The 288358-nt window shown below is 40.0% G+C and overlaps 7 protein-coding genes and 1 long non-coding RNA gene across 9 annotated transcripts; 3 read left to right on the forward strand and 5 right to left on the reverse strand.

The window, feature by feature from the left end:
• Window positions 1-985: 985 nt before the first annotated feature.
• LOC110952687 (dual specificity calcium/calmodulin-dependent 3',5'-cyclic nucleotide phosphodiesterase 1A-like) lies at window positions 986-128019 on the forward strand. Its single transcript, XM_051953660.1, is given in 19 exon segments — window positions 986-1499; window positions 29466-29516; window positions 30295-30360; window positions 30363-30459; window positions 93937-94050; window positions 97299-97481; window positions 99776-99842; window positions 100073-100189; window positions 100702-100842; window positions 102953-103053; window positions 104007-104135; window positions 104642-104743; window positions 110325-110445; window positions 116055-116136; window positions 116920-117040; window positions 118835-119010; window positions 121231-121464; window positions 122723-122785; window positions 124634-128019. Coding segments are annotated over 19 exon segments (2244 nt in total). The 5' UTR covers window positions 986-1237; the 3' UTR covers window positions 124651-128019.
• A 29098-nt stretch (window positions 128020-157117) lies between these two features.
• On the forward strand, window positions 157118-160287 carry neurod6b (neuronal differentiation 6b). The gene is made up of 2 exons (XM_022194071.2): window positions 157118-157321; window positions 157662-160287. The coding sequence occupies exon 2, from the start codon at window positions 157667-157669 to the stop codon at window positions 158669-158671; it is 1005 nt and encodes a 334-aa protein (XP_022049763.1). The 5' UTR covers window positions 157118-157321; window positions 157662-157666; the 3' UTR covers window positions 158672-160287.
• Window positions 160288-184014: 23727 nt separating this feature from the next.
• LOC127535497 (uncharacterized) lies at window positions 184015-186268 on the reverse strand. The gene is made up of 2 exons (XR_007944336.1): window positions 186158-186268; window positions 184015-185509 (listed from the first exon to the last, which is right to left on the reverse strand). It is a non-coding gene; the product is annotated as an uncharacterized LOC127535497 (long non-coding RNA).
• Window positions 186269-186352: 84 nt separating this feature from the next.
• On the reverse strand, window positions 186353-187806 carry LOC110945858 (chemokine XC receptor 1-like). The gene is made up of 2 exons (XM_022187449.2): window positions 187787-187806; window positions 186353-187635 (listed from the first exon to the last, which is right to left on the reverse strand). Exon 2 carries the CDS (start codon window positions 187623-187625, stop codon window positions 186591-186593), a length of 1035 nt encoding a protein of 344 aa, XP_022043141.2. The 5' UTR covers window positions 187626-187635; window positions 187787-187806; the 3' UTR covers window positions 186353-186590.
• Window positions 187807-194613: 6807 nt separating this feature from the next.
• LOC110951112 (chemokine XC receptor 1-like) lies at window positions 194614-196122 on the reverse strand. The gene is made up of 2 exons (XM_022194033.2): window positions 196052-196122; window positions 194614-195900 (listed from the first exon to the last, which is right to left on the reverse strand). Exon 2 carries the CDS (start codon window positions 195888-195890, stop codon window positions 194856-194858), a length of 1035 nt encoding a protein of 344 aa, XP_022049725.2. The 5' UTR covers window positions 195891-195900; window positions 196052-196122; the 3' UTR covers window positions 194614-194855.
• A 10324-nt stretch (window positions 196123-206446) lies between these two features.
• On the reverse strand, window positions 206447-208923 carry LOC127535496 (chemokine XC receptor 1-like). Its single transcript, XM_051953662.1, has 2 exons — window positions 208798-208923; window positions 206447-207596 (listed from the first exon to the last, which is right to left on the reverse strand). Exon 2 carries the CDS (start codon window positions 207553-207555, stop codon window positions 206542-206544), a length of 1014 nt encoding a protein of 337 aa, XP_051809622.1. The 5' UTR covers window positions 207556-207596; window positions 208798-208923; the 3' UTR covers window positions 206447-206541.
• An 84-nt stretch (window positions 208924-209007) lies between these two features.
• LOC110951110 (chemokine XC receptor 1-like) lies at window positions 209008-215397 on the reverse strand. Its single transcript, XM_022194031.2, has 2 exons — window positions 215355-215397; window positions 209008-211449 (listed from the first exon to the last, which is right to left on the reverse strand). Exon 2 carries the CDS (start codon window positions 211423-211425, stop codon window positions 210361-210363), a length of 1065 nt encoding a protein of 354 aa, XP_022049723.2. The 5' UTR covers window positions 211426-211449; window positions 215355-215397; the 3' UTR covers window positions 209008-210360.
• Window positions 215398-223395: 7998 nt separating this feature from the next.
• LOC110951135 (FYVE and coiled-coil domain-containing protein 1-like) lies at window positions 223396-251447 on the forward strand. Of its 2 annotated transcripts, none has more exons than XM_022194069.2 (18): window positions 223396-223478; window positions 224144-224236; window positions 224505-224611; window positions 228025-228150; window positions 233485-233591; window positions 235743-235886; window positions 237749-237845; window positions 237941-240382; window positions 241061-241153; window positions 241903-242021; window positions 242245-242412; window positions 242572-242712; window positions 244487-244695; window positions 244897-245038; window positions 245509-245613; window positions 246743-246953; window positions 248377-248486; window positions 248580-251447. In XM_022194069.2, the coding sequence occupies exons 2-18, from the start codon at window positions 224176-224178 to the stop codon at window positions 248653-248655; spliced, it is 4458 nt and encodes a 1485-aa protein (XP_022049761.2). In that variant the 5' UTR covers window positions 223396-223478; window positions 224144-224175; the 3' UTR covers window positions 248656-251447. The 2 variants fall into 2 exon arrangements, with proteins under 2 accessions (XP_022049761.2, XP_022049762.2); XM_022194070.2 differs by having other exon boundaries at window positions 244903-245038.
• Window positions 251448-288358: the final 36911 nt, after the last annotated feature.

Consider the following 288358-nt stretch of genomic DNA (forward strand, 5'->3'; position numbering starts at 1 on the left):
AGATCCTTGGCCCAGACCGGGACACGAACCGGAGATATTCATACTGCAAGGTGACAGTAACCACCGACCCACAGTGCAGACTTCTTCAGCACAACCATCTTGGCAACATTAAATTCCACCTTGGTAAAATCACACAGGTGAGAATGATAGCAGAATGTAGTTTAAACATTGCTGCCTCCGGGATGTAATAAAATAGTGTCGTACCTCCATATTTCCATTTTCTGCTCATTTTAATTTTGAATGTCAGGAGCACATATGAAACTTTTTATTCTACTGCATTAAACTGGCATCTACAACATGCAAGAACTACAGCTTTAGTACAATGTGCATTTTTTTAGCAATAATAATTACAGTGACAGGGGCCATTCTGCATACTGAATACTTTAGTTTTGATGCTTTGTGCGTTTGTTTACTTTTATTTGCAGAAAAGTAAAAGTTTAGCAAGACCAGCATTGCAAATGTATTTCTGTAGTGTGGTAATGTTGCATTTACTTAAGTAAATGATTTCAATATTTCAGCGTACCATTTCAGTCTACCATGTATAATTATGATCACTGCCATTTAATTCTGACCAAAAACTGATTCACTGACTGTATAGTGCCATAAATGCAGTGAACCTGCTTTGTTTGACTGCCATCTGTCGATGATTGGTGCAGCTGCAGCTTACATTTCACAGGAGGTCGCCAGGAGCTTCATAAAATCTCATTTAAATTTACTTGACCGCGTCCAAATCTCGCGATCATTTCCCCCCAGATACGTTAAAGACGCGATTTTGACGAAGGAACTCAACAGGTAGCTCGTGATTCTGAAGTGATCTATATTCACACCTGTGCAAGGCAGCGCAGGTGTATCTGTTCATTTTAATAATGTGGGCTACTTGAGGGTTAATTAATGTCGCTTGTTTTCGCCTGCCTGTCCCGGGAGAGCCGTGTGTTTGTCGACAGAGCAACTTTCTCCATGTGACGTGTCTGTCGGAGGAAATCGATTGAGACAGACTCCCGCTTCTGGTCCTTTATTCAGGGTTACAGCTCGTTGGTTTACTTTACTGAAAATGAAATTTAAAGCTCAAAACTGAAGAGTGACAGAAGCGGAGGTTGTTTTCAGAGCTTTGTTTACCGCGCAAAAAAAAAAGAAAAAAGAAAAAGAATGGAGTCAAGTTTTAACAGGTTTTGAGTAAAATGAAACGTAAACTTCGAGTAACCGACTCCGACTGAGGCGCTTAACTTAATTTTTGGTGATGGGCTCCGTGACTTCCGCTCTGACCAGGACCAGGAACGCCTTGGTCAAAGTGGGCTCGGAGCCGGAGAACCATGACCCGGAGAGGAGCCAGTCCGCTCCGGAGTCGGACCGGGTCAACAAGAAGAGCACCCGGTTCAACGTGTCGAGCCAAACCGGACGACAGAGCTCCCGGCAGTCGCTGTCCGAGGTCCTGAGCAGGCAAGACTCGGACGGAGGGAAACAGAGCTCCAGGAGGAAGGCTGCTGAAGCTCCACAGGGCGGTGAGTCACTGAGCAGCTCGAAGGTCTCCTGCTTTATTACATTAATGTCATGCAAGTTATCCACCTGTTGGAGACCTCAGACCTGCTGCACAAACCACACACACACATCAGCTGCTGCGCACTAAGGAACTGTGACTGCAAGTAACACACATCAATACTTTCTCTCAGATACTCTACAGCTCAAGTACTTTTCAGGTAGCTTGCATGTACATTTGAGACACAGATATTTGTACATTTTACTTCACTGCATTTATTTACAGCCACAGATTTGTCATGCAAGTGTGCTGGACATTCCACAGAACAGTCAGATGTATCCAGGTCCATCTCTTTTTCCAACATCCATCCATCCATTATCTATACGCCTCTTAATCCTCATTAGGGTCGCAGAGGGGCTGGAGTCTATCCCATCTGATTTAGGATTAAAGCAAGGAACACCCTGGACAGGTCTATCACAGGGCTACACATAGAGACAATCACGCTCACATTCACACCAACGGACAATTTAGAATCGCCATTTAACCTCAGCATGTTTTTGGACTGTGGGATGAAGCTGGAGAACCTGTAGAAAACCCACTAATGCACAGAGAACATGCAAACTCCATGCACAAAGATCCCAGATTTAGGCTAGGACACAAACTTGGGAGCTGCAAGGTAACAGTGCTAACCACCGATCCACTATGCAGCCCTTTTTCCAAAAATTCAACTTAATATTATTACACAACTTACTAGATTTATGAGTACACACAAAAGACAACCTAATGATTTTTAAAACCCTTCTTATGCATTTGTTTAAAGATGGCAACATTTTTTGGCTTTAATGCAGTAATGCTACTCTTTTTCATATTAATTTGAATTCCCTTTTTATTTTGCATCGCATATGTGATCGTTGTGTATGCATCACTGTAATTTAAATGTAATTTAAAATATGTTTATGGCCTCTAAACCTACACATAGCTGTGGGGATAGGAACTTCTGTTTATCTTGAAATTCTATAGAATTGATCAAAAAACAAATATTGGCAAGGTGATGGCTCAAAGAGGTGCAGTTGTTCAAATAACGTATTATTTCAAAATGCATAAATTGTAACTCCTTTTGTAGCTCACAGGTGAAAAATAGACATATCTTTACTGACCCATAATAGGAATAGATTATTCTTAGGCATAATGATTTTGCCAAAAATTTAATTTCCGCTTGTCATAGGTCACAGATCTTTAGTTGAAAATAACAATTCTAAAATGTAGTATGAGCATTGCTGCCTTTATGTTGGATGTAACAGACAGTGTTGTACTTGACTTGAATATTGGCAATTTATAATACTGATCTAAATTTCAGTGGAAAATATATAGCATGTATTATTCTGATACATTTATTCAACAAGCACAAAATCAATCGGTTTAAAAAAATCCATTGTGATACATTTTACTACCTACTTGCAAATATTTGTAAAAAAAATATATCCACTTTTACGAACTACAGCTTCAACACCACATGCATTTTTCATATCAGTAATAATGACAATAATTAGTGCCATTCTGCATATAGAATTTTTTTTGTTGTCATTTTGATGCTTAATATATTTGCTTACTAATACTTGTGTTGAAGTAAAATTTAAAGACCTGCGCTGCAAAAGCATTTTTATAATGTGGCATTGCTGCATTTATGGATATGTGAAATGTCTTTCAGTGCTAGCAGAAAGTAGACATTTTTACTGCAGGCACTTGAGTGCTGCAGGTCCCTTTGAATGCTAGTATTTAAGTGAATACGCTTGTTTTATTTAATGCTATTCATTACGCGGTGCTTTTCTCGCTGCACCCTGCCACATGTCTACTGTGAAGAAGCTCTGCAGACTCAAGCTGAGTTTTGTCAGATTTTTTCCCTTTCAATATGCTGTGGAGGAACTATTCAGAGTGTTTACTTAACAGTAGCAGGAGACTTATGACACAGTAGAAGTGCTGAGTTCAATTTAAATTCAAAGTCTTCCATTCAGATTCTCACAGCACCACTTGATAGTATGGCAGCTATGGAATGTACAAATGCTGCTTCTCTTAGGTGTTATTCAGTGTTACCGTTGACATCTATCAGGCATATACAGGGGCTTTTTTGCTGGTGAATTTGTGGTTTTATTTTGGATGCATTGTTTTTTCCTAATAACTACAATTATCATAAATTGTCCTTAGGTACAGCACCTGGGGACAAGTAGCTGTTACTTTACACCACTGACATGCATTCAGTCTTCTACATTTGTACTGTTACCAAGTCACGATCGCACAATGCGGTCTTTTGACACAAAGTGAGAAAACTGGAGCTTGTGAATGCCAGTAAAAGTAAACGTACTACCAATCAGCCACTCAGTAGGTCAAGTTAGTAAATTCACTAAGATCCTATTTTCACCATTTTCTCGTGAAAGCAATATTTGTCCATTTTTTTTTTTGGAGCCTGAAGGTTGTTACTTTCTACTGCAGACCTCTGTGGTTCAGTTCATGGGTTTGTCTATAGATGAGAGCAACTGGTCACTTCAGAGGGTTATGTGAATATGCTATTGAAAAAAAGGTATTCACTGAATGAATGCTGAGCTCTTTGAAGGCCAGCCTCAATGCAGCATATCTCCACTACCAAAGCATCTCTTTGATGCTTGAGATGTCCCTCAGACCAAAATACGCCAAACTAACAGTCCTATTCATTGAACAGATTCACATGTGAAACCTCAGTTTGGCAGAGATGGGGTTTGATTTATTTATTTTTATTTATTTTTTATTTTTTTTACATTTATGTACTAAATTTTAGTCAGTCAGCTTGAGTTGTTTGGTCTATGTATAAATACCACATTACTGCACACTTTGATTGATTTCAGTTGCTACAAAACTTGGTCTTTTTCAAGGCAAGTTAATGCAAATGAACTGGTTAAGCTGTCATTCTGCTTCGCTGTGATGTTCTCATTAGGTACAGTACAGCTTGCAATTCTGCATACAATCAGTGAGTACCATTCAGGTCAAATCTGCAGTACAGTTTGCGAAAATTTCCCTCCACTATTGTAATTAATACACCAATCATCGTGTTTTTAATGGTTCTGACTTTCGTGTTCCTCAGTGTTTCTTTCAGTCCATCCTGTTTATCTTAACTTCACATCACTGCTGCCATCTCTAGTTCCAACTCCCTGTGTGTCTGTCCCGGAGGAATAAACGTCTCCCTGGTTGCCTCCTAAAATACCATCTGTACTGTGGTGTTTCCATGACCATATGACAGTGTAGACTCCCGTTGAGTTTCCTTCTCGGTCCCCAGTGATGTGCAAGTGTGTTGAGGAGTCTCCTCCCTGACTCTCACCTGACTGTACACTCATCTGCTCCCTGACGAGGAACAAAACAGCAACTTCTCAGCACTGGGTTCCTGCAATGTTAGACATTCCCAGTGGTGTACAGATCTCAGCAACTGCTTAGTTATGAAGTTAGGAGCTTGCAGAGAACAGTCTGACATTGGTTCTGACGACTTTAGACCACGGCCACACTGAGTGAGACTGACATCCCATCATGAATATGGATGGATCCTTTCAAGCAGTGTCAAGGCAGTTCCAGTCAGAGTATATGATGAGCATTGTTGTAGTGTTGTTCATAAAGTTCTGTGGTTCTACAGAGATGCACTGTCCTACAAATAGAATTCGTCAGACAGAATGGAACGTATTTGTTTGGTACAGGTACAAGAACTTCAAGTACCAAAACACTAACCCCGGGACTGACAAATGAAGCCGACATGGATGTGCTGTTTCGTAAATGGCTACTTGAGGCCGACTCTAAACGTCCCCGTAGATCCCCGCATTAAAATGTCCAACTTTATGTAAAAAATAAACATGTTTACAGCATTTTTTCTTTTTGCAAAAAATAACACACTGTAGGTAGTTTTTCTCTTCATCAACTGTACGGAGAGTGAGTTTTTATAGAACTTGCCTGTTTAGACTGAATTCAGGATAGAAGTTATGCACAATTAAAGGGAATGGCTGCTTTGAGTGAGGTGGATGCTGTCACAGGACATGTCTGGGACAGATGTTTGCATGGCTTGTCTCAGCTCCACTCATGCTCCACCTCTTTGATCAGGAGAGCCAATGGGTGAAGTCACAGAGGATTTTCTTCATAGTCATGAACAGTCAATGCAAATATCCTTGATTTCATTACAGACACAAGAACTAGGTCATATTCAGTGCTGTGTAAGGAGCTGGAGTCACTCCTGGAGCATGTATTAGTCCTACTGAATGGTAATTTATGAGATGGCACATTCAGATGCAAAGCAGTCAAGTAATAGCCTAGCCGCGCTAGACAACCCACGGCAACGAATTTAATTCTCTGCCAGGGAGGGTCTAGTTACCCTCCATAAGGCTCGAGGTTGGATGCTCCTAAAACTGGCCGGACGAATCACCATGAAGTGTAGAGTCAGAAGGCGGGCGTAACTAAGTGACGACAGAGGCGTGACGATTCTGACAGAAACCGGCGCACAATAAACAGTTATCTTTTGACTCGGCTTTGGCCACAGCCCTTAAAGATTTGAAGCTAAAATTCAACTTGAAAGATAAACAAAGGACTGCACTGAAGTGTTTCATTGAGAAGAAAGACGTATTTGGACTTATGCCGATGGGATATGGCAAATCCTTAATATACCAGTTGGCTCCGCTGGTTGGGAAGCTAATGGGACTTAGCCACAATCTGGAGCTCTCGGAACTACGTCAGCCTATTCGTTGCGCTGATTGGTTGTATACCTACCCAGTTGCTGCAGAGTGATTTGATAGACAACCTTTTAGCCCGCCTCCCTCCCTGTCGAGCGTGCCTAGATCCTTGCGTCTTCAGAACATGGGTCTAGCGCAGCTAGGCTAGTCAAGTAAGGGATTGTGTTTGAGACCGTAGTGTCACATATCGTTGAGGGGAATGGTTGTACTGGAAGCAAAAATTATCTCGAGGTTTTTCCCTTCAATTTTCTTAAATCTAGACGTAAATAATTTCATTGCAGGCAGCACACAAGCTGCCACTTTTGTAAGCCGTGTATAAAAAAAAAAAAAAAAATTTCATCAATAGCATGCCAACTAGAAAAGAAAGCTTACGGTAGATCATTTTTTTCGTGAAGCGCAGCACATTCAAAGTGTGGTAATTTTCTTTATTTAGAAACACAAATTGTCCAAAAAGCTCAGTGTTTTCAAAATTGTGTTTACTTACAATATTTATCAGTTACAGCTTGCATTTAGTGCCCGTAGCTAGCGCATATATAAGAAGTACGTCAACATTTAACACTATAATGTAGTGGGAAAGGCATATAAGGACAGTGTTTTACTGTATAGTCAGTCATTATCTGTTAAGCCTCACCTTGTGGTTATCCCTAAGAGGAAATAAAGCCATTGGGGTATCTGTTACTTTTCTTTACATTGCACACTAACATATCTTTACAGCTACGTAGTAGTATTATATAAACTGTTAAATGTTTATGTACTTCATCATTTTTCTAGGAAATAAATTAAATTCCAAAGTCCTTAAAATAGTCAATCGGTGGACATTCTTCACTATTTACTCTCACACTTTACTTTTGCAGTCTAGGAAAATAATACAAAGCGTTCTACATTAATGTCAATAGAAAGCAAATTGCCTTTTAAGGACTGGGAAATAAAAATCAGCTACAAGACAAAAATACTGCAGAACAAACAGCTAGAAATCCAGTGACGGGTGGTGCACACATGTGATACATGTCATAAGTAATTGATGTCAATTTAAAATTACAGTTGGTTCTGGTATGTGTGTCCCATACGGCAAATATGTTTTCAGTCTATTCCTTCAGCTTCACATCTCTGGATCACAGCGGGAGAAGGACGTGGGGAGGAAGGACAAGATGCAGGTCACGTAAGAGGGACTGTCAGTACATTGAACAATGTTCTGAAGCAGCACATGAAGGAGTTTGACATTTATAGTGCACACTTATAAATATTCTAAGTAAGGAGTTCAGGGAGGATAGTTTAAAATGTCTAAAATATAATTTTTGGCCTCTAGATTGTTGCAATCAACAGCAAATATTTGATATGAGCTGACGATGTGTAGAACTACAGTTCATATCATACTAAGGTGCAAGAGTTCAGAATGACCTTAATGCCCAAGATGCTCCAACTCCATATAATCCCAGTTTTTGGAAAAGTTGCAAATATTTTCCAAATGAAGTAAGTTCCTGTTTTTATCTTGGATTGTGTTACTGTTTAAAGCAACTTTGTTAGACATTAGAAAAGCTAAGTGTGCTGTTAAGTATTGTCTAGTTTTTAAATGTTTTTTATTTTTATTTTTTTACTTTAAGCAGTATCCTATGATGTACATACATCAATACTGTAGTTCTTAATGCCTGTTGTGTCACACTGGTTGGCCATATTATGATTGCATATCTTGTCTTGTCACAGCTCAATTTGGTGTTCTGCATTTTGAAAATGAACTGCAGTATGACATTCACTGCTAGTAAGAGGGATGTCTGGTGTCTCCAAAACTGTGACTTAAGACGAATAATCTTAGTACAAGAATGTGCTGACAACATGTAGTTTGCAGCTTGGTTTTGCTGAAAGTTTACATTTCGGAAAAATAAGGAATATTTGAACCTCAAAATTAAAGACTACAACCAAATATCCAAATAATTGAATATTTGTGTCCATCCCTAAAAATGTCCTTCAGCCCAGGTTCACATCTGTTATCTTACATGCAGTTGCCATTAAATATTCATTCTCACTCACAATTTGTCCCAATGCCTCACCTAAAACAAATCCTCATATAATGGTTGTCAGTAGTAGTAGCAGTAAATATATTCAGTCTGCCTTCTCATGCTGGTTGTGTCAGTGCTTTTAGCAGAGCTGCACGGTTCTTTTTAAATTTGACAATGAGAAAATATGTTTGAATGATTGCTGGCAACTACCAATTATGCCGATTGTGCTTTCAAATAGACAATCCATTATTAAATTGTCGGAAAAATTATGTAAAATGTCCATTTCTCAGGGAGCCGTGGTGACATTTTCAAGTGCCCCATTTTGCCTTATTAACAGTTCAAACCCAAAGGTATTCACTGCTATTTACTGTTTACTGTTAAATAGAATAAAGAGCAGCAAATTCTTACATTGTAGCAATGTGGTGGTAGCAACCAGCAAAAATAAAATGACTTCTTTGCTTGAAATAAGGCTCAGACAATTGATCGATTATTTCAAATGTTTCAAAATATGAATTTTCTGTTAACTGAATAATCAGTTATTCATTATCTGGTTAATTTATGGTGTTTTAAATGTCTGTTTCAGAGTTGTTTCATGAGAGCGTCAGTCTTATTTCTGTCAATTTCTTTAGATAGAATACTTGAGTAAGAACCTCATTTGTTATAGTTCAGATATTTAGGGAGGATGCCCTACGTTTTAATGATTGTTTATATTTAAGGGTGTTATTGCATTTATAGGGAAGAAAAAATTACATTTGCGAATAAGCAAATGGTTTATTCAGCATGCATCATTTTATTTTCCTTTGTGACAGTGTACCACAGTGTGCACAGTCTGTTGTGTGTCAGTTTAATGAAAAGTGCAGGATTGCTGTAGTTTTCAGACTTCGTCCAAATAGCACTGATTTGTTGCTTTGGTCTGAGGGGAGGAGGATATCTGAGGTTTGTAAGACGTCGAACTCTAATCAAAAGGTTTACATTTGTTTGCCCTGCTGACCTAACGCACACCCAACTGGTTTTGTGTCTTTGATCTGGATCCATGCTGGTGCAAAAATCATTAGCTAAACTTGTGCCTCAGGACTTCTTTTTCCCGTCTTCTTCTTGGTGCAGCAGGATAGAGATGACAGTTCGTGGAGCTCTCTGTTTTGTCAGCTCATTCCCTCAGGTTTGCAACATGGCTAACATTACCCTTAAAGGGGCCTCTAATGAGCATTTAGCAGGGGAAAAGACAAGCTCCCTTGCACCCTGTGTGTCTTAATTACATGAGTATGTCACTGTGGTGACAGTGGTGTGGGGACTGACAAAGTGTGTGTCATTCTGCAATCTAGGGGAGACCTCTAATGAGCTTGTTTTTCTAGCTGATTGCGTAATTGTTGTCTTGAATTGTGATGTGCTACTGAGACAGATTACACAGCCAAAAAGCCCCAAATCTATTGTAATGTTTGGCTGAATTACATGAGAAAATGAATATATCAACACCTAAAAAATACGTAAGACTGTATTTTAGGTAGCTATTGTGTTGCCATTTTCGTTCATAGTATTTATTTCAGATATTAGTATGCAGTCTGACATGCAGATTTTTGGATCAGACCTTAAGTCTCCACAAATAAAAATGGGATTTTTAGACCTCACCTCCCCTTTATCTTCACAGCTAATTAATGTCTATTGGTGATGTCCTGTCTCTGTGTTTGATGGTCAGATCAAAGGTTAGGGATAGTTTGTCCTCAATGGACACGAGCAAAAGAAAGCAGGTGTGTTTTTGTACCAACAATCCACTGTAGTACTGCTTTGGTTAGTATAAGAGAAGTTTATTTTGAAAACACTTTGTCTGTGAAAAAAACAGCTGATGAATACTGATATTGTAACCTTTGCAAACATCCCAGCAAAGCTGAAAGAGTTCAGTCTCCATTGCATTATTACAGCCTGGACAGATGTATCTGACGGAAACTGATACAGAAAATAGCAGACTAAAGTGACTGAAGTGTACATATAAAACATAAAAACTGGCCTAATGAGTGTCATTTGCCATATTAACCCCTTGCAGTACTCTGTGTAATGTATGCAATATATGTCTGATGGGTCTTCCTGTTGCCTAGTGATGTGGCCCTGGTAATGACCCTCAAAGAAAATGGATCTTGACAAGGACTCAATAGATGGGTAGAGGATACGCCTCTTAAAGCAGCTGTTGTAGAACATGCTCTTTTTGTCAAAGCACCATACATTGTTTCTATATATAGATTAAATTGTTTGACAAATGTGGACCTAAAATCGCGGGCAACAGCCTTTAATCACTGCAAGACATAATCTAAACACCACATTTAAAACAGTCATTATTAGAAATATGTAGAAACCTGATAAAAGTGACATTTTAAGTTAAATTGTAAGGCACGCTTCGTTGGTAAATGTAATGTCGTTATTGTGTAGAAGGTCTGTTTTATAATGATTCTAAAAAAATAATATATTCTATTTCTAGCTTTTTTTTTCTTTTTTTTGCCTTCACCTGCAGTTAGGTTCAGTTTAACTTTTGGTTGCCAGTAGCAACCACTACAGGTACATTTTATTGGCAGGTACAGTTTAACTGCCAGACTGTGAAATCTGTTACCTAGAAAACAAACCTCTTATCTACTGAAATGTCCTGCTGGAGCATTATTCATAGGTATTCCTTATATTATGACTGTACTATGATTGATGATTTGTGAAATTACTTTTTCTGGCATCAGTTTCCTGCTCACAAAGCTAGTCACCACTAGGTCTGGAACCGAATATCCAAATATTCGGTCGCGACGGTGGTATCTGAATATTTATTTTGAGACCTGAATATCCCCTCCTTCAGACAATGTAGCACGATTATTTGTCTCGTCAATTCATCAGACGTTATATGAACCGATCCCAATATTCGGCCCCCTGAATATTCGGATATTCGTCATTAATCAGGGCGTTACAGGGTGGAAGGAATATGCGCCGTTACTGTGTTCCCATGTTCGGGCCACATCGACTCATATCGGCTCATCCCGTCGTGTGATCACATAAACATATACACATATGTCTATGTGATCACCCCCTCCTACCCTCAGATGAAAATATTCGGAGCTCGTCTCTTCCCTTCGCCTTCGGCCTACTTTGGCTCAGCCCGTCGTGTTCGGCTCATCTGGGCTCCTCAGTTCGTGTTTGTTACCACCACCCGAATGGCCAGGTTGCTGTCGACTCTGATGTCACGCTTCACTTCGTTGCATAAACACAAGACAAGATGCTGAAGACCTCCGCTGTTTGGGAATTCTTCAGTTTAACTGAAGACAAAACAAAGGCAAAATTTGGACCCGGGAGACCAGACGAATGGATCAGAATATTTGGGCCGTCCCTGCCACAAGCCCCGCCCCCCTCGGACCTTACAGGGCGGAACGAATATTCGGATATTCGTCTTTAATATCCGGAGGCCAGAAACCACTATTCGGGCCAGCCCTAGCGCTTTAAAGTACAGGCAATTTCCGCCCGAAATGTCTACGGAAGATGTACAGAAAGTAAATTGAATGCTGTTCTTGAACTGTTTGGAGTACATGCATGGTTGGGGTCTCATTTGAAAGCAGACAACCTGAATTTTCACCCAGTGCAGTCAGAATTACTCTAGGTGCTACTGGCACAGAGTATTTCATGATGGCACACACTGAATTAGGATGAATTTTTTTCTCGCCTACATTTTATCCCTAATAAAACACCTGAAAATCAGTGTGGCAGCACTGTGAGAGCTTGAAAACACAATATTGCAAAAGCCTGGGGTCTTACATAGTTCAGGTCAAAATTTCAGAGCAATACTACAAGAAATGAGTGTTTCACACATGTATTTGTACTGCTATGCCCCGCCCCTGTCAATGTTGGACACCCTCTGTATACCCTCTGCACAATGGTATTAATTCGTTTTCAGCCCATTTTCACATTATTTTCACTTCAAAAACTCAAAAAATCACTTCAGGTAGGCTTCAGTGTCGATCACACACACAGATTGAGAGGAATACAGAGAACCTGCAGGTGGAGCCCTGACCACACGAATAAAATATGATATAAACCCGCTGGCAGAGGCGGGATTTATATTCAAGCCATTCAGCAAGCTCATTGGCTACCAGGCCTGTCAATCTAACGTTTCCTCCCATGTGATTTGCTGAGAAATAAGTCAATCAAGTGATGTAGTCCAAATCTGTCAGACTCGGCCACGGTTGGCTGTTTCGCCGTGGAAGGCGGAACCGAGTCACTTGATTGGTTGAAGTTCGGTTTGAAGAGCATGTTTGATAAACTTATTTCCAAAAATGCAGTGAATATGAAACGCACAGCGCCACCACGCGCCGCGTACACGCGCACGGAGCCGATCGATTTCTGGATTTTTTACTTATTTCGAGACATGTTTTGGACAAAGTATTATACTGGATTGTTTTCTCTGGATGGCTAAGCTTGGGTTCTGGCCGGTTTTTGTGGATTATCTTCATTTCTGACCAGAAACGAGCGTCCACAGGTGAGCTGTACACCTTTACGTGACTTGTTGTTTGTTGGACAAATGTGTTTATATTACCCGCTGTGGTAATCACATCTGAAAGTGGTTTATACCGGCGGATTCATGACTCTCAGCTTTCTATGTGTGTATAGTGTTTGTATAATCGCGTTTGCAGTGTCGTTCTATTTAATAAAAAAAAAAAAAGAAAAGAAAAAGCGTATGCTGATATCAAAACGGCCCGCCCGCGGGCCGGCGTACTTTGACAGGCTAGACTCTATATACTATTGATATTCTACTTTTTACATTTTTTTTCATCCTTGTCTTCTAGCAGCTCTCTCTTACACATTCTGCAGTTCAGCCCAGTTCATTTCCAGCGTCCCTGAATTTGTCTTGATAATCGGTTGCAGTTGAGTCACTCATTTCCTCACGGTCTCTGTTTTTGTTCAAATTTTTAAATGAAACTGATAAAATAAAATGATTTTAGTGAAATATTCTGACTGAGTTTTTGGGAACCTGACATCACAGATGAATAGTTCAAGAATAATTGAAAAGTTGAAAATTAAGCAATTGTTTCTGTTTTTACGGGTTCTGTCTCTATGTGGTGGAATTTTGCATGTGGATTTTAGGATTCAGAAAGTTAATTCATTAATCAAGAAACTGAGCAGGCAGCTGTGGGAGGTGGGTGTCCATATACGACTGTCAGTTACAAAGCTGCAAAACCTACCCCACACACACACACACAAACCGTACATATTATGTCAGCATCAAGGTGAGTGCTTGAGAGGAGGGAGGGAGACCTTGTTTAAAGCACACTGACGCCTTTGTTCTGACTTTAGCAATAGTCTAAAGATTTTGATTTCTGATGGATTTCATGGTAGACTGTAGAGTTGCTAAGCTGTAGTGCTGAGATGTTGTTGTTGACTAACAAACTGCTGAACGCCTCCACCATCCTTACGTGAGCACCTATTCATGCTTTTCACGGAATGTTCTATGAAAAGTCTGCAATGCCACCTTTATAAGGTGAAACAAAGTTGTAGAACACTGTGTAGCCTCCTAAAGCATCCTGAAAATAAAAGCAGAAGCGCACTCCTCCAGTTAAGTGTATTATATAATCTCCTCTCTACTTCTGTAACCCCCAAACGCATTAAACAGGAAGCTCTGAACACACTGCAGTGCACTTTGACCATGGCATAGACACCTACTCTCATTGAACACACTTGCAAAGAAAATGTTGCCCTTCAGCCCTTTTCTCCCGCTTAATCTCAAACATTCATTTCGAATCATTATTCAAGGATGAATTTAATATTTCTGACAGGTCTCTGCAGTAATATGATGATATCATCAATCACAGAGACACAACTGTGGCCTCAACATGATAATCATATTTAAATGTTACAAACAAGGGCGTAAAAGCTCATTGTAGCCTTTAAAACAAATGGTTATCTGGGAATATGCTGACAAAAAGAATGAATAACAGTATTCCCACACATGCTCTCATTAACATAAAAGCTATCTGGGAACAGGCAGCCACTTGATGTAACACAGTGAGTGTTGCAAAATTAGGATACATGCAAATTGCTACATGCAGAATGAATAAGAGGCTGGGGAGAGCAGTGTGACGGAAGGAGCGCAAAAAGCGCTCTTACTGAAGCTCGCAAACAAAATGAGATGGAGTGTAATTATCTAACAAGTGTATAATGTGACCGCTGGAACTGCGCCGAGTGACTCAAACGGGCTCCGTTATAATTACGTGTCCTGATTGTGATCGATTTCTTGTTACTTAGACACCTTAGCTGCCACATCACTTACAAGGTTTTCATTAATCATCGTCCTCAGTATTAAACTATATAGCCTATTTTGCTTGGTTTTTTCTTACACTGAGGTGATTGTTTAACAAAGGGTAATCACTCAGCCTTCGAAATAATTTCCAATGTTTGATTTCTCGCTATTTTATGTTTGCCACCCTCTCCCTTCTTTGCAGCTTTTTTAATACGACCAATTTGCAACAGCTTTTTTTGAAGGATTACAAGATGACATTTTTCATTTTATGACGAAACTTTAAAGCTGATATTGAACACATTTCTCCCACTAAAATATCGTCTTTTGCAGTACATTATTAACTTGTAGTGTCCACAGTGTTTCCAGCTTTTATCTTCATTTCACTAACTGACAGCTTGCAGCTCTTGGTTAAAACCAGCAATACACAACATGAGATGCTCCAGACTAAACTTGCCACAGTTAGCACTGACACTGCCACCCTTCTTTGTCACACAAGCACAGCAGCCCCACAACTAATAATCAACCATGCATACTGATGAATAGCTGCCTTTGCATTACCTAGTATCGCATTGATCCAAATACTGATTTGATATTTAATATGTGCAAAATAATTTAATCTGAAAATATTTTCTTTTTGTCACCAATCTTTTCCCTGAGGTTGTATGATATTACTGCAATAAAGTGTACACTGGCAAAACTCCTCACTCTCTACCTGGGAACGTTGGTAAATTGTAGTGTCAGCCTCTCGGTAGACACTACAATTTACCAATGTTCCTAAACGCCTCTAATGCAGACTTCAGTAGATGCTAGCTAGGTGGCAGAAGATGAAATCATAGCTGTTAATATTCTTTTAATTTTGCCTTTCAAGTAGCCATTGTAATTGAATGTGGTAGATTAGTGTTTTCCTTTTGACTGACTCACTGGATGTTTTTCTGCTTGCATTGGCACTTATTCTTATAAGGAGTATCGGAGTCGAACTCTAATGACAGATGGGAGTCTGGATGACTCCAGTGACCCCCTGGTGACTGCTAAACATCATAAAAAATAAAAAATAAAAATATATATATATAAATCAGATCAGTGTAATAAAAATAATGTGGTTTCTAAGTGTAATCTAATCAGTGATTTTGTTGAACCTAAGCTTAATTAGAAAAACAGTTTAGTTGTATACAAATGCATGGTTGTTAAGTTTTTATTAATGTGGGGATGTGGTAATGCTTCCTAATCCCCTGCCATGGTTGTCACATTGCTTAGCTGATATTATACTAATTGTGACTGTTGTTAGAAAAGTGGCTCAAGGAAAGAAAAGAGAGAGACAGGAACGAACACACCGAACAGTCCTGTTTTAAATATCAGGTTAAATCATGATCATTCTGCATTACATGTGAAGAGAAGAAATTTGGATTGTTCTACTGCAACATCAGTAGTAAGAGTGAGTAGTATGAATAAGATGCTAGTGATTTGTACCTCTATTGAGAATGAAATTTGAATTAAAAGACATATCTTCTTGTTTTTGTGCGTGCTATTATTGGCACATCTATTTCATTTAGGAGAAGGTGTGAGGACAGCGCACAAACCTTCATAAAGAGCACTCGGGCGCTAATCAGGGGGGAAAATGAAACTTGAAAAAATTCCATAGCTAAATGTCAGATGGTGCTAATATGGGGAGTTTTTATCCTTTGTTGATCTGTGTGTGTTTGTGTGAGGAGATGTGCAGTGGTGAAAGGAAATGCAGCTTGAATAAGCAGAAACCACAGATTTTTGCTGGATGACATTCAAATATAAAAGAAAGCAGTGTCCTTGCTCAGGTGTTGATTAATCAACTGCCATTTAAAAGGGAAAGATGAATACATTGCACACAGTACACAGTACACTCTTGCAAATGTAACCATTCACAAGGATGATGTTGAGGATGTTTTTCTTTCAGTCAAAAGAACAGCATGTATGCCTATAATGGCCTTCATCTTTCTGGCCAGAGCAAATACCTCCTGCAAAATGAGAAGCAGTGGCATTGATTTAATGACTGGCTTTGGCTAAACACACATAATCACTGTCCCTATCTCTTTTTCCTCCTTTCTGTCTTAGTCCTCAAGCACCAGCGCATGTGTGATACAACATGACTTCATATGAGTCCATATTTTTGTGTTTGAAGGTGTATGAGCAAAACTAGAATAGACTCCAATTGACCAACTCTGAGCTTCTAGTGCTTTTGCTATAAATTCTTGATGGTAGGAGGAGTCACGTTTGTTTAAACACCTCAAGAGATGTTCTCTCCTCCCTTCCACCACCACCACCACCACCGCCACCCACCACACGCACCTACTGTACCTCTTGGGGGAGAGAGACAAGGAGAGAGAGAGGGGAGGGAGGGGTGGAGGAACATTGAGAGAAGAAAAACAAATCAAGAGCCATAAGCTCCTTGAAATGAGCTTGTTGAGGTGTGAGAAACGGAGAGAGGGAGAGAAAAGATATGTACAACAAAGACAGGGGGTGGAGAAGGACTTGAGAGAAATTCTCTACCTCGGTGTCTGTAACAAGAAGTGGTGAGTCTTTGACAGTTCTCCTCCAGCACTCAGCACTAAGCAGAGTCAGAAGACTACATTTTTCTTTCTTTCCACAAGGAGAGTTACCCAAGCGAAACTGAAACAACGCACCGCAACTGACAGGAGGCATTAAAACAAGATTAAAAGGTGCAAGGGTGACCGGAGGGTGCCAAAGCGATGGAAGCTAACTCCAGAAAGCACCGATTTAGAAAGGGTCGGAGTGCCACTTTCAGCATTGACGGCTTCAACATCACAATAGGTAAGAATCAGAGCATGAGGAAAGGCGACCGTAAGCGTGCTTGCCTGTGAACTCGATGCATGAAAGTGTGTGTGAGAGAGGAGCAGAATACATGCGTGAGAAAGAGAGTGTGAGGTAGTGCAATGAGGCGTTTTGCACCAACAGTGACATTGTCAAGCACATCACATTTCAGCCTCCCTGCACAACTCGACACATTAGTCCATTCCGCTGAAGTTGATGCTTGCCGCTGTAATGCAACTACACCATGGAAACAAGGGGGCTTCGGTCTGAAGCTGTGTGCCACTGACGTCACCAGGAATTCATTCTATCGTCTTGACAACCAGAGTGTTGATGAACTTATGTACCGCTTGCCTTGTTTTGTTTGAAAACTCTCACAGGAGTGAGTGTTAAAACGTGTCAAATGGAGCAACGTGAAGATGTTCTGCGCTATAGACCTTATTTGTGTCCTCAAACCTGGCTGTAATTCACGGGTTGTTTGACAGTTTTGTTTTGCTCACAACAGCGCTGACCTGTTGCCACAAGTCAGCAAGTTGTGATGATAAACAAATAGTGCTGAGCTAGCTGCGTGCCATCCTGTTTAGTAAGCAAAGTAAATTAGAAGGCTTGCTTAAAACTTTCAACATAAAACTCGTGGTTCTTTGACAAAAGATATAATGTGAAACCACTCAGCTTTAAAGTGTTTAGACCAATAGATTGTAATACTTACTTTTGGATGCAAGACTTTGAAGACAGTTCAACACTGAACCAGAGACGGCAGAAAACTGTGGCTCAACTTTATTTTTTTGTCACACCCCTATCGAGCTGTCACAGCAGGGGTTTTGCCACAGTTGACAGTAAACACCTGCTGTGACATCAAGGTCTGAAGCTGGAAAGCATTTAAATTCATCTTACAGACAGACATGTTAACTTTAGTGTTAAATAACCTTTCAAATGGGTTGTATTTCTGGACAGAGAGCTGACAGCTACTGTTGTCCTATATATTTAAAATTGTATCGTGTAAAGTGGTTAAAGCTGCAGTAATTGGGAATTTTATGCTAACACTCAGGCAGATGATGTGTTGTGTGAAAGCGGTCACTCATAGAGACAAATCCACAGAGAATTATTGCCTAGGCCCACGCATGCCCCAGCTTTATTTATTTATTTTTTTTCTGATCAGCTTTCAGCTCATTGTTTCGGTTTTACAGCCTGCAACTTTAGTGCATTGGTCTATTCTCACAGCTCTAATCAGCAGACAGCTGTTTCCAGTTAACAGTGTCTGATAAACCCTGGCAACTGGCTCAGAGCCAAACAGCAAAGAAAATACAATTATTAAATGAAATTGAATATAGCGGCACATTTAGCAGCTACTAAGCAGGATTCAGGTGTTGGTGAAGAGCGGAAAAGAGCTAAAAGGAGGATGAATGTCGTACTTGAGCTGGGGATCCATGTGTTGCATTGATGTTTACCATGATACAGTGGATACAGAAAGTATTAAGACCCCTTGAAATTTTTCACTCTCTGTGTCATTGCAGCCATTTGCCAAAATCAAAAAAGTTCATTTTATTTCTCATTAATGCACACTCAGCACCCCATCTTGACAGAAAAAAACAGAAATGTAGAAATTTTTGCAAATTTATTAAAAAAGAAAAACTGAAATATCACATGGTCAGAAGTATTCAGACCCTTTGCAGCGACATTCATATTTAACTCACATGCTGTCCATTTCTTCTGATCCTCCTCGAGATGGTTCTGCTTCTTTATTGGAGTCCAGCTGTGTTTAATTAAACTGATTGGACTTGATTGGGAAAGGCACACACCTGTCTATATAAGACCTTACAGCTCACAGTGCATGTCAGAGCAAATGAGAATCATGAGGTCCAAGGAACTGCCCAAGGAGCTCAGAGACAGAATTGTGGCAAGGCACAGATCTGGCCAAGTTTACAAAAGAATTTCTGCAGCACTCAAGGTTCCTAAGAGCACAGTGGCCTCCATAATCCTCAAAGGGAAGAAGTTTGGGACGACCACAACTCTTCCTAGACCTGGCCGTCCAGCCAAACTGAGCAATGGTGGGAGAAGAGCCTTGGTGAGAGAGGTAAAGAAGAACCCAAAGATCACTGTGGCTGAGCTCCAGAGATGCAGTCAGGAGATAGGAGAAAGTTCCAGAAAGTCAACTATCACTGCAGCCCTCCACCAGTCGGGGCTTTATGACAGAATGGCCCGACGGAAGCCTCTCCTCAGTGCAAGACACATGAAAGCCCGCATAGAGTTTGCCAAAAAACACATGAAGGACTCCTAGACTATGGTCTGATGAGAACAAGATTGAACTTTTTGGTGTTAATTCTAAGCGGTATGTGTGGAGAAAAGCAGGCACTGCTCATCACCTGCCCAATACAATCCCTACAGTGAAACATGGTGGTGGGAGCATCATGCTGTGGGAGTGTTTTTCAGCTGCAGGGACAGGACGACTGGTTGCAATTGAAGGAAGGATGAATGCGGCCAAGTACAGAGATATCCTGGAGGAAAACCTCTTCCAGAGTGCTCAGGACCTCAGACTGGGCAGAAGGTTCACCTTTCAACAGGACAGTGACCCTAAGCACACAGCTAAAATAACAAAGGAGTGGCTTCAGAACAACTCTGACCATTCTTGACTGGCCCAGCCAGAGCCCTGACCTAAACCCAATTGAGCATCTCTGGAGAGACCTCAAAATGTCTGTCCACCAACATTCACCATCCAACTTGACAGAACTAGAGAGCATCTGCAAGGAAGAATGGCAGAGGATCCCCAAATCCAGGTGTGAAAAACTTGTTGCGTCATTCCCAAGAAGACTCATGGCTGTACTAGCTGAAAAGGGTGCTTCTACTCAATACTGAGCACAGGGTCTGAATACTTATGACCATGTGATATTTCAGTTTTTCTTTTTTAATAAACTTGCAAAAATTTCTGCATTTCTGTTTTTGTTTTTTTTTTCTGTCAAGATGGGGTGCTGAGTGTACATTAATGAGAAATAAAATGAACTTTTTTGATTTTGGCAAATGGCTGCAATGACAGAGTGCAAAATTTCAAGGGGTCTGAATATTTTCCGTACCCACTGTAACTTTTAAAGGTCAGGTAAATATGTCAGCGTTGTTCCTAGAGGTTGTTTTGTGGCACCCATGTGATTAAATATGTGAGTTAGCACTGTTTTGTTGCTCTGGCTTGTTGTAAAGACACTGACATTTTTTTGCCGAATGATTTCTCAGAAGGAAGAAAAAATGTAATTGAATCTGTGACAAGTGTAGGAGGTAACTCTTAAATAGTATTTAACACCGGATGTTATTAGTATATTCATGAATATAAATGCTTTTATTGTTTGATGGTACCAGCTACACTGTATGTCCTGAAAATTTCTGTCAAGTTTTTAAACTTTCCCCCAGATGTCGACATGCAACTGTTAGCTTCTCCACGCAGACAGAGTCCCAGTTATTACTTGGTCTGTGGCACACACTGAATATCTGGATGATATAATTAAACTGATAAGACCAAAGAAGTGTTTTAGGGTTTAAGGTGGCACAGCACGCACCAGCAGAAAGCGCTTTTCAGACATATTTTTTTGAAAGGAACTAAAAGCTACTCTAAAAGATTCTCATCATTCCACAAAAAATAGACTTTGGATTTTTCCGCTTTCATGGCCACATCCTGTTACCCTTTAAAAACCTGCACTCGTCACATGTGGTCTATATCACGACCATACTTCCCAAAAGCATGGCAGTTGTCATGGTAACGTACAAGTGTCACAATCAATTGCTCACTGGGCCCAGGCTCCAGTCTGCACAGCATTTTACCAATCACCTCCTCTGAAGCGTGACTCCTAAGCACCGGCGCCTCATTGCCTCGCTGGACTCCTTGTGTTTTCTCCTCTATTAAACTCTGAACCTCAACTGTAGCTGGCAGCCTCTGCTCGGATTCTAACTGAGGTGTTTTGTCATGTATTAGGCTTATTTAGCTTTGTTATGTTTCTGCCGATGATACAAGGCCCATGTGGAGAAAACTGATTTGAACTTTTCAGCTCATGCGCACATCATGTAGAGCATCCAGGCTCCTTTTATGCAAACATGCAGTTTTTTTTTTTCCTGTGTTCCCATTCTGGTTAATCCATTTGCATCTTTTCAATTCTTTTTTTTTATCGTCTGATTGTGCCATTCAGTTTGTCTGTAAAATTTTTCTGGGTGCGAGTCTCGAACAAATTCAGGCTCTTTTGAAAACAGAAGTTATAATTACTGACAAGCCCTTTTGTCTGTCTTTTTTTTTTTTTTTTTAACATTTTTGTTAATAGCTGTTGTAAAGACTGAAGATGGTTGGCACATGATCTTAGTCATTACTCTCCTGACATTTCTCTCTAAAATCCTTAAATAAATATGAGACTATACATTATTGTGTATTTTCTACCAAAAAGGTGACTATCTTTTCCGATTATATTACTTGAAAATTTTGAAAACAAATAACACAGTAAAATGTGTAGGCTGTTCTCCTCAATAGCACATCAGAATCCATCTGAAACAAGTACACAGTGATATACTACAATACACTCGCAGCTTCTAACATTAATGACTCACAAAATACACAATATATATGTGTATATAGATTTATGATGAAAGATGTCTGTTCTAAAAGTATTTTAAAATAATATCTGGCATGTTATATATATATATATATACATATATAATGCGATACATTTAATGAAGGATAATAACAAATGTATGTCTGCCTGTAAGCATCACACCTCAGACACTTGGGATTATAACAATCCCTGCTGACCTTTTCTCCCCATTTCATGTGCTCTTCAGGTGGTCTTAACTCCTGTTTGCATTTCCAGACTCCTGAAGGGTGTGTTTTGCTCAATTTCTCTGTTGATATGAAACAGTAAATCGATCATATTAATAATAATTTGTACCAAAGTGACATTTGTGAACTGATGTGTTGAAATTACTAGTGCTGACATTAACAAATGTTTTTTCTGTTTTTTTAATCTGTCAACAGTTTTACTGATTAATCAGTTAATTTAATTGATTTTTTTTTTCCTTCAAAAGAGCACAATCTTACCCTTACCAAACTACCTGTCCTGTGAGCTTTACTGTGTAGCACTTGGATTGCTGCTAATTAAGAACAGCACTATATAGGCACAGACCATTTCCTATACTCTCGAAGCCTTTGATCTTAGAAATTCTTCACATTTAACGGAGTAGGACCCTGCTGCTCCATTGTCTAAACGTTTGTGCTGTAGCGCTATAAATTACATTCCAGAAATAACTTTCTCTCACTTTCGCACCCAATTAAAATGCAACAGTTTTCAAGCGTTCGCTGCTTCTTAACAAACATTAGACTGAATACAAGTTTAAAGACCAGATTTGATTGCTGTGGAGCTGCTTTCATTCCTATGCAGTACAACAGTCAGAATGCATTAAATCATGGACAGGCTAGTGAAGGAAGCTAATGTCAAGACTGCATGTCAGACACAGCATCAGACCTCCAATGTTTCCAGTGTGTGGTTATTGGGGTTGACCATTTCTATGACTTCCCTCTGTAGCTCACTGCTTTTTTTTTTCATTTTTTTTTACACAAATATTACTTTGTGCTTTATTGTGGATTGGTGAACTAAATGTAACGCCATGAAAGTCGTTGAGGAGAACGTGTTTAAAAGTTTTGATTACTGGACACATTTTTTTAAAAACTGTGTCATATATATTTACCCTCTCTATGATGGCTGGCTCTTCACCATGCCTTTGGAACAACAATATGCACTTTGATTTATGATGTGGCTGGACAGCGTGTCATACAAACCACTCATTTTCTCGTACAGTACTGCACTCAGATTGCCGTTATAATGGCAACTCTCATTCTGTCTCTCACTTTCTCTGTGTTCCTCTTTTGTTTTGGATAGAAGAAGAGCAGCTAAAAACAGAAGGGCACAGAATCAAACATCAGTGGGCACAGTGGAGAAGTTACACACAGACTTTATACACACGTTTCTGTTTCCATGGTGAGACTATAATGCTGTTTGCTCTGTTCTTTTTTTTTTTTTTCCTGATGACATGCATGTCGTCACAGCGACAGAAGACATTAGCACACAAACCTATAGTGTATATACAGTACATAAAAACATTAAATAATGCAATCTTAATTGTCTACAACTGAGTGTATTCCAGGAGGTTGGTCTAACCAACCATGAGTGCTAAACTCTGAGGTGTTTGAGCTAGACAGGTTTTCAGATTCCTCAGCAAGAACTTGTTTGAGTGAAATCACTGTAGGTTCATTCGGATTACAACGTGCCCACTGAGACTGTTGAAATGCACTGTCTGGTGAGTGCTCATAATAACATTTTGTCATGTGAAGAAACGGCAAAGATTCTTGTTACACTTCGGTGGAGCAACAAATTACTGAACACTACTGAACATGCAGCCTGCAGATGTACGTTCTTTCTTTGAAAAAGAGCAGCACATTAGCAGCAGTGAAGGAAGTGAAGCTCAAGCGGCAAAACAAGACTGACTGACTGTGTCACCGTTTAAATTTCCAGCACTAGTTATCTGCAATATGATGCACCCAGTCAACACTTTGCAGACTTGTGCTTCATGAGAAGATGATACATTAGTGAAGTATTACACTGCCAATAAATAGTAATCACACTCCTTATGCAGGTTTCCTCTTATCTACTTTTCAATATTGAATCATGGTCTCTATAATATTTTTTTAAACAGACATCAATCCAAATTGAGATTTTGTTGCCGAATTTGAAAATGGCTGACTCATGATCCATGTGCACCCTGGCAGAGCTTGAGAAGTAGAAAAATGGGGTAAAAATCCACTCTCTAGATGTGCAAGGCGGACTAATTCCCATCCACACTGCCTCAATACCATTTAGTAGATCCTAAATACTGACTTAAAAACGGTGGGTGGGGCATAGCGGGAGAGAGGGATACTTTTGCACTCAGGTCAGCTTTGCCTTTCATTTCAAAAAGTCTTTATTGGTCATTTTTTTTGTCAAAAAAAGGTCAAATTAATTGACCATGATTCCCATTGAAGAGGATGTAAACTTTTTACAGACACTGTATATTGTGATATGATTTGTTGTCTGTAATCTGGTAAATGTAAATCCTGCTTCTACCCGCTTTTCTGACACTTAAGTTACTCTTTATCTTCAGTATTGCGAACTGTTTCTGAGTGAAATGGAATATGTGGGCTGGGTTGAATTACAAGGGTGATTTAGGTAGAATCCTTTATATATTGTTAGATCACTCACAGTGTGGTAAAGTGAATAAATAGGACAGTATTACAAGTTTTTGCCAGCTGAAATCCCAGCACACATCTTCTATTACCATACTTTTCTTGTAACTACTCTCACAAGCTAATGGTTTAATGCAGTTTTACATACTGGATGGGGTTTAGTTGTCAACCCAAAGCACATTTGATTAGATAAAGTTATGTAACCGCCCCAGAGTTCTAAATGGGTCATCTAAAATATTTACAATTCATAGGACGTGTGATGAAAAATTTTGACGTAGATTTAGGACAGAGAAAAATAAACAATTAACCTGTTAGTGTTTTATGCTGAAAATACAGTGACAAAATACTTTAATGCAGTGTTACTGTAATTAAAATCATATACACTACCCTGTAAATATTAAAAATTGAGTTGAATGTAGTGACGGAGTGCTTTGTAATCCAAACCATCATCGTTTTCTAAACCTCTCTAAGTAGTTTTGGTGCCTAAACTTAACCAAACAGCAACTGAAAATGTGAAAAACAGCAAGTGAAAGTTAAACAAGACTTAAGTTTTTTTTTTAAAAAAATCCTATAATTATGGCCAAAATTGGAACTTAAACTCAAGGCTCCTGACTCACACCACCACCAATCCCTGAAATGTCCAAATGTGGACTTTTCCTCTTGTTTGTAAGTGCTAAATTACAGTTACACTGCTACTGAATGAGGTTATAATGGCGCACAGTTAACTGAGGCGATAGGGTACTACTAAGCCTACAGAAAGGTGGAAGAGCATCATACCAGAACTTGTGTATAGGAATGATGCCCGATAACACTTACTGAATGATAGCCTCCTAAAATAGGCGCCTGCAGACATTTTCTGTTTGTGGTTCACATTCACAAGCATTGGATAAGTTTAATATTTTTTCTTCAGTCCTCTATCATTTCAGCCTACAGGTCTACATTTATCATTTTTGCCTTATCTCTTGTGTTAAAATGTGCTTTGGAGCTGAGCAGACTCCCTTCCTTCTGATAATACCTTACTCTGTTACAAGACCGAGGCATTCAAAAGGTAAGGCTTACAAGTGGCTGTATGTGACTTGGAATGTCTGTGCATTTTGCTGGCCTCTTTTGAAGTTCGCTCACTAACAGATAATAGACTGCCTTCGTCCTCTTCCTGTGATGAGCATAAACAGTATAGTCTGATTTAGGCTTATAGTGTTTATCAGATTATCCTCAGATGTTGTATGTAAGCCAGTAGCTGTTGGAAGATGACAAGGTTAGATGCTAAAGTCCAAGTTGTTCCAACACTGCTGCCCAGAGTGAGACTAAGACCTATGAATAATGAAGCTGTGAAATAAAACGCACTTTCGTCTAATCTGCCGTCTTCTTTGTTAATGCAAAGGAATGACTCCCCATTCACAACTTGCCTTTACAGCAACACTGCTTTTGTGAATGCAGCCAATTATAATGAGGAAGTCTAAAATATACGTCACTAACCATTTCTTAAAGGCTTTCCACATGGAATCATTTGTTGTAAGAACCCTGCAACTGTGAGGTGTTCTTCTGATGAGCCTGACAGTTTTTACACAGCTGTGGCTTCACAAAGGGCAATACATGTTCAAATAAAGGTCAAACTTCCCTGAAAGACTGACCACCAAGTATTGTCGTTGTTGTATATCAAACCTACAGGGGCCAAAAAAAACAACAACCAAAGCAAAAAAAGTGTTGACGGATGAGATGAGGCTGAATCAAACCTCCTTCTATTTGAAACCTTTTCAGAACAAATCAAACTCACGTGTAATTGCCGTGAAGAAATTACGCTGCCACTTTCTGATAGGGCCTCATTTATAAAGACTGTATAAGCTGTAATTAAGGGTTAATAAATTATTTATTTATGCTCTGTCAATCAGTTATGAGTAGCACATAGCACAAGCACTTGTTAGCCCTCAAATGCATAAATACAGCCATAAATATTGTTAAATCATGACCAGATTGCATGTTTTCCCACATATAGTCTGCAGTAATTAATGCTAGTAAGCTGTTAGTAAAGGATGTGTGGGATTCTCATTTTGTTATAATCAAAAAAGCTAGTTAGCCACCCCAACAAATCATTCATAACCTGTTGTACAATAAATAATCAAGATGTGAATAATCTGTTTTACAGTCATCCAGGAGGAGGATTTAACACTTGACTCTGCAACCTGGAAACTCAGAATGTGATCTTTTGTTCTTTTAATGACTTGCAACTTCAATTCAGTCTTTAATTGTCATTGCCATCATAAATATAGCAACAGAATTCCGTTCAGAGCTTTTATACACTGCATAGCAAATGATGGATTCAAACCATGGCAGTTGTAAAAGCTCCGAGCCGCTGCGTTTCTGCGCCGCCCTCTTGTTAACTATTCTAAAAGTTAATGAGTATTAACCATTAATGCACCAATTTGCAACTTATAAACACTTTATTATTGGTTCTTATAAAAGGAAATAAGTGACTGGGTCTGCAAAGGAGTAGTTGTACTAGCAAAAGAAAAAATGGCTTGAAAACAGGCTGAGGTGTTACAGCCATGCATAAAACATGACTGTCTATCTTTCCAAAGCAGCAGAGCCCATAGCACAGACAAGCCTTACCACACATGTTAAATTTACAGTGATGCAGCTACCAGGATCACAGAATCATTGCTGTGTTGCAGAGTTTCTGTATATTGGAGCTATAACTAGTGTTGATGATTAAAGTAGACTTTTTGGCCCGCCTGCGTTAAAACACGGAGCACTTACGCTGGCTAATGTTGTTAGTCAGAGAGGTTGGATACGTAAAGCAAACATCCTTCTCTTTGAGTTTTAGCGCTAATCCTGACATTTGGTAAACATTTATTGACTAAGAGTCAGTCTGAGAATGTATAGACTCGGCATTTAATTGCCAAAAGAGCACCTCTTGAGGCGCTGACATAGGGTGTCCCTAAAGTCTGGACACATAGAAAACAACAGATTAAATATGGTTTGGTTGAAAAAAGAAAAAGTCGGACTGGTACTTCTCAGTGGACATGAAGGATGGACATATTGAAAGACAGATAAATTTAATCTTTCAACAAAGCCATATTTAATCTGTGGAGGCAAGACAATTATAGTTGATGAGATTGTATGTCCAGACTTTAGGGACACCCAGTACATTAGTCTCAATATTTTGGTACTGCTCCATAATTTGCAGCGTACAATAATTAAAGGTCCCATTCATGAGATCTGAGCATCTGTTTCTAAGCAAGTCATCATTGTGCTACAAAGGAAACTGGACTAGGTGCTAAAAATGGCGAAAACTGTATGAACTGCATCTTCTTCTGCACGTTCCTCTGATGCTATAGCTCAGACAGGCCAAAGTTCAACAAGTTCTTCATTCCCAAAAGCGTTTCTTTACATCACTTCACTTGTAATGGTCACAGTTGTGTTGTTGATGTGTTAGACTAACTATGTCTTGTCTCTCTCCACTCATGCTTAAGGTTCCCATATGGAGAAAATCCATTTTTATTGTCTTTTGGATGTTTTATAAACTTGGAGGTGTAAACTGAAGGCTGTGAAAATATGAAAATGTGTACCGGTACTATTGCCATTCTCCATGTCCTCCCACCACTAGATGGACTCCCAACTTCACAGATTAGTTTGATTGTTGTCCTGTGAATTACCAGTAGTTGTCCAGCTAGCATATGCTTAATCCTGTCCTCTCACTGCTCACTGCTTCCATGGTAAAGCAATGGAATGAACAGCTGTCGAAACTCAGTTGGTGTTTATGTCTGCTTCTCTCCTGCTCTCCATGTACACAAACACTGTGTTTTAATACAGCTAAACTCCAATAAAGTTGTTCTTATGTACATGTTTTTTCTACTTTTGCTCTCGGGCAACAGAATTGGTGTGAAAAAGCAACTAAAACGCTGTCCATGACGACTGCACATTAACCAGCAGTCACTTCCAAATCCAAATTCCAAAGTGCTGCTCTGCACCGCAAAAATACTGATTTTTGCAACCCCAACGTTGTCTGACAAACTCGCCATACAGTTTAAGGCGACACAATGTCCTGGTCTCACACACTTGCTTCTGTGTGTGTCGGTTGCCGTTGTGAACCCTTTTGAGCCATGCTGTCAATCACTGACACGCAGTCTTCTGCCTGCAGGGGGCAGGCACGGCAGCAGTTATATTTAAAGCTACAGACATGCAGCCTGTTCAGAGCAGAGCGAAAAGCCATGGTTATACAGTCATGCAAAAAAAAAAACCCATCTTTGCTGTTTTTGTAACTGCAAACAGCAAAAATGGTAGACTTTCATTAATTTGCTAAATTAAAAAAAAAAGAGTGAGGGGAGGAGGGGGGGCACAATATGGGACCTATAACATCAGTTAGTACAGTAGTGCTGCTCTGTAGTTTGTTACACATTCTGCACAATGTTTGTATACTCTGCAGCGTTTAGTGCGCAGAGGTTCCAGCAGAGAAGCAGTCACTGAAGTGACAGCACCAATTACAGCACTCTCCCCATTATTTGCATCACCCCTCAATGCAATTCTGGGGTTTATGTAACAGTAAATGACCTCCCTGATACCTCCCTGCCTGAATTTCACATTTTACTGATTTTTATTCACCGTTCCTTTTGTTTAACAAAATAAATGTCAAAGCCACTGATGCCAGGATGAGTCGCGTGGAAATTCATTTTGCAGATTGTAAGATAAATGCTGTGATAATTATCAGAACTAATGAGCTGAAGAATATAACAAGTTAACAAACCACAGATTCATATGTAGCAATTATTTGTTTATTAGCAGTAATGAAGTCTAATATATATTCAGTGTGTGCTACTCATGCTGTATTTGTTGCACAGTAAAAAAAACAAAGAAAGCTATGTAAAACATTTAACAGCACTGACATGCTAATGAGCATGAACAGAGCATTCTTTACAAGTTAATTTCTGCTGGAATTGTTGAATCTATTTTTTTAAAATATATTTTTTCCCTCCAGTGGCAAATGAAGATACAGAGAGCTCCGCCAGACCCCAGGCCAGTTTTGCACGTAAGTGTAATGTGCGCACTATTAGTTACACTTCATTAGTTAACTGAATTCCTTCATTTCTGATCAATTCCCCATTCATATCGAGCGTTTAAGGGTCATTATGCCCCAAGTTCAAGAGATAGTGTACGAATGCCTCAATGACATAGAGATGAAGAGAAGTTAAAATGAAAATAACTGTAAAATAACTGCTCTCCATTGCCTTGAAAATATAATCTGTCATACATTTACAGCAGATTTTAGGATCTAATAGTAATTTATGAGCTAATAAAGGCTGAGAAACGGACTTCTAAAGTCACTTGTACTAACATAACCAATTTTTTTTTCTGAGTAGTTATGAATTGCTTTCAAAGATCCATCCATCCATTATCTCCACACCTCTGAATCCTCATTGGGATTGCAGGGGGGCTGGAGTGTATCCCAGCTGGTTTAGAATGAAGGCAGGTCACCAGTCTGTCACAGGGCTACATATGTAGACAAACAAGGACACTCTCAATTGGTTTCAAGGATCCACAATGAAATCATCCAAGATGATTAATGACAGCATTCATCCACATGGGGGCAGTATTGCAGAGGCGCACAATTCTCTTACTCCTCTTGCTGAAATTCTGAAAGCTATGAATTTCCAGTGGAGACAGAACAATTCTTCAGGGGTTTTTCTTCACAAGAGAGTAGCACTCACCTAGAAAACAAATGCAAGCTTGATTCATATCACTGCAAAAAAATAAAAAATAAATAAATAACTTAAACACCACTAAAGGGTTTTTTCCTTTCATTCCAGGCTCAAAGTCCCAGAGTGCTTTGTGGAATGCCATCACGGCGGGGATGGGGATCAAAGGCAAAGAGCAGAAGGCCCCCTGAACGACCCACGAAGTCCTGAAGAGATTCTGGCTGATGATCTTCCTGCGACAGATGAACCAGATGCTACAGAGAAAACTGCCATCAGGTTTGCTGTTGTCAGACCAAAGAAATAGTTACTGCTCATTATTTGTCACCAGTCATGAACCCTGTGTCAGGCTGCAGTGGGACATCAACAGCCATGTCCAGCTCATTATCTTACTCAGGAGTCATTTGCATTTTGCCGATATTTTTTTCTGCGGTATATAGTGTGGAAACAAGGCGGTGTGAATGATTGTACATCATTCTGCATTTTGTATTTGCTTGATTATTGAGCTGGCATGTATGAAGCTGGGTCTCTGCTTGTGTTCTATGGATAGTTTGACATTTAGCATTCAACACACACACACACACACACACACACACACACACACACACACACACACACACACACACACACACACACACACACACACACAGTGGTAATTGCTATGTATGGCTGCTGACCTCAAGGGACTTGGCCATGATTGATTCCACCTTGATAACAAGGACTTCAAACCACCATTAACATAATTTCTTGTCACTTTTAGAATATTGAATGTCTTTTAAAGCCTGATTCCAATTAACCTTGATGGCTCTGGAGACTGTTACAAATGCCGCAAGTGGCGAGAAGTGAGCAGAGGATACTAAAAATGCACCTAGCACTCGATAACAAGCTTTCGATTGTATGCAAAAGAGAAAAGGAGTTATGGCCTGCTGATTTGGACTGCTTTTTCTACATGCCTGCGTAGTAAATATTTACAGAGAGTTACAATATATGGGATCCTTGGTTTGAGATTGTGGAAATCCCATCTCCGTACCGCTTAATTTTCCTTTCTTTTACTTTCCAGAGTCTAATTGCACTAACACAGGCTGCCTCTCTTGGGCTCCTCTATGCTATCTCAAATTACAATGCTGTTGTTCTCTGCCGTAGTCTCCCCCTGAACACAGATCCCTTTCTCCAGAGGAGGGTGGTGACAAGGAGAAAGTGATTTTCCACTTGACTGGACTAAGTCTGTTCCTTCATTTAGAAGCTATTGCTCAGATTTGAAAGAAAAACAGAGACGGAGCAGAGCAGCTAAAATCACTCTCACCTTCCCTGGAGGAAACGGTTCATTTGTCCCTAAAGATTGACTTATTTCAGTGTCATATATTAAGCCACAGCTTTGGCTTTAATCAGAGTGGGGAAACAACTGCCAAGCGCAAGGCAAACACTGCAAAATCTTTTGCTGACAATGAACAATTTGCATAACTGGCTCCTGACTGGCAGGGGAATGATTAATATCAGTCTCACTAGCGGTGCAAAATATGCAAAAACAAATACTCCAATCTCCGTGTTTTTAAAATAATTTGGCTGGTGAAATAATGATTGCAGCTAATGAATGTTACCGATGAGTGATAGCGATGCCATGATTCATAAGATTTGTCAAACTCTTCTTGTTGCTTACGTGTTTGGGAAATCCCTCTATAGTCAGGGGATGTCTTTGGCCAGGCCAACTCTGGTTAATAGAGGGCAAATCCGTGGGGAGCTGCAGGGATCTACAACTGAATGACAAATGGCAAGATTATGGTTCTGGGTGATTAAATGACCACGGAGCTAGCAGTTCTCCATAAAATGATGTAACCACAGTGTCACCTCCGAGGCAAGAGCTGCCTGTTATCCTCTAGGCGAGGATAATTAGATTTTATTGGAGAATGGAGAGGGGATCACATGACATGTTGCAGGCAGGATGGGAGCGAGTTAGGTAAAGCACTGGACGTATTGACTGTCATAAGCTGGAGTTGAATGAAGGTAAAAGCCAGCTGAGGTTGAGGTGAGGGTAATGAAATTGTCCTCCAGTCAATCCTCTAGTTTACAAAGTGACTTGTTTGCCTTTTTGGCCTTTTCAGAGCAGCTGAATGGCTGAGTGATGCTTCAGTTGCTGAAATTGTTTTAAGATTGGAACTGCTGTTGAAACACGATTGAGTGCACAGTTTGTAATACAGTGAGGGACTGAAAAACAATATGGAACCATTAGTGTATAAACAAGTGCTAACTCATCTGTGCGGCTGGTGTCGTGTTGCTCATTAGCGATGCCCCATGCATTTTAAAACTCTGACTGGCAAATGAATAGGTTATACTGTACCTTCATGGAGAAGCTGAAACCTGTGGAGTTTTTCTTTTGAATGAAATTGCATAAAGCAGACTGTTTTATCATTATTTAACTTATAGTCATATGACTTTCAATTTGCCAATTGTATCCAGTTTATGTTACAGTTTATGTTTAGTGTTACAGAAAGTCCCAAGTTGAAGTTGTTATTGCTATAATTTCATCAATTTCTTTACAGTAAACAGAAGTTCTAATTAAGATATCATTTTCGTTTCTACAAAATGATTGCAACAGTTCTGTTTATTTGCCTGCTGGCATAAATCCTGCAGTTCACATGAACATTACATTCGTGTGTGATAAGGAGCGTCTGTACATCATTTTGATCTGCGCTTACCTTCCACCCGGTTCTATAGTTTGACTGACTGACTGGTTGCTGTTTTCATTGAAAATTACACCTCTGCTGCCATTAGTTACTTCATTCTTCTCCCAGAGGAGGGAAAGTGAAAGCTTTTGGGAAAACAATTATTCATTAGTTAAAACAATCTTTTGCTGCTGTATTGCATTCTAGTTAATTGTTCGTTGAGATTTAATGCTCATGGAAGACTTAATAGGTGTGTAGCAGTGTTTTTTAAAAAATGTATATTTCTGTTTTATTTGATGACTTTACTGTGACTAAATCTGCTTTTGCAATTGTAGTAATGTGTATTCATAATATAATTAGAAATACTGCAATTTTGAGGCTATTAGTAGGATGGAAACAAGAAAAAATGGTAATCAATGCATAATAAATGACTGATTAGTAATGATTAATGGAAACTGATTAAAAATGAATGAAATATAAGATTTTTTCCAACCAACAACAGGGACTGTCAAAAACGCAAATGTGTCGTTACAAAGAATTATCAGTAGTACCAAACAGAGAGCTAGGGTCTCGTAAGACTACCAAGATAACCACGTGCTCACTAAATAATGACTGGTGACAGAAATATATACTTACCGGTCACATATCGGAATAAAAACACCTTTTAGTTCCACCATTTTTTTTTTCTTTTAGCACCTCAAATACAGTTGTACACAGTAACATCACTGCACACAGACACATGCAGTGACCAGAATCGGCACAGCCACATTTCTATTTAGTCATCCACACATGGAGCTGAAACTCTTCTGTGGTCAGCAATGAGATTTATCTGTTGGTTAATTGGATGCTGCGTGCTGCTGTGAACGTTGCAGTTGATTAAGGTGGCTGTCTTCATTGTGGCAAGCAGACAGTTTCTTGGGCTGACCCCTCCTTTGGCTGCAGCTGCAGGTTCATAGACCCCTGCTGACATCCCCTGTGCAGCGATAAGCTCCATCACTAGCCTCACTAGCTGGCCAATGAGCCTCCGCTGGCCAGAGTGACTGAAAGCACATGGAAAAAAAAAAAGGCAGAGCGATTGATCAAAATGATTGAGGGGTGGCCTCACAGTTATGATGTTAAAGAGCCGGGGCACTGCTGTGTGCCACATGATGCCGTATTTTTCTGGATTTGACTTTAGTACAGTGACATATACTGTATATTGTCATGAGTAGGAATGGACAGTGTTCTTAGCAACAGGAAACAAAATAATAATTAAATGATAAGATGAGCTGTGCAGGTTGGCAAGAGTCTGAAGTTGTGTGAATACAAACTCTTTTGTTTTTGGCAGAAGTAAAGATCAACAGAGGCATTAGGATTTTTTTCCATCCTGATTACATCTGCTCATATTATTTACCGTATGAGTCTTAACATGAATCGAATAGAAATAGATTTTTTTTTTCAATTCAATTTTATTTATATATTGCCAGCTACACTTCAAATTGTCTCAAGACACTTTACAGAACCCATTTGGCTGAAACCCCAGAGCAAGCCTTCAGGCGACAGTGGCAAGAAGAAAAAAAACTCCCTTTTAACGGGAAGAAACCTTGGGGACCCCTCTGCTGTTGGCCCGCAGGTTGAGAGGGACAGAAGAGGTTTTGGTGGTGGGGGAGGGAGCTGGAGAGGGACGGTGGGGAACAAGGAACATATAACACGCAATTGGGTACATGCATGATAAGATAGATGATCCAAAATAACACTGAAACTGATTCATAGTTTACTGTTATGGTGTAAGACTCTGGCATTAAATACACTCCATATATAGCTGGTAGTAAAATTCACAGTGTGTGGATGGGCATATCAAGTATAGTGAGGGCAGTTCGGAGGTAGCAGATCAGTGGAAATGGGCAGCTGGAAGCAGTAGGCTGGAGGAAAGACGGCAGCATCATCCCACAGTGGACATAATTTCCATTGTGGGATCATTTCAATTTAGAAATATAAAAAAAAAATCTGTATAAAATTCAAAGAACAACGAATAAAGTCCTGATAAAACATATGTAGCAAACTTCTAATAAGTAAAGTGTATTTTTCTTTGATGTCTGCTGTGATAAGACCAGTTGAACTTCTTTGATGGCTTTCATGAATGTCTGAAACTGCATTAAGGGGATTTCTTTAGATATGCCCTGTCCCTCACACCGTGCCCTTTGACCTCACTCATAATAGTGTTTACACTTTGCCCACAGAACAGCTTTTTGACGCAATATGTGGATTATAATCCGCTCGCTCATGGCATAATCATTCCTCTCTTTGTAGATTCTGCCATTGCTTTACACACATCTTATTGTCGAATTCATAATAGGATCAGAACAGTTAAAGACCGGAAGGCAACGTAGCGGTATTTGCTATCACTGTTGTTAGCATTCGCAAATGTTCTGTTGTTGGAACTAAAACTGGACAGTGGTGGAGAGGAGGCTGAGGGATAAAATCCAGAGTAAACTACATCACCCCCCCCCCCCCCCCACACACACACACACACACACACACACACACACACACAGACACACAGGTTTTTAAAAAGTTATATAAATAATATTTCAGCCTTTGTTTTATGCTGTTTATCATGTTTTGAACTACATGCATGTTTGAACACCGTAAATACTTTTTTTGGTCACTAGTATACTTTTCTGCATTTCATGTGCAGTCGATGTTTTACCCAGTCATGCCTTTTTGTGCTATTCTCTGCTGTTGTTCACACCTAAATGATCCAGCCTGCAGATCAATAAAGTGTTATTTTAGGGAGTTGATGAGAATTTGTCACACACAGCTGATTGACAGACCATTGCTGTTGCCAGCTTACCTTTCCTTTTTTTTTTTCTCCTTATTTCATACGCTTTCTAATATTTTGCCCGGAATACATTTTCACATTTATTCAGCTTAAGGCACTCTCCACAAAAAACACCCAGGTGCTGTGCCAAATTCAGATTTAAGGTGAGCACAACAAAACATAATTTCCTTCTTCAGCTGATTAGTCGTGTGGAGTTTGTCCAGTTGTGAATGACTAAAAAATACTATGTTGTTGTCTGAGGCTTTGGCTTTCGAGTATAATAAACCCAAACACACCTTTCTAAAATAAAATTAGAAAAACAAAAAATAACTTCTTAACTACTTGATATTATTGTAGAAAAATATATATGTATGTTTGTACTTTAAACAGTAAAAAAAAATGTATACAGTTTGTAAGTGGTAAGTAAGATGCAAACAGTTTGAAGTTACATTAAACCAAACCTATTTTTCAGTGTATGGGGACTTTAAGTGATATTTTGGTTGAATGCCATCAGTGTTTACACCTGTAAGCTGCATTAAGTTCTTTGTTTGAGTTATTCAGTCTGTACTTAGCCGATATGAGTTGCTCCCTCACAGCTCTCCGTAATACCCCCAGTTAACCTCTCCAGGAACAGTATCTCCAGCTAATAAGCTTACAGAGCACACTGTTCTCCATCTGCTAAGTGTGAATGGCAGATAATAGCAGTAAAGCAGAGTTTAGCAAGGTCAGACGAGAGTTTTGCAAGTCGAAGTGACAGAAATTGTTGATCCTTTCAGATTTAAAATGTCAATAAATACTTGAGTTATATTCGTCAGATCGTTAGAAATATGGCTCCATTGAAAGACATTGCTCTATGTTGTAATAAAAGCAAGCAACTGGTTGTTAATATTTTGGCCATAACAAGCTCATGGCATCTTGCTAGTACATGAGATTTCTGTCCCTGTTAGACTGCAGTGAAAAGAACATAACCAGGTGTTCACAGCCATGCTGACACCCACATGGCTGCATTTATTAAATGCTGAACCTAAGATACTAGATGCATGGCTTCTGTGGTCACAAACTGGAAATCGACGGCGGCAATCATCCTGTCCGTCACCCTCCAAAATGTGTGCCGGTCCCTTAAGTAGACATTGAGATACTTCAGATGAAAAGTCACATAAAATCCTTATGTAAGGACTTGGAATACCGTGAACATTTGTGGCAAATCATCGCATTAGTTGTTATTAAAATAATCCCATATGTTCATAGTTGTTGACAAGCTGTCAAGATATTTCACTCTCAACCCAAAATGCCAACCACACATTTATTTAGTGGTGCAACGGCAAAGTGAGGGATCAATAAAATCAGTAGGCTTCATCCAGCTGGCACTATGAATGTCTGTGAACTTTTTAATGGCAATCCATCAAGTCATTGTTGAGGTATTTTGGCCTGCACTCAAGTGGTGGATTCATCAGACAGATAAGGGCTTCCGACATGCATGGGAAGAAAGAGCCAGAAAATAATCATTATATTAACAAACCCCGAATCTATTAACAGCCAGAACCTTTTTTTTTTTTACCACTTTGATGTCTTATTGTTTAAAGTGCCTTTTCGCTATCTGACTTGATTTCTTCCCTCCTCACCTCTGTCCTCACTTCAGCTGCTATATCACCTTTGACCGGTCAGCATCCACCTCGGGGATGAAGTAATAGGACGTTTCTTCTCTGGAGTGTTTTTCCATCTCCATCGCTCTGCAAATACATAAAACTCTTTGGCTGGGTGCCCTCAATCTCTCTCACCCGTCTTTCTATCTCCACTACTTCCAACACCCAAGGAGGAATGACGTAGTGATAGGGAATCATATTTTGTGAAAGATGGTCTCCACCAAAATGTGGTCATTACTGCAAAGGCGATTGCTATTTTGATGCATGGATCTCCTCATCCACTCCCCTGGAAATTTAAATGAGATTTGAATTTTTCATGTACCTCCAAATGGCCGGAGCTGTTAATGTCTTGATTTCAATGTGTGAGCTTTGAGGGAGCCCGAGTACAGCGACAAGAATACCTTAGCAGAGTGTAATTTCCAGCAGGTCATAGTCGTACAAGTAATTCATTGTCATAAGACTTGATTCATTGGGGTGTTTTTATGGACACTTGTTGCAATAGTAATTAATCAGGGCCTTTTTTTTTTTTTTGAATTATCATTATGTGAATGGACACAATCAGTTTTGGCTCTTGCGTTGGTTCATCAGTCGTGAAATTGAAAAAAAAACATGTTGCCTTCATGTGTTAGCTATGTCCTCTCCTCAATCACTCATTCAGACGTATTATTGTTGTGTTGACACCCCCCCCCCCCATACCCACTGCTAACACCAAGTCAAAGCTTTTAGCTTTTATCTTTCCATCACCTTCTGCTATTTTTGCTTCTCCTTCATTTAACTCTGTCCCAACCTGACTATATGATGAATTCTGTATGCTTTGTGTGAATGTCTATCTTTAAGAATATCATCTTCAGTCTGCTAATTCCTTTCAATTTTATAGACGGATTCCTTGGCAGCAATGCAGCACGGTGTGGAAATGAGCAAAAAGAAAAATACCTCTGTGTGTTCCTACTATTTTATCACGTACTCAACATTGGTGTGTCCCTGTCTCTCACGATCCTGTGGTCCAAATGCGGCACATTGCTGTAGTGCTTTATTCCAGAAGGTGTTTCATTCATCAGGCTGCAATGTAATTAAAGCATTCTCTGAGATTCCTTTGGTGCTAAGGCTGGAGGCCACATTTCTCTCAACAAAGCTGCATTCTTTGCCCTACATACATCACAGATGTTTTTACTAGTGAATGTGGACTGCTCTAAATATTTTCTCTTTAGCTGTCCAGTGATGGTAATTGTGTTTACATTCATCAAAACTGCAGTGAAACCTGTCAGACAATTAAATATGACTTAGGTCTACATCAGTGACAATGAATGTGGGGTTTATATCATTTTGAACTTTTTTTTAACCCTTTAACACCCAAGGGTCATACAGGCCGCCTAGATTTTTTTTATTTGGGCTATAACAGAGACAGAAATCATACTATGAGTGATTGCTTTTACCCCTTTTTTTTTCAGAGCAACCTAAGCTGGCAATGTCTGACAAACTATGTGTTTAGACAATGGAACAATAGTTTAAAGTGGGGGAAAAAAATTGACTTGAGTTTTTCTAAATTAGGAACTGGAGTTGAACATAAACAAAATAGCAGAAAACGAAAATGTAGACTGTGAACTATAATAAGTATTTACAAAAATTTTAATTTTAAAATACTTGTAAAATGGGAGCAGCACCACTCCTGTGGGATTTTGTGATGAACATCGTTGCACGTGGTTCCTTTGACACACTAATACCCCGCAAAGTGCATCTTCTCTTCTTTTAGGAACCATTTGAATTTTCTCTCTCGCTCCAATGGTTGAGGAGTTACGGTAATTTGAAATACACATGCGCCGCGGTGTCACCGGTGATCCCTGTGGTTTTAAAAGGGTTAATATATTTTGCTTGGTCAGATGATGTTCAACAAATGTTTTGTTTGTTGTTGATATTTTTTTACATTTAATGCCAGAACATGAAGTGCCATTTATATTGTGACTCAGAAATAAGGTCGAGGAGGTCAGGATGCGGAGTGGGCGTGTAGCATGTCTAACTTTTATGCAGAGCAGACTTTGAAATTAATCTTGACTTTTCTCTTATGGCACCACATATCTATCCCCAGCACTTAACTCAAGTGTTGTTATTGCCTGAGGTCTGGGTGCCCTTGAAATGAATGACTTTTTACATACCGTCCTCTAACCGTGTCTGTCGGAAAAGTGTTTATAGCTGTTCTGAATGCTTGAAGGGAAGATGAAAGCAGGCAGTCAGACAAGGGGACATGTGATAGTCATAATGGGACACACTTGGTGCAGTATTTCCTCAAAAGCTTTCATATTATTGCACTTTTTCACATCTGAAAAGTGACAGTACTTTCAGCCAAATAACTGTCTGAACAAAAAAATACTGAAACTCAAATTGTGCCAACTTTGTCTACTCCACACACTTTGCCAATCACACACAGTAAGGGGATGTTAACTGGAAAACTGGAAAGGAGAAGAGATTTCATCTTCTCTTCTATTCCCAGTTTACACATACAGTACCATCTGATATTCAGCTACTGTAAACTTCCAGCTTATTTTTTTCTTTTCACTGCTTACATTCTTTGACTTTTTCTGCATAAACACTTGATTATGAGTGAAGTGCAGCTTGAACTGACCTTGTCTTCGCAGTGCATTCGACAGAACCTCTTTGACCAGACTCAACCTTTCTCGGTGTCACATTTACACATACAGATGACATGGTGCATTAGGTTCCTGGAGTGTAAACCTGTGAACAGCAAGCAGTCAAATGTGAAGTTGCTCTTGTGGTTCCCCTCAAGTTGACCTGTCATCTCTGCCTGTGGCTTGAAATCTCCAGGGGCCAGCATGCCTCCACAGAAAGGGAGAAAAAACACACATAAAGAGTGGATTGAAGAATGGCAGACAGGAGAAAGCAATTGAAAGAGAGAGAGAAAGAGACATGGATAAGTGCATCTTTGAAGAGAACATCAGCAGGTTCATGGCACTCAGGCAAACCTCTCTCCTCCTTCCTCGCGAAGGACCCATCTCAGCAGATGAAAGCAGGAGCTCTTTGAGGTGGCGCCCTGGCATTATCCCTGCATCCTGCATCAAGTAATTGAAAGACCTCAGGGTATGGTGGGGGGTTCGGGGGGGGGGGCTCTAGGTTGAGTCATCCTTGCAACTTTTCGTTGTGCAAAAGAACAGGAAGACAGCTCCTGGGTTTTTAATAGATGTTTAGGGAGTTTAAAAACTCTAAAGGTTTCTTTTTTTTTTCAGATATAAAAGCATGTCTCACAAGGCTGAACAACCAGGAAATAAAAGCATCATCATTCAGCTGGCGTCTCAGTAACAGTATTAAATTAACATTTAATATTAGTCTGCATTAAATGACTAAGATGGCCAGTACAGAGCACCTACTGCTTTTGTGTGCAGCAAGCAGGTTTCTTTTTACAAGCAGCACAACACAGAATATATGCAGAAATCTGTGGGTCACGATGGCTGTGAGTGTCATAAAACCATCCTATCATTATGCACGTTATCTGACGAAATGAAGCTGAAAAGACACAGTGGTACCTGTGGCATGTGAATGCTGTAGTATATTGTGCAAGAAAGCAAGGCAAGGAGACAGAAGAATAATGTATGTATTATAATGCTTGTATATCGGGGGGGATTGAACATGGGGCGGTCCCGAATGCGCTCAATGGAGCAAAGTAATCTCTGTCAAATCAGTGTCAATGCACTGTCTGCATGCTTTTTAATCCCCCTTGGCTTGGCATTTAGTATGTTGTTCAGAAAACATATAATCTACATTTCAGATGAATACATGACAGATCTCAAGCTGTCACGTGTGCAGTGAATGTGTTCATCACCTTTAGTATTGAACTGCACCTCACATGAAGTCTGCCATTGCTTTATGTCACTTCCATTGAATTTCTAATGAAGTACACTACTGTGCCAGTAAATTAGAGGATGGAGAGAGAATTAAAAGCTGTGTCATGGTTGCGCAAATACTCTTTTGAAAGTCTTTCCTTTAAACAGAAAATATCTTTCAGTAATCCAGGGAACTCACACCTTCGTCGTCTCTCCTCCTTAAAGGTCTCGCCCTCCTGTTCCTCAGCATCTCCGCTCGATTTTTCTCCCTTATTCCTCCGGTTTCCAGTGGATGAAAGAGAACACGGTTTCTCATTATCGGCCAGACTCCTCCCTCTCTTTGACTGGTGCTGCTTCTCCTCCCTCCCTCTTGTGTGGGGAGAGCTCGGCAGTGCGCGTTAATCCCGGATTGCGCTGCCCTGCCGTCTGCATCCCGTTGTTGCTGGGAGAGCATGGCACGGCTCCAGGACCCCTGCGCTCACACAGGAGACAAGTGACCGAACAACGGACAGAGACGAGAGAGAGGAAGGAAAGGGGTGCAGTTGGGGACTGTTTGACGACTGTCACAGCTGCCTGAGTGCTGCACTGCACTTGAGTTTCAGTCACACGCTCACTCTCTCACATAACAAGAGAGAAAAGGAAGAATGGCAGCCCGTTTGTCGCAGCTGTGCAACTGTGAATGAGGACGTCTCTGTCACATCCTGGCTTCCACCACACCGAGACGTCTCTCTGCTCAGTGTTGCGTCTTCCTCACCACACACACTTAAGAGGGATTAAACTTTTTTCTTTCTTGTTTTTTTTTTTTTTTTGATCCCTTGTTGGCTCATCTGGAGCTCTCTCTGACATGGAGTCTCCCACCAAAGAGATTGAGGAGTTTGAAAGCACGGCCCTGAAGTACCTCCAGCCGGAACAGATAGAGAAGATCTGGCTCAGGCTCCGGGGACTGTGAGTATATCCACTTTTATTTCTTTCAACAAGTGCGTCAAGTAGTGCTGTGTGTGTTTGTGCATGTGTGCATACAAAGTTTTCATGGTTGTCATGTGAATTTATCTGTAGTACTTTGATTAGGTACGTTTTGATCGAAAAAAGACACAAATAATACAAAAAAAAACAGCATGGATGTCATGATAAGGGCTTGACTGATTTTGTTAACAGGTTCATCCACATTGTGTGTCTGTCAGTGTGTGAGAGAGAAAAAAAACAAAGGTTAGACCAAGTAATAAAAGTAGAGAGAACACAGAGAGACGCTGGAATTGCTCAATCCAAACAACTGTTATGAGGTAATTCCTCAAAGCACTTGTGAATGGCTGATTTATTTGACTGTATGGAAGAAAAGGAAAGCACATAAGAGCCAAAGTGTTGCTGAAGCTTGAGCAAGAAATACTTTCATCACTATAAGTTTTATTTTTGTCAAATGTCTGCTTTGGTGCACTCTTCATGTTAGATGCCATTTTATTACTTATGTGTCATTTGACATGCAGAATTGTGATGTAAAAAGACCATAAATTTATACTTAAGTGAATAAATGCGTACATTTTCGTTTATCTTCCTCAGTTGTTGCCAAGGAAGATTTTAATCTTTTTATATTTATTGTTTTTGTCTAGTCTTGCATCCATGATGTTTCTCTTTAAATACTACAAAATCTCCTCAAGGATAGCATTCCTTATTTCCACCAGTTTCTTAGAGATACTTAAAAAAACCAACTCAAATACTACAATATTACTTTGTCACTTGCACCAACTAATCAACACCTCCATGACCTTTCTCCCTGAGAAGAAAGCAGACAATTTATATGTAAGTTGAAGTGTGAATTTTCGTCTGATCCATTTGCAGTTTTCATCATTCTTACTCAGCAGGGGGAGGAGACAACACTGTTGCTAGGATGGTACGGTTATGAAAAAAGTCTTTAATGTTACTGCTGGAGGTCTGAATAAAATACAGATTCCCTCTGCACCAAAGCTGGTCACTGAGTGAGTGAAACGTGGATGGAGCCGCTCCTAATTTTCTGGATTATTATCCATCACTCTCACATGACTCTATCTATTGTTGTTTTAATGCCATGGTGTTTCTTTGGTCCATGATTACTTATGGTATCTCTCTCTCATGTGTCCCAATATGTGGATCCCTCCAGGGTCATCATCTGCCACATTTAGTTTCCTCGGATGACTTCATTGTCTCTTCCATTTGGCCACCATCATAGCATCTGTCTTTTTGGATAATTGATGGATAGTCAGTCAAATGAATGTAACAGGAGCCCAGATCCTTTTCCTTTTTTTGCTGTTATCAGGGCTACAGTTTGTGGGGTGCTCTGAGGGCTCCTGTTGCGTGTCAGAGATCACATTAGCCTTTAATCTCACAAAGAGCCTCTGTCTGACGAGAGGGAGCTCCAACTGACAGGCAGCCCCCACAGATGTTCACACAGTGTATGTTGTGTGTTTAATAGGGAACCGCCGACATTATGCAGTGTGTATGTATATAGGATGTAGGAATTTTGAGTGTGCATGTGTGCGATATAGATTAGATGTGTGTTTGACAGTGTACATGACTGCTCGGTGACATTTACTGTATGTGCTGCCCGCTTACCCTAGGAGATTTGTTTGGCAGCTGTATGATTTGTGTGTTATTGTGAGTGGATGCCTATCACAGCACAATCTCTGGCAGAGTTTGCTGCTCCGAGTACAACAGTCGTCCGTGAAAAGGCAAAGAGAGCATTTGATTTGCATAGGTTTCTCTATGCTCAACCTTCAGCGACGCAGTCTAAATCCTGGTGACGTCGTCTGAGCGAGGCATGAAGAGCGTGTTGTTTTATTACTTTCCTTTGATAAATGACCCCTTCATGTTTTTGCATCACTGAATGGATCCCAATGGATTTCCATTAATAAATTAGATCACTGCGACAGACCTGACCTCTCCGTCACCCACTGATTAATGGAAATCAATGAGTTATTTAATGAATTGATCAACAGTTCATCACAGGGAGCTCACTTATTAAGGGAAGGGCAACGTAGCTTTGGTCCATGGAGGATCGATGCCGTTGGCTAGCAACCTAATGACACTATTATGATTGTTGAGACACTAAAATAGAACAAAATAATCCAGAAAGAGTTGTGGAAAGTAACTTGTATTACAAGTGCATTTACGCAACTGTCCTGTAAGTAGAGATTTAACTGACTACTACTGGAATATTTTATTTTGTACTTCGATTGTCTCAGAAATATGTGATAGTTTTTACTCGATTAGATGTTAGCTTTAATAAAGCAGCTCTGATAAACCAGAAAATGAAGAGATTCTGAATGGTGATGATTGTTGTAGGTTGTAAAAAAGTCTGTGTGCCATTGTAGCTAAGATGATTGGTCACTTAATCAGTTTGTCAGAGTCAGTTGCCAACTGCTTTAATAATTAATCATTTCTTTTTTTTTGCTAAAGGGCAAATCTTTAATGATCCCAGCCTCTCCAGTTTGCTACTTTTCCTCATCACAGTTCAGTCTGTTTATCTTTTGTTACGTTTTTTTCTAATTTTGTCCAACCAATAGCCAGACATGGTAAGCTTGATTTTTTTTTTTTTTTTTTAAAGGAGCCCAAATGATTGACATATAGAGAAAATAATCGGCAAAATTAATCCATAAAATAAATTTGATTTACCAGTTATCAGAGCTGATATTCTTTGTTTTTCTAATTGTCAGCATTGATCATTTTAACCCATTATTGATCAGATAAATTTAATGTGCTACTTTGACTCCGATGCAGCTCTGACTGTGGTTACTTTGTGGTTTCAAGCAATGCCCCGGCCACAGCTCTATCTGATTTGATACGCTACAAGTAACAGTCAGTTAACAAAAAAGAGAAGGATAGCAGACGATACTGCAAAAGGGACCGTCTGATCAGTTGTTTTCACAGTAAACAGAGGAGAGCGTGCTAGTGCAACGTGACACTCTGACATCATCACTCCTGTTTCTGTTGTACTTATTCAATTTTAGCAATCATGATTAATGAAGTAACCTAGTTAAGAGCGACAGGACCATGCTGTACATATATCTCATTTCATTTATATATGTACACATGCAGTAACTGTAATGATAATCAAGATGCCTAGTTGTGAATGGCACGCTCCCTGCTATCACATGCTGTTAATATGCTTCCTTCAATGTTTATCAATTCCAAATAACTGTTATCAATCTGTGTTGATTACCAATAATCAGTGCTGGAATCCCTAATTGCAAATAACTATATTTATAGTGCCTATCATAAGTATTCACCCCCTTTGATGGTTTACCCTTTTATTGCTTTCATAAATCAACCACGGTCAATAAAATTTGGCTCTCTTAACACAAAAATTTATTGGAAAAACTCTTTAATGTCAAAGTGAAAACAGATTTCTATACAGTAATGTTAATGAAAGAAAATTATATAATTAAAAATAATTGTTTGCATAATTATTCACCCCCTTTTTAATTTAATGGTCTAATTCAATAGAGGTCCATCAAATTGTTGCCAATAGTCTCACAATTAGTGAAATGAAGATCACCTGAGTGGTGTGGGTGGGTTTCAAGTGATTGAGTTGTAAAACACCTGTGTCTGAAGGGTCCAGGGAGTGGCTGATCAGTATTCCTGGCTACCATTACACCATGAAGACAGAAGAACACTCTAAGCAACTCAGGGAAAGGGTTATTGAGAAGTACAATTCAGGGGGTGGTTACAAAAAAATTTCCAAATCACTGAACATCCCCCGGAGTTCAATGAAATCAATTATCAAGAAATGGAAGGAATATGGCACTTGTGTGAATCTGCTTAGATCAGGCCACCCTCGTAAACTGAGTGACCGTGCAAGTAGGAGACTAGTGAGAGAAGCCACCAAGACCCCTACAACTACTCTGAAGGAGTTACAAGCTTCAGCTGCTGAAATGGGAGCGACTGTGCATGTAGCAACTGCTGCCCGGGTTCTTCACCGGTCAAAGCTTTATGGGAGAGTGGCAATGAGAAAGCCACTGTTGAAGAAAAGTCATATTAGATCTCGACTGAAGTTTGCCAAAAAGCACGTGGAAGACTCCATGGTCAAGTGGAAGAAGATTCTTTGGTCTGATGAGACCAAAATTGAGCTTTTTGGCCATCAGACAGGACGTCATGTTTGGCGGAAACCAAACACTGCACATCACCAAAAACACACCATCCCCACTGTGAAGCATGGTGGTGGCAGCATCATGCTGTGGGGATGTTTCTCAGCAACTGGACCTGGAAGGCTTGTAAAGATAGAGGGCAGAATGAATGCTGCAAAATACACTGAAATCCTGGGGGACAATCTTTTTCAGTCTGCAAGAGAACTACGTCTTGGGAGAAGATTTATTTTCCAGCAAGACAATGATCCAAAACATACTGCAAAAGCTACACAGGAATGGTTAAAAAAGAACCAGGTAAATGTTCTGGAGTGGCCGAGTCAAAGCCCAGACCTCAATCCTATAGAGAATTTGTGGCTGGACTTGAAAAGGCCTGTTCATGCCCGATACCCGCACAACCTGACAGAGCTTGAGCAGTTTTGCAAAGAAGAATGGAGCAAAATTGCAGTGGGCAGATGTGAAAGACTAATTGAGACCTATCCACACAGACTCACTGCTGTGATTGCAGCCAAAGGTGCATCTGCTAAATACTGACTTGAAGGGGGTGAATAATTATGCAAACAATTATTTTCATTTATATAATTTTCTTTCATTAACATTACTTTATAGGAATCTGTTTTCACTTTGACATTAAAGAGTTTTTTCCAATAAATGTTTGTGTTAAAAAAGCTAAATTTGATTGACCATGATTGATTTATGAAAGCAATAAAAGGGTAAAACATCAAAGGGGGTGAATACTTATGATAGGCACTGTATATTAAAATATTTTAAATTAGTTTCACTTTAACCAACTATAATAGTGAAATGCACTCCAGTCATTCCCATGAATAATAATCCAATGGCATAGCACAAAGCAGAATAATTGACCTAACAGACAGACGTTTTGCATTGTGTACATGTTATATTAAAAATGTATTCTCTTGCATATTTTTAGTCAAGTTACTGTTCAAAGCTTTCCCTCTTACTTTTAATAGAGAACATTTACACTGCAATATTATGGCTTTAACTCAAGGGAAGGATCTGATAAGCGAGCCGATGTTAACTGTCTAACCCTAACATTTTGCTTAGAGTTGCAGTTGGCTCAGTATTTTATCTGTGGCCTTTAAAATTGCAATATTTTCTTGCCCCCTCTCAACCCATGTCCTCATTATGCTGAGGACATTGCATTTTAATGATGTCTAATTTGAAGAGTTGTGTTGTTGATGCACATGAAGCGAATAAGAGGGGACATAAGGTGGTACAAAGGTTCCCAGTGGAGGTGAGTAATGTTGGAGATATCAATACTTGTGTTTCTCTCTCACCTTCAAGTTTAGTCACTTACCCCTGTCTGTTAGTCTCATGTTATTTACAAGCTTCTCTTCAAACATCCATCCAACTTGTTTACTTTCTGTTTTAACCTGCCAACACTTTCTAAGATAACCATCTTACCGTGACACTTAATCTTGTTTTAATTGCTTGATAGACCTCAGGTGATTGATTTATCCTTCTTTTCCACTGATTTCAAAGAAGCTCTTAACATTTCTTCACAAGCAATAACTTCCTTAGTTTGCTGTTTTACGCTGAGCTCTAAAAGGTTGATGCAGAAAATGACTGAGAAACAAATCAAGCTGAGTGCTGCGAGTTCTGCCTGACTGGAATTTAAATCCACGTCTGTAGTCAAACTGTAGTGGGTCCGTCTCTTCCCCCCACTTTGCCAGTGTGAGTGCCTTAAGAGTGTGAGTGAACGTATGAACTCAGCTTTTAGACCCATGCTGTTATCACTTCATGGAGGTGTGGGTGTGTTTTAGGCCAAATGTTAGGGTAAGTGATAGCACAGTAGGTTTGTTAAGGTGACTGTGTGGGTTTCCCGGTGTGTGCATGTGTGTGTAGTAGTGAAGTCGGTGGGATGTTTGTGTGTGCCTGTGTTTTGTGCATAACATTACCTGTCTTAAATCCCTCATCTGCATAAGTGATTCCAAGCATTTGCATTCTTTTAAGAATTCACTGTGTTAGTACAACGTAATATGATGACTGCTGAGAAACAGAAGGAAACGAACCGTGCAATCAAAGGCCTGTACCTGTGTACAGACGATTGCTTTAAATCCACATATTTGATCCAGTTACACTTCAATGGTTGCTTATTTTTAATGAGCTGTTTTGTATTCTTATCCTAAATCTACTTTGTGAAGTTTTCTTTTATCAGTCTTCCAAATTAGATTTCTGCTCAAGTGCTCATTTAATTTCAATAAAGGCCTTCTTTACACAAGCACACATTTGTGAGATGTGATCATTTGCACTATTGATGCCCCTAGATGGCTGTTTACAGTAAGGCTTCAAGTTCGACCGTATTTGCAAACCTCTCAGCAAACTGACAGGCCGTGATGTTGATGATGCAGTTCTAATTTTGGATTAAGTTTGCTTTGTGTATTGCAGTATCACATTTGTTCTTCAGATGCATTCAGCTTAAACAAACATGTTGAGCATGAAGAAAAATAGTGAACGTGACAAATTCTCCTAAACCACTTGCATGTTCTGAGACTGAATCCTATGCGTTTCCTGCATGACCCCGATGTCTTTTGGTTCTGTCTTTACGTTGCCTCACTATCCTCATGTTTGTTTTCTTTGGCAGGCGCAAGTACAAGAAGACGTCCCAGAGGTAAGACTCGCTGCTGGGACTCTGGACCTCCTCCTTCCCTTCCTCATCCCTCCTTCCTTTTCATCCCCACCCCCTACCTTCTATTCTCGCCTGCATCATTGGACCTCATGGAGCGATTCCTACCTTTGTGTTTTCTTTCTTCATTTTTCATTGTCGCTTTTCCTGCAAAGCAAATTGCAACCCTGTTGTGAAAGTGCAATTTGAATAAAGGTTGTTATTATTACATCTATGATTATTATCATTATTATCTCCTCTGTCCATCCACCTCCATTTGTCAGAGCCACATCTCATGGCTGAAGTTAAATAAAACATTGTCACAGTTGTATGCATTCACAAATATTCTTCCGCTCACTTTCTCTTTCTCCCTTGTGTTGATCTAAGTGTCATCTTGTCATTACCAGATAACTGGCACTCTAGTGGATAGAAGTTATGCTGACACAGTTTACCATAGACAACACGCAGAACTTGAAAGCTTGACAAATAACTCAAGTGCCATCCATCTTATCTCCTTCATTATGAAACTTTCATTTGTTCGGTTCTGTTGGAGATGCTCAGGGGAAATCAGCCTCCCCATTAAGTGGGACTCGACTGCATTTATTTACAAGGGTGAAAAGAAGGATTAATTAATGCCATTGGATAACTGGGTGATGTAGAATTTGCTAAAAGTGTTTCTTTGATTGTGCTATAAGTGTCATTCGTTTTTTTCAGTTTCTAATGGGTTTGTTTTTTTCAAGGATGTATTTTATTTCATGACTTTTTGACACAAACATAGTTATAGACAATATCTGTAATGTTATGACAGTTTGGCAAATGACAAAAATAACCTTTGTTTTCTACTATGCCATGTATAATCTGATTTAAAAATCAAGGAAAGCATGTTGTTTTGTGGTGAGTGATGAACTTTTCGCTACTAAGATGGTATTCATTCTCGCTGGATGCTAGAGTTTCACAATAGTATCACTTTTTTTAATCCCCTCTACATTGTCTAGTAGTGTTGTAATCAAGAGTCATGGCCAGTAATATTGAGTGTATTGAGACAATGCAAGACCAAGACTTTTAGAGGTTAAGATAAAGTTGAAACCAAGACTGAGACGGGTTGAGATCAAGTGAAGACAAGACGAGAGTAATCACACATTGCATGACTTACAATAAAAGTGTGAAACATGCCAACCATTGCATTGCATCACTGAAATTAGTGCCGTGAAACATAAGATAATCCTTTATTACTACCAGTTTCCGGGGGAAATTCCCATGTTACAGCAGCATACATCAACAATAGGAACAATAAACAACAATATAATGTTAATCATAATAACAACCACAATATGTCCACAAGTGTAGGATGGGAAAGGTGGCTTATGGAATGATGTGCAGTACGAGTGAACTGTGCGTATTATGTGGTAAGGGATTGTGTGAAACAGTCCATTTCTGTGTGAACATCAGCCAGTGATGCTGGTGTTCTAAAGTCTTATGGCAGATGGAATGAATGACTTGTGATAGCGTTCCGTCTTGTAGATTAGGTGTCTCAGTCTACTGCTGAAATTGCTACTTTGAGACTCCACAGTGTCATGCAGTGGGTGGGAGGGGTTGTCCCTGATGGATGTGAGCTTTGTCAACATCCTCCTCTCACCCACCTCCTCTATGGAGTCCAGGGAACAGTCTAGCACAGAACCGGCCCTCCTGACCAGTCTGTTCAGTCTCTTTCTGTCCCTCCCAGTGCACCCTGCTCCCCAACAGACCACTGTATAGAAAACAGCAGACGCTACCACAGAGTCATAAAATGTCCTGAGCAGAGTCCTGCACACTCCAAAGGACCTCAGTCTCCTCAGCAGGTGGAGACGACTTTGGCCCTTCTTGTCCAGGACCTCTGTGTTGTGTGACCAGTCCAGTTTGTTGTTGAGATGAACACCCAGGTATTTGTATGAGTCCACTATCTCAATGTCCATTCCCCGGATGTTCACCGATGCAGGCTGAGGTGCCCTCCTCCTGTGGTAGTCGATGGTCATGTCTTTCGTCTTACTGGCGTTGAGCTGCAGATGGTTTCGCTCACACCAGTCAACAAAGTCAGAGATGACTGTCCTGTACTCCAGCTTGTCCCCGTTTGACACACACCCTACAATGGCTGTGTCATCCGAGAATTTCTGGAGGTGGCAGCTCCCAGAGTTGTAGTGGAAGTCCGATGGGTACAGGATGAAGAGAAAGGGAGAGAGCACTGTCCCCTGTGGGGCCCCCATGCTGCTGACCACTACATCAGAAACACAGTCCTGAAGCCTCACGTACTGTGGTCTGTTGGTGAGGTAATCGATGATCCAAGCTGCCAGGTGACTGTCTACTCCTGCTCCCTCCAGCTTCACCCTAAGCAGAGAAGGCTGGATTGTGTTGAAAGCACTGGAGAAGTCTAAGAACATGACCCTCACAGTGCTGCCGGTGCCCTCCAGGTGAGTCAGCGATCTGTGTTTGGTTGGTAAGCGAACTGCAGTGGGTCCAGATTGGGGCTCACCAGGGAGCATAGGATACAGTGTATACAGTATACACATTTAGTTACATGTCTAGTTAATATTCCCTAAACCTCTTGAGTGTGAAGACATTTCTGAAGAGGTTTGGTAAAGTGCTAGATTGTTAAAGGTAGCGCCACCTGAAAACAGCTCTCTGCTATATGAACTCTCTCATTCAGATCTACACTCCCGCTCTTTATGCTCAACCAACAAAAGGTGCCTGATTCAACCACAAGGCCAGGGCTGGTCCATAGCTACACTCTTCTCCTCTATGGTTCCCCTGTGGTGGAACAAGTTACCAAACATTGTTCCATCTGCAGAGTCCCTCTCAGTCTTTAAGAAAAGACTGAAAACCCATCTGTTCACTGAACACCTTTGCACTTGACAGACTGCCAGAAAAATTAAAAATCCTAATATATCTATGCTGCCTGTAAACACTATGGTCCTATTATCACACTTGAACTTGTTTTATAGCACTTATCCAGGTTGATTTCTCCTGAATAGATCCTTGCTTGTGTTGTACCTCCTCTCAAATGTACGTCGCTTTGGATTAAAGCATCTGCTAAATAAAATTGTGGAATTGTAGACTTGCTACGGTCACTTAAACTTAGCTTGTCTTTCCTTATGTCTCTATTCTAAGTACTGACAAAGTTGACCATGGATCTCAGCCCTCTGAGAGTGCTGCCTTACAGAATTTACAAGCTGCTTTGTTTCTTTTGGATGCTGTTTTCGTGTTCATTCATTGCAGGTTTTGCATTCAATTTTTGTTTTTTGTTTTTTTTAGGTCCAGGTCCAGAACAAAATTATTTTGGATGGGTTTGAAATTAGTTGGGGTGCACTACTGCAGACACCTTGAAGTGATCATCAACCACTAGCTGCTTTATATTTGTCCAGAGGTGCTTTTCTGTAGCCACAACAAGCAAATACACATTGTTTGTAATACTGACATTTGTACAAGTGTAACTGAATATGGTACTGAAGCTGTTGTTCATTTGTCAAGCTTGAACTACAGAACAAATGCCTTAAACCACTCCGTAAATGAGTTGGATATTTATTTAGACCCATCTGGTCTGGCTCGTCTTTACCGAGTTTGTCTGGCACTTGTTGAAGTTGCGGGCCAGTTGTTGGGGGGTGGTGGAAGTGAGCTGGTTGTAGGTTGCAACGCTGATGTCCTCATGGGAACTTTGCTACTGGTAATGTTTGTGTTGTCTCTGTGACCTGCCTTTGTGTCAGGTCGCTTTGTTGCTGCTGGTGTAAGATTTCAGCCTCAGTGGACAATTTTGAATATCCATGTACAGATTTCTGGGCAATGAGAAAACACCAGCAGACTGAAGTTGTCGAACTGCACAGCTGGGCTTACCGACACAATACAGCAGACTTGGGCAGTTTTGGTCAGCATTTTATACAGATCTGCATGGTTTAACTAACCATGCAGTGCACTCAGCAGGAGTTTGCACTCACAACTCAGAATTTTATACTGACACATTTATTATTCTAATTTTAAGTGAGGGTGTGAATTATTAAACTGACTGCAATGCTTTTACATCCCCATAGAGCCGGACCTGCTCCTCCCAGACAGCAGCAACATGTTCACCATGTTTCCCACACAAGAGGGCAGTGGAAGTAGGAGTTAGCAGCAACATGAATTTTAAATTAGGAATTAGTTGAATTATTATTTTGAATCTAGACAAAATAATGATCAGACATTACATTAGCAATTTAGTGATATCCTCGCAATGTGTCAAACACTGGCTTTACTACTGATGGTAATCCTCAGCAAAAACTGAACTAAGCTCTTTTCTTGTGAGACATCTGGCACATATGAAGGCAGCAAATGAAATAAGTTTAATTTTCTACCTCATTCAAATCACTCGGGCAGCACCTTCTCTGTTCCTCTGTGCACCATTGGATGTGTCCAGTTTGTACTGCTGCAGGCAGTCGACCAGAAAACACCAAAAGCAGCGGTGTGTTAATCTGTCTCTCAACAATTTCCAACTTTCTGTGTCTATGGCACTTTCCCCAAGCCCGTTAGTTTTTGCTGCTTCTTTAAAAATTGACGAAAAATATATAGCTTTATCTTCAGTAAAGACTAAATAAGGGTATGTTGCAGATGGGCGGAGTATTTTAGCTTCGAATTATTACTCAACATTTAAACTATTTCCATTGCTGATGTTCATCATAATAAAGGAACATGCCACAAAAGTTTGGATTACTGATGTGTATTTTAGAGGATTTGGGTAACAGTTGAGGTCTGTGGCACGGATGAAGAAATTCAGTCTAATGCACCACAGGAAATGCCTCTTATTAACATCTTTTTCTTCTTGTTTTTCTTTTTTTGACATTAAGAGATTAAAAATGCTGTTTTTTTTCTATTTTTGTAACTTTCAAACAGCATCATCTTTAAATAATTAATGCTGAAGATAGTTCAGTTTGTTGTTCCATGCAGACTATCACTTATTTTTGCACAAAATGAATCTGGTCCCGTTTCAATCCAGAGAACGAATTGGCGCACATTGTGCTAATTTCCTAGGTAGGGAAATTGTAACTGCTCCACAAAATGGTGCTCAAAACAAAAATATGTCGCTGAAGCACAGCTCTGACACTGTTTCATAGCATTTCCCTGTGAACTATGGGATTGCCACACAGTTAGGGTAATTGAACGAAACAGTCCTCATGCTGCTTATTGGCACAGTGTGTGATCGTTTGGAGTGGCGTAGATCTTGCTGTTGGAAACTCACTCGCTCTCTCTGTCACTGTCTCTCGGTCTCTCTCGCTCTCTCTGCTGGGTGGGTGAGTTCCTGTGTGGAGGAGCCGGCTGACTGACAGCTCCATATGAGTCTGTGTAATTATGGCCTGGCTAATTGGCAGAGAGGAACACTGGGACATTGTCATTACTGACACACCAGGACAACCCCTCTCACATGCAGACAGAGGGAGAGATAGCCCTCCTCACAGCGGGAGGCATGGAGCAATGAGCGAGAGGAGGGTTTGTGTGAGTGTGTGCATGTGTTTGTACAGAATGAAGGTCAAGGAGGATGGAATCAAGGGTGCCAAAAAAATGTGTAGGTCTGTGTTTGTGTCTTTTGTGTTCGCTTGGTGGTAGTACAGAAACAGTTTCCTTTTTTTGATCACACGGTATACTGTGCTCTTCTCTTTAAACAATTGACAGGTGGGTAAGCCCCGCCCCTCTTTAGCTACTGTTGCTACAACTATCAAGCTTTCATTCATAGCACAGCACAAATAGTTTACAGGGATAACACTTGGCTGTTTTCCACTGCAATTGCCATTTTAGATGGACCCAAACCTTTGTGCATGTTTTGACCGCAAGAACCGTCTCTCCAGAATCAGTTTGGGTTAGTTTGAGGCTAGAACACATGTCCTACTCCAGGGTAGGTAATTCTGAGCAGCCCTGAAAAACTGCTGTGTGGCTCTCAATGCTGATTGACTAAACTCGCAAAAGACAATCCTAATTAAAATCACAGCAGGTGAAAGGTGGCATCTTTTGGTCCTTTGGGTGTTTTTGTCCAGTAGCAGTCTACTCCACTAAAACATCTCCATACTCAACACAAAATTTACCATCTAGGCCAACATTGGAATTATTGTTGCTGTTGAAACTGTTGGGTCCTACACTGCAATGAACACAGAAAGGCTAAAAGGACCAACTAGGGGGCTGTTTCTGTAAACATTTAGACTTCCTATTTTTTGAAACCTACTGCAAACTTAAGTTTTCTGCTTGTTTTGTCAGCTATAGCTAGTCAGCTAAGTAAGCTAACATTAGCTCTCTGAACTGTGGCAAATTGGCACGTTTTAAAATTAGAAAAAAAAAACGCTGGACGGAACCTTAAAAAAAAGCCTTTGCCACTTACAATACATGATATTATGCTAACGTACTGAGACTAAAGCTGCTCAGCAAAGAAAGTCAAGGATCCCAGCTGGTGATCCATGCAAAAGATGGAACAAAAACAGCATCATTCTTGTCTTATAGTGTATTAGTCTTATTGTGCGTTCAGACTACTGGTAAAAAGCAATTAGTATACGTCACTTTACCTCCATGCATACTGTAAAGGCCTTGTTGCTAAACTGTGACAAGACATTCTCTGTTCAAGAGATGTTTAGTGAGCGGTTGATTCAAAATGTGCTGCTTCTTTGAAAAATCTTTGCTTAATTTTGTGCTTCTGCCAGAGAGCAATTTGACTGGTTCCACTTTCCAAGAAAAAAAACAGCACTCTCTGCTGTGTTTACCAAAATGGCATTGATCAGCCAAGCATCGCCATTTATAGTGATTATTCACCAACAAAGCAACTAGTAGAGGGCTTGAGTATCCCATTGTATTCCCTGACAGATGCCTGAATGCTGTTCTGAATGAAACGGGCTTTTACTTAAGCCTGAAAATATGCTACAGTGGTCACTTCTTGTAGCCCAGCTTTTAAAAGCTTTAAGTGTTTTGCCATCTGATCCGGGCAAGCCTCCAGCTTTCAATGGCCTTATGTAGTCAGCCCAGTTGCCAACTCTGTTGAGTGTGTGTGTTTATGTGAGAGGTTTTGTGTCTCCTTTTCTCTCCCAGGGCTGCTGTGTTTGTTCAGATTGCAGCCTTGGAAGCTACATAAGGGTACTGTACATGTTTTCAGTCTCAGTAAAAATTCAGGCTGCTATGGCATCTACAACCTGGTCCACTTCACCTTGCTCCAGTTTTCAAACTTCAGTCTGTTTGTGCTTGACAGATGTATTAAGAGGCAGTAGCAGTAGGTTTTTTCACTTCAGTTTGTCTTTTTATTTTCTTTTATTTTTTTTTTGCAGTCTCAAGTCACATGTGGTAAGTTCACAATGTGCCTAAAGTCTCAAGTCAGGTCCCCAAGGGCAGGTTTTTCATTGCCCTTTTGTGCAATAAACCCCCCCCCCCCCCCCCCCCCCAAAAAAAAACATTACAATTACAATCCTGCAGTTTCATTTAGCAGACGCTTTGATCCAAAGTGATGGAATTAAACCTATAAATGTGGCTCAGAAGTATACAAGTAGCTCCTGATCCACTTGAGATAAAAGAACAGTCACTGTGTTTGAGAAAACTAGAATGGCACTCAGAAACGGCCACCTCCACCAATGCCCTATTCAGCCATTTTAAAGAAAGCAGACAGGATTCACACCAAAATGTAACGGGTCCTTCGTGTTCCTATGATCCACCTCTTCTCCAAGTTTCATTCAGCTAAGCCGTTTTTGCCTACTTTTGCTGACAGGCAAACAAATGATACTCAACTCACACCAGACAAGAAATAAAAGAAAACCATTGGAGAATGTTGAATGAAGAAACTCAACACACTGGCAAAGAGAAAAAAGGAGCAAGGGTAATGCAGAGGAGGACAGATATTCTCAGGCCAAGAGTCACGAGAGAAAATTGAACTCTTTGGTTAATGTCAGTAATCAGGGAGCAAATGCAGGCATTGGCTGCCTTTCAAGAACAGCCGCATTATATGCCATTACCCGAGCTGCTCTGTCTCTCTTTTCAGTGGTTCGGGGCTGTTTGTCAGTCACCACAGCTATTGCGCTGTTTATTGAAGATGATTCATTTGGGGTCAACAAAAGAGTAGTGTTATTGGTTTCATGTTTGGATTGCTGGAACAAATACTATCACGTCTCATAAAACCAAACAATAATTGTCTTTTGAGCAATAAGGAGCAGACATTAGACGTGGCAATAAAGATTATGTGCTCAGATAATTAATTACAAACAGATGATATACGCTGTTAATGGATTAAAAATTAGAAGCAGAAATTTCACTTCACACTTACTTGGACACGAGTCTTCGAAAGGTGATTGTTTAATGAAGATTTTTAAGTATTTGTAATAATGGCAGGGAGAAGAACTAGTTAGTAAAAAACAATTTCAGCTGAATCAAATATTAGAAATGGGTTTGTGGTGTCCAGTTGAAAGATCAAGACCTCACTTTCAGCCATTATTGACTAAGTGTTTTTGCCGGGATTGTTTCTTACTTGTGTTGATGAGTTTTTGGTTTTTGGGCGTGTTTCCATGCTTGGCTGAATCCTCATTTTATGTGTAATACCACCCAGTGCACTCATTGATTCTGGGTGGTTCATTATGAAACACTTGGCTTTTTTTGTGGAAAGTGTTGCAACTTTGAGGTTTTTTTTTTTGTTTTTTTTATTGCTTTGGTTTTCAGAAGAGACACATTAATGATTATGCCTTTCTTGCCTTTCCCTCTGATCTTTCCCTCCTTCTTCCTCCCCTCACTCATTCTCCTCTTCTCCCCTTCTGCCTGTTGATTAGAGGGGTAATTACCTGACTCAAACAAATCTTGAAGCTTGGGATAATTACATTCTTTTCAACCCTCTTTTGCTTTCCCTCTGCTTCACATCAGGTGCTTCTTTCCGTTCTGAGGCAGCCACCTCAGTTAGCACAATTCTCACAGTGTAACAGCTTTGCAAGCCACGCAGGTGCTGAGAGACACTGTGCAGTTTGTGCATCACTAAGCATGCACAAACTGAAAACAGAGGAATAAAGGAACTCGTGCATACATGGACACCAAGTGCGTGGATCCAAATAGACTTTAGATTCAGGCCAAACAATAGCCCTCACCACCTGCACACAAAGAGCCAAATCACTTTCAAACTGATTGTAGCCTTTGCTCACCTTAAGTGTCTTCAAGCGAAGACACTGTGTGTGCCACTGTAAGTGCTGCATTGAGCAGAGGGCTTCTATGCTGATTATTTTCTCCCTCTTTGCCTTCCTCCGAAAGACATTATTGAGCTAAGTGTATTGCTATTCTAAAGATTGATTACAAGGTCTAAATGATAGGCTTTTATCCTAAGTTGAGGCAGAGATGAGCACATAAACGTGATAGGCTCTCATGGTGCCAGCTCACCGGGTTTCCCCTTGGATAATGCAGATTTATGGTGCAGATTGCCTCCTTAATCTAGTTGTTTATATCCATCCTTCCTCTAACCATCCCACCACTACACTAGTCCCTGCTGGCTGTTGGTCCAAAGGGTGGCTAGGCAGGGATGTGTGACTATTTTTTTTTTTTTTTTGTATTTGTTTGTGTATATTTGCAGAGAGAGAAAACATTTGGTCACACTGTGTTCGAATGCTTTAAAAAAGGCCAGTCTGTCATCTAGTGTTTAGTATGCTAAAAGTGTGTACTCATGGGTGACGCCTGGCAGCCATCTGTGTGTGTTTGTGTGAGTGCTGTGTTTTTCCTTCCATTCAACCATCTACTTATTTATCTCCAGATAACCCAGTCATTTCAGCCATTAGTGGGAGCAGCAGACCGGACATATAGCACATTCAAAAACCTTCTGTGGCTCACATGCTCTGTCATAACCAATGTGTGTAACTTCAAATTGGGCTTCTCTTGCTAAAGCGACATATGACGAATGAAGAATGCATGAGGTTGATCGAGGCGAGGTTCCAGTATAGTGAGGGTTGAGCATCAAGAACCACTTCCATCTTAGAATTTGAGAAATTTTGATTTCTATTATGGTTTTCTGAACAAATTTATCTTGCTCCTGTTTGAAATATAAACACCTGACTGTTCATCTGATCCTTTTGTTTTGCTAGTTTAGTGCCTCTGTGTCTTCCCATCTCCTGTGAGCACTGTGAGTTTAGTATTATTCTCAGAAATCCTACGCAGCTATTGCTAAGCGACTGGAGTAGCAGGTGAGCAGCACAAGTTGTGTGGTTGTCGATGTTCACCTTCATTTAGGTAATGCACCTACAAAACGTTTAGCAAGAACAGGATTGTACTGTCAATAGAGTAAACCGCAAAGTATACAGAAACCAGTAAAGAGATCACCATTGCTATGGTCACCAATACCTCATTTATGTTCTGATGTGAATTTTTTCCACGTTAAGGATGGTGTACGTTACATGAACAGGGACTCTATTTCTCTTCTGTGACAGCAAACGCAACACCTCGACTTTCAGCAACTATTTAGCTTAACCAAGCATGTGTGTAGGTTGTAGTGTGTACGTATTGAGCATTCTACTATTGTGGTAACTCTGACCATCTTTAATTTAAAATTAAAATTAATTAAATCGATTCATGTAAAATACACATTATTTGTCTCCCGACATCTGGGGGATAGCAAGTGTGATGTGCAGTGTAGTACAACTGAATAAGATACTCTCTGGCATATTGCTGTCTACACTCAACATCATCTGGTCAAAAATGTAAACATTTGCTGCAGGACCTCCTTTAAATATTTTCAATGTGTCCGCCATTACATGTGTGTGACAAAAAATGTGTTCTGGTGTGAGGAGATGTAACTCAGCAGCCTGCGTGACCATGTGTCTCATGACGAGTCCTGCAGGTAAATAAAACTGTCAATTAAAAGCAGTGATTGAGCTGTTTTGGAATGAATAATGCTGTCAGCCAATGTTGGATTATAGCCAAACAGATAATCGCTCGATTTGTGATGTGAGGCTTTGCAGCTCGTTGCTGCTTTGCTGTTATGTAAACAGTGGACAGTGAAGGATTTGCCATTGTTAAGTGCAACATGTTACTTGTCACTTACTGGAAAGCTCTTTTGTCAGATAGGGAAAGATTAACAAACACTCCAGCTGTGTGCTTCTGTTTGTATTTATTTGATAACATGCATCTTATTTGCACTTGTGAGTGTGCAATACGGCACTATTTAGTCAACATTTATCAATGTGTGAGCATATGAATAAACCGACTGGTGTTTTCTCTGATGTTAATCTAAGAGGAAAGCTGGAAATCACGCCAGTGACGCACTTAGGAATCTGTTTTTTGTCACAGTTGCTGCTGGGCTAAACATCCTTTCCAGAAAATAAACCTTCGACACAGTAGTTGACTGTTCTATGTTGGATTCATGGGAACTGAGACTGCACGCCTCATAAGCATGGTTTGTTTTAGTGATCACATCAGTCACACATGTTGTACATTGCCTCAAAAGAGTTTAATTAAATTCTGACCAGGGCTGTAGACAAACAAAATCAGTCATTCTGACATAAAATTGAACTTTTTCATAATCAAATAGTTGTTTTAGTCATTAGTCTAGTCTAACCAAGAATGTACAATATTTTCTGGTTACAGCTTCTCACATATAAATGTTTCCAAATACACAATATGTAGCACAGTAAATTACACGCCTTTGGGTTTTTAGACTTTCAACAACAATAACCAAGACGTTTGAAGACCGCTATAAAATGATAAAATTGGTATTTGCAGTTCTAGTAACGTCACAACACACTCAGTATTGTGTAACAAATACTGGGTCTAGGTTTTAACCATCCTGTTAAATCTCAGACATTTCATTCATTCTATGATTTACTGAGAAAGAAAGCAGGGGCATTTCACTGGCAAGATGACAAGATAATGTAGAACTTATTTCTCGCAAGGCTAAAGGTTCCTTAAACCAGCTACAGGTTCAATATATAGAGTTCTGAAATGCTAATATTCCCCAGCTCTAGCTCACATTAAGCTATCTGAGTTAAATTGTCTTATCCAGATCTTTAATTCAATTTAAATGCTTGCAAAAAATAAGAGTTTACTGTAACCCACTATTTAGCAATTCTAAGCACTAAATATGAACGCTTAATGAATTACAGTATTATACCACCCTAGAATGTAGCTGTTAGCAGATATCACGGTGAGTTTTTTGTATATAGGGAGCACTTCATGCACTTCATTTGGAAAGGCTCTTATCAGACTGGTTGCACCTAACTGAGACCTCCTTACCCAGTGCAACAATGTGAGGTAAATAAGTGGCCCTCAGGGTAACGGCAAAGACGTAAGGATGGAGAGGCATCTCCAGTGAACTGAACAGTCCTCTCATCTCCACACTGATGTTTGTTCCTGCTGAATATAATGAAGCGTAATTGAGTCGTAAATGGCATGCTAATTTTGGTAACCATGGTGTTTGATGGAGGCACTTTGTTTTTCAAGATGTCTTAAAGGGACAGTTTTGACTTTTGTGGAAATTCATTTTGCTCTACTTTGTGTTTTTTGCTTTTGTTTTTGGTATGTTAATGTAATAATGGAAAAGCAGGATCCAGGAGCAGCTTGTAGTCTGCTGACTACTGTCATCAGGAAACAACGAAACTGCTGTCATCAAGGAAATGTATACCAGTCATGCAAACTGTTTTACAGGTATGTCAAAATAAATGATGCAAAAATAATTATAGTGTAGTAAAATGGTCTTGGATTTAACTTAAAAAGTTGTACAAAAAAGAAAGTCTATATTTTGAATGAATAAAATCCCTATCTGGAAAAGTGTACAAAGACCCAAAGGTCATGCACAGATAGAAAATGTGTGAACGTGTAATTACCACCACTGAGCACAGTGAGAGGGGCCACTCTCATTCAGCAGGCACGCATGTATCAACAACATACTACTAAAAAGAATTTAAAAACAACAAAAACAAAGCAAAAATAGATTTAAATTAAAAAAGCTTAATGAATATAAAATTTAAATCTATATGATATATAGCTTAAATTGTCTTCCTTCTAAATTACAATAATACCCTGGTAGCCGGTTAAACCAAACTAAATTACTTGGATAAATACCCATTGTTTTATTTTTAGAAAAGCTAAGCAGAAAAGCAGTAGCTGGCTACTCTCATCATGATTACACTGTTAAGTTTTGGCCAAGGTAAGGCAGGACAGCAGTCGGCCCTCTGCCTTCCAGACTTGACTCATGACCCAAATGTTTTTTCTCCTGATGGCCATTCTGCCTCACACTGTCCAGCCGACTCACACGAGCTTTTTTTGTGTTTCTGTGTGTTTTTATTGAGTTTTCAGGTAAGGAGGAAATTCGAGCAGAGGGCAGGTATCTGGAATCGGAAAACAAGACCCCAAAACATATCTATGAAAAAAATGAATGAATACATTAACAAGAAAAGCACTCGGAGAATGCAGTACTCCACCAAGACTGCCTAGTCGTTGTATGATTCCCGACGGATAAGTCCTGATAAGGCCGCAGTTGTAGTAGGATCCCAATCAAAATCTAATGTGGTGGTCCTTGTGTCATTTCTGACCTGCCCTGGAAATTTCATCCAAATCCGTTTTTGAGAAATGTTGCACACAGAAAAACAGGACACACGTACACTGATCGTCACATAACTCCCCTGCGTTCCTTGACGGAGTAATTATCGAGCTTCCGTAGCATCTGATGTCTTACTATGTTCAGAGGTGTGTAGAGGAATCTAATTTGGCTATCATTTATTCATTTCATTTCATTCGTTAATTTACTAGTATGTAGAATGTCTTCATGTTGATGATTTTGCAGTTATTCATGACACAAAGTACTGTGATAACAAGGCTATTTGTGGGCATAAACTAGCTAAAAACGTTCTCAGACTATCAAAACATTCTCTAATTTTTATTGTATGGATCTCACAAGATGTTGGAAAAAGTCCTTACATATTCTCGTCCATCGTGAAATGATTGTCACCTGCTTGTTTGTGCTGCAAAGCTCTCATTTCACTACACCACAAAGGTGTTCTAGTGGATTCCGATGTGATGACTGGAAATGCCACTGGAGTCATTGGTTTTTGGTCAGAAGATGGCAAATTGTTGCTGTGGATGGATGTACATGGACATGAACAACTCTGAGACAGGCTGTGATTTATTGGTAATAATGGCCTGGAGTGTGCCAGGAAAACATTTTTCACAACATTACACCACCAAGCTGGACTTTTAGGACAAAACAGGTTGAGTGCTTGGATTCATGCTATTGATGCCAAATTCTCAGCCTTCCATCTGCGTGCCTCTGCATAAATGAAGCTTCATCAGACCAGGTTAGCTTTTCTATTCTTCAGTTGTCAGTTTTCTCAAGCCTATACCCAATGCAGCCTCAGTTTTCTGTTCTTGGCTGACAGGGGTGGGACCCAACATGGTCCTCTCTTGTGGCAACCCGTTTACCTCAAGGATGGACATGTTGTGCACGTTGTTGATGCTTTTCTGCTCACTACAGCTATAAAGATAGGTTATTTGACTTACTCTAGCCTGACTGACAGCTTGAGCCCATCTGCCAATTATTTTCTGACCACGCTAATCAAAAAGGCGTTTCCATCTGCAGAACTGCCACTTACCAATGTTTTTTGTCCCCTCATACCACTGTGAATAAACTCTTGAAAATGTTGCAATGGAAATATCCGGACATCAACAGGTTTGAAATGCTTGTCACCATAAGAGTCACTGAAATGCTCTTTTTCCCCATCCTGATGTCTAATGTGAACAAACGTTCATGACATTTTAATAATTGATTAGATAATTGCGTGAATAAGCAAGGTGTAAAGCAGTTCGTCATAAAATGGTCAGTGAGCTGCCAGAAGTCCAGTCAAAGTACAAATGAAGTCCTAATACTCTACCATAGACTCCAGCCCCTCTGTGACCCTACAGGATTAAGCAGTGTGTAGATAACGGATGGATGGAGACTACTCTATCACAGTTGAAATATTGTCTCACTGGTTGAGTAGTGAATTCGAGGGAATTCTAAAGAGAGCAAGACAGTGTACGCACCGATGCCCACTTTATTGACAGATGTAATTGAAACTGAAATCCGTTAAAGGCAAAGTAGTCTCACTCCTACACACTGCCAGATGACAGGTGCTACTGAAAATGTTCTCATGAGTGCTGACGGTGTGCTTCATATGTGGAATCTCCGATGTAAGGCAATGCTGTTTTTCTTCATTTTGACTGATATCACGACTACTGATGTTGTCACAATAACACCTTGTCTTGTTTTATAAATGAGACCGTAAATACCAACAGCATTTACCCACAAATGGAACATGCATAGTCAGAAGACGTTTTTGCGTGGTTATGTGGGCAGATTTGTTTCACTCAGTTCACTTCAACACAACACAAAAATGCTGCAGTATCTGCTGAGAGATTAATTGTGAGGATGAGATTGTTATGGTGTAAAGCAGATTCCCAAAAGCACAAGCAGCTCTCACTGCTTAGTTTTCAGACAAAGCTGCCTCATTAAGAAATATCCAACCATCCACAACACTTAATCCATGCGTCTAATATTGTGTTGCTCGCCCTTGTGCCGGTAACACTGGTCTGACCTTTTGGGCCATGGAGATAGGACCTCTGGGGGCACTGGGATGTTGGAAGCAGATCCTTTGGGTTCTGTGTCTAGCAGGGTATGGCACCATGGCTCCATAGATCAGTCTTGCTCTGGCACTGGGCTCTTTGTCGTGTTTCTTGAGTGGTTCCTCAGCAGTTTTTGTAGCATGGAGGAGGCTGCTGTGGGTAAGTTGCCATGTTTTGTGTGCTTGGACTGCACCAGTGTTCAGGTGGGTGGCACAGGTCCAGTCAGCATCCACATGAGTGTCAGATTTCCCAGCAGAATATTGCATTATGACGAGATGATCAATGTTGTTGAAGTCAACTGTCAGTGGTTTTAATGTTGTGGCTGATCAACATTTGCCGTTTAAGGACAAACTGATTTACTGTGTGCTTTAATTTTCAAAAATCGAGGAAATAAAAAAGCAGTAAAATGATGGATGAGAGAGGAAAAATCATTTAAATAAAAATCTAAATTATATAGGTACTCTATTCATTGTGTATGTTTTGTTTTTTTTTACAATTTACTCAGCTTGGAGACTTTTTTCTTTTCATTTATTCTTTATGCTTAAGAGTCTGTAACATGATGAATCAGGTTCCTTATATATCCTTATATTTACAGTAGTGGATGTGTCATAATTCAAGAGGTATCTTTACATGGGGTTTCAGTGAAGCCAGGAGGGAAATATCAATATTCTCCCATCAATTTGGTATTGATATTTTACCAGGGACAATTATGGGTTATAATTACTGCTACATGAACTGTATTCGGTTCACCGTAACTGGACTGAACAATGGCCATTGGGAATAAAGGATGCAGTTTCAAGTTCTTTTCTGTATATGTATGTGCATTGTGCATGTGTGTCTGAATAGTGTGAAGTGGCACATTTCCAAATAAAGTGCACTCTAGCGTCCTTGTTTGTCCAAAGGTTGAAGGACAGACCAGAGATGACCTCACTCACCACAATGCACCACTTTTCAGCTTTTATTGATCTGTCTGTGTGGTTGTGTGAGTGTATGAGTGTGTGTGTGTACGTGCGTGTGACAAGGACAAGGACAGAAGTAGCAGCGTTATCGTGCCCCCTCCGTCTCTCTTCATTTTCCATTGTTTCCTTCTCTTTGTGCTTTGGAATTAACCTGAATTATCTCTACATGGGTTTCAATGAACATATCTGTTTTCCAATAACAGCATCATGGTAATTCAGCTCCAAAGAGAAAGAGAAGTGCACTGCATTTTGGATACAGGATCGTTTGTTTGTTGGTACACCTGCTTTCATTTTCAAAGTGACAGCTAAAGTTGGCTATCACTATGTCTGGATTACTGCTGTATTAATCTCTGATAGACTCGGAGCATTATGCGCTATATCTGTTATCTTGGTGCTATGGCTTAGAGTCAAACAGATAATCTAATTGAAAGTGCTATTTTCTCTACCTCTCCTCTTTTATTGAATTAACGTGTGTGTGTGTGTGTGTGTGTGTGTGTGTGTGTGTGTGTGTGTGTGTGTGTGTGTGTGTGTGTGTGTGTGTGTGTGTGTGTGTGTGTGTGTGTGTGTGTGTGTGTGTGTGTGTGTGTGTGTGTGTGTGTGTGTGTGTGTGTGTGTGTGTGTGTGTGTTCGTTCGTGTGTGTGTGTGTGTGTGCGTGTGTGCGTTCGTTCGTGTGTGTGTGTGCGTGTGCGCGTTCGTTCGTGTGTGTCCATCCAAAAGTAAATCACCTATGTCACTTTTGATTTTAGGGATTTACCTGCATTTATAATAAGTACACTTTAAGGTTTTGCCTTCTTTATCTATTAACAATCGTCACATCTTCACACCTCAGGGCATATATATGAGATAACGCTCAAGTCACTCATGAAAGGACATCCATCCATCCATTCTCTATATACCGCTTTATCCTCATGAAAGGACAGCCAAAGACAATTCTGATGCTCCGTTACATTAAAGTTTCCCTTGCTGGACCTTCCGTGGAGTCAACATAAAGCAGTCTTACATTGTCTTATGTCTCATGTGTTCTTCTGCCGTGACTTTTGTTGTCATCTTTCTCCTCTTTGCCAGTTGTCATGTGTAGTTTTATCAGCATTTCAGAGTGTATAAATTGTGGTGTTTTTCAAGCTGCAGTCTCCAGTTTTCTGTAGAAGTGATAAAACATGAGGTCTCATGACATGATTTCCTCTGGTTGTCCTTTGTATGCAGTGAACAGACCATTCTGCTTTGTTTATCACAGTAATCAAGTTAGATTGTCAATTAGACAGGTGTGACTGAGGCTGTAGCAGGATTGTTTGTTTTTTCTCACTGTTATTAGCCCTGAATGTTGAATCCAGTCAGCACTCACTCCAGGTGTCTCGATTATCCAGAATCATCTTACCAAATGTTGAGCCTTGGAGTCTCATATGTTGTCTTTATACTTTCCATCTTGTAACATCAGTCAGCACTCTGTGGACGGTGTGAATTAGAATTCTCACTGTCAATTTAGAATAGAATAGAATGACTTTATTGATCCCCAAAGGGAAATTCACTTGTCTGGTCTCATCTTTTTGGTTTTGAATTAAACAGTCTGATTGCTGATGGCAAGAAAGATTTCCTGAATTTTTGAGTTCTGCAGCGATTTAAACTACAATGTTAAGACATTTGCTCATAAAGAAGGTGAAACAAACTATTGTAACATTTATCTGACTGGTGATCAGTGCAGTCACTGCATGATCATGTGGGTTGGAGAGTATTGATCATTACTGATGATGGAATGACCCAAATGCATCACTTCAGTTCAGAAATAGGAATTATCTTTGTGTTTGTGTTAGATAACAGATGATTTCTTAGCTGAACTCTTCTCTCTGCAACTAAATGACTAGAGAGCTATAAGTGATTTTATTCTGGTGTGGAGTTGTGATCATTTTGCTTGTAGTATAACTAAACCATATTGCAATCAAATTTGTTATTCGGCACCAAGTAAGGATAGTATCATACAAGCTCAGAATACTTGCACAATATTGAAAAGTCTTGTTTATTTTGAATATTTTTCACAGTTGTAGGGAAGTTAAATCTCATCTAAGTAAGAAAGATGAGGACGGAACCAGGGAAAACTGAGCAATATTTGTCAAATAAACTGGGCACACATCTGATGCAGATGTCTCATTTTCAAATACAGTATCCTTTGTAACCACAGAGGCCATTTGAGTACCTGTGTCAAACCAACAACTTCATCTCCCAGCACTTGGAATAGCTCTGGTTGTGAAGGACAACTGGAGAGAAGAACAGTCTTTTAGCTGTAGAAATCTGGCTAATGAGAGTCGCAGAAGTACCTGTAGCCACAACACTGAGAGCAGCTTTGGAGAAAGGGTTTCCCTCGGGTCTCTCAAACAAATGCTTAAAACAGAAAAGCACCTCATTGAATAGTTTTACAGCGAAAGAGCTGAAGAGCTTCATCATGAGCCCAAAGAAGTAAGAACACTCAATGACTTCAAGAAGCTGCTCGAGGAGAAGCTGAGTAGGAATCACAGAATGAGATGATTAACATCCTCTGAGCAAAACGAGGGTCCTCTTACAGAAATACAGCAAAAAGAGATTTCTGAGTAATATATGAAACTGTAGAAGTGGAGGGAAAAAGCTAATGCACCCGTCTGTTGAAAGCCTCCAACCAGCAAATTGACAAGCTCAAAATGTTTGAAGTAGAAAAGAGCCTGAGTCAAACATTGTGTGCTGAGGCCTCTGAGATGGGGGAAGAACTTTGCTGGGAGTGCAACGAAGTGAAAAAGCTCAGGTAATTTTCCAAGATGCTCACGGGTGAAGCCGCACTGCAGATGAGATGAGAAGTGTCCTGTCTGGGGAAAAAAAAATGAAGGACCTGGAAGACAAATGTGGCCATGAGAGATATCTAAGGAATGAGCAAAGGAGATAGAGGAGGGAGTCCCTGAGCAGGCTGATGAAAGAAAATATGCGTCTTCTTTATCAAGAACAGTAAAAAGCACTCAGACGTAGATAGAAACTATACTTCTGTGACCTGCATTAACTCAAAACACACCTCTCTGCGTACAGTCAGTCCACTTATCTTTGCTGAAACATTTTCCCAGTCTCACAGCGTCCTGTACTAATAAATGTGCCAATTCTCCATCCAACGATCAATACATGATAAATAATGTTAAATAGTCTGTAAAATAGCACATTTCAGACATTATTAATCATTTATGTACTCCATTCTCACATTTAACCCATTACTTTTCATACATTCCACTGCCTGCTACTGAAACCGCCTTTTTTGCAATGTACAATCTGATTTAATTTAATCCAATTTATGACCAACTAGTTTAGGAGGAAATTACTTTTCATCTCACTGGGACTTTTATTTACTTCTAAAGTCGTCAACTGTAAATTTGCTGCTATTGTTGAGAGATTTGAGTTTGCTGTGCCCACATGGGCCTCTAAGATTGGAAAAAGTCCATGTTAAAATCATTAGCCTAGCCATTTCATTTGGCAGTGACAGCACCTGCTACTGGCACCCTGTGTGGTGCTATGTAATCAGTGCTGGAAAGACTCCTATAAATAACCTCTGATTGTGAAACCAGTGTCCCCCTGGGTTAATTACTATTCTTAGATTATTAAGAAGTGTTGCACAGTAGTTAAATCCAATTGTCACATGTGAGTATGTTCTATTTGTGACCGGGAAGCTACTTTTACAATCTTTAATCAGTTATTGGTTTTAACAACCATGAATATTCACATTCCAGCTCCAATTTACCAATCATCAATGTCAATTCCCAAATTTGGATGTTGCTCGAGTTTTAACACTTGGCTACTGAGCAGCATTTAGAAAGCAGCTCGGTTAAAATGTTTTGCTTAACAGCACCGTGGTGGCAGTTTGGGGAAGAGGGATCCCTTTCCGTGCTGTGATTCATGAATGCAGCTGGGATTTGAGAAACATACACTTTCAAAATGACTTTTTCAAATTTTACCCCTGTGCCCGAAGTAGGTGTGTATGTGTACTTGCTGTATGTGTGTGAGTGTGTGTGTTTGTGTCTTTGTGGCTGACTGAGATAGACGGAAAGCCTTTCTAATCTCTAGCCTGCATGACTCATCTGACATGGGAATTCAATGACCTTTGAAAATCTGGTTTCATCTTATTAGATTGTTGTAAGTGAATTACTGGTATTTAATGACTCTGTTATGAACTGAGGACATGGTGGACAGGACTGAATGAGCAGGCAAAACATGACCAGACACGGGTCACGTGGACTCCTTTTACAGCACAAAATATCAATAAGCACTTTATTCAGTATTTGAAGGTACTCTGTGGAGTTGTAATTTTACCTTTCAGCACCGTATCACATTGTCTTTACCCAAAATACATGAGAGTAAAAAATAACTTTTGAATTTTTATTCCCAAATGTACTGTATGCAAATTGTTCTGCAATTTGTTGGCTTTTTTTCAGCATCATTCAGCAGTTCTGGATAAGATATCCACCTTCTTTTCTGTTCATGTACATTCTAAAGTACTTCTCATGACTCATAATTGTGTCCAGTCAAATGGTATTTAGGGTGGGAGTTAGCCCATCCTGCCTCAGCAGTGATCCAAAGTATTCACTCACAGATGAAGTCAAGGTCTGGGATATGTCAACCACCTGAAAACCAAGCAGTTTATGGGCATTTTTTGCTCCTGTCACATTTTTACTCACTGATGCCTCATTTTTCACAGCAATATAAAATATTGCATCTGTACAGGAACATCACAACCACAGCTGGAAATACAGAGACCTCACAAATGTCTTGTGTGTGGCATAGGACAGTTATAATACGTCAAATCACCAAAAAGAAAAAATAACTAACTTGAATTTCATTTCACGGACACAAAACAACAACAAAAAAGGCTTACTGCTTATGAGTTCAATAAATGTCCATACTTGTATCCTATCTTCTCTGTATAACCTCGTAGGAGGCTTTCGTAGGAGGCGGTCGCATTTTTCCTCTCTCCGTCTCTATCTCTGCTAATACAAGCTAATACAGGCTAATACACAGCTAACTACACAGCTCGCACTTTATTCAGCATTGCTTCTCTCTTGAGAAGCAACAAGAATCTCACAGCGAACCCAGACTGACGTGGATTACGGACAGAAGCCGAGGTTTGTGAGCGCTTTTCTGCGGGAGGACAAGGCGGCCTCCGATCACTTGTGTCTGGGCAGCCGGTCCGTCGTTCCGAGATACTAGCAAGTGCTAACTAGCAGCAAGATGCCTCCCGTTTCCATGAATGATTACCACAAACTCCTCCAGAAGATAACAGTTCTGGAAATGAAAATGCACCGATTGGAAGTGAATATGGAGGTTAATGGACATTATGGAAACGAGACCACTCTACCGGTGATTCAAAGCAGTGGACAAGAGAAGGCTAACAGACAGCTAATTAGCACCACCGCCAAGGACGAGGAGGCCTGTCGAAACAGCCACATATCAGCCAGCAGTACTCCCTGGAACTTGCTTGGAGCAAAGCCAAAGCAGACCTCAGGTATGAATACAGCTGATATGGAAAGACAGGCTACAGGCAGAATCCAACACACAGAGATTAGTGATGAAACTGGTTGGCCGGCTCTGCCATCCTGTAGCAATATCTCCTCCACACCAATACAGAGAAGTAAAGAGCCCTGGACAGTGGCTACAACCAGGAATAAGAGTAAACAAAACCAAGAAACAGAGGTTCAGTTGGAGAACAGGTTTGCTGTGCTGCAACAAGATTCTGACACCCCCCAAAAGAGTTCATCTCCTGAAAGAAGGCTAAGGTATGGCACTAAAAGGCTGCAGAATGAGCTATCTGCTGAGCCAAAAAGGTTGAGGAAAGAGCTTACTACTGGGCCTCAAACTCTGATAGTGGGTGACAGAGCTATGAATGATTTAAAGCACTTTTGTAGCAAAAAAAGCACCAAAGTGTTGTGCTTTAACAATGATACGGTGTCTGACATTTCTAAGAAAATTATGAGGATCACTGCTGAGCATCCCACAGCTAAATCCCTTGTCATACATACGGGAGCCCTTGACGTAGAGAAGCAGCAGTCAGAAGTGCTGAAACAGGACTTCATGGATCTGCTGAACAGAGTCAGAGGTCTAAAACCTGTTGTTTATGTGAGCGGTCCACTACCTACAGTCCAGAGAGGAGATGAGAAATTTAGCAGGCTGATGCTGCTAAACAGATGGCTCAAAGCTACATGTGCTGCTCAATCAATAAACTTTATTGACAATTTCAACATCTTTTGGGAACGCAGACACCTCTTTAAGGCAAATGGAATTTCAATGATTTCATAAATGTTTTCTTTTGTTTTCCTTTTAATAATTGTCATCCTCTGTTCTTAATGTCTTTGTAAAGCACTTTGAATCGCCTCGTTGTTGAAATGTGCTATATAAATAAATTTGCCTTGCCTATAAAGCCTGCAGTTCAGCCCGCTTCAGCAGAAATGTTCCTGGAATTTTTGCTGTTTTTCAATGCAGCTTACCGTAGTCACTTTTCTCAGTTGCACTGTGGAGAACATTTCATTTTGTTTTCCACCTCATGCGCTTAGGTTTATTTTTTATCAAATTTTTAAACAAGACAGAAAAATAAAGTGATTTTGAAGAAATATCCTGATTTTAAGGTTAGATTTGGCTATTTTTGCAGACAGAACCATGAGTCACATTGGATTAGATTAAGGACTAACTCGACAATCCAATGATTCTTCCTGTTTTCATATCTTGTTGATATTTTAAAGGGTGTCATTTTGTTGATTTTAAAAAATTACATGCCTTTCAAACCCACCGTTTTGAAATTCAGAGGGTTTAATGAGCAGTCAGTTCAGTGTTGGATGCAAGAGAAGGTATCAGTGCACAGACCTGAAAATCAACAGCCACATTGACATGGCTGTGTGACTGGATCAGAACATCTCTGTAACAAACTTTTTGGTTGAACCGTAAACTGGTCAAAAGTTGTTGAAGGTCTACTGAAACATGATCCATGGCTGCCTAAACTCCCAGCATCCAGAACCTTAAAGGTCTGCTGCCTGAAACCACAGAACATCGTCAGAAGTCTGTGGAGTCGATAGCTTTGCAGGCTGGAGCTGTTTTGGCGGCTTACGAAGGACAGACATCGTATTTGTCGAGGGTTGTCATAATGTTTTGGCGTCACTGTCTTTACAACTGCACATTACTCTCTTAGCTCGTCTGTCATAGAGTTATATGTAGATCAGAAAAACCAAGTTGCAAGCTTGTGGTTCAAATAGTTACAATTTCTGCCTCATCCTTTCGGCCTACCAGAGATTCCTTAATCGCAAAAATAGTGTCTACTTTTTCATAATGAAATCAAATCCCAAAATGATTTAAGCGACAAAATGCAAAAGAACAACAGCACAAGTGTAAAGTTGTTGTCTATCTCTCACGTCTGATCTAGGATTGTGATGTCATGCTTAATAAGAGTGTTAAACTGTCAGATACACTCAACTATTCTTTTTCTCCTGAAAGGAAGTCACGTTTTGAAAACTTTAGTCTTCACAATATTTTACTAACATTCTAATACAGGGTGACACAAAAAACGGGAAATTTTTAACAATCCAATAAAACTAAGAGTGATGGAAGAAAAATATTTTATTCATAGTAATTGAAACCTTAAAACATGCCATTTAAGAAACAATGCTGGAATTTTCATTTTTTTAAAATGACTTCCTGTAGATGGCGTCCTCCTGTACGAATGCATTCTTGAAATCTGCTGTTGAGATTCCTCATTGACCGCTGCAACATCTCAGCTGGGATACTGTGAATTTCATCCTGAATTCTCTGTTTTAACTCATCCAGAGTTCTTAGTCGAGTCGTGTATGCTTTACTCTTGAGATGGCCCCAAGTAGATTTCAAGAATGTATTCGTACAGAGGACACCATCTACAGGAAGTAATTTTTAAAAAATGAAAATTCCATCATTGTTTCTTAAATGGCATGTTTTAAGGTTTCAATTACTATGAATAAAATATTTTTCTTCCATCACTCTTGGTTTTATTGGATTGTTAAAAAGTTCCCGTTTTTTGTGTCACCCTGCACAACATGACTCACAACTCTGAGTCATCAGCCACAACACAGATTTGATCAGTAATTTAAAGTAGTAGACAGGGGCAGTTGGAGGAAATTAAATGTTAAACATTATGTTTTATGCATTTTAATTAAATTCCAGTAGGCTGATTAAAATTTGGCAGCCATAAAACATTTACCATGTCAAATACTTTTTTGTTCAAGGCAAATGATACTGAACTGAATAGCAGCTGGGTTTACTTAGTGTCTCTTTAGTCCACATCTAGCTTCTCCCTGCCTCCTTCTCCTATAGACCTGCAATGACCAGGTGAATGCATTTTAATCAGTCAGATTCCAGAACTCATACATTGTACTATGATAGGGATTACAGTGCAGCCCTTACACATGTCATAAGAGAGAGCATGTTTGCCTGTACCACTAGTACTGTAGGTATGGCCACTGGCTGGAAATGAAAGAGGGGAGATTACAGGTACAATAGCGTTTATTTTGCTTTATGTGTTCGGTTTTGATTCCTGAGTTTCATTACTTTCAGTAGGATGAATTGTCAGGAATGTGATTTAGTAATGGACAGACGTATATTCAGTTCACTGTGCATAGTGTACGGACACATATGGTATATGGCATACGGTGAGAAAAAGAGGGTTGTCAAACTATACATATAGGACAAGAGAAAGGATTATACATGTTCCATAGATGTTCATCGTTTCCCCGTGTGAATTGCTGGAGTGACAGGAGCCGTGCAGATTCTCCGTGAGGTCAATTAGTACAGTCGAGTTGTTTCGTGTCAGGCCACTGAACTTTGACTACACACCGAGGTTTCTGTAATTGTGAATGTCTAACTGAAACCTGCATTTCAACAGACTCAGGTTTCTGTGCAGTAGCGTGTTGAATGTTTGATAGAGCTGCTCCAGTCTGCTGGCTTTGCTAATCAAGTATATTAGAGAGAATAACACGGGCATTTTATGTGGCTGCTGCGTTTCCAGGTATTCACGCAAATATGAGCCACATGCTGATTTGCTCTGGTGATTGTAGATAGTATACTGCCTGGAAACAAGAGCTTGGTGGAAAAAATTAGTGCAGATGACGTCTGTCAAATGCCATGTTTAGCATATTAGAGAGATAGTGGTTTATTTAGATTTTACAGATAATACAAGTTTAGTACGTTGTCTTTTTGCATTGATGCATTTCTAGAGCATATCAAGCTTTAGGTGGTTTCCAGCATTGCAGACTATTGGTTTGATGCTGACTTTGAACTTTGTTGAAATATATAAAGCGTACACTAAATGTGAAGTGATATGTTCAAATGTTTTAATGTAAGGAAGGCTAAATACACTTTCTTTTTTTATCAAGTTAGATTTTCCGAAACCATACAGTACAGTGGGAATGCACAGATTTTTATCAACTGACCTTTAAATTTCACAGCAGAGCTTCTTCAAAACACCTAGAAAAAAACGATCAGTGGAATCAAAGGGGCAGGGTCAAACTCCTCGCAAAAAGCTTTCAGAAACACCAGATCAAAGACACAATGATCTGTATTTATTAAAGTGTGAATACTTTCTATCTCATACTGTACCTTTCCACTAAAGAGAGGCCCACATTTTTTCCTGCCATGTGAAATAACAGGTTTACCACATCATTTTTCAACAAACACTCTCCTTTTTTCATAAGATGTCTACTCAAGCCTTTCTTTGTACTGTCACCACAGGCTTAAATCGAGGGATGGACAGCCGTACAGTCATTACTGACTCCATTAAATCCTAAATCATGCGATCCCGCAGTGGTGTCTAAGCTACAGTAAACACACATTTTTACCACAAGTTAATTTGCTTTTATTTGACCTCATCTCCCTCACTTCTGTTTTTCCTATTCTGCTAATTAATGGCGTGAGTCATGGAAAGGCAACATTAATCGACTGTGTCTGCTTTTTTAGGTTTCATGCTTGTTTGGTTAAATGTGTTATTCTCAGTGATACTGTGACAGCATTTGTGCCACATTTGACTGACAACAAGTGACACCATCAGAGCCTAGAACCTGCCAAACTGTTAGATTATAATGAAGGAAAGGCTTTAACGGAGTTTTCTGATTTTGTGGACTTAATCTGTTGCACTGAAGGCTAAAGTTGAATCCTGTTTTCTTGTTTGTTTGTTTGTTTTCTTCTACCAACAGATTGGGTTTGCTGTGCACCTGTAGTCGTACAGGAAACTATGACTGGACTGCTTTGATACCAAAGAAAACCGAAAAACCGGACCATTCTCAGGCACCCATGCAATACAATATTCAGTCTTAGCAGCACACTATTTGGTCATTAAAGTTTTAGCCACCATAGTTTTACCATAGTTCTTTTGTTTGTTTGTTTTGCTTAAACCATGGGGCAAATGTGAACTTAAATAGTTTTAGTGATAGAGAGTACTTTTTCGAACTGCCAAGTTAATGCCATCGTTATTACCTCCGCCAAGGAGGGTATGTGACACCCGGCGTTTGTGTGTCTCTCTGTCTTCTGTCTGTTAGCAAGATAACTCAAAAACGCCTGGGCAGATTCAGATGAAATTTTGAGGGGATGTAGACTATGGTAAGAGGAAGAGCTGATTTAATTTTGGTGGCAATCTGGAAAGGATCCTGGATTCTGGATCACTTTGAATTTTTTAGTATGTTTTAGTATGTGGTCCAAAGTATGACAAAAACATCATAGGTTAGTATGTCGTCCAACAAATTGGAGCAAGGTGTCCAGATAGCTCAACTGGTTAAGAAGGTGCTTCGTAAACAGAACTGTGTCAGAGATACAGGTATGATTCCAGCTCATGATCCTTTACTGCATGGGTTTCCTGTTTTCCTCTCTATCCTTGGCGGAGGTCTGCACTCTCTGAGTGCTTTTCTAGTTTTGGCTTTAATCCCAAAATGAATCCAAATCCAAATCCAGGATTACTTGAAAAAAACGTCATGACATAAAGATTGTTTCTGCTGCCTCACTACGTGTTTGCATACATATGCAGTGGCCTAAACACTCTCTATGAAGAACCAAAGACAGGAGCTGACTTTGAGTGTTTTTATGGCAGCCGAGTAAAACTGTACAACAATACCAAGGAAATCCAAAATTACTCTTAATATACAGTTACAACAAATGACTTAAAAAATAACACAGCAAGCATGGCTGCATAAATACGGACACAATAAATCAAACAAATCTAAATAGACATCCTCAAAATACTCTTTTGCTGTTCTAACAACTAAATGATACTAACAAATGGTACAACTATCCGATACAATCAAATAAAGTTACATATTATGCTTCCTGCGTGCACCATGAAACCAACAGATAAGGCTCGAGGGAGAGCTTCTAAATGGATGATTCAAACCTGATAACTTTATTAAGCACCTGTGCTTAGTAGATGACGCTTCACTAACTTAAGTATATAAGTGCTTACTTTCTGTTTATGTGTAGGAGAGGCAGAACATTGTCCTGCATTATTTTTCAACATAGGCTCCTTTAACTTTAATGCACTTGGTTTCATGATATTCAAGCTTTCCAGACAAAGGTCACATCTTGATCCTCCAGATTCTCCTCATCAGCACTGATGACTTCATCATCACTCTATTTTAGTTTAGGAAACGGATAGAAGTCAGACAGTGCCAGGTTGGTTGAGTAAGGTGCAAATGGTAAAACATCTGCACATATAAAGCGCTTTTCTACCTTTAAAATGTGCTCCTCGTTCACTAATTCACACAGCAGTTGCAACAGAGCTGCCATGCAAGGTGTTTGCCTGCCTGTCAGAAACAACTCTTGAGTTCAGTGTCTTGCCCAAGGACACTTTGATATGTGTAGGGGCAGGGGATTGAAGCACCAGCCTCCTCCGCTCTACCACCTGAGCCACAGTTCAGGGGTCAACAGTTCAAAGCCACACTTGGCTGCTGCCACCTGTGCTGTGAGGACAGATGCATTGTCCTGAAGCAGCAAAGTGAACCCTCTAAGCTTTCTCTTCCTTTTTTTCTTTGATTGCTTTACCCATTTGAGTTTTTGTGCACAGTGATACAAGGCTTTCTAGTAAACCGTCATGCCCCAAAATGGGAGTAACAGCCCGTGTTGCTGGGTGAGAACTTTTTGAAGTAGCCTTGCATGAGATGCCTACTTGCATTGTGTGGCCTTGCCATCGAAGACACGATTTGAAATCTAATCAAAGAAGTTCATTAAACCATGTTATTCGAATAGTGATATTTAACCTATTCATTAGTTGGGAATTATGGTTAAATCGAACTTTGCTGTCATAGCTGTTCTGAATTAACTGAATTATGCAAACCAATATGTTTCTTAGTATCGCTCCTTTAAGTGTTTCCCAAAGAGGTATGAAGTTTTCCAGTATTTCCACCAGCCGTGTGTTAATCTGTGTGATTAGTCAGACTTTCCCTTTGGCTGCTGGCCACAGTCTTAAGTGCTCTACTGGGTGTTGCCTGCTGTACTACAGCTACGTAACTCTGTGACGTGAGGCCTGTTCATGCTGTACAGTACACACATGCACAGAAGTAAAGGCACACAAAGTTTCTGTGACGCATCATTGTGCTGTAATGCGGCTTGTATGCAGACTGACTACACTTTTTTAAGCTGTTGGCTCTGTTTTATTTCTCTGCAGAACAAATGACTTCCCAGAACTCACAAATTGCTTACTGGGATTAAAAAAATGTAGTTTGGATTTACAAAGGCTTTTGATTTATGGAAACAACACACAAATACAAGCACGCTTGCTCATTAACGCACATGTGAGAGGATAACCACTGACACACACACTTACACCCAGTGCATTTGTATTTTAGTCATGAGTGTCTGTAATCTCTGCTAAAACCTGGTGTTGCTCTTTATGCAGTCAGGCTGCAAACGGCGCCGTACTCTCCACTAAATAAGCATTATAATTATGTCAGTTACAAAACAACCCAAAATGGAGCCTTTTTTCTTTTACAGTGTTTATTATTTTGATAAACTTTTACAAATGTGGCTTTTAAAGGTAGTTCCAGTATATTACAGTTTGGATGTCATTATCTTAGTTTTGAGTAACTTAAGAGCTTAGATCTCAAGTCACATGCACAAGAAATGCCAGCAGTAAAACAATAAGATGCTGGTAATATTTTGGTTAAACTTGTCTGATTGCTTGTAGTTTTGTCTCATCAGGCTTCACTGTCCTTGCCATGTTTCCACATTGTAAGGATTTATTTGAAACGTGTTAGGATTCCAAGCTGTAATACCACAGATTAGTCTTATCAGTTTTAGAATGATGAATTAAAAAAAAAATACTGGTGTTGTTCTTGGCTGAGGACAGTCTCCATGCTTACTATCAGTCGTGAGGTAAACCCTACCTGCGTATCAGCCATTGTGCAGTTTGTATTGTGAATTTATAATGCTTCATTTCACACAGAGCTTGGAAATACATAAAGAGTTAGGCAGAATGATAAAAGCCCATATGGCAGATGAATGCTCCACCTTTTAAAATAATAACTTGGCTGCTGGTAAATCAAACACCCACCCTCTGCTGTTGCCAAATGGTTCATCGCCTCTCATTGACTGTGTGCAAGATGGAATTTGCTGAAGCTGGCTCTCTTGTGTCTTTATGTCGACATGGATATGACAATGAAGCACATGCACATTCGCTTTAATGTTATCCTGATTTCCAGTCAGTGTTCTTACCAGGGGCGGCTGGTCAATAGAGGGCGCTAGGTCGCCACCCCCTCTTGAGTGTCTGTATGTCAGAGTGGCGACAACTGGGGATTTGACGCCATTTTGTTTCCATTTACTCAATATGGGACGCGCAGCGCAAGGTGCACATTCACGAAAACTAGCCATTTGTGGATTGCTTACTGATTTCAAGACATGTTTCGGACAAAATATTTTACTGGCTTGTTTTGTCTGGATGTCCAAGGTTGGATTATGGCCGTTTTTTTGTGGAATATTTTCATCTGTGACTAGTTTTGAGCCTTCAAAAGTGAGGTGTGCTGTTTACGTTATTTGCTGTTTGTTGGACAAATGTGTTTATATTACCCGCTGTGGTAATCACATCTGAAAGTGGTTTATACCGGCAGATTCATGAGAATCTAAGCTTTCCATGGGTGTGTAATGTTTCTATCATCGAGTTTGCAGCTTCGGTCAATTTAGTAAAATACGTTTGCACATACAGACCGCTGAAGTTTAACGGGTTACCCCATTAAACTTCAGCGGCCCGTATTTCATGCATCTCCATGCATGAAAATGGTCAAAGTCAAAATAACCACAACTGCCTAAAATCACATAAAAACTTTTCTATCTGTCATTCACCCATACATCATAACATGAAAGTACATACATGGGACTAACCTGGCACAAAAAACGATGATGAAGTCGGTTTCCATCCCACTCTCCAGACTTTATTTTCCCACAGTTTCCTTCTTTCACTATTACTGGAAAATCTAAACATGTGGAATCCCTTCTCCGATCGATTTGTGCACCCAAAGGCACAACAGTCCATCATTTTTCAGGTATTTAGGAAGCGAAAAAAGACCTAGAATTACTCTCTGCGGTGTAAACAACGTTAACAGGAAAACCCGGCGTTCCTGAATTGGAAACAAAATGGCGCCATAGATCACGTGACCAAAATTTTTTGGACCCGTCATGTCGCCACTCTGATATACAGGCACTCTAGCCCCCTCTGTCTCACGTCATGTAGAGTCACAGCCCTTCCTTTAATAAAACGTTTTTAAAATTAAATTTACGTGTATGTCCTATGTTTTTAACAAGCAAAATGGATAATAGAGCCTGTAGAGAGTTACTAAAATGTATAATTTGTAATAAAAAGTCAGATTAGAAACGTCAGACGTTGTCTACAATTACTAATAGTGGACATATATCTGGCCGGGGCGCACTCATCTTTCCCCACTGACTCTCGTTATTACTTTGACATGTGCAGTTCGTTCCCTTCAATACAAGAGATAGGAGACAGCGGGGCACAGGCTGACCGCGCCCTGCGGGTCAGCCTGCGCTGAACTGTCGCTCATCTTCAGCAACACAGAGTTCAGGAGTTGCAATAGTGCTGTGGCTCTGTACCAGCTCTTCATGAGCAACAATCTTCAGGACACCTTCTCAGAGACTGTGTCTCTCCTGAAGATCCTCATCACGACTCCAATGACGACAGCTGAATCTGAGAGGTGCTTCTCAACACTAAAAAGAATCAAGACCTTCCTCAGGAACACAATGTCGCAGGATCGTCTTAATGCACTGGCTATGCTCTCTATGGAAAAGAAACTTGTCAGGGAGACCCCAGATTTTAATATCTCAAAGACAGAAGAGCAAAACTTGCATACAAAAAATAACACAGATGTAGAGGTGCTGGCTTTAATCTCTAAAATGTGAGGTTTTACTTTTTTGTCATTAAATAATGTAAATAGAAATGTTAGTTGACACAAGTGGCACTTTAGACTGAAAGCCTGTTGATTTTCTTATGTTCTGAAATCTGAGGAATTACTGTTTTTCTTTATTTTCATTGTAAATATTTAATGTTAGTTGACACAGGCACTTTGGGCTCAAAGCCTAAGATAAGATAAGTTTTATTTGTCACATGCACAGTTATACATAGTATAATGCCTACTGGTTTCAGTATTTTTTTTTTCAGGCAAAGTGATACATTTTTAGTGCTTTGATCTTAAATATGCAGATTTGCTGTTTTCTCATTGTCATGTCAGGTTGCTAATGTAAAAGTTAGCTCACAGAAGCACTGTCTGCTTTAAGCCTTATAGTTAGTTTTTTTTTTTTAACAAAATGTCCAATGTTTGTTGGTTTCACAGGTATGGATTTGTTTTTGTTTATTTGAGTATGTAAATATAAATATGTTGTTCCAAAGAGTTTGCTGGACAGAAGAAGCACTTGGCACTCTTTGAAGCTGGAAAAATGAATTGTTTCTTTTTTTACTTTTGAAGTAAAAAATAGATTTGCATATTTATACATTCTTAACTTGTTTAATTATAGAAAAGGAGATTTTAAGGGTTTGTATACCAATTACACCTTATCTGGAGCAAATCATATCAAACACTGGGGGGATAAATTCAAATTCACTAGCTGGTAACATTTACGTGCATTTAATTGTCTATTTGACTCAGCAGTAGTGCTTAGGTGTACCCTCGTAGTGGTGCATAGTAATAGCACATCAAATGGCTGTGAACATAATTTACATCAATTCTTGTATTCCGGTGTTGCCGACTCTGCTATTTGGTTTGGTAAATTAAGTGCGCCCCACCAAGAGAAAAAAATCACCAGCCGCCACTGGTTCTTACTATGGTTTTAAATTTGTTAAATGAGTCATACTTTGTGTCAACCCCACAGAGTTTGCTTTTGGTTACTAAGCGACCTGTCAGAGTCTCCTGTCCAGTGTTCTGTTTGAGCAAAGACAAGATGAATTTACAGCTTCTGAATGAGAAGTGCAGCAACCTTCTCTGTCCTTCATGGTCTAGTTTAGAAAAGATTTGCTTTCCACAAAGATCTTGCCTGGAGCAGCTTTGAGCTACAGTTCTGATGCTACACAACTCAAGGTTGTTTCATTTGTATAATTCAAGTGGACTGCTGAAGGTGGTGGTATGCAGGGCTGAGCTTTAGTGATAATGACATGCTGTTTCTTTTATGCTAGAGCAGAACAATTGTTCAGTTATTTCAAATCGCTAAATGAGAAAATGCAATTAGCAAATCACCAAGGCAGCAATTTAGGATATATATGAGGTGTGACTATTAAACAATGAGACTGATGCTGTAATGCAGTTTTATTTAATTCAAGCAGACTGAAACCTTCAGGGGTTATTTAGCCTGCCCATTGGTGGTTCGACTAAGAAACTCGGTCTCATTATTGAGTAGCCACACCTCGTATATTTTGCAACTCATTTGCCCCAGGGTTTACACTTTTCTGTCAGTGATAGTCCTTTAGTTCTGTCCTTTAGGTGCTATCACATGTGGTAATACCCATCAGATCTAATATATATATATATATATATATATATATAAAGAATTATGTCTGTCATAAAAAAATAAATATTTTCCCCAGCCCTAGTATATGTTACACAGTTTAGTGTTGTGGAAATAGCTTGGATTATTATCAATCTATATTATTGCACTGGTTATTTGTGTCTTCGTTCAATAAACTGACCGGTATGTGTCAATATAGCACCCAAAACAATGCTAATAGCACATCTTTCTTTGCCATATGCACTTTTAGTACAACTCATACTGTACATTTGCGACAGTAAAATAAAACCTAAAACATATAATTTCAAACTCTGTGATAGTGTCAGAATTACTCAATTATAACAATAAAATAGAACCAGTTATGGGCTAAAGCAACTTGTGTCATTGTGTTGCGGGCGTATCGTGTCTCACAGCATTGCTAATTTTGTTCATATTCAGTGACTGCAGAGAAAAAGACAAGAGGGTCTTCAAAACAATCATCAGTTTCTGTTTGGTGCCTTGGATGACAGATGGATGCAGAACATGAAATTATTACAGTCTAATCATTGAATATGTGTAGTCTTGTTTTGCATCCACAGTAAAGTTTTGGACACGTGTGTCTGCATGTGTCTTTGTGTTGCTTTTGAATGAAGTGACTTCACCTTCTACAGTATGAAGAAATGGTTGCGATCCAACAGATTCTTTTTCTCTTAGTTTCTTGTGTTCATAGCGTTATTGAGGATTTTTTTTACATCACCGTGTGGATTTGATTGGCAGACTTTGACACGAGTGGGCTGCATTCAGCCAGCCACTGATCTTTTTTAAGGTTTCTTGTGTCCCACGCCATTCTTGTCACATCTGTCATTTGCAGCCTCCCACAGGAGAGGCTTTGTTTAGAACCGATATTGGAACTTTTTGAAGGAGTTACCAATATTACTCAGAGAATATGCTCGCAACAGTGTTTGTAGGTTTATTTAGAGCCAGCAACAGCAAATGAAGCATTCAGCCTGAGCCTGTCGTAGCTCTTCCCACTCAAGACTGGATGGCCACCAACGCTGAGTGTGGGTGTCACATTAACAGCTGTATTTACATACAACTACAGCATTTAGCTCACGTTCCATAGCAACACGCAATAGGGGAAGGCGTTTAAGGACATTTTAATAGGGCTCACTGGCGTTTACTGTCGGTCCTGGACAATTTACTAAATCCTCAGAAAATATTTGCTCATGTGTGCAACATTTTAATTAATTTTTTATTTGCTGTTCCCCAATTTTTCTTATTACTATTTCCTCTTGAAAACACAGAAAGAGCACATTACCATGCTCTAAAAGTAATTATATAGCTTGCTTTTTAAACTAATATGCTGTTTTGCATGCTTTTTTTCCCCCTTTCAAATTACACATTTTTCAGAACATCTTTCAGTTAGTTCAGTACAGCATAAACCTGCATTCTTTTTAACATTCAGGCAACAGGATGCTATTTTAGCAAATTATGGTCCCACTTAGAGTAGAACAGATGATAAATCAGAGGATGCTTCATGGTGTAGCTACCTTTTGTTTGATATGTCGCTACTGTATGGACATGCATCGTGTCCTCAAGTTCTTAGCCAGATTTACCCACTCAAATGTCACATTTGGCTTCAAAAAACTAAATGGCATTGGTAAAAATGCCAGACTCAAGACCTCAAAGAGGTGGGCCACAACTAGTGGGTGACACCAGGTTGCCATGTCCATGTCTTATACAGTCTGTTTTATCAATACCAATCGTGGCAATAGTCTGTGTGCAAAACAAAACTAGATGAGCCCTCAGTAGAGGCCAGAACCACGCCCTCTGCTGGCGAAAACCCTGTCCTCCCTATACAACTGATGCAATATGTATCAATTTAGATCATCGTACGTATCTCTCTCCCTACTTGATCTGCTGACCTGTAACTCCACAACTGAGCAGGGGACCTTAGACTGATCTTCACTGCCAAGTTTGATTATCCTGACTTAAGCGGTTGCAGAGATATCGGACCGGACATAGCCACAAACATACATACATACATACATACATACTTACCCAACCAGATACCGCACCGAATGCAATAACCCTACCGACGTACCCGTCGGGCGTGGTTAACAAAACAAAATAAAAATCAGCCACTATCCAGCAAAAGCAATGTTAAAACTATCTGCATTTACACTACTTTTTATGTTTTATAAAACTGCATCTCTCACAAATAGTATAATGTATCATAATACTCTCTTTTTCATCATTAAGAGATTAGTTTGTTGCAGAACATCAAGAGCACTCAGAGAGCACAGTACTCCGCCAGGACTGTTCATTCCCTGACCTTGCGCTGAACATAGGCATGTGTTATGCATGTATGCGTTATGTATGGATACCAAATCGACTGACCTAAATATGTGTGGGTGGCGGGAATTGATGGGATTCGGAAACACTCCTACATTTTAGTCAATTGTTCCTTGTATCATTTCCAGTATGTCAGCAGCAGTGGATTTATATTAGTATCGCAATCATGTGCTCATCACCAGGCACCTGAGGTAGCGTTCACTTGTTGTCATGGTTACAGTGACGCCGTGCCGCGAGCTCAATGAGAAATCCTTAACAAATCCGTGGATCCCGACTATAAGCCACGTCACTGCCAAAATCTAATGAGGTGAACCTTGTCATTTCTGACCTTCCCTGAAAATTTCTTCCAAGTCCGTTAGGCCGTTTTTGAGTAATGTTGTGCGCAGATTGAAGGAAGGATTCACTTATGTCGATTGTCACTTAACTCTGCTGCGTTTCTTGGCAGAGTGATAAAAAGAACAGCTAAAAAACTGTCACATTCACAGTAATCAATAAAAAAAAGTGTTCTGGGCAAAACAGTATTTTTTTTCCATTGTTTGATCAGACACGTATTCCATATTAAACCATGCCTCCGTTTCGTGCTTTGCTCCATCTGTCTTATTAAACTGTAGGTGTCCCAGGACTCTCGGATTGTATTGATGAATCTCTTCTCTGCTGCAGTTACAAATCACAGCAGAGGCTGCAGAATATATGTGGTTCCACAGCTTAACTGAGTCATCATGTTTTTGCAGGCCTTGTTCCGCTTATCAGCCCAAAACCTGTCTGTGTTCCCTGAAAGCACGCTAATCTCCCTTGGTGATTACATCGACCCCAGACCATTGATTACACACCGTCTACTGTAGGTTAGAATGTCATTGGAATACAGGCAGTGACCAATCTTTGCATCCTGCCAGTGCTCTCATTCCCCTCTGCTCAACCAGTCCCATTTATCCCCCCTCGGTGTTCTGCTGTGTGGAAAATAGGCTCTGACTATTGTCAAAGCAGAAATGGACCTGTTTTTATGATGTGTTAGGACGGAATGGGATTCATTTCATTTTTACATTTTTTTTCCCAGCGGGTCTGCAGGGAGTGTTTTTTTTTTCTTGCGTGAGTGACAATGCAATTGTACAATGTTGGATGTTCTGCTCTTTGAAGTCTGTGGAAAACAGTAAAGAAATGGGTGTTCTGAGTTTATCACATGGCAGGATACTATTGTAACCATACAGCCAAATGTAAATCCTTAGAATCTTTTTGGACTTGTACTGCCATACATGGTAAAGCCAACACAGCCAGATTCGCAAGAGGATTCAGATTCAGATTCATTATTTTGCCAACACTTCTTTGGTGCTGTCACTTTTTAGATTTTATTTTATTTTTTACAGTACCCTGTTAACAATCCGAACCCCAAAATCTGCTGATGATTTTTAAAGACAGATTATGTTTAGAAAATACACCATTTATTAAAATGCATGTAAAAGACGACCCATGGATTGTCATTGTCTTTCCTCATGCACCTCATATACTCATATACATTGGCATCGTTCCCTTACCCGAGTTCAATATGGCATTACAAGCATTAACAATAGCTAGCATTACATTAAAATGATGTTTGGCTAACGTATAAAATCACATCAAGGGGTGGCACCTTATATGAAATTTGATAAAATTACTGTTGCCATTGATGATAATAATTTCATAACATTACGGTAAGCCTCCCCAGTAAATCATTCAGCCATGATTCCTGCCCTTCCAAGAAATCCTGAACACAAAAATGATGAGAATCCACAATTCAGTCCTACACAGTTTAGTCTTTTGGTATTTTGTTTGGTATTCTAATTATTTTCTGACTCATATACCTGATGAGGAAATCTCAGAATTTCCTTTACACAGGCTTAATCACCCTTTTATTCATGTTCACTTCAGGCTGTTGAAACGGCTCTTGAGAGGTTGACGTCGTGGACACACACCAATGGCAGCTCCAGTTTGACACCAGGACGCTCCAGTCTTTTCATTTCTTTTCCATTTTTCTCTCTGAGCAGGTCAGCTGAGGCCAAAGAACTGGAGGCCATAAGAATAGCAGAGGAAAACGCTCTCAACCTGAATCCTAACGCTAATCTCCTCTTTGTGCTCTCTGCTCACCCCTATGAGGAAAACAAATAAATCTCTCATCTTTAGATATAGAGGCAGACAGCTGGAGGCTCATGTCTTTGCTTTGCTCTGTCACGGGCCTGCCTCACCCAGCGGCTACTCAAATGTGACAGCTTAGTGGAGAAAGAAAGCATCAATGAGATAATATCTTAGATTTTGTTGAGGGGATGATTAGGGGGTTCCAGATAATTGTTAATTATTTACATCCCTTGTCCTGAAGGGAGGTGAAAAAACGAGGCTTAATGTTGATCTTTGGTAGCCTAGCCATGCTAGATCCCATGTTTCTGACGGCACAAGGGTCTAGGGAAGCTCGACAGGGAGGGAGGCGGGCTAAAAGGTTGTCTATCAAATCCCTCTGCAGCAATTGGGTAGGTATACAACCAATCAACGCAATGAATAGGCTGACGTGGTTCCGAGAGCACCAGCGGATTGTGTGGCTAAGTCCCATTAGCTTCCCAACCAGCGGAGCCGCGGAGCCAACTGGTATATTAAGGATTTGCCAAATCCCGTCGGCATAAGTCCAAATACGTCTTTCTTCTCAATGAAACACTTAAGTGCTGTCCTTTGTTTATCTTTCAAGTTGAATTTTAGCTTCAAATCTTTAAGGGCTGTGGCCAAAGCCGAGTCGAAAGATAACTGTTTATTGTGCGCTGGTTGTTTCTGTCAGAATCGTCACGCCTCTGTCGTCACTTCGTTACGCCCGCCTTCTGACTCTACACTTCATGGTGATTGGTCCGGCCAGTTTTAGGAGCATCCAGCCTCGAGCCTTATGGAGGGTAACTAGACCCACTCTGGCAGAGAATTAAATTCGTTGCCGTGGGTTGTCTAGCGCGGCTAGGCTAGATCTTTGGAGCACAAACAAACAAATGTGTACATTCTGCCATATATTCTGTTAAAGCAAAGTATTGCTTTTCTAATCATACTCCATTTGCTTTTTGGTCCTCACGCTCATGTAAATCCACTTGTCCTACCTGACCTCTCCAGTACAGAACACCATAAAGAACATTGTGCTAATTCACCTCTTAACCTGCACAAGCTCACTATTAGACCGCTTACAGTTCACGTACAAAGTCAAAGGTCTGTAATGATGCTTTCAGCAAGCCGCTGCCCCTTCATTTTTCACATCAGGACTCAAGTACAAATGGCAGGATTTACTTTGCGGGTTTTTAACTTCTACAGCTCAGGCGTTACCCGCTGACCCTGCCTGGCTGCGGCCGCCTGTGAAATATTGAGCTGTCAAACAGGAGACATCGCAGAAGTCTGAAAAACACACATCAAACATCCTGAACACTGGCTGTGGATCTGACCAAGGCTGTGAGCCGTGTGCTCTGCATCCCCAATAAGCTTTCTGTCACAAGTCTGCAGATGACATCATGTTGTTCAACAGAGGGTAACGACAAACGTTTAAGCTGCTTCTATGCTGGTCACAGCATGTCTATTTATAATTTACAGTCTGCACAGAGTGTATGACACTATCTTTAGACTCTACATACACACTTCTTACTTACTATTTTACTACTACTATGATATCCGTTATATCCATGCTATCAAACAGAGCGTTTTTATATTTAACCGAGGACATGTGTATTTAAGTCTGTAAGAAGACCAGCAGGTGTGGGCAGCAGGCTTTGCTGTTTCACTGCTTCCATTCAGGTCAAACTTGTGAAATCACCCTCTCATTGAAGACACAGTGTTTTGACAGCAGCAGCATGAAATTTTGAGTTTCTCAGACACTTATTTTTGCAAAAAAAAAAAAAAAAAAGTCATTCTGCTTTATGGGCATCCAATCCTGGCAGTTGTTTGAAAGTTAATCACTTGTAGAGATTTTTGTTTGTTTGTTTGCAGTGGATTGATTTATTTCAAATAATTTTGGAGATCTTTTTTCATAGGCACTCATAAGCTATTTTCCCTAAAGGCCTTAGAGAGCTTCTTAGGTCTTGGCATGGTGACACCAAACACTTCAGCGGCAATGAGAACAGCAGAACGGAGACGTCAGGGGTTTAAATAAGACAGCTTCCACCTGCCACTCCCTCAGGAAGTTCTAATCATCGCCACCTAATCTCAAAGCCCTCATTCTAATTTTAAGGATTTAGAAGTGTGATAAGTGGGACCTTGTGGCTGATGTCTTTTCATTTATTTCAATTATGAAAATGACTTAGATGTTAGTTTTCCATGTCATGTGTTCAACCTTTACCCATTTAAAGGAGGATGAAGTGTTGGCTTGTTCAAATATGCTGAAAAAGCCAGCAAGCCGTGAGATTATTTTCTCACATGCCAGTGTACATACTGAACGTTGTAAGCCGCATAGTGTCAACACAATCCAATACATTCACCGTATCTACCACTACTGCCAACTGTTTCTCTTGTATATGTATAAGCAATATTCTCAGGATAGCAGTTTGAACAAAATTTCTTTCACGACAGTCGTCTCTATATACACTTATGTTAATATCTGCTCACCACGGCTGGTATTTGTTTATTTTTCTGTCTGCTCTTTGCTGCTGTACAGTGTCGCTGCTACATGGTGTGTCTGCTTAAAAGTTAAAAGCATCTCGATTTAAAACAAATGTGTGATTGGTCAACTGGGACTCGTCATTAATTATGTTATTTGATTAAGGATTAAAGTCATTTCCTGTGCAAAAATGCCCCCAGAAATCTAATGCTTACATTTTGTGAAATGTGAAGATGTACTGCTTTTCTTTATCTCCGTCAGTTGAGAATATTTGGATTTTGGACTGTCGTGTGGACAAAGTGAAATAACTTGAATGCAAATTGCTATCTTATCACTATTCTTGTTTTGTGACAATAATAATCATGTACCGACTGAAACACATCATCTACACATATACAGAATGTCCTGATTGCATCAGTCTGTTTTTTTTATTGTTGAGTGTTATTTTTTTAAAACTATTTTGATACAGAGCTGCTCAGTGGCGTAGTGATTAGCACTTTCGCCTTGCAGCAAGAAGATCCCTGGTTCGAATCCCGGGGTGGGCCTGGGATCTTTCTGCATGGAGTTTACATGTTCTCCCTGAGCATGCGTGGGTTTTCTCCGGGTACTCCGGCTTCCTCCCACAGTCCAAAAACATGCTGAGGTTAATTGAGTACTCTAAATTGTCCGTAGGTGTGAATGCGAGTGTGATTGTTCGTCTGTGTATGTGGCCCTGTGACAGACTGGCAACCTGTCCTGGGTGTCCCCTGCCTTCGCCCAAGTCAGCTGGGATAGGCTCCAGCACCCCCCGCGACCCTAATGAGGATAAAGTGGTGTATAGAGGATGGATGGATGGATATTTTGATCCATGTCATTCGATTTCGTAGGCATACAGAAGGTAGATTTCCTTTTCTTCTTATGGTGCTGATGAAAGCTTATTTTTGATAGCAGATTAAGCAATTCTGTTGTTAGTAATAAAAAGAAAAGTGGAAATTAGTTCACTGCCTCATTGCTAAGTGCTCAGCTGCAGCAAATTACACGGCTGTTGCTCCACTGCCCTAGCAGCTTTTTCTCTGCCATAAACTGAATTTTTCAGCTGGCTCCGTGCCCAGGAGTTACTTTGGGCCTGACCTGTGCTATTAACCCGGCGTGTTGCCTCCCTTGGTAATGACAGCAGGTGAATCGAGCCAATTTTGTTTTAGTTGGCAGATACATTAATTTATTGTACATCTTGGTACTCAGCTCAAGTCCTTCTTCCTCCTTTTTTAACAGTGTAGAGCCTCGAAAAGCTTGTTTTTGAATGATTGTCTTTTGTCCTGAATCCAACAATGCAAAAAAATAAAAAAAGGAAAAAATCTTCCTTTCTGTTAATACTTTCTTCTTTCATCGCAGTGCATTCATTCTCCCCACAAAGCCCTCCTTGATGCTCCACATCTAGCAAATTGTCTTTTCATTGAACAAAAAAATTGATTGTACTTTTGTCTATTGTTAGACAACCAAAAGCTATGAGCCGGTGTCAAAGCTTTTCTTTTTCTTTGCCGGAACATCTTTCAGTACCTGTGCTAATGCCATTCAAAATGAGCTTTCCAAGAAGGCACAGCAGGCGTGCTCTGCTGCAACGAAAGATGTAGAGTCCAAGCAAATGACCAACAGATGTAATTTCAACATTGTATGGGGAACTATAGTCTGACAAGGAGATTCACTCAAGGAGGTACTGTTGTGTATTAGCAGGGAGGCTCACTGGCACACAGCTGCTCCTAATAACCATCATTAGTATCATCCAAATCACATGTGCAGTGGTTCTACAGTTGCAGCTCAGCCTTGATCCATCCACTCCCTGTGACTCTTAAAATAGCTGTCAGCAGCTTAAAACAGATATCAGCACGTGAAGCAGCTGTTGTCATAGTGAAATGAACTCATTTATCTCTTTCATGCAAACGTCTTGTATCATCAGATCATTTGTCTTTTGCCCTTTTATTTTAGGCTGCACTGGCAGCATGGTTCTGGGGATGGCAGTGTCCTCCCATCACTTTGGTTCACACTATCTCATTTAACATTTGCATTTTGCAGATAGATTAGCTATCTCCATAGAAATAAGATCGTCTTCCTCGTACTTTCTGAAAAATGGTTGCTAAGTTAGTTGTTATGTCACTGTTGTTTTACGGTGATTGTGATTTACAGGCATACATCTTCTACTGGTAAACCTTTGGACCCTGTCTGTCACTGGCTCTGAAGTTTATCACCTGTGATGTCTATAGCACTCATTATTGTGTTTCATATGACACAGATGAGGGGGTCATACTCACTGGTATTCTTTTCTCAAAAGCTCCACTGGAAAATGACCACGGTGCCTTTCAGCTCTGCTTTAAGATCTCTATTGACTGGCTCTGACTTTAAGTTTTACAAGTTAAACCTGAACTTGAAAACGGCTTTTATTTTAGTTCACATGATTTCTATATCCATAACCATCCATCCATTATCTATACACGGTTCATTAAAAGTTTTTGTCTTTCTTTCTTTCCTTTGTGTTTTTGTGATTTTACTCTGTCATCATTGAAAAGGCGGGCTGTTTCTCAGTGCTTGCTTCAGTATAAACAAAGGTCTATGTGATGGACTGGTCATGAATCTGCATCTACTATCCAGCACCACCCATGGTGTTGCTTATTCATAAAGTTGAGGTTTGGTTTTGCTTTCACCCAGCACCATCATTTGGTTCAAATTACTTTGTCCAGTGTTTTGGTTTATGTATATTTTGGTTTAGAGTCTTTGATTTATTACCAAATACATGCTAAACTAATTACTTTCTCAATATCCTAATATGAGCAGTTGCGTCAGAGTAGTGCCGTGGTGAAGTTCAGCTTCAGAGCTTGGCTGCAGGCTCTCGTCTATTTGTTAAACATCTCACCAGACATTTGTGAATGAATATTGAAATCATGACTGTGTCCCTTTTGCAAAGTTGGAGAAACAGCATTTCAACATTTCCCACCTGATGACATTGTACAGCACACAAGTCAAATTGCATGCCATCCCTCTATTTTTTAATAGCTTCTTTCAATGCTTAAAAGGTTTTCAACTGTAGTGATGATATATTTTTCAGATATCATCCAAGAAACATTTACCTTTGCTTGGTAAAAATTGCGGCTGCTGTCAGGGAATTTAATCAATGAGTGCATTGAAACCTCCTACTCTCCCCCCTTTCTGCTTAATAATTCAGCAACAAGCGTAGCCTCTCTGGGCATTCACTGTGAAACGGAGCATGTGACCTCCAGCACAGCAGCAGGTGGTATGCTGCAAGAGGTTGCAGTGTGCAAAAATGGAGGACGCTTTTCTCTTTCATGCTATTTCTGGTGGGCAGGCAGAGCTTGAGAATATTTGGAGCAATACAACAAACAAACAAACTGATGTACTGGCACAAGTACATTAGTAGTTAAATGTATAAGAGAGGGAAAATGTAATATGATACTTTGGATAATATTATATTTTAGATGCCAACCATGTTAGTAAGTCTCTCAAATGTTCAGTTTGTTAAAAATCGACCATCAGTTTTTTATCTGTTACACCTACATTGCAAGATTAATTATGTATTTTGCAAAAGTACCTCATTATACTGTACTGTAACATCAGTAGGCTGTTAGCAAAACACTTTATCAGTAAAACTTTTTTAATATCTTTAAACTTTTTCATGCAACGACACTACTCCTTTTTTTTTTAACAGTTTTGTACCACAGTTAAAGCTGTAATAACTTTAAAAAGTATTTCACTGTCTTCAGGAGTTATTGTTGGAGGGGCAAAATTAAAACAGGATCTGAAACAGAAAATGATACAAGTGACACTGACCGAGTTTTGCAGACAGTTTAATAAAATGGAGTTATAGATGATGTCAAAAGCCACACAGTAGAAGCACCTGGAACTGCAGTATTAAAGCTGTGCTTGTTTTATATGGCCACACATTCAAATGAGTCAAAGCTGAGTCTGCACACATCAAGAATGTGGAATTTTTAGAATTAATTGACTTTTCAAGCAGGAGGTGTTTTGACTTGTCGCAGTACTAAAAAGCACAGGTGGAACTAACAGCATTAACAATTGCTCAGTTCCAATTAAGTGTCCAAGTAGTGATCCAACATGTAAAGCACCAGCACTGTGCAGCTCACACAAATACATAGATGGAATGCAGCCACTATAATACTATTAATTTACCTGGGTTTGACAGGTCTATATGTGTCCTAAGATGAAAGCCCACTTTGTACCTTTATACTCATGCCAGTCTTTTATGAAAGAAATGTTATTTTCATAGGGGGAGACTAAGTCAGAGCTTAACTGAGCTAAAAGGAGAACATAGCTCTGATGTTTTATTTGGTTTTCTGCTCTTATGCTACCGGTCAGTCACTTTCTGGGGGTGGGAAAGCCTTTATATCTCAGAGCACAATTAAATTCAGCTTACAGGTCAGATTGCATTGTATGTGCTGTCTTTTGCTGCCCCACTTTGCGATTCAGACTGAGGGGACAGGTTTATGTTCACAAGAGAATAAAAAAACAACAAGGTCTCCTATTGCAGCAGGCACCCAGACAAGATTAATCCAATATCAGCTGCAATTAATTTGTCATGTCAAGATGGCAGCGGTGTAATCCCATTTGTTAAATGACTGTTGGATCTCTGTTTTAGATTACGATGTCTGGTGAAGCAACTGGAGAGAGGAGAGGCTTCCCTCGCTGACCTCAAGAAAAACCTGGAGTATGCAGCGTCTGTGCTGGAATCTGTTTATATTGAGGAGACAAGGTAAGAAAACACTAGGTTTTTACAGTGGAACAAGTTTTGACATGGTTCATTTGTTGAGAACAATAGCGCAGCACTGACAATAGCCAGACTTTGCAGAACCGATGACTGTAATTAGTGTGGCAATTGACTTCAGTCCTTCAGTTTCTATGCCTGGTTCCAGATTGTCACCCATGTAAGAGACCGTAACCTTAGCCTTTAATACGTGTACTCAGATACTGTAATACTTTACCTCCCTCTGCGTTGCAAAAGGAAATATTGTACTCTTTACTCTAGAGCTCGACCGGTATAAATTTTTCAGGATTAATGCAAAGTATGAAATAAAATAAACATGTTCAATACAATTCCATTTTTTGCATCAGAATTCTATAAACAGGCAAGTTGTATTGGCAGAGCTTTTCAAGCACTCGATCATGCTTTACAACAAACACAAAAAAGGCAACATGGCGCATTAAAGTTAGGGTTAGCTGTGTTGCATTGCAACCAAGTGCACTATGCTAAAATTTGAGTAGAAGTAACTGATGTAAAAGCCACTGCTTTTGTGTCTAATGAATGGAATGTAATTGCCACTTTTGGCATTTAAAACATCTAAACTTACCAAGTTCAGGCATTTTCAGTGACGTAGCAAAAAAAAGGGGGGGGACCATCCAAAATATCATCATTGAAAGTTGTCAAAATGATTTGTCATTTTTATGTCAACTTAACAACATTTACACTACCCTGAAAAAACAGCATTGTCTCTGCAATTCATTCACTCACTCGCTCTTTCCATTGAAATGTGACTAATGTATTAATGCTGTGGGCTGAACATTGAGTCAGAGAGAGAGAGAAAGGCAGTAACAGTTCAGAGAGAACTAGAACAAGTATAAATATTGTTTGACTGCTTTATCCTACTGCTTTCAACAGATTCTCTACTTGTTATAGTTTAGATTAATATTTTTTTCATGCAGAACATAAAACTTTAATTTATAACACACAGAGAGAAATATGTTTTAGAGCATACGTCTTATTGTACCGAGACGTTTAATAAATAAGTTGTTGAACTTAATGGTTTCACCTCAAAAACGTGCAGCATTTAAGTGTTGCTTACATGTTCATACTTGATAATAATGATCAAATAATATAATGAAACTTACTCACACCATTTTGCATAATGCATGCTTAAGACCAAAAACGGACCTAAAACTGCATAAATATTGGACTCCTGTTCATCAGGTGGCACAAGTACAACACCAAATGAATGTTTCTGTTTCATGTATGAATAAACAGCTGTTTGCTCACAAATTCACTATAGTAATAATAATAATTTTATTTATATTTTGCTTTCAAGTCAAAGTGCTTTACAGGGCAAGCAGCAGATAAATTACAATAAAATGATAACTGATAAAAACAATGGCTGAGAAGATACAATAATAACAACAACAAGACAATATCTAAGAAGATAGACTACCTCACAAGTTATGATTCATATGCAGCAGAGAACAAGTGGGTCTTTAGCTTTGCTTTGAACACCTCTACTGAGCAAGCTTGCCTAATGTCAGACAGAAGCGCGTTCTATAAAGACGGTGCACGGAAATAAAAAGCCTACGCACCGACTGTCTTCTTTTTAACTCTAGGGACAGTCAGCAGACCCGTCCCCTGGGAGCGCAAGGACCTTGCTGGTTCATATGGGACTACAAGCTTGATTAAATTAGATGGTCCAGTGCCATTTACAGCTTTATATGTTAATAGCAGTATCTTAAAACCAGCTCTATCATGAACTGGGAGACAGTGGAGTGAGAACACTGGTGAGATGTGGTCACGTTTCTTTGTTCCAGTCAGAATGCGGGTTGCCGCATTCATCTGTAAACTATGAAAGCTCCTCTTAGGCAAGCCAGACAGGAGAGCATTGCAATAATCCAATCTTGAAATCATAAACAAATTAATAAGAACCTCAGCTTTCGTATAAAAAAAAAAGAGCGAATCTCTGCAACCCTCCTAAGGTGGAAGAAAGCTATTTTTGTCACCTCTTGTATGTGGGAGACAAATCTTAAGAGACTGATCAAAGGTCATGCCAAGGTTTTTAACACCATCCTTGCACTGAATGATGCCGTCATCTAAGGTCCAGACAGCATTATTATTTAGATGATTTAGTCTTTCCGAGTCGATCACAATGATCTCCGTCTTGTCTGAGTTTAGTAAGAAGAAATTTGCTGACGGCCAGCTCTTCACAGCAGCCAGACAGGCCTTAGGCTTCAGTATATCTGAGCCACTGTCTTCAGTAATTGGTGCGTAGAGTTGCAGGCCATCAGCATAATAATGAAAGGTAATCCCAAAAGAATGTATGATGTAGCCCAGTGGCACTAAGTATAATGAAAACAACAAAGGACCAAGAACAGTATATTACCTAAATGAAAACATGATGATAACAAATAGCCAACAAACATATTGAAGGCTTAAGTGCATTTCTTAAGTACTTTATATTTTTACTTAACATTTGAAAACTTTTACCGAAATGGAACACTGAAATCGTGCAATAACGCGAAAAATTATCAATGTGCATGTACACCATTAAATGTTTAGATAGCAAACATAGGCATATTGTTTGTCAGTGTGTAAATTGATCTGCTGTCCTTCTGGTTAAGTTTTTAGAGAGTAAAGCACCCCAAGGCTAAGGTCATGGAAATATTGCTGTCTTGTTAAATAACATGTGGCTAAGGTTAGCAAATACACTAGGTCAGTATATGTCAATAGTTGAGGGAATGTCCAGAATCCAAGATATGACCAGGCTTATAGAATTATGTAAACCTCTCATCATCTAGATCCAGCCAGATTAGGGTCAGCGATGGCACAACCACTCCAGGATGGAGGATGATGAACTATCCAGTGCAGAATCCATGTAGCACCATGATTATCGGTGTAATGTGAATGCTTTCTCTTTGCCATAAGAACATGTATTCAGTTCAGAGAGCTTGCAGGCTTTGCTCTTGATCCCTTGACACATGTCAACACAACAGGGTGGCTGTGGAGAATTATATGACACAATTGGATTTGAATTCTGCATCATGGTTTTTCAAGAGGCCAAGGATGTTTTGATGTTACATAAGAGGTGAAATTATTTGATGGACAGCACTTGGATTGGAGTTTTATCCCCTGTGAAAGTAGAACTGCAATAAATGATAAATATTTTTGTAAGCCTTTAGTTTCTCCATCATCCTCTGAGTTATTTTCTATTTGTTTCTGTCTTGTGCTTACTATGCCCCTTCCTCTAGGCGTTTGGTCGACACAGAGGATGAGCTCAGCGACATCCAGTCAGAGTCGGTGCCTTCGGAGGTGCGGGACTGGCTGGCCTCCACCTTTACCAGACAGATGGGCTTGATGCTGCGACGTAATGAAGAAAAACCTCGCTTCCGAAGCATCGTCCACGCTGTTCAGGCTGGCATATTTGTTGAGAGGTAAAACTGAGAATGATGCACAAAAACACCTCCACAATCACAGACAACCGTGCAATCATTGATCCTACATAATTTATTTGGACTGTCACCTAATCTTTTGCCCTCTGAGGTTGGCAATCTATCATTTGTAAACTCCAACCAGTGTTGCCCAAAGCAAATAATAGCAATTCTGTCAACATCTTTAGTTTGGCCCTGCATAACAAATGAACAGAGGTAGTGGATTTTCAAATTTCAGTGCTTATTTCTGCAGGTATACTTTACAACATCGACTTTTTCACACAAAAAGTGCTTTAAAATGTTAAATTTAAATTTTCTGATTGCAGGAAGCTGTAAGTATTCCAGTTGGATTGGGAAAAAATGTCAATGAAGTAGTTGAACCTTGCTTGCTTTAAGTCTATGAAACACATGACACATTATGTCGGCTTTTTTTTTTTACTAGGTTGTACTTTAATTTAAATTTAAATTTTATAAAGCAGTTTTTGTATATCAACAACAAGGCTCTTATCGCGCATTATGGCATCGATATCACAAGCATTATAAATTGTAAGTCTTTAGACACCTCTACACAATTTCTGTATGAATATTATAAGAGTGGCAAAACAAAAAGGGGTGAACAAGATTAGATGTAGTAAAGATGGAATGACCCGATCAAATTTTTGCTGATCCCAGTCATTCAGTGTATCGTATCTGTCAACACAAAATCCCAATCTAATACCATTTCTCAAGATAATACACATGTTTGATGCTTTAAAGTTATTGAGCTCAGTGGATAGTTTTGCAATGAACTGAGAAAAACGTTGCATTTCGGCATCCAAGCTTTTTCTTAATGTTACCTGGTGGTCACCAACCTTGTTGTTAAGCTCTGGTAGGCATTGCCTTAAATGTAGTGTTGAAATGGTAGGGTGTACTGTTTCCTCAAAGGCCGGCAAAAATCTGTATTCTTTATATGCATGTCAGAACACATGTCAATTTTCTGCAGTACCTGATTGCACACCTGGGGTAATGATCACTCGGACTATGTGTTGCAGAGAGCGTGGTAGGGGTTTCACAAGAAAACAAACTACAATGACGAAGACCATTGTGATACTTCATGGCCTCCAGCCAGAGCTCACTGGTCTACAATAAACCAGGATCAACTAAGACAGTGTTCCTGCATCCCAGCATCATATGTAGAGAAACCGCCTTGCAGTTCAAGTGATGTACAGATTTCCATTTTGCTAAGTTCAGTTTGTGCAAGGCATTATCCGGCAATCAGTTACAAAAATGCTTGATCCCAATCTTTGAGATCAGATAGGGACATCCTTAAGGAAAGGTGAGCGACAAGCAAGCTGCCACATTTATTATTACAGCAAGTTCATATCGCCTTTGTATCTATGCTGCAATATATAACTTGTAGGTTAGATTATTGTTGATCGGTAATAAGGTGCATACTTCTTGATTCTGTATATATCTGCACCAAAATAAATGAAACCAAGAGGTGGCAAGGAGGGAAATAATTCAAAACTGAAAGCAGTACTGCTTGGTTTGAAAATTGATATGATCTTGAAATTTCAATCTGTTTTATATGTGTGCATCCTCTGCACAGCGGCTCACTCACCCGAGTCGACTATACATTATCCCGGCCTTTGCACACCTGGCCGAGCTCAATCATTCAGAGAGAAACTGCTCCCTTTCCAAGGCTGTATTTTATCATACAGTAACGCGCAACATGCATTGTTTAAATCAGTAAGCCTCAAACCTGCCAACTCGGATCTTTCCTAATCGTTTTTAAGAGAGGGCAGTCTGTTTTCACAATGAAGAAAGAATGGAAAATGTGGAAGAGTATGAGCATTTCACAAAGGTATCCACCTTCACTGATGAAAACATCCAGCTTGATTAACTTGTGTAACTGCATTTATGGAGACAAAATGATAGCATATTTTGTGTATTCCACAAAATTTTGAGATGCTGAGCCAAACTAATTTGTAACCTTTCAACTGAATCTAATGACTCAACTGACTGTCAGGGGGAATTACACAGCTTTTGTGCAGCTTATAATTAAGTAAAACTATATTCTATCCCACATCTGTGATAAAGCCTTTGGTTGTAAAAGAAAATATGGACTTGCAGAAGCATCTACCTTTTCTCAGTTTAACCTTTCTAACAGAGTTTCACAGTGAGCTGTGTTGATTTAAAGGTTTAAAGTGAGTTGTGGTAGGGAACCTTCCAGGCTGCGGTTTGGGGCTGCTGTGGTAACCTCTGGTGTTTACACTCAACGGTGCTCTTCATTTGATGTTTTTATCTCATCCAAACAGGATGTACCGACGTACGTCCAATATGGTGGGACTCAGCTACCCCGCTTCTGTCATATCTGTGCTTAAGGTATTAACATGTGCACTCACATTCAAACAGAAACACAGAGATATGAAAACATAACTTGGTGCACACATAGATACACTCACACAAAACCAAGACCATACACTGTGAGTTGACTTTCAGCAGCATCCTTTCAAAACTATTGTTGTTTACCTCTGCTCAGAAGAGGATGAATATATTGTTTGGGAAGGACAGTGTCATTGTTTGATTTTTTTTTTTTTTTCTCCCACACACAGAATGTTGACAAGTGGTCCTTTGACGTCTTTGCTCTAAACGAGGCCAGCGGGGATCATGCTCTCAAATTCATATTCTACGAGTTGCTTACAAGATATGACCTCATTAGCCGTTTCAAGGTAAAATCACAAGGTTATAACTTGCCACTGGTCACTGATATACTTTTGTTTATGTCATTAAAACAAGAGGAAAGAAATGCTCTTTTCAGTACAAAAAGAACCTTCTCCATGTCTGATTTGATGGAAGCAAACACTCTCTTCTGTCTCTTTAGACAAAGATTATGTTGTTATTTTTCAACAATGACCATATTACGAGGAGGGTTGGACATACTTCATCTCCTCTGATAACAGTGGAGATCACTTTCCACATCCTTGTATAACTGAGGACACTCCACTTGATGTGACAGCATCTGAGAGTAAATGACATGGGCAATGAAGCTGAGATGAATATGTAATCATAGTCGGGAGTAGGCTAAATGATTCACCATCCGTGATTTTATGACATCAATTTCAAATGCTGCTCACATTTAAATTGTATGCGGCCGTCATTTAAATCACAGGATAGCATGGAGAAGTTCCTCCCTGTTTGCAGTGTTTTTGACTCACAGACATCTTGTTTTTTGTGATGTCAGATACCGATCTCTGCAGTGGTGTCATTTGTCGAGGCCCTAGAAGTTGGATACAGCAAACATAAAAACCCCTACCACAACCTGATGCATGCTGCTGATGTCACACAGACTGTGCACTACTTGCTACTCAAGACTGGCATGGTGGTAAGTAGGACCTGGACAGGTTAGATGACAAACTGCTATCTGAGTCATCAGTATCGACTACACTAACCTGTTAAAAACCATCAGAAACCAGTCGTACATGTTGGGTTAGTTCCAAGAAAGAAAGCTCATTGGATTAAAGCTTAGTCTGTGAAATCAAGGGGATTTTATCCACGTTATTCAGAACATCTCTGTCAGCTGACGTATGCCAGCCTAATTGCAGCTTTGCCTGACATGCAGCTTCTAAATATGGCATTTTTTTTCATCCCGGGGAATCCATGGACCATCTTTTCATGGAATAAACGGACATCCAAAGAAAAGCACCCATTAATTCCCGTCTCGTACAGAGAAAGACTGAGAACATCAACCCACCTTTCTAAGAATATGCGATAAAATGCCATGCTTATGAATAGAAATGACTTAAAATTTGAAGTATAAATATTTTCTTTATTTCTTTCCTGAGCATTACTTTATTTGTAGTCTGTATTTCTTGTTGCTTTTGTTCTTTTCCATGTGGTGACCTATATCTCACTCCTTCCCACAGGAGTGACTTTAGGGCATTTATGATGCTGCATTCATTCCACAAAAACACCACTAGCCTGACTTCAAAGTCCCCAACCAGCCAACCAGCCGGCCGCCTCCACTTCCAGTGTTTTTATTTAATCACCTTAATAAGGTGGCTGCGACAGCTGCCGACATGGTGTGTTTTTTTGAGCAGTGCCTTGCAGAGTAAACCACATTACAGCTAGAACCACGGGCTCCTGGGAGAGCAGTAGAACAGCATCTGTCATTTTGCAGGCCCTCCAGACTCCATTAAATCAACAATCAACAGGTCATTCATAAAACAGGCCCATGAGGAAATGCACTGAGCGGTGGATTGGCCATCGTGCACCCACCCTGTTCTTAATGACTGCCCCATCCCCCATTGTTGATTAGTCACAAATATTGGCTGGGCTTCCTGAGCTAAATCCCCCCCTCTGTGGATGTGAGTGCACTCACATACATGCAGAGGAAAATGCCCACTCACCGGTCTGTGTGGATGCTGCATCCATTCACAGATTTAAACGTGAACATTAAAAAAAAATGAAAGGACATAGCTGAACATATGAAACCCATCTTGGTCCTAGCTTCTTAGATGTCATGATTTGATGCTGTCATTGTAGTACATGATAGTAAAGTGGAATCATTTTCTTTAACTGTGGAAAACTGCTTTTTAGATTTGTTTTGATTAACCCTCTGAACCCCAGAACCCACCAACAGTTTGAGAGGCATGTGGTCTTCTAAAAAATCACCGAAATGACACAGAAACATCAGAACTGCAATCGTAAGATCTTGAACTTTCAGCATTCCTTGAACTACTCATCTGTGATGTGCCATTCAGTTTGAAAATTCAACCAGATTTAAGCTTACAAATTGTGATATTTCAACATAATCACCAGAAAGTGAATTAGCTTTTGTCAAACTACCCCTGTAACAGTTTGCTTCCTCTTTCACATCATTGTTTTCAATGCTGTTGTCACACATCACACTTTGAAGGGTTGAAGCTTGACCTAAAATCTTAAACAGAAAAGTGTAATGTGTAGCCTGACTTTGTGACAGCATTACCATGTGATAAAATTAAAGACAGCGTGACTTTTTCATTTAGATTTGCTAACGGAGACAAACCAGACTGAGAGACTGCTTGGGAGAAGTGTTTAAGTGACAATCTGAAGTTTCCTTGATGCTTTTGTAATCTTTCCTCTGTCTCCTTGTCCCCATTTGTTTCCCTACATCCCTGACTATAATGTATTCCTCATGCCAAATACTTCTCTGCATCCTTTATATCACTGCATCTTCCTGGTGTGATGTACCATTCCTTGCATTCCCCTTTTTCGATTCACTGGCTTCCCATTTGTTCTCTCTAATTTATGTCCACTCTTTCCTTTTGTGTTCATTATTTTCCTCTCCTTCTTTCCTGTCTATGACTCTGTCTTTTCCATCTCACTGCTTCCTTTCCCTCTCCTGTATGATCCTCTTAACATCCCCCTCCTGTCCCTTATCTTTTTTCTATCCCTGCATCCTCTCTCTGCTTCTCTTCCCTCCTTTTATTGTCCTCCTCTTCATTTGTCTCCAGCACTGGTTGACTGAGCTTGAGATCTTTGCCATGATCTTTGCGGCGGCGGTGCACGACTATGAGCACACGGGGACCACCAACAACTTCCACATTCAGACAAGGTAATGGATCATAAAATCAAAAATGCGAGGCAGTGACTCACCCGATCAATGTTTTCATTTACATCAAGGGGGCCTTCCATTCACACTGTGATAGCGTGCAGCGCTGTAATAGCTCTGAGGCAGGATGGAGGCCAGATGAACTCCAAACTTCATGCCCTTGAAAAAAGTTTGCTTGTTCCCTGAGACTCAGAACTTCACAACTTTTCGTTGACTTAGCTGGAGAGAAAACCATGATTAGGTTATGAAAAGCAACAAATCTTTCGTCATTAATGAGAAAATTAATATATTAATTTGAGTTTATACTCATTGTTCTTCAATTTATGCCTATTTTTTATTGTCCAGGCTTGGACAAGTACATTTTCTTGAGCCTTTCAGGAAACTACACAGATTCATTTAATTCAAAGACTGACATAATAAATATTTTCTAAATAGGTACTTTTCTAACTAAAACACATTTCAGAGAAGAAAATCTCCCACATTATTTCAATTTTGTGGTGTGGGTTTACAAAACATGATTTGCTGTCACATTCAGCTGGTTATAGTTCAGTCTAGCCTGTGTAAGGAGGACAAGACCAGATGTATTTGAATGTATTTTTTTAATAGATTTTTCACTGCCTCTGAAGTGCAGCTAGTTGCCAGGCTGCAGCTAAAATTTCTTTTTTTATGCGCAATGTTTTGGGCACAACACACTCTGCAGTGACTGATGTGCATCAAGCTATGATATGCAAAGTGACGTTAAAGTGAATAAGTAAATAACTGAAAGACAAAGAGGAAAAGATGACAGATCTTTGGCATGGGCTGTCATCCTAAAGTTTGATCACATTTTTACTGACACAGTACATAGAGAAAGTGGATTGGTAGCAACATTTCAGCATTCATATTTGTTCTTAAAGTAGTTTTTCCCAGTATAAACAAATAAGAGACTATTATTTTCCCTTCTCTTTGACTGACAGGTCAGACACAGCTATCCTTTATAATGACCGCTCAGTGTTGGAGAGTCATCACGTCAGCGCAGCCTACCGCCTGCTGCAGGACGACGATGAAATGAACATCCTCTACAATCTCTCCAAGGACGACTGGAGGTCAGTGAGACGGATACTCAGACAGTCAGGCGATAAGAGGAAGAAAGACAGAAGGATGAAAGAGCTGAGTGACAGCAAAGGGAAGTAAAACTGAGATGTTAAAATACTGTGTGAGAACAGATAGAGACAGAAGGACCGGCAGGCATGAAACCAGTCAGGCAGAACAGTCTCACAGTGTGCACCAATTCAGAACACAAAATTAGTGCATCGCTTACATTTCTAGATTAACTGTACTCAGTGGAGTCAAGAGCATCAAAGTTGGATTACCTTCAAGGTTCAACAACTTTCCACTCAATCAGACTGTTATGTGATAATACAAGACAGTTGCAATCCGATTTCTTATAGTATAAGCTGGGACTTGTCAAAGCAGATATTATAAATAGCTCTCAGAGACTGCATTCATTTAGTTTAACAACTTCTGGCATAAGTCGGCTTTTATTACCTGTGAATTTGACAGTTCATTATCGTGCACATGGCTCACGTTTCTCTGTCTTATATTTCATCAGAGAGCTGCGGGCTCTGGTGGTGGAGATGGTGCTGGCCACAGACATGTCCTGCCACTTCCAGCAGGTTAAGGCCATGAAGAACTTTTTACAACAACCTGAGGGGTCAGTTGCCTTTTAATTCGCCAGCATGCGTTCACGCTGCCAGCTCTCGCCCTACAATTTACATCTCTATTAACCCTACTTCACAGCCTCTGTTTGCTTACCACCTGCTGGTTGGAACCCATTTAACCCTGCACTGAAGGGGGTACTCATCAAGAAACACAATAAACAGCTGTTTTGTATTTGGTGGTCCATTTGAAACAAGCAAGGGAGATTTTCTGGAGCTCAGATGTTGTTTACCCAACATAAAAAAGAAACAGAGATGAAATGCATGAATGGAATGGGGGGAAAATGTGTTTTTCTGCCAAGTAGTGGCAAAGTCATGCATTATACAGTACGGGTATTCAACACAGGTATAGCTACAGACTCTCTCAGACAGAAGTGCAGCTTGTTTTTCTGTGCTGGAAGTCTACAGCAGACTTACGGTGTAGTCACACCAGATTTGGCAGGGTGGAATTTATTTGCACACTGTGCTGAAACACAGCCAGCATCGGCAATTGCTGATAGGTTTGCTGGCGTACTGCAGTGCTGCTACAGCTGATGAGTGGGTAAAAAACATTTGCCTTCAACAAAAACGTAATTTTGTCTTGACTAGCATTAATTGTTCTGCTGCTCCTGGTCTTTAACACGTATAGTTCTGCTACTTTCTTAGACCTTACATTCACAAATCATTGGCTGAGCATAGTAATTTTATTTTTTTTTCCAAAACAAAAACAGAAATCATCTGCACTGCAGTCAAATAGTAGTCAAGTGCAAGCAATGTGAAGAGAGTCAAAAATGTTGAAGGGGCAAGCTGCCCAGGAAAACATTCAGATATGGGCTCCAGAATTTACAGGTCTTATTTAAAGAAGTTATACATGCGAAAAATTCAGACAAGATAACAAATTGTAGGTATGGTTTTGGAGAGTCAAGTCATGTGATAACAACTTCCACTCATATTATTTTTGTAATAAAGCATCATATGATACATACACTCATACATCTCTTTGCATTGCAATGTTCTGCTGGAATCCTTGGGTCCTGGCATTCATTCATGTAGATGTTACTTTGACAGACACCACCCACCTAAACATTAATGTAGACCATGCAACACCTACCAATGGCAGTGGCAGTACAGTAGGACAAAGCACTCCATTTCACCATAAAAAAACTGCACAGAAAGTATTTTAGGCACACCATAGAGCCCGAGTTGCTGATTGGCCGTCAAACTCCAGAGATTCCAATCTGGTATCAGCAGCATGCACCGGCACAAGACATGGAGGATCCACCAACAGGACTCAAATAATATGACAACATGGCCTACCCCTGTAGGTCCCCTGTCAGCACGGAGGAAACCTACTCAATATTAGGCAGGTGGTTTTAGTGTTGTGACTGATGAGTTTGTAATCACAATGTATTCCCTTTACATTTTTAAAAATTGCTCCAGAGATACATTTTGTCCTGGAACATCAAAAAAAATTGTCAGTCTCAGTTGACATCACAAGGACTTCTCATTCTAGTAAAAATACAATGTCATCTTAAAATATCCAAGTAAGAGAAAATTCGAGATTCACATTCAAAAGTAAATTTGAAGCAGGATATCCATCCATCCATCTGTACACCCTGGACAGGTCATCAGTGTATGACTGATAGCAATTATTTATTTATTTGTTTATTTTTAAGTTTAAATTCATTCTGTATGACCTTTTTAAATAGAAAGTGGTTTTAACCACTGAGCTTTGTCATCTTCATCGTTAGACATTTCTTCTGCCTGACGTGCAGGCAAATAGAGCTAGTTTATGTTGTTCTCAAAATCTGATAAGTGTAGCTCGTTCGGAGAGAGTGCAGCTTGCCGCAAGTTACTTTCGCCTAAACATTCTTCCACTGACTGCATTAAAACTCAGAGATAAAGCAGTGCTTTGCCAAAAATAAATGGCAGTTAAAGAATAAGGAAACATGGCAGGTTGATCTACAAGCTTCCTGTGCCGTAAATATTTGTACACATTTGTGCGGATGGATGGTTGTGGTCTGCATATCTTTGAGTACTTCCTAACAGAATTTCCTTTTCACACAGTTTGAGCACAGTATGATACACAGTGACTGATAACTGCTGTACAAGCAGACGCATGGCAGAAATAAAAAGAGCTATCAAGCAAACTATCATATGACTTGATGAGTCATCACTGCTGATGTGGCTGCAGCGTTGTCAAGACAAAGCTGCAAGAAAGCGGTTGACCTTCAGGGTATTCTTTTCACCACCGTAATACCGAGCATTCATCACAATCTGAAAACTGCTCAGAAGGCACTGATGCAGAGATAAGTAGCTTCCTATATATCCAATATATAGTATATGGTGGAATCAACTATATTGTGGCTCCTGTACTTGTGAGTGTACGTCTTAAACAAAAGGTGCTGACTGCAAAGTGATTATCAAGCTGCAGTACAGGGTACAAGCATACACACACACATGCACATAAATAAGACATTGCAGTCTGCGTAGAGCTGCACTGCTGAATGGACTCCAATGTGAAGTAATTCAAACCAGTCTGCTGCAGGCCTGCTTAGAGTGCACTTTTAAATGCCACAAATGGGATGCCGGGAAAAGTGAGCTAGTCTTTCTCACCTCTGTGTAACCTTGTTCTGTGTGCATGTGTGTATTTTTGTGTATGTGTATGGTTTCCATGCTGGTCTGTTTCTGTCTGTTCATGCTTCAGTCCATTAATCATGGTATTCTGATATGGTTATCAAGTGATAACTCAGACACCACTGATTTCTGTAGAGGTGACATGATGCATGTTCAAACAGTGTAGAGGACCGATTAGCTTAATGGAGGCAGTAAGATTGAAGGGGACTGTTTTTCCTCCTGTTTTTTGGATGGAGGTGTTACCAGTATAGATAGAGGTACACTGCCGTTCAAAAGTTTAAAGTCACCTAGCAATTTCATGGTTTTTATTCTTGTGCTAACATATTTGCACAAGGGTTTTCTAACCATCAAGGAGCCTTTCAACTATATTTACATTTTAGCATCAGTTCAATAAGAATCAGGGGTATTTTGTTTTATGGATTCTCATGTCTTTTTTCCACAGTTTGAGTAGATTAGTGCTAACATGATGAAAAAAATCCCATGAAAAAAGCACAAGCATCAGTGAATGGATCCCAAGTAAACCACAATGGTGTACCTGCTGATATCCTATTTTAATACCATAAATGCACACATACAGCTTTTTTTGAGATATTCCCACGTACACTGTCCTGCTGCCAGAAATACTCACTACTTAATGTATATTATTCACTACTAAAGATAGTCCCTATCATGTTACACTTCTATCTGAGTAACATTAGATTTAAGACATTACTAAGCCTGTTTTAATAATGAGAGTTTATATTAGTTTTTTCTATGTACATATATATCTGTGTTTACAATTAAGAAATTAGCAGTAGTAGTTACACCGATCAGCCACAACATTTAAACCAGTCATCTAAACTTTGTTGGTGACCCTCGTATTACCAAAACAGCAGTGACCTGTTGGAGGCATGGACACAGAAGCTCTGAGGGGGTCCTGTGGTGACTGACACTGGGATGCTGGAAGCAGATTCTTTGGATCCTGTGGCTTGTGGGATGGGGACTCCATCAATAATGCTATGTTCTGTTGCATCCTGTGAATGATCGATCAGTTCTGGGCTGTTTGGAAGCCAGGTCAACGCCTTGGGCTCTTTGCCATGCTGACCTGAGCAGTGGCAGTTTAACACTGATCACTGATACGCTACTGGTTCCCTTGGCAACGTATACAGAGAGCGCTACCGTAACTGCACAGCTTCGTCCGGTAGCATCATTAAACGCTGCGGTTCATATAGCCTGTCTATTCCCTCAGCTGAGAGTCTGACACACATGATGCTACTTTCAGAGATGTTTAGTGAAAAGGGCACTTTTGAAGACGATTTCAAGCTGAAACTCTGAACAGAATGTGGTCCAGACCAGGTTTGGTCTGTAGCATAAGTTAGCATGGTGATCTAGTCAGGTTAAAACAGAGACACCTTTGTGGCACAGAAAACTCCGGTTTTATGCTCAACATACCTGGCTTAGTAGTATGCCTACACCTCTCAGCTGTTCTTGAAAAGTGTCCTGATATGTGTGCAGGGCTCCAGCTCCTACAGACACAAATGAGTTTATGGCTACATATTAGCACAACAAAAAACGTGTAGTAACAGGATGAGGATAAAAAGTTTGTAAATCGGGTGACACGTCAGCAGATAGGCTAACCGTTGCAACAAAGTATCAAACACAGGCCTAAATAAATTTCCTAAATGTGGGATAACAAGATATGGACTAGAACAGCTAAGAAAAGACACTCATTTTAGGAACATCACGTAGGTACGGCCCGTACACATATTATTGCAGGTTGTAGAGAGGGTGCGCTCGATTTGCTTACCCAGCTGTCCAGGAATGATATTAATAGTATTAGTTAGTATTTCGTGGGCACGTTATACCTATTTCGTGGCCACAAATTAGTATTTCGAGCGCACGTTGTACCTACTTTGTGGGAACAAAGTAGTATTTCGTGCGCACGTTATAGCTATATCGTGGCCACAATTTATTTATTTTTTACCATGTCATGAGAAGGGCTCCATAGACTGTTTAATCCAAACGCAAAAAGATAAGACCAAAATTGAATTTCTCTTCGGGGATCAATAAAGTCATTCTATTCTATTCTATTCTATATGAATGCTGGGTCCCAAGATTTCCTAATAGAAGATTGCATTGTAATGAGAGAATCAGTGATATTGACCTCACTTGTCAGTGGTTTAATATTGTGACTGTCTTATCTGTGATAAACATGATATCCTACAATATTATAAACCACAGCTTCCACTTAACTACGTTTGTGTAATGTCTTAGTTTTTTTGCACATAACAGAAAGATTCATTTTTTCCAAATGTATCTGAAGCCATAGTGGTGCATCTTGACTTAGTTTCATAGATGCTGTAGCTGTTCCTTCAGTACATACTGGCTGCCTTCAAAGCAAACCCAATGTAAGTGATGATGGTCAGAACCTACAGCCCAGTATCTTGCCACCGAGCACACTGTTTACAGCAGACTACAATGATGAGAAAAAGGTATCCTATCTCTCTGACTTTTCATCTTGTGTTGTGCATTTCTTGCACAGACTGCCAATTGTCATGGACAGATTGCTGTCGACACATTTACAGCTGTGCCACATTTTTTCCATTCTTTTTTATGACCTTGTGTCTTCAGGGACATATTCTGGCATCCTTCCTTCGTCTGGTATTTTTCATAACCTTGCTGCAGATTTGTCTGGAATGTTTTTATAATGTAGTTGTTGTTTTTTTCAGGGCTGAATTTGACTGATGCACATGTATCTGACTCAGAACCATCTGTCAAACCTAGAAACACAAAGATGATCTCAGTCCATCTTAATATTGTGTTTTCAAAACCAGTCAGCTGCCTCCATAATGTCTTACGTGTCTTGTGTTTTTGTTCAAATGTTAAATTAAGTAGCTAAACCTTGTGTTTGTTGACAACAAATGGCTAACACCCTCTGGCATACTCCAGTTTCTAAAATTGTATACCTGTTTTCTGTCTTAGCATTGACAAACCCAAAGCCCTGTCCCTGCTGCTGCACACAGCAGACATCAGCCACCCGGCCAAAAGTTGGGACCTCCACCACCGCTGGACCACCTCCCTGCTAGAGGAGTTCTTCAGACAGGTGAGAGGAATCACCTGACAGGTTTCAGTGACGCATGAGATGGTGCAGGTCCAGTGTAAGCTCCAGTGCATGTTTGGTTTATATGCATTCAGAAAGAACATGACATACTTTCCAGCAGACCAAAAAAAACCATGCCTGCAATATACATTCAACTTACTTTTATTAGATAGTCACAGATAGAACTTATCCAGTCCAATACAGCACTGCTGTAGTAAATCTGTTTGCCCCCTTTGTAATAGTGGTTGTGGACTAAACATTAGAACCTTTTTGTAGAATGTAGGGGACAAAATGGAAGGAACTGTATTAATGTTACTGTATTTTATTCCAATCAATGTTAGTTTAATTATTGTTATTTTGTTGAATGATCCTGCTTTTAAATGAAGAGTTCATTTGCAAAAACAGGTAACTACGTTTTCAGAAAACTCATTTTTTTTATTGTTTACTTGAGATAATAATAATAATAACACTAATAATTTATTTTTTCTCTATTTTGTCCTGTATTTTTTTACTGAGTCACATCCACTCAACTTCAGTTTGATATTATCTCAAGTAAACAATTAAAAAAAGTTTTCTGGAAATTTATCAAAACGGAGTTATCTGTTTTTGCAAATGAACTCTTCAAATTTCGAAATACTTTGCCAAGAAGTTTCAGGGGATGTAAGTAGATAATTTAATGCCACCATGATGGAATTAGTCAGTCAGCTGTTTGAGTTCTGTTTATTTTTAGCCCTTTTAAGTCTGCTGATGTCCAGTTTCGACACTGACATTACCAGTAATTATGTCTTCTAAAAAAGTCACATTGAATCTAAAAAACACATGTATCATTCTTGTAAGTTCAGATTTAATTCAGTAGCTCAGTTCCCTCCATGAGTTTGAAAACCTCTGGTGTAATGCAATATAACCCAGTACAACCTTCAAAATGACAAAAGGCTGAAACATTGCCTGTAAAGAAAGAAATTTAACAGAAACTCAAAATTTGTGTCAGGAAGGTAAAAATAACAACAGATTTTTTTCATTTGACTGTCCCAGTAAACAACAGAAAAACTCCAGAAACACTAAAATAAAATTTTTTGACAAAATAATTCCACGGCATCATTTTTATATAGCACTTTTTTTAATCAAATGCTAAATAAAAGGAAAAATAAATTAGTTTAATTTTATTAACAAAGTTAATAAAAAGAGCCTGAGATCATAAAAACTGAGATCACAAAACAAGCTCATAAAAACAATCAGATCATAAAACAGAAGGGAAATGAAAAGGGATCATGAAAGACACCCATATATCAAGCAGTCATGAAGGAGCTTTTCTCATGAGGTTTAAGGACACTAAAGGTGTTGCCAGTCTCATGCAGTAGAGAGACTGTTCCACAGTGTGGGAGCTCCAAGGATGAAGGACCAGTCACCCTTTTTCTCAAGCTTTAAAAGGCATCAATAGACAGGGAGCTCGGATAGCTCAACTGGTTGAGCGGGCGACCCATGAACAGAGGCTAGTCCCTGGCAAACCGGCCTGGGTTCCATTTCCGTTCCTGGCCCTTTACTGCATGTCTTCCTCCCACTCTTCTCCCTACTTTCCTGTCTGCTTCTGACACTGTCCCTATCTGATAAGGCCAAAAATATCTTTACAAAACAAGGTATTAATAGAATATTAAAATCAATGCAGAATTCTACAGGTAGCCACAGTACTTTGGCAAGTACTGGAGTAAGTTATCATATTGCTTAGCATCCTGCACAGGTTAGAGTGGGTGATTGATGCCAGTACGAAGTGCATTACAGTAAAGGAAGTGAAAAGTATTCAATGCATCTATAGTTTTATGCAAGTCAGTGTCAGCCAGGAATCATCCAATTTTAGAGATTTGTTTCAGATGAAAGAAGCAAGAATGGACCAAAATTCTCACTTGAACATCAAAAGAGAGATCGGCATCAAAAGCAACTCTGAGATTTCCAGTAGACTGCGTAATGTTTTTGATTAAGGGACTAAGCTCAATGTAAAACTAAATCTAAAGTATAGGACCCAGCAAAGGAGCTAAAGTCAACAAACTGCAACATTATTAATCTCTTCACAGTGGTTTGAGATCAAAATAATCCTCACACCTGATCTACATAATGGAGTCACTTGTTCACTGCGTCAAAGTCTGTCCAGCTGCTGGAAACAGCTGCTCAGTTGGAACAGATGTCCACGAATACTGTCAGCGCAACTTTTTCACTTAGGAAATCTGTTAATTCCGCCCTTATATTCAAAACTGAGTGTTACCGATACATTTCATTACTTTGGTTTGGATGTTGCTGGAAACATGTAATCAGACTAAAAATGGCGCTTCAGAATTCTCAACATGCCGGCCGCAATTAGAAGGAATCAGCAAACACAACTGTAACTCCATTTCATCGCACAGTAAGAGGCTCCACCTGGTGATACAATGTAACACTACAACTGCTCTGCAATGCGCTTTTGTCTACACATGTACACGGCCCATGCTCATATATTTTATTCAATTAAATTATTATTGGAAACTAATTAATTAGGCTGCTAATCAGTAGTAGTTATTAATTAGTAGCACTAAGTGGGACCTCAAACTAAGGCATTTGAATTATAGCTGTTAAAGCTCTTAAAATGTCAAGGCAGTATTTGGGAATAATATAAGTGTGTAGGCTGACATGGTCCTCTTTAGCAGATGGAATTTGCCCAGCTGTAATGTAACTTTAGACGTTGAACTTTATTTATCATTTTCTGAGCACTTTAAAGACCTCTCAGCTATACTGGCTTAAAAGCTGATGCTGACATTCATTCCTTGACCTCTGAAGTACATCTGCGCTTTTCCTGCTTTATGGATATACTCGCTGTATTGGAGCAGCTGTGTAGTCTGGGATGAGGCATTTTCTAGAATTTCTTACAGAAAAGATGAAACACATGTTGAGGGGCAGTACAGTCAATTTACCTTTGTTTTGTAGTTGTTTCTGTGCTACTAGTCTTTAGGATTGTATTTGTTCAGGCATGTTATTTGGTCGCGGATCCGTGAAAATTCGCGTATCGAGGTATCAATTTTGAGACCCAACGTGAATCGTCCAAATTCGATGAGAAAAAAAATATGGGGTGTAAGGGGTATAGGGTTGGATTGCACGTAGTTGTCAACAGTGCGCTGGCAAAAGCACGAGTTGGAAACAAGATTGGAGAGCATTATTGAAAGTTAGATGTAGCTGGGAAAGCGAGGTGCATGGTGTGCGACGATGAGACAAAATACAGCGACAGAGGATGCCAAGCGCTGATAGACCACATGAAAACGAAAAATTATGCCAGGAAATTGTACGAAAGGCGCTCTAACCACCAAATGCCCAGCAATTTTTTCACCCGGCGGAGGGAAGAGATGCGACAACAGGACCAAACATACGGGATCAATAGTGTGTACTTGCAACCATAGACATAATAAAGAGTAGACGCCGCTCGGGCTGCTGCGCAGCGAGAAATACGGCCGCCCTCTTGGTCCGGTCATCCGCTCCACTCAGCGCTGTTTGACAGCGCATTTAATCCATCTTAACTCTGAATATTAAACTGATTTTCACGCGTTTTTATTTTTATTTTTTGCTGCAAATGTCATACATGTAGCTATGATACAGGACAAATGGTTCAGCGTATTTTAATATTCATAGAGGGATTAACAGTAATAGAATATTCTGATATTATGCTCGACTGTAGACAGGTATTTTGCAAACACTGTAAACACACACACACTAATATATGTTAGAGAAGCAGATAATGGCAGTAAAGTCAATTATTTTAATAATTTGAAGAGACAATATATGATTACGCTATATATACATATATACTGACTGATGAACACATATTTCTATATAAAAGAATATATTTAAGTTATATATCAGAGAAAATGAATATATATAAATCATAGATGGAGTATTAATATAATCAATATATCAGAGAAAATGATTATATAAATCATATATAGACTATCAATATAATTCATACATATATATTAGAAAAGATATATCAGAAAATGATTATATATATATATATATATATATATATATATATATTAGTTTTATATAGAAATGTGTTCATTAGTCAGTATTTTGTTTATATATGTATATATAGCGTAATCATATATTGTCTCTTCAAATTATTAAAATAATTGACTTTACTGCCATTATCTGCTTCTCTAACATATATTAGTGTGTGTGTGTGTTTATAGTGTTTGCAAAATACCTGTCTACAGTCGAGCTTAATATCAGAATATTCTATTACCTATTATTACTATTATCTATTATTCCCACTATGAATATTAAAATACGCCGAACCATTTGTCCTGTATCATAGCTACATGTATGACGTTTGCAGCAAAAAAAATAAAAATAAAAACGCGTGAAAATCAGTTTAATATTCAGAGTTAAGATGGATTAAATGCGCTGTCAAACAGCGCTGAGTGGAGCGGCTGACCGGACCAAGATGGCGACCCCACTGCTCGTCAGCCGCAATGGACAGTAGCGGTTGATGCGGCGTCTACTCTTTATGTCTATGCTTGCAACAACCCAGTGGCATTGCCCCACAAGTTCCTCAACAGAAGAGGCTCACTCCCATGGTCGATCGGAAAGCACACATAGTGATGACTTCATGTGGCTCATTCAAATTTGAATCCAGTATAAATATTTGGTTTCATCACATTAACAAGACTTTGTGCTGTTTTTGGGGGGTGCCTAGAAGGTCCCATACAGACATTTTTTAAGCCTTCATTTTAAAGAATTCTAGGTGTCAGAGTTCACCAGAATGCACCATTTCAGCCTTTAAATTTCAAAGGTTTCTTGCATGGGAGGGGGGCCCCGCCCCCCTACCAAGCCCTCCCCCCAGCTCGGTCTCTCCGCTCCCTCGCTTCCAAGGATTCACTTATTTGGTAATTTCCCAATGATATGCCTGATTTGTTGCTGGCTGCTGCATCAACAAAAGCTATTTCTTCTTTCGATTGAGTCCCAGTTATTTGAGGTTGCTTTCACAAGTTCACTTCAGTTGCAGTGGCACAACAAGACTAATGTAATGATGATATTTGTGAAATATTGTTTTAATATGTTGCTTTGGCACAACAGTGCCTTCCAAAGAACAATGACAAGCATCCTGGATGATTAAAATGCAAAACGTGACCTCTTTGATAAAACAATGCATTTGGCTATATAAATTGTGTATTTGTAAGTGTCATGAGGAAGGACAGGAATTTAAATTGTGCCACATTTCTTTCATCTCTTTCATTATTAATCCACATTGTTCTCATTATCACTGCTGTTGTTATTGTGGCTGCCTTCACAAGGCTTTTGTCTCTTGGGATACGAATTGCCAATAAATAGCTGTTACGAAGAACATTGCCTTCCGACTCCACATCTCATCTGTTTGTGACAAATCAAAAGAGAAAATGAAACACATTTGTGGCCCAAAAGCACTCTGGGCGGGGCCGAGACAAATCAAAAATCTGTTTATAGAAGAGAGAGCATGTGGTGTGCGGTGATAAGTGTGTGTTTATGAGTCTGCACAGGGAGGTGTGAGTATGTCTGAATGGCGTATTTTCTTCGAAACCGAGGCTTAATGATTTTAACTGAGGAAACTGTTGCTTTTCCAGGGGGACAAAGAAGCCGAGCTTGGACTGCCATTCTCTCCACTCTGTGACCGGAAATCCACAATGGTGGCACAGTCCCAGATCGGTGAGAGGCTTCTCCATCCTCACATACACCACCTGCATAACTGTAGTTACACTTCAGGATGAGGTTTTCTAAGAAATATTTGACAACTGAAGGAATTTTGTGTTCAAAAGAAGAGTTAAATAAATGTCAGCAAACTGTATCAGACAATAAGAAGTATTATAAGAAGTTACTTCTGCTAAAGGAAGCAATACTGGCATGTGAGGTCAAAGGTGTACTTCCCTTTTCCATAAAAATACACCGCTGTTCAAAAGTTTGGGGTCACTTAGAAATGTTGTTGTTTTTGAAAGGAAAGCAGCTTTTTTTCAATGAAGGTAGCATTAAATGAATCAGAAGTACAGTCCAGACATTGTTAATGTGGTAAATGACTTTTCTTGCTGGAAACAGCTGGTTTTTAATGGAATATCTCCATAGGGGTACAGAGGAACATTTCCAGCAACCATCACTCTTGTGTTCTAATGCTACATTGTGTTAGCTAATGGTGTTGAAAGGCTAATCGATGATTAGAAAATGCTTGTTCAGTTATGTTAGTACATGAATAAAAGTGTGACTTTTCATGGAAAACATGAAATTGCCTTTGTGACTTCAAACTTTTGAACAGTCGTGTATATTACATCTATTGATAATTTTTTTGTTTGATAAGTGATTGAAAATATTTTTTATTGTGAGGTTTTTCAAGTAGAGTAGCTTTATCCATAGGCTCTTTTGTTCATTTTACATTTCATAACACTTGAGTAAAGAATGTGACAATAGACATACTGACATTATCTCTGTGTTTGTCTCCAGGGTTCATAGACTTCATTGTGGTGCCCACCTTCACTGTGCTGACAGACATGATGGAGCGTATTGTCACACCGCTCATCGATGAGGCCTCCCATTCAGGATTTGCTGGCTTCAGACGCTCGAGGTGAGCTGCAGCACTTTCTCTGTTCGATGAAAAGTTTGGACTTATATGCTGCTCTGTTGCGGAAATGAGCAGATGGAAGTGGGTGACTATATGTAAATCAGACTAGATTTTAATCATCCAGCCTGGTTAATCAAAGATGAAAAATTTACCGCTTTCTACCTTTCACCTATCATACCTTTCTGAGTAACTGCTCCTTCAATTACATGATTAAACCTCAACAGCTCCTCTGCAATAGCAGCATATCTAATGGAAGTATTGAGAACAGCAGATGAGTCTCCCATGAGTAATCCATTTCTGTGCGTGGAAATGTCTTCACTTTTCATCACGCAGAGGCACACACCTTGAAAGTGGCATTTTAGAAATGCTAGTCAAGTTCACCTCACTGTCCCTGATCAAGAATGGGCCTTGGTGCTGGATTGGCATAAACAATAACCTCCTGACATACAAAAGGAAGTGGTTTTGTCTGTTAGCTATTGATTCAATCAGTTGGTTCAATACTTTTCCCCTGGCCTCACGCCGAAACGGGTGTGTACAAGGCTTTGAAAGCTCCCAAATAAAAATGTGCGTTCCACTTATCATGTTGTTAGTAAAACTGAAGCTATGCACATACAGATCGTTTAAAAACTTTGACTCTTTTAATGGTTTAAACTTGGTGTCTTGTAAAGCAGTCTTACTGGAAAACAAAACAGTGCTTGGGGAGTCTGGCTCTCCATCTTCCATTGCACCTGCACATCAATATCAGCCTCCCTGTTCTCCTTAACAGCAGTCATTAGCATCACTCAGTGGGCCTCCAGTTGAAGCTAACAGAGTGGAAATCTCAGACAGTTGTGCAATCTTCTTGTCTGTGTACACACCTGTGTGCTTATGGGCTTCCTTTGGCTGTTTCCTCACAGCATTTTTAGCTCCTTTTAGTCATCTGTATCTATGTCTGCCTCTGTTTATCCACCTGTCTTTCATTCTAACTTTTTTTAGCTGCACCTGAAAGCTTGCCTTTGTCATCTGTCAGTTAGTCCACAAGTTTGGTCCAAACTGAGCAACAATTCAAAGTCACAGCAAGGTCACAGCTGATGCTGCAGATGCCGACATACTCTCACTTTTAGATGACTACTATGAGCGAAATTTTAAAATCCCTGGATTTTGCATTCCCCGATATGCAAAGTGAGTATCCTTTATCAGAAACCTCCTAAATAGCCCCTCCAGAACAGGGATTTTTCGAAGTCTGACACTATTTCTCTGAGTCCACATGTCTGCAGACTCATCTGAGGGAATTACCCATAGTTCATAGCAAAATTTACGATGTATAAAAATGCCCCACAGAGAATGTACACAAACAGAGCATGAATGGTGTATCGAGGGTATCAGCAAGGAAGTTTATTTGTAGGAGGTAGTATCTAACTGCTTGCTGGTGTGCTTATTTAGTGCACATTTGTACTTATAGTAATTGTAGTCAATCGTCTGCATAGGTTTACACAATTTCATCACTTTCTTGACTTTTAGGAGCTTGCTTAAACTAAAATGATAGTGTATCCCATTTCTCTTTTTATACCATTCAATCCCTTATGAACTGACGCACTCTAGGACTGCAGCTATTGAGTCTGTGAGGGTTTAGTCTCAGTCTTAGGGTGGAGATTGTTGCGGGTCCGCAGTGAACATGGTCTAAAGGATCTGCATGCTGATGCTTGTACTCAGCTTACAGCACTGCTGTGCCGAGGTTCAGCCTCACTGAGCTGCTTCCATGAACGCAGAGTGTCAGTCTTGTTTTAACTCCTTTATTTTTTTTTTCTATCTGTCCAGTCTGAACAGTATTAGCTCAGATGAAGCCAAGAGGCACAGTGTCAAGAGCATGGGCTCTGACAGCAGCTCATCAGGGCAAAGCTCTCTGCTGACAGTGGACATGAAGAACTTCAAGGCGTTGTGGAATGAAGAGGTGTATCAGAACAGAGAGCGGTGGAAAGCCCATGCTGCTAAAGGTACGGTACATCCTGTAAAACTGGTAAAACCTGGGCCATGATGGAACTGGAATCTGTCTAACAGATCACGAATGAGTGGAGAAAATTGGTTTATAACGCTGCAATGCTCTTAACGTCTGCACTGCCCTCAGCTTATTCACAGGAGGATTTCAACTGATCTGTATAAGTTTGGCATTTGTTGGAAAATAATCTGTTTTGATACATTGTATAAAATTCACCACTGCTGATGCAATGAATCAAGCTGAAACAACTTTCTCATAAGGCACAGAACACAAATGGTTTGTTAGCTGTACTATGCAAAATGCTCGTCAAACTGTCTCATCCCACTTAATTTAAGATAATTCACTTAACAAGTGACATTTCAGCAAGATGGAGGTAATTATTTAAAGACAATGCATCTTAAATATCTTAAGTCAAACAATCTTGAAATTATCTTGTTTTGAGTTGTATTTTACAAGAAACTCAAAATAAGTTTAATACGTGTCAAATTAGGAGGTTACATCAAAGCAAAAACCTATTTTTGAGCGAAAACTTTTTTTTTTTTTAGCATGTCTATCTTATTTTACAACACCTAAGCTTGACAATTCTGGTAAAATATAGTTAAAATAAAATCAGTTTTCCCAAGTTAATTTTAAGATGTCAATATTCTAAACATCATATTTTTTTCAAGAAAACTTACCAAGTCATTTTTCACTTGTTCTATTAGTGGATTTTTTTCACCTATTTCAACGTTAAACTTCTTTGAAATAAGTTTTTTTGTTTTTTTTTGTTCCGAGAGGGGCATTTTTTCCAGTGTAAATAACAAGCTTTATTAAATGTTAATAAATGATTTACTTGTGCCTTACGCATCAGTCGGAAGTCCTTACAAAGAATGTTGACATCGCTACGTTGATATTCTTCTTCCTCCTGCCTGACACTTGTTGTCAGATAATGCACAAGTTCATTAAATATTAATAGTTTATTAACATCTGCAAATGGAGAGTTGATGGAGCATTTGGGGATTAATTATTGACTACAGACTTGGGTAACCCGCAAGTGTGAAATGAATATTTATAACCAGGTCAACAAAATAAACACCAACCAAAGGGATTTTCTCACAATCTGTCAGCCCAAATGTTTTGCCCAAGTCTTGCTTTACACTCTAAGGAATACTAAATGACTGTTAGGATGTGTGTCCACTAAAGCATTTTTTGCCAGCTGAAAGCACCCAGCTGGGAGCTTTTAAAGCCCTTTGGTGATGCAGCGTTATTTCAGTTGAGACTCTTTGGTTGCTATGATACGTAATATTCGTGAAAGTAATGTGTTTTTACTGACTGAAATGACTGATGAGCTGCTGGTAGACCTATGGAGAGCGAAATGTACCTTTAAGCATTCCTTTATATAGGCTATTAATAATGTGGGGATGTCATCTGGTACTGACATGGACACTCGGAGAGCAGCAGTAATAACTTCTTCAGTTGTTGTTCTGAGTTGAATGTGTCAGTAGATTGGCTGTAGGATTTGTCCCGCCCCTTCTCCGCTGTGATTGGACAGCTTAATATAAAGAGATAGCATTGAGTGCAGCATTTTACTTAAAATATATTCTCAACAAGCAAAAAAGCAAACAGCCAAGTGCACAGATTAGATGCTCAGCAAATGAATTTGTCACATTTTTTGCATAGTGTAAATCCTAGATATTTTGCAGCTATAATAGATCTATTTTCATGAACACTGGTGCTAGCATGTAAAATGTTTCGCTCTTAGTAATGAACGTGCAAGGAAATATCTCTAAAGTTTTACTGTGTTTTAGTGTTTTTCTGCATATTGTTGCTGTTTTTCAAAAAACAAAAAGAATCAGTTTGCAACTATCTAGTGAATGTAGCAAATTGTTTCACTGTTTTGGTCGGTGGAGACCAAAACCAGAACAAAATGATTCATCATGTGAAAGAACCACAATGTCTCTGTGAAACTCCTGCATGTATAAATGAGCGACTGTGCGCTAATGAACTTCATTAGGCCAACTTGAAGGCGAAAATGTGTTTATAGCTTGTTTCAGCTGACACCCAGTGGCCAAAAACTGTTGATCTGAGTTTCAATGCAGTTTAAAATCTTTGCCAAATATCAAGTCTGAAGCCAAACAAACCACATGCTGAGCTAACTTAAAGTAGCAAATTATGAACACACACATGAACACATACTCTCAGACTTGTTCAGCTGCCTCTGTGCTCCATGTGACCTCAGAGGCGGAGGAGAGAGCTAAAAAGGAAGCAGAGGAGCAAGCACAGCAGGAAGAAGTTATGGAACCCCAGGAGGTCCACACAGAACCCGAACAGCCTGAACCAAAGGATGACAGCCTGGAGGGGGAGGCGCCCGAGTCAACAGAGGTCAGCAGATCACCAGATGGTAACACAGGGGAAACGGAGCAGGCAGCACAACCTGGGGGCGCCACGCACAAGAATTCCCCACTGCAGAACGGTACATCATTTTAACTATATAATCCCACACCATGGCCTGTTTTTAGGAGATGTGACATATGGCTACTCCTCTGCATGTGTTATACATAAATACAGTATACTGACGTGTAAAGTAATCCTATAGGATCATCGAAGCCACACTGAACTTTCCTAACGTTCCTATTATCCTGTCTCATTAGTTCAACAATTCACAGTTGCATCATTTTCCAATCTTCCCAACCAGTTCACCTGGTAAATGATGTCACTTCAGTGTGGGCAATCTACATTTGTACAAAATATTTGTTAAGCCACGACTAGATAAACCTTTCATTTCAAATGAGTTTGGAACTTATTGTTTTCAAATTATATATCAATAACTGTCTCCATTAAGTGCTTCAAAGTCAGAAAGTAGGAAAAGAAAAATGTCTTTTGTGATTCTTAAAGCAAAAGATGACCTTGTCAGATATTTTTTAAAGAAAGAAGACCATTTTTTACAATATTTTGAATTCATGTAGAAATAAACAAGAAAAGCACTCAGAGAACGCTGTACTCCACCAAGGCTGCTTAGTTGTTGTGTCCTTTCCAACGGATAAGTCCCGACAAGTCCGTAGCGGTGGATATGTAGTAGGGTCACAATCATGTGATCGTCAGCAGGCAGCTGACGTAGTGTTCACTTGTAGTCATAGTTATGGTGACACCGTGCCTCTGTCTCACAGTGATAGAGAAAGCTTTAACAAATCCATGGATCCAGACAATAAGCTGTATCACTGCCAAAATCTAATCACTTGATCGCTGCGTCATTTCTGACCTTCCCTGAAAATTTCACACAAATCTGTTTGCCCATTTTTGAGAAATGTTGCCAAAAGACAGACAAACAAACGTACGTCAATTGTCCCATAACTCCACCGCGTTCCCTGGCAGAGTAAAAAGCACAAATTTAAAAACTAGAAAAAACACTATAGAATTTCCTGAAGTCATACTTAATAATCTCATTAACATCTGAATTTTTTTTTTAATGCGTATCTTCATGTTTTCACACATCGTCTTTTACATTTTTTCAAATGAAATATACAGTGATCAGCCAGAACTTGCTTCTTTGTATGGAGTTGCTTCATCTCTTCATATCATCATCTCGTACACTGAGAAAATAAAATTCTCTGGTTGTAAACCATGTTGAACGTCAAAAGCTTCAAGAGCTTTAAGACTTGTGTATCTTTGCTGCTTTTAAGTGTCTCAGTCAAGGCAGTCTGACAAATGATGAAACTGTTCTGGTTTTACAGGAGAGTTATCAGAAGGGGCTGAATCTCCAGAGGGTGAAGAAAACAAGAACAAAGAAGTCGATGGTGGGTTTTGTCTGAAATATCTATGAAACCAGTGTTGTCCTCTACTTTCCCTACATCTCCTTAAACTTCTCTGAACCCCAAAACTTCCCGATGGCTTTCAAAGACATATTATCTTTAAAAAATATTTTTGCCAAACTTACAAAATTTTATCACAGTTAAAAAACTATAAAAACAGAAAGTAATTTTTTTTCCCCATCTTTCTCGCAGTTCTTGAATAACTCATGCAATTAGAAAACTTGGCCAAATGTAAGCTTTAAATTATGATATTTCATCAAAATCACATTTGCATTAGCAAGATTCTGTAAAAAATTAGAAATTCCACGTTCCTCGATGCGGAGGTCTTTTGGAAATATGACAAAAACCTGCTGAGTCAAAAATAGACATACAGCAAGTTGAATTATCAGTTTTAGTGATGTTCAAAGTTGTGTAGAAAGTTCCCCTCTTAACTTCTTGTGAATGATTAAAATTGACTACAGCTGCTGACTCCTCTGAGCCAACTTAAATAGGGCCCATTTGAGACATTCGTTAAACTCCACTGCAAACACTGAAATGGGAAAGTTTAAGGAGCTGAGTAGAGATCTGAAAAGGCAAATTGCTGACTTAACAAGTCGTGAGAGTCACTTGGAGCCTTTTTGAAAATGTTTCAGATCCCAAGATCAACTCTACAAACAATTGTTTGTAAATGTGAGTTACATGGTGCAGATGTGTCACGATCAGGAAGAAAATGCAAACTATCACCTGCTGCTCAGAAACAATTGGTCAGAATGGTCAAGAGTCAACCAAGAATCACCAAAGAGCAGGTGTGCAATGAATTAGAAGCTCCTGGAACACAGCTGTCAGTGTCCACAGTCAAGTGTGTTCTATATAGGCATGGTCTGAGAGGTTGCTATGCAAGAAGGAAGCCCTTGCTCTGGAAACAGCTCCTTAAAACTCACCTGATGTTTAAAGAGAAAGGGCCGTCTGGGGGACAGTTCTGTTGTCAAATGAAACCAAAATTCAGCTATTTGGTCACGATGACCAGCAATATGTTTGAAGGAGAGAAGGTGAAACCTTGAACACCAGACCAAACGTCAAGCATGGTGGTGGCAGTATTATACTCTGGGGCTGTTTTACTGCCAGTGGAACTGGTGCTTTTCTCAAAGTAAATAGAATAATGAAGAAAGAGGATGTCTGCAACCAAAAAGTTGGACAAGACATTGACCCAAAACATAGGTCAAAAAACAAGAAAGAAATAAGGGTTTACACTGGTCTCCCCAAAGTCCTGACTCAAGCTTCATCAAGAACCTGTAGACCGTGATGAAGAAACAAATCTGTGCCAGAAAGCCAAAAATGTAGCTTAATTTCACCAATTTTGTCGAGAGTATAGGTCAAAGATGCCACTAGAAGCTTGTTAGAAGCTTGTGGATGGCTACTAAAACTAAATTATTGAGAAGAAAATGGTCAAGGGACATTTAATCAACTATTAACATGTCATATGTATATTATTTACCTAGAAGATTTTGTCATATATACGAAATGTATGCCAAAAAACATGATTATTTTTTGTGACAAAGACTCATGTGCTTCAATCATTTCATGGAATATTGAGTGATAGTTTTTATGAACTCACTATTCCTATGATATACAGCAGATTTACAAGTGTATGTAAATATTGGTTCAAAAGTGTAGGACTATTGCAGTGAAAAATGAGTAAAAACATGGCAGGAGCAAAAAGCACAGACACACTGCATGGGGTTTAAAATGAGAAAAAGACAGTTTATTAATTGTGGGGAGCATTTAAGTACTAGATCAGAGAGTATGCAGTCTGCTAATTTATTTTTGGATTCTTTTCCCGTTTCCCCAAAGCAGAGGTAGTGATGGAGTGAGGGAGCTGGAGAGTATCGTGGCTACTCTGTTGGAACTGTTGCTGCAATTCTGTCGACCTGAACCTGCTTTTACAACCTGGATGGAACGCCTCAGACACCCCCTTCAGAGGGAGGCTCATTGGTTGGACTGTGTCGCCCTCTACAGGACATCGAGAATCTGACACCCCTGCTTCCTTCTGTCTTTACTCTGATCAACTGTTTTCACTTTTGTTTATACTTCCAGGCTCTTGTATGCAGGGCCATGTGCATTACTTCTCCCTTCCTGCTCACTGATAGAGACTATGTAATCACCTTAAAATGGCAGCCGGGGAGGTAAAGACGAGGCTTTGATCGACTGCTGATATTCTTAGTTGTATGTTTAAAGCAACCGCAGAGTAGCATTTGTAGAAGTCCTACCTTTCTCCCTGTGCAGCTCTCGGTTAGATTTATTAGTCTGGTGAGCTGAAAGACACAAACTTTTTGTGTTACAGCAATTTATTCTAACACATGAGTACATAAATGTAGATTTGTGTGAAATACAGAATAGATGCACATTCATGTGGACTTTTACAACTGCTACACAGCATGTGCAATATATTGACACATGTGCAGTATGCTGTGGTTAAATACTACCTAAGCAAACACAGTCTTGCATAGAAAAGTTTTCCTTGTGCTTTGGGAGCTCCTGATGAGAGCATGTTACGTTTGTATGTCTTTACCACCAGTTGTGGCTCATTTTTTCCCTGTTTACTTTCTCTGTGCTTTCCTCACACACTGTGCAATTCTAATGCGATTGTGTTCCTTGTAGCCAGGTACATATTGGTTTTTTTTGTGTGTGTGTGTGAGTGTTTGTCTTCTTTACTGTATATATTAAGCATTTGTATATGTGTGTATCTAAAGAAGAGTAGAAATCTATCCACAATCCACAATTTTGGATCTAGTGTAAGATAGCTGCAGTGGAAAAATGTCCAAAAATTAGAATGCAGCTTTTGCATCTGAGACATATCGCACTCGCAAATGTGCTCACGTTTTTGTAACATATAATATTCTTTGTTTACTGTTGTTTCAAAGTTGTTTTGCATTATGTCCTGTATGAATCATGCACTAGATGTGTCCAATATCCTCACACTGTACGTCTTCTTCTCGATGCCTTCTTATATGTATTTGAGCTGTAGCAAAGAGTCAACATTGTCGTTAGAGAAATATTCTGATACGTGTGTTTGTTTTTCTTTTGCCGTGCAGTTCTTTTACAGCAGCTTCACCTCTAGGTTGTTGGCGTAAAGTTTAATCAACATGTTTACAGCCTGCTCGTACGAATATTAGCCAGCCGAGTCCATCATGCTTCTGTGAGGCCACGAGTCCAAACTGTATCTGCTTCTCGGCTGTTTGCCAGGTTTTAAAGGCTTGTAATGTTGTGAATAGATGATGCAAATATTGCTTACTGTGCATATGTAACATATTGAACCCCTGCGATGCCGGTTCAGCTTTTACTATATACTTAATATGTGTAATCAGAAGAAAAGAAAAGAAGCATTTCGGCAGTATTTGCATAACAATGGAGTTGTTTTTCCTAAAACTGTGCGCTTTTGTTTTCCTTGTGTTCTTTGTTATGAAAATCCTAAAATTTATTGTGCCACGATCAAATCCTTGGTATATTGTACACTAAAATATACTATATATGTGTGTAAAATGATCATATGTGTGTGTATATATATATATATATATATATATATATATATATATATATATATATAGTACATGAGGGATTCGAAGAGGGTACACACCGCCAGATCATGTAAAATTGTAGGAATTCTCATTTCTTTTTCAGCCATTTTATTTCAACATTGTGTTCCATTTTTTAAAATTATTGTAATAAGAACAGTCACACCATAAAGGGACATAGCAGTTTTTCATACAATGTAACCACATGCTACTTTCTACCCAAAATATACAGTCAGTGGTTATTAAGCCTGCTGACTGAATGCGTGCCTCTATCTGTACTTTCCATTTCACACCTTTCACTTGTAGGAAAACCAATTTTGTGATGTCATTTGAATCTGTGCTGATCCAGGTACAGTCAAAGAAACCCGTTAATATCTTCCAACAATGTTTCACACTAAAGAGTCTATAGAGACACTGTTGGAGAGTCTGTAAAGTCAGCAGTTTGGTGTTGCAGAAGTATAGTATTTTTAATGGTATATTTTGCTTTTTCATCTAGAAAGATCTATTTTCTAGCTGTTTTGTGCTGTATAGTGTCTGTTTTTTGCTCTAAGTACTGTTCTGTCCTTATTTTTTTCACTCAGAGGATGGATTCTCCAAAAGTACATCTTCAATGTGTAGGAAGATTTTTTTCCTTTTTAATTTTGCCTCTCGTCTGTGTGTCTGTTTTTCTTCACCAGCTCTGAAGTCAGAAAAAATCAAGTGGCTCAAAACTGAAAACTATAAAGTGTAACAATCTTAGCTAATTGCATTTAAAACGTACTGCATCTTCAAAACAGGCTGCCAGACACTTGGTAAAGCAGGATCTATTTTCTGTACCACGGGACCAACACATGTACAGTCTTGTAGTTTGCTCTACCTTCCACTTGCTGCTGTGTTAGCCTACTGTATGAATATTTAAGAGGAATTTATACCAACCATAAGAAGCATAGCTGTATTCATGACATGAAAAGACTTCTAAACATGGTGTTTTGTAATGGTTACTATGAAACAGATTCTATGTTGTTTGTTTGATGCTTTGTTTCCTTGTTTAGTCTAAATCACCATATAATGACTGATCTCAAACTGTTCGAGTGATTGAGGTTAGATGGATGTAAAGCGAGTGTGAGTCTGTATGTGTGTGTGTGTGTGTGTGTGTGTGTGTGTGTGTGTGTGTGGGTGGGTGCACATGTGTGGGTATGTCTGTGTGTGAAACCACAAAAAACTATGTGCATTTCTGATCTCCTCACTGTGATCTGCTCTATGAGAGTGCGATGAGATGAATGTTTGTGAGAAAGAGTCAAATAGTGATGCAGCGGAGCGTATAAAGCTGGGTGAACAATTAATTTTAGACCCAGCTGTATGTTTTAAATACCCCGTCAGGCTGATATGTTTGCTTATATAAAACAGCAGCAGACATATTATAATGGTAAGACTCAAAAAAAAAGAAACAGTGAGGTGGACAAACAAATTAAGAGCCGCCTTATTTTACCTTCCACTATATCCCTGAATAGACAGAATGACTGCGAGTGAATGTATGTGTGTGTGTGTGCGTGTGTGTGTGTGTGTGTGTGCGTGCATGTATGTGCATGCATGTGTGTGTCACTGTCCCGTGCCGGCCAGGCGGCCGTGTGTGCCACCATGCTCTGTGACTGCACAGCCGTATCAATAAATCTGGATTCAAAGGGCTCAGATCATGTCTGCCTGTCTTCATTTCTGCATCTTCTTATTCTCATCAGTACAGTGCTCATAAAAAGTATTCACTTTTTTAACCATTAGATGAACAGGTGATTGGACACTCTGCTTCCATAACTGGGTCATAAATGACCTGTTTAAGAATCAATGTGTTTTTACGCTATTTTTGTCATTTTGGTTAGGAATAATCATTTGTATTATTGTTTGTATTACATTTTTGTCCACACAACAATAATTTCACATTTGAAATATGTTTTTTTTCACTTTATAACGAATTTTGAACTTTGTGATAATTGAAAAAGAAGAATATTACACAGAATAGCAATAGAAGAATGTCAACATTTTTCCACTCTTTTCCGAGAGGTGTTGCTGCTCTCTGTCCGGCCAGGTTTATGGACCACCACTTGTATGATATTATCATTGATACAGAGCTTGTGGTAGTAATCCATCCATCCATTCTCTATACACCGCTTTATCCTCACTAGGGTCGCGCGGGGGGGGTGCTGGAGTCTATCCCAGCTGACTCGGGCAAAGGCAGGGGACACCCTGGACAGGTCGCCAGTCTGTCACAGGGCTACATATACAGACAAACAACCACACTCACACCTATGGATAATTTAAAGTAATCAATTAACCTCAGCATGTTTTTGGACTGTGGGAGGAAGTCGGAGTGCCCGGAGAAAACCCACGCATGCACAGGGAGAACATGCAAACTCCATGCAGAAAGATCCCAGGCCCAGGCCGGGATTTGAACCACTTTGCTCCAAGGCGAAAGTGCTAACCACTAAGTCACTGTGCAGCCTGTTGTAAACTTACTGTTTTTGTGTCATTCCTCGGCGACCCCAGTAAGTTGGCGTGTAATGTTTTTTGAGCAACACACCATACTATGACGTTTTTACAGTGAAGGTTCTACTATGGAACCAGTTTGACATGTTCAGGTGTTCTTTATGTGAAAACTCAGAGATTTCAGGTATCACAAGGTGGTTTTCAACTTTCTTTGTGAACTTTCTGCTTCAACTTTAAACTAAATTTACTTCACTAAGCCAGCCCTCTGGACTTCCAGTAAGCTGTGTTCCTATTGGCTGTCCAAGTGGCTGCTTGGTGTTATCAGGAACACCTGAGCAGCTCAGTGTCTTCCTGCTTTATGTCTGCAGTCAAACATTTCCTCTGCTTCTCTTCACTGAACTGGGTTTGGCTCTGTTGCTTTAGTTTGTTCTTTAGGCGTTGTCTTGCAGCTTCCAGCAGTAAAATGGTATTTACAGGGTGTGCAGAATTATTAGGCAAATGAGTATTTTGACCACATCATCCTCTTTATTCATGTTGTCCTACTCCAAGCGGTATAGGCTTGAAAGCCTACTACCAATTGAGCATATCAGGTGATGTGCATCTCTGTAATGAGAAGGGGTGTGGTCTAACGACACCAACACCCTATATCAGATGTGCATAATTATTAGGCAACTGCCTTTCCTTTGGCAAAATGGGTCAGGAAAGAGATTTGACAGACTCCGAAAAGTAAAAAATAGTGAGATGTCTTGCAGAGGGACGCAGCACTCTTAAAATTGCCAACCTTTTCAGGCGTGATCGTCGAACAATCAAGCGCTTCATTCAAAATAGTCAACAGGGTCGCAAGAAGCGTGTTGAAAAAACAAGATGCAAAATAACTGCCCATGAACTGAGGAAAATCAAGCGTGAAACTGCCAAGATGCCATTGCCACCAGTTTCACCATATTTCAGAGCTACAACATCACTGAAGTGTCAAAAAGCACAAGGTGTGCAATACTCAGGGACATGGCCAAGGTAAGGAAGGCAGAAAAACGACCACCACTGAACAAGACACACAAGATAAAACGTCAAGACTGGGCCAAGAAATATCATAAGACTGATTTTTCTAAGGTTTTATGGACTGATAAAATGAGAGTGAGTCTTGATGGGCCAGATGGATGGGCCCGTGGCTGGATCAGTAAAGGGCAGAGAGCTCCACTCAGACGCCAGCAAGGTGGAGGTGGGGTACTGGTATGGGCTGGTATCATCAAAGATGAGCTTGTGGGACCTTTTCGGGTTGAGGATGGAGTCAAGGTCAACTCCCAGTCCTACTGCCAGTTTGTGGCAGACACCTTCTTCAAGCAGTGGTACAGGAAGAAGTCAGCATCGTTCAAGAAAAACATGATTTTCATGCAGGACAATGCTCCATCACACGCATCCAAGTACTCCACTGCATGGCTGGCCAGAAAAGGTCTAAAAGAAGAAAAAATGACAAGGCCTCCTTGTTCACCTGATCTGAACCCCATAGAGAACCTGTGGTCTCTCCTCAAATGTGAGATCAACAGGGAGGGAAAACAGTACACCTCTCTGAACAGTGTCTGGGAGGCTGTGGTTGCTGCTGCGCGCAATGTTGATCGTGAACAGATCAAGACACTGACAGAATCTATGGATGGCAGGCTTTTGAGTGTCCTCACAAAGAAAGGTGGCTATATTGGTCAGTAACCTGTTGTTATATTAGTTTCCCTGGTGAAAATAAATAAGTGAAATGGGTATATATTTGTTTTTGTTAAGTTGCCTAATAATTATGCACAGTAATAGTCACCTGCACACACAGATATCCTCCTAAGATACTGAAACTAAAAAAAGCCCCACTCCAACTTCCAAAAATATTCAGCTTTGATATTTATGAGTCTTTTGTGTTCATTGAGACCATAGTTGTTGTTCAATAATATTAATTCTCAAAAATACAACATACCTAATAATTCTGCACACCCTGTAATGTGTTTCTTGGTGTGTTTTAGGGCTTACTACTGGATAGTTGTCTTGGTAAATGTGGTCCTTTAGCCACAGTTATCACATGGTGCTAATTTGTGCAGTGATTAGTGGATTTGGTGCAGCTGAGTTGTGTCTTTATCTTGGCTGTAGTGAGTCTTTAGAGGTTTTTGGTCAGACACATTCTGTATTCTTGTTTGTGAACCAACGTTGGTTGTCCAGAAGGTAAGAGTTCCTGTCCTGATTCTCTGTTTAAAGAGCTTCTCTGGTAGGCTGCAGGAGACTTTAGTATTTGGGTTGTGCTAGTTTGGTTTTGTACAGTTTCATTTGGATGACTATCTTGAGGTCCCTCCATGTGGTTTAGTGAGGGTTTCTGTAACGGTTCTACAAAGCAACCTGCAGCAGAAGAGACTTTGAGAGTTTTTAGGAAGTTCTGGAGACCAGACTTCAGAGCCAATCAAAACCTTTTTTAACAAACCAGAAAAGTGTAAAAACCATACAGTACTTCGTTGATACGTAATATTTTAACAACAAAAATACAGGTGGTGTCGTTGTCACACCCGGATATCCCGCCCATTATCCCGCCCCACACACGAATACTGCTGCGTGATTGGCCCGAACCAACTTGGTGCTGTACGAAAAGTGAAGGCGGGAGCGGAGCAAGATGTTTTCTTGAGAGATTTGTGAACTCACAAATATTGTGAGAAATCAACTTGCTGGCAAGGTTATTTGATCCCGCCCAACTTTCCCAACTCTGGCTCTGAGCCTCTACCTTAGACGCTAGCTCCCAGAGAAGCTCATGTGAAGTAATGGTGTAAGTACCTGGTTTAAACCAGGATATGTGGCACAATTCTTAACTTCTACCACTCAATACCAACACATTATTATCATTATCAAGTCCTCCTTTTTGCTGCATTTAATCACAGGTTACTGTTTATGTTGTTAGGTAGGAGTTAGCTGACGTTTTTTGTAGCTAGCAAACGGTCCAGGTGGTCAGTGTCTGTTTGAACTGGACGGAGAGAAGCCAGCTGTTGTGTCAGTGCATGTGTTAATATTAAAGCCAAGGTGCTACTGACTAGCTAACTGACTGGATGTCCATTAACATTATTTTGTGTGCGTGCGTGCGGGCGGACGGACGGACGGACGGACAGACGGACGGACAGCCTCATCATGGACGTAAGATTGATTTTTCAAAAAAAGAAAGAGCCAGGTTCAGGTAAGAGTGTAAGATCAAATGGTTTATCACAAGTAATGTTGTGAGTTGGATCAATGTATCAGTGTTTATATCTCTTATTAGATATGAAATGAATTGTTTGGTTATTTGCCTTTAGGTTGACAGTACAAAGAGAGAGAGAGAGGACGTTATTTATTCATATTCTTATTGGTATTTTTTTTTATATTTCTGTAATTTTTCATCTAGTTGAATACAATCTATTTGTGTATGATTGTCATTCCAAAGAGGGAGAGATGAAAAAGGGGAAGGAGAGGAGAGAGTGCAAGGTCAGGAAGAACCAGGTAAGAAAACAAACAGAGAATAGTGGCACGCAAACAGAAACTGTTAAGATAACAAAGAGAAACATCCATTCATGATATATATATATATATATATATGTATGTATGTCATGGAGGTTATGTATTCTCCCCACATTAAATGCTTTCCAGAAGCACATTTAACAGATATCAGTGGACTTCATTATAAACAGGACATCTTCATTACATTTTCCTCATTATCTATATGCTTTACTATTTGCTTAATTTCAAAACTATACAATCAGAAGAACGGGGGGGGACTCTGGGAGATGAGAGAGAGCAGACCAGGGAAAGAGATGCTGTGCATCACATTTCAAATGAAAGTCAAAAAATAAGTCCAAGGTCCATTTTTTTATTTTTATTTTTTGGTACTCAGTATGAGGGGCTGGTTTACTCCATAAACATACATGCTGTTTATGTGTATGCTGAGGAGCTGCACTGGAATTTATAAAGAAACATATCGTAACCCTAATTTCTGGGAAAAGATGCCTTATTTAGATACAGCATTCCTCCTTTGCTGTGAATCTTTATCAGATTGGATGGTTTAGTCAGACTTTTTCAAAAAGTGTTATGCTTTTCTTTCACAAATGTGGGAATTAAATTGTACAAAACAGTGAAATTTATCTTGCCTGGCCGGGCACCTCTGGGTGCTCAGCACCCCTAAGCCTCTGATCCTAGAATCGCCCCTGCTGTGTATCTGAGGACAACATCATAACTGTGGATGCTGCACAACTCTCCCTCTTCTTTCACAAAGGAAAAGATTTTCACTACATTCCACCAAGTAGTGATGCACCTCCTTCAAGTAGCTTAACAGATAAGAAAAATTTGTGTAGGGACATGCATAAGACTGTGCAAAGGACTTGCACAGGGCTTAAATTTGCACAGATCTTGTCATGTGCACGTTTAAGACTGGCTATAAGGCACCTTGCAAATGCTGCATGCAGAGACTGCTTTGCATGTCTTTCTGTAGATGTCATGGCTCATGCTCCCACCGTTGTGCAGACATCTAAATAAACAATCATCTTTGTGATGTATTTACACCAAGCTGTTAGTCTTCATCAGTAAAAAATTGTAGGTATGGCATTGCCTACTTCTAAAATGTGAACATACACTCATGGAAATAAATGTTAGACCACCCTTTTTTTCCCCCCCAATTTCTTGTTCATTTTAATTCTTGGTACCACTAAAGGTATATTTGTTTGGACAAATACCAATGAAATATAATTTAACCAGTATGACTGTTTCTCTGTGTCTGAAGTAGCTGTACAAAGCAGCTGTGACCATCACCAAAACCGACATCAGCTATACCTTTATCAAGTCTATCTATCTATCTATCTATCTATCTATCTATCTATCTGTGGGTGGAGGTGTGTTGAGGTAGAGCGATAGAGGGTGTTCAAACTTTTGTCTTTCTTTTGTATTTGTCACTTTGTTTTCTGAATGTTCATTGTTTGAATTATTTGGTGAAACTTTGGGTTAACAGTTTAGTGTTTTTGGCGTTTTTTGGTGTGTTTGGTGCCTCGTGGTGGGGACGCCATCGCCGCCGGCTTCCCTGAGCCACGGTGTGAGGCTGGTGCCGCCACCGGCCTCCACCGTGGAGCAGGTTCTGCTGGCGGTAGGAGACCAGGTGGGTCACGGGAACATTTCTTATGCTTCCCGTATGAACAAGGCTGTCGTCGTTTTTTTTTAAGCATCAGAGCTTTGTGACAACTCTGATAGAGAATGGATTAACCCTCGACGAGGAGTTTATTCAAGTTTCTCCTCTGGCCGTGCCGTCTACGCGGATCACAGTATCTGGCGTCCCTCCATTCATTCAGAACGAAGCGCTGGAGAAGGAGCTAAGGCGTTTTGGTAAGTTTGCCAGTGGGTTTCGTACTGTTGCGTTGGGGTGTAAAGACGTTAAGTTGAAGCATGTTCAGTCACTGCGGAGACAGGTTTTTATGTTTTTGGACTCTCCGTCACAAACACTGGACGTGTCCTTCCGTGTAAAACATGAGGAAGGCTTCTACATGGTTTATGCTAGCTCAGGAAACATGAAGTGTTTTGAGTGTGGGGACGTGGGCCATAAACGTGTTGCCTGTCCACACAGACAGCAAACGGTGAGACCGGCTGGGGGTGACGGCGGGGAGGTGAGCGGTGGGGCCGGGCGGGCTGTGGCTCCGGGTCCCGCGGGCGCGGTGGCTGCGGCCGGTTCCACGGAGCCAGATGCTGCGATTGCCTGCTCCGGGGACTCGGTGGCTGTTGCCGGTCCCGCGGGCTGGGCCGCGGCGGCGGCTGCCGCGGGCTCGGCCGCGGCGGCGGCTGCCGCTGGCGCGCCCTCCGCGGCTGCCGCACAGCACAGTGTTTCCGAGTCTAACTCGGTTTTTGTTGAAAGTGTGCCAGTGAATACTGTGACTGAGTGCCGTGTTGAGCATGCTGAGGCTCACACAGCAGAGGATTTGGGAGTTTGTGCTCCTGAGCAGGTGAGGGCTGCAGGTGAGCTGATGCAGGTGGAGGCTGCAGACACGGAGCAGAAGCTGCAGACTGGGTCTCAGGCTGCTCCAGGGCGCAGTCAGCAGGCAGTGGTTTTCTCAGATGCTGATATTGACTCAGATTCTGTGTCTGTGGCAGACAGTGTGTCACTGAGCACAGATTTATATTCTTTGGAGGAGGTGACAGACTTCTTAGATGACTCTTTTGGCAGGTCAGTGGAGATAACAGATTATTTTCCTGACATGCAGAAATTTGTGAAATCTGTTGATACTCTGCAGAAGGTCGTAGGTAGGGACCTGCTGTGTGACAAAAAACGGTATCGTCTCCAAAAGCATGTCGCACATGTGAGGAAAATTCTGAGGGGAAAAAACGTACTGAAAAAACGTAAAGTTTCCAAATAATTTCAGAAATGATTGTGTGTCACAGGGTGTTTTCTCTCTGCTGTATTTTTCTGTCTGTCCTGCTCTTTTTCATGTCTCCTCATATGCAGCCTTTAAGGGTAGCTTCTTTAAATATTAATGGGGGTAGAAGCCCACAGAAAAGAGCATTAGTATCTGAAATTATTAAACAGAAAAAATAGATGTAGTTTTGTTGCAGGAAACACACAGTGACAGTGTTAATGAGGCAGACTGGGGAATGTGGTGGGGGGGTCAGTATGCACTCAGCCACGGCTCAAACCGTAGTGCTGGAGTGGCTGTTTTATTCTCCCCATCCATACATGTTACCATTTTATCCAGCTGTGAGATCATGGCGGGCAGAGCTTTAATGGTAAAGGTGGAAATCATGGGGTTTGTTTTTAATTTATTTAGCATTTATGCACCTAATCAAAGCTCTGAACGTCTGGTTTTATTTAATCTGTTAAAAACAGTTTAGGGAGTAGCAGTCAGGGGGAGTGCATCATACTGGGGGGGGATTGGAACTGCTGCACTGACGGCACTTTGGACAGGATAGGACAGGAGATTCAGTCTCAGTCATCCTCTTTCCTGGCCCAGATGGTCGCAGAGGCAAACCTCGTTGACATCTGGAGGTTAAAACACCCCTCCACTCGACAGTACACCTGGGTGAGAGTCTCTGACGGCATGGTCAGTACAGCGAGACTGGACAGATTTTATATTTCATCGTCTTTTATTACTCGTGCAGCCAAGAGTCAAATCCAACCAGTCGGTTTCTCTGACCATCACCTGGTTTTATTAGAATTGGTTTTGGCTTCTTCAGGAAAGTCCAGGTCATTCTGGCATTTTAATATAAAACTTTTGAATGATTTTAATTTTTGTAAAAATTTTAAACTGTTTTGGGCAGAGTGGAGGTCCAGGAAAGAGTTTTTTGGTTCTCTTAGTCAGTGGTGGGAGGTAGGAAAGGGTCAGATTAGGGTTTTCTGCCAACAGTACTCCGCCCAGTCCACTGCAGAAGTCCAAAGGGCCATGGAGCAGCTGGAGGCAGAGATCAGGGAGCTGGAGTGTGTGTCTGTGGAGAACCCTGAACGGTTGCTCTCCAAGAAACAGCAGCTGAACTCTTTCCTCCTGGAGAAAGCTAAAGGAGCCCTGGTCCGAGCCCGCTTCACCACCATCAGAGATATTGATGCCCCAACGTCCTTCTTTTTCAACTTGGAGAAGTCACAAGGCCAAAGGAAACAAATGGTGTGTCTGCGTCTGCCTGATGGGGGGTTAACCTCAGACCCCACTGAGATGAGGAGGCATGCCGTGACTTTCTACTCCGAGCTGTTCAGAGCTGAGCGCTGTGATGTGGAGGCTGCAGCTGAGCTTCTCCAGGACCTTCCTCAGCTGAGCCCAGCAGATCAGGACACCTTGGGCTGCCACATCACCTTGGAGGAGCTGACCTCTGCGTTAACAAAGATGGCCTCAGGGAAAGCACCGGGTATGGACGGTTTACCAGCAGATTTCTTTAAACACTTCTGGAGCACCCTGGGACCGGACCTGCTGGACGTGTTTCAGGAGTCTTTCCTGAGGGGAACTCTTCCGGCCTCCTGCAGGCGGGCGGTGATATCGCTTCTGCCAAAGAAGGGGGACCTGACCCTGCTGAAGAACTGGAGACCCGTAGCCCTTTTATGTACGGACTATAAAATATTGTCAAAGGTTTTAGCCAACAGACTGAAGGGTTTTATGGATTTTATCATTGGTGCTGATCAGTCTTATTGTGTCCCTGACAGATCCATGTTGGACAATTTGTTTTTAATGCGTGACACTTTTGATGTGTGCAAACTGTACAACTTAAAGACTGGAATAATATCTATTGACCAGGAGAAAGCCTTCGATCGTATCGATCACTCCTTTTTGTTTTCCACATTGCAGGCTTTTGGTGTTGGGGAGCACTTCCTTTCCTGGGTGAAGCTGTTGTACAGTGGTGCATGTTGTGTAGTGAAGGTGGGCGGTGGGCTCAGCAGTCCTGTTACAGTTGGCAGAGGTATCAGGCAGGGTTGTCCTCTCTCTGGCCAACTGTACAGTGTGGCCATTGAGCCTCTTCTTTGTAAACTCAGAAAGCAATTGAGGGGCTTATGTTTACCTGAACCAGCTCAGAACAGGTCTTTAGTTGTGTCTGCTTATGCTGATGACGTTAATGTTTTTGTGCAGGGTCAGGAGGACACCCAGCAGCTAAAAAACTGTCTGGGCCTCTATGAGAAGGCTGCTTCAGCGAAAGTTAACTGGGACAAAAGTGAGGCTTGTTTGGTCGGCCACTGGAGTGCAGGGAACATTCCCAGTCTTCCTGGTGGCCTCAGGTGGGGAAACAGGGGGCTAAAGGTCTTGGGAGTGTATTTGGGAAGTGAGGACATTATAGCTAAAAACTGGGAGGGAGTGCTGGAAAAGGTAGAAGCCAAGTTATCTAAATGGAAATGGTTGCTACCTCAGATGTCTTACAGGGGAAGAGCTCTGATTGTCAACAATCTGGTGGCATCATCCCTGTGGCACAGACTCTATGTGCTGAACCCTCCATCTGAACTGATGAAACATTTGCAGCGGCTCCTGGTGGACTTTTTCTGGTCGGGTCATCACTGGCTTCGAGCATCCGTCCTGTACCTTCCGGTGGCAGAGGGGGGACAGGGCCTGATCGACATCGCCTCCAGGACTGCAGCTTTCAGGCTTCAGGCAGCTCAGCGGCTGCTGTATAGATCATCTCTCAGCTGGTCGGCGTTAGCCGTGCTGCTGCTCCGGAAAGCTGGAGGACTGGGACTGGACAAGCAGCTGTTCCTGTTGAAGCCCCCTGCTTCAAGCTTTACTGAACTCTCACCTTTTTACATGTCTGTGTTTGAGGCCTGGAGGACTCTAGTGTTCACTCGAATGTCTGACCCAAAGCCCGGGACGTGGCTGTTTGAGGAGCCACTTTTCAGTAATGATCTCCTGGTTAGCACCGTGCTGTCCTCTGTCACGCTGAAAAGTGCTTTCGTTAAAGCAGGAGTCACGAAGCTTGGACACCTCGCAAGAACCCCCGTGGAGAGACTGGCTCAGCTTACTGGCATAAGATCAACCAGAGTGCTGCAGAACTTGATGAAGGAGGTGTGGCAGTCCCTGTCGGGGCCCCTCAGGGCCTTTGCTCAGAGTCGGGGTCTGGCCGAGCGTTGGACAGACGGCCATGAGTACACCTTCCCGTCTCTGAGTGTGAATCCTGCAGTGGGTGACTGGAGAGAGCAGAGTGGGCTGCTGCTGTCTCTGAGGAGTCCAGTACTGGGTACTTTGAGCTCCTGCACAGGAAAGCAGTTTTACCTGAGCTGCATGAAGGTGCTGAACCTGGACTCCCTCACTGGAGTCAGGGAGTCCAAGTGGACTGAGAGTTTTGGCTCAGGCTTTTCCCCTAACGGCAGCTGGAGGGTCCTGTATAAGCCTCCTGTGGAGAAACGTGTGGCTGATCTCCAGTGGAGGATTATACATGGAGTAATAGCTACGAACAGATACAGAGCTCACCTTGATCCAAGCACTGGGGATGGATGTCCTTTCTGCTCACACACAGAGACCACCGAACACCTGGTGCTGTCCTGTCCCAGACTAGCTGGGCTTTTTGGAACACTGCAGGAGTGGGTGGGGGGTTTGGGAGAGGTGTTTTCTTTTCCCCTTTTCATCTTTGGTCCCAAATACATTCCCAAGAAAAAGCGAACTCTGGTGTTGATTAATTTTGTCTTTGCTAGTGCCAAATTGGCAATATGGAAAAGTCGTAAGAACAAAGTGCTGGGGGTGGGCTGGACTGACCCAGTCTCTTGTTTGAAGGGTTTGGTAGCAGCTCGACTCAGAATTGAATATGCATTTTATAAATTGACAAACAACTTGGATGGTTTTAGGGATGTGTGGGCTGTCAGGCAGGTCCTGTGCTCGCTGGAGAAGGATGGCTCTTTGGTACTTAATTTCTGAAGGACTAGTTTTTGTTTTTGTTTTTTGAGTGTGTGTGTGTGTATGAGTGAGACAGTGTGTTATAATTAATATTGTTTTATTAATTTACATGTAAAAATGTAAATGTCTTGAGATTTTGTCAGAATGTCACATAATTAAAGTTTGCTAAAAGTCAAAGTCTATCTATCTATCTATCTATCTATCTATCTATCTATCTATCTATCTATCTATCTATCTATCTATCTATCTATCTATCTATCTATCTATCTATCTATCATATTTGTTATGCATCTATCTATTTATGCACCCATCCATCCATTCACATTATCCATTAAAATACAACAGGATGTGTATGGTTGTCAGGGATTTACCTTGGCAGGAGACTTGGTGAAGCATCTGAGCCTCAGCTGTCACAGGTATCGGGATCACCCAGATGTGTCCATCTGCCAGAGCTGTGGGCCAAACAACATCCATCCATTAATCCAAAAGTGATCCTTAACACTGACCGCTGTAAGTACCTTTCTTAGTGTCCCACGGATGATATGAGGGACCAAGGCACAGCATGGGGATCATCTCCCCGTATATCAGTGAGCTAAACATGAAGTTCCGTTAGCAAAGCTCAAGGCAGCAGATGAAATACGAAACTAAACCAATTAAGGAGAACATGAAGGGAAAAAGCAGTTAAAACTACGCGACACAGTCGACACACATCCCACCTTGCATTCCATGCACAATTTTGGCTAATTTTCAACCGGTTCAGCGTTTTGAGGGTCGGCGAACAGCCCTGCACGCCTCACATGCCACAGTTCGTCTGCATGTACCAAGAAGCACCGGTGCAACAGTCTTATAATTATGAATACGAATAATAATTTGGGGTGATCTGTTCCTGTAAAGTTCTGTAAAGTAAAGAGTGTGCATCTTACCCTGTGCATATACCCACATGCCAGAGGTCAGCTCAATGTCCACTGCAAAATTAATTTGTGATCTCGAGAAAACGAAGCCTTGTTTTCTCGAGATCACAAATTAATTTTACGATGAATATAAGTTGTGATCTCGAGAAAACAGACTTTGTTTTCTCGAGATCACGAAAAAAAATATCTCCTGATCTCGAGATAACAGACTTTTTCTCGAGATCACGAAAAAAATATCTTGTGATCTCGAGAAAACGGGTGGCAAAAAAATGAATCTACCATGTCCGCTTAGGGCTTCCGTAGATTTCACCAAAGGATGTCTTTAACAAAAAGATGCTGTGTCTAAGGCTGCAGCAAATAATCAGAAAACAAGTTAGGACTTCATATAAACCTTGAATCAGGATTTTTCTGCTGCAATCAACATGGCTGTTTATACTGGTCATTAAAACGGAACATAATGCCATCTCAGTGTTAGCAGATGAGGAAAAAAGCCACATTTCTTCCTCCATTCAAAAAAGGCACCCTTTAGGTTATGAGGCTTCATCACTCTGACAAGCCAAAACAGAAACTCTCCGATTGTCATCAAGTTGTTTGCTTTCACAGTCCAAAATCTAAAAAGGCATTTGTCTTATATACATAAAACAAATTGGGGCAGGACATTTTCACTTGAACCAGAGTACACCTGACAGCTTTGCATGATAATGATTTAAATTTTTAATAAGTGTGAAATCAGTGTTTATGCTTCTGTTGATTGACTTGACATTTCAGCAGTGGTATGAGCCATCACTTTTTCAGTTTAACCCATAAGGATGAAGCCAGAATCTCTGTGTTTTAGCCTGTTCTGTTGTTGTTGTTGTTGTTGTTGTTGTTGTCTTTTAAACCTGCCTCTTCTAGGTACCCGGGTAGCTCAGCTGGTTGAGCTGGTGACCCATAAATGACGGCTATAGTCCCCGACACAGCGGCTACGGGTTTGAATCTGACCCACAGCCATTTGCTGCAAAAAAAAAAAAAAAGTGCTTAAAATAAGCCCAAAAATAGTTTAAAACAAACAGAAAAATAATAATCTACCTCTTCTACCTTATTATCTTTCTCCATGAACTAAATGACTGAGACATGTTTTTAAACTGTAGTGACTGATTTTATGGGGCGGGTGTGACAGTCCTGTGGTTGTTGGTTCAGCCCTCATTTGTTCACCGGATGTTTCTGTCCGACAGGTGTGTTGTCAGTGCAAACCTCAGACACCAGAGGCCTGGTAATGCTCCTGCAGCTAACTAGACTCTCTGAAAGCTGTTTGAGAGTTCATTTGTTAATTTTGATGAAGTCATTTTGTGCTTAAACTTTAAATGAATGCAACGAGAGAATAACTGAAACCTTGGCCAGCATTCATTTGACTCCGTCATCACGTGATTACACTAACATGAAGGAATGTGTTGGGAACGTTCACTGTCTCTTGTATTTTTCTTTGTGCTACAGAATGCTTCCACATTTTGATCACTGTTCGGTCATATAATACCAGTGAATGTGGTCAGAGAAGGGGTGCTGATGCATCACATTTATAGGACTACTGTCAAGGCATTTTTAAATGCATCTCTGCAAATTGAATTGTGCAGTTTATCCTTTAATATGTTTTAATGTTCAAATGCAAAATTTCCATTTTAATGTCAAATGAACTTTTCTTTCTCAGTTGTCATTTTTTCCCTCTGAGCTCCAAACAGTTTGTGTGCCTTTGTACATTTTTACTCATAGTGGGCTCATTTTCTCTGCAAAATAAAGTTCTGCACCCCTATGGAAACAGAGCAGTGACGAGAAGAACAGAGAACTTAAAAATGTCACCTGTGTACTATATTTTATTTACTTTGATTATTTTTTCGACAATTATTACAAAAATAGGATGTACAGCATTTTTTCAAGCAGCCCCAGATGTTACCAACACTGAAGAATTGGTGACTCTACATAGATATTTTTGACTTACATTTATATTTGTTTCTATAACTTGTCTCCTCTTTCCTCTGTATCAACAAAGCCTGTGGTTCAAACCTGAGTTCTTTTAGATGACTGTTGATTGCAGCTGGGTCAGTTTTGGCTTCATGGTTGTGCCACGGAGCGCAGAATGTTTTTGTTATTGGATGTAGAATTTTGTTAGTATAAAGGCTTTTTTTGATGACTTTGATGGCTGAATTCAGCACTAACAGGATAAAGAGAAGCAGGATGTGAGAGGAAAAGTTCTGCACCAGAAGGCCGGGCCGGCTGAATAGTTTAAGTGGCCTCCATCTACACAGACATCGGAATCACTTTTGATCATTTCATTTCTGTAAATAAATGATATATAAACCCATGCAAGAATGATAAATCTTTTCCATTGTTGATCACATCTTTCATTTCTTGTTGCAGCGCTTGTCATGATGCATTGCGATATACATGAGGTTTATTGTGATGCGTGTTGAATTATCATCAGCTCAGTTCAGTGTTCATTCCAGTGAGGTAAAATAAGCCTCATTTGTAGTTATATTTCAACATGAAGAAAGCATGAAAGCAGCCTGTAACTTGGCACATATAATGATAATATATGAACTAATAGGCACACCTGTTTTTCTTGTCCTACTGAAGAGTCCACGTCATCATTTTGGCATTTTAAAATGACAAAAACACTGGAACCTTCTCTTACTTACCGCATGTTTTATTGATGTTAAAGGCCTCAAAAGATGACGAAATGTTGATCACAGACGGTATTTTTACTAGAAAATATGGATGCATCCACATGTACACTACTGTTCAAAAGTTTGGGGTCACTTAGAAATGTCCTTATTTTTGAAAGAAAAACAGCTTTTTTTTCAATGTAGGTAACATTAAATGAATCACAAATACAGTCTAGACATTGTTAAAGTGGTAAATGACTATTTTAGCTGGAAATGGCGGATTTTTACCGTACATAGGGGTACAGAGGAACATTTCCAGCAACCATCACTCCTGTGTTCTAATGCTACATTGTGTTAGCTAATGGTGTTGAAAGGCTGATTGATGATTAGAAAACCCTTGTGCAATTATGTTAGCACATGAATAAAAATGTGATGAAATTGCCTTGGTGACCCCAAACTTTTGAACATTAGTGTAAATATGCTCTTAGAAAAATTCTGGGGTGTCAAAACCACCGTGGTTTTCAAGAAGTGATCATTAAAAAATGGGCCTCTGCTGGAGCCATTCAGTCATGTTAGTCCACTCAAAACGATTTTATCTGTGTCCTCACCGAGTTTCATGGCTGTGGGAATTATATTTTTAGAGATGTAAAACCCTGGAGGATGAAAAGACAGACTTACACTACAGAAAACGGATGCATTCATTCTGTGCTTTTTTTTTTAGAATTGTGTTTTGTTCTCACCGTCTCAGTTTTGCTTAAAAAATCTCCTTTCCGTCACCGTTGTCCGAGTGCCTTCCCTTACAGCCAGATTGTCATATGCTTTCAAAAAATGCACATAAACATGAAAAATAAACTTTGAAAGTGGAAGAAAGTTTTCTCAAATCATTGTAACTTGTAATATACTTGAAATTTCCCCTTGGGGATCAATAAAGTTGTTTTTTTGTAGTCTGTTCTGTTCTATTTTATTCTATGGCTTTGAGAAGACTGTATACATTTTATAAGAGCCTATTGTGCATAAACAGGACTCACATGTGAATAAATGATCCACTAGATGTCTCTGTTAGACTTTAGATTACACTGAAGCATCTCCAGCACCACAGCTCTCGGCCTCAGAGGGCCTGTGGCACTAAAAATGATCAACGGACTTGATGTATACCGTGTCACCCTCCCAAGACAGTCAGTGTATAGCTCTTTATCCCCAACATAGGCAACTCCACAAACATTAGACACAGAACGCATATTTATCACCAGAAACATGCATATTCATGGGCAGGTTGATGGAGCTCGTGGAGGGATGTGTATGAGTTTTCAGCACAGCGCTGAGTGCCGGAGCAGAAGGCGAATGTTAATTCAATTATACGGCAGCTGTTCCTTGGTGCCCATGGCCACTGTGTTTGCACTAGAACAGAAATCTTGTATTAGGTCCCTCGCCATAAACGACCATTGCCAGGCATGAGAATGGGGACTGCCTGTAACCAAAAGCCATCAACAGTATTTTAAAGAGCTTTTAATGCTGATTTTTGGCTTGATTGAGGAATTTGGTGTGGCTGCAAAGTAAGATTTGTGGGATTGTTTTTTTTTTCTCGCTCTCTTTTTTTTGGGCTCTTTGTTGATTTACAGAGCTGTTGTTTTCTGTCGTTACTCTATTAAATCTGCTTGGAAGTAAAATGTGCAAATGAGTTACTTTGCTGTAGTCAAGGGTGGTTGGATAGAGGATGTATCCTGTGGTTATTGTTGCATCGTTTTGTGGTGAAAAGGCTGATTTACAGATTTCCCTCGCCTTGCTTGTGTGTGTGTGTGTCCGTGTGTGTGTGCTGTGAAGTCATGACACTGAATCACTGAACGTAAGAAAGACAACATGTATGTTCAGATCTTCTGCTGCTCTCATATATTTTAAAGAAGTTTGTTCGTGAAGAAGAAGAGAACATTTACAAACAACAAGCATTAACCAAAGAGCTCACGTGTGTGTGTGTGTGTGTGTGTGTGTATATGTGTGTGTGTGTGTGTGTGTGTGTGTGTGTGTGTGTGTGTATATGTGTGTGTGTGTGTGTGTGTGTGTGTGTGTGTGTGTGTGTGTGTGAGAGAGAGAGAGAGAGAGAGAGCGAGCAAGTGTGTGTTGGTATTCGTGCTCCACCCCACCTCCTGTCCTGGGCTTGGGCTCAGCTCCAGTACTGCTTGATGGAGGACGAGTGGAAGGAAGAGGGGGGAGGAGGGTGTGAAGGCATCCACCGGCCGGTCCCTTCATTACTCGGCTCCCTGAGACTCGCTCCGTGTGATTTAATCACACAGCCACTGGCGGGAACTGCTGCTCTGATGTTACCTGGACCTGCTAATCAGTTTGCTTTTCCTTCATCAAAAGGAAAACAGCCACACCTGCGGGAAGGATGCGCTCAACTGCACATTACGTATGTAGAATATATGCACGCATGCAAATGTGTAGGCACTCACAGACACACACACACAAAAAAAAACTGCACAGGCACACAGCACAGATACACTGTGAGTAAGATCTGTGTGCAGTTCAGAAAAAGATTATTTTCATTGTTGATGAATCAGCTGACATTTTTCTCAGTTAAATGATTAATCATTCAGTTTATAAAATGCCACAAAATGGAGACAAATGTTCATAACAATTTCCCAGGGCCCGAGTGACATCTGCACGGTGCCCACGTTTTAAAACCAGCAGTACACAACTCAAAGATGTTCAGATTACTGTCAAAACAGGAAGAAGGGACAACAAATCCTCCAAAATGGGAAGCTGTAATTAGAGAATTAGCTATTTATCTGCTGATCAACTTGCTGATTAATCCTCTTGTTTCACCTTTAAAGCAAAAACCTGAAGCCATCGCACTGAAGCATCAGTGCGGCTGGCCTTTAAAGAAACCGTCCTCCAACCTAACACCGACTGACAACATGTTCTTACCACTTAACTACACACATCCACATCATGCAGTGTGTAAAGCAGACATTGCATATCAAGCTGTTTAATAAAAATTAAACCCTGTCTATCCATTGGAAAGAGCACAGAGCTGTATTTAGAGTGACTGATCGAGAGCCCAGAATCAAAGGGCCCTGTGGCATGAGCTGCTAGTGTGTCTGGGAATTGGCCCAACTCTTAAAGAGCCAAGCTTCCCTCATCTTGACTGGGGGCCGACCCCCAAATAGGAAGAAGCTATTTCTGCTGGCAGCCAAGTGGTTTCTTTTCTGGAAGCTTGTCAGGTGAGGAGTGGTGGCTGCCAACTGTAACCCCCTCAGGTGGACACAGGGGACGGGGCAGACCCCCATCACGGCTGCAGCACTGTGACACGCAGCAGATGATGCAAGTCACAGAGGGCACTGAGCTGCCTGATGTCTCCAGACAAAGATCTGCTGTGAAAGATGGATCAGAAAAATACCAACATGCCTGAAGCACAAAACTGTCAGGAGTTTATTTAGATTAGCAGCAACAGCAAGTCGCGAGCCCGGCACTGACATTATCTCAACACCTTTAAGTGTTCAACTTGAAAGCAAACACTTCATTTGCGCACCAGACGTGTTGTGTAAATGTGAGGCTGGGCCCCTTCTGACCCTCACGATACCAGCAAGACTCGTTATTTAAACAAACTCCCAAAAACCAAGCAGGACTGTAAAATTGGAATAGATTAGCTGATTGGTCAGTTAACACCAAATAAACTGGCAGCCATTTGTTTTCAAATAAAGCTGAAAATTTTGGGATTTTGACTGGAAAAAATTAGGATAATATTGAACAAAAATGAATCAATCACTAATTAAGACGTACAATTGTCAGATGGATTGATAATGCAAACTATCATTGATTACAGCCTTACAGTATTTCTGCGATGGACTAATGTGATCTAACTCAGATCTCTTGACACAGACAAAAACTGAAGAATTAAAAAAAATCACACAAAAACAGACAAGTCTACCACAAATTCCATCAGATTTTTGCACAGAATCACTCGTTCAGACAAGACCTCAAACTGAAGGATGGATCTTTTCATAGTTTATATGATTAGTTAATAATGTGTTTTAGTGTTACAAATGTGCCCCCCAAAATTTTAAAAAATAGGGGCCACCTAGACAATTTGGCTTTCCATAAAGTCTCACACTTTTTTTCTCATACTAGCATAACTGCACAAGGGTTTTCTAAGCATCAATTATCCTTTCAACACCATTAGCTAACACAATGTAGCATTAGAACACAGGAGTGATGGTTGCTGGAAATGTTCCTCTGTACCCCTATGGAGATATTCCATTAAAAATCAGCTGTTTCCAGCTAGAATAGTCATTTACCACATTAACAATGTCTAGACTGGATTCCTGAGTCATTTAATGTTATCTTTATTGAAAAAAAATGCTTTTCTTTCAAAATTAAGGACATTTCTAAGTGACCCCAAACCTTTGAACAATAGTGTAGAACCAAATGAAATAGGATTAACCTGGGGCTTTTTGGGGCTCTGGGGCCCCTGGACAGCTGCCAACTATACCTTTTTTTTAAAAAATCCAGCAGCATAATCATTTATTTTTTGTTTTGTTTTGTTTGTGAACACCTGATGAGCGTGTCCAATATTTGCTTAATTTCCGCTCTGCTTTGGTCTCCACCGACTCCTGAAGGAAATGTGTGACCCGTTAACTCCAAAATGCTCCAGTATTCACCAGGTAACTGTGGACTGAATCTCTCTGCTGCTTGGCATTGAGCAGGTAGTGTGCAATCAGTGCAATGGTCTTTTGTCTTGCAATAAACTGCTGCCTGCTGCAGCCTAAAATGGCACTCTAACAGTGGTGAGACGGAATAAAAAGACAAAAAAGTTTTCTGTAAAGCCAATGGAAGCTGCAGATTTTGGTGATAATTCAACACTCCTGTCACTTTCGGCTTTGGCATATAGCTTTTCTATTGTCATTTGACACATTATCATAGAAATAATAATCACTTAATCATGAATTAAATTTTAAATGAGGGATTAATGGAGTATTTTTTGTGTTGCATTGTTAGTGTCTGAATAAATTTGGTTTAATTCACCATGAATGACACCGACAGAAAAGCATCTCTTATTGGCTCTTAAAAAACGGCGTCATCAGCATTTAAATTCAGTGCAAAATTCAAGAAATTTTACAGCTCCAGTTTTGTTGTTGTCGTGTCTATTTTGAGCCATCATTCATTGGGCATTGTTTTCTCTTTACATCAAGCTCAAAGCAATTTAACACTGCAACACCATAGTGTTTGGTCTTGTTAAAACAGATAAAACACAGATGGTAAGATGTTATGTTGAGATATTTTAAGCACCTTACAATCGGGTTTGTTTTGAGGAGTAAATTTAATTTCCTGTGCCTGCAGTGCGCGTAAAACATTAAAACTCAACTGTGGTAAGATCCAGACTCCCGCAGTAGAAATAGAATATTTTAGACAATGAAGTGGACACAATAGCATAAACACTTATTATATATAATATACTCTGCTTTACCACCTTTGCAGTAACCTCTTTTTGAAGCATTGATTCTTTTAGGTTTATGGTAATTCTTCGGATCCTACATGTGTCCAACATGCTTGCTGCATTTTCCTTGAGAGTATAGCTTCAGGAAATATGTTTATTCTCTTCCGTACAGAGCTTTAGCTCAGAAGACTGATGCTATTCTAATGTCTGCCTGTTAAATAATGTGTGGAGCTGGAGTCGATCTTAGTGTAAACACTGGAAGCAAAGGGAGACAGCTTTACATTAGTGCAATTATTAACATTATTATTTCAACACAACTCTTCAAAGCAATGGGTTTTTTTTTTTACAACTCAAGAGGTTTATCTCAGTGGTGATTTTTTCTATTTGGTCAGAGTTTGGCTTTATGCTAATCTTAAAGCTTCCAAGGTTCCAGCTTCCAAATATACAAACTGTCTTTTTTGTTTTCAAAGTTTCTCCTTGAACTAGATAAGGAACCAAACATAAAACAACTGCTCTGTTGAGTCTAAAGCTCCTATTTGGGATGACAAAAAAGTGAATGAGGTTAGTACTGAGTGTCAGGTACAGCACTGAGAGGGGTTAGGAACTTTGTATATTGACTAATAATATTTGAACTGTCTGATAGAAATCATGTGTAACTGTAGGTCAAACTCAAACTGAAAGTTCTCCACCAACTAACAACATATTTTGGTGCAGTAGCACAACTTGCTCTTTCATGCCTTCTGGCTTGACACCTTTGTCTTGTGTGGCTTAAAATGACAATGATCACAGTGACCACCACAAACTAGTCATTTGACCAATGAATGTCCTAGTCTAACTTTAATTGCATTTTTCTTCAAATGACATGATGCCACAGATGGCCAAAAAAAAGAGGAGAATGGGCAGCTGGATGCTGTGTTTCAGTGCACTTCAGTGATGTCCACAACTCATCCATTCGTCATCCAAGAAATCTTTTCAGACAACATGGTGCGACGGACAATCTGCCACTTGATGTTCTGGATGGACGTGTTCAACAATGTAATCCTGTCCTGCAAAATGTCCACTAACTTCACCAAACCTTTCAGGAAGAGCAGGACCACAACAGCCTCATTAACTCAGTGCATCTCAGATGTGACTCATTACTGACTTGTTATTTTTGGTCGATGACCCCACTCTCCATCTGTTCATTATCATTTACAACATGGCCATACTTGGTTCTTTCGTGGCATCCATTCTGTTCCGATGCTTAGTGTTCGAAGAACAAATACTTGTTCGTCTATGTTTAAAATAATGTATAGAATTTAATAAAATATTACATGTTGTGTTTATATTGTTGTACAGTATATTTCAGATGGGGCTGCACATTGGATCAGTGGTTAGCACGTTTTCCTTGCAGCTGAAAGATCAATGTATCGTGTCCTCTTCCTGGGATCTTTCTGCATGAAGTTTGCATGTTCTCTCTGTGCAGGCATGGGTTTTCTTCAGGTATTCACAGTCCAAAAATATCCTGAGGTAAATTGGTGATTCTAAATTGCCTGTAGGCGTGAATGTGAGTGTGCTTGTTTGTCTTTATTTGTAGCCCTGTGACGGACTAGTGACCTACCCACGGTGTCCTGTCTTCGCCTGAAGTCAGCTGGGATAGATTTCAGCCCACCCCCGTGATCCTAATCAGGATAAAGCAGTGTCTTGATAATGGATAGATGGATGGATTACTTATCCTGTTTATATTTTTCGTTCAGTATATTCCAGGTGATCTGAGAGGACAAAGGAACCCAACCCAGTATTTTTGTGGGGGGCTATGGTTTGCCTTTCCCAGATTTCTGCCCACTGCAGCTTTAAAGTTGCATAGCAGACCTTTTGCTTTCTCGTTATTGTGTATAGCGCAAATGTTAATTGTGACATTTGCAAGTTCTTGCAGTTTTAAAAACTCTGTCAGAGGATTCAGAGCTTCTTGGGATGATGATGCCATTTGAGAACTGGTTGATCAGTAGGCAACACACTGACGCTGATCTGTATCTTGAGCATTCCCTGCTCTGGAGTGTGCAGTTACCATGGTGACGTACCTCAATAGAAAGTAAACCACCACCATAACCCAAAAGACCAAAAACTCACCCCAAATCCTTTCATAGAACAGACCTCTGATGATAGAACCTCTTTACTCAGCTTTATTTATTTTGTGCTGTATACAGTTGAAGGTGCTTTAGAGTCCACACAGAGGAAAACTGAACCAAAGAAGAGGGCCAAAAATAGCAGAGAAAATAAAGAGAAAAATAAAGAAAGCAACAAAAACAACAAATTAAAGCCTTGGTAATATTATTATCACGATCAACACACTGTCCAAACCGTGTACATGCTGACAACTGGGACCTACAGCTGCCTCAGAACAAACACTGGAGCTGCTTAGGTTAGAGCTGGTTGAAGGCTAATGAGTAAAAGTGAAGAGAAGGGAAGACGGAGAGAGAAATCATATCAACACCATGAGTGTCGATTAGGTGAGAAAACAGCATCACAGCCCTGTCAATCATCTCAGCTCCATGCTTGGAATTTAAAAAAAAAGTGAAAACGTGTAAAAGTTAGCGAACCAGTAAATTCATGTGCAAATCAAAAGGAGTTTAAGTCATGAGCTTTTTGATTCTGATCTTACTTAGTAAAGGAAAACATCCCTCCTGTCTGCTGCTTCAGAGCTCTCAGGCAGTTTGGAGAAATGTCAATAAATCATGTGTTTATGTCTCTTCACATATGTTATATAGTTACTGTGGGTTCGACACCACCTTGTGTGTTTTACAGTGCAGCAAATAGAGTTTATCATCCATTTCAGACAATGCTTATGAAAGTAAAGATGTGACTCTTTCTTAAATATGATATCTGACACATTTTTATTTATCTTATCACTTTCTGAGTATGGAAGTGTCGCATTCTACCACAACAGATTGTCACCACCACTTTGAACGTGTGTGAACAGATTGCGCTTTGAAAAAGAAACGGGCGCCTCCAGCAACATTTCACGTCTGCGTCCCGTCTCTGTCTGAAAACGGGACTAACATCTTTACATTATACATTTTCAAAAACATATCCATTATTCATATCCCCATATTTTAATACTATTAGCACTTCTATGCCACCCACCTAAATACCTGCATGTTTGTTATCAAAGGAGTGGTGACAGTTTACTTTTCTGCATGTTAAGAAATGAGTTGAGACTGTAAGAAAGTGCTTCAGTGGTGGACCATCACACAAAATGTAATTAGATCTGTGAGGCAGTTATTGTAATCCTGTATGCTGGGGAATCATGGATCCAAATAAAATGGGCACTGGAGGAGCTTCCTCTCTGCTTCGCGCTGGAGTGTTTTTGTTGGTAGACAACAGCAACAAAGGCAGACACACACACACGCACATACAGAGCACACAATGCTCCACCTGTGTGGGTGGGAGGTGTGGCCACTCAGCAGCTGAGTGGGGCAGCATATGGAGTTTCTAATTGGGTAGAACAGCACAGCTGGAGGACACCAGTCCAGGACCTGGCCTCTGGTAATCAGTCCCACAATCCTCAGCAGTCCTCTGCACATCCAGCGTGTGAGCCTTCAGTGGGTGGGTGGTGCTGGAGCTCACTGCTGAAACCAACATGTTCACTAAGAGGCTTTTACAACATGGCTTCCCTTTTGACTCCAGTTCATTCTGGAAGCATAAGTGTGACCATTGACAACATGGATCTCAATTCTGCTATTAGAAAACTGCATCTAGTAGCGAACAAATTATTTGCTGCATTTAAACAATGAAACTACACAATGACTGTACAAAGACACTCATTCTGAAAGGCTCCTGTTACTGGTATAACAGCATATTACTGGATCGTTGTTTATGGATGACGCATTATTTGTTTAATTTTGTACTTTACGAAAATGTTTGACCTGCTTTATATGCAATTAGAAAGTTTAACAAGTTTTCAAATACAATATATATCTTCCATCTTAAACAATGGCGGTAAAGTAGCACCAAGTGAAAACGTTCACCACATACACTATCATTCAATAGTTTAAGTAAAAGTTTAAGTTCCTCATTTAAATAAACCTTTTGTGGTGTACACATTGTTTTGAAGAGTTGTGTTGATAATTACATCAATTTAAGGCTAACTGTCTCCCTCATCCTTCAGTGCTTACGCTAAGATCGGCTCCAGCTCCGCGCATTATTTAACAGGCAAACAGTAGAATTACATCAGTCTTCTCAGCTAAATCTCTGTACGGAAGTAAGTAAGCATATTTCATGAAGCTACACTTTCAAGGAAAATGCAGCAAGCGTGGTGGGCACATGTACAATCTGAAGAATTACCATGAACTTAAGAAAAATCAACGCTTTGAAAAGATGTTACTGCAAAGGTAGTAAATCAGACTATAATATATACATTACTATTCAAAAGTTTGGGGTCAGAAAGAAAGAAATGTCCTTGTTTTTGACAGTAAAGCATTTATTTTCCATCGAAGATAACATTAAATGAATCAGAAATACAGTCTAGATATTGTTAATGTGACAGAAGATCTCCATAGGGGTACAGAGGAACATTTCCAGCAGCCATCACTCCTGTGTTCTAATGCTACATTGTGTGAGCTAATGGTGTTGAAAGGCTAACTGATGATTAGAAAACCCTTGTGCAACTATGTTAGCACATGGATAAAAATGTGAGTTTTAATGGAAAACATGAAATTGTCTGGGTGACCCCAAATTTTGAAATGATAGTGTATGCCACACCGCTATACCTGAGTAAGTCACTTTCCAGACTTGGCTGTGTCACCATAGAGCTCCTGGATCATTGATTATTGCTGAACACACTTGAAACAGATCTTATTTCCACTCCAAGATTTTTTGGCTCATGGTAGCAAAATCGAAATTCAAAGCTTCTTTCTATAAATTTGTGTAGAAACGCAGAGAAGCCCTCAAAATGGGTCCCCCTCTCACAATGTTTTACAAATGTCAGCTTCCCATACAAAGAAGATGAACTTTCCACCTGAAACAACATTTTGAACTTCATGAATTGGATCACTGTAAAAACCAGAAGGCTTGGTCCATAACTCTGCTGTTATCTGGTGTTTTGGCTGGACACGGTTCATGTTCTTTCATGCACCATGTGTGATCATTTTTTGTCAGCTTGTAAATGAAAATCTGTCTCCTAGAAACTACATTTCATGTACATTCTGGTAACAGAAGATACGCCTAGAGACAAACATACAGCCGTTCCTACTAAGTCTAACTGCAAAACTAGATGGAAATTTTGGTAAAATATTTGGAAAATGCCCCACATTTGCTCCTTCAGTCTTCACCGGAGTGATTTGTTGTCTAAATGTGATGACGTGCTGCTCTCAGGAGGCAAAAATGCATGTGAGTAAAACAAATTAGCAGAATATGTATGTCATTTTTAGGAGACAGTGTTTGGTCTAATATTGTAACACAGCCTCCTCTGAAATAAGATGTGAAACTTCCACATGGATAAATAAAGGAAAAGGGGGGAAATGTGCACATTTAACGTTTACAAGAGAGAGATTTGGAAACATTTTATCGTAAATGCTGAAAAGACAATAACTCTGGAAACAACAGGTTTATGGTGTGAGAGGGAGAATGTGGAATTATTATCAGCAGCAACTGAAGTGTTCATCTGGTTATCAACAAGTACTCAAAATAAATGACTTGCACTTGTGTGTGGCACATCGTAAGCACTTCCTCATTTAGCATTTGTGTTTTGGGCTGAGTTAATTGTACACGCAGCTGAGTGTAAGGCGACGCAAAATAAATAGTGAGAGTTGTTAGTTCATTGAGAAACTGAAAATTAACATTACGGAGCTCATTACAGAGTCAGTGTCATGATTACAAAAAGCACTTTGCTTTAGAGTTGCCGCACAGGATTGTACAATAGAAACCACCTCTGTGACTGAACTCTGAGTGATATTGTGGACAGAATCATGTTGCAGCGCCACACCATCACCGTCTTCTCAACCACTTCACCTTGCACTCATTATGCAGACGCAAATTCCCCTCTAACTGCTGACATCAATTGAGAAATGCTTGCAACTCAGCGTGCGATCTGCGGCGGCTTCATTTGCAGCTCTGCACCGCACACCGTGCCTATAAAAGCTGATAATGTGATAATTAAAAGAGCTGACAGGCAAGAACTGTCAGCGAGATGTTCCGATTTACCAACCTCTGCTATTTGTTATACCTCTCAAATTACAACGCTTCCACCCTTGAAGTATAACACATGAGATATCAAAGGCAATAATTGACGAAGTTAGAAGTGTCGTGGAGAAAAAGGAAAGGAATCACAGCGGAGGACAGTCTGATAAAAATCTGTCCTGCAGACATCACTGTATCAGAATCAGACCTGAAACAAGGATTCTAGCAGACAAAAGATCACTGCCATGTCTCTCTCTCTCTCTCTTTCTCTCAACCACACCATGATTTATTACCTGAAAAGACAAGAGAACTAATTAGTGGAGTAATTAATTAATATAAATTTGCATATTTGCATTTGCAATTAGTGCAGTCAACTGATTAGTCTGAGATGGGGAGTTTGACTCTTCAGATGCTGGTGTGTGAGTGTGTGTGTGTTAGTGTTAGTGTGTGTGTGTGTGTGTGTGTGTGTGTGTGTGTGTGTGTGTGTGTGTGTGTGTGTGTGTGTGTGTGTGTGTGAGTGTGCTGGACCAGAACGATCAGCAGACCAGCTGAGGCATTTTTTTGGGGGGGGGTGGGGGGGGGTGGGGGGGGGTGGGGGGTGGGGTGGCAGAGATGAAGAGACTGCTTTATTTATTTATTTATTTAGTTATTATATTCATGCGTCCGTATGTGTACTTTGTGTGCAGTGTGTGCCTGTCCGCTGCACACTTGCCTTGTATTTGCGTGAACACATGCCTGGTGCTCTGTCTCACACACATTAGGTTAAGTGTTTGCACGTTCGCCACTGCGTGTACATGCTGTCAGTGTCACCGCTCCTTGTGTGGTCTTTGGTGCTCTGGACTCACACCAAGGTGGGATGAGCTCTCTGCGGCTCTCTGCTGCCGGCCTCGCACCGCTGATCGATGTCGACTAATGTCCAATACAGAGAGATTGATAAGTTGCTTTAATTGATTCTCCTTGCAACAAGGTCATTCACAGGAATAGGCTTGTGTGTGCGCCGGTGTGTGTGTTCCACATAACTGAGGAGTGCATATACCCATATCGAGTGCCAGCTGTGCCCCAGTGTGGATTTGGCAGTGTGCCACTGGGCCTTTTCCACTGGGTGTACTTAATGTCTATGGTACTGAGGTACCAACACTGTGCACGCCCCTCTGTTAGGCTCACACCATCCTCTGCATGTAAGGCGTCTACTGGAATTTCGGAATTTCTTAACCAGTGTTTTTTTCATATAGAGCTGCAACCATTTGCTGATTTACAGCATATATATGCGATCAATGGAAGCTTAACTGGAAAACTGACTCTTTTAAGTTAAAAAATCTCTGACTGTAGCTTCTGTAAAGTCAAAATGTTTCTTCTTTCAGTTTTATATCACTGTAATCTGAATATTTGAGGATTTGAGATTTTCTTTGGACAAAACTGATGCCAACAAAGACCCTGGAGAGGACATTCTTCTCTTAGAGACTAAGAAAATGGTCTGTGGATTGATTGATAAAGAAAATATTTGTTAACAAAATGATCTCAGTGGTATGGAGTCAGCTGCAGAGATGTTATTGTTGGCGAAATGAAAAATCCTGTAAAATAACGCAAAATCAAAACTACATTTCCGGCTACAGGGAGATTCATGTTTCTTTCATAATTGCATTTAAATTAGGCCTGTAATGATCCCTAATATTTGCTGGTTTGTTCTTGACGTGATCATTTTAAAACTTTATTTTGTCCACTTTTACCAATACAAGAGAAAAGCACGACTGCATTGTCTTTGTTCATCCCTTTTACCAATATACAACGCTTACTCAAGTGATAGGGGTTAGAAATAAATTAGATCTCTGCAGCAAGCATACAGGAAGAAATGAACCTTTCCACACAATGATACATGTAAATGTGGTGAAGTCTGGACACTAGTCAGTACTAACTCCCAGCTACGTTCCGAGCTTCCTTACCGTACTACTTCAGTTTCAAATGCCTTTCCCTCCACATTGTTTGTGATTCCAAGAACCGTATGTGGATGCTAGTTATTAAAGCCTAACATGCCCTCCAAATGAAATCTTAACCACCTTAACAGCTAATTTAATCTCTTTGTCATTATGCAGCATATTTCAATGGTACTCCTTGTCTTTGCTCCAAACTGGGCTGTACATTTGAGGGAGTTGATGAAATATGGAAATCAGTGCATGGACTTTGCATGACAACATTGCTTTTGTCTGCAAATCTATTCATAAACAAGAAAAATTATGAGGTGATTTTGAGCCCAGAGGGTCCATGCTCCCGGTCTGACCACTTATGAACAGTCTCCATGCACAATGAGAGGCCTGTACATATTACAATGAGCCCTGGGTCCCAAACAGAAAGTTACAGGGTAAACAGAGGATAATGTATATGTGTAGAATTTAAATCCTGGTATCCCAAACATGAATTTTGTCTTTTTTATATGCAGTCTTTTGCCCAAAATGCACAGGTTTTGTGTATATTTTACAGTGCATTTATTACATTTTTAACATTACTATTAAAGTTATAGTCTATCCATCTATCTGTCTGTCTATCTATCTATCTATCTATCTATCTATCTATCTATCTATCTATCTATCTATCTATCTATCTATCTCTACCTGTTGAGAATGCCTGGAACATCCTGCACATCCCTCGATTTCCCACACAAAAAGACATTAATTCATCTTTCTTACACAGGGAGATGCAGATATTAGTTGTTATCCCTCTCCGGTCTGTGTTTCTGACGGTAAACGTGGGCCTCCCGGTGCCCATTACCGGAGCTGCCAGATGATCGGTACGGAATGGAGGTCCCATGGGACACGGAACACGTGGTCTCGGCTGCCACAAGACGTCAGCGGCAGATGGCATGGGTACCCGCTGCTGGCATGAGTGTCATTCCTCAAAGAGAGAGGGAAGGGGAAGAGAGGGAGGGAGAGAGAGGGAGAGCAGATCACAGCGAGCCAGAGAAAAGAGAGAGCGCAGGTTTGAGGCTTTTCTTCTAATTTTTTTGTGGTTCGCGGGAGGAGAAGCTGCGGCGCAGATTCACGGGAGATATTTGGGAACATGCACCGTGCACGCTGACCACAGGTGACTATCATTTTGTGTATGCATATTACTGAGCTTTTATTCTGAGTTAAATGCATGTTGGAATTCTGCTCTGCTTCAAAACAAACGCCTAAATAGATTTCTAGTGTGTATCACCACGTATGATGTGACTAAAGGTTCAAAAACATTTTTCACAAGTCCAAAGACAATGAAGTTGAGTGTCTTTGAAAAGGTAGCAAGCTGTGACATTGGCCCTGCTTGCCAATTTGTTACTCTTCCTCTTGGGAGGACTCATTCACAAGGTAATTAACTGACAACCTTCGAAAGACGCCGGGGCTTTACTTTGTCCTCACAGTTTCTGCTGGTGCTTTGATTTCTACAGGAAATATGTTGACGCTGCCTTACGAGGAACCTCATATGATGTGTGAGCCACGGTTTGGTGCCAATTATCCCCGTGAAAGCTTACCTGAGAGCCTGGAGCAGGAGCGACTACACAACCCAGACAGGTCCAACTCCGACATGAGGGAGGCCGACGACGACATCTCCGACAGAGACGAGGACGAGAGAGAGGACGACCAGGATGAGAACGGGCTTCCTAAAAAGCGAGGCCCCCGGAAAAAGAAGCCCGGCAAGGAGCAGATGGACAGGGCCAAACTACGGCGCCAGGAAGCCAACGCCCGAGAGCGCAGCCGGATGCACGGCTTGAACGCTGCCCTGGAGAGCCTGCGCAAAGTTGTGCCGTGCTACTCCAAAACTCAGAAACTGTCCAAGATTGAGACCCTGAGACTGGCAAAAAATTACATCTGGGCCCTGTCAGAGACTCTGAGCGCAGGGAAGAGACCGGACCTCCTCGCCTTCGTACAGACTTTGTGCAAAGGATTATCCCAGCCAACGACCAACTTGGTGGCCGGTTGTTTGCAGCTGAACGCGAGAAACTTCCTCACAGACCACAACGGGGAGGTCATGTTCTCTGGCAGGTCGCCCTACGATGCCATGTACCCATACCCCGGCTCGGACATGAACACACCCCCCGGCCACAGTGGCAGCAATCTGGACAGCAGCGCCAAGCCGTTCCGACACTACAGCTACGGCGGCGCGTACGAGCCTTACTACGAGAACCCGTCCCCGGAGGGCGGGAGCCCACATTTCGACAGCCAGTTGAGCCCACCGATGAACTTTAACGGGATTTTTTCCCTAAAACACGACGACCCGCCAGATTACGGCAAAGGCAGCCACTATGGCATGCGCTACTGCAGTGCGCCAGGACGCACGGCTCTTGCGCACAACTCCATGTACCGAGTCTCCCCAGAGGCCCGTTTCCCCTACGATCTGCACGTCCGCAGTCAGTCCTTCCAAGCACAAGGAGAAGTTAATGGCTCCTTCCACAATTAATCAATCAGCTGGACAAAGTTCAAGTTTCAGAAGCGATGCAATTTTCCCCCCACAGATGTCGAGAGGGGAACGAAATGGACTCAGACACGCTGATGCACTGCACAAAAAAAAGAAGAAAAGAAAAAAAGGCCCATTCCACAAATCATTTCGTGTTTTTAGTTTTTCTCTTCTTTTTATGAAAGATGATGAAAAGCCAGCAGTTTAGATGAGATGTTTTCACTTGCTCCCTGTCATGTTCCATTAAATTTTGTGTCGATATGAGACAGAGAAAAAAAACACCATGAAGGTTTTTGGTTGGCAAAAAAATAATCTGAGTCGTCTTAGAAAATTCAGATCAAATGGCTCAGTGCCACACATTTGTTTTCAAACAACTCCGATGTAAAACAATTCGTTAACGATGCAAGTTTTGAGCAAATTGTTTGCAGTTGTAATGCATTTTTACACGTGTTTGGTAATGACAGTAATGCATATGTCGGTGATAATGAGGTTTATAAATCTGATACAATGTAGTGAACAATTAATTCGATTATCTGATTATTTAAAAGGCTCACTACAGTCAGTAAACTGATGTTCTGGGTTAAATAAAATCAGCTAAATGAAACAAAAGGAGCTAAAGATGTTTCACGGCATCAGGGAAGTTTGCTGAGACATGATTGGAGTTCAGAGATTCAGTCTGTTAGCAATAAAGGTCCATTGAGCTATGCAAGGCAGCCAAATGCAATCTTTGCTCATTTAAGACGGTATATGTCTGTTTCTTCTCACAAGGCGTTTCTCTTAATCCAACATATAATTCACGTGATGAAAATGAACAGATTTCTTTCTAAAGCGAATTTAGTGAGGAGCGTGTGTTCAGGAAGCCTGTCACCTAAATTGGTTCTATAAATAGAAGAAGTTGTGGGGAAATCGTCAAAAACTAATTGCATTTGTATTTGGAGTAAATAGTGTGGTAACGAGGTGAATGTAAATTATTATTGTATTTATTTATTTAAGCTTATTTATTATAAGTCCGTCAATTTGAATGTGAATAATATATTATAGAAAAAATATTGTAAAACTCAACAGTGTTAACTTTTATGTGAATTTCCACAAATTTAAAGTTTGTTTATGTTGCATTGTTGTATATTTCAGCTGGAAGTGGAGCACTGGATGGAAAAGCATTTTGTGTCAGGTGAACAAAATGTTTCCGAAACTATATGAATCCGAACAACTTGCCTTAAAAAAGAGACGATGACCATCAATATGCAACGAAGTGAAAGTTTTGGATAGTTTGATGTGAACTTTTTACACCTCCTTGTTCCTGCTGAGGAGCAACTGTGATGCACTCCATGTACTTCTGCACAATGTTGGTGACTGTGCTCATAAATTCTGTTGATTTTGTAACTTTAACCGAATGATGAATGATTATTGGTTGCATTTATTTCTGCATTTACTGATCGGATCACACGCACACACTACACACAAATACACACACGCATACGCACGCGCACACGCACGCACTCCACACACGCACACGCACTCCCGAAAACTCGTTATGGATCGAAATATTCGTGAAGTAATGTGTTAATGTTTTGTGATGTGTTTGTCGCAATAAAATGAAGGGGCTGTGAGAGGCTTTATGTTGTAGCCCAGCTTCTCAGCTTTCTGTGAAAATGATCGACAGCAGATGGCAATTAAGAAAAAAAATAAATGGCTAGAAAAATAAATCAAAATATGAACGCCTCGGGCGCAATTTTATTTATTTATTTTCCAGAAATTGAATAGTGTGATAATCGTGCGTAACCTCTGAGGTTGTGGCGGCACAGGCCTGTAGTCTATTGGTACAGACTGGAACCTGCCAAAAAAGCGCCTGCTGAACATCAAATGTATCTTCTTTTTTTTTTTTTAATCCCTTTTCAAATATAAATATTAAAAAAAATCCATCTTGGCATTTGAATAAACATTGACCCATACCATGGTTTTACGCGCAGTTACGCACACAGTTTATTTCAGTTTGTTTATGTAAAAGAAGCTTGTCAATACAATTAGATTTAATTTCAACTGATCAGATGGTTGATTTGTGTCAGAAATGCCCACGAGGTTTTGAATGTGAGCCAGAGAGCCGCCAGTTGATCCCAGTCCTTCCAGTTTGGAGGGAAGTGAGACCGATAATCCCCGGAGACCCAAAATGACACTGATATGATGGAAAAGGAACCATTGCAAAAAGAAACACACTCAAAAATACTTTGATTTCCAGTCAATTTAAATTCATATATCACTGCTTCCCCGCACTTGTCATGGTTGTAATTATCAGTTTTGCCATTTAATAGAGGTTAAATTCATCTTTTCAATTTTATCTGCCGAATGTCTTTGCTTGCTCACCGTTTTTAAGGAAGAATACGACGGATAATATGACATAATTTCATACAAGTAATATCAAGCTGATCAGCTGTAATTATGCGGAGAAAGGACATGTCTTTTACGTTTATAACGTCATGATGATGTGCAAGTAAATCTGTTGTATTTTGAAAAAGTGCAGTTATCGAACCGGTGTTTCATTTTCACTGATCAAAATATATTTTTCTCTTCTCTGCTTTAACGTAAAGATATGATGACAACTGTTACTTTGGTGGTTTCTGTTTAGTCTCGGTGCATTATTTGCTGTAGTGCAAAAGTGAAGCTGAAAACAAACCTGTCAGTTTGTTTTGGAGCTTTCAGACTTGTGATTCTACACACTCATGCTTGTGTCAGTACAGGAGAAAACAGAGTTAGCTGCAACTTACAAACTACCAGTTCATAACTTGAACCTTGGCTGTCAGGTAGATGGCATATAGAAGAAAAACATATGACTGTGAGCAAGGAGCTGCTCACGTGTGCAACAATTACAAACTTAGTTCTGACTCTGTAAGCTTTGGAAATCTTTTTTTTTTTTGCACTACTGATTTCTGCTACAGCCTGATGTCAGAACAGAGCAGAACACTATTGATCCAACTTTTTTTTTTAATGGTTTGGTTGTTAAAAGAAGAAAAAAAAACAGCATAATCATTCAGTTGTTCCTCTCTCTTACAGACAACCATGTCAGAGCATCCAGAGTTGCTGCTTCATTATTATCATATTTGTTGCTTTTGTGTTTACAGATGACAATGAAGTTAAGATGTAATTTCAGCAAACAAATGAATCAATTTGTTACCTGTATAACTGACAAAAGTCCAATTTAATCATCATAAGTGAATAAAATCTGTAGCAAAAAATAAGTTAAAAACGATTCAGATTCACTAATGACGGGAATTACTAAAGGAAGAATGAATCTGTTTTTACTGGTTACGCAAATCAGACAAATCAAACTTCTTTTTTTCACTAATGTGTTGGAACTTGTCTAGCGTTGATTTAGAAATAAATGCTGTGTTTAGTAAAATATATTTCCAGAAGTCGAGACAGGAATATCTGAATTCAAGAAAACACAAATTCAACTCATTTAACAAATTAAAAAGAGGGAGGGAGAGAGAGAGAAAGTGCGTTTTTTTTTAAAAAAAAATCTGAAAACATCTTTTCCCCTGCCTTCATTCCCTCACTCATCCTCCTCTTCCTCTGCCTAATCATCAAACTGGAAGCCTGGAGGTCCCTCTGGGGCCTGTGAAAGCACCTCTTTAACCCCCTCATCTCACCACACCACCGGGCCCTATATTTGCCCCTTCCACTGAGAGATTCTCACCATGTCAGTGGAACTTCTTCCACCGGGCCGCGCGCTCTGTGCGCACGTGTGAACGTATTTATGTGTGTTTGTGGAGGAAGAAGCATGTTCAGATGCCTCTTGAGGCCTCACACAGAGGCTGACGAGGGTGAGGAGGAGTGGAGGGAGGAGGGTGTTTCACGCCCACAGGGTTCACAGGGCGGCGTGCTGCAGTTTAGCACGAGGTCAAACGTGTACACGCACCCCTACATTCATGCAGCTCATTAAGCCGCGTGGAGAAGAGGGGGAGAAAGAAGTGCAGGGAGAGTGAGACGGAGAGGGAGCATATGGCCTGGCTCTGTGTGGGAGGTGAAGGACAGTAATGGGGGATATATATTGCATGGGGTTGCATTTGCAGTGTGAGATGTGGTGTCATAATTAGTGCAAAACAAACAGCGCGTTTCTATAGGGATAAGTTGCAAAAATGACAACAATCCTGTGAGAAGTTGAGAAAAGTTTCGTGCAGTCACCTCACACAGACACAGTGATTCATCTATAAATATATATATTTCACTTTGTAATATATTATGGTAATTTATTGTAATTGGGAGCATTTTCCTGCAATGTCTGAAAATCTGAGCACCAGTCAAGAAAAATGAAAATAATGTTCCCCGCCACGTCGGCAAGCATCCTCAAATTTTGTGCCATTCCCAAGCCCCAGATGGTGTGGGATGGGAAACGTTCCCCCATTAAATTCCTAATAATCATTTCTCCTGCGGAATCGGGGGAGGTGGCAGTGGGGATGGAGGAGGGCTGGGTGTGTGTGTGTGTGTGTGTGTGTGTGTGTGTGTGTGTGTGTGTGTGTGTGTGTGTGTGTGTGTGTGTGTGTGTGTGTGTGTGTGTGGAGGGGGTGAGGAGGGAGGGATGAGAAGTGAGGATTGGGTTGGTGGGTGAGGGGAGTAGAGGGATTTGGTGTTTTAATTAGACAGATTTAAGGAGCTGAACCCCCCCTCTCAAAGCGTGTGTGTGTGTGTGTGTATGTGTGTGTGTGTGTGTGTGTGTGTTGTGTGTGTGTGTAGAGACACTCACATTCATTTGTGCTTATATTTCAGTGCGTGTGGGTGCATGTGTGAAAGAATTATACATATGAGCAGAGACATGGGTGTGTGTGTGTGTGTGTGTGTGTGTGTGTGTGTGTGTGTGTGTGTGTGTGTGTGCGTGCACTGCGGGTCACGGCAGGGCTGATGCTGCAGCAGAGGAGGCCTGACACTCCAGCACTATGGGCCAGGATCTCATTAACGTGTCAGATTGGTGGATCAGTCTCTCTGGCAGCCGGCCCGGCCTCTCACAGGAAGTACTTTCTCTCTATCTGTGAACTTGGCAACTGAAAGGTTAGGCGGGGAGGGAGGGAGGGAGACGTGGGGAATATATTGGCCCGGAGGAAAGAGGAGAGCAGAGACTGAGGCATTAATTATAGTATTTGGTCAGATTGGATAAATATTGGGTGAAGGATTGTGGTTTAAGAGCCGCTTTGATCCGTCGCGGAGTGGAAATGCATGAGATATGAATAGCAGGCCTGATGATTTCCATGCAGCGAGAGAAACAGACTGACTCCTGCACTTGCACTATTTTGGAGGTGGAGATATGCTAAGTATATGACAGGAGCATCTGTCACTACATCACCTTTGTGCTTTGTGCTCTTTGTCTGGGGGTACTCTGACTGGGTGTATGCAGGCGAGTGTGTAAAGTGTGTGTGTGTGTGTGGCTACAATACGAGAGAGTATAGGGTGGGTTTTGAAGCAGGTGGGAAACATACAGGGGTGTGATCCTCTGACACCCCAGCAACACCCTATTTCAGGGCAGATAGAGAGAGAGAGACGGGTGCTACTGGGAGAAGTGGTTTTGATTCCCTTGACTGTGAATGTGAGCATCTGGTAGTCATGACTGCAGTGTGATGTGAGAGAGATGGAGAAATTTGACAAATGCATGGGTAAAGTGATGCTAGATAGATAGATCGACCTGCTCCTCGCATACAGTGAATATTTATCCCTCCTGTTTGTTTGGCCTTTCTTAGATGTGTCCCCCATATCAAATGTTTAATTGTTTGAGCGACTGATTTTGCCTCTTTTCTGAAGGAGAGAGTTCATCTCTAAGAATATTTAAATGGCCACCCTTCCCTTTGCTTCAAGCTGCAGATGAAAGTGATGAAATCAACAAGTCTAACTGTATGGACTTTGGATGAAAAAAATGGATTGGCATTCACAGATAAACAAATGAAAAGCGTGATCGCACATGAGGCTGTTTCAATGACTTAGATTCTTAACCCTAAGATGCATAAATGAGTCAAAAATGACCCGGTGAGGTCGTTTTCTTGTAAATTTCTTTGTAGTGAAAAGTGTTTATCGTTTCAAATTTCAGCTATTCCTCAAAAAAACTTGCTTTCAATATCACAACATTTAAATTTTCAAGTTACTTTTAGTACTTTAAAATAAACTATAATGTTTGTATTACCACCCAAAGTGTTTTATCACTGATAATGTCATACAAGAGGTCATGCAGTGCACTACACTGGAGGGACGGAGAGCAGCAACAGCTGGAGGAAAAGAGTGAAAAAATGTCAATAGAATGGACGTTGACATTCTTCTATTACATATTTTAAGCATGATATCATTCTTATGTGGACCAAAATATAATGCAAACAATATTACACATGATTGTTCTTAACCAAAATGACAAAAATGGCATAAAAACACATAGATTCCTACAATGGACCCTACACTCTTTAATTTTTTACCCACTTACGGAAGATTGTAGGGTCCAATCACTCATGCATCTAAAGATTAAAAGACCAAACTCCTACTCTGACCGAATATGAATCAACAGTTTTGAAAACAGAAAAGAAAATGGATAATTGTTTGTGTTTTGAGAGGTTTCCTGAATACAATAATAAGCCTCAGACCCCTAACACAACACAGGGTGCAGGGTAAACCAAGTATACTGTAGATGTGTGAAACTTTAAAGCGGTTTAGTTAGAGACTGAAGTGAGATATTTATACAAGACTGAAGCTTTCCATCCTGCTCAGGATTAAGGGTCATAAACTCATGCACAAAGTGTCACTAGACAGAAATATCTATCTGTTCCTAAGCTCAAATGAATTTATGTTTCAAATCAAAAATTAGATGTATACAATAAATGCATAAAAAGGGACATTTGTTATAGTATGTCCCACTGCATTCTGGTAAGTGTAGAGATAACTGTTGCTAAATGAATTTCACATGCAGATCATTGCATGTTGTCAAATTCAGGGACAGATCACATGTTTGTCAAATGAGGTCGCTCCTTTCTCTCTTTTAAATTTTAGCTTCAGAAGTCATTTGCAATGTAATGGTAATGTAATCACAGAAAAGCAGAAGAGAGATCCGGAAAAATCCAAGAAGATGATTAATAATAAGAAACTAGGCAAGCTTCTCTATAGTGCAGCACTTGTGTGATTTTTCTGATGTTGTTCTCGGTGTTGTTGAGGATGAATTGGCTGCCTGTAGTGACTTGAGGAGGGTCCTCTGTTTTTAAAAGAAAATCAGCTAAAGAACACTGCTTTGTTTTGGTAGTCTGAAAGTGATATATTGAGTTGAGGTCATTAGTGAGGAGAATATAAGATTCACAGAAAAAGCATGACAAACACAACAGACAACACTGTGCATTTCACTCATGTGAGCAGTGTGTTTTCAAAAGTTTTAGAACATGTGGATCTTTAAAGCATGATTTTCATGTGGCCATCCTGTTTGTTTTTATGGTCTAGTGTCTTATAATAAGCCCATATGGGTTGTATGTCATGTAGCAGAGACCTCTCTAATAACCTAAACAAATCAATCAGAATCAATCAGTGGCTTACAGACTCATCTCTTCTGTCATTTTACAGTTTTTCTCAATTGCTTTAGTACGTTTCTCAGATCAGAATTGAAATTGTCAAAACAGTTTGTGCATTTCTCAAAACACGTCGCACAAGTAGCAAAACAACATGGATTACCTGCAAAAGCCAGTTTTTTGTGCAAAATTCTTAGTCTATCGCTCAAAATTAAATTTCTGTGTCAATGAACATGTCAGTGCTGTCACAATGACAAGTCCTTGTTTCATTGTGCACAGACAAGACAGTCAAATTGCTTAGTCATGCTCTCAATATAACAGTTACTCAGGTGGAAGGCTCTGATGCTGAAGATGGTTTATGTAAGTTTTGATGAAAGTTGCAAGTTACACCTTTGTGTGTGGGAGATTGATTGCAAGAGACTGGACAAGATTCAGCTTACACTTTTACTGTTTTTACAATTTCTTGACAGACCATGTTATTGATACAGAAAGGAAAACAGCGCTGCATAGCACAAAGAAAAACACAAAAAAATAAAAGTAGAAATGTGAACATAAGACAATCTCCTCAGGGAGAACTGTACTTCCAGTGCTGTAGGAATTACACACAAATTATCATCACATCAGAAATTTATTTTCTTGTGTCTTTGAACGATTTCAGAAAACTCTAACCCTTCACACATTTCCCTTCATTAGAGAAAGTCAAGATTTACCTGGGAGCAATTAACCAATTCAGGACAGATTTAGATTTTTTTTTCTAAATCTGTCCTGAATTGGTGTGTTTGTATAGAAATGTACAGAAACATCCTGACATATTATGATAACATGTTCAACCATTCTGCATGTAAAGACTTAAGCGATGAATTAATGCCTAAATGTTGTGAGAGCTGAGACTATTCAACAGAGACCCATGATAATACATTTTGATCAACATGACAAAAGCAATTGATAATGTAGGAAATAGCAGAGAATTGTACAGAATCATTTGCATGGATGGACCAAAGCATTTGCAACTTGTTGAAAAAAATGAGAAACCGCTTTCTTGATGTGCACAAGTGGCACGATGATGTGAAGACTGAACAAGGAGTTTAGAGAATTTTAATTCTGATCTGAGAAATGAACCAAAGCGACTGAGAAAAACTGTAAACATGTTTACGCAGGAGGAGGTGAAACTGACTTTTACACATGTCTCTCTTTGACTGGAAGTGAAACTGCTTGCTCAGACTGAGGGGAAGATGTGAAAGTTTGTTGTTTGAGACACGTTTAGTCAGAGGGAGAGGAGAACCAACCATAGTCAGGAGTGCTTGGTGTAGATAGTTCCCCATTAACAGGAATTTGTTGTATTTCTTTTTTCTGCGCTTTAATTTTTACATTTCTGTTTTACATTATGTTACAGAATAGATAGATAGATAGATAAATAGATAGATAGATAGATAGATAGATAGATAGATAGATAGATAGATAGATAGATAGATAGATAGATAGATAGATAGATAGATAGATAGATAGATAGATAGATAGATAGATAGATAGACTGGGTGATGTTATATCTCCATCAGCCACATTCCCATTTGGAAATGAGAAATCACCAACATTAAACATGTAAGAACAAGTAGGAACTTTCTCGGCTCATCTAGACTAATTATATAGCGCTTTGTGAGGAGTCATTAGGTACATAATTAACTATCTATTAGTATGGAGAAAGAATCCATTCATAATATCTATACTAAAAGGACTCACTGCTCTTTCTTAACTCATAACGTATTGTTTCGTAATCACTCCTCCTTATGATTAATAAGAATCTTGATCCACCATCAAATATCACTTGTGTAGATCATTTCAGACGAGGTAAACGCAGCAGTGACAGCGTTCACTGTATGCAGTGAATGCAAAAGTAATAAAAAATCTCATTCTGAAGTCTTCCCGGAACAGGATGTGTTTGGGAAATAAAATTTGGTACACACGCATCAGCTGGCAAAGAGCATCAACAAACAACAGTGTGCATCAGCAAAATCCAATTAAATCTCTTTAATGAAAGAGAATACTCTGCAGTTTAGACATGCAGTCGTGCATTGAGGGAGGATTTTTGGGAAGGTTATGACTATAACAAATGTCCCAACCTGGCAGGAGACACATCTTATCGATGTATGATCTCACTGCTGTGGAATATCTTTGAATTTCTTCTTAGTATTCTGGTCCTTTCTGTGCCATCACCAATCTGTCCCATACTGCCTTTCAAGCATTTCCTGTGGGACTCATGCTGTGTTCGCAAGGCCTCCCTCTCTCCCTCTTTCTCTCTCCCTCTCTCTCTCCCTCTCTCTCTCTCTCTCTCACACACACACACACTCATGCACATACTGTGGTGACTGCAGAGGGAAGTGAGCTGTCTGCGGAGGGTTGGATTCTTGGTGCCGGTCCAAAAATGTGTCACTCGGGACACGCATGGCCTGCTGGAGGCAGGAATTCTGTCGCTAATGGGCCCCGCAGCCGTCGGCACCACCTGGGGATATGGGAGACGGGATGGATGGATGGGGGAGGATTGAGGAGGTTGGGAGGAGGGTAGGAGGGAGAGAAGAGGGAGTGTATGCGGCACAATGTGTTGGTAACAAACAGGAGTGGGAGATGGAGTGAATTATCTATCTATCTATCTATCTATCTATCTATCTATCTATCTATCTATCTATCTATCTATCTATCTATCTATCTATCTATCTATCTATCTATCTATCTATCTATCTATCTATCTATCTATCTATCTATCTATCTTTCTTTCTTTCTTTCTTTCTTTCTTTCTTTCTTTCTTTCCTTCTGTCTCTGTGTCTTCACATTATTTATAGCACTTTATTGTTCAGTAAGCTGTAAAAGCAGCTTGAATGTATTTTTTTTTAATCTGCAGCAATAAAAAGAAGAGTTTCCAGATTCTATTAGACATAAACCAAGTTGTTCGGCTTCAATATGTTCTTTGAACTTGTGGAATTAATGTATTTAGAAGGAAAAGTCAACATTTTTCCCTGCCATGAAAGGCAGCTTATAAAAAATGTGAAGGCATAAACAGGCAGGGCAGGTGTTGACGATGCAAATGAAACGGATGACAGATGGTGAGCCTCGCGATTGCTCACTGTGCAGATAATGGATGGAGGTAATCAAATTCCTCTGAGGCTTTGGGACTTTCTTCAGAACTTTCCCATCAATTGCACCATCAAACGGTACCTTCGTCAAATATAGCCCCCCCTCTGCCTCAAAAGAAGGGCTACAAAGAAGTTACAAGATTTTATTTTCTCATATTCTTGAGCAAGTTTCCAGGATAATGTGGAAAACGCGCTTTTCTGTTAATGTTTGTGGAAATGACAGACCGCCGGCAGAAACACAGAAGATCCATATCCCTCCATGGCAAATCCAGGTGTCGTTTTATCTTCATACATGTCTCTGGAGCGTGTGTTTGTGTGTGTGTGTGGCCTAGCCGGAGATCAGATGACAAGTTTTAACAAAAATGTGCTGAAGCTACTAAAGAAAAGCTACAATCACATCAGCAGGCCAACAAAGGCAGTCTGCAGGGGAGAGTGCTGTTTCCATCTAAGGGAACCCTGCTTTCATGCTCTGTGATTGAAGCTTTCATGGATTTATTCACTTGAGTTGTGAGAGTTGTTGTCACTTCAAAAAGGAAGATCACGAAAACAGGGATCTGATCTGTAAATTTCACATTCTCACTGGAGGGAAACAGGCTGTAAATTTCCTCATCAGTGTGGTGACAGCCATTTGATTTTCACAGGGACCAGTTTGAAGGTCAGTTTAATGGTCCATTTGTGTTTTGTATTTGTCTTGCTTCAGTGGAAGCTTCAAAACAAAGAGGGTCAGACAACGCAATAAATGAGTTTTTTTTTTAATGAGTAAAACATGTCATTAAAAACGCAATAAGTCTTTCGCTAAGCCTGAAATCTATTTTATCGCAGAACTTATTCAGCAAAGAATCTATCAAAGCATTTCTGGAGAAAACAATTCGCAAACTTGGCTTCACTGTTATCAGTATGGAAGACAAACAGTGTTGTGTCAGACAAGACTTGAAAATGCCAATTTTGTATCTGAAAAGCATTTTTCCTGTCACAACACTCAAGAGCAGCATATTACTGCAACAATCCTCTTTCACACTTCGAGCTATGATAACAGCTTCAAGTGTCACACATATGTCTGCATAAAAAGCGTAGGAGAAAGTATCACAGAGGCGATGGGAGGAAAGTATGCTGAATATCACAAGTTTTTATATGTCAGGTGATGCTGTTTTTTTTTCTCCTCCAAATGTGATAATTGCTCCCTCAAAATCTCAGGACAGAGCACTATATTAATTATGCTAAAGGTGCAAAGCCATTTGCCTTGCATTCCTTTTTATGTTGATGGGACAATGTTACTGGTACAGCAGTTTTCTGACAGGCTGGTAGGTTGCATGCTGAGAAGTGTCTGTTTCTAATGCAGCACCTAAATTAGACGGAGGGGGGAAGAAATGATGAGACGGAGAAACATATTGTTAGAGAAAAATCCTGTTTAGCTTCTGTAAAAAAAAAAAATAGAAGTTTTCCTGTTGTTCCCTGCCCAACCAGATCAAGGGCACATACAGCCAAGTGAGTGTAATTAACTTTTCCGAACTCATTTGGATAATCTCTCCCTCAGTTACCTTAGCGTGTGTGAAATTCCCAATTAACTATATCCCGACAAAATCGCAAAACAACGCCATGTGAAATTTCTTAATGAATTCCTTTGTCTCTGACTGGCACAGATGAGGCATGAGAAAGGCACATGTACGGCGAGCATATTAGTTAGGCGAGCCCATGTGATGGTGCCCGTTCACGGCTGACGGAGCGTCGGTATCCTCGGGCATGGCTGCCAAGCTGCCAGTCTGTGCCGTCACACCTTGCTGCCTTTAAAGATTGCCCTGCAGAGACGGGGAGGGGGTACGGAGGGCCTCACGTTTTTAACAACGCGCAGTCTGGCAACCCAGGAGGGTTTACGACTCAGGATCGGTGCCAAGAACTGCCCACCAGAGAGAAGGGGGTGGGGGCCGGGGGATGCAAGGAGATATGGGTGTAGAGCACACACACACATACACACACACACACACATAAAGTCAGGCCTCTATCCGTCACATTCCCACAAGGTGTGTGTGGATGAATATGAACGCTTCCTTATATCAGGGTGTCTGTGTGTGTGGAGAGGCAGCTGGGACCAACAGCCTATTGGGGCGTCTATCCAACAAAACTGTATGTCAAATCAATTCATCAAGCTTTCTCTGTGACATGTTAAGGGAAAGAGGAGAGTGTGCGCACATATAATGTAGCCCCAGCATCACACACACACACATGCACACTCTCTCTCACACACACACACACTTTGCCTTTTCTCAGTAATCCACACAAATGGCAGTGGATGGCAGAATGTAAATGAGCTGGTTATTACACAGCAACGTTCATCAAGCTGAGCTGGAAAGACTTCAATGGCCCTGATGAATATGCATGCAAATTTGTTAATTAAGTTAATTATTCTGCTGAAAATTCATTTGTCTTCCCAAGGACATTTCTGCGATGATTTTAACATGTTTCCACCATTAGTCATGCACGGTGCTATTGAAAATCACTTCTGTTCACCTTTTGGAAAGTTGCAGCCAAAAAGGCGGATAGAGCACCTACAAATGAGGAGGAGGAGGGACGAGGCAGGTAGAGGACAACATATCAGGGGCGTGGAGCGTGGTCGGAGGTAGACGGCAGCTGGTGCAGCCTGAGGATAAGGAAGGGTAAGCCAAAAAGCATGGTCTGTAGGATATTATCTCAGTGGGTAGAGTCAGTGCCAGGTCTGGAGGTCCAGTTCTCATCAGGCCCATCCATGATGAAAACGGTTTCATTCTTGGTAACGCAAAGCACATCGAACTGAGAGGTATGTGACCTGATATGATGCAATCTTGTTGTTTTAGGACGTGAACAGAAAGATAACATCTGATTACAGGTTACACTCTCTGATAGACACCTTATGGGCAAAATGAAAATATGCATTTCCTTTATTAACTTGATTTCCAGCTACATATATTGCATATTATGTTATGTTACATTTCTTGGAGTTTGACATCAAAATATACAGATGAAAAATAACAATAATAATAATAGAAAGATCTCCTGGGAACACAGCTGATATATGATTGTGTGAAAACTGTGTGAATGTGCAATAATTGTTACAACTTCATCTTCTGTATGTAAGGTACTCTGCAGTTTTGCCCTGTCTGTTTCTAATTTATTCTGTGCTGTCTTTATATTTTTTCTTATTGGAGCTGCAGTAGTGGTGAACGTATCTTATCTTATCTTATCTTACCTTATCTTATCTTATCTTATCTTATCTTGTGTCTGTTTATCTTCTGTTTTCATCCACGGTTTGACTAACACATGTCATGTAGTGTTATGTGTGACCTTGTATGATGCTAGGATGTGGACAGATATATAACATTTGATGTCGAGCATATCTAACCTGTGATTTCCATCTGCATAAATTTCAGATGTATACCCATATGTTATGTTTTGTTTAGCATAATAAATACATACAGGATTACCAAAATATAGTGATCTTAAAAAAATATGTACAATGAAAAGTTATTTTCCAAACAAGAAAACACTTGATCCTCTCTCTATCTTATAAAGTCTTGAATTTGTTGCCATTTTCATCATTTAAATAGGTGAAAATACAGGTTGGCCACACTGACATAGTAAGCGCCCCCTGACATGTATCACACCTTCAGATCCACCGCGTTAGAATCAGGTGTTTCAGATCAGGTTTCTATGAAGGGAGCCTCCTCAGGGAGTGAGCCTGTCTTATTCAAACCTCTGACATCAAGGGTCTGCTGTTCTCTTTGCTATTGAAGTGTATTCTGTCATCATGCCAAGATCTGAAGACTTCCCTAAGGCCTTTGAATGAACCCTGTATGGCACTGGATTTAAAAAGATCTCCCAATTGTTTGAAATGAATCACTCACTGTAAAAGAAAGATAAAAAATCAAAAATCTTCTACAAGTGGTGTAATTATCAAACAACTGCCAGTTTGTCCAGAACTGGGCGCCCTGGCAAATTCAGCCCAAGAGCAAATCATATATTTTAAACAGAGGTCTCCAAGAGCATTTCATCACAGAATCTGCAGGTAAATCTGCAGCTGCACAATTGCACAAATTTAACCTGCATGGTAGGTGTGTGCCAGGAAGAAGCCTTTGCTGTCAGAGCACAGCCACAGTTTGACAGTGAACATACAAACCCATAAACCCAGATTGAAATCCTGCTGAAACAGCAGCATGTGCAACAACATCCTGTATTTTAAAAAGTGATTCAAAAGACCTAATCCCTCCATTCAGTTAAATGTAAAATTACAAGAAAAAGCTGTTAATTTGCTAATTTCGATATAATTTTAAGTTAAAAACATTATTTTGATGAGTGGATATAGTACTACTGGCAATTGCTTCAACTTACAGCTGTGCATAACTTGAACTAAGGTTTCTTCCTTGGTTTGCTTTAATCAAAATTAAAGTTAAGTAATTTGATGAAGCTGCCATAATATCTATGTTCTCTCTGTGCATGTGCGGGTTTGCTCCTGGTTCTCCAGCTTCCTCCCACAGTCCAAAAAACATGCTGAGGTTCATTGGGAATTCTAAATTATCTGTTGGTGTGAATGTGAGTGTGATTGCCTCTATGTGTGGTCCTGTGATAGACTGGTGACCTGTCCAGGGTGTCCCCTGCCTTCACCCTGAATCAGCTGTGATAGACTCCAGCCCATCTGCATCCGTACTGAGAATAAAGCAGCGTATAGATAATGGATGGATGGATTTGAATATCATGTGTTAAATAACATTGAGAAATAGTTGGAAAAATGTATTTCGCTGAGGAGCAATTACCTTTAAAACCTGTGTTTATGTTACTAATCATTAAATAAGTAGAAAATGAAAGTGCTTTCAATTGGAGAGGAAAAGCTAATTCCCCAAACTCAACGTAGTTTGTTGGCTGTATGTAATTTAATGAGAAATTGTCTAAATTCAAAATGATGAATACAAATTGTGTTTGTCCTTAAGCCCAAACATTATTATTTAGACGGTACAACTGAAGGAACGCTTAGAAGGATGCAAAAAAAAAAAAAGATGGACAGTGATGCAAAACACCTTCAAGACCTTATTTCTGCTAAACGAGATGATGCTAGCTTCTGAGACTAGGATTTACTTTACATCTATTGATATTTTTTAGCAAAAAAAAAAAAGATTGAAAAAGCTATTATCTCTTGTATTAGTTTTCCTTGTCTGTAAGCATTGTGTTGTTTTTCCAAGCATGTCAAAAAAACAAAACGATGTCAGAGGATGTATATATTTTTTCACATGATGGTGTGCACAATTCACCAGAGTATGCAATTCTTTTTTCTACATCTTTCTAATAATGTAACCAAAATCTTTTACTCATCAAGAGTTGACAGATTTTTACTGTTGAAATTAAGTTGTCGTATTTCAGCAGTTAACATGATTTTTACTGTGATCCTCTCTCATAAACTGCTTGTTCACATATTCATTTAAAATTGTAACGTTCTTTATCACTCATACATATGTTTCTGCATTTACACATCTGCAGTTTTGGTTTCATATTATGTGAACAAAAACATAACAACTGATGTGAGGGAAATAAAACGTGAAGGTCCTCGTTTGCCTTTATTGCAGATGATATCTATATCTTCAGTCCTTCTCTGATCAAGATAAAATCCTTCGCTTTGCCACAAAATAACCACGAAATGAAATGAAATGCTTGTAAACGAGCAGTATTTTAAAAAATGGAAGTTTCAAAGTGAGAGAAGCTGCAGAAAGTTGAGTAAAGCCAGATGGGAAATTCTCAGCAAGAAACATCAGGACACACTGTTTGATACATCAAATGGCCAGTCTTACAGAGGCAGCTAGGCTTAGTCTGAATATCCAGATGCTTGATTTGTTAATTAAGTCTCCATGGTAGTTAATGACTGCGTTTTTCTATCTGACAACAGCAGGTAAGTAGAGCAGGATGACCCTAAAACACAGAGATCTGGTGGTCCGAGATTCACAGTGACAGGTTGCATTTCTTCTTTGCAGTTAATGTTTGAAAGCCCACAGTCAAAAAGTTTTTCAACAATAACAGCAAAAAAAAAAAGTACAGCTATTCACAAAGAACTAAGATTTTTTTTTTGTCAGTTTTCATCATAGTGTTTTTCTCAGTCTTTTCTGTTTTGTGGCTGACATGGAGACTACATCTTGTTATAACCAATAACAGGACCCAATGGTGCTGTAATGAAACAAGCAGCATGAAGCCAATACCCACGTCCCCTCTAGTGGACAAATGTAGCATTGCAGTGACAAAACGCAAGCTGAGGCTCCACGTGAAGGATGGAAGATGATCAAATGTACATTTTTCAAGAAGGGACTCCAAAACATGTCACACTCCCGAATTCATGATTGAGTAAAGCCTGTGTGTGTGCATTAATGTGTATGTTAAGTGTGTGACAAACAGCGAATGCAATCCTTAAAAAAAAAAAAACTAAAAAAATTTCCATGACAAATTTGTTCAGGATTAGGTGCATTAGTGAAATGTCATACATGCCTTGTATGTCATACAAGGATTAAGTCATTTATATTTGTTCCCTAAAACAGTTGTTTGTAATGATAAGGCTGACACACTTAATCGATTTCCCTGACAGTCCAGATTAACAAGCAATAAGACTTTATTAGCGAAATGTACAAAGAATACGCACACATTTACACGTTTGGAAGGCATCAGTTAAATTCACATATGGTTGGAGTAATTATCGTTATAGATAACTGAAATTAAAGGGGAGATATCAGTGTGAAAAAGGAGGGTGAGTTGCCCCGGAGAAAAGAAGAGCAGGGAGTGAATGTTAGGGCCAGGCAGGGCTAGTTGCAGAGACTACATAAGAAAACAACAACAGCTGTTTCGCTCGTGGCTAAAAACAGGATTGAACAACAACATCATTTGCTCAGAAAATGATCTGGGAAAAGAGATTGCACTCACTCACAGATGAGAAATAAGATGCCTTAGATTGTCTTTATGTTGCAGCTCTGTGGGGTTTGGTTCGAGACCGTTTTTCTCTGCTTTCTCTGTGGTCTTTGATGTTGTTACCGCCTGGCAAAACTGCGTTTTCTGGAAGGTATTGTTTTGAGCTGCATGGTCTTGGTTGGTTGCTTGCTTGCTTGTTTGTCTGTAACAATTTGGTTTCCGCGCGATAACTCGATCAAATATTGATGTAGCCTCACCATATTTGGTACACAGCTGTACCATAATAAGACACAGGTCAAGTTCGAATTTGGTGACCGTGACCTCATTTTCAAGGTCACAGGGGTCATCTTTGTCGCCGGGCGGTCCAAGTTTCGTAAAACTTCTTGTTAAATCTGTTGTTGTCTGAGCATATTTAAAAGTAAAAAGCTGATTCTGCACAGCAAGGCAAAATAGGATCTGACAGAGGTTAGGTCGCTTCTTTCCCAGGCCAAGAAACTGCTGAGAAGTTCAAAAATTGTTGCATCATGAGGAAAGACATGCAAGAAGAGGCATTTCATAATGATTTGAATCTAGTCCGGTCATAGGTCACTGATGTTACAGACTAAATAAAGCTTATTATTACTGCACACACAGCTTCACCATAGCTACAGATAATATTCGGCACAAAACGCTCTCCCAGTGCCTGCCACAGAATATGTGAGCACACCCATGACTGCTCTGCCCTTGACTTGTATCCATTCATCCAAGCGTGCTGGATGGTTTAGTTAATTAAGCTTAATCTAGCCCCAGAGACAGATATGAGTGCTGTTACAGAGGCCCACTGAGCTGTCCCTGTACACTCTTCTCTGGACCCCCTGTGGAGCCATCAGGGCCTCGCTACTCTTTTTTTTTTTTTTTTTTTTTTATAAAGGGCCTCGCTATTTAACCATGTTCGAGTACACTGACAGAGCTCTGAAGAAACACATTACATGGAAGAAAGTTGAAACATTTAGACCACAAAAAAGGGGAAATGATTCTTGTTATATTTTCATTACTAAACTGACAAAACATATGACTAAAAGCACTTGGGACCGCTAATCTCAATGAATCACATGCAATATGTTATATATATATATATATATATATATATATATATATATATATATACACACATATATACATATATAACTGATCCTGCTGTGGGGAGGTAATTTGTTTATTTTGTGTCACATCAGAGAAAGCTGATACGTAATATGAAGAGATGCTCTAACTAGAAGATGTAGGAACATTGCAGATGTGAAAACACAGACTAAAGCAAGTGGGCAGAAATCAAACATCTGACATGCAATTAATGCTTTTTAACATACAGCTTGAAGGTGGAAAAAGATTTTAAGAATGCATTTATTTCACTTTGTTAGGCCTGATCAGTCATTTTCACCACAGAAGCAATTCACATGAGTAAATGATTGAAAAGTAAGCAAGCTGTGTGTAAGAAATCCAAATTCAAAGCAGAAACTTGTTTTACCAAATAATATTATTTACATGAAATATTAAAACTTTCCCACAAATACTGGTATAAATGTCGTATGTCTGTACATTAGACAAGTATGATTGGCATCCAAAACAGTTCGACTTATAACACATTTACAACTTAAATTATCGATCTACTGAGTAAAACATCATGTCTTATTACAATAGTTAAATGACTGAACAAAATAACCATAAATCACAGAATTGTAATTCCTTTGTATTTGAAAATAAAATGAAACCAAGAAACTACCATCACTCCCATTCATTTTTGTTGCCACCTTGTGGGTTCATTTGTTCAATGCAGTCACATTATCACAACAACATGATCTGAAGTGTAGATTCCAGGGAAAAGAATTACAACTAAAATGATTCAAGCCGTTGTTCCTCTTTCTTATAAACCAGTGCTGCAACAAGCAGCAAATATCAGCTCTGCTGCTTAATGTACATAGTATTTCACAGTGTATCGGTTTGTGTTATTCCCTCCCATAAATGCTTTATTGGTTTTCTTATCAGAATTGATGAAACCATGTTATTGTCTGTGGGAATGTAAGCTGCAGTTGTTAGCATGTCCAGCTAACAAACTGTCTGCCTACAGTAGTCACCGAAACAGCTTTAAAAGTCAGAGAAGAATACAATAGCTGATCTTACATTGTACTTTATCACACTTAAAACACTAGGAAAGAGTGGTCTGTGCACAGAATAAACTTTCTTCATTTCTATGTCTTTTCTTGGACCGTTAGCTGGTGATTATTGTTTTTTTTTTGTTTGTTTTTTTTGGGGGGCAACACACTCAAATACCATTACTCTGAAATCTAGCAACAGTCTCCAGGTTAGCAAAATTATGGCACCTATAGCTGAAACAGAATAGTGGGCATTTGTCTACATGCGAAATTGATGACATGCTGTTTAAAAAATACAAGGTCAAATTGTAAACTGGCAGACAAAAACTGTCATCAACAGTATGCCAATGATTGACAAGGCTGAGAAAACATTCATGATTGGTAACTGTCAGGAGTCACTTTGAATCATGAAGTATGGTTAAAGCATGAAAAAATAACATACCCTTATCTTACAAGTATTTACACAAATGAAAAGCTTGGTTGTCACTCAGCAGTTTCTTCTAGAGTGATGAATGCTGCTGTGTCATCATTACCCCCATCTCCATCTCTGTTACATGGTCCAGGGAGATGCTTTATAAACCTCTGGGCTCCAAATATGTAGAACAGAGGACTCAGGCAGCAATAGAAGTGAGCCAGTGGGTAAATAATGAACATGGCATGGAGCAACGCATGCCTATATTCAGAGTCATAATTGTGCAAGATGAACAGAGTGTCTATAAAGGCAAAAATATCGTGAGGAGCCAAACAAAGAAAATAACCAATAGTTATCCCTAAAATCAGTTTTGAAGGCTGGTCCTGTCTCGTTATCTTGCGTTGTTTGATGAGTATCCACATGTGGACATAACAGAATGTGATGATAATGAAAGGAAGGAGGAAGAAAAAGATCATAAGCATGTAGATGTCAAAGAAAACCATAAAGAATGACTTCACAGTAACACACACTTCACCAAAACCTAAATCTATGACTAGGCTATTCACTGAATTCTCAATGCTAGGGACAGCACATGCCAGCCAGATCACAATGCTGCCCACAAGGACACGCCGTTTACTGAAGGCCTGTGAAGACAGACGTGAAGCGTGAACAACAGTCATATAACAATGTAAAATCACAGCAGTGAGTATTATCACATAACTGTTTGCTCCCAGGATAAAAACCCCTCTCACGACTCCACAGGTCCACTCCCCAAACACCCAGTTGTGGAGAACATTGCTGGCCATAAAGGGCAGGGTCACGGTGAAGCAAAGGTTGGAAACTGTGAGTTGCAGAAGGAAGATGTCACATGTGGTCCTCCAGGCTCGTTCCTTCAGAAGCACCCAGAGCAGGAAGCTGTTTCCAGGCAAACTGATGCAGAAGACGAGGGTGCAGCACACAGCAGCATAGACTTGAAATGCTGATTGCTCTTCTTGAGGTTCTACGTTGAGTTCACTCTCGTTGTGGACTACAAAGAGCTCATAGTCATAGTCACTGCTGACGGCCATTCTTTACTTGTTGGGGTCTTGTGAGAAAAATGGCAATCGATCTAATGAAGAAAGGAAGATACGATGTTCATTTCTAAAAATAGTGCATATCAGAACATATTCCACACCTGTTCCAACCTCATATGAACTCACAAAGAGACAAAAAGGAGATGCTGTAAATGCATTTTAAAACTGTTCTCAGACTTTTTTGTGTTTTAAATCATATTCATAACTTTACAATCAGTGTTCTGAAGTTTCATGACATGTTCTCATACTTCAATGCACTTGAATAGATTACTACAAGTACACTGTGAAAGAAATGTTTCAAGACATAGTGAAAATCAGGCAGTGAGCTGCCAGGAAAAATACATGACAAAATGGTGCAACAGTGTAGAGTTCAAAAACTGAAAAAAAGACAATAATATTATTAACTGTAATGGCGAGCTAGCTTATTGAAATAAATTCAAAAAAAGTATAATTTTATCCTCAAACACTGCAAAAGAACAAATTCTGTCAATAATACTGACTTTTATGTGGACATTATTTACAGTCTCAAAACAAAACAAAAAAAATTCCCAAAAACGGGAAAACAGGTCAGTAATGTTTTTTCTTCTCATTCGATTATCGCATAAACAAAGTAATGAATTACACCCATGAATAAATGTGCTGTGACATAACTAAAAACAGATCAAATACCACAGAGACCTTACCTCTGGCTCGTGCTCAGTGTCGTTCGTGGAGCCGCTCACTGTTTCTCTCAGTGGTTGTATCGTTTGTGTCCTTTTCACTGGACACTGTCAGTTTCACCACAGAAAAGTCCTGTCACAGCAGAATCTAAACTCCAGCCTATCATGACATGCCTCAACATTTCATAGGAAAAGAGAAATGAAAACTTGCCTGGGGACCAGACAGCCTTTATATTGTGTATTACAAATACACATAAAGTCAGTCTGGAACTGCTCCATTGAACCAAATCTAGCCCAGAGGCGGGACTACCGATCACAGCTTGAATTGGAGAGAGCCAATCAGCGTAACACATGTGTGACGCAATCACTAAGCGACCTAACAATTGCCTTTCCGCCATGATGTTTTGTAGTTTTAACAGCTTCCTTCACCGTACAGTGGTCCTGAGGAAAATCTAAGCTCTCCCTTTCAACAGTGGAGGGCAGCATTACGCATTCTATCGTACAGCCTGCCGGAATTAAAAATACATCCTTTTTAAAAAGAAAAGCTTTAAGAGCTGCTTCTTGTTGAGGTTTTAAGGACAAATTCAGCCCGTGCAAAACAGAGGAAAGCGCACGAGAGAAACCTCACTCTGTTGCGGCCGCCATTTTGTTTGTATGCGGGAGGTGCACAAGTGTTAGATGGGTAATCTCGGCCCTGAAGATGACGCATCATTAACTCCCGCCTCTGGTGCTCTGATTGGTTCGGTCTGATCTGCTCGGAGCTTGAAAACCTGTCAAAATGTGTCAATGGAGGAGGGCTAGACCGTATTCCCGTATATCCCTTATAACGGGAATACAGTCTAGCTAAGCTAGGCTAAGTGAAAACAGCAATACTGGACTTCAGCATTTTAATTCATCACAGTGCCAGGGCCGGCTCTCCCCATACGCGAATTAAGCGGCTGCTTAGGGCCCCACCACCACTAGGGGGCCCCCGAATTGACTGTGTCTGATGGTCTGACCCATAGATATATACAAACGCGAGATGTCTCAAGACGGAGTCGGTGGCGGCGTCACTTGGCGGCCATCTTAGGACAGGGGACTGCTCTGGCGCACTGTACTGTAGTCAATGGTAAGGTAGATGATTTCCTCACTTTAACACTCATAACTTGCTCAATTCTTGATTGATTTACAAATGGTTTAGTTTATTACAAACCTTATTAACGTGGCTATGATTCAGGCTCAATTCCAAAATCGCAGCTTTTCGTTTTGAAAAATGCGGCATAGTTGTGTGTCTTTTCTGCCTGGCTACTCACATTGAAGATGGTGTTACTCACAATCTGATTTTCAATTATTAGGTTTTCCTGAGACCAACGTTTTTTCAGAACCGAATCTTTAGGCGAAATTACATTCTTTGTGGTTGTGGTTGTATTTATTTGCTGGTTAAGAGACTTTGATTGAGACCTTAGACTTATTGTTTGTATACATCTATGCCTGGATTAGTTAGCCTGCAGCCGAAATGCATTGTGGGTAATGTAGGCACCAGGTTCATGAAAAGAAAAGACAACATCTCTGTTTGTTGTGCACTGATTTTGGTTGAGCTTTGTTTTTATCTGTGCATTAGAAAGCTGATAGTAATAAAGAAGTGCAATGCTAAATAATAAAATTACATTTACATCCATTTATGCTGAAAAAAGATGATATCTGTGTTCATTTTTTATTTTTTTGCAGTGGCAGCCTGAAGTTTAGAGAAGTGGAAGGTCCTCGCTGCAATCCTCAAACCAGCAGGATAAAATTCTGAAGATTACAATATAAGTATAAACCATAAATTAAGAATAGTAAGACATTAAATAACCTTTGACTAAAAAGACAGCTAGCAGACAATTTTCATGCCTGAGATTTAGAAATAAATAAATTCAAAAGCTTAACATGATACTGTGCAGCTAGTTAGAGATATTGGTCATCAACCTTTAATCTTGTTTTTTAAGAAGGCGAGATTAACTTAAAAATTGCCCACTCCATTGTTGTAACTTCAGTTGGTTATGGGACATTGCAAAAATCCTGGAAAATGATTTATTGAAAAGAGTGGGAACCTTGTTATTATTTTTCTTTATTTATTATTTATTTTTTGTTCAAATGTCATTATTTTTTCATTTTAGCATTACTTTTTTGTTATTTGTTCATCATCATTTATTTATTTTGTCTATTTAAATATTGTAAATATTAAAGATTGACAGTATAATATCTGTGTGTGTATAGCTATTTATTACCTATCTACTTAATATAATTTTTATATGAATTCAATGGTTTTAATTATTCTTATGTAAGCAGTAAAACAAGTACATCTCTGACGTTTATAACAAACCAAGCTGTTGTAAAATCGATTGAAAATTGAGCAATCTACAGTGATTTTAAAATCCATGCTCCATTGACTTTAATGTTATGAGTGATCGAGCAGCCCTGTCCCAAGATGGCCGCCATGTGGCGACGTTGCTCCCCATAGGCTGACAGCGCTCATGAGCCATCTAGTGTTTGTATATATCTATGGTCTGACCCACAGACTGCCATCTAACATTACTTGCTTCGGACTAACCTGGCAACCACCCAACACGCGTTGTAAGTTCAGTGTTGCTGATTGGGCGGCAGCCGCAGCCCCAGACATGTGTCAAAATATATGGTTGGTTGATCAAAAACTGGCATCAAGGAGGATGTTTAGAAGAAGAACAGAAAAAAAACAAGATGAAGCGCGTTTATCCTTCAGGTGCGGAAAAAAGGAAAAAGAAGAAGGAGGACGAACAAAAGAGAGATACGCAAGGTAATTTTTGAAAACATCAGTTGATTGTTTTGTGGATACTATGATCGTGAGTCTCATTTTTAAATGCACTTGTTGTCCTTGATATATTCAGTTCAGCTGACGGTAACCAAATCGTTGTTGCTAATGCTAGCGCTGTTTAGCTAGCGGCACAGTCAATTTCTAGGTACAGACAGCTTCTATATTGATGTGTTTTCTTGTATTATAGATTAAGATTAAGCTCGGTTCCTGCAGCTACCACCAACAGTGTAATAAAAGTTTGCATTTAGAGCTTTAGATTATTGTTTTCTCTTTTCTATTTTCTCAGATGTTTTTGATATTTAAGTTATAATATTTCAATTATTTATTGTATTTCTTTATTTCTTTATTTATTTGTTGCATTTTCTACCTTGTTACCTGCTTTGTTTATTTTTTTGGACATTCATAACTATGTCTTTCTTTCAATTATAATATTTTTATTAGCTGGATGTATATAGTTTACCAATGCACCTTGTATTTGCACTTTTTGATTATTATTGTTCATTTGTGTTAAATAAATGTAAATTCAAACTTGAATCATTTGTAGAATCTTTGACTCTCTGCTACATCACAAGAATAAGTTTTCATTGCTCAATGATTAGTAAATTAGGAATTTCTGGTGCAACTTCCCTGTTTTTTTTTCAGCTTTGGAGAAGCGAAAATCAGTATAAAAGGTGAAAACAAGGTTTGGAGCCACCCAGTGGACAAAAAAAGTAGTGCCGTTTTGGCGTTTCCGCATTTATTAAGGATTTCAATAGTAACAAAGTTGCAGTAGAAATGTGGCAAATCTGTAAGCTTTACTTTGTCTACGCAGCAAAATTACTGTGTCCCAGCAAATTAAAATCAAATACAAACAAAATGTGTAAGGTTTTCTATACAGTTGCTGGTTCGCGATGGCAATACTCTACTAACCACCGCAAGGCAGGGCCACAAAGTGATCCTGCTTAGGGCCCCCTGATGTCCAGAGCTGGCCCTGCACAGTGCTAACACAGCAAGTTAAAGTGCAACAGTGAAAAGCATTCCTTATGCATACTGGCATGCATTTGTTTTTTCCACCAACGATTGACAAGGCTGAGAAAACATTCATGATTGGTAACTGTCAGGAGTCACTTTGAATCATGAAGTATGGTTAAAGCATGAAAAAATAACATACCCTTATCTTACAAGTATTTACACAAATGAAAAGCTTGGTTGTCACTCAGCAGTTTCTTCTAGAGTGATGAATGCTGCTGTGTCATCGTTACCCCCATCTCCATCTCTGTTACATGGTCCAGGGAGATGCTTTATAAACCTCTGGGCTCCAAATATGTAGAACAGAGGACTCAGGCAGCAATAGAAGTGAGCCAGTGGGTAAATAATGAACATGGCATGGAGCAACGCATGCCTATATTCAGAGTCATAATTGTGCAAGATGAACAGAGTGTCTATAAAGGCGAAAATATCGTGAGGAGCCAAACAAAGAAAATAACCAATAGTTATCCCTAAAATCAGTTTTGAAGGCTGGTCCTGTCTCGTTATCTTGCGTTGTTTGATGAGTATCCACATGTGGACATAACAGAATGTGATGATAATGAAAGGAAGGAGGAAGAAAAAGATAATAAACATGTAGATGTCAAAGAAAACCATAAAGAATGACTTCACAGTAACACACACTTCACCAAAACCTAAATCTATGACTAGGCTATTCACTGAATTCTCAATGCTAGGGACAGCACATGCCAGCCAGATCACAATGCTGCCCACAAGGACACGCCGTTTACTGAAGGCCTGTGAAGACAGACGTGAAGCGTGAACAACAGTCATATAACAATGCAAAATCACAGCAGTGAGTATTATCACATAACTGTTCATTCCCAGGATAAAAAACCCTCTCACGACTCCACAGGTCCACTCCCCAAACACCCAGTTGTGGAGAACATTGCTGGCCATAAAGGGCAGGGTCACGGTGAAGCAAAGGTTGGAAACTGTGAGTTGCAGAAGGAAGATGTCACATGTGGTCCTCCAGGCTCGTTCCTTCAGAAGCACCCAGAGCAGGAAGCTGTTTCCAGGCAAACTGATGCAGAAGATGAGCAGCATAGACTTGAAATGCTGATTGCTCTTCTTGAGGTTCTACGTTGAGTTCACTCTCATTGTGGACTACAAAGAGCTCATAGTCATAGTCACTGCTGACGGCCATTCTTTACTTGTTGGGGTCTTGTGAGAAAGACGGCAATCAATCTAATGAAGAAAGGAAGATATGATGTTCATTTTTAAAAATAGTGCATATCAGAACATATTCCACACCTGTTCCAACCTCATATGAACTCACAAAGAGACAAAAAGGAGATGCTGTAAATGCATTTTAAAACTGTTCTCAGACTTTTTTGTGTTTTAAATCATATTCATAACTTTACAATCAGTGTTCTGAAGTTTCATGACATGTTCTCATACTTCAATGCACTTGAATAGATTACTACAAGTACACTGTGAAAGAAATGTTTCAAGACATAGTGAAAATCAGGCAGTGAGCTGCCAGGAAAAATACATGACAAAATGGTGCAACAGTGTAGAGTTCAAAAACTGAAAAAAAGACAATAATATTATTAACTGTAATGGCGAGCTAGCTTATTGAAATAAATTCAAAAAAAGTATAATTTTATCCTCAAACACTGCAAAAGAACAAATTCTGTCAATAATACTGACTTTTATGTGGACATTATTTACAGTCTCAAAACAAAACAAAAAAAATTCCCAAAAACGGGAAAACAGGTCAGTAATGTTTTTTCTTCTCATTCGATTATCGCATAAACAAAGTAATGAATTACACCCATGAATAAATGTGCTGTGACATAACTAAAAACAGATCAAATACCACAGAGACCTTACCTCTGGCTCGTGCTCAGTGTCGTTCGTGGAGCCGCTCACTGTTTCTCTCAGTGGTTGTGTCGTTTGTGTTCTTTTCACTGGACACTGTCAGTTTCACCACAGAAAAGTCCTGTCACAGCAGAATCTAAACTCCAGCCTATCATGACATGCCTCAAGATTTCATAGGAAAAGAGAAATGAAAACAGCAATACTGGACTTCAGTATTTTAATTCATCACAGTACTAACACAGCAAGTTAAAGTGCAACAGTGAAAAGCATTCATTATGCATACTGACATGCATTTGTTTTTGTTGTCACAAACATCGAATAAAATACAAAAATTGACCCGTGAAGACTTTAAGAAAATATGCAACCATATGCAAAATTAAATAAATACAGATTAACATAAAAGCATTTCCAGACTGATCGGGCGTTTTATTTCAGGAATGACTGATTATTTGTTGGGCATTTCCATCATGACAGCAGAGTTTTGCGCTGTAAAAGCTACAGTCTGACCAACAGAGGTGTTCTGGCCAGTGCTTCTCATGCTGCTTTTCCTCCGAATATTGCCACAGTGCAAAAGTTGCCACAAATGTTTTCGCAACTTTTGTGAGAGCATGTACAGCAGAGGATTCATACAGCAGTGTGAGAAGGCAAGTATACGACAAATATGATACGCAATATCCAGTCGTTGCTCCGCCTTACAGTCTGTGGGTTCGTACAAAGTCATGATGACAAGGATAATGTTGTAAGGTCCCCAGCAGATGAAGAAGGCTGCAACAATGCACAACACCACAACTACAGTCCTGTGTCTTCTTCTGATTGAAGCCTGCAAGACTGTTTTGAGGATAGCAGAATAGCAGAAAACAATGATGGCAAAAGGGAGAAAGAAAAGCAGTGACACTTGGAGGTAATATCCCAGCTCGACGTCAGATCCATCAGTAGAAGGCTCACAGTAGAATTTTTTGTTCCAGTCATCCACCACCTTCATTTTGAGAGCATCAGGGAGGGATGCAGCAACACTGATGACCCAGGCAGCTGCACAGGCGCCAACTACACCCCTCTTCTTCCACACGGGGTTGCTCGGCCAACTGTGCAGCACCACAGTTATGAAACGATCCACAGTCATGGCAGTGAGTAGAATGACGCTGCTGTACAACCCAACAAAGTATGCTGCAGTGATGAATTTGCAGAAAAAGTCTCCAAAAACCCAGTGGTGAAGGTGATCGGTGGCCCACAATGGAAGTGTGACAGTGAAGACCAGATCAGAGCAAGCCAGGTTCAGGACAAATATATTTGTGACATTTTTCAGATCCTCGTAGATGACCAGAACACACAAGAGGAGACTGTTGCCGATGACGCTGATGATGAAGATTAAGATGAAGAGGGCACCGCTGATAACTGAAAAGTTAAATATTTCAGAGCAAAAATACACAATATGATCACTGGTGTCCGCTCTATCATCAGGTGTTGTGGAACCGTTTGCCATTGTAGATTTTCTAGGAAAAACAAACAGAAAACCTTCAAAATGCAACGAAGACTGAGCAGATTTCTGAAAACTTTCCTTCAAAAATTAACTTCTTGTGGAATCATTTCAAAAACCACTAAATATAGAGAACAACTATAGAGTCAAAGCACTGAGCAACTTACCCTGAACAGCAGCTGGCAAGTCTTGCGATGAATGGCACTGTGCAGGAAAGGTTGAGACATAAAAGAGTAAACAGTTCCCCTTTTAGTTTCATGATCAGTCAGAGATGACATCAAAACTTTTTAAACCTATTTTCCACAACGAAAAGGGAACTGAAACTAAGTTAAAAAATAATAACTGAATAAATGTAAATATTTTATTTTTAACACAGTTGTTGTGGACAAAATGAATAGGCTACTATTAGACATGAATATACTTAAACACAACAGATGTCACATGTACATAGCCTAGCCGCGCTAGAAAACCCACGGCAACGAATTTAATTCCCTGCCAGGGTGGGTCTAGTTACCCTCCATAAGGCTCGAGGTTGGATGCTCCTCAAACTGGCCGGACGAATCACCATGAAGTGTAGAGTCAGAAGGTGGGCGTAACTAAGTGACGACAGAGGCGCGACGATTCTGACAGAAACAACTGGAAACAACTAGCCTAGCCATGCTAGACAACCGACGGCAACGAATTTAATTCTCTGCCAGGGTCGACAACAAAAACGACAACAGTCGTTGAGCTCCATTAGCACCGACTCTGAATAATCTTTCTGTTAACATGTCTGTAATATACTTGAGCTTCACCCATTGACTGTATAAATAAGGCTTCACCAAACTACCGCATCCTCTGATTTCCGGCGCTCTTGGAGCCTATTCGTTGCGCTGATTGGTTGTATACCTACCCAGTTGCTGCAGAGTGATTTGATAGATAACCTTTTAGCCTGCCTCCCTCCCCGTTCAGTGTGCCTAGACCCTTGCGTCTTCAGAGCATGGGTTTAGCGCGGCTAGGCTAACATATACACCTTTTTGGGCAGAAAATAATGAGGCTAATTAAAACAGACAGAATTTTAAATAAGTCATGTTTTATTTTATTAAAAAGCATGATAACAATGCTGATGGTATTCAGATGTGAAGATAACTGCATGAATTAAAATCTTCATCAACGTCTGTAGAAGACAAACATAAAATAACGGATTCAGATTCAGAGGTGATTCCATGACAGCAGTGAAATATTATGCGTTCAATCAAACTGAATGTCACACAATTATGCGGCCTGTAATAGAATGTACAGCATAATAAATAGATAAACATTCTTTTGAAATAGCATGCTTGCTATAATAACAAAAATACAGGGCTCTTTCATAATGGCACAGCTTGTTAGAGAGTTGATACCAACACTTCAGTGTAAAATGAAAACTGGAAGAAACAGTATATGCTACAAATCACTGTTGTCAAAGTATTTTAATTAGACTTAGATCACAGATAACATTGGCTAAGATTACATATTCTTAAAACACAATGTGACTGACATTAAAAGCAGTTAAATTGTAAAACATCAGGTTTTGTTACTGTGACATCAAAACACAAGACTTTAATGATTGAACAAAATAACCATAAATCACATAATTATAATTCTTTTCTATTTGAAAATAAAATGACATCAAGAAACTATCATCAGACTCTCATTCATTTTTCTTGCCACCCTGTGGCTTGATTTGTTCAACACAGTCACATTATCACAACAATGTGATCTGAAGTGTAGATTCCAGTAAGATGAATTGCAACTAAGATTGATATACTATCGTTAGAGCTTGTGTTGTTTTCCTTCACCATTACAGACATTGTTGCTCTAGAATTGTTCTAAATGATTCAAGCTGCTGTTCCTATTTCTTATAAACCAATAGTGCAACAAGCACCAAATATCAGCTCTGTTGCATCCAGTGTAGTTTTTCGCAATGTGTCGGTTTGAGTAGATCTGATCGAAACAATGATGCAAGACTACATCCTTCCCATGAATGATTTACTGGTATTCTTATGAGAATTGACGAAACCATGTGATTGTCTGTGGCAATGTAAGCCGCAGTTGTTAGCATGTCCAGCTAACTGTCAGCCTACAGTAGTCACGGAAACAGCTTTAAAAGTCAGAGAAGAATAAAATATCTGATCTTGCATTGTACTTTATCACACTTAAAACCCTAGGAAGGAGTAGTCTGCACACAGAATGAACCTTCTTTATTCCCATGTCTTTTCATGGACCAGAAGCTGGTGTTTTTTTGGCAACACATTCACTTACCATTACTCTGAAATCTAGCAACAGTCTCCAGGTTAGCAAAAAATGGTGTCTGGATAGAACAGAAAGGCGGGCATTTGTCTCCCTGTGAAATCAATGACACGCTGTTTCAAAAATTACTAACACTATTTACTCTTGCACTCAAGCCCTTAGCTGAGGTTATTAGGTCACAATAAGATGTGCATGGGGTGATGACTGGAGGAAAAGTCCATAAAATCCCTCTCTATGCAGATGACATTTTGCTGTTCTTAACAAAACCCAACATATCAATACCAGCTACCCTGTCCACTATTCATGAGTTTGGCTCTTTATCAGGCTACAGAATAAATTTTGATAAATCCCAAGCTATACTACTGGGTAACTCTACTTCCCAAAATCTGCCCCTCAGCTGTCCCCTGAAATGTTCCCCAAATGACTTCACCTAATTTGGGATCAATGTTTCCCCAAACATGGCAGAACTATGGAAGCTTAATTTCTCTTCAATTCTTAGTAAAATAAAGAGTGGTTTAGATAGGTGTCATGATCTTCCCCTATAATTCACAGGATGTATAAGTCTAATAAAAATGAACATTTTTTCCATGGCTTTTATATCCTCTTCAAATCTTGCCTCTATCCAAAAAAGTTAGTTGATATAGAAAGGGCGTTCTCTAGATTCATTTGGTACGGCAAGAGACCACGACAGAAAATAAAAACTCTTCAGCTGACTCCTGAAAGAGATGGCCCAGCTCTACCAAACACTTATTACTACAACTGGGCTTGTGATGAGGAAAATTAGTCCCAAATTATGGGCCAAAGTCTAAGACTTGTCAGTGTTGAAATGTTAAAGATCTTCAAAAAATCACCAAGCAAAGTCAACATACGAGGGCAGCAGGATTTATTCATCAACAAAAAAAACCCAGAGCATTCCTTAGAGGCAATTTACACTCCCAAGAATAACCAGACACTGAGCTGTACATCGTCTTTCATGCAGTGAATGTTGGTCATTTTTTCCTCACCTGTAAGGTATATTATCGGAGTGACAGTTTTGACACCATTATCCATCCATCCATCCTCTATACACCACTTTATCCTCACTAGGGTCACAGGGGGTGCTGGAGTCTATCCCAGCTGACTCGGGCGAAGGCAGGGGACACCCAGGACAGGTCGCCAGTCTGTCACAGGGCTACATATACAGACAAACAATCACTCTCGCATTCACACCCACGGGCAATTTAGAGTAATCAATTAACCTCAGCATATTTTTGGACTGTGGGAGGAAGCCAGAGTACCTGGAGAAAACCCACGCATGCACAGGGAGAACATGCAAACTCCATGCAGAAAGATCCCGGGAAAGGCGGGACGCGAACCAGGAATCTTCTCACTGCAAGGCGAAAGTGCTAACCACTACGCCACTGTGCAGCCCTGACACCATTATACTTTTCTCAATCTGTTGGTTGGATCATGACATCAGGTTATCATATGTCACCACTAGGTCATACCCTACAGAGGACATGCCCATTAGGTTATCATTAGGTCATGTTTTACAGAGAACATGCTCAAACATGTTTGAACTTCTGCTTCACATCTTACCCTTTTTATTTTGTTATAGGTATCATGCATATTATGCCTTTATGTGTTGCTTTGTTTCTGATATAACATAAAAGTGATAATACCTGAAGTTTGCACCATTATGTTTTGAGTACTGCATATATTATTGTCTAAAAAGCATGTAATTTGTCTTTACACCAAAAATATATGTTTTACTTTATGATCTTCCAGTTGTGTGTGAGTGTGTGTTTGTCCTTCACAGACACACACAATATCATCAAAACATCAGTGATTTCTAGAACCTCCATTATTATGTTTTTCATACACATCTTAACTCTGTCCTTTAGTTTTAATTGCATTTGCCATGATTATATCATGGCAACTCACTCCTGGACCCCACTTATAGAAAACCACAATTTTACTCCAGGTCTCATCCCCAACATTGTTGACCTGTGGCATAGCAGGGGAACGAGAGTAGTTGGAGACTTGTATACAGAAAATGTACTCATGACATTCCAACAACTACAATCAAAATTTGGCATCCCCAAAAAACACTTTAATGGTTTTCTCCAGATCCACCATTTTGTTGGCTCTAGAAATTTCTCTCCCTATGGTTTGCTCTTGTACAATGAGACAGAGAAATTCCTTTTTGATCGTAAAAACATCTTTCATTTTATCTCTGCCTTCTATGCATTGCTTTGCTGGTTTAGCCTAGGTGATGGCAGAGACATTGCACAGAAATGGGAGGGGAACCTTGACATATATTGAGGATGACTGGCAGGAAGCCACTAAGATAATTAGAAGAACATTCACATGTAATAGACTCAGTCAGACAGTATAAAATACTACACTGCTTACAAATAACTCCTTATATACTGAATAAGATGGATCACCAGACCTCCCCCCTATGTGATAAATGTGGAAGAGAGGCTGGAACCTGTTATCGCTATTTCTGGCAATGCAAACTGATCAAAAGATTCTGGGGTGCAATTTCTAAAGAATTGAGTGGCGTTTTTCAGGTCAGCATCAGGAGTGACCCAGGCCTGGTCATTCTTGGCTTTCCATCAAAATCAGTTGTTTTGACTCGACCACATTTCAAACTATGTGACAAATTGTTGTTATTGGCTAGAAAATGTATCTTGAGAAACTGGAGTAAGAATAAACCACCAACTGTTACACAGTGGTATGTGTATTATTTTATGTACCTGACAGTGCCTGTGACAACGAATATCCCCTTGAGGATAATAAAGGTCTATTTATTTATCTATCTATGACAACGATTGACAAGGCTTAGAAAACATTAACGATTGGTAACTGTCAGGACTTAGTTCGAATCATAAACTATGGTTATGTTAAAACATGAAAAAATAACATATCCTCGTCTTAAAAGCATTTAGACAAATGAAAAGCTTGGTTGTTACTCAGCAGTTTCTCGTACAATGATGAATGCCACTGTGTCACTGTTACTCCCATCTCCATCTCTGTTACATGTCCCAGGGAGATGCCTCCTAAACCTTTGGGCTCCAAATATGAAGAACAGAGGATTCAGGCAGCAATAGAAGTGAGTCAGTGGGTAAATAATGAACATGGCATGGAGCAATGCATGCATCAGGTCAAGTCTGGATTCAAAAATGTTCATGAAGGATAGAGCATACAGAAAGGTTGCTATAGTGTGAGGAGCCAGACAAAGAAAACAACCAATAGTTATCCCTAAAATCAGTTTTGAAGGCTGGTCCCGTCTCGTTACCTTGTGCTGTTTAATAGTTATCCACATGTGTACATAGCAGAATGTGATGACAGTAAAAGGAATGAGGAAGAAAAGGGTCACATCAAAGAAAAGAGTCACATCAAAGCAGATGCTAACAATCATCATATATGGTGACTCAACACCTGTACACACTTCACCAAAACCCACATCTATGACTTGACTATTCACTGAATTTTCACAGCACATCAGCCAGATCACAATGCTGCCCACAAGGACACAGCATTTGCTGGAGGCCTGTGAAGATAGACATGAAGCGTGAACAACAGTAATATAACAAAGTAAAATCACAGCAGTGAGTATTATCACATAACTGTTCGCTCCCAGGATATAGAACACTGTCGCGACTCCACAGGTCCACTCCCCAAACACCCAGTTGTGAAGAGCATTGCTGGCCATAAAGGGCAGGGTCACGGTGAAGCAAAGGTTGGAAACTCTGAATTACAGAAGGAAGATGTCACATGTGGTCCTCCAGGCTCGTTCCTTCAGAAGGACCAAGAGCAGGAAGCTGTTTCCAGGCAAACTGATGCAGAAGATGAGCAGCATAGACTTGAAATGCTGATTGCTCTTCTTGAGGTTCTACGTTGAGTTCACTTCCATTGTGGAGCACGAAGGGGTCATACTCATAGTCACTGCTGATGGCCATTCTTTACTTGCTGAGGTCTTGTGAGAAAAATGACAATCGATTTCATGAAGAAAGGAAGATATGATGTTCTTTTTTTTTTTTAAATTGTTGAATATCAGAACATATTTCACACTTGTTCCAACCTCATAATTCAATACAATTGAGTGGCTGCTAGGAAAAAATATGTGACAAAATGGCGCAACAGTGTAGTGTTCAAAAAGTGTAAAAAAAACAAACCAAAACAATTACATCAGCTATCTTTAAAATAATAATATTGCTTTGCTGATTAGAATAAATAAAAAATAGGGAATTTTTTTTAAAAAAAACTGATTTTTGATGTGGACATTATTTACAATATTGACTTGTTTTTGTGATTTTATTGATTGCTCTCAGTAATTTATTTTTTATTTTATTTTATTTTTTGGAAATCAGTTGAAAAACAACAACATCAAATAGTTTGAATAATTACTCGTGTAACAAAAACTCAACTAAACTTTACATTTTCTCCTATTCAAGATTTTCTTCTCATTGGATTATCACATAAAAATAATGAATTACACCTATGTGACATAACTAAAAACAGATCAAATACCACAGAGACCTTATCTCTGGCTTGTGCTCACTGTCATTTGTGGAGCCGCTCACTGTTTCTCTCAGTGGTTGTGTCGTTTGTGTCCTTTTCACTGGACACTGTCAGTTTCACCACAGAAAAGTCCTGTCACAGCAGAATCTAAACTCCAGCCTATCATGACATGCCTGAAGATTTCATAGGAAAAGAGAAATGAAAACAGCAATACTGGATTTCAACATTTTAATTCATCACAGTGCTAACACAGCAAATTAAAGTGCAACAGTGAAAAGCATTCATTATGCATACTGACATGCATTTGTTTTTGTTGTCACAAACATCGAATAAAATACAAAAATTGACCTGCAAAGATTTTCAGAAAATATGCAACCATATGCAAAATTAAATAAATACAGTGTAACATAAAAGCATTTCCAGACTGATCAGGTGTTTTATTTCAGGAATGACTGATTATTTGTTGGGCATTTCCATCATGACAGCAGAGTTTTGCGCTGTAAAAGCTACAGTCTGACCAACAGAGGTGTTTTGGCCAGTGCATCTCACTTTGCTCTTCCTCCGAATATTGCCACAGTGCAAAAGTTGCCACAAATGTTTTCGCAACTTTTGTGAGAGCATGTACAGCAGAGGATTCATACAGCAGTGTGAGAAGGCAAGTATACGACAAATATGATGTGCAATATCCAGTCGTTGCTTCACCTTACAGTCTGTGGGTTCGTACAAAGTCATGATGACAAGGATAATGTTGTAAGGTCCCCAGCAGATGAAGAAGGCTGCAACAATGCACAACACCACAACTACAGTCCTGTGTCTTCTTCTGTTTGAAGGCTGTAAAACTGTTTTGAGGATAGCAGAATAGCAGAAAACAATGATGGCAAAAGGGAGAAAGAAAAGCAGTGACACTTGAAGGTAATATCCCAGCTCGACGTCAGATCCATCAGTAGAAGGCTCACAGTAGAATTTTTTGTTCCAGTCATCCACCACCTTCATTTTGAGAGCATCAGGGAGGGATGCAGCAACACTGATGACCCAGGCAGCTGCACAGGCGCCAACTACACCCCTCTTCTTCCACACGGGGTTGCTCGGCCAACTGTGCAGCACCACAGTTATGAAACGATCCACAGTCATGGCAGTGAGTAGAATGACGCTGCTGTACAACCCAACAAAGTATGCTGCAGTGATGAATTTGCAGAAAAAGTCTCCAAAAATCCAGTGGTGAAGGTGCTCGGTGGCCCACAATGGAAGTGTGACAGTGAAGATCAGATCAGAGCAAGCCAGGTTCAGGACAAATATATTTGTGACATTTTTCAGATCCTCGTAGATGACCAGAACACACAAGAGGAGACTGTTGCCGATGACGCTGATGATGAAGATTAAGATGAAGAGGGCACCGCTGATAACTGAAAAGTTAAATATTTCAGAGCAAAAATACACAATATGATCACTGGTGTCCGCTCTATCATCAGGTGTTATGGAGCCGTTTGCCATTGTAGATTTTCTAGGAAAAACAAACAGAAAACCTTCAAAATGCAGCGAAGACTGAGCAGATTTCTGAAAACTTTCCTTCAAAAATTAACTTCTTGTGGAATCATTTCAAAAACCACTAAATATAGAGAACAACTACAGAGTCAAAGCACTGAGCAACTTACCCTGAACAGCAGCTGGCAAGTCTTGCGATGAATGGCACTGTGCAGGAAAGGTTGAGACATAAAAGAGTAAACAGTTCCCCTTTTAGTTTCATGATCAGTCAGAGATGTTACATCAAAATTTTTTTAACTTATTTTCCACAACTAAAAGGGAACTGAAACTAAGTTAAAAGTAATAATTTAAAAAATCTAAATATTTCTTTGCCACAGTTGTTGTGGACAAAATGAATAGGCTACTATTAGACATGAATATACTTAAACACAACAGACGTCCCATGTACACCTTTTGGGCAAAAAATAATGAGGCTAATTAAAACAGACGGAATTTGAAATAAATAATGCTGATGATATTCAAATGTGAAGATATAAAATAACTGCATGAATTAAAAAATCTTCATCAATGTTTGTAGAAGACAAACATAAAATAACAGATTCAGATTCAGAGGTGATGACATAAATGCACAAAAGTATAATGTACACTACAAGTCAAAAGTTTAGCCACACCTGCTCATTCAGTGCTTGTTATTTATTCACATTATTTTATTCATAGTAGATTCATATTGAAGATAAACATTTTCTTGTTTACAGTACAATTCCATATGTATTATTTTATAGTTTTGATGTCTTCAGTATTAATCTACAATGAACATCAAGAAACTATCATCAGACTCCCATTCATTTTTGTTGCCACCTTGTGGGTTGATTGTTCAACTCAGTCACATTATCACAACAATGTGATCTGAGGCGTAGATTCCAGTGAGAAGAATTACAACTAAGATTGATTATAATTAGAGCTTGTGTTGTTTTTCTTCACCATTTGAGACAACGTTGCTCTAGAATTGTTCTAAATGATTCAAACTGTTGTTCCTCTTTCTTATAAGCCAGTACTGCTACAAGCACCAAACATCAGCTCTGTTGTATCCGGTGTAGTATTTCAATATATATCAGTTTGAGTAGCTCTGATCCAATCTGCAAGTGTACTTCCCCCCAGGGGTGAAAGTAGTTTTAAATTCCTGCCGGTACCATTACCAAAACCGTCGTCTCGCTCTAACTTCATGCATTTTAAAATAGCAAAGTTAAAACACAAACAAATAAAAACATATTAATATTTTTACTGTAGGCCAATGGAATAGGTAGGAATTAATAACACTTGAAAATATGGTAAGCTTTTAGCTTTAATTGAAACACTGATAAACATCCAGAATACAAGGCTCTAAGAACAGACATGAGGTCACCAGCAAACACTCAGAATGGAACTAAACATCAAAACACATCACCTAAAATATTTTCCACAGAGGCCTAAAATAGTTATAGTAGTAGTCGTTAGTTTCTGATTTTCTGTGGTAACCCTTCTTCAGTGTCCCTGTCTTTTCTTTCAATCCAAAGGTTATTTTCCTCTGTTATTACTTTGACAAAATATTTTTTGACTGTTTTGTAGTGCTTCTCTCCGTTTTTATTTAAAATATGCATCTGTTGATGATAACCGCTGTAAATCCAGTTTAAAGTTTTTCAGCCAATCACAAGAACGTGTGGAATTTCAGGTGAAATTTACTGCTCGCCCTGTCCCGGCGCAAGCGGCGCTTGTTGACGTCTATTGACTAGTTGTGGAAATGTCCCAGTGCAATAAATCAAGCGCACCTACTTGCTATTGGCTGCTATTCACCACAGCCACAGGTGTTACGGAAAGTAGACACACATGCACACTCACATACTGCTGAGTGAACGGTCGATAGCAGGCAGCCGGGCAGCATACCCATGGGCGTACCCATAGATACCGGTGGAAGAGCGGCGTACCACCACGGATCTTTTCCTGGTACTGCGTACCGCCACCAGAACTTTTGCTGATACGCAGTACTGGACCGTTCCGGCTTACTTTCACCCCTTCTTCCCTCCCATGAATGATTCATCAGTGTTCTTGTTTTCTTGTCATTCTGTTGCGAACTATAGGAGTGTTTCAATGATGTCACACATCCGGGTCAGTAAGTAGCTCAGCGCCATTTTGAGTGGCAAACTTTGTTGAGTCCGTGAATGGAGTTTATCTTTTAGCCTAATATTTGTTGGCTATGGCTGCCACTCAGCTGAAAAAGTATAGTGACATACTTGATAGCACTTCAAAAGACCGATATCAGAGGAAGTTGGAGTTAATTGATGGAATCGATCCTTATCAAGTTACACAGAAGGACTGGACAAGCACCCACAACGGCCTGCCTGAAGTGAAGTAATTTGAGTAAGTTTCAGCCATTTGCGCTCATAATATGATTTTTTTCCATTAATTAGCATATCATTGGTCTATGTAAATTAAATTAACTGGAATAAACAGTGGAGTCTGGCTAGGATCATGCTAATGTGAGCTAACCTCCCAGTGTGGTGTCCTGTTGGGGGAACACTAATCCTCGCTTTGAGAAGCAGCTATTTTGAAAAGATCTTCATAGACCCTCCAGAAAAACGCGGGCTAAAATCCTTGATTATGCAGGCTAAAATCCTTGATTATGTGAATAAATATGCAGGGTTTTTATGCCATTTTATGCGGGGAAATTGCGGAAAGTTGCAAAGTATGTGAATAGTTGTGAAATATGCAAAAAAAATGCAAAATATGTAAGAACTGGGAAAAAGGTGATTCTTCTCCTACATCCTGTTACTAGGCTACCACTGAATGAAAAAGAGCAATATAAAGATAAACAGACATACTACATGCAAGACACATCACAGTAAGTGCTGCCAATGTTTAATTTATTGTCAGCTTAAGCATGACTTAAACATTCCTCAATCACAAATTTCTCAGAAATAAAACATTCTTTCTGCTTAGTTATACTTTGAGGTAGAGCAAACTACCTGCTCCAGTGTCGTGGAGAAGTTGTTACCGACACATTTCTGTCGGCCGCCAAACCGTGGTTGGGCAGCCTCGGGTAGTGCTAGCCCGCCTAGCTTAGTATGGCTCGTTGGTGGTAACAGCCAATATATAGTCCAACAAAACTTTGCAGTTGGGAAGAACAGGGCACTTTATTTAACCGCAGTGACTGTCTACACTTACTGCTTGGAGCATACATCAACTTCTCATACTTCTTTTCAATAACTTCCGTCTCATCATGTGCAGCTCGACATATCTCCGTCTCTGCTTCCGACACACACCCGCCACGGGCCCCATTACGTACTCTTTACTCGCATACATACACACAAACTCACACACACACACCCAGTCCCCCACCTCTACGTGCCTAGGTTAAAGGAGCAGGCTTGGCCTGCAACAAAGTGCTTCAACACAGTTGATTTTCTTCGGTGCTCCAGAACGATGTTGCACGGGGTGCAAAAAGTTTCCCCCCACTTTCATGCAGTAAATCTGGGTAGAGTGTTGCCAACTTAGCAACTTTCTCGCTAAATCTAGCGACTTTTCAAAACTCCTAGCGACTTTTTTTTGTCAAAAGCGACTAGCGACAAATCTAGCGACTTTTTCTGCCGTTTTGGAGACTCTGATAGGAAAACTCAGCTCATTCTGCAGTTACTGTTTTCAACAAGCAGCAGGTGCTGCTGTGAGCTTCTCCCCCTCCCAAAGCACAGGCTGTCAGTCCAGTAACCCCGCAGCAGACCCAGTGAGGGGAGGGGGAGACCACATCACTCCGCGGCCAGACAGCAGATGAATCGCGCATGCGCAAAGTCATTACAGATCCCATCCAGACTTACGGAGCCATATAAACAAAAATGTTTCTTCACTGTCATGCTAAAATAAACCACAGCATTTAGCCTCTAGTGAAAAAACATATTTTGGGAGTTTTATACTCACTTTTTGGTCTCTTCCACAACGTTATTCCTCTCTCCTACAACGTTGATTACAATTACATGCAAACTGGGAATTATGCAAAGTAGGCAATGACATCATTTAGCAACTTCTAGCGACTTTTAGGACAGCCAATAGCGACTTTCCTTACTGAGGAGTTGGCAACAGTGTCTGGGTACTGTTTTGCCCGGTCTCTGGCTGAAATATTCGTAGGTAAATGTGATCATAGATATACTAGATGCCTCGCCGGCCAATGAGCGATGCGTCAGTGCGCCGCCATCTTGGAACAGGAGCAAGCGGGAGTAAACAAACTAGCGATAAGCGTGTTTATCACACACCGACTGACAAAAAAGCTCAAAATGCCACAGTCTTGTGCTGCCTGGGGCTGCACAATACAACACAACCCAAACACAAGGGCACAAGGAATCACATTCCACAAGTGAGTATGTCCTTTCCATTGAACTTTTCACAGATTTTACCAGATATTGTAGCAGAAACCCATGGTATGATACCAAGACGTTGTCAGTCTGTCACTTCTTGATGTGGCTATATCTTTGGAGAAGTGCACACAGAGATGGCAAATTGGGTTTCAGAAATAAACTCATACTGAACTGAGAAAAGGATATATTGTTTTTGATGAGCAGTATCTAGCTTTTTTTCATGCACACATAGAACACAAGTAAATTGAAGAATTTAGGCATGGTTCCAACTTTGTGCCAGCTATGTGCTGAGTTGAGTTGAGTTTGAGTTGAGTTTGAGTTTATTTCGAGCTTTTACAAGGTAAAGTTTATACATGTTGTGAACAGTTCCTTGGCAGTTTTTCTACTATTTCAAGATGTTTTGATACAATTTCTTTGAACCTCATAAACATATCAAACATGTCATACAAAAAGAAAAAAAAAAGAAGAAGAAAAAAAGAAACCCCACACAAAAAAAGAAAAACAAAAAGCTCGAAAGGGAGTGGTGAGAAGTAAAACTTATTAAGCTCCCACCCCCTTTACATCAATATTTACAAGCTGCATGCAATGTCTTTTCTCAGATACATCATCATTCGGTGCGTTGAAATAATATAAATATACAATTATACATTTACATCTACACATATCTATTTATACAACCTTATATACTTGTCTACCTATGCAAACATACACTCATAGCTCTTTTTATACACCTATTTACACATACAAATATATATATATACATACATACATACATATATATATATATATACACACGTGGACAAAATTGTTGGTACCCCTCAGTTAAAGAAGGAAAAACCCACAATTCTCACTGAAATCACTTGACACCCACAAAAGTAACAATAAATAAAAAATTTATTGAAAATTAAATAATCAAAAACAGCCATCACTTTTGAATTGTTGATTAACATAATTATTTAAAAAAACAAACTAATGAAACAGGCCTGGACAAAAATGATGGTACCTCTATAAAAGATTGAAAACTATTTGACCAGAGTGACATGATTAACTCAGGTGTGTCATTTAATTGACATCACAGGTGTTTCCAAACTCATAATCAGTCAGTCTGCCTATTTAAAGGGAGACAAGTAGTCACCCTGCTGTTTGGTGAAAAGGTGTGTACCACATTGAACATGGACAACAGAAAGCGAAGGAGAGAATTGTCCCAGGACATCCGAAAAAAAATTATAGACAAACATCTTAAAGGTAAAGGCTATAAGACCATCTCTAAACAGCTTGAAGTTCCTGTGACAACAGTGGCTCATATTATTCAGAAGTTCAAGACCCACGGGACAGTAGCCAACCTCCCTGGACGTGGCCGCAAGAGGAAAATTGATGACAAATTGAAGAGACGGATCGTTGGAATTGTATCCAAAGAGCCCAGAGCAACCTCCAAAGAAATTAAAGGTGAACTCCAAGGCCAAGGTACATCAGTGTCAGATCGCACCATTCGTCGTTGTTTGAGCCAAAGTGGACTTCATGGGAGACGACCAAGGAGGACACCACTGCTGAAAAAAACTCATAAAAAAGCCAGACTGGAATTTGCAAAAATGCATGTTGACAAGCCACAACGCTTCTGGGAGAATGTCCTTTGGACAGATGAGACCAAACTGGAGCTTTTTGGTAAGGCACATCAACTCTATGTTCATAGACTCAAAAACCAAGCATACGAAGAAAAGAACACTGTCCCTACGGTGAAACATGGAGGAGGCTCAGTAATGTTTTGGGGCTGCTTTGCTACATCTGGCACAGGGTGTCTTGAAAGTGTGCAAGGTACGATGAAATCTGAAGACTATCAAGGCATTCTGGAGAGAAATGTGCTGCCTAGTGTCAGAAAGCTTGGTCTCAGTCGCAGGTCATGGGTCTTCCAACAGGACAACGATCCAAAACACACAGCCAAAAACACCCAAGAATGGCTGAGAGAAAAGCGTTGGACTATTCTAAAGTGGCCTTCTATGAGCCCAGATCTGAATCCCATTGAACATATGTGGAAGGAGCTGAAACATGCCATTTGGAGAAGACACCCATCAAACCTGAGACAAGTGGAGCTGTTTGCTCATGAGGAGTGGGCCAAAATACCTGTTGACAGCTGCAGAACGCTCATTGACAAATACAGAAATCGTTTAATTGCAGTGATTGCCTCAAAAGGTTGTGCAACAAAATATTAAGTTATGGGTACCATCATTTTTGTCCAGCCCTATTTCATTAGTTTGTTTTTTTAAATAATTATGTTAATCAACAATTCAAAAGTGATGGCTGATTTTGATTATTTAATTTTCAATAAATTTTTATTTATTGTTACTTTTGTGAGTTTCAAGTGATTTCAGTGAGAATTGTGGGTTTTTCCTTCTTTAACTGAGGGGTACCAACAATTTTGTCCACGTGTGTATGTATATATATATATATATATATATATATATATATATACACACACACACACATCTACACATACAGACAGACCCATAATATATCTAGGTATATGTGTATATCCTGTATACATACATACCTTTTAGATGGTACATTGTAATGATGATACATATAGAATAATTGTTGTTCTAGTTTTACATTCATAAGATAACCATTGTGGTCAGTAGAATGGCCGCTCCAGACAATCTCCCCATGCCAGGGCCACGGCGAATCGGTAGTCCGAGAGCACCACACGGCAGCTGAGCTACAATACACAAGAGCCCCTTCTTCTCGTGCTGCAGCCATCCCAAATGTGAAGTATATAATTTTGTACACTTATTTTCTATAATTATTAGGTCCTTGCCTTATACAAAACGAGCCATGACAACTGTGTGCTGTTATTGTTGTTCCCTTTTTTTCTCAGAGTGAGGAAAATCTATGCCTGTGAGTACTGAATTACTTCTTTGTGTTATTGAATTGAGCAAGTACGATGCTGTTGAGTTTGATCTTGTACTATTTTCCGCGACCGCCATGCTAACCGTTAGCATGTCAATGGGTTTTCCCATAGGAATTAGCATCAAGCTAGCGGACTTTGTTTATACGCGTATTTTCGTGTATGTCGTTACTTATTGTATTTTTCTTGTCTATTCAGTTTTACAGTAATTCGTGTGGAGATAATAAAGCGTGGTCTGAACCCACAAAGCGTTGTCTTTGTATGAAGACTGTTAACTATCTGCCAACTTGACAAGACTAGGGAGGGCAGAATATCTAGCTTTTTTTCATGCACGCATGGAACACAAGTAAATTGAAGAATTTAGGCATGGTTCCAACTTTGTGCCAGCTTTGAAAATTCTTTAGTAGTAAAGCAATGAAAATGAGAAAATAGAAAAACCCTCAAAATTTTTATTAACTTAAAGCTCGTGTCCGGAGTTTCCGTTTGTTTTCAATTTATGTATCATTGTTTAACAAAGCTCAAATGTGTTAGTCTAGTTCGATACTATAATATAATGTTAGTATGATGCATTATGAAAATTTATTCATGAGTTCCGCCTTCCTCTCATAGACCCCCATGTTATTCCCAGAGCCCTAGAGATAGTAAGAGTTGCGACACTCATGCTCTCGCAGCGGGGCGGTCACGTGGTTCATGTAAGCCTGAATAGTTCCAAACAGGAACTAAACAAGCCTCCACAACCCGGAAGTAGACTGGAAGAAAGCGTACAACGGCACCCTATGGGAGTGTCGCAACTCTTACTATCTCTAGAGTTCTGGTTATTCCAAAAAGCGCCGGTCGCTGCCGACCAATCAAGTTCGAGCTTCAGCTTTGTCATGCAACGGTTACGCGCACAGCAAGCAAGCCCATGCAGAGGTGGGCGAGCTACGCACTACTGTCCTGCACTGCGCACATTTGTTTTGCTTGTGGAGGAGAGAGCATCAGGGATCAGCAACTTCCAGAAAAGTTACCAATCCCACGGCTTGTCAGGCCAAGAGACTGTAGGACGTTTTTTGGCTCGGGGTGCTTGCGTCGCTCCCCGACCACGGCCTCCATAGCCCGCCTGACGGCTTCGTTTAGATGCCTGACCTCTGGAGGAAGATGTTGGGGCGTCTGGGACATACTCTTCGTCAGAGGAGTCATGCAATTCTGAACTCTAGATAGAAATAAATAAACAATGTAACACATATACACGCGTAAATGCACTAAGTTTGATAAACAACGTCATCGAGAGGGATACACGAGTGTAATCACATATTGAAACTTTACTCGTTTGTCCGAGCAGATTCATGTTATTTTGGTATTAGGACAAGTTAGACTCAATACAGAATTCTAACGTAATTCCTTTATTATTTAATAAATGTACTAAATGTAGAAGAGTCAGGGTTCTCGCTAGGATTTTTTTTCAGCCGAACGGCAGGTCCTCCTGCACACGCGCGCGCGCAATAGATGAGAACGCGCACACGCAATAGACAGGAACGGGTCAATCGACAGGAAAGTACGGCTGAGGTGGGGAGACATAAATTAACCTAGATAGGCACCCAGTTGATAAAAACAAACGCACATGGCGTTATCTGTCAAAATAACAGCGCAGCGGCCCTAATCACAGTGTTAACCCTTCCTGTTCGGCCCCCGACCGTGGTCAGGAAGCCCGGGGTTAACCCCCTTCACTTCCTCAACAGCCGTAGAGGCAAAGACACAGGAGCCCAGCCGTATCAAAGAACACTGCAGACTTTATTGTCTATCAACAGCGACTGAACCGCACAGTAAGGCCAACCAAGCAACTACACACCTTCTCTCCTCCTCCGACTGCGCGTCTCTCTCACTCGCTCTCCCACTCCCTCCCCCTCTCTCCCACTCTCATGACAGAGCCACACACTCTCATAAAAACAGCGTAATCTTTGAAATGCGCTGGCGTAGCGGCCCTAATCACAGCGTAATCTTTTAAACTGAGCGTAACGGGCTGTTAAGACTGCGTAACGGCCTGTTACCCTGAAATGCGCTGGCGAGAACCCTGAGAGTGGAAAACAGCAAAACAGGCAAGATGCTGCAGTACTCCGGGCACTCCTCTCAGGTACTGCGCGCGTGCACAAATAAAGGGGCGAAATCAGAGGGAGGGAGAGACCAACAGTGTTTTGGGAGACGCTGCGATTCAAACTCCGGACACGAGCTTTAATATTAACCTTCAATGTAATTTCAAGATAATTGTTCAAAGATGTTAATCCCATATGGAAATGCGACACAAAAAAGGAATAATCAGTAGACTAAATAAATAAAACTTAGAAGCTGCTTATCATGGTGATGAGAGAAACCTGACATCACAACAGGTCAACACAACAAACAGTTGCAGGAAAAGGGTCCCTAAAACTTGTTGTGCTGATTGACACCATCTCTTTGGGAGTGTAATCAAAAGACGACCTTGTAAGCTTTCAAATGAGCCATACCATGTCGAAATCTATGCATTACAAGGTAAGTTATGAGCGGAAAACTGTGTCTGTGTAATGGTCTCGCATATACCAGACGTTGGTTGTTTACAACTTCACTTCCGCTCCAAGATGGCGGCGCACTGACGCATCGCCAGCCTATGCTGGACAGTGGCGCGAGGCATCTAGTATATCTATGAATGTGATCTTTGAGCATTCGCCATTCTTGTTTTTCGTCTCTGAGCACCGCACTCCGCATCAGCTCGTGCTTGTGTGTGTGAATGCGCAAACTGATGATGTCAGGCCGGGCGTCACATAAAAACTCACTCACAACTCCATTTATATTGGTTATAGTTGTCTCATTTTATGCCGAAACTGTGAAATCAAGCGGAACCCGCATATTTCTCTTTTTTTCGTGGAAATGTGAGATTCTTGCTGGAATTATGTGCTGTTTTGCCGGGATTATGCGGCCTTTTGGGAAATAATTGACCCCCGCATAATCAGCAGCATTTTGGTGATTAATGTGGGAATTCATGCGATCGCATAATCGCGTTTTTCTGGAGGGTCTATCTTTAGGTCAAAGCAAATAATAACAGTTGAAACACCTAATTTCCACAATTGTCTAAGTTATACATTTGTTATCTTTCATTCGGCATACATTAAAACTCCCGGAATGTATTTTTTTCAATAAAATAATCAAATTTGAGGAAGACTTTTGGCTGTTTGCGAGATTTCAATTGTGTTTTCAAAGCAGTTCATGCACTAAAAGTTTATTTTACCACAATAAAGTGTATTTATGGAAGACAAATTGAATAATAGAATACAAAGTAAAAGTGAAAATGACAATTTTTTAATAATACGGGTTAAAAAACAGACTGTGTCGTGCCTCTTAAAAATATTTACACAAATGAAAAGCTTGGTTGTCACTCACAAATTTCTTCTAGAGTGATGAATGCTGCTGTGTCATTGTTACTCCCATCTCCGTCTCTTTCACATGGTCCAGGGAGATGCCTCCTAAATCTTTGGGCTCCAAATATGTAGAACAGGGGACTCAGGCAGCAATAGAAGTGAGTCAGTGGGTAAATAATGAACATGGCATGATGCCATCCATACATCAGTTCAAGTCTGGATTCAAATATGTTCATGAAGGATAGGGCATGCATAAAGACTGTGATAACGTGAGGAGCCAAACAAAGAAAACAACAAATAGTTATCCCTAAAATCAGTTTTGAAGGCTGGTCCTGTCTCGTTATCTTGCGCTGTTTAATAGTTATCCACATGTGGACATAGCAGAATGTGATGACAGTAAAAGGAAGGAGGAAGAAAAGGGTCACATCAAAGCAGATGCTAACAATCATCATATATGGTGACTCTACACCTGTACACACTTTACCAAAACTCACATCTATGACTGCACTTGTCACTGAATTTTTAATACTAGAAACAGCACATGCGAGCCATATCACAATGCTGCCCACAAGGACACGCCGTTTACTGAAGGCCTGTGAAGACAGACGTGAAGCGTGAACAACAGTCATATAACAATGTAAAATCACAGCAGTGAGTATTATCACATAACTGTTCATTCCCAGGATATTAAACCCTCTCACAGTTCCACAGGCCCACTCCCCAAACACCCAGTTGTGGAGAGCATCGCTGGCCATAAAGGGCAGGGTCACGGTGAAGCAAAGGTTGGAAACTGTGAGTTGCAGAAGGAAGATGTCACACGTGGTCCTCCAGGCTCGTTCCTTCAGAAGGACCCAGAGCAGGAAGCTGTTTCCCATCAAACTGATGCAGAAGATGAGGGTGCAGCACACAGCAGCATAGACTTGAAATGCTGATTGCTCTTCTTGAGGTTTTTCCACAGTCGTTTCAATGTACTCGTAGAACAGAAAGTCATGGTAATCTTCATAGTGATAATAACTGTAAGGGGCCATTCCTTACTTGTTGAAGTCTTGTGAGAAAAATGACAACTGATCTATTGAAAAAAGGAGGACATGGTGTTTGTTTTTAAGAATTATTTAAAATCACAATACATTCTACACATGTTTTTTCAAATCACAAGAATCTAAAACAATGAATTTTAATCAATAATGTTTTTCATCCCTGGAGGTCCTTCTTCTGGGACCAGGTCTTATCTGTTAAAAACATGACCAGTGTCCGTTGCTGAGTGTGGCACAGTGGATGAAGACTGATATGACAGCATCAGTGTTACTGACTCATTGTTCAAGGCTGCTATTTACTCTCTGATTTATCGTTTTGATTAAGTGGAAGCAAAAATGATAATTTGGAGGGTTTTTAGATCTCTCTCTGGCCAGGTTTTTTAGACAGATAGGCTAAATGTGCTTCAAAATTCTCTAAAATGTCTTATCTAAGGAGTCCAAGGTGGTTCACATTGTCTTTACTATTTGGTAACTGTTACTGGCTACATTTGAGGATGTTTATCAGGTGGAGTTATAATTTTTTTTAAGACTTGAACTTCAGGGATATGTACAGTCTGACACCAATCTGTCAGGCATACCTAAATATAAGTAATGTAGTCTAATCTCAGCAGCCTTGCATTGACTCTCACCATTTGAATCATCCCATAAACCTGTGTTAGGAGGTGTCTCTTTTAATGTAGTTTTAAAGGCTGCAGTTTGCTGTCATGCTATGTTCATTGGAATAAATTTGAATGCATGAGTCAATGACGAATCTGCTCAAAGCTATTGGATGATAGAAAAATTCATCTTTGACCTGTGAATAAACTGCAATTCTACAACCCCCAGCATGCCTTGAAAAAGTAGAGGACTATGTCAGGTTTCTCTGTTTGTCATCGCTACATGACCATCAACAAATGAAAATAGTTTGCATTAAATCTTGACTTGATATTCACTATAAAGGTATTTTGTCCCTTCAGTACATTTAGTCCAAGTTTCAAGTTTTGATAGACATTCTCAGACTTTAATATTGTGTTTTCATAGTGTCTGTAAAATGATATCACTTGCTGATTTACATGGAATAAAACTGTGTAATTTTTACAGTCACACATCATAAATGAACTAATTGCTATTTGTGAAAGATTTTTGATGTGGACATTATGTACAGTTTTGACCTGTTCTCTTTCAGTGAAATGAATGAATACGTGAATAAATGTGCTGTGACATAACTGAAAACAGATAAAATACCAGAGACCTTACCTCAGGCTTGTACTCTGGGTCACTCGAGGTGCTGCTCAATGTTTCTGTCAGTGACTGTGTCATTTGTGTCTTATATATGCAATACTACCAGGGAGTTTCAGTCCATCTGGTACCGGAGAAAAGTACTATCACAGCAGAATTTGAGTACCATCCTATTATGACATGCTGGACTAGATTTTGTTGGAAAAGAGAAGTGAAAGCCACTGGACAGGAATTTCAACACCATTTTAGTAGCCCATCAAGTGGGAGAGTAGCAATGAAAATCATTCATTATCATACATACATTCTGACATGCATTCATTTTGGATATTCCACTTTGGAAGGCAAATCCACAGAATAATAGATGTAGATTCATAGGTGATTGACAGAAAAACACAAAATAAAATGTCATTAATCAGAGTGAATCACATATGGTTATGTTTGCTGTAATAAAATGTACAATGGAATCAGGTGATCAACATACTTTTGAAGCCACTCTTATTATAACACAGTTTGATTGGAGAGTAGATAGCCACACTTAATTACAGGATGAAAGCTGGATGAAAGTTGGTATATTACAAATCGTTGCTGTCAAGCTTCTTATTACATATACTAAGAGCCCAGTGTGTCAGGTGCCTTTACATTAATGTGGAGGATGCCTCTTTGCCACCAGAGCAGCTCGAATTTTCCGTGAGCCCACGTGACAGCACTGCCGCAGAACGTTGTTATTCCTACCAGCTTGAACCAGTCTGCAAATTCTCCTCTGGCCTTTGTAATTAACAAGGTGTTAATCCCTCTCATTAACAGCTGCCACTCACTGGATGTTTTTTGCACCATTCTCTGTAAACTCTAGAGGAATCCCAGCAGTTTCTGAGATGCTCAAACCGGTTCCAACAACTTGAAGTCACATGGAAAATTTTACCTGAACAACTAAAATTCTTGACCATGTCTACCTGCTCTGATCACTGAGCGTATGTCTGATGTTAAGGAAGTGATTGCAGTTTGATCACTGTGCAGCACTGTGGATAGATACAGCAAGGTTTTGAGCTAATATGAAAAGGCTATAAAAGCTGCAATGCTAGCAGTTACATCTAATTAAATCCAATATTGATTCCTCTACTGACAGTTCAGATAATTTATTACATTGCATCTGATAAAATGCTGCAGGGTGACATGACAGCCAAGTGGTTAAGACACATACCACATAAACTAAAATGAACTTAGGAGCCGAGTTGCCTTTATTTAAATTGGGCTATTCAGATTGTTTAACTACAAGGATACCAATGAGGGCAATCATTTTGGGGTGTCTTTTTTAAAAAAAAATGCAATACTGTGTTATGATTAAGCAGCCAGTAGTTATTTTCAACAAAAACAATTACAAATGCTGTGATATATTTTTTCCATTGTAATTATGGCTTAAACAGTATAACTTGAATGCATCGTTCACCAAGATTTTTTAGAGATATGGCATGAAGATTACAACATTTAGAAGACAAAATTTTTAGTAATTGCCATTCTTACATGTAGATTGTGATTTTGAATGAGGTTTCCTTTCTACTGGTACAGAGTATTTTATTATATGGCCTAGATCGAGAGCTCCTCACCACTTGTTTGTGATGTGATTGTGAGTCGGCTGTGCCTGCTGCGGACGCTGTTCTGTTTGTGACCCCAGCTCTTCAGCATTTTCTTTAGGTGGCTGTTGAATTTAACTCCCACAAACACGTAAAAGACAGGGTTGAGGCAGCAGTGTGAAAAGGCAAAAAATCGGCTAATGTAAAAAGCATAATCCAATCTTTTGCTTGCTTCACAGTATTCAGCCAAAGTTTTAGCATCAGTAGCTGTCTGGGGCCACCAATACAAAGACTGTAGAAATAGTACTACATTGTACGGTAGCCATCCTACAAAGAAAACAACCATGAGAATGAAAATGAGTTTCAAAGTTTTGTTTCTTCGTCGTTGGACAGTGGGCCGCAGCAACCTGCACATAATCTGAGAATAGCAAAAAACGAATATCACTGAACTCAGTATGAAGATTGCATTTTGCTGGTAGGTCCCCCATAGTCTCCAGTAAGAATTCTCATATACACAATATTGTGAGTCCACGACTTTAGTGCAGAGGAGGGCAGGACTGGCAACCAGGATACTCACGACCCAAATGATCGCAGATGCTACGATACTGTAGAGGCCTGTGGTGGACACAATGTTAGACAGAGGTTTCATCACAGCGACATAGCGGTGAATAGTCATCAGGATGAGGAGGAAACCGCTGCTGTAGAAACCAATGTAGAAGATGAAGTTCACTATTTTGCATGCAGGCTCCCCTAAAGTCCATCCATACATGTGGTAGTAGATCCAGAAGGGCAGACCTGCGGTGAAGAAGAGATCTGATACAGCCAGGTTCAAGATGAAGGCATTAGTGAGGGATTTGAGATTCTCGTACTTGACCAACACCACAATGACCAGGATGTTGCTCAACAGACTGAAGATCACCACAAAGGAGAAAAATACAGGAGTGAAGATTGCTCCAAAAAACACAACATCTGATTTGTCGCACACTTCATCCTCAGTGTAATAATCGTAATGGTATGTCTCAGTGATGCCTGTAGTGCCCGTCTCCGTATAGTAGTAGTCGGAGTCAGTTGTTGCCATTTTCCTTCAGCATGAAGAGAAAACCTAAATTTAAGAAAGGCTTTGTTAGACAGGGAAATCATACAGGCTAATATGATATTCTCCTGATACATGGGTCTCATTCCGCCTAAATTTACTGAATGACCCTGATTTTTAATTTTTTTTTAAATGTTGGACATTCATTGAGTTGACCATGTGCAAATTCTGGGGTCAAAAGTCACATTAGTTCTTGAGTTAAAAATTCACAAAGAGGGGTTGGGTCATGTTGACTTTTGCATTGCTTTCTTTGTCCCAATCTGTGGAGCTCGGTTTCTTAAGTGTCAAAATTTTAGTCATAATGTAGCTAGAGTCCTGACATTTTTAAGGCTCATTTTATGTGCACATATGGTCTTCAATGTCAATGTTTCTATGTACTTCAATATACCATCACCACGAATCCTTTATTTTTCACCCTAATCTGCTAAATTTCTTTTCCTGTGATTGACACCAGCATATTGCCGGTCAGAGGCATATTTTATGAGAAAGAAACAATGATGGTTATTGTACAATTAGAATTATAAAACAATGTTTACAACATTATGCACTGTAAAAACAACATGGACAAAATGTTCAGAAACAGACCACACTTTGGAAAGTCTGTCACCCACAGACCATGTTCTGAGAATTTCTTCTTCTGAAGCCATTTGGCCTAATGACAGATCTTTACATAATATGCATCCAAATTGTATAACATCAGCATCTTTTGGAAAATCCAGGAAAATCCAGAAAACTTTGAAACAGGGATTTAATGTTGACATCAGTATACCAGCTATTGTTGCTGCCAACTTTCCCAACACAACGCCACTAAGTCTTTGCTGACAAGATTATAAATGAACAGAAGAACAGACCTCGAACAAGAAATCAAAAACAAGTAAAAATGTACACTATGGGTCAAATGTTTGAGAATGCCTCAATTTTTCTTTTTTTTTTTTAAATTGAAATTCAAATAGTTCAAGTCCAATGAATAGCTTGAAATGGTACGAAGGTAAATGGTGAACTGAGGTTCAAAAAAACAGGAAAAATAATGTACATTTCAGAATTTACAAAAAGGGTTTTTTTCAAGGCACAAGAAACTCGTTAACAACTTAAAGCTGTTTTGCAGCAATGGAAGTTGACCAAGCCTTGAAAGTTGATGCTCCCAAATCCTACAGGTGTCCCAACTTTTCTTGATTACTTACAACCCCCTCTGTCTGCATTAAAGTAGTATTGGAACACACCATGGCATCATACGATCCAGAGCATTATTTGAACAGCATTGTGCTGCAGAAAGTAGTGTGTTGCTAAAAAAAAAAAAAAAGTGCAGAAAAGGCAATTAGTAATAGAAGAGAGACAGACCATCATAAGACTTAAAAATGTTCATCCTTCCTACAGAGAAATTGCAACAACAAAAAAAAAAAGTCAAGGTGTCAGTGAATACAGTTTTCTTCACCATCAAAAGGCACTGAGAAACTGGGGGAAACTCTGACAGGAAGAGGTCTGGAAGGCCCAAAGCCACAACAGAATCAGAAGACAAGCTTCTGAGAGTCAACAGCTTGGTGATAGGTGGCTCACAGAACAATGGTTTCAAGCACGGGTTAGTAGTGGCCACAGTAAGCAAGTCTCAGTTTCAACTGTGAAGAAAAGACTTGGAGTTGCAGATTTGTCAGGCCACGTTGCAGCAAGAAAGCCATTGCTCAGACATTTAAATGAGAAAAAGAGGCTTGCTTGGGCCATGAATCACCGTCAATGAACTTATGAAGACTGGAAGAAGGTAATTTGGACTGATGAATCAAAATTTGAAATCTTTGGTTCATCATGCAGAATTTTTGTATGCCATTGAGTAGACCACAGGATGGTTCCTCAGTGTATGACATCAACTGTCAAATATAGAGGAGGAAGCATGATGATCTGGGGCTGTTTTTACTGGATCCAGGTTCGGTGACTTGTACAAAATGAGATGTACCCTGAACCAAAACGGCTACTACAGTATTCTGTAGTGCCATGCAGTACCCTCTGGTATGTTCCTAGTTGGTCAGGGGTTCATTATACAGCAAGATAATGACCCAAAATAAAAGTCCAAGCTATGCCAGAACTGTCTGATGAAAAAAGAACAAGATGGTAAGCTTGAAAACATGGAGTGACAGCACAGTCTCCAGACTTAAACCCCATGGAGCTGGTTTGGGATGAACTGGACAGAAGAGTGAAAGTAAAGCAACCTACAAGTGCCACACATTTATGGGAACTTCTGCAACAGAGTTGGGAAGAACTTTCTGAAGACTATTTGGATTGGATCTATTTCCACTGGAAAGAATGCCACCAGTGTGTTCAGCTGTAACATCTGCCAAAGGTGGTTACTTTAATGAGTCAAAAGTTCAGAATACATTTTGATTTCTCAATAAATTTTTTAAACTACATTTGTTTATTTGTTCAATGCTTTCATTTCAAAGAACAATGAGACATTAAAATGCATAATTTCCAATAAAAAACTTGAAAAATTTTGGTGTTCTAAATTTTTGATTGATAGTGTACTTGACGAAATTCCTTATGGCACCACTTTTAAAAAATATATATAAAAACATTTGAAGCACTATTTTGGAAAACCATAACTTTTCCTTCAGCCCATAGAATATTAATTTTAACTCTTCCAGCTGTGGCCACTATTGAAGTGCTTTCACCTATCAAACCTGCTCAATACATGATCAGATATTTGCCATAAATGCAAAATAAGCTATTTTAATTATTTTTTTTCATATAATATGCATCTGACTGGCAACATACTCTACATTTTTGAAGCCCCTATTGGTGTCAATCACTGGAAAAAAGAAATAAATTCTGCCTCTTCCGGAGAAAAATAAAGGTTTTTATTCCTGGTGGAATATCGGAATGGAAAAAACTACTTTTGACCAAATTTGCACCATCAGATAAATGATTTTTACTGATTTGTAATTAAATTTGTAATGAATGATTTGCAGCGAGTCTACAAAATTTCAGAACTCTAGCCATATTATTTTTCAAATTATGACACTTCAAACATTGTAACACAGATTAGCAAGAACCAAGCATTTTCTTTTAGAAATTTGAAATCAAAAACTAATGTTACCTACAACCCCAGATTTTACACATTTTAATTAATAACATAAATATGCACAGCAAAAAAGCATCTGATAAATATGAGATGGTCAGATGTGAACATTATAAAAAAAAATGGTGAATTGAACTGGAATGGCCCATGACATCCTTTATTTTATCTAAATAACAAAGCCATATTTTTTCATTTATGTCTGGTTCACAAAGTTGAAAAAGTGCATATAAAATGTGCTTTAAGAATATTTTAAGATATCTTCAGACTGGTTTGGGGAAGCAGTGTCAGGACTGGCATCACAACCCAACTAAGGTACTCAGATGTGATTCAAATATCGTTGAATTCTGTTTGTCAGAAACATGCAGCCATCCGTGTGTAAGATTGAGCACAGATACAACAGCATGAAAATAAATCTCAGTTTAATTCAATTCAGATCTGAACAGGCTAGAATAGGATTTGGTTGTAGAGTTAGATTTCATTATTTTTCATGTGACTTATTTATTGGTTAGGGTATAACTCTGACCAGTTGTTTTCAGTTTGCTGCTGTGAAGGCCATTCATTTTAAATGCACAATCAAAGAAAATTAGTTTGCATTAAAAAGCTCTAACTGTTAGTCGACAGGGAGCATGGTAACAAAAATGTGTAAATGAAAAAGTCTTCAAACTATTTATATTTCCCTTTGCACAATAATGGCTTTTAAACACACTCTTTGAAATTTGTGTTTTAATAAATTTTATTTATTAAATGGATGTAAAACATAAAAACAGTTTAATTGCAATTTTGTCAAACCCAGCCTTATGAGAGACCCCAACTATAGCAAATAATTGAGAAATATGGAAACATACTTTACCTGCATAAAGGCTGCATATACACCAGAGGCCGTCACACAATATCAGTAAATGTTTGGCGGCTGAGATATGAACTTAAATATCAAGAAAAAAAAAGTGAACAGAAACCAAGCATTTCACACTTCACATTTTCACATCGTCCACACTGATAACAATTGTAGGCACTTAGTTTCATGCCATAGACTGTATATATAGTGGACGTAGCATCTGGCTCCAGAATTGAAGCCAACCCGGAAGTGTCAAAAACTTGCAATATCACGCTGTCCGCTAGGGTTGGCTCCAAAAAGGTTTTTCTCCATAGACCCCAATTCATTTTTGGAAAAAATAAAATTTGATAGACTGATGTTCTACAGCTCAGGATTTTTTTCCTGTTAGTTTTCATGATCAAAATGAGAGACCAGGTGGCCGATCATAAAATAAATCAATACTGAATTTTAAATAAATCGTTAAAGTTGGTGGAGCCAGGGGGCGTGGCTATACTTGATAGACAGCAACAGAAGCCTCTGCGGTGAAATGTGGGCGGGATAAGAGAGTCCTCAGCCAATCCTGCCCCGAGTTGCTCTCCGGTCCAGTCTGTTTGATGACGCTTTTTACGTCACTGGCTCCAAAAAATCCAAAACGGCGACCAGGACGTAGCAAAATCCGGGCTTCATTTTCTCGGCGTTGAAACCAACGGGTGACATCACGGTTAGTTTACGCCTGTTTCATGCATGTGATAAACATGATATGCCTACTCTTTTATTCCTTCCGCCATCACGCTTTTAAATGACAGTGACAGTGTTGTTTTGTAGTTTTTAATGTATTTTAGGTATGTATGGATATTGTGCACTTTGTCACTGTTACACTTTGTTGCTGGGCCCTTCACCTGACCTTTGACAGATCCAAGTCAAATGTATATTGAATGTGTGTTTAATGTCCTGTCCTGCTGCGACCCATGTCTGCAAACTGAATTGCCCATAGGGGATGAATAAAGCTATCTGAATCCTGAATGCTGAATCCTGAATGTTCCCTTTAATTCTTAATATTCCTTTTCAGTGCATACTTTTTGAGATCATAGTCCTTAATAGGGCTGTTCCCCAAGGCTATGTTTTTAGAATTTATTATTTACCTTCTACCTCTTGGCCATATACAGTGGTGGAAAAAAGTTTTTGGACACCCTTAAAATTTTACACAATCTGAAATGCTGTCATGAAATATTTGTGGAAAAATCTTTTTTATGTTTCAAAAGGTGTGGATGCATTAGACAGACACAAACAAACACAAATAACTTTTGTTTATTCTTTACAAGAAGAGGTAACAAAATTAAATTCTGACAGTTTCAATATGTCAGTTCTTGATCAAAATCAACAAATAACAGAGAACGTGCTCAAAATTGAACAAAAAAATAAATAAACCATCATAGCATTCAATTAAATTCAGTAGTACATTAGCATTCAGTGGAGCTCGAATCCTGGCTGGCATATTCAGCATAAGCCTTTCTCATTGCCGAGAGGTAAATTTGTCCCATTCCTCTTCAATGAAATCTTTAATTCTTCTAAATTCTTCGATTTACACTTTGAAACAGACCTTCTGATAATCCACAGATTTTCAATGGGAATCATGTCTGGGGATTAGGCTAGCTTGAGAATGGCACAATACTTGGCAGAGTTCAGTGTGCCATTACAGTGAGATGACCAACACTAGCTGCACTCATGCATCCCCAAACCATGATACTGGCTCCACCATGCTTGACAATAGGTACTGTACATGCTAGAGACAAAGGCCTGGCCTTCTGTGTACCCTCACATTAGCAGGAGGAAGATAAAGCTGGAAACTGGACTCATCTGACCACAGAATCTTCTTCCAATTCCTGGCTGTCTAGTTATTGTGTGCGCCGTGGGCCCAATGAGGCCAGGCTAACCTCTGTCTCTCATTGATCAAGGGCTTCTTGACAGCCTTGTAGGACCCTAAAAGTTGACCACGTACAGTGCAAGTGGAACACTGGACACCAGTTTGGTTTGACCGCTGCTGCTGAAGCTCCTGTGATGTCATTAGGCGGTTGCACATACAGATCAGGATGCGGTCATTTCATGCTGAAGAAACCCTTGAACACCCAGATCTTGCTTTGTCTTCCAAGCTGTTGGTTCGTCTGTATCTCTGCAGAGTGTATCCAACTGCTGAAGGACTGCATCTGCACTTCCTGGCTGTATGGCGACAGCTGTACCTTTCCTGCATGAGAATCTGTATCTTCAGGCATGTTTCCTGCTTGTTTTAGCCATTTTTGTCTCTGAAGAACTTTCAAATGTGCTGGTTTTATCAAGACAGCAAGCATGGCAACAGAAATTGTGTCTTTTAATAAGAAGCACGACCTTTATTGGTAGATTGCTGGTACTATAATGACCCATCCATCCATTCTCTATACACCGCTTTATCCTCACTAGGGTCGCGGGGGGTGCTGGAGCCTATCTCAGCTGACTCGGGCAAAGGCAGGGGACACCCTGGACAGGTCGCCAGTCTGTCACAGGGCTACATATACAGACAAACAATCACTCTCACATCCATGGAAAATTTAGAGTAATCAATTAACCTCAGCATATTTTTGGACTGTGGGAGGAAGCCAGAGTGCCCGGAGAAAACCCACGCATGCACAGGGAGAACATGCAAACTCCATGCAGAAAGATCCAAGGCCCAGGCCGGCATTTGAACCAGGGATCTTCTTGCTGCAAGGCGAAAGTGATAACCACTATGCAGCCCTACTGCAATGACCCAATACTCAAAATTTCTTATATATTTTTATGGAACCAATCAGTTTTAAGTTTTTAATAACCTTTTTAGGATTTGTTCAGTATTATGGCTGTGACTGTACTAAAATAAATTGCACTTGAAGACCTAAGGGCAATTCTCAATGCAATATTTCACAAATGTATGGGGTCTCTAAAAACTTTTTTCCAGCACTGTATCCTGGAAATCTTGTATTCATTTGCACTGCTATGCAGATGACAACCAGCTCAATCCACCAAGTGTCTTTCCACTCCTTCACTATCTTGCCTTTCTGATTGCTTATTGGAAATCAAATCCTCATGCAATTTTCTCAAACTTCAAAGAGATAAAACTGAGTTTTTCGTTGTAGTGCTCTGTCTATTTTAGCCAAGCCTCTCTCCAACCAGTGATAATTTCATACTTCCCACTTGAACTCAGAGGAGGAGTGTGGATGTCACCTTGGAAGGGACATTATCTTTTGAAGCACACATAAATAATGATACTCAGCCATATGTCCACCTACACAACATGAATCATCTTTACCTGTTGCTTCATAACATTTTCATTTAGACTGTGATTATACTATGTATTGAATTATATCCTATATGGTCTTCCTCTCATAAACCTAAAATGGTCCAGAATTGCCGATATTGTTATTAGAACTCCTTTCATAGGACATAAGTTTTGTTCACTACAACATTATTGACTCCCTGTTCAATACTGTATGGACGTGAAGATTCTGATACCCATCTTTGTGGCCCTTTGTAACCAAACACTTTCACATCCCTTGAAATTTCCTCATATCTACACACCTACACACTCTCAGATCCTTGTCTGCCATCCAGCTCTCTACACCAACTGCCCACTTCACTTCTGCGGGGTTTTGAGTCGTCATCTTTTGGAAGATGCACCTCTGGAACTGAACAACTCTGTCTATACCTTCAAATTCTGACTCATAAAGCACCTTTTGAAAATGATATATTTTGCCTGACCCTGATTTACATGGTTTCAAACACATACAGTTTTACACTAATGATTAGTTTACAGGGCTGCAAAGTGGATTGGTGGTTAGCACGGTCATCTTGCAGCTAGAAGATACCCGGTTTGTGTCCCGCCCTTCCCGGGATCTTTCTGCATGGAGTTTGCATGTTCTCTCTGTACATGTGTGGGTTTTCTCCGGGTAGTCTGTCTTCCTCCTGCAATCCAAAAACAGGCTGTAGTTAATTAGTAATTTTAAATGTCCACAGATGTGAATGTGATTGTTTGTCTCTTTATGTAGCCCTGTGATAAACTGGTGATGTGTCCAGGGTGTTGCCTGCCTTCACCCTAAGTCAGATGGGATAGGCTCCAACCCCCTGTGACCCTAATGAGGATTAAACAGTGCATAGACAATGGATGAATGGATCATTTTACATATACTTATTGTATTAATTTGCCACAGCATGGTAATATTTGCCATTGTATTAACTTACCATAGCATAGCAATACTTTGTTTGGTTATATGTCTTGAACAGCCCAACTTGTTTGTCTAATTTTCTTCTGAAAGGTGTCCTTGGTGGCTTTAAGGTTTCCATAAATCAGTGATAATACTAATACAGTGGGTACGGAAAGTATTCAGACCCCTTGAAATTTTTCACTCTGTGTCATTGCAGCCATTTGGCAAAAATCAAAAAAGTTCATTTTATTTCTCATTAATGTACACTCAGCACCCCATCTTGACAGAAAAAAAACAGAAATGTAGAAATTTTTGCAAATTTATTAAATAAGAAAATCTGAAATATCACATGGTCATAAGTATTCAGACCCTGTGCTCAGTATTGAGTAGAAGCACCCTTTTCAGCTAGTACAGCCATGAGTCTTCTTTGGAATGTTGTAACAAGTTTTTCACACCTGGATTTGGGGATCCTCTTCCATTCTTCCTTGCAGATCCTCTCCAGTTCTGTCAGGTTGGATGGTGAATGTTGGTGGACAGACATTTTGAGGTCTCTCCAGAGATGCTCAATTGGGTTTAGGTCAGGGCTCTGGCTGGGCCAGTCAAGAATGGTCAGAGTTGTTCTGAAGCCACTCCTTTGTTATTTTAGCTGTGTGCTTAGGGTCATTGTCCTGTTGAAAGGTGAACCTTCGGCCCATTCTGAGGTCCTGAGCACTCTGGAAGAGGTTTTCCTCCTGGATATCTCTGTACTTGGCTGCATTCATCCTTCCTTCAATTGCAACCAGTCGTCCTGTCCCTGCAGCTGAAAAACACCCCCACAACATGATGCTCCCACCACCATGTTTCACTGTAGGGATTGTATTGGGCAGGTGATGAGCAGTGCCTGCTTTTCTCCACACATACCGCTTAGAATTAACACCAAAAAGTTCAATCTTGGTCTCATCAGACCAGAGAATCTTATTTCTCATAGTCTGGGAGTCCTTCATGTATTTTTTGGCAAACTCTATGCGGGCTTTCATGTGTCTTGCACTGAGGAGAGGCTTCCGTCGGGCCACTCTGCCATAAAGCCCCGACTGGTGGAGGGCTGCAGTGATAGTTGACTTTGTGGAACTTTCTCCTATCTCCCGACTGCATCTCTGGAGCTCAGCCACAGTGATCTTTGGGTTCTTCTTTACCTCTCTCACCAAGGCTCTTGTCCCACAATTGCTCAGTTTGGCTGGACGGCCAGGTCTAGGAAGAGTTCTGGTCGTCCCAAATTTCTTCCATTTGAGGATTATGGAGGCCACTGTGCTCTTAGGAACCTTGAGTGCTGCAGAAATTCTTTTGTAACCTTGGCCAGATCTGTGCCTTGCCACAGTTCTGTCTCTGAGCTCCTTGGGCAGTTCCTTCCACCTCATGATTCTCATTTGCTCTGACATGCACTGTGAGCTGTAAGGTCTTATATAGACAGGTGTGTGCCTTTCCTAATCAAGTCCAATCAGTTTAATTAAACACAGCTGGACTCCAATAAAGAAGCAGAACCATCTTGAGGAGGATCAGAAGAAATGGACAGCATGTGAGTTAAATATGAATGTCGCTGCAAAGGGTCTGAATACTTATGACCATGTGATATTTCAGTTTTTCTTTTTTAATAAATTTGCAAATATTTCCACATTTCAGTTTTTCTGTCAAGATGGGGTGCTGAGTGTGCATTAATGAGAATTAAAATGAACTTTTTGATTTTGGCAAATGGCTGCAATGACACAGAGAGTGAAAAATTTCAAGGGGTCTGAATACTTTCCATACCCACTGTAATAATGGGCACTTCGGAAGGGGATGTTATTTCCCAAATACAAAAATAAACATATTTCATTTTCCGAGACTGCTTGTCAGGGTTTTTTTGTTTGGTTTCCAGTTTAGTTTGGTTAAACCCCTCTGTGTGTGTAGCTGCCATCGGAGCAACTTATGCAGTTTTAAGTTCATATTAATTATTCATATTATGTTAATATAATTTTGAAGTAGAACTACAATAATTTGCTGCACAAATAAGAGAATTATGTTATTTTCTGTATCCTGATTAAGAAGCACAGGAACAAATGTTTACGTGTATCAGGCAGAACTAATGTTCTTTTGTTGCGCTCACGTCAGGTTCATTTTAACTGACGGACACTATGGTCGAAGCAGAAATGAATGACAGCATTACCGGTGTATAAGACGTTTAAGATACGTATAAAGACTGAACTTTCTTTTCTTTTAATTCCGTTTGGTTGCTGCGGCCAATGAGGTACATGTATGTGTATATTTTTCATTTTATTTCTGTATTTCTAAGCATACTCTGTGTAGCCTCAGTTTAATTTATGTTTGTGTTTATTTAGTTCTTACGACATTATTTCACGCCATGAGAGGTGAAATTAAATGCCTGTAACATAAGAACGCCTTGTGTCGGTGACTGACTGAACGGGGGCTACAGTGTGTGTTTTACCATGCCTCCAGCATAATCTATTGACGTCCTTACTGATATGTGACTCTGTGACACCTGTAACTGTACAAGACTGTAAAATATTTTAACTTCTCAGGTGTTATTTTACAACTTTATCCCTCAGAAACATGATTTTTTTTTTAACTTCCCATGATTAAACAATAAACAAATTCATTAGGGGTGAGACGTGCAATTATTATTATAATCACAATTAATGAATCTGTGGACAGATTTTTTTTCTCAACAATGTGAAAAGATCGGACACTGTGTGTGCCTGAAATTGAATGGCTTCACATATTGCTCTTTTTAACTGCAAATCTTCTCTATTTTTTTGAGAATGTGTGTCATTGTTTTCTACCATGACTTCAAAAAAATACACTACTGTACAAAAGTTTGGGATCATTGAGAAATGTTCTTATTTATGAAAGAAAAGCATTTTTAATGCAATATCTACATAGGGGTACAGAGGAACATTTCCAGCAACCATCACTCCTGTGATCTAATGCTACATTGTGTTAGCTAATCATGTTGAAAGGCTAACTGATGATTAGAAAACCCTTGTGCAATTATGTTAACACATGAACATAACATAGACTTACATAAAATTGCCTGGGTGAGCCCAAACCTTTTAACAGTAGTGTACATAATACATACCGAAATACAATTAAAACATTTTTCAATCAAATTATATTTAGATTGCTGGTGTAAAACAATAAAACAAAATATGTAGGCAAAATGAAAAGGATTTAATTTCAATGTCTATAACCCATTAAAAAAAAAGGAAACACAAATATAAGGAAAATATGTTTGCATGTATTATTACAGTAGCATGTGTGCACATATTTTTACAATAATATCTGTGCACATATTATTAAACTAATATGTGCACATGGCAAGTAGGCTGAGAATTCCTCTTCCTCTTTCATAATAACACATACATAATAACACACGAAGACTTGTATCAATTTAGATATTTCTGCTTGTATGACACTGCTGCACTAAATGCAAGAGCATGTTTTTGTAGATCAGTTCTGATTCAAACTTCCCATAGACTATTAAACATTTTTTTTATTATTGCTATTAATATTTTTAAGTTTGTATATTCAGCTATCTCCAGTTATCACTTGATGAAATGTACATTAAAATAAATAAATAAATGCCATCCACAAAAAAAATGAAAAAATTACATTTAATATAATTTCAGTAGAAGTTATTTTTTTTTAATTATATACGGCTGAGAACTATACTATAAACATCTGCTTAGACTATATGTAGCTCAGAAAAGGGTTTATATGTATGCACACGTCTGGTTTTCTGTTTATTTCTTTCTGTTTATTTACTATTTCTCTCAACCAACCTCGGACGGATTTGCAGAGCGGAGCAGTAAGATAATTAGCCGATGGGCATGTCAATCATCGAGAGAGCCCGCCTCCTACGGTAGCAAGTTTCTGCTGTATCACCCGCAAACTGGACTCCTCGGACAATTTTACATATCATGTGCGTATATTCCGATGTTATATACTTAATGCTTGTGTGTTTGTCTTTACTTAGAACCGAATTGCGGTGATTTGTGTCAGAAATTTACATGAAATAAGACCAGGAAATAAATAACTAAGAGCAGGTGCATGTCAACTACTGTAGGTTCTGTCGCTCTCCAAGCTTTGGCAAATCGATGTTTATGTCGCGGTTTGTTTTCTTGTCAAAGTCTTTGAAGGTGATATCAGTGAGTTTTTCTAGTGTGTAATGGCGACGTTAGATAAATGTGGATAAATCTTGTGTCTGACATCTGATAAGGTCGCTGTGGTCACAAGCAGCTTTCACCTGTCGTCGTGATGTACCTTCTGTAACTGCATCCCAATGTTGCTAACTTTCCTGCCATTTAATCAGTGTGACACCTTAACTAATTAACTTCCTCTTTTGCTCAGTATTTAGGCTGTTTAATTGAAGTGTTCTTGTGACCGCACTGCTTTTATGAGAGGTATTTTTACAGCAGTGGGAAACTAATTTAAGGCAGCACTATTTGTAGGGTTTGTAGATTTGACACATTGTTTATCGTCACAAGCTGTTTGTTATGTGTGCATATATTTGAAAACTGAGGTAGATGAAGAACAGTGCTCATATGCATGCAAAGCAACTTGAATTTCTCTATTTTTAAACATCAGAAATACCTGACTGTAGAGCCCCTTTCCCCACGATGGCTACCCCCTCATCTGTTGGAGATAAACAGTTGCAGAGGATAATCAGAGATCTGCATGGTAAATAGTTGTACACACATACTATAAACCACATTTGTTATGGTGCAGCTTGCTTTTATGTGTTCATTTTGAAATGCACATACAAGTAGCTTTATAATTGCAATATTTAGATTAGTCATTGATTTATTCTGGAACCTTTTTGCACCTGATGATCTATGACTGATATAGATGTCACAGAAAATATTATGTGTACATTTTACTATCTTATGGTGTCTATACAGTAATATGATCCATGTGTGTTAATAATGATCTTACTCTTTACTTACAGACGCTGTGTTAGAGTTGAGTAAAGAGCACAAGGAGTGTGGTGAACCCATAACTGATGACAGCGCCAACCTGCACAAGTTTTTCTATAAACTAGAGTACCTGCTGCAGGTATGTTATCATATAAAGTCCAGCAATCTCCTTTAAAAATCCCATATGGTGACGATCTGTTTTTAATTGCGTTTTGCTGTTTTAAACTTGGAGGTGTAAATTGTAAGTTGTCAAGATGTGAACATGACAAGTCTTTGTGCACTCCCAGCATCTGAAAAACTGAAGACTCAGTGGACTACTTTTATTTTTAACAGAAATGGCACTGCAATGATTTGTAAATCCTTGGTGTTTGTTTGTTGTGTGGCTCTATTGACTAATGTTACCAGTGACTTTCATGGTATGTTCATAGGTCAAGGCTCAGAAAAAAAGTGTAAATTTGGGGGACATTCAGAGATATTGGAAACTTTAAGACCAATTTCAAAGCAGTAATTAAGGACCGGATGGCTACTGTGTTTTCAAGACAGCTATCGTGCTTCAGCGCAACCTAAACCCAGTCGGTGTTTACATCCGTTTGTTTCTCTCCTGCTCCCTGGGTTCACATATTGCATTAAATACAGGAGGTTCTCGGTTTACGATGTCCTTGACCTACGGCGTTTTGTTGTTAAGTCGGAACTGGTTACATGGAAGTAGTTGGCGAGCGGAGCGGACAAATATGTCGTCATGCGGCGCCATAAGATGGCTTTGTTTACATTAACCGGTTGTACGCCACCTTGGATTGTGCTACATTTGCTGACTTTTTGCCCTTCATTATGGCTCCCAAGCGTAAGTTAGATTCTTTTGATGGCAGTGCTTTGAAAAAATGGAAAGCCATCTCCATGGAAGTGAAATTAGATATAACAAAATGCTCAAATTGTAAAAGCAATGCAACATATTCTGTTGATATATCTTTTTTTCCTTTGCAGAAAACTGAGCTGAAGATAGAGTAAAAGTCCTGTCCATATGATGGTGTTGGTGCCTGACATGTTGTAGTATAACTGTAGTGTAGCACTACACAAAATTAACAAAATTCAATTCATATAATGCAAAACATAGCTGTTTATATGGGTCCACTTAATTGTATGGTTAACCATGAAGGAGGAGAGAAACCAAACTGGAATTTTGCAGGCTTTTAGCAGCATGATAGAAGATAATTTATTCAGGGTTACAGATCTCTACCACCTGTGCCACACCATTCCACCATCATTCAGTTCATATAAGGGAAAACATAGGTTCGCAAGCAGGTTATAGGGGTTCACTTCAAGTGTATGGTTGACCATGAAGGAGGAAATAAGCCAAACCGGGATTTTGTAGGCTTGTAGTAGCATGATGGAAGATATTTTATACAAATTTATAGATCTCTACCACCTGTGCCACATTGCCTTTTGGCCTCACCAAAATTGGTCACTTTTTGTGGGGTCCATACTTTAGCAGCTCATATCTATCTACATGATACCCCCAGAAGTCTCCAACTTTGCAAGTTATCATACAATTTTGTTTAGAATAGGACAGAGTGGTCCTTGGGTCAACATTTATAACATTTCTAGTAATTTTAGACCCCTAAAACCTACTCGCGAGTGTGTTTTTCTTAATTTTCAGCATCTTTAGAAGGCTCCTGTGGTCTGTAGAGAGTAGCTAGGAGGCTGTGAGGCTACCTGTGATGTCAGATGGTTGCTGTGAGCTTGTCTGCCAAATTTCAGCCATCAATTATGTCTAGAAGCTGAGAAATAAGCAGTAAAATAGCGCTAAATCCTAGGCGAGGATTTAGGGGGTGGGTTTAAGCCTAAATTCTAAAAAATTCAAGATCCCATAAGTTTGGAACTAATAGAGCTAGAGCTCTAATTTTTTGCATAGGAAGTTGTTTTGTGTCTATCTTCCATCACAAGAAAATGTAGCCAATTTCTAGATGGTACAGCAACATCCATTATTGAAACCACATGAAATGACCCTGATCCGTAGGAACGGAACTCTGATGTAAGTCAAGGACCAACTGTATTGGCTTAAACGCAGCCTCATAAAATTGCACATTAACCAGTTGTGACTTCATAGTCATTTACAAGCTCCTGATCTGTACCACTAAACTATGAATTTTCTTGTCATGAGATTGTCTGAAAATCTCATCATTCACATGAGAAAACAGCGGCTGTGCCATGAATTTGGCAGTATTTCCATGTGAAATGATGACTCGGAGAGAAAGTTAGAAGGAATAGAAAGTCCTGGTCTTGCATATACACATTTGGCTGCAATGCTATCAGCTATTTTTCTCAGCACTGTCAAAATCAGAGATACAGTGGGAGTCTGCTTTCTGAACGGGTCCAGGACAGCATCAAGTCAGTGGTTTTCAGAGCTACTGAGTGTGAAACAGCCGCTTTAGAGCACAGCTGAAATCAGGGGTCATGGTAAAATAATGATTTTAGCATTTGAGCAGAAAAAAAACAGAAGACACACTGTGATGACACATGAGACTGTCATTACTTTACTGAAAAGGGGTAGAGTTCACAATATGGGACCTTTAAAACTCAGATTTACAGTTTAATAAGGCGATTCAGTTTCAGATTTGAAAGTGACCTTCTCCTCTGTGACCACAGCTGCAAGTAGTATTTTTTTTTACCAAGCTGCATATTGTTTTCCTTGATTCCTTGATCAACTGTGTAAAAATAGGTTTTGTTTTCTTTAAGTAACAGTCCAAAACAAACCAAAAAGACCCTTAATTTTACTGTTAAAACTATCAAAAAAGTTTTTGAAAATGTCAGAATATTACTCCTCAGTTGACACACTGTCCCATTCCTAATGTTTGTTTTATTTCTGTGCAATACTGGCGAGTTAGATTTTTTCAGACGTCAAAAACTACTGAAACAAAACTATACTGAAAAGAAAACGTCACCTTTTGGTCATAAAATACAACATACGACCAAGGGTTGTGAGTGAGTATGGTTGTCTATTATAAAGGGTCAAAGCTGTTTAATTTCTTACCCACCCTTTAAGTTGAGACAATGAGTAAAAAGTAAGGGTCATAAGATGAACCACAGCTCGAGCCAGACTGAGGTGAAACAGTAAGAGATCACTGGAATTATACTAATTACAAAGTGAACCAAATTCTCAACTACTCACTTGTGTCAAACAGAGGCTACGTCACAGAAGACATTGTTACTCCGCCAAGGAATGCAGTAGAGTTATGTGACGATTGGCGTACGTTTGTCCTTCCGTCTGTTTGTATGTGCACAACATTACTCCAAAATGGAATTACGGATTTGGATGAAATGTTAAGGGAAGGTCAGAAATAACACAAGGACCACCTCATTAGATTTTTGTCAGTGATGCAGCTCATAGTCTGGATCCACAGATTTGTTAAAGATTTCTGTATCATTGCGAGATAGCGGCACAGTGGCACTGTAGCTCTGACAACAAGTGAACACTGAGCAGCCTTGGCAGTACTGTGCTCTCTGAGTGCTTTTCTTGTTAGGTAATGTAATAATAAGGCAGTTTGTGTTTCGTAGTTTGACCAGAAAGAGAAGACAACCTTTCTTGGCCAGAGGAAAGACTACTGGGATTACTTCTGCGACTGCCTGATTAAGATCAAGGGAGCTAACGATGGCATCCGTTTTGTTAAATCCATTCCTGAGGTAATCCTTCTCTGCAACACACACACACACACACACACACACACACACACACACACACACACACACACACACACACACACACACACACACACACACACACACACACACACACACACACACACACTCTGTCAGCCTCAGGGGCCTCAGCCCTGCTATGGCGTGCAACACATGCACATACATAAATACACAGTGACTGTGTAACCATGTAGCTAATCCTCTGGTCAGTGAGGTACAGTAAGACTTGGTGCTGCTAATTCAGTTGCTGTCTTACACCTGGGCAACCTGCACTGTTTCCTCCTCACTTTCTATCCTGGGAATTCACAGCGGTAAGCCTTATACCAGAGTAATTGTTGTCAAATTATTCCTAGTTTGTAGTATAATTTAGTTTTTGATTTTTTAACCTTTGTTGTGCCCGAATTACATGCTTTGTGGCTGAGTCCTCTAAAAATAGATTTTCAAATATAATATTTTCTTTCGTTTTTGACTTGTGATGTGTTGTCATACACAAGTTCTTTGCTGATTTATTTTCTCACTGTCAACTAATAGTTTTACTTGAAGCACTTTTTGCACTTACTACAGGTTTTTCCTTATGTCTGAATTCTTGCTTGTGTTGTACGTCGCTTTGGACAAAAGCGTCTGCTAAATGAAATTGTAGAATTGTAGAGTTGTACTTCTCCTTAATGAAGTGTTAATTTATTACCGTAGATACGATGTGTGTACACCATCATAAGTTTTTTTTTTTCTGTCTTTCAGACCAGTGTGCCTTTTTGTTATTGTAGATCTTTAAGCGTTTGAGGGTGATGTCATTGAAAACGCTGAAATAGCATATACACATAAAAATACTCATAATACATAATCCAGCACCATGTTTTGTAAGTGGATTGATTATGCTGGACTAGTGATTTATAGTACATTGTAAGGTCATTTTAATTCATCTGCCAAATATTTTCTCAATCAAATGAATGATATTTGGACAAGGTGACATCGTCAAATGTCTTGTTTCATCCAACCAACAGGTCAGTAGGAAGATATCTGTTTTGCTGTGATCTGTGACATGAAGGAAATCATAAACTCCTCACATGTGAGAGGCTGTAAACAGTAAATATTGCACATTTTGAATTAAAAATGGCTGAAATGAAATCAGTAATCAAAATATTTGATAATTTTTTTAACTGATCTGTCAGCTGCAGTGCTATGCTCCATTCTTTATGGAAGATCCTGATATATGCAAGCTGAGAGAGTTAAATAATAAATATGCCCTTATTTATAAGCATGGAAGGACTGTGTGCCTGATGTTATGCTATTTAAACAAAACATATCTGTAGTACAAAGTTTATTCGTGAATTTACATGGGTCAGTGTGTTTTCTTTTGAATTCACACTGTTTAGTCCAGAGCATCTGACTGCTAATTAATTGCTGGAAACCTTTAGTATTCTAACTTAGAATATTGCCTTTTTTAAATCACATTTTCATTTTCATATCATGTTCTGTTCCTCTTTACTCTTTTGTATCCACTCCATTGGTCACAGACATAAAGACATCTCCAGCTGGTGTCCTTCTGGTAAATCTGTGTGTCTGTTGTCTTACTTAAATCCTCCATCTGCCAATGTATTGGAGAGTCTGGACTTACACATGTACATTGTACATTTAGTCTCTACTCAGTGATGGCCTCTAAATGTAGTCATGCTTAAAGTGAAATACAAAATGACTGGTAGCTACTTTGACCGCTGATCATTTAAGTAATTTAATTTATTTTTCAAGTAAAGAAATAACATTTCTTGGTTGCAGCTTCTTCAGTGTGACTTTCTAATTTACTCAAAGTAAAATAACTGTCCTTGGGTTTTACAGTTTTGGTTGCAAACTGAAAATGTTCCATTCACTTAGAAATTATTCAGGAAGTAACAATCATGGTATGTTAAGCAGAGCTGTTTTATACTGTGCACTAGAGGTGACAAAAGTCATAATTTAGCACATACCTAGTTTTAAGATCATGTTTAGATTAAATGCTTTTTTTTTAAAAATTGAACTCAGGTTTACAGAACAGACTAGGGCAGTGTCTCTCTCAGAAAAATCTGTCAATAATGCTGCAACTAGCTGCAACCTACTAATAGGGCTGGGCGATATGGCCAAAAAATAAAATCTCGATTTTTTATTTTATTTATTTATTTTTTTTAGTCATCTTGGACGATTATGATTTTAATCGATTTTTGTTGTTTCTTTGCGGTCTGTTTGCTATGGCTAGTGCTAGCCATGCTGCACTCCCGTAGCTGCGAGCACTCTTCCCATTCTTTAGGATGCCTCTGCTGGAGGTGCTGAAAGACATTAGTTGTGCTGCTACTCTTCGTTTTCACAGTACTTTTGCAAACCTTGCACATGACTGTAGTTTGCTCTCTGTCAGTCTTGTCAAAGCCGAACCACTTCCATATTATCGATGTAACATGAGGCCCTTTTCTCGCGACCAACTCTTCGTCTGCTGTTCTGTCCGCCGTAACAGCAGGGTGAGTGTTTTGGCGGAAGGAGATGAGAGGCGGAAGCAAACGCCAGTGCACAAGTAGTGAAAGGCAGAAGAAGAATCTGTATTGTTACATATTTAAGCTCACCTCGATTTTACAATTTAGCAAATTTTCAAATCATCAGGCTTTAAAAAGGCAAATTAATCCAATTAATTTGATTTATCGCCCAGCCCTACCTACTAATAGAAAATAGTATTCACCAAATGAATATGTCTAAACAAATATTCTATGAAATAGAAAAATATATCTATTAAAGTGCAGAATTTTGAAAATTATTGTGGTGTTTGCTGTTGCTTTGGCTCCGTCTGAATTGTTAGCAAGAGGCTGCTTAAATGCAATGAGGAGCTGGGTTTGCACTGATGCCCTCTCTAATAGGTGAGCTGGTTATCATACAACCAGGGTGACGTAAAAACTAGTTACATACCTGACTGCAGTTGAATAATGCTGGAATTTAGCTTCTGCTTTTAAATTGTCCATCTTTATTAAAGTTAACTGAACAACCACACTGTTCCCAAACTGCAGACATTAATGATAGAAAGACCTAAAGCTCTGTTTGGTCTGTGTTCACCATAACTACAAGGAAGAAAATGGGTTTTTCACCTTGAGTTTTGCACACACAAAAAATTTCTGTACATGTAGTGGCTGTGATCGTCCTCTGGTAAAACATGAATGCCAAACGAACCAAAGGGCGAATACATGTAATGTGGTGGAAAAAAATTTCGGACGCTCTTAAAATTTTACACAATCTCAAATATTATCATGAAATATTTGTGGAAAAATATTTTTTGTGTTTCAAACGTTGTGAGAATCTGCATTAGACAGACATGGACAAATACAAATGGTATTTTTTTGTTTATTGTTTACAAGAACAACTAACAAAACTAAATTCTTGACAGTTTCAATATACCAGTTCTCAACATTGCCGGTAACAAAGTCAACAAATAACAGAGAATGTGTTCAAAACTTAAAAGGGGAACTTCGGTTTTTTTCAACCTGGGGTCTGTTTCCATATGTAATTTCATACATGTGAGTGATGGACAAATGAATTTTCGACATAGCTCCAGTATTTAGCCAGGCAGGCAGCTTAGCAGCTCAGCTAGCAGCTCGGCTAGCGAAAAGTATGGGGCAGCTGGCCCCCCCGCGTCAAAGTCCGCCCTAACGTGCTTTTTGCCCCACACTGACCGGCTCAGATAGTCTCAATGAGTGTCCCACAACATACTAGAGATGAGAAGTGAACGAAAACCTCCACATTACCTGGCGATCGCTCTTTGTTGTGGTCTGTATCCAAATCTCAGGACGCTAGAAACCAAATCTCGTTGCGAAATCGTGCGAGAGCTCGCGCCAAAACCGGTGTTTTGGCGCGAGCTATCACGAGAATCTGTATCTTCAGGCATGTTTTCCTGCACTAGGTTCTGTCACAGTCCGGTCCTGATTGGAGAATGAGCAGCAGCTGCAGGACCTGCAGCAGCTGCTCATCACTGTTCCTCTGCCATAAAGGCCAGCGCTGCCTGCTGTGGAGCGCTGGATCATTCCCCTCCTTGGTCTCCATGTAGTGAAACACCCTGAAAGACGGAGCCGACGAAGTAGCCTTCTTCTTTTCCCTCGCTGTCCACCGGACAGTGGACGTTGTCCCCAGCCGTCTCTGGCCACCGCAGCTGCGCTCGCCAGGAGAAGAGCGCCGACGCGGGCCTTCCCCACCCCCGATTGCTCCAATCAGCCGGGCCCGCTCTCTGAAGAGGCCGTGGCATCGACCTGGCTGCAGCTGCCGCGCTCCCCCAGGTGCCGAGCGCTGGCGCACGCATTCCCCCTCGCCTGCCTCCCCCCTTTCTCGCTGGTCATGACTTCAGCCATAGTTGGCTTTTGTTATATTTTGAGAGTTTTTGTAAATAAATCCTGTTTCTGCCGGCCTGTCTCGTGTCCGCTCTGTGCGCCTCTCATTTGGGATCGATTTTCACACTCCTCGTAACAGGTTCCTTGTTTTTAGGGCTGCAGCTAACGAAGCCTCGAGTAATCGTCTGAGCACGATATGTCCTCAAAAGCGGAAGTGAGCGCGCAATGCAACAGAGATCACCATCCGACCGGAGCGCGGAACACGGACGGACATCGGCGCTGCATTGTGCATGTATTATGTATGCACTATACAGCGCGGACATCCGCCATCTATGTCAGCGTTTACTATACAGCTGTATCTAAACGCCGACATCGGCGCTGCATCGTGCATACATAATATATGCACCGATGTCCGTCCGTGTTCCGCGCTCCAGTCGGATGGTGATCTCTGTTGCATTGCGCGCTCAGTTCCGCTTTTGAGGACGTATCGTGCTCTGACGATTACTCGAGGCTTCGTTAGCTGCAGCCCTACTTGTTTTAGCCATTTTTGTCTCTGAAGAACTTTCAAATGTGCTTTCTTTATAAAGACACCAAGCACGGCAACAAAAATTATGCCTTTTTATTAAAAAGCATGACCTTTATTCATGGATCACTGGACCCAAAATGACCTAATACTCAAAATGTCTTATGTATTGTTATGGAACCAATCAGTTTTAAGTTTTTAATTTTTTTTTGGATTTGTTTAGTATTTTGGCTGTGTACTAAAAGAAACTGCACTTGAAGAGCTAAGAGTGATTATGAATGCAGTAGTTCACAAATGCATGGGGTGTCTGAAAAGTTTTTTTTTTCCACCACTGTACCTCTGGGCCCCAACTTGAGACTAGAGAAAAAACAATACTGAGGTGAGTTCACTTGGCAGGGAGGTGGTGTTTCTCTGTTTGTACATTGTGAATGTGACTGCACACTAAAGTGTGTATTTTTGTGTCCTCAGTTGAAGACGTCACTGGGGAAAGGAAGGGCCTTCATCCGCTACTCACTTGTTCACCAACGTCTTGCAGACACACTGCAGCAATGTCTTATCAATCAGAAGGTCACAAGGTCAGAGAGCACATTATCACACACATTTATACATATTGTCACTTTTTTTTCATCAAGTTACAGAGATGTTTGTTTTATACTTTAGTGAGTTGCTGTATTGTTTTTTGGTGTTTTTTCTCAGGAAGTGTGAATCTCCGTTCCTGATTTGTGTTTTATTTCTGTTTTATAGAAAACACAACAGCCATATAGCCTAACCATAGATACCTGTTGACTCTGCTCACTTCCTGTCTTTCATGAAGTCAAATGTCAGTTTTCTTTTTGATTTGTTCGACCTTTATTTGAGATTTAAGACATTCAGTCACACACTGTTGGCATATGGTGTGTTTCTTAATAGGTAGGTGTGAGTGTGTTAGATGCTCTGCTCAGGTATGGATCACTTGGGCATCTGAGTTATTCCTTTTTTAAAGCACAGTTTTTTGTATTTACATGTATGTGTACTTGCTTTTATTTTACTCGTGTCCAGTGAGTCAGCATGATGTCAGCCTGCTCAGCTAATGGAAGTCACACATACTCTTAGTTGACTCAAACTGGAGAAAAACTCTGCCAGTAAGCCTGTACTGTGAGATCAAAATTGCAGAAGTGGAGGAGGCAGAGACTAGGCAGAGCATTTACAGGAATTAATGTGGCGTCGTCTTTGAATGCAATATACTTAAAAAACGGAAGTTAAAAAAAAAAAGATGTCTTGGACATATTTGGCAGTTTGACTTACTACACTTCCCAGCAGCCCAGCCATTAGTTAGATATAGTGAAGTCCCAATGAAATTATTTTGTCTGTGATCCAATCTGTCCAATCAGTCCTAATTTAATAGAATTTTTCTAAATAATACACACTTCATTAAAGTTGTTCAGAGCAATCCAGTGATTTTGCTTGCCAGCTGTGAGACACTTCGGTGGACTTATTCTAAAATGTATTGTCAAGAGTTTAGGGTGAGCGTAGCTACACAAGCTCCATAAGACGGTGGATACTTCAGGTTTTGCTGTAGTATCTGGTTGCGCAACCAAGTGGAGCTTATTACTGTTTAATACTATAGTGACCTGAGGAGATAGTCACTCAGACTATAAGTAGTTCCATGTTGGCAAGCAGAAAGCATTGTGATGGTTTAGCTAGCAACAGGCCACCATGGTAAAGGCTCCTGTGAGGGTTAATGGCCTCTAACCAGAGTTCATGTGTTTGAGGCAATGGTGTTTCTGCGAGGACAGTGTTTCTCTACAGCAGGGCCCTATGTAACAAAACTACCTTTGTGCTTGACTAGAACAAGAATATCACCACAGGACAAATATCTGCTGTGCTATTTGTTTTATTTATTGAGAACGCTGCCAATTATTGATTAGGAAAACTGTTAAATATTTGCGTCCTCAGCGCCCTGCCACAAATTGTGCTCTGCCTTTCACACACTTGTGTGACAACAGATGTAAATAAAGGATCGGGGCTTAGATTTGTGCCGACACCAATTAATTTTAAAAAATGCATTGATCAGCACTGATCCAGTCTTTCACTTCTTTGGGTCGGGATATTCCAAGTACTGTTTTTGAGAACTTGTTAACATTGAACAGAGCCACGCTATCTGTTTTACACTGCACTTTAACTCTTGGCAGGAGCACAGTTAGGGGTATTTGTTAAAATGACAACTTCCTACTCACTTCATGTATCCTTTGTGATTTTGTGCATCTGAACACACCTTACGTCTCAGTGTAGTTCACAGGTAATACCCACCAGAAATTCTCAGGTAGTCCATGATCAAATCACCTCAGTAATACAGAGATGCAGGTCTAAATTTGGGATAGTGTCATATTGGAGCCGGTCCTTTATTTCTAATTTCTGCTCTTGTCGCGCTAATGCAGAATGTCCTCCATGTTTGCCTTTTATTTCAAGATATGAGGAAGTGCTGTTTTTTGTCGAAGGTAGCTTTAGAGTATAACAAAGAAGAAATGACTAGAATTAAACAGTAATTATGTTTTACTGCTGTGACCACACTTCAATTTCCTTGCATGTAATCATTTTAAGTTTTTACTTCCTTTCAACACAGTATCATTTTAATCTTCCTGTTTGCTTTACAAGCGGAATGAATAGTATTTTGTCAGATAAAAAGAAACTTGTGTCCTTCACAGTATTGTGTTTTGTTTTTGTGTGTTTGTGTTATTCCAATACAGTGACTGGTATTATGCCCGGAGTCCGTTCCTGAAGTCTCACCTCACTGCTGACATAATTAACCATCTTTATGAGCTCAACCAGATCCAATTTGATGTGGCGGCGAGAGGTTACGACCTCGATGCAGATTGGCCAACATTTGCAAGGTAACCAATGCCTACAATTGTCTGTTTACACTTCAACAACTGTCAGCTTTTGTTCTTTTGCTGGAGAAAAACAAAACTTGATTCTGAATGTGTTGATGAAGAAAATTCTGGAAAATATAAATTCTTCCGCTTTGGGGGTGGAAATTATCAGCAAAAGATTATTAAATGGAGTAGAAGTAGACCTAAACCACATTCTGATAAGGAGGAACTGGAATATTTCACAACCAGAGGTAACACTTAATTATCTTATCACCCTGCACATTCACAGGTCTTCTGTTTTTTTGGTCAAGTGTACATAAATGTGTGTGGGAGAGAGCTTGTGCTGACAGTGTATGACTGTTAATTATTGTTTCTCCTATCAGCACCTTTGTGAAACTGTTGCACACTCTACTTACACACAGAGAAATCCTCCCTGGCCTCATCACTTTTTGTCATCAATTTATTCATAGTTTGATAAAAGAGGTTGCTAAATTGTTTTCATTTATGAAGCTATAATTGAAAAAATACTGATTCAAAATGTAAAAGAATGATTTAAAACTATATCTTTTCAAGACTGTTGTATGAGACAGTAAACCCCCGTACTTTATGTCGTTTCTTAGTTGCAAGGGCCTCAGGGCCAGTTTGCTGTGCTTGTCATTTCTCACAAGTAGCCTGAAATGATTTGGATGCAATGCACACACACACACATAGTTTTGTCATGTTTTTCTCACGTTCATAGTGACTAAAGGGAAACCGTTTCATAGCAGTAACAGTGATGAAATATTTAATGTCTGAGTGGCTTCGAGCAAGAGGCTTACTCAAAGTTTCTCAGTTTCATGTGAAGTCTGCTGAAGAAGAATGACCCAGTGCAGTATATCAAGCTTATTTAATACATTGTTGCAGTATCTTTAAACCTTGAGTCTGAATGTCAGCCGACAAAACTCTACCCTTCTTTTAGCAGATTTAAAAAGTTGATTACAAGTGAGTCATTTGAAGAAATACAATCACGTCAATTTTTCAAACATTGTCTTTTGGGTCTCATAGCCTTTTTTTACACTGTGACATGCCTTTGTAATTCTTGGAGAAGTTCTTAATAAATCTGTTGCATTTGGTGCTCACTGGAGAAATACTGGCTCAGTTGGTTCATTTTTGATTAATTTTTTAAATTAGTAGCCTAACCTTGTTTTCACAAAGTGATAGTATTTGCTTAGCATGTCAGTTGAACACACAAACAGGTGAAATTGGTCTTTCTGTGCAGTTATAAATTACACGCAAGGTTCTGTGTAATTAGTTATATTTCTATTACTGAGGTCATAGTTAATGGTCAACTACATAGTATTCTTTTTAAATATCTTCTCTGAGCCTTTTGCATAGTGCCAAAACATATTAAACTAAACCTTTTTGACAGTATCAACAAAAACAATATTAGCATCACTGAAGTAGATGTAATGTCAGAACAACTGGATTGCAAGAGACTCTGTGGTTGCTTCTTAGTAAAATAGCTACACGTAAATGAATATTTCAGTTCAAATTCAATTCTCATCAGCTTTACTAGTTAAGGAAGTCAGTCTGGAAGTCATAAACCGCATTTAAACATCACTGTTCTTTAGTATTGCATAAGTTCTTGCTTCCTTCTTGCTTCTTTCTGAGTAAGTCATGACTTGGTGTGGTACAGGGTCTCTGTTTCCCTGTAACTATTGCCAAATTATGCGGTTCCTGCTGGGAAACTTGCTTAGAAATTCTAAAGAAATGGCGGTTTGTTTAAAGTGTTTTATTTGTGGAACGTAAATCGTCTAACTGAAGTATTCTTCCTGTTAATTTCTGTGAGTTCTTGTTGTCCTGGTTTATGTGACCCTAATATTCAGTATTTCATTATGTCAAAGACGAACATTAGGACCTGGCTCATCAGCGTACCTGTGGAAGCCTCCTAGTCGCTGTTCCAGTATCAACAGCCTGGTTAGCAGCTATTCACATTCACAGGTACAATATGCATCGATAAACTTTCACAACAGTTTAGTTAAATGTGACTTTTTGCATGATCTAACCAGTGCTGTCTTTCTCTGTGCACTGCCCAGGTACAAGAGTGTCTCCCAGTCCCAGACTTGAGTCACAGTCTCCTTGGTAAACTGGGAGAACTGGGGGAAACTTCTTCCAGCAGCAATTTAGATAATCTCCGCATTGAGCTTGACCAGTCAGAGCTCAGACAGCAGCAGCTTTTATTACAGGTCCAGGAGTTAGGCAAAGAGGCTGCCGAACTAAAAGGTGTTGTCAAAGACCTTCAAGGCCAGTTATCAGCTCAAAAGTCTAGCAATCCTGCATCTACAACATCACAAAGTAACCAAGAAACAGGTAATGAGGAGAGAATAAATCACCATCAGACCTGTAGGGAATCAATAAGCAGTGAATTGCAAGACAGGCTCACAGCTGCTGAGAACAAAAATATGGAGCTTCTTTCTAAGTTGGATGAGGCTCTTAAAGAAAAGGGACAACAAACCGCAAGCTACTGCGACTCAGCCTGGAAGATTCAGGAACTCCTGGATAAACTTAAGACTGCGGAGGAGGATAGACTGGAGGCAAAGAGAGAGGCTGAGGACAGAGCCAGGCATGCTGAACGCCTGTCACAGGAACTAAAACTCAGGGAAGAAGAGCTAAGGAACAGTGAGGAGAAGTTAGCCGAAGTCAAAGCTGGAGCCCATGATGAGCGAGAGGAGGCAATCACACGATTGGAGGAGCTCCAAAGTGCAGTCGGTCGAATTCAGGGGGCACTGACTTTAAAAGAGAAGGAGACTGGGAACTTGAGAGCTCAGCTTCAGGATCTACAAGCCTCACTGGAGTGCAGGGAACGACAGGCAGAGGAACTGAGGAAAAGACTGCAGGAAGAAAGAGAGGAGGTAGAGCACAGATGCAGTATGAGTAGTAGCCACAGTGAGGAACTCGACAGCCTGACCTTGGATTTCAGAAAAACTCTAAAAAACAGAGATGAAGAACTAGCTGCTAGTTCAGAAAGAATCAAACACTTAGAGGAGCAGTTAGAAAAACTAAACGTAGAGAAAGAAACTCTGAGCTTTCAACCTAATGATGATGAAGTCTCTTCCTGCGATGGAACAGCAAACATTGAGGACTACAAAGCCCAGTGCAGCAATCTCAAGGAAATAAACACTAAGTTATTACAAACGACTAGAAGGAGTGAAGCAAGCATTACAGAGCTGACTGAGAGCAGGGCCACTTTGTTAGACCAGCTAGCTTCTTTGAGGGCCTCTGAGGAACACTTCAAAAGTAGAATAGGGGCTACAGAGATGAGTGTGGAAGACCGAGAAAAGAAGCTTTTAGATGAAAACCTGCATTTGGAGGAGAGTGTCCAGAAGATGATTGTCCAAAAGGAAGAATCAGATGCACAGTTAAAGAAAGTAGAGCATGAGAATAAGGAGCTTTTAGATGTTCAGTCCTCATTGAAAAAACAGTTAGCTACAACACAGCAGGAACTGGACCTACTCACTGCCAAAGCTGAGAAGTTGGACAAGAACCTCACAGTGTCCCAAAGAAGCCAAGCAGAGTTACTTGAAAAGATCCAGGAAACTGAAACTAAGCTTAGAGACCAGACTGTAAAATGTGGCCTTCTGCAGTCTCGAGCCGAAGAGCTGGAGCGCAGGGCTGGAGAACAGCACGATGAAAAAGGAGCTGCAGAGAGCAACGAAAAAATGCAGAAGCTTCACGATGAACATCAGAGTTCTTCAGAGGAAACCAAAGAGGCCCCATTCAGACTGGTTATAGCTGAGGCTCAACTGGAGCTCAACTTAAGGGAGGTAACCAGGCTCCGGGAAGAGGTGGTGGAGCTCAGGGCTCAGCTCCTGGCTGGTAATGAAGAGAGGATGAAAGTTCAGGCATTGCAGGAGGTGACCGAGGCCTCCAGAGAGGACCTCCGTGTCCTAGCAGAACAACTGAAGGGCCAGGTAGAGGAGCTGAACCGCCGGCACGTGGATGAGATTCTTCGATCTCGGGAGCGTGAGGAGGCTCTCATCCGTGAGCGTGATGGAGAGGCACAGGCTCGAGCAGGCCTGGCTGCAGAGGTGACAGCCTCCAGAGAGGAGCTTGACAAACTGAAAATGCGCTACGAAGCCCTGTGTCTGGAGAACAATGAGTCAAGGGAGGCCCTTCACAGAGCTAACACTGAGACTGCAGAACTTGGCGTGCATGTTTGCATGCTGACTGCTGAGAATGAGGAGGCTCGTCTGCGCTGGGAGAGCCTGTCCACAAGGCTGCAGGAGCTGGAGGAGGAGGCCACTCAGGAGGCAGAGAGGCTGAATACCTGCGTGGAGCAGCTCCGTCAGGAAAACCAGGAACTCCACACTCAGCTCCATAATGATGAGAGTCTGTTGGAGTCCAAGCAGAAACTGCAGAAAGAGCTGAGCAAGGTCCAACAGGAGGCTGAAGCCGTGCAGGAGGCTAGACAGGAGGAGGTGCAGGCACTCCGGTTCCAGCTCACCAGCCAAGCCATGTGCCATGAAAGCCAACTCCAGGTCAGACATAAATACTTTGGTGTGTCTACATGTACTTCAGCATATTGCAGTTGTCTTCCTACCCTCAGCATTTTTCTGAAACATTATATCAACAAGAAGTCTGCTTCCTGTCAGCTCGCAAGCCTGATTTCCACAGCTTGATATCACTCAGAGAGTGTTGGCTTCTTTTCCATGTATGTGGAAATACAGGTTTTTATTCAGCTCTTTACAAGTGTGTATGTGCAGGGCAAAGTCTTCAGTTAATGAAAGCTTAAGAAACAAGACAACAGATGAATTGTCTTGTTTAAAATAACATCTTCTGAAACCCCACTGCAATTGATGCTAACATTAAGTAGCATCAAGAAGTCTAAATAGGTCCTTACCACAGAAATCTTGGTAAAATTCAGACACATTGATCATGAGAAAAAGTGTGTCAGTGTGCTGCAGAATCAGACACACACAAAACACAAAAGTCAGGAAGCAGCTCTTCAGTTGCTAAATTCAGCCATACTTTAAACATAAGCAGCTAGATGAGTTCATGAATTACTGAACTTGGTAACTTTGGTGCATGTACACAGTTTTTATGTTCTGCTCTGTTTGTGTTGTCGATGCTTATTAACAAATCTACTGTAATGTCTGGATTTCAATCGTGGTTTTAGTCGCCAGTGTGGTGAACTTGTGGTTTCTGTTCTTATCCAGACCGTCAATCAGGAGTTACAGGAAGTGAAAATGCAGCTGGTGACTGAGCAGGACAAAGTAGTAGGCCTGGAGAGCAAACTCAGACAGCAAGAGGTGAGAGGATAACATGCTGCATAGACTTAACCCTACTAAAAATTTCAAGGCCTCATGAGAGCAAAATTGGGCTGTTTGATCATTAGGCATGTGTTCTTCATGCTAAAAAGGGTGAATTAAAACAACAGATATTCTACTAGAGTGGCCAAGTTCCACTCCAGGTCCATGTGTACCCGGACTGAGCTTGAGCAGTTCTGCAGTGAGAATTTTAGTGTCTCGATGTCTCAAACTGTTGAACATCTACAAACTCAATAGTAATTTCTGCCCATGAAAATACTGACTGCCAGGGTTTGAATGCTTGTGTGAAGTATTTTTGTTTTAGAGTTCTAGCACATTTGGAATCGCTTCGTAGAAAATGGTATCACATTGCAAATCATTGAAGGACTTCCTGTATTTCTGTCACAAAAGCTACACGAAACCAGTGTTGCTGAAATGTTGTAAGAAGGTTTAAATTGTGGTCAACAACTTGATGTGGTGACAGTACATGACTGTGGTGTACAGAAAATGGCTTTGGACAAGGAAATGAAACTCGTTAACTGGAGCACTGAGAATGATGCTGTGAAAAACTGCACGTAGACTATGTGCACTTCTGTCTGCATTTTTTTTTTTGCATCTGGAAGTGATAAATGAACACATAAATTCAAGTTCCATTGTGTATATTGGCAATTGAAGTAATCAAAATGTTATGGTCGCAAGCATATTTCACAAGGAACCAGAAATAATGTCTTGCTTTGCCGTACTGATTGCAGGCTGGAAATCAGAGACATTGCCAACAGATTGAGGAGAAAAACATCCAGATGGCAGAGTCTGAAAATCTCATCCAGCAGAAAGAAGACGAGATAATCCATCTGAAAGGGAATTTATCAAGGTGAGATTCTGTATTCATAATCACACATTCTGGACCAAATTAAAGCTCTGTGATGAAACCTTTTTAATCTTGAATGTTTAGATCAGAATTCTGGCTTTTGTGTTCTTGTTGTTTTTCAAAATGTAGTCCAAAATACATCTGCCTGAAACCAATCAAAGCTAGCTGAGAGTCTTTGTGTATTTTGGGCGTCTCCTGAATCAGCTTATGCATGCAATATCTGCAGGTCTGAGGAGGCCCTAGCTGTGGCTCAGCAGGCCTGTCAGGAGATGGCTGAAAATCTGCGGAGAGTCACACAAGACAAACAGAGCTTTGATCTTAAGACAGCTGCTGAACTTGATGATCTTTACCGTACCAAAATCAATTTGGAGGAAAGGCTTGTGGAACTCATCAGGTATAAACATTCTTTGTGTTTCCAAAGTTTTACTCCTTTTTGTTTGTTTTTTCCTTGTGGTTGAAATACACACACCACATAAGATGGTGAGACGTTGTTCTTTCTGCTACCTAAAGTTCCTGAGGGTTACACGAATACACTTGCTTGTCCTTTCTGCAGGGAGAAAGATGCACTTTGGCAGAAGTCAGATGCTCTGGAGTTTGAGCAGAAATTGCGGGATGAGGAGACGGAGAGGGACGTCAACTACTGCCTAGGCTGTCATACACAGTTCAGCTGGTGGTTCCGCAAGTACAACTGCAGGTCTGATCAGCATCTGTTTAACACATGTACTCATTACTTGGACAACCAATAACTGCACTGTCAGTGCTGCTACTTTTAAACTAGGCTTTTTCTGAAAAGCCTAAAGCACGTTTTCCACGTTCACCACACCAATTTACACTGTGCAACACAACACTTACTGCAGATTGTTGTCACGTATGCAAAACATGTCTAAAAAATAAATAAATTCCTGACTACTGCCAAAAAAATAAACAGAACTGAGATGAAGAGAGACAAATGTCAATGAAACTGTGTCACAGACATCCACAGAAATGTTATTTCTCTTTCACTTCTCATTTGGACTTAAAAACTAACTCAATGGTCAAGTCAGTTAAACTGTTTGTTAGCAGTCAGTTGTACTGTGAGCGGAGTGATCTACATTACAACTCAAATGCAGCATCGTAAAAAATATATCCAAATAAATAAGCAAATGTTATGATGTGATACAAACATATTGATATTTAACACTGCACTCCTTAGGTCTTTTGACATGGTGCATCCATCCCTTATATCCCTCTCCTGTGATGTCTTTCAAAGCAACCTATACAGTATCTCCACATAAAGCTAAGTTTTTTTGAAGCATTTATGAAGTGCACCTGTAAAAAAGACAAATACAAATTAAGATGAGAAATGTTAAGATTCATCATGAAAGCATAGAAATCCATTCCAACTCGATGCATCACTGGAACATTAACTTGCAGTTACATGCTTGGATTCCACATACAAGCATCAGGACCTGCATGCACTGTTTTGAGAAACTGATTTGTAGATGGAGATTATTGTAATTACCCAAAACTAAACTAAAGCTAGATGTGGAAAAGAACATTTTTGTTCCCTTAAGGAAAGCTAGATTTTAGTGAAAATAATAATAATAAAAAGACTGAACTTTACTTTCAAACAATAAAAACTGAATGAAACAAACTCACTGTAGAAAATACACTGACCCGAAACATCCATCTATCCATTCTCTATACAACGCTTAATCCTCATTAGGGTCACGGGGGGCTGGAGTCTATCCCACTGATTTAGGGTGAAGACAGGGGACACCCTGGACAGGTCACCAGTCTATCACAGGGCTACATATACAGACAAACAATCACACTCACATTCACACCGATGGACAATTTAGAGTTACCAATTAACCTCAACATATTTTTGGACTGTGGGAGGAAGCCGGAGTATCCAGAGAAAACCCACACATGCACAGGGAGAACATGCAAACTCCATGCAGAAAGACCCCAGGAAGGCCGGGAGATGAACTGGGGAAGTGCTAACCACCAAACCACTGTGCAGCCCCTGAATTGAAACAAACATAATTCATATATAATAATAACTCTTCTGTGGAAATGACAACTTTATGGTGTTATGAGAGCCAAAAAGGAAAAGTGGCTGTAAACAATGGAATAGTGATGCTTTTCATGAAAACAAGACACAGATCCAACGCTACAGCAAATCACTTTCAGCCTCATTTCACTGGACTCTGGGAAATTCAGTCAGACTCTCCTATACTTGCACTGAAAGACTTGTGCCACAACATTCTCCGTGTCGATACTGTTGACTTTCTCAGGGTAAAATATCTGATACGTTGCCAAATGCATTGTTTTCATCTACAGTCTAATGAAAAATGACATTTTACATTTTCAGTATGTACCCACATTTTGCATATCTTCAATACACTAATTCATCTCCTCCATAATGTTCCAAACTCATTTTTACTCGTACTGTCTATCTCAATCCTATTATGCCTTTCTTCCAGACTGTGTGGGCGTCCCTTCTGCTACTACTGCTGCAGCAACACAGTGAGCACTCAGCAGGGTGGCAACAGAGAGCGCTGCTGTAGAGACTGTTACAACCAGCACAGCGCAGTAGTTGAACGCCACCCACAGGAGGAAGTGACTCACAGCACACCAGGGACGCCGTTCAGCCGTTTGCTGCAGGCTGGACGAGCTGTAGCCGGTGTTTCAGGTGACTCATTATCTCAATCACGCGTGTACACACACACACACACACACACACACACACACACACACACACACACACACACACACACACTGCAGGAATGTGTGAAAAGGTGTTTTCGCATTTGCTTAAAATTGTGGACGTGCAGCAAGAGTGGAGTGTAAAGTGCAGTAATTTACATATGACGTGATGATGTTTATTTTCCAGGAGCAGAGGAAGGCGACAAGCTGGATGATGGTGTTTTTGACATTATCACAGAGGAGGAGGTGAGCTGCGTCTACGACAGCGACTCCCTCTCTTTTACCACCGCCTGCTCTCCTGGGCACGGACAGCAGGGGGCAGCACAACTGTAAGTATCTCATATGCAATTACAACCGTCTGAGGGGGATATACAAACTGACACACAGTCAACAACAGGAATTATAAACCACAGCATGGCAGATTAATAACAACATAACACACAGTCAGATTTCCTATTTGCAACATACAACCTCTTGAACAATCTGTGTAGTCATGGATCACACGCACATCACAATTGTGGAATCTTTTGCAGCTGTGGAAAGAAATTCAGGAGCATGATCATAGAAAAGATATGTGAATATACAACTACTTTCCCTCAATTTGAAAGCTTTTTGTGTCTTTAACCATTTTTTAAAATGCATTATCTATAAAATGAACATAATGCCCTACACATGCACAAATATGCACCTTTGCAGAATGTACTGGAAGTCTTCATTTTGCGTTCGTATATGAATCAATTATCTAAAACTAAATATGTAGTAATACATGTGTAAATGTAAAATCTGTGATTCTGATTAGGAGCAACAGTGCCAGTGCAGGAGACCTCACAGCAGAGGAAACTGATGACCTCAGTGCTGCGGTTCAGGATGCAGAGATCTGCCTGTTGAAGTCTGGAGAACTGACGTAAGTTTCATATGTAGTGAAAGTTACTCTGGAACACCAGGAGTCTGGCAGAGTTGTTTACAAGGTCACAGAGTAGGGCTTTTCATTTTTTGAGAATTTTGTGGTGAAAGCGTAAATCAAAAAATGGGAAATGAAACACGGAACTAATCCATGTGGCATGACATCTTCCCTAAATGTTACATATGAGTTCCACAGCCTCTGTTCCTCTTCTGCTGTAACTTGAAGTAGGTTGTTTTTTTTGAGTACAGAAAAAGCTTGAAGGCATCATGTCAGCAGCCATCTGCCTCGCTTAAGAGCTGCTGAGCCACAAGCTAAATCCTTGCACCAAAAATGCGAAAAATGTACTGCAGGACTTCACTGCATCATTTCTTCGTTGTGATGTTTTTTCTTTTTAAAGTTGAGACATTTGTAAACAATCACCTTATGAAATCATCATCACACACTTGCAGTCTAGAGCCCTCTGTTATGCATTTTTAAAGAGCCTCTTCACAGGTCTGGGGCAGTACTACATCATATGTGGAAAAATGTATGAAGGATTTTGTGGCTGTTGTTGAAGCAGCCTGAGATATATTATTGTCCGTAGTTTGAAAATGAAAGTAATGTGGAGTGTGGCATTAGAATTAAGGGAGCTGGAACCACACTCGTTTCTCCTTGAGGCCAACAGCTCAAGGTTACTTTCTAACTGCAAGAAAAACTGCAGTTAATCTGACAACTGGATCCATCATATGGCTTGGTGAAAACATACTGAAGAAATGTTAGAACAATTTCGTAGATCCCAAGGTAACCTTTTCAGATTGCTTTTTCATCGAACCAGCAGCCCAAACCCCAAAGATCTTCAGTTCAGTTAAATGTTAGACAGAGATTAGTAGCAAATCTTATATTTGAGAAGTGGTACCCGTTAAACATTGATCAAATAGTCAATCAATTGACAAAATGTTTTCAACTCTAATAGAATAAACTAAATTTCATAGAAATACAGCAACCTAATTAGTCCAACTTTCATTATAATGTTGAATGAATAAAACAAGGATTTAAAACAAACAATATCAAATGAATATACAGTGAAAATATACATGAAAGGCAGCACTACAGTATTGTAAGCTGTCATGTCTTATTAACTGTGCGCTAGGCTCTCTGCTCACTTCACGGTGGACGACATCTCAGGGTTTGGTGACAGCTCCCGAGAGCTCTTCATCAAGTCCAGCTGTTACAGCACCATCCCCATCACCATGAGCAGCCCTGGTCCCACCGTCTCCTGGACCTTTACCTCGGAACCAAAGAGCATCTCCTTCAGCGTGGTCTACAGGGAGAGTGCAGAGATTCCTCTGGAGCAGGCCAAGGTGAGACACCAGCACATGTCCAAAGGGAACATGGATGTAAAACATGATATGTTTTGAAAGCCGTTCAAGCCATTCAATCAAATCTTTGGCCTCATTCCGACAATACAGATGCCTGGTATGAAGGTAAACTGGTAAAGTATATAGACATTTAGTGCTAACTCAGGGACACAAATACCACTAGTTCACAGAACATGATGGACCACATGATCCAAAGCAATAAAAAAAACTTTGTAATTTGTAGGTAGTTTCAGCTCATTTTGGCATTGTCCAGCTGAAACGTTACAGTTTTGGTTTCCTTTCACTTCTCTTGTGATGTTGGAAAGACACAGTAAAGTTAGCAGCTAGCTGGTAAACATGGTGGAGCATGTAACAGTCAAACTGCCAGATGTTTCCCTGAGGAGTTGACAGAGACCAAAAACAGCTAAAGAAAGTGAATAGGACTGGTGGAATGTGTAAATAAGTAACTGTTTGCTTGCTTGTTTGCATGAACCCTAAAGAAAATCAATTAATGCAGTTTAAATCTTCCAAAGTCCACAAAGCAGCTGTGAGATGCAGTGCTTGCAACGAATGCAAAGGATGTACATGCTGTACTTTAATATGCATCTTTAGTCCATCATGTCATGAGACAAACGAGTGCTGTGCCTCGGCTTGCTGTCAGTGTTATGCTGTATTGTGTGACCCTTTCAGGTTATGTAAAATGCTGGATGCCTACAGAATAATCTGTGAATTATTTAGTTGATATTTCTTGAATGATCAAGTAGAAAAAAAAAAATCTTCTTTTTTTTTTCTGGAGCCCCCTACGCAGAGCAAACACCTATTTCCCTTACAGAAAAACGGGAGTCAGGACAGGGAAGTGATGAATGTCACTGAGCAGCGGTGGCCGTTCGGCACCCTTTCAGCAGAGCAGATTCTCTGAGATTCATCAGGATTTAGATTCAGTCAGCAGATTCAGAGCTGGAATCAAATGGTAAATGGACTTGCTCTTATATAGCGCTTTTCTACTCATCAGAGTACTCAAAGCGCTTTTACAACAATTGCTCCCATTCACCCAGACATTCACACACTAATGTGCAGGTTGCTAATCAACCTGCAACATCAGTCAGTATACATTCACACACCAGTGGAACAGTCACTGGTAGGCAATTCAGGGTTCAGAATCTTGCCCAAGGAAACTTCGGCATGCAGCACATGACTAGGCGAGAGCGGGAATCGAACCGCCAACCATTCAATCATTGGACGACCCGCTCTACCACCTGAGCCACAGCCGCCCCAATCTAAAATCTAAGAAAATGTTTGAAAATGTGCCCCATTCCTGCCTCGTGCTGTGATTCTGTTACTCTCTCAGATCTGTATACAAAAATATTTCTCTGCAAATGTTTCAACTGGAAATGTCAACTATGATTTCTGTGCTTTGCCTCTGCAGGTTTTGATCCCGCTGACCCGCTGTAACTCCCACAAGGAGACAATACAAGGGGAACTGAAAGTCAGAAATCCTGGAGAATACACACTTATCTTTGACAACTCATTCTCCAGGTCTGTCAGAAACTGTCTCTGCTTTTACCTCAAAGTTAAACAGGACGTAGCAAAACCAGACGTAAAGCCCTCTCTCTCTTTTCTGTTAACCAGGTTCATCTCAAAGAAAGTGCTGTATCATCTGAGTCTAGACAAGCCTGTGGTCTACGATGGAACTGACCTCCTCTGAACGTGACAGGAGGAGGACAAGCAGGTGTAAAACTGACTTGAAACCGTGGATGTTTAAACTCTTTCTTGCTTCAATTCAGGACAAATGGGTTGGAGTCCTCTTTGTTGAGCAAACCTCAGTGAAAGTTGTTTTAAAAACGGCTGTCTTGGCTTTGTACTCATTTGTGACTTGTTAAACAGCTGATAAATTCTATCTCTGGAAAAGCTGAACAAAGGCTGAAAACAACGAGGGTAAACCGTTACACTACTGAATGTGAGCATGCACTACCTTTTATACGAGCTAGGTTAAATTTAGGGCATCCACTGTTACTATAAACTAACCAGCCGGTTGTTACCTTTTTGAATGTGAAGAACTTGTGCGTACGCATACACGTATCACACCAGATGTAGCCTCTGTGGGATTTTTTTGTGTCATCTTTACAGAGGTAAAACTGTATTTTTGATTGATTCTGAGGCTCAGCTTTTTGTCTTTATTTGACCCGTCTCTTAAAGTAAAACTGCGGTTGTTACAATAGGAGGCTCTCTGCACGGTGACAGAAGTATTTTGGATCTAAAGCGGTTGATATGGTTCAAATCTTCTGGCACTGTGTATCGTGATATCCATATTTATTGCAGTTTAATAAATTGCCTAAAAATCAGTAAAGAAAATGTTCCGGACAGGAATGTTTGATATTAAGCTCACTAGTGAATTAACCCTCTGAACTCCAAGCAGTTTCTTTGTTCCTGTTCCACTTTTTCTCACTGTTAGCTCATTTTCCACTGTAATTTAAAGTCACGCGCCTCTATGGAAACAGGGTTAGACGTAGACAGAAGTCAAAAATGTCTTTTGTGCAATGTGACACACTTGCACTTCAATCACAATAAAGGAAAGTAACGAAAGTTGAATTTGCTAGATTTATGGTCAACGTCTTCTTTGATGACTCATCTTACAAAAACTGAAAAAAACATGGACTCAGCATATACAACATTTTTTCCAATGTTACAATTCTGGAAAGAATGGTGACACTACTTACTATAGATACTGTATTACTGACATTTTTATTAAGTCTGCCGTGTGACTGTTGCTGCTGAATCACCAATAGCTTCACAGTTGTGACAACAAATGCAGATTTTTTTTAATTCATCTTTATATTTTACAGAATTCTTGGAGGAGCAAATGGTTTATTATTGTCTTTTTTTTTCTTTAAAGTCAGCAGGTTTGGGGGTTCAGAGGGTTAGATAACTTACTTGATTGCAAAAATGATATAAATAATGCTAAAATATACACAATGTTAAAGTAAAATCTGCTGCTGTGTAAAAGCTATAGCAACCCTGGAACAGCTGACAAGCAAACAATGAAAAGAAGACATGTCCATTGAAGCATTGGGGGAAGTGATTTTCACTAAACTCATACTCACTTAATTCTACCATTAACAAACCATTCAGTGTAACTTAGTGTTTGAATGGACTTTTGTGTTATGCTGTTGCAGAATGAGCCTTTACTTATTTCCAAAATACATCATAATAATACGTTTTTCTGCTACGTTCAAGCCCAGTAAACTTATTTTTATACTTGTTGCCTTTTCAGCCGTTAAAAATTAGAAGAAAGGGATTTGTTGCATTACAATCACAGCAAAGCATAATTGGAAGAAACAGAAATTGTGCTAAATCTGCCGTACCAGCACGGACCTCGACTTTATTTATCTCCAGTCAGCAGACTTTAATTCAGTGCATTGTCTCTGATGGTTGCAGTTGACTACAGAGAATAATATGGGTCCGTGGTTCCTATCCATGAAAACACTAAGAATGTGCACAGGCTTCCCCGACTTTATCCCTGAAGGGTAAAAAGAGGAAGCACATATTGAAATGTAAGTTTCAGTGCTTTGAATATGTTTTTATTTTTGAATTTCACTGGACTCATCAGCCGCTGTGGTTTTTCATTAAATTTAGCAAAGCTGTGATTGGTCTCATAAAGCTTTTAGATGAAGAAATAATATTTTTATTCATAGAATGATTTTTTTCAATTGAAGCTGATGTGTTTTTTTTTTCTTTTTCAAGGTGTTGCTGTGTAATGTTCTAAGTATGATATTTGGGATGTGACTCTATTGTCACCTGAAGTGTGCACAACCTGCAGTGTGTCAAACAGAAAAAAGTATAAATTTCAGCCTTCTAATAATCCATGTCCAAAAATATTGTACTTTTTTCCTTTGTTTTCCTGTGTGGACCTTTTATTTCATGGATTTAACGTTGAAATTAACCTAATTTTTCAACCAATAATCCTTTGAGTGTCTTAAAAGTGGCCATTTAATTATTCTGACTTGAAAATCGCTGTTTTGCTATTTAACAATTGACATATTTTTCCAACATGTCTTCCATCATTGTAAACCCATTTTGTAACTGACAGGAAGGACACTAGGAAAAATGCTAATGACCCTTTTTATACATATCTGACAAAGAAGAGTGATGTTTGCCAAATATATTGGGGAAATCTATTTGTCTGTTTTCCTGTTCTCCAATGGGAGTCTCTGTTTAAAGATGTTGCAACATGACTGCTGTGTAATGCACTTTTCAAAGGGCTTTTTGTTGCTTGTAACCCACGAGCCTTTGTGTCAGTTCATGAATGGTTTTTCTTTTCTTTTGTATGTAGTGAGTGTGTGATTGTAGACGTTTACTGCTGGATTTGCCAGAGGGAAGCTTTAACTCTGACCTAATCTGTACAATGACAATGTTTTATGAAGTACCATTTACAGACTAAATATTTATAATAGAAAATGTGTATGATTATAGATTAATAAATAGGAACTGTGTGATAAATCTGTGATTTCTTGTTAATTTAATGTGAACTATATCACCTCTTGATGGTCACTTCTCACTGAGTCTTTTCACCACAATGCAGCTTTGCTCACATGCTCGGTTTGTTGCTCTGGTTCAGATAAAAATGTCTCAAAAACTGCAGATTCAGTAAAATGTTGTACAAACATGTACAGTTAACAGAGCATGAGTTCTGATGGCTTTAGTGGACTGCCTAGCTTTGCCCCTAGCACCAAAATGATCTGTTTTTTAATTAAATATCACAACAATTAGATGGTCATAAAACAATATGTAAAACCCTTTCTCACCAGTATTTGTAGGAATTAGGAATGAGTCCACATCACTAATGTGACATGTCAAAATGGTATTTTAAAAAAAAGATCTTTTGACAGTTTTGCCTGTACACTCACCAAATTTCATGGCTGTGGAAGTTATTGAACCCTTAGAATGGCTTCCCAGGTATGATGTTTTTTGAGTGTGAAAAGGATTTTCAAATTCCTAAAACTCTGCCAAAACATTTAAGAGAATGTAGTAGTGGATCGCAAGTAACGAATACGTCAACTCTGAACAAAATCTGAGATGGTGTAGCAACAGATTTCCTGTATTCAGTCTGAATTGACATAGACTGACCCTGATCTCTTCTCTTGTTGGTGCACAACTTTCCAGTCCTCAAAGGAGATGAAGGAGCAGCTCAAATCTGGTGTAAAAAAAGTAAAGAATAAAAAATGCGGCTACTGTATTTTAGCATTTAGATCAAAGCATTATCGTGCACAATCATTTGATTTACACTCCTAGTGTGTTTCATACTACGTTCTTATTGGAATGGGGGGGTTTGTTTGGGTTTTTTTTTATTACCAACAAAACACAAGTTAAAGAAGTTATACAAGTCTGTGTACACTACTGTTCAAAAGTTTGGGGTCACCCAGAAATTTTCATGAAAACTCACACTTTTATTCATGTGCTAGCATAACAGCACAAGGGTTTTCTAATCATCAGTTAGCCTTTCAACACCATTAGCTAACACAATGTAGCATTAAAACACAGGAGTGATGGTTGATGGAAATGGGCCTATGTAGATATTGCATTTAAAAAATCAGCTCTTTCCAGCAAGAATAGTCATTCACCACATTAATAATGTCTGGGCTGTATTTGTAGTTAATTTAATGTGATCTTCATTGAAAAAAAAGGACATTTCTAAATGACCTCCAACTTTTGAATGGTAGTGTAAGTCCACAAATAGATTTCAACATGTTTTATAGTCAGTTTTTAAGATATTTCTCCAGCATAGTTTTTTTTATTGTTAATTTTGTGCAGCTTCTAATTTTCAGTTCTGCAGCGCATGGTGGGATACCATACCTCATTTCAAAAACACCATGCTTGTATGTTGTTCCTTCTTCAGGTGGACACTCTTCACTCTCAACCTGTGGTTCACAGCTTATGTTTTAAACATTTTTTTCATATGTGACAGCTGTTTCATACGCTCCTGCCTGCTTGCATGCTTTTCTGAGCATTCACGAGTTAAACGTTTAAGTGTGCAAGGTATTGTTCTTGGAAGGTGTCCGCCCGAGAGACAGTGTTTATGTCGCAGAGGCCATTGTGTTTCTCAAGGTTAATGATCTCATTGTAAATCATGTCACATCCGCCTCCCTCCTCCTCACTCCTCCCTCTCTACGACTCCCCTCTCTCCTGCTCCTCTCTCCTCCTGCCTGCCGCCTTCACTGAATCTGTGATTTGCGCTGTGGCTGTGCACATTTATGAACTTATGTGTGGGGGTGGTTGTTTATAAGAGCACGTGTGTGTGGTTGTGTTGAATGGAAATGCACCCCAGAACAGAACACACTCCACACATGTAATGAAAATGGATTTTTGCACGTACATATATTAAATGCACATTTTTATGAAGCACTCCACACTTTAAATGGTATTTATATAATTTCCCACTTACATAGCGCTTTTCATAATCTGCATTAAATCCTCCCCCTGTTCTGTTCTGGATATTGTATATCTGACAGTTAAACACAAACGTGCAGTTCTTCTGAAACCGACAGCTTCATCAAAGTTCAGCTTCCTTTTTCCAGCAGCAATGTTTAAAAAAGAGAAACACTTTGTCGTGCACTTAGTTGGAGCCTCCTGCAGTTCAAACACGATGTAAGACATTTAACAGAAGAATTAAAGAGTACGAAGTGGCAGCCATGCTGCATTTGTCTGTGCCAGTTGAAGTGTCGTAAATCATTTCTTAAAAGCAGTCTATGGTGCTGGAGTGCTACTGTGTAAAGTAATGGGCTCTTTGAGCAGATAAAAATGTCTGCTCATTACTTAAAAGGGTCTTAATGACATAATTACACCTGTTAAAAAATGGATTATCACAAATCTAAAAGAAAAGGTGGCTTCCCTTTATAGACTCCTAAAAAAAGCTATTGAGCATGAAAAAGGCATAAAAATTCAAAATGTATTAGGATTTCATTATTCTGTTAATGACACAGACTTACATTAGATTATTTAAATTTGCGCACTTGTGGAACAAATAAGTGATTCGTTCAATATGCAATGTGATGAACAGAAAAGCACCAGTAATAACGAAATAAATAACTACAATTCAGAAAACGGCAATTGCTGTCAGTTTGCGTTTATGAAAATCATCAATGCGTGTTCTTGTGCTAAATATTGTTTAGTAAACCAAGTAAGGGGAAGTGTGAGGAAGATATGCGTAAAAAGGCGAGTATGAAATAAGCATCTTCGGCTTGACCCATAGTCAACACAGCGATGAACTGCTATATGAAATAATAAAGAGAATAAACAAGCTGGGTCCATATTTAAGCCTTTTTTCATCTTTTATGTGCAAAATGCAACTTTGTTTCTTGCATCATACATTTATGCAACAGGAAACAGGTGCCAGTTACATATAGACAGGCCCCGAATAGTGGTGCAGTACTAGAGTGGTACTGTATATTTCTGCATTTCTTTAATAGACAGTGCAGATTTCTCTTGATGACATGAAGCTGATTAGATGTGCGGTGAGGGAGCAGGGTCTGACTGTGAGTGTGTGGCTGTGTTAACACAAGAAAGACCAGTCTGTGTGTGGTTTTTATGCTTCTGAGTATCTCATAGTCTCAGGTTTGCTGTATTTTAATTAAAGCCCAGTTAATTCACAGATATGCAACAGAAAGTCTGAAAACAGTTTGATACAGAATGCTCCTCCACAGTGGGGTCACTTTAAAGCCTTTATGTCCGTCAATATCCTGCTTTCATTTAGAATATTTTTAAATATGACACACAGAAAATCTGAAGCTTTGCCGAAAAGCAAACGTCTGAGGTTTCCTGGAGTCTTTTGGCCCCTGGTCACTTGCCCATTACGCTCAGTTATTAGTCCAGGTCTGTGCATAGATACAGATACACTTCAGATTGTGCGTCACATTGCTTTTATTATTGCCGAGAGTACCGACATGGCAGTGGCGAGGAGGTCATGCAGTAACACCGTGATTTCGTCTTAACATGCAGATTTCTTAACATACACCAAGTACAATGTCTGTTTCATCAACATACTGGAATGAAAATAAAACGTGTTAAGAATATGTGGACTAATCTACAAAGAGAAATATACGCTTTGCCCTGTTGTTGCCCTGCCACCATTATCTATACACTGTTTAATCCTCATTAGGGTCACGAGGGGGCAGGAGCCCATCCCAGCTGACTTAGAGTGAAGGCAAGGGACACCCTGGACAGATCACCAGTCTGTTACAAGGCTACACATAGAGACAAACAATTGCACTCACATTCACACCTACAGACAATCTAGAATCACCAATTAGCCTGAGCATGTTTTTGTATTTCGACAGTGCTAACCACCGAGCCACTGTGTAGCTCCTTTATTGTAAACACAGACGCGGTTTTAGCTGTGAGGTGGTTCCATGTGACTCTGACATGTAACTTCGAGTACAATACACTTAAGCCTGTCCAAATCACAGCAGATGAAGTCTCAGACAACCCGCTGTCCACAGCAGCACTCTTGCTTTGAGAGCTCTCATCCTCTATTAAAGGCCTTCCCCTCGGACACCTCAACATAATCTGCACCTGTGTGACACTGCATTATCATAACTGAATAAAGATGGTTGTAGGTGAGTTGGCAGCTTCTCTTTGTGCAGAGAGCGCAGTGCTGATAGGAACATGCCGCTGTGTCCCTGCAGCCCGTGCATGTCTGTGTGCATGCGAGGTTACCCACACCGGCAGGCTGGTGTGTCTTTGTGAGTGTGCCTCCATCTGTTTGCTCACTGTGTTTTTGTGTGTGTGTGTTTCTTCTCTCAATTTTTCTCCTCAGGCTTCCCAGCCCCCCTGTAGCGGTAATGGCAGGTCATGTTGGCCCCTCTCAGACAGTTTGCTCCTGTCAAACATAGTTTCACCCAAACGCTTTCAGCTCCTGCTGCACTGGGACCCTCCATCACAAGCTGCACGCCTGTCAGACACTTTCCCCACACAGCAGCACGTCTTGTTTCCTCTGTTGGACTCCTCTGTCTTTGTTTCATTTTACTTTTTCACTTTCTGCTTCCCTCAGTTTCCCCTGATCCCTGTCTTCCTTTTGGCTAATGCGTATAATGTACATGAACACATGTAGCCCAGGCGAACATGAGCTTGCTCTCTTTCACCTCTGAAGTCCTTCAGTAAACAAACCTAAAGCTCAATTGTGGGAGAGGTTTTAAAGATCTGCACTGATATCTAACTAAAAGTAGTCCCGTAAAACAGGGCTATAAGGGACAGCGGGGTAATAAGGGACATTTTTCCGGAAAAATGTTTTAAATGTAATTCTGCGGTTTTTATGTTGAGCAGGATGCGGGTTTGTGTTGACAATACAAAACCGCTTTACCGTTTTACGGTAGTACAAGAAGTCTTGCATTCACAATGTACCTATTTTAAACCCTAACAGTACTGTCATCAAAAGATACATTTTGGGGATTATGCTTATCTATTTTTTGCAAACAGATAGATGAGAAGATTCACATTTTTGCTTCATGTCTGTACGTTAAATATGAAGCTACACCCAGCAGCCAGTTCATTTAGCTTAGCTTTGCATAAAGAAGACAAACAAGGACCTGGATCTGTCCAAAAGCAACAAAATCCGCATAAGGCTTAATGATTAAAACACTACATCCTCGTTGTTCATTTCAACTCCTTTCTGTCTGCCGGCCAGCCAGGAACCAGCAACAGTTGGAAGTGGGGGAGGAAAAAGCAAAGTTCTACTTTTCTTCTCGAAAAACTTCTATTACATTTATGTATTTGTTCATCTTTTCACAAGTGTGACTCATCAGGTGTAGCCTGAGGGTATGATCTTGCCATTGGCATTTCACGCAGCTTTGTACTCCCCTTCTGCCATTTTCAAAATCCCTTTTCGCTACAGAAACAACAACCTTCGACACTATGAATTTTCCGAAGCAGCCCTGCTACTTTGTTTCACTGAATCATCAGGATTTTAATGACAGTGTCTGTGTAGTGAATCGTGTTCTGCGTTGTGCTTGAATTTCGTATTAAACAACACGAGGATGGTAGCTTCGAACGGGACATTTATTTTCCTTCCCATGAGGAGTCGCCATAAAAAGAGAAGCAAGCAGAACAAAACACCCAATGTTATAAACAGCTTGACAAAAACACAGACTATATTAACTAAACAAAACGTTCCATTAAGGAAGAAAAAAAACAAGAAAACACAAAGAGTGACAAAAACACATACCTTCCCACGAGGAGTCGCCATAAAAAGAGGAAGCAATGCACCGCTTTTCAAAATAAAATACTGACCACACTTCCGGTGATTATTAATCCTCCTCCCTAATGGACATACTAAAAAGCTCATAACCATAACCGTAGTTAACTCGTCTCCCCACAGGATGTGACCAATATTCAACATATTATTTAAAAAAAAACATAAAAACAATAAATACAAATATAAACAAAACTAAATACAAATTCATATAGCGCAACAACATCAATCTCATTCTATTGCATCTGCAAACGTTTCATCAGAACAATTCCACCTGTCGCTGCTTTGCAGGAAAACACCGTCACTGCATCCTTAGCATTGCTTCAACTGTGATTGGTTTAAAGAAATGCAAATCTTTTTACTTGTCTTTCTTACCTCTCTGGGCATTTATAGTAATTTAAAGCTGGAGTGTGAAGCTTTATAAATGAGCATCCAGCACATGTTGACACCTGTAAATGCCCTTTAAATCACTCAGTATTGTGTTGTGTACTGGTGTTTCAAATCTGGTTTCTGTGCTGACATTCCCGCATTCATGCACTGGTAGTGACGCCTGTACGTCATCTAGCAATGATTGGTTTGACAGATGTGAGGAAGGGAGCAACCATAGCGACGGAGACTGACGAGGCTGCAGCAGCTACGAATGTGGATCTCTGCAGAAGTTCTTTCCTGGAGCTTTAAAGAAAACCATCTTTAAATCATAGACATCTGAAGCACCTGAACTGGACAGTTTATTTATGGTGTCTGAGAATTCAAAAAGTTTAAAAGGCAGATTTAATATGAGGCTTATTAATGTAGATTCTTATAGGATAACAAGTGCACACTCTTCCTCTAAAGCGTAATATAAAGTTCCATAAGATGGAAATACAAAAAAGTAACATTCAGAAGAAATTATATAAATACTGACGATGACCTCATCACGCTGCATTTACCCTGCAGTGGTCGTGGAATAAATGATAATTTCTGCATTTTTCAGAGGAGTGCAACCAGCTTCTGCCTCATCTGAATCTGTAGTTCTGTAGGTATCAGTAGAAGCAGTGATGTTTTTATCCCCCTCGGGCGCTGTATGAGCCATCACGTCTGGAGTTTTGTTTCTCTATTTACTACCCTGCAGCATCTCAGCCAGGCTTGTCGGAGTTGTTTTGATGAATGCGCAAGAATTACAGGAGGCCTGGGATATAGATCCAGCAGGGTGATCATTAACAGAAACAGATTCATGAAGAGAGCTTAAGAAAAATGCCCTATATGTGTGTCTGTGCTTACATGCAGTATTTATATGAGTGAATGCCTGCCTGGGAGCCGTATTTATTCCTCTCTTTCTAACATTGATCCACCCACAGTTCCCCACCACCTTAAATCACATATAGATGTAAAGGAGCAGAGGCAGGAGGAGGAGGAGGAAGAGGGGGGCATAGTTGTTCATTACAGCCTTTCTTCTATCTGGAGGTAGACAGTGAAATGGTAGCTTGATGGCCACTGTTTCCATGGCAACAGTGTTAGAGCAACCTCTGCCCACAACATCTCAAAAGATCAGAGATGTTATTTTTAAAGTAACATAAGACAAGATGGTGTCTGAAGCTGAAGGGACACAGATTCTCGTACAGAAACAGCCGCACATGTCTGCACACAGAGAGGAGAGCTGACGGTCATTTTGGCTGAGATGCAGTGCAGAGGCCATGACACCCACATCTCTGTGTAGGACTTCAATAAGAGCAGTGTCTCTGCACAACGGGCAGCAGAAGAGCTGCAAAACCCTGGTGCGCGATTCCTGTTAGGACATTATTGCAAGAGAACAAAACAGCAAGTTTTACTGTTTTGCTTTTTCAGCACTGTCTAGCCTTAGAAATGATAATGAAGCATAAATCTAACTGCTCGCTCTTTTCATCACTCTTTGTCTGCAGTCTATCGGGGGCTATATTAGCATAAAATGAAATATCCCGGCTGACTTTACACTTGGCGGCCTCAAGTGGCACAAAGTGATAACTGTACTTTTCAAAGACTGAACGTGTTAGACTTTTGTCCATCCTCAGAGGCAGTCAAGGTGAAGACAGAGAAAAGAGGAAATATTTGGGCACCGATGCAGCAGGTTTGAATACAAGTGATCACTCTGCTTTTTGTAGAGACAATGAAAATGTTTGCTAATGTTTAGTGGGCAAATCTGCGTTTTGATTAAAATCGCTTGATGGATTTCCTCAGTACATCTATATGCTTACCGTGAAGGATAAATGACTCTTTCCCTTTTCTAAGGTCATAATGGCCTTCCTGACAGACTGCAGGAGAAAGATATGCCAGGACTCTCTGCTCTGGTTAACTTTAGATATGTTCTATGCTGAAATGACTAAGCAGACTAGCTGTCTTCATATTGGTCTGTAGTCTAATCTGATCCCTCTCCCAGCTACAATATATACTCAAAGATCAAAGAGAATCCTGAGAACTGATGCTAGCATTGCTTGTATGTACTGCTGCTCTGTTGGTGTCACTTCTCCTGATATCAGTAAGCCTTACTCGCAACCTACGTCATCTGAGTCTCTGTGTCTGCCTCCTCATCCTGTCTCGACCTCGCTGGACTTCCACAACACTTACAGTGACACTCCTGATTTGTGATGAGCCAAGTGTTTTGTTTTTTTTAAATAACCTGGAGGTAGTCATTACAATATGTGCAGATTAGAAATACATAGAAATTTTCAGTCCGAATGCTGGTCAGTGGAGTTTTTTTTAAGCAACGTGTTGTCTGTAAAGGGCTAGAGCATATCCCAGCATGCATTGTGTGTGTCAGGGGAGGTCACCAGCCCATCACTCTCGTCATTATTTATTGAATGTGAAGCAAAATAAAACAGTTTTCCTTCCAGTGGAAGATTGTGATAGAGTAATCGCTTGGTGCTGCAGGTTTAATAGCAACACTCAAAAACAGGTTTTTGTCCAACATTGTGAACTCTTTTTTCAGAACACTTTTCAGATAGAAAATGCCTCATTTAGCAAACGTTAAAGTGCAGAATAAGTAGAGTTATAAAGCTGGAATAGCACATGTGATGAAACCCTACTGGTTTGCTCACACCAATGAACTTCATATGTTTTCTCCTTGCAAAAAAAGTGAACGCAAGTTATGACTGATAGTATATTACATTTTCAAACCATTTTATGTACATTTAGTTATTAGTTGTCAGTAAAAATGTGTAAGAAAACACACAGGAAATAATAAAGACAGAAAGGGACTGATAACCAGAAACATCCCAAAAATGAATCCTGCTCCCTGGTTACTTTGATTTTGTGGTCTCCTGATAAATTAGAATTAAATCTGGTGTCGGTGTACCTTTGAGAGATTTTGAAGATCTTTTTTTGTGGATTCATCTCTCAGTTTGTTGCTTATCTCTCCATATATTGTTTTTCATCTGCCAAATATATTTTATTTGTTGTGCACCATGAATCTCAATCTGAATCACATGTTTGATGTCTGAACTCATTTCCAGGAGGGACACGTGATATGTGGTTTTATCACATGCACTGAGACACCACCAGTCCTCCCCTCTGTGTCTCCTTCTCTGTGTCTGGGGCTCATTTTCATCCCATCTCTTGGTGAAGGGCTCCAGACGAGTCTATACAGCAATTCCAATGTAGCACTGCAGGCTCCTCAGTGGACACACTTGCCAGCATGTGTTTCCATGGAGACACAATTTGTTCGCGCGCCCCTGCAGCTTGTGTCATTGACTTCAATTAGTGCAGAAGGCCGTCTTGCCTAAGCACATACTTACGCAGTGAGCCAGCCTCAAAGGGTTAGAGAAAATTGTCAGAGGAGGCCTGAGAGTGAAGGATACATTAGAGAGGACTTCAGGGCCTTTATGATGCAATGACATTCATTGAAATACCGAAACAAAAAGAGTGACATCTACATTGAAGAGTCCCTCTCTAAGACTTGAAGCTGCTGCAGGTAAATGGACACAGTCCAGGCAATCACTAACAATAAAACACTGCAGATTCGTGTTGCTGCAGCTGATAGTCTGTTAAATTCCTTGTTCTGAATTTCAAGTAGTTATTTCTTTACTGCTACATGAAAAGTAAGAATAAAATTGTATAAATTAAACATAAACATTTTCAGATTTTGGCATGGAAGGAATGTTGCTTTTCCATCTAAATTTACTTCTGCTGCTCTAAGCGCTTCTGACCTCCATGTGTCACTAAATGTCACGTCTTTGTAAATTTAGCACATCACTCCATATAAAATCAACCAAATCGGAAAAAAAATAAGTATTAATCCCACTTAAACCTCTTCCAATCAGCTTATTTTTAAATGTAAAATAACTTTAATATATTCAGTGAAGCAGTGCAAAATTCACAATCATACAAGAGTATTTTCAGAGTTACATACTCTTAAAGTAAATAGGGGTGGTTCTGAATTTTGCTCTTGTTAAGTCCTGTTACTTTTTCCAGCATTTTTTTTTATTTTTTATTTTTAGCTCTGGTAACTACAGAAGTACACAAGACATCTGCATGAAATTCTCATGACTGGAACATATCTTTGAGCTACACCTAAATCAATTTACCATCCACACCAATTTTCATAATCTGAAGCTACAATTTCTTTTTTTTCCAGCACAATTATTTCCATAACGAACTTTGAGCAAATTATCGTTAAATGCATCATAGTTTCAATAACAAACGCATGTCTAATGTCTGTGACAGAAAATCATAGAAACGAGCAAGTTTTTTGATAATTCACCATAGAAAACTTAAAAAGTGCTTTTCAGATAAAATTACAATCAATGTAACGATGGCCTTGTGGGATAGGTGGCTGGTTATAAACAATGTTCTAGCCATAAAGTCAATCTGGAAGTACAATGTGAAAAGCTAACAAGCACTGTGACAAAACATCACTGGTGACGACGATGTTAACATGCCACTGGAACACGACCAAAGACAATTGGAAAGAATCTCAAACAAGCAGTAAATGCTCCAAATATGTTTGATCAATGTCCATCCATCCATGATCTACACATCGCTCAATCCTCATTTGGGTCGCAGGGGGCTGGAGTCTATTCCAGCTGACTTAGGGAGAAGTCAGGGGACACTCTGGACAGATCACCAATCTATCACAGGGCTACACATAGAGACAAACAATCACATTCACATTCACACCTACGGACAATTTAGAATCATCAGAGAACCTCAGCATGTTTTTGGACTGTAAGAGGAAGCTGGAGAACCCGGAGAAAACCCGCACATGCACAGGGAGAACATACAAACTCCATGCAGAAAGATCCCAGGCCACCACGTGTTCTGGAGATCTCTCAGCTGCAAGATGATAGTGCTAACCACCGAGCCACTGTGCAGCCCAGTTTGATCAATGTGATATTTCCAGATGATTACCGGTACATAAAATGTGGACACTAATGATGTTTTCTCGATTTCATAGACAGAAGCTCCACATGTACGTTTTAAAACACGACCACATTAGAAAAGTACTCAATGGTATTTTTCAATCCTGAAAATGTCCAAGTGATGTATTTATAAAGTTGTTAGTCCTCAAAATGCCAGAAAAAGTAAAAAAAATACGTAACTTCTACACATCAATATGTGTTTCAGGGGTCTGTAACTTGGAATATGTTCATATAAGTATAAATGTAAGAATTTTAAATTTATTCATCAAATATTCAAATTGTGAAAAAAAAAACCCATCTGATTCTGAGGGAGTCGAGGGAGGCACTGAGTGATTGGTCAATATTAAACAAGTTTTACTGTCACAATTGTTTTTGTGTTTTGAAACACTTTAGTACCACAGAGAAGAATCCTGTCTTTACTCTGTTCTGTTTGAAAAGTTGCAGTTTCTTCTTGAAGCCTATTGTTCTGTTAAAATCCAGGTGTTTTTATGTGGAAGTACTTTGGGAGCAAGGAAACACTGGAATGAAACTCATTGTGTGACTCTCCCAACTAAATTTCATGGTAGTCCATCTAGAAAAAAAAAAACAAAAAACAAACCCAACCCAACTCGTGGTTATCTTCAATGCTTCATTTGCGAGAAGATGACTTCAATCTCCATGTACACAGGACAAAAACGTTACTGGCAAAGTGGCGGGATGTGCCTTTAAAGTGATTCAACCTTGACTATCCCAACTCATTACGAGCACACTCCCAGGCTGCATCTGTAATTACTGTGAACAGGTGCATCACTCAGCCGCATCGCCACAGAGTTAGAGATTTAATTTAGAGATGCTGCCCGGGATATTAACCCCACTAATTACAACAACGAGCTCCACGTTCAGCCACAGGGATGAAACGCTGTGGATCTCAGGGCGCGGAAAAGCACACAGTTACTTTCGCTTTTATTCAGAAGGGAGTACTGGTGGGAAGGATGGGGGTGTTTACACAGAGGAACCCTCCAAATTGAGCTCTTGTGTGCAAATTGTGTGAACATCAGTGTTCACAGAATTTGATTTTTTCCCCCCATGAGGATAGTTTCATGTGAACAGAGGGTTTTGTAGGTGAAGTGGGAAAGCATACCACAAGTCAGCTAAAGAACTGCGAGACTTTCGTGGTGCCAGAAGATGCTGACGTCGGAGTCGTCATCGAGGTACTGATTAAGCCAAAGACGAAATAAGCAAATTTCACATCATGAGCTTTGGTAGTCAACAACAATATTTGGTTTAGCTGAACTAGAAAGTTGTGTGTTATGTGCAAGTTACATATATGGTGTGTTTCATTTCATCTTAATGTATTAACTGTACTTTAGCTGCTTTTGGTGAACATTAATTCTCAATATTTCTCTCTTCATTTAGTAAATGCTCCACTAATGTCACAAGCTGTCAGCCTTGTCTGCTTGCATTCCTACTTTGGGTAGCCAGAACAGTGAGTTTCTACCTGTAACAATGGGATGAAGAACAATGAAATGAAACATCGTAAAATGCCACTAAGAGCTGCAGATAATCACTGAGGAGGATTTCTTTCACAGCTATTGTCCATATAATATTGGTTACAGTCAAATTTCTGAAAAAGATAGTTAGTTGGATTAGGGGGTTAGATAAACACAGGCCAAGTTCAACATTTTACCCTGTAGGGTCTCACTCATTTTCAGTTACAATGCAACAACAACTCTGGGCTGCACAGTGAATCGGTGGTTGGTACTGCCGCCTTGCAGCTTGAAGAGCCCCAGTTTATGTCCCTGAGTTCCCACAGTCTTTCTGCATGGAGTTTGCATGTTCTCCCTGCGGATTTTTATGGGTACTCCAGCTTCCTACCACAGTCCAAAAGTATGCTGAGGTTCACTGACGATTCTAAATTGTCCGTAGGTGTGAATGTGAGTGTGATTGCTTGTCTTTATGTGTAACTCTGTGACAGACTGGTGACCTGTCCAGGGTGTCTTCTGCCTTCACCCTAAGTCAGCTGGAATAGACTCCAGGACCTCTGCGACCCTAAGGAGGATCAAAAGGAGGATCAAGCGATAAGTAGATAATGGGTATATGGACGGATACAACAACTCTGCTCAATATAGGTGTGAAGGACAATTACTGTTATTGACAAAAATTGATGTCCAATTTAGTTGTCAACAAACTGAATTGCTGATTAGGTGGTGATGATGGAGACCTCACATATGGAGGCCTTGTTGCCTATTGGAGTGATGTGTGGTACTGCTTGATGTGATTATATAAAAACTGGACCACCTTCTCAGTCTAAAGACATTAACACCAAGTTCACCGCTGATACCAACACAGGAGTACTGGAGGAAAACCGGACAAACAACAATAGAATCACAGCTTCTGCCAGTGTTTTCTAAGTCACGCCATTTGCTGGTCCTAAGCATATATAAATCTTTTCAATTATGGTTACAGTGGGGCAATACTGGTGGAAACAGCTGTAAGTATTGAAAAGCACACCAGCGTAATGCAACATTTGCGGCTCCACTGAGTCGACAATGTTAGCCCAGCCTCAGGTTGATGGAGCACAGTCAGCCAGCACCTTGTTCTCAGTACGTTATCCCAAAAACCATTGGAGCCTAACTTAGTCCTGCTATTCATTTATATTTTTCAGCTAGAAAGTTGAACATTGTAACATGTAGCTGTAGGTCTATGGAGACTGACGTGCTTTTTGAGCCAGCCTCAAATGACCATTCGAAGAACTGCTATTCTTGATACATCAGTCTTCCTTTTTCAGCCAGGTTTCTCCAATGTCATGTGTCTGCAGTTGTAGAGCTGCACTTCTACCTTTGTTTATGCCACCTGCAAAACTCGATGGCGGCTAAAGTACATGACTAACAGATTTTACTGTTGTTTTTGGACCTAAAATACTGCTTTCTGTCCTAGTATTTGCAATTGTGAGGGCGTGCTCTGCACAAATACAACTTTCTAAAGAACAAGTTATGGCTTTAACGGCTTATTTTATCCAAATACTACTTTCTAAAAAAACAAGTAATGAGTTTAAAGGTCTATTCCACCCAAAACTATACATAGTTCTTTCTCTTGCCAGTCTCTTTGAACTGGAAAATGTAGCTCTCATTTGAAACAAATGCTTGCCATGTTATCTGATTTTAAAAAACAGTTAATGAAAAACAAAGGTCCTATAAATCTAGTCATACAACTGCCTTCTCTGCTGCAGACACACAAACCACTCTGTTGATGCTGGACTCTGCCTTGCAAGCTTCCACAGTTTTTGTTGACGTCAAAAAGGAGATGTGCTCCCAATATGATGTCAAAATCAACAACATACATGAACAAAACCATATATTAGTAATTATTTTAGAAACAGTGCAGTAATGTCTTGTATACCACCATCACTCAGGGTGACCTAAATAATGAACCTAAAGTAGAATCACCAGCTTTTGTAAACTTGAAAAATTTTATAAAAATAAAACCTACAAATCAAATGCAAGGTTTTTCTTAAAAGTTACTGTTTAATTAGATTAGACAGATTCTCGTACAACTTGAACCAGAATTCATAAAACAGTCCAAACAAGCGCCACAAAATGAAATGTACTGGCTTATCCCAGTTTGCTCTTTGCCAGAGTTTTCATTGGAACTTCAACTTTCCAATGGCAGAACAGCTGTGAGGAATGCAATGAAGGGGTATTGTGACATACAGTTACTGAACTAAACAAAAAACGAGCTCTGTTTGTTAATTTTAAAAGTCAGATATAATCAGCAGAAATCCAAGGACAGGCTGTCAGAGAGGCCAGTGACTGCTTTCCAAGTGATCTGTGGACAATGATCGCTAAGCACCAAAGATGCCAAAATTCTACAAAAAAGTCATCACCATTTTAATGCCTCTCCTCTCAAAGGGAATTTAAATAATTTGAAGTATTGTGATGTTTTTTGAAACCACATGTATTCAGTTTCTTGTTCTCGCTTATCCTTTTCTTCTCTGACACAGTCTCGGAACACTGGCATTTTTCATTTCATGTGCATCTGCGTCACAATTTTTTTTTTTTTTGTTCATCAGAGAACAGAATAGGGCGATAGCTAGCCTGTGATCTTTTATTCATCCATTCGTCCTCTTCTCCTCACTCCTCGCCTCCGCATCAGGGAGCTCAGCATCTGACAGCCCTCACCGAAAACCACCAGCTGGAGTGACAACAAGAGAAGAGGAAGAGGTAGGAAAGAGAAAGAGAGGAGAGGAAGTGGGTTTCAGTGTGTGCGTGTGTGTGTGTGATATGGACAGGAGGGCAGTCGGGGCACAATGTGCTGACAGCGGCCCGGCCCTCAGAGCACAGCAGATGGTTAGGACAGGACTGGCTGTGGCTGCACATCTAAACCTCACCTCTCAAAAGTCATGAGCTCTGAATAAAATGAACTCTCAGCTTTCACTTAACTTTGTCCTGTTTTACCCTCAAGCCCAAGCAGAGATATTTAAATAACAAAAAATGATTGTTGCTATAGGGCTGCGCAGTGTCTCGGTGGTTAGCACTGTTGCCTTGCAGCTAGAAGATCCCCAGTTCGTGTCCCGGCCTGGGCCTGGGGTTTTCTCTGGGTGCTCCGGCTCCTCCCCACAGTCCGAAGACATCCGTCCATCCGTTATCTATGTGTACACCGCTTAATCCTCATTAGGGTCGTAGGGGGGCTGGAGTCTATCCCAGCTGACTTAGGGTGAAGACAAGGGCCACCCTGGACAGGTCATCAGTCTGTCACAGGGCTACATATACAGACACACAATTACACTCACATTCACACCTTGGGACAGTTTCGAATCACCAGTTAACTTCAGCATGTTTTTGGACTGTGGGAGGAAGCCAGAGTACCCAGAGAAAACCCACGCATGCACAGGGAGAACATGCAAACTCCACGCATAATGATCCCAGGAAGGCTGGGATGTGAACCAGGGATCTTCTAGCTGCAAGTCGAAAGTGCTAACCACTGATCCAAAGACATGCCGAGGTTAGTTGGTAATTCTAAAATGTCAGTAGGTGTGAATGTGAGTGTGGTTGTTTGTCTCACCCTAAATCATCTCCGCCGCAACCCTAATGAGGATTAAGTGGTGTATAGATGATGGATACTTGGATGGATGGATAGTTGCTATTATTATGTACATTATTAGTAATAAAGAGAAAAACTTTTGACAGACCAGGTAATAAAAGCATGTGTGGTTTAAGTTGGCCAAGTTAACATCTTTATACAGACACTGTAACAACAGTGTACAATGTGAGAAGGACTTCATCATGACAAAGTTACAGATTCTACAGAGGAGTGCACTACAGGGAAAATTTGACATGGTCAGACTTTCTTTGAGGTAGCTGCCTCAACGAATCCTAAGAAGGATTTGACTCATCATGTGACTCTTCTTCTTCTATTCAAAACTGACCCGAGACAAGCTGCTTACTCCAGTCAAGAGGAACTGATTGTTGTAATGAGAGAGCTATGAGGAATTGAAACATTTTATCCCTTTGAAAATTGTTAATTATTTAAGTTAGTTCATGTATTTCACCATGCAGGCAACTCTCAATGCAACCACTTGTTTTAAGCACACTTCCACAGGAACATGCATGCATTAGTTGATCGTACAGTAAATCTGTAATACGTGTTTTAATGCATTTGCCGTAAAGTCTATTTTACACTGCTGTTTTTGCAGATTAGCAGGTCAATTGGTATTTATCCCACAGAATATTAAGTCAATAATATCCATTTGTCTTTGACTTGGCCAAAAACTAACATTATTTCTACTAATCCTTCATTATAAGACAATGTCACACCAAAATTCATTTGTTTTGTATTATTTTTAAATATACGACATTTAAAGGTCAAGACTGCAGCTGTTGTGCAGCTGTCACAAGTGGTAAAATAAATACATTAACTTGAAGGATTAATAGTTTTTTATCAGCATTATTGTCTTGCATCATTTGCAGAAAGGGCATTCCTTTTTGTTCTAACAAATGTTTATGTTCTTCAGAGCACTAAATTATAACAACCTGTTCCTCTTGATTGAAACAGGCATCATGCAGTTAATTCATTACACATCAAACACACTCTTTTATGGGAGCAAATGCAGAGCCTGATGAAAAAAAGTAACAACAGTCCTAATACCCGTTATCTCTGTCTGGGACTTTAGGTTTTGTCTAGCTCGTTTACAAAAAGAAAGTCAGGTTATGTCAAACCTACACCCCTCATGCTTCCCCGGTCCTTGGTGGAGTTTTGTGATGATCGGTGGATGTTTGTCCATCTGTCTGTCTGTCTGTCTGCTAGCAACGGATTAACAGATTTGGATGAAATTTTCCTTGAAGGTCAGAAATAACACAAGGACCAGTTGATTAAATTTTGGCAGTGATGCATCTTATAGTCTGGATCCACAGTTTTGTTAAAGATTTTTGTATTACTGTGAGATAACGACACGGTGTCACTGTAACTATGACTTCAAGTGAACACAACATCAGCTGCCTGCTGACGATCATATGATTGGGATCCTACTACAAATCGACCATTGCGTGCTTATTGGTACTTACACATTGGAAATGATACAAGGAATAGCTGATTAAATTGTTGGGGTGTTTCCAAGTCCCAACAATTCCTGCCAGTGGCGATGTATTTAGGTCAGTATCTATACATAAAGTACACATGTGTAACACACACTTGTGCTCAACGCAAGGTCATTTTGTTTGTGGGTACATCTATATTAAATAGACATATTCTATGTTGTTGTGATTTCTTCTACAGTGATTTTTTTTTTAAGATTTCAGCCACTGGAAACAATACAGCTGATCAGCCTTGGTGGAGTACTGTGCTCTCTGAGTGCTTTTCTTGTTGCTATTGTGAGCATGCCAGCATGCTGCATTTATCTCACACCATCACTATTCCTGAGTGCAGCTTTGCACAGCTGCTTGATGGCTTTTACATCAACTTTCCACAGGATAATCTTTTTATCCAGTAATGCAAATGTCAAAAGAACTGACTACAGATACGAGAATCTAAACAAGAGTGTTCGACGTCAACTGCAGAACTTTCCTTTCACACAGCTCTATTTCACTCAGAGGAGAAACCACCTGTCCACTCCTCAATCTGATGTCCTTACTTTCTTCATCCACTCATTCTGCGTCTCTTCTTTTCTTCTTTTCACTCCCGACTTCTCTGCTCTACCGGTTCTTCCCCAAATTTCACATCCAACCTGCCTGTTCAAAACTGACAGCTGAGAGCTCTGCTTATTTCATCAGGTACTCTGTGTCATGTCGCCTAAGATCTGTCAGTGAAATGATGACCAGATTTTTCTGACACACACACACACACACACACACACACACACACACACACACACACACACACACACACACACACACACACACACACACACACACACACACACACACACACACACACACACACACACACACACACACACACACACACACACACACACACACGTCTGGTTCTTATATCCCCGTGGGGACATACCATTCATACCTAACCCCTAACCAACACCAAAACAATGCGTAACCCTAAAGAAACGTTTTTGATAAACACGTACACACATCACACACACGCACACACATATTATGTTTTTCTATCATTGTGGGGACTTACCATTGACTCCCATTCATATCTAACCCCTAACCCTAACCCTAACCTTAACCAAACCCTAACCAAAACAATGGCTAACCCTAAAGAAACGTTTTTGCATTTTTACTTTTTTCAGTAACAACAACATGGCCAAGAAAACACTGTTTAAACTTGAGGGGACGAAATGAGGTCCCCACAAGTGACATAGTTTTCGGTTTTCCTACCGTTGTGGGGACATTTGGTCCCCCACAATGTAGCAAAAGCTAGAACGCACGCACGCACATGCGCACGCGCGCGCGCGCGCGCACACACACACACACACACACACACACACACACACACACACACACACACACACACAAGTTGCCAGGACAATCTGAGGATAAGGAGTTTCAACTGAATGGCTGAGGTAAGAATGTACATTTGCTTTGATTGCCATAATTTGTCATGATATCAACTTTCACATCACAGACAGCTATCATTTCTGGTGAGTACTGAACCAATTTAAAAGTACTGCAAAGTATGGCAACTTTAAGGCATGGTTTCATTGTTTCAGAGAGTCTTTTTTGAAATGTTCTGCTTGTTTTATATCATATAAGGTAATGATATATGTTGCAAACACAGTGCTTCTTTTCCTTTTTCATTAACAGTTTGCACTGTCAGGATACCCACTGTGTCTGGGAAACAAAAACAGGAACAAAACAGATACATACACTACCATTCAAAAGTTTGGGGTCACCAAGACAATTTCATATTTTCCATGAAAACTCACATTTTTATTCACGTGGGAGCATAATTGCACAAGGGTTTTATAATCATCAATTAGCCTTTCAACATGATTAGCTAACACAATGTAGCATTAGAACACAGGAGTGATGGTTGCTGGAAATGTTCCTCTGTACCTCTATGTCGATACTACATTAAAAATCAACCATTTCCAGCTAGAATAGTCATTTACCACATTAACAATGTCTAGACTGTATTTCTGATTCATTTAATGTTACCTTTGTTTTAAAAAAAAACAGCTTTTCTTTCAAAAATGAGGACAAGTTACCTCAAACTTTTAAATGATAGTGTATCTACTCTGCCTGTTCGTGATAAATGTTAACTGAGGCTTTTATGGATCTCACTCATTTAAATTGTAGTGAAACCAAACTTTTGAATGGTAGTGTATATGGAACACTCTGACATGCATTTAATACAGGTGAAACTACATAGCTAAACCTTAAAAACAGGAACATACAGGATTGTTACAAACGTGAGACAGAGATTTGGTCACAACTGATAAAGATTTTATTGCTAAAAAGATATTAACAAGCAAATCCAAATTACTTCACGATGAGGGGAATAATATGGTGTATTTTTTACAGTTAAAAGGCCTCAATGCAAAATCTAAAACGTAAAATAAACAAATGAAAGCATAATTTTAAAATAATCAATCCCAGATAAAGAATGTGTACAGGGGTGTTAAAAGATCCCAGGGGAGAAAATTAAAAAGTAACTCAACAGACTGACAGTTAAACATGCCAGTCAATTTTAGTTTACTTCAATGGTATCGGATTTATTTCAAATCCAAGTATAAACCCCTTTATAATTGCACTGTACTGAGTTGTTTGTGGTTCTATCTGTGCTCATTATTCTCACACGCATGCTGCCAACATTCAGTGTTTACTCTTAAATATTGGCACAGTTTCTAAAGATCAGGCCACAACACTAAATATTTAGGACAGACACCGTGTGAAGTCACAGGTCAGCCGTGTTGTGTTTGTCCTTGTATGAAATCATGACGGGAAAGCTGAATTGCATATGATCGGCACAGTTCCCTTGCATGTTTTTTTTTCAAATGCAGTTTTAGCATTAATGTATTCCTTACTGTCCACTTTGTTTCCAGGCTTTTGACAGAAATGTGAGTATTCAGGAAAGCATTGGTCTCAAAATGAATTGATCTACTAACCCTGACATATGAAGGATGCAAAGTCTATAATTATTTGAAAGCAGAAAAAGTAGAATCCAGAAGAGGGCTCGTACTGCTTCTTTTGCATTTATCCAAGTGTAAATAAGATTTGTATATTTTGTTTTTACAGCCATGCTTATTTGTTTTGATTTGCTGCAAAGAGATGCTCTGACCGAAGCTCATTAAATATTATTTTCCCAAGTGCCCTCTGTTATTGAAATAGATGCATCACAGTGTGATCACAGCATGGGTTCATTAGACCCAGTTTAAATTTTAATGAAGCGTATGTATGCTGTGACAATACATGTAAAGTCAAGGCTTATAAGGTCAGGGAGGCACACACACACACACACACACATACAGCCCTGTTTAAATTAAACATATGCAACACAAATCGAAATGCACTACTGTACTTCTGTACATTGCAATTATGTGCTTCTTCAAAAGTGCAGTCACTGATTTAATTATCTGGTGCTTAGAGGTCCAATCAAAAGTCATCCCTAATATCACTTGATGTTAACTAAATAATAAATGCCTGTCTGCATTATGACTTCATACATACAGGAAAATTATTACCTTTAGGCTATGTGAGCACGCTCTCCCCCAGCTGGATAGAAAGCACAAACCAAGATACATGAAATTACAAAGCCAAAGATAGTCACAATTCAAATTCTGACAAATGTGATCACGCGTTTATCTGTGCAAATTCATGATTTCACCAAAACATAATCTATTTTTAATTATGTCTAGCACAGTGGATCAGTGGTTAGCACAGTCACCTCGCACCTAGAAGATCCTCGGTTCACGTCTCGGCCTTCCTGGGATCTTTATGTGTGGAATTTGCATGTTCTCCCTGTCCTCCCATACGTGGGTTTTCTCCAGGTTCACCGACTTCCTCCCACAGTCCAAAAACATGCTGAGGTTAATCAGTGATTCTGAATAGTATGTAGGTGTGAATTTGAATGTGCTTGTTTGTCTGTATATGTAGTCTTGTGATAGACTGGTGACCTGTCCATGGTGTCCCCTGCCTTCACCCTAAGTCAGCTGGGATAGACTCCATTCTAATGACCAGTGGCATGCACAGATGGACGCCAGGTGGTGCAAGAGCACCTGCCCCTTTGCCCTCAGCATCAGCGGCAACTTTTTTTTTTTTTTTAATATTAAACATGCACACACAGAGCGCGCGCGCACACACACACACACACACACACGACGCGTGCCGTGCCGCAACTCGCCCCATCTCGTAACGTCAACACGAGGAGCGGACACGCGCGTAAGCAGCAGCTGCACAGCCCATACTGACTATAGCTAGCCACCAACCAGGTAACACATAAATGAATCAAGCAGCCTGTCTCATGCAGCGCTAACGAACCATGCCTAAATTAGCCAACTGCCCTTGTTAGAAAGCCTTCATATTTCGATTGGAATATTGTCTGGGTTGTGTTATATCTGTGCATTTCCTCCTTTGCTGAGTTAATCTAATGTTAATGTTTTTCCGTAATGTCCCTGAACGCACCAGTGCCCAGCATACTGTATGTAAAGCTCCGATGTAGTAAACTGAGCACATTTTGTCCGCTTCTCTCATGCTGCCCACTTTCCATGTTTTCCATCAGCCCAATTAATGTAAATGACAAGATTATGTAATAGCTTGATTCAAGTAATGACCTGGGGCCTCATTTATAAAACGTTGCGTAGGATCCATACTAAAAGTTTGCGTACGCCGAAAATCTGAAATGGATGTATGCCCTTCGCCCCTGATTTATAAAACTGTGCGTAAGCACAGCTGCACGCAATTTCTTGATAAATCACACACCAGCTGGAAGATTGCACAGGTGGATCCACCTCACATTCCGCCCACAACACACTAGAGACTGACATTTTTTCGGGATTCCCGCGGGATGGGAGTCAGCTTTACTATTGATCACGTGATTGGGACGGTACAGGATAAAAGTTAACGGGAGCGGGAACCAATCAGTAAGACAAAATATAATTTATGACATGCGCCGCCATTTTGTAGTTTTTTTGCCAATAAGCCTACACTGTAATGGAAGTGAAAAGAACTACACGGCCCAGAAGCCAACAGTGCTTCCGGCCACTGCTCTTCGCTGTAATTCAAAGAAGAAGAACAGCAATGGAGGGAGTTAACACTGGCGTAGAATCTGATGTGCTAAAAACTGATTTGCAACGCAAAGTAAGAAGTAAGGACCTATCTATTAAGCTGACAGAAATGGCAGGGAAGTCGGAAATATTGCTCAGCTTCACGAGAGTCGAGTGTGACGGCGTTAACACGCCGTATGCTGCTTGCAAAACGTGTACCGCTCTTGCAAAACGGTACAGGAGTGGGATGGGACAGGATTTTTTTTTACTCTGGCCTGGGATTGGGACGGGACAAGATTTTTTTCTGTGGGAGTGGGATGGGACAGGAGTGAAAATCCACTCCTGTGTCACTCTCTACAACACACCCACATTTTACCATGAATGGTCAATGCAAAGTAACTCATGAACGTAGCTGTATATAAATAAGCTGCTGATCGACGGCATTTTACGCAGCGCTGGCCGGCAGTCTTTTCCCTGCTGTGCGTAAGGATGAATGAATCATGTGTTGACCCAGGCCACCCTGCCACTAAATTTGTTATGATCATGTCCGCTGTACAAATAATTTGTACAATGATTGAATGTACATTTTTTCGGTTCACATAGACAAATTTATCTTCACTCGGAGCCCTTACAGCAACACGAGTGCAGTCAGTTACGCCGATTACATTTGGGAAACTGGACATCGCTGCAAATTGCCGTTTAATGTTGGTCTGTTCACCCACAGTGTAAGGAAGCCTGCTGTATTGACTGGTCATGTTTATAATGTCATCCAAAACAGCTGGCATTATTGCGCTGAGGGATGGTTGTGATATCCCAGACCTAAAGGACATCATTTAACTGTATATCAGACCCAGATAGGAGTTAAACAAATGTAACCTCATATGTTCTTCATATAAAACACATACCTGTCGGCCACTTAACGCTGGAAGGAGCCGGTGTCGCCAGAAACCTCCGAGTCGTCAGCTCCTGTGTCTGTACCAGGATGGCGTGGTTTCGGCGGGTGGGTCGGTCTAAGACGGCCCAGTTCAGCACATAGATCCAAGAGTACTGCTCTAGGGAATCTGAATCGGCTTATTAGCCAGTCATCGTCCAGGAAATCCCCGTTATCCCTAAAATCTCTCTCCATTCTTAACGTGATCACCCGCTATTTATACGCTTGATCAGCGATTGGACTGATTGTCACATGCCTTTTCCAAATTAGTAATCAATCAGTGCCACTCACCGCTCTATTATATCATTTGAAGATGGAAGTTTGATATATGAACATAGTTCTGCAAATACAGTTGTAGGCCGAATGGCGCACTATATGAACATCTACAACAATGAGGGTTTATGATTATCCAGCTCTATAAGTCTAATATGTCATAACAATAAAGGTTTGAGATCAATCCGGCTTCAATTCACCACTTCACTCTCCGGCACTGCCGTTCCCTCTGTCTCCAAAATGTGCTTAAGCAAGCATCAAAGTTGGCGCACCGGTGCACACATTCTCACGCCAAGTTTGTTTTTAGGAATCACAACGTACACAGCGTACACCACTTTCTACGCAAAGGTTGTGATTTACGCCACTTTCTAGCCCTGTTTTGTGCGTAAGCAAGCATCAAGGTTGCAGTGTGCGCCAATGACGTCGGACCATCAGTCAAATCCGATTTGTGTACCAAAAGTCCGGTAAAACTTACTACATTACCGGTCTCATGTCCGGTGTAATTTTTTTCCTGTAAATCACCCTAAAGTCGCCGAGAATCACCAAGGGATAATGCAACATCGGGAGACAGCAATTTTGTATGATGACGTTATGTCACATGATCACATCATGATTCCCGGCGCGCACAGAGTGATTTCCGGTTACAAGTACACAGGGATGGGATCAGCAAGTTCTGATTCCAGCGGAATGCGTGCGGCGGCGCAGCGACTTCCAATTGCGGGCTGTTTACAATCGAACGACAGCTTGTTAACATCGTTAGCAAGCTATCGTTAACGTCGTTACCATCTCGCGGGAGTATCAGCGACAATAAAGTGTTCAAACTTGAAATGAAATCCGCGGAAATCCCCATCCCTGAATACAAATTCAAGTTTCTGCAGGAGTGTGTGAAAGTAGCGCCAAAACGAAGCTGAGAGCTTTTTTTCTGGTCAAATTGGACGTGTATGGTGAGTAATTCAATGGTAAAAGTGGATGGTGGTATGGTAGAATGGTGTGGAAGGGTGTAGTGACGGTGACAGTGCATGTAGATGGTAATTTACCAGGTGTACAATGAGAGGGTGGATTCTGAGCTAGATTTGGCTGTTGCTATGAGAGTATGGTAGGTTATGTCATGGATTATGGTATGCAAGGGTTGATGGTGGTATGGTAGAATGGTGTGGAAGGGTGTAGTGACGGTGACAGTGCATGTAGATGGTAATTTACCAGGTGTATAATGAGAGAGGGTGGATGCTGAGCTAGATTTGGCTGTTGCTATGAGAGTATGGTAGATTATTTCATGGATTATGGTATTACATACCATAATCCATGGTATGGTATGCATAAAATATTCGGTCCAGTAAAAATTGTTTCGGTCCAGTAAAAAATTACTGTTTACTGGTCCACGGTCCAGTAATAAATTGTGCCCATTCGCGCAGACTGAGGTTGGCGCACCGTACGCACAGTCTCACGGCAAGGTTGTTTTTATAAATCACAACCTTTGCGTAGAAAGTGGCCCTGTTTTGTGCCTACGCAAGCTTTAGAAATGAGGCCCCTGATCACAGTAAATTAACCACATACAGGTAATGTGATTCAGGTGTTCACATGTTTCATCATAACCTAATTTCCCCAGCCCCAATTTACTTGATGATGTCCAAAGTGATGCACAGAAACAAACAGGAAACATGGCAGTGACATAAAGTCACCTAACGAAAAAATAAGAGAGATGCATTCAAATTACAGCACACATGGATTCAAATGCTTTACTATTTTACAATCACAAGCTCTGTAACCACTTTACATGTGCATAATTAGAAAAATCAGGCTCATATGTTTAGAACATGCCTGTTAAATGTATTATACTTGCTCCAGTTGCCACCTTAATTCGACACAAATCCACTGTTCAGTGCTTTGAGTAATGCCTTAATCAAAACATTTCTAAAATTAGGGTTCACCTTTTAAAGGGGCACTCCGTTGATCTTTTTCACCTCGGGATCGATTTATGAGGACCATGACCCTGCCTCTGAAAGCAGGATGAAGTCCTCTGTGGCTCTGCAGTGAGATTTCCAGACTGATGATGTCATCTAATGAAAGAAGCTCATTCTGTTCTGCTGGTTTCACTAGAACATTATGTTTCTATAGCAACCACTGCTGGAAGAAATCCACAGATGGGTTCAGCGTTCCAAAGTGTGTCTTTTTACCTTTCTAAGCATTCATCGTTTTACCCATGTAGATTTTTTAAAAATCTGAAAGCATCAATGCCCACATCACTGCACTTTATAAACGATGTACTTACAGTGAGTGATGAGTCTCACATTTGAGACCCTATCCCATGAAAATCAGGTTTTGAATTTTTGACATGTCCATGTTTTTTATGTGATAGCAGACAGTGACATTAATAGTTAACACTGTGGCTGAACATTTTGGTAACTTGCTTTGAAAATGCAGCGTGACAATCTCAAGCACACAGATTCTGACTTTACAGGTTTCATACATACATATATACCTTTACATTTACTCAAAATCAATTTCTAAATTAAAAATGTTTGGCTGATTTGCTTCAATAATAAAAACCTGCCTTTGTGTAGAATAGAGTAGGTTTAAAGTTTTTGATTAGAGGCATAGGTGAGCCTTTGTGCTCGAGCTGCAGTGAGTAAAGAGAGAGGCAAGGGCTTCTCACATTCTACAAGAAGCAATAGACCATTTCAGTTCAGTTTAATTTAATTTATTTAGCATCAATTCACAACATATGTCATCTCAAGGTACTTCGCTTACTAAGTGAAATCTTACAAAATGTGTACAGGCAACTCAACAAAGTTTCCTTTGCAGTACCTTTAACCCTAAAAGGTTTAAGTCATGATGATCCATTTTCATGGGAGAAATCTTCTAAATATGTAATTTTGATACACCGAAATGATTTAAGTAGGTGTTAAATCAGTGGCCTAAGAGGGACTTTACATACACACGTGGACAAAATTGTTGGTACCCCTCAGTTAAAGAAGGAAAAACCCACAATTCTCACTGAAATCACTTGAAACTCACAAAAGTAACAATAAATAAAAATTTATTGAAAATTAAATAATCAAAAACAGCCATTACTTTTGAATTGTTGATTAACATAATTATTTAAAAAAACAAACTAATGAAACAGGCCTGGACAAAAATGATGGTACCTCTATAAAAGATTGAAAACTATTTGACCAGAGTGACATGATTAACTCAGGTGTGTCATTTAATTGACATCACAGGTGTTTCCAAACTCATAATCAGTCAGTCTGCCTATTTAAAGGGAGACAAGTAGTCACCCTGCTGTTTGGTGAAAAGGTGTGTACCACACTGAACATGGACAACAGAAAGCAAAGGAGAGAATTGTCCCAGGACATCCGAAAAAAAAATTATAGACAAACATCTTAAAGGTAAAGGCTATAAGACCATCTCTAAACAGCTTGAAGTTCCTGTGACAACAGTGGCTCATATTATTCAGAAGTTCAAGACCCACGGGACAGTAGCCAACCTCCCTGGACGTGGCTGCAAGAGGAAAATTGATGACAAATTGAAGAGACGGATCGTTCGAATTGTATCCAAAGAGCCCAGAGCAACCTCCAAAGAAATTAAAGGTGAACTCCAAGGCCAAGGTACATCAGTGTCAGATCGCACCATTCGTTGTTGTTTGAGCCAAAGTGGACTTCATGGGAGACGACCAAGGAGGACACCACTGCTGAAAAAAACTCATAAAAAAGCCAGACTGGAATTTGCAAAAATGCATGTTGACAAGCCACAAAGCTTCTGGGAGAATGTCCTTTGGACAGATGAGACCAAACTGGAGCTTTTTGGTAAGGCACATCAACTCTATGTTCATAGACTCAAAAACCAAGCATACGAAGAAAAGAACACTGTCCCTACGGTGAAACATGGAGGAGGCTCAGTAATGTTTTGGGGCTGCTTTGCTGCATCTGGCACAGGGTGTCTTGAAAGTGTGCAAGGTACGATGAAATCTGAAGACTATCAAGGCATTCTGGAGAGAAATGTGCTGCCTAGTGTCAGAAAGCTTGGTCTCAGTCGCAGGTCATGGGTCTTCCAACAGGACAACGATCCAAAACACACAGCCAAAAACACCCAAGAATGGCTGAGAGAAAAGCGTTGGACTATTCTAAAGTGGCCTTCTATGAGCCCAGATCTGAATCCCATTGAACATATGTGGAAGGAGCTGAAACATGCCATTTGGAGAAGACACCCATCAAACCTGAGACAACTGGAGCTGTTTGCTCATGAGGAGTGGGCCAAAATACCTGTTGACAGCTGCAGAACGCTCATTGACAAATACAGAAATGGTTTAATTGCAGTGATTGCCTCAAAAGGTTGTGCAACAAAATATTAAGTTATGGGTACCATCATTTTTGTCCAGCCCTATTTCATTAGTTTGTTTTTTTAAATAATTATGTTAATCAACAATTCAAAAGTGATGGCTGATTTTGATTATTTAATTTTCAATAAATTTTTATTTATTGTTACTTTTGTGAGTTTCAAGTGATTTCAGTGAGAATTGTGGGTTTTTCCTTCTTTAACTGAGGGGTACCAACAATTTTGTCCACGTGTGTATACGGTGGGTTTCAAGCATAGACTGTATATATAGTGGACGTAGCATCTGGCTCCAGAATTGAAGCCAACCCGAAAGTGTCAAAAACTTGCAATATCACGCCGTCCGCTAGGGTTGGCTCCAAAAAGCTTTTTCTCCGTAGACCCCAATTCATTTTTGGAAAAAATGAAATTTGATAGACTGATGTTCTACAGCTCAGGATTTTTTCCCGTTAGTTTTCATGGTCAAAATGAGAGATCAGGTGGCTGATCGTAAAATAAATCAATACTGAATTTTAAATAAATCGTTAAAGTTGGCGGAGCCAGGGGGCGTGGCTATACTTGATAGACAGCAACAGAAGCCTCTGCGGTAAAATGTGGGCGGGATAAGAGAGTCCTCAGCCAATCCTGCCCCTAGCTGCTCTCCGGTCCAGTCTGTTTGATGACACTTTTTACGTCACTGGCTCCAAAAAATCCAAAACAGCGACCAGGAAGTAGCAAAATCCGGGCTTCATTTTCTCGGCGTTGAAACCAACGGGTGACGTCACGGTTAGTTTACGCCTGGTTTCAAGAAAGACATGGCCAGAACAGGTTTCTCTGTATTCTGATGACAAGCATCTCTCATATGATTTATTGTGTGGGAAGAAGTGACAAGGACAGTGACCAGCACCTTTCTGAAAGGTTCAGATGTTTTCAACCAAAGATAGAGTAGGTGCACAAAATATGGGAGTGAAAAAAATCACTGGGTGAAGTGTGTTTTTCTGTAGGTAACCACTTGTAGGGACGTACACTCCCTCAACATTGGAATCAATTGAAAAAAGATGCTATCTTGATATTGAGGCGCGTGATCTATCAGGCAAGGAATGCTGGCTATGAACCAAGTCAGTTATATATCCAGAGGGTTGCAGAGGCATGTGAATAACTTGGCTGGTTGAATGAATGGCCAAGGACTTAGAGTGGGTGTCTCATCATAGAGGAAGAGATCCTGCTGGTCTCTCATTTACCACCACTGACCTGTAGTGTCCAAGTAAGTCATTGGCTTTGACATAGTCCTCTCTAGCCTCTCAGGAGTTATTGACACATATTAAGCCATTCAGGCCAGTAACATTTGATAGTTCTTTGAGTAGTCATTTGTTTTATTTTAAACCATTTGTGTATGTGGAAACAAACAGTTTTGGTCATGCATGTTCTCTGCTCCGCCGATGCACATGTTCTACATGTTCTGCGGGTCCACAACTGCACAAGCATTCTGAACATCTTGATATCTCATGAAGAAAATATACATATATTTTTTGCATATGTACAAATAAGCAACTTTCATTTGAAAGAATGGGGTGATGTGCAGTCAGGTGTCCAGTTCTCTGTTTTTGATGTGCAGCTGAGGGTTAAGAAACCTGCCAAGTTCCACTACCTTTGTAATAGTTTATACATGAACATTTTTTATTGGAAACCTATAAATTTACTTTACTAGAGGTGAATTTTTATACAACATGAATGTTAGTATTTCATACTTTAAAAAAAAAAAAAAAAACTTTTGAAAGCCATCTGTCAGGTCCGGCTAGTTAACATGTCAAATGTTCCAGTAAGAAATGATCCTGCTAAATTTGGCAAAAATAGCTTGTGTGTGTTTGTAAAAATAACAGATGACCAGAAATATATTTTATAACTGTTACAATAGAATAAAAACTCCAAGAGCTCCACTTCTGACAAAATTGCATGAATATACACTGACTGACCACTTTATTAGAAACACCTTATTGGTAAAAGGATGGAGCCCGTTTTTCCCTTCAGAATTGCCTTAATTCTTTTTGGCATGCTTTCATCAAGGGGTTGGAAACATTGCTCAGACATTTTGTTCAATATTGACATGATAGCATCACGCATTAGCTGTAGATTTGTCGACTACACAGCCAAGATGCCAATCTCCCATTCCACCACATCCCAGATTGAGATCTGGTGACTGTGGAGGTCATTAGAGTACAGTGAACTCATGTTCAAGACAGCAGTTTGAGATGATTTAAGCTTTATGAGATGGTGTATCCTGCTGGAAGTAGCCATCAGAAGATGGTCCACTGTGTTCATAAAGAGATGAACATGGTTATCAACAATACTCAGGTAGGGTGTGGCGTTTAAACAATGCCCAGTTGGTACTAATGGGCCCAAAGTGTGCCAAGAAAATATCCCTCACATTATTACATCACCACCAGCAGCCTGAACCATTGATACAAGCCAGGATGGATCCATGCTTTCATGTTGTTTATGACAAATTCTGACCATCTGAATGTCGCAGCTGAAATTGAGACTCATAAGACCAGGCAATGTTTTTCCAATCTTCTATTGTTGAATATTGGTGAGCCTGTGCAAGCTATAGCTTCAGTTGCCTGTTATTAGCTGACAGGAGTGTCACCTGGTGTGGTTTTCTGCTGCTGTAGCCCATCATCTTTAAGGTTGGATGTGGTTGTGCATTCAGAGATGGTATTCATTTCTTGGATGTAACCAGTGGTTATTTGAGTTGCTGTTGTCTTTCTATCATCTCCAAACAGTCTGCTCATTCTCCTCTGACTCCTCACATCAACAAGGTATTTTTGACCACACAACTGCCACTCACTGGATATTTTCTCTTTTTCAGACCATTCTCTGTAAACCCTAGAGATGGTTGTGTATGAAAATCACTGTAGATCAGCAGTTTCTGAAATACTCAGATCAGCCTGTCTGGCCCCAACAACCATGCTACGTTGAAAGTCACTTAAATCCCCTTTCTTCCCCATTCTGATGCTCGGTTTGAACTTCAGCAAGTTGTCTTGACTATATCTACATGCCTATATGCATGGAGTTGTGACTGATTAGCTGTTTGTGCTAACAGGTGTACCTAATAAAGGGGTCGGTGAGTGTGGGTTTAACAAATATCACTGAGCATTTACACAGGATTCTGATCAACTGCCTTTTTTCCTCTGGAAAATGAAAAGCATAATGACAGGATGTATTTTCCATTCAACTACAGTGCCTTGTGAAAGTATTCGGCCCCCTTGAACTTTTCAACCTTTCGCCACATTTCAGGCTTCAAACATAAAGATATAAAATTTTAATTTTTTGTCAAGAATCAACAAGTGGGACACAATCGTGAAGTGGAATGAAATTTATCAGATATTTTAAACTTTTTTAACAAATAAAAACCTGAAAAGTGGGGCGTGCAATATTATTCGGCCCCCTTGCATTAATACTTTGTAGCGCCACCTTTTGCTGCAATTACAGCTGCAAGTCGCTTGGGGTATGTCTCTATCAGTTTTGCACATCCAGAGACTGAAATTCTTGCCCATTCTTCCTTGCAAAACAGCTGGAGCTCAGTGAGGTTGGATGGAGAGCGTTTGTGAACAGCAGTCTTCAGCTCTGCCCACAGATTCTCCATTGGATTCAGGTCTGGACTTTGACTTGGCCATTCTAACACCTGGATACGTTTATTTGTGAACCATTCCATTGTAGATTTGGCTTTATGTTTTGGATCATTGTCCTGTTGGAAGATAAATCTCCGTCCCAGTCTCAAGTCTTTTGCAGACTCCAACAGGTTTTCTTCCAGAATGGTCCTGTATTTGGCTCCATTCATCTTCCCATCAATTTTAACCATCTTCCCTGTCCCTGCTGAAGAAAAGCAGGCCCAAACCATGAGGCTGCCACCACCATGTTTGACAGTGGGGATGGTGTGTTCAGGGTGATGAGCTGTGTTGCTTTTACGCCAAACATATCGTTTTGCATTGTGGCCAAACAGTTCCATTTTGGTTTCATCTGACCAGAGCACCTTCTTCCACATGTTTGGTGTGTCTCCCAGGTGGCTTGTGGCAAACTTCAAACAAGACTTTTTATGGATATCTTTGAGAAATGGCTTTCTTCTTGCCACTCTTCCATAAAGGCCAGATTTGTGCAGTGTACGACTGATTGTTGCCCTATGGACAGACTCTCCCACCTCAGCTGTAGATCTCTGCAGTTCATCCAGAGTGATCATGGGCCTCTTGGCTGCATCTCTGATCAGTCTTCTCCTTGTTGGAGGTGAAAGTTTAGAGGGATGGCCGGGTCTTGGTAGATTTGCAGTGGTCTGATACTCCTTCCATTTCAATATGATTGCTTGCACAGTGCTCCTTGCGATGTTTAAAGCTTGGGAAATCTTTTTGTATCCAAATCCGGCTTTAAACTTCTCCATAACAGTATCTGGGACCTGCCTGGTGTGTTCCTTGGTCTTCATGATGCTCTCTGCACTTTAAACAGAACCCTGAGACTATCACAGAGCAGGTGCATTTATACGGAGACTTGATTACACACAGGTGGATTCTATTTATCATCATCAGTCATTTAGGACAACATTGGATCATTCAGAGATCCTCACTGAACTTCTGGACTGAGTTTGCTGCACTGAAAGTAAAGGGGGACGAATAATATTGCACACCCCACTTTTCAGTTTTTTTATTTGTTAAAAAAGTATAAAATATCCAATAAATTTCATTCCACTTCACCATTGTGTCCCAATTGTTGTTGATTCTTGACAAAAAATTAAAATTTTATGTCTTTATGTTTGAAGCCTGAAATGTGGCGAAAGGTTGAAAAGTTCAAGGGGGCCGAATACTTTCACAAGGCACTGTAGATCAGTTTGTTCTTCTGTCAACGGAAACTCTAACCACACACCAAACACACAGCCTGCCAAATGTCAGTATATTCATTAAACAGCCGCAAATGGAAAATAACAGTGTGACCTGTCTTATCTTAAAACAGATGTTTATTCTTTTAGTTTCAGTGTGAATCAGTTCCAGCACCTCTGACCGATCATCAGAGTTAAAAGCCTGCTCTGAGCTAACAAGCGAGTGTCTTTTTTTTGGTATAATGAACATTATCTGCTCATTACTTTGCAAGTTTTGCAGCTCTAGGCACAAAACCATTTTTTCTGTATTGATCTCCTCATAAACTCTTGTTTTCTGCCCCCTGCCTGCACATGCATCTCACTAACAATGTTACCCTGTCTATAGCTGCTGACAGGTCTCAGACAGAACTGACAAAATCACTTCCTTGGTCACTCATTTACTGTTCCCTGTATAACAAAACGGAATTGTTTTCTCAGTGAACAGTATGTTGAACTCTAAGTGTCAAAATGTAATTTTCATGGCACTAACTTGTACAAAATATTAGTAACTGTAAAATTACTTGCATGTGGAGTGAATACAGGCTTAGCAGTGTGACTCACTACATGGACAATGTTGTTATAAGCCTGTCATTTCCGCTACACGTTTCCCACAGCTTTCTATTACCATTTTCAAAACACCCTGTTGCTAGAGAAAACAGCAACAATGACCTCAGAGCTAACAAGCTACATGTTTTGACAAAGATTTGGATTGTACAAACAGATAGGTCTGCTTGGTTCTTTCTGTCAATCTCCACGAGCAGATCTGGGGTTTAACGCCGCTCACGATGATTGTGATTAGTTTAAAGAAATATAAACAAGCCACGGTGGTTTTGTTTCTTTGTAACAGAATAGTAATGGGTGCAGCTGGGCAGTGGAGACAAACCTGGTTATGCAAGACTAGAAAGTTAGTGACTGAAGCATAACTATACTTCATGAATACAATTTTGCAGTCCTTTAGTTCCAACTTCAAGTAAAACAGAAGAAGATGGTGAAAAATAGTAGATAAAAATATCTAAAAATCCAACATTTATGAGTAGAAAAATGCCAGTGACTTTCTTTTATTGAAAAATTCTCTGGATCCAAAATCAAATCAGTATCTAACCAACTGTGGATGCTTCACTGTCCAAGAGAGGTCAGAGGCCAAATACCTTTAGGAATTCAATCGCAATGTACAAATCCAATTGTTAAATATTTACTATGGTTACATATCTGAAATCCCACTGAACATTTGATTAATACGATATCAAGCTTCATATGTTTAACTCATACAATTCCTGAGGTAATAATAGCAATGCAAACATGCATACAAACAGTGGAATTTCAGGACACATGAAAGTAAACTTCATGTATAAAATTTAGCAAAATACACAAGCATATACATTCAATAAGAAAAATAAGACTTAAGAAATATGTATGCTTAAGATTTTTTTTTGAAAAAGGTCTCTGTGTCCTCCATGACTGTGAGAGAAAAGCAGTGTGTTTGTCTCTGATGTGTGTACTTCTTTACAAACACTTAAGATGCGAGGTGTTCTCCTCAGTTTTGGTCCTGATGACCTGATATCATAGATTGAGTCCAGATGTTGGGATCATCACTGCGGTGATGTTGGATTTCCTTCATTTTGTAATTTCGAACTGTTCAGTTCTTTCCTATATATAAAGTTGTGTGTGTGTTAGGAGGAGAGAAAGGTCAAAGGACCCAGTGAAGAATGCAATCGCTTCTTCTCCAGAAGTGTGGTTTTCTTGAGGATTACTTGTCTCCATGAGGGCCATGCATGGTCATGTTGGTGTAAACATTTGACTTTCTGCTTGCAATTTTTGCTGTAAGAGTAACAGTAATCATTAGATGTTATTGACCACACATTTAACTGTGTATGGAACTCTTCAACAATGATCTAGAAGAGTGAACAGGTCAGTTATATTTTAGTCTCCTCTCGAGGTTGTCCAGATTCTCCTGCCTGTTATTTTTTTTCAGGACTGACTCAAGGAAAGCAGAAGCTGTGCGTGTCTGAAAGTCAAGCTTTTCGTAGAGCAGTTCATCCATGTAGTTGTCTGTGCTTGTGTGTTGTGTTGAGAACTTGAGCTTGAAATCTTCTGGACATACTGATTTCATGCTCACTTTTTAGTGATATCACCATACGTGCAGTCCCTCCTATGCATGCTGCAGAAAACCATCTGTCTGTGACATTCTGGGTAATCACAATCAACAGTAACTTGCTTTCCTTTTGACAGAATAATACTCTCATTCTGTTACATGCTGTGCCTTCTGCAGGATTCCTACCTCTTGCATGTATGAAAACTATGACTATTTTACCTCTGCAAATTACACAGTAGCAAAGACTTATGTGCTGTCATTGATCTGTCAGAAATCTGGGAAATTATTTGTCATTCGGGAGCACCATGGCACTTTAAGAATTCTTTTTTTTTTTGCCTTGTCTTGACAGTCTAAAAGACTGACAAATCCATTCTGCACATAACCAGCAAATACAGTATATATAAAGCACTTCAGACTCTTTTGTCTCCATGACAACTGGAACGTTTTGTTCCCTGATTTTTCGGACGCTGTGGGAGTCACATGCATTCAATACAGTATGTAACTACACTGTGTGTCCCAATTTCAACCTGCCAAGTGCCTGTTTTGTTATGCTTTAATCTTGAAAGATTTCAACTTGGACTGCATTGAAGACAAATTTGCAGATGCAACATGGGTGCAACCCTGATCCATTGGCATTTGCAACCATGTTAAGTAGTATATAAACTACCAGTCAAAAGTATGGAAACACCTTCTCATTCAATGGTTTTTTCAACAAAAATATTTCATACATTGTAGATTAATACTGAAGACATCAAAACTATAAAAGAATACATATGGAATTGTGTTGTAAAGAAAAAAAAGTGTTCATCTCCAGTATTAATCTACAATGGGACATTGGTTTATTGGTGATAGAGAGAATGTGTATCACAATTGCCGGCCAACATCCTCTGAGTCAAAAGTAGAAATTAGCGTTGTGTCTAAGATAAGCCTTCTGAATTCGGCAGCCCTTTTGATTAAAATTCAAATGACAAAATTAATATATCTTAAAATCACAAAAGATACATAGGAGGATGTGTATTCTATAACAAAAGAGACAGAACCTCAAATAATTGATGAATAAAATCAGTATGATGAGGGGGTTTGTATACTGGATACAAAGAAAGGGAAGTGAGCAGTGACTATACCATTTAAAGACCGTAATGAATAATGACCGTATTGGAAGCTGAAAATGTAAGAAATCCACAGGGGTCATGAAGATTCAGTCCTCTGGAGCTGCTAACATAAAAAAAAAGATCTGCAGTCATGCTCGCATAAATGGAAGACAGTACTTGGGAAAACCTTAGCTACATACATATGTATATAATGTATTCATGTATAACCTTGTATTTTTATTTGACAAGCCACTTTATATTGCTGTTGTATACTGTATAATAATACTGTATTTATTCATTTTCATTTTTCATCCTTGTACATATTATTATGTTTATTATTATTACACATGTTTATTGCTGCTGTAAAAATGTTGCTGCAGTAACAAATTTCCCCTGGCGTGGGGAGCAGTAAAGGATTATCTTTTATCTTATCTTATACTAATGTCAGCATTCTAGCATGACAATGTTACATGGTGTTTTGCAAGCACTGTTTAACATGTTCAACATTTAAGTGTAGCATATTAGCACCAAATAGAATATAAACAATTACAATTAAAATAAAA

The sequence above is a fragment of the Acanthochromis polyacanthus genome, chromosome 9 (genome assembly GCF_021347895.1).
Source record: "Acanthochromis polyacanthus isolate Apoly-LR-REF ecotype Palm Island chromosome 9, KAUST_Apoly_ChrSc, whole genome shotgun sequence".
Lineage (NCBI taxonomy): Eukaryota > Metazoa > Chordata > Actinopteri > Pomacentridae > Acanthochromis > Acanthochromis polyacanthus.

Excerpts from the sequence above, each read along its gene's own strand:
- LOC110945858 (XM_022187449.2), bottom strand. The coding sequence starts at position 187,625 with ATGGCAAACGGTTCCACAACACCTGATGATAGAGCGGACACCAGTGAT.
- neurod6b (XM_022194071.2), top strand. The coding sequence starts at position 157,667 with ATGTTGACGCTGCCTTACGAGGAACCTCATATGATGTGTGAGCCACGG.
- LOC110951110 (XM_022194031.2), bottom strand. The coding sequence starts at position 211,425 with ATGGCAACAACTGACTCCGACTACTACTATACGGAGACGGGCACTACA.
- LOC110951135 (XM_022194069.2), top strand. The coding sequence starts at position 224,176 with ATGGCTACCCCCTCATCTGTTGGAGATAAACAGTTGCAGAGGATAATC. Across the intron at positions 240,383-241,060 it reads GCCATGAAAGCCAACTCCAG|ACCGTCAATCAGGAGTTACA; the intron begins GTCAGACATAAA and ends GTTCTTATCCAG. Across the intron at positions 245,039-245,508 it reads CAGCAGGGGGCAGCACAACT|GAGCAACAGTGCCAGTGCAG; the intron begins GTAAGTATCTCA and ends GATTCTGATTAG.
- LOC127535496 (XM_051953662.1), bottom strand. The coding sequence starts at position 207,555 with ATGGCCCCTTACAGTTATTATCACTATGAAGATTACCATGACTTTCTG.
- LOC110951112 (XM_022194033.2), bottom strand. The coding sequence starts at position 195,890 with ATGGCAAACGGCTCCATAACACCTGATGATAGAGCGGACACCAGTGAT.